The sequence below is a fragment of the Populus trichocarpa genome, chromosome 10 (genome assembly GCF_000002775.5).
Source record: "Populus trichocarpa isolate Nisqually-1 chromosome 10, P.trichocarpa_v4.1, whole genome shotgun sequence".
Lineage (NCBI taxonomy): Eukaryota > Viridiplantae > Streptophyta > Magnoliopsida > Malpighiales > Salicaceae > Populus > Populus trichocarpa.
In genome coordinates, this window is record NC_037294.2 from 18,906,645 (window position 1) to 19,186,788 (window position 280,144).

Here is a 280,144-nt window from a genome sequence, read left to right on the forward strand (position 1 = left end):
TGAATTAAAAAAATATAGAAAAAATATTATAATTATATAAGAATGAATTAAAAATATTTTTTTGGGTTGACCCGGGTCAACCCATCTGACCCGTGACCCGATCACTGGACCGGGTCGATGACCAGGTCGGGTTTCAAAACTTCAAAACTATGATTTCAATGGTGTTAGTATATTAATATTTCCTTTGTTATTATTTATTTTTAACTAACATGTTTTTATTTATTTTTTCTTATTGTATTTATATTTTTGTTATAAAAAATCATTTTCATCTTTGTATAAATTAACTAATTATTTAGATAAATAATCAATACTTAAAATACACGTGGACAACTTTTCATTAACGTATCTCATACTCGATACTAACTACTTGTTTAACCAATTTAATTATGTATTCTTAACAAATTAAATAACAAATGTCATGAATAACAACAATATTTAAAAAGAAAGGATTGCCTTGTTACCGTTGTAGAACCAGCCTTCCTCTTGTTCCCTCGTGAAATGGAGTGCCGTGTAATGTTTTGACACGCCTGGAAAATAAGATGCTCTCATCCTCTAACATCCTCATGGCCTCACGGGTAAATACGGCAGACAGAAATGCCGCCGGTCGGTAAATGCCATTAACTGGTGACTCGTGCTATGCCACATGATGGATTAAAAAACTTTTCACGAAAAAAATAAATATGTACTATGCTTAAAAGGAAGCAAGAAAAATAAAAGAGTCGGGTTATTAATTTTACTGAATTTAATAACTTAATTTAATAATAAATAATAAATAAATAAATAAAATAAAATAAAATTAATCTAAATTAATTTGGGTTAATCCATTAAACTCATGACTTGACATATGAGATTAAAATAATCTCACATATGAGATTAAAATAATCTCATGATAGAATAAAAAAAACCAACTGTAAAAAAGATCTAAAAACAATTTAAGTTAACCTAAACTAATTTTTCAAAATTATAATCCGGGTCCAAATTTTTGACTAACAAAATCTAAATCAATAAAATACTAAGGGCAGCAATTGAAAACAATGTTTTAGTAAAAAATAATACAAAACAAAACAAACAATAATTAAAAAAATAAGTATTTAATTTGATATAAAAATAAAATATTAAGCGATGTAATTGAAAAACAAATATAATTAAAAAATAAAAAATAAAAAATAAAAAAATAATTAAAAACCAAATTCGACAGGTAAGAAAAATCAAAAGATAATGAAATTAAATTTTTTTTTAATTCTATGAATTATTTAAAATAAAACAACTAGCAATAAAACAAACAAATACCAAATTTGAAAGAAAAATAAATGAAGAGTTATTTTGAAAATATGAAGGGACAGACATGAAAATCAAGAAGAAAAGAGAAAAAAGAAGAAGAAAGGTTGTTGGCACAAAGCTGGAGATTCATTAGTCACACGCAACATGGAAGTTGGCATTTGATTGTCGGACAACGTTGTACATGTTATTTGAAGAGAGCGGACGTATTCACGCACGCCTCTTTATACTATATGCGCCATCAATTTTTTAATATTAAATAATATTTTATATTTACTAAAATATCAAATTACTCCTGATCAAACTCGATAATAAAAAAAATCAAAATGAAAAGATCAAAAAACTCCCAAACTCAAGTTAAAAATAATTTGAATTCAAGAGTAATATAGATTTTACTATGATTTTTTTAAAAATAAAATGTCAAAAAGCCCCTGTCCACTGGTGCAATATTTTGAGGCATTTTAGTAAGTTTACTATGCAAAAAACAATAAAATTACCTTTTTACCTGGGCCAATTTTTTTTTATAAGAAATGCAAAATAATAATTTTAATGTTGCAATGCCAAAGCTACATTAAAAATTACAGTAAAAGTCATATCCCTTTTAATTTCTTTTATTTAATTAATAATAATACTGCATGCTTAACCATTGATGCAACCAACATGCTGTAAACTTAAGTGGCATTGGTGTTATTAAAAATCAGTCAGAATTTCTTTCTTATTAAAGAAAGAGAAATAACAAAGAAATTACAATAGTAGGACTACTTCTTCAGTGTACTCTTCCATCAATATCATGTCTGATTGCCACTGGAAATATCGAATACGCTTAATTATCGATCATGTTGCAGTTTGTAACTATGGATATCGCTAAATTTCACAGTTTTTATTAACCGTACAGAAAGGTCGAAGAACCCTTAAATCCAGCCCACTGAAGCTTTGTTTTCTCTGTCCAGGAATTGCCTGTTCTCATCAGTGCCCTTTGCTTGTTCTCGGTCGGTACTGTTCTATAAATCTTGGTTTCTTTCGTAAGAAAAGCATACCACTAATATTTACCATGATCTCATATTTTTCATGTAGAGGAACACTTATTGGGTTAGCACAAACTTAATAAGAGATCTTGATTCTTGGATTTTCAATTTCTTAGATTACATTAGGATTTTCCTTTGTAATTTAATGGAGATTAACATGGTGAACATTTAACTTCATAGACACAACAAACTTATGATGAATAACTTTAAGAAAAATGGAGAACTTCTGAGGCTAATTGATATGTCCTTTTAAGAGAGATCGAGGCTCTTATATTGAGCTTTGCCTTTCTGTCATGCAATTTCAATGCTACAAGCCAAGCAGACTTGGCCAATCCACAGACACTCGTTTCTTACACAGCCACAGTGAGATATGAGATATCCATGCACTAACCCTCATTGCCGGTGCTTGTTCTGATTATGTTCTAATAAAAACCAATTATTAAAATTGCGATTTTGTTTCTAGTTATGAATGGGTGATAGGTGTATGCATCCATTAGAGTGCCTGATGATCTGCATCCACTTGGAGCTCAACAGAAGGTACCATCTATAAATAAGCACTAAAATGCAATAAAAATCAGAAGCAGCGAAAAATAGGAATGAAAACATCATATATTATCGCAACAAAAGGTTGGGGGATTGTACAAGGAAAATTCCTAGAATTCTAGAGTTCATAGAATCTGAATCTATATAAATTTGGAGGCAAAATGACGTCAAGTGAGGTGGGGCTCCTATTTCCCTGACCTTGGACTTGCTCCCACAAAATCATCACTAGTGCTTAATAGCGGTAGATACATAGTGTAGCAATTTAGTCAAATACAGCATGATGGTGTAGAGGATTCTATCAAGATTGTGTTTCAGCTAGCCAGTTTACAGTTACATCGTTGGATTCTTAGCACCAATTAACCAAGGTGCAACCCACCAAAACATTGGGGTTACACATGTTACACGCAGTCTCCAACATCTTTGGCTGGCCCAGCCCTATTTTCAATACAGCATCCAATATAGTATAATTAGCAACTCTGCTTGAGCAAATTGTCATGTTATTTAATAATTCTTGCTCATTGCTGCATTGATATATGGACACAATGTAATTAGCTAGAAACCTCCCAGGGTTAGGACCCAAAGGGATGTGTGCTATTTACTGGTGGATCGATTGATAATATATAGAAAGGCATTTATATAAGTATTAGAACGTGATTTAATGGATTTTTTAAAGGTGTAAACAAAGTGTGGTTGATCTACAAGGGAATATTAATTAATTGATAATTAGAGTGTTTTAAATTGGGTTAATCGTGTATATATATTTAACAAAGCTAGTGTCTTATGATTACCAGCGACAATATCCTTCCATGATCAATCAATCTCGACTAGAAAAAAGAAGAGCACATAAAGAACGGGTAATGGTTTGAGCTCACCGACTTTATATATAACATATCTCAATCAAATCGATATTATCCTGATTCATGGCTACAAATTAAGTTATACACAGTGCGAGTAAAGGAGAGGGTTAGGGAGCGCTAGTTTTGAAGGGAAGTCAAAAGGGTTTGGGTCCCCAGGCAAGGAGCATCCAATTCCTCGAGGGCTTAGAAAAAAAATCACACCTAGGGTTTTTCTTTCGGAAGTTACACATGTCCTTCATAAAATTTATGTAGTCCAAGAGGGTGACATTTGGGTTACATATTTCACGTTCGAAGACATTTTGTACATTCGTGTGTCCGAAAAATTATGACTTCCGAGCCCTAGGACCCCCTCTTCTTGTATTGTTTCCACTTCATATTCATTTGATTGAAGAATTTGACTCTTTCATTGTTAAGTTGAAAATCATCATTTCAAAAATCACGACCCCACTGCCAATCAATTACACAACTCAAAGTGTTAATTAGGCTAAACTTTCTCATAGATTCGGGAAACTTCTGAAATCTTGTTTTTTTTTTTTCTTATTCTAATGAATTAAAAAATTAACATAAAAATAACTTGCTGCTAATGCACCATTTGAATGATTATAACATTAATTGTAACTTATTATATAATTTTTATTAAAAAATAAATATCCTATATATATATAGCCAGTTGGTCTTTAGTTCATTAGTAATAGGTCTAATTCTTAACAAATATTAAAAATTACATTTGTTTGCATCTTTTGTAAGAGGTGTACTCCAAAGCTATCCCTCATCTTTGTTGTGATGGTAAGATTAACCTTTTATTATGATGTATTTTAAATCTAACTCTCCCTTTCTTCCAACACTGACAATTAATTTTTAATGTATACCCCCCCCAAAAAAAAATTAATCACTTGAATTTATGTATATGTTGATTCAATTGCTCTTCCACCAACTATTTTTACTAAATTTCTAATTACTGGAAACCTCTTTTATCACTATATATAGGAGCAATAATCTATAGTGATGCTTTAGCCTGATATGCTTGTCTTTATATAACGATATATTATGATGGAAAGTTGGAAACATATCTTAATTACTATATAGTAAGATTTCCTCAATTATGTTGCTGGCAGTCAAAAATTAACTTTCTATGTGATTTTCTTTTCAGACATCAGTTATTATCAATAGAGTAATCCAAATATTTATTTTGTGCGGTGGAACAGAAGATTTTGGATCATTTGTTATTCTATTGCTTTAACACTTAGCAATTATGAGCAAAATTCTTATAACGATGGGGAGTATTCTAGATAGACTCTAGATTTATTGATTTATCAATGATCGATTTTGAACTCGGATTTGGATTCTTTTTTTTTTGGACATAGCATTGAGTGTTTGACTCATAAAAAATAATTTTATTTTTAACACGATTTTATTTTTAACAATGTATAACTAGATTAGAATTTCAGTCTCTTTCTGATTTTGTATAAATTATCAGTTTGAATAAAGTATAATAAATCTAATTTTAATTGTACGTGTAACGATTTTATTGGTAGTGCAAATGATATTCAGGTGTGGACAAATACATATCATTAATTTAATTATTGTTTTCCTATTATGTTTCTTTCTATTTCATAATTTGTAACATAAACATTTTATTTTCTTGTAAACGGTTATTTAACTTTTCATAGGACATCTTCTAAATGACCATCTTTTAATTAATATACTTGAATATTAAAAAAAAAAAAAGCAGTTTCAAACCACTTCTACAGTTATCAAGTGATTGGCGTTTAGCAAAGCGGTTCAGGGTTTTAAAAAAATTATGTAGTCATGATATAATTTGCTCAGGCTCAGCCGAAGGAAAGAACATTAATATTACAAGCGATAACAATCCCAATCATACCCTGAAACAACAGCTCAACAGTGCGGTTCCTATTCATAAAGGAGAAGAATCAAAATAATTAACCTCAATAAAAAAGGATAAACCTTGAGCACTTATTTACAAACATCTAATCAACAAATATTTGATACCAGTAGGTATCAGAATATGCAACACTAGCTATACTAACGTGAACGTTTATGGAAAAAGGAAAGGATAACCATATCTAGAAAAGCTCAGTTACATGTGTTAGTGGTGGCGGTTCTATTTTAAAGTTATCCTTGTATTGATGCTTGAATGCGCGAGAGACGCATAAATGCTTGGTGTTAGAGAAAAAATGGGAACCTAATGCAGAAAGGTGTTGGGGCCATGTGACAAAAGGGATCAAATGGTAAGACATTACTAGAATGTTGGTGTCATGTGCTAAGAGGGATCACATAAAGACCCTTTATTTCAAAAATTAGGGCAAGTATAAAGGACTTTTTTAAGGTCTCATCACATGTGTATGATTCCTTTGCCTTTGGGACACTCAATTTGAGGCCCAAAGTGGTAAAAAGAAGTCCTTTAATATCATCTTCCACTGCCTTGGATTCTAATTAAAGTCCTCAAACCATGTGATTTGGACCTTGATCCAGGGCCACATGGCATACCACCATACCATAGATCGAGTGGTTTAGGACCTTTAACCCATGTTTCATAGCTTTTTAGAGATGGTTTAGGCAAGTAATTAATGTCAATAGGAGTTAGGTTAAGCCAGAAACTATTACAAACCTGCAGTTAATTGTTAGCGTTAATCGGAAGAAAAGGGTCAAACCTTTGAAAAGGTGAAATCAATTTGTTGGAAGCGTAAGGAAATGGGATAAATTCTTGCCAAAGCATTTATATGGGTAGAAATTAATTATATCATCTTCAATACAAGGGGCACTGTTTTATTTGCAATAGTTGCGAATAGCTAGCTTCCACTTGGTTATCACGTTGATGACGATGTATAATGAAAAGAATCAAAGCTTGTAGTTTGTAAGAGACAGAATGTACATATGCATGTAAATTAGCTGCAAGAGCAATTTTCCCTTCACCAAGAATTTCCGAAGTTGGTTTAAATTCTTTCAGCGAAAAATAAGGAGGAGTCAGCTCGTGATTGTGCAGAAGCTCCGGCAAAAAACCTCATCCCTTCGTTACAAAGGAGAGGTTAGAACCTCATACTTTCTGAGAGGAGGGGAATGTGATTACTAATCGAACTATGAACTCATTTGACACCTAAGACTTCACTTACATTGCTTGAAAACAACAAAAGATCTATTAAAGATCCGGTGCGGACATCTTCCTCAACACCCATATAAATTTATTGTCTCACATGTTTTTGAAAGAAGGAATAAATATCCAATATCCTTGATTTCAGGTTTGCCATATATCTTAAAGGAGTAGATGTGTATTTAATAAAATTAGCAAATCACATTCAGGACAACTGTAAGCAACAATAACAACAAGATATATACGCACCTCTCTTGGAGATTTTCTTGGAGCCAATGTCCATTTATTTCTTAGGAGCAAGTTGTATGTAGCCTTTTTAAGTTCAGATCCAATGACTTCATGCCGAGTTTCGGTTTTGGATTGCAAAGATTCATTTAGAATCTTAAATAATGAGTTTGATATTGAATTGGATTAACCAAACGGGGCTTGAAAATAAAAATTAAAAGAAAGAAGAAGATATAATTAAGAGATCGATCGGATAGAGTAGAGAGTTAGTCACAAAATACAATTTTGAAAAAGTCTCTTCTACAAATAATATGAGAGGAAAATTGATTTGTTAATAGTATAAACCATATATTCAGAGTCATGCAAACTTCCAATATCAATGAAACATGCATGTTCCAGCCAAAGGAAGACTAAGGGAACAAGGAGAAGCTGCTACTCGGTTGTACTTGGTTTTAAAAGAGAAATCAGACACAGACACGCACACAAGCATATAACTATGACTTACTTGATCTGTTGGTATTATAGAATTCTCTTTCTCGAGCCATGTTGAAGTTGCTGGTGTTGATGATGCACGAGAAGGGAGTGTGGAGCATCGCCACTGAAACCCGTTAATGCTATAGAAGCCACCAAAGGAGGAATCCAAAGGGATAGCATGATCCAAAATTATGGCCAGGGACACTCGGGATCAATGCGATCCCTTTGGATGCCTCCTCTAGTTGCAGTAGAAACATGGAAACTCCTCCGTAGAAGTCTCTCTCTCTCTCTCTCTCCTTCTATACTTGTATCATGGAGGAAAGTGGTTTGAGGGAAGCCTTGAGCCTTCAATATAAAAGAGAGCAAGTGCTCTAACAATGACTAATTATATTTTATTTTCTTTCCTTTTTTCTCCAGCTTCAAATGCTATTTTACTTTTGATTTATTTGTTTCTTTAGATTTAGCAAATCATCAGGAGATGTTTTAAAAAGATATTTATTTACTTGTAGACCCCATTTTCTTACAAATTAAACCACACACAGAGGAAAGGTTTTACCAGTAGTGGGTCATGATCCACCTCTTCTGAGAAATACCCCAACAAGTTGGGTGGCAATATTTATTCAGCTGTTTGCTTATTTTATCAAGGTTTGTGGTCCAATCCATGTTCCCTTTCTTACACCAACCTTTTTTATGCTTCTTTCACAAGGAATACATTCCCAATTTCCCATTACTTGTCCAAATATTTATGTCGACCCTTTTTTTTTGCAATATAAATATATTTATTGTCTCCATTAAGTGGTCCAATTGTATAGATGCTTACATATATAGGTCAATGATATGACCATATGATTGACTGAAAATTATTATTAGTGGATCCAAAGCATAACAAGCTAGCTGTAGGATTTAGTTTCATATCGGCGGGGTCAAAGATAGAAGTATAGAACACGTGACACGATCAGTAATTTGGTCTGACCAATTCAATAATTTCTCGCTTCACTAATAAATTAATAAGGTATCACTCAGCTTCCCAGATCGTATATATCCGATTATCCATAGAAAAAGAGTGTATTTTGCTCATTTCTCGGCATCTACATGTAGGTCTGTTCATTCAAGGGTAATCGTAATTAACTGTAAACTCGGAACCAAACTGGTCAGTGATCTTGAGTCTTATGACACACACACACACATCTAGGACACCAGCATCGATCAAATGAAGAATCAAACAAAAATAGCGTATGGGAGGTTGGTGTTGGTTATTTTTGTGATGAAAATTACTTCCACGTAAAAGGTTGAGTGAGTTTTAAGTTGTTTTTTTTTAACTGATAATGTTATACCTTTTTTTAATAATAAAAAAAACTTTTTCCGCTAAACATTGAATCAAGACTCAATTAAATCACACTATTAACTTTAAATATGATTAATTATACAGTTACCGTCTCCTTCACAATTTCAATAATGAAATTGCATTGATTAATTACCTCTGGTTTTTCAGTATACACACAAACACACGAGATCGAATAGACTCAGGGCTACGCAGAATGAGCTAGAGTAACCATCCTCCATCCTTCTTAGAATCTTAACCTGTAACCTTAGAGTGAATTGTTGAAAATCTCGAGTCTTTTATAGTCATTGGGTTGTTCAACTCCATCCCTTTGAAAACAGCACTATATATTTCTCATTAATTACAGTTTTTCTTCAATAAAAAGATTCTAATATTAGTTGAATATTCACACAAACATTATCTATTGGCATTTAGAGCAGTTGGATGCAAATAGTTCCGGATGAATGTAAGCCAATACATTTAAATACTAAAGGTGATTTCAAAAGGCAGACGCTATAATTTCATGACTTGATTGAGCTTGTTAATCCCACAACACATTACATTTCACCATATAATGGCCTTCTTAGGCACAATTAAATTTGTAATAAAACGCTGGAACAATGATGACTTTCGGTGAGAAGTCAAGGGGTGGACAATCACTGAAAAGAGGAGCTTCCAATATCATGACTATAATGCACACCAAAAAAACCCAATAATTAAGTTGGTAAGTGATAGATCGACGGGGAGAGAAATTTCATGTTTCGAAAACGTGTATGATGAATCACAATTGTGGGGGTGCCATAGGCCATTGTCTATCATTATTCACATCTCTATACTCCACGATTTATTTTGGTTTTCATATAGCAAAAATCATTGGCTTTCAACATGTCAAGTTTCTCACGTCATGTCTCTTTTTTTTTTCTTCTAGTGGGAACGATATGTTTATCAGAGAACATTTAAAATATTAGAACAGTTATAAAAAATTATTACGGATATTAAAAGCATCATATGCAATGTTAGTATGGCTATATATGTACACAAATCTTGAGACATCCATGGTTCGATGGAATTATGTAACTTACAAGATTTAAATCCTATTGAGATGGGATGGGAAGATTTGTGGAAATACAGGAAGGAACAATATTGTTTGATTAAACTATTTTCTAACCCTTGTATGTCCCGCAACATTTCATTTTGGCCGCTATATTTTAAAATTTTAAAATTTTCCAATATTTCCAAGTAAATTTCAGTTTTTTTGTTCACGAACATACAAAATCAAATAAATATAAAGCAATTAATCAAGTAATTGTCTTGCTTGGGACAGGAGTTGCAGAAAGATGCTATGCAATTTTGATTCTATGAAAGCTATCAGATTAGTTTCGGAAGCCCAGGTCGATTTTCATAAAAATTAATTAGAAATAGAAAAAAATTAAATTTTAAAAAACGCTTTTCATCAACGGGCCTTGGTCTCTCTTCTTCCTTGTAATAATAAAAAAATGTCTCCCTTCTTCCTTAATTCCTACACGCCATCTTTTTTCCAAGCTGATCATTTCTTGTTTGTTTGTAACTAGAAAGTGAGAGAATATAGTTCAATGCCGATGATTTCTTCCATCCATTTGTGCATGTAAATGCAGAACTGAAATTCCAATAATATTCTCCTTTCCTGCCATATACCAACACTAGAAATTAAAATTTTGAAATTAGGAAAAAGATGGTAGCTAGCTAGCGTTCTGCTACAACATCATGGCATCTCAACAAGCCATATTAGCCATTGGATACAAGGGCCACCGCAAAATTCCTCAGTTGACCCCTTTAGATTTTGATGTATGGTGCTAGATATTGTCCACACTCATGAAGCATAAATGGGCCACAAGCACAGTGCAGGCTTTCTATGGTGCTGTACAGACCCCACCCACCACATATTTTTACTCGCGCATCCATTATAGTGGGGTAAAAGTGGTTTGCTGATACTGTCTGATATGGTGATTTGAGAGTATAGGTTTTGGTTGCATCTTGGTCTGTATCCATCACAAGGGGTTCACCTCTGAGAACAAATGTCTCTTCTTTGCAGGACATACATTTTATATCCACCCAGTCCTTGCTACCCATCTGGTAGAGCATAAGGACCTTGGAAGAACCCTGCCAAAATGCTGCCTATATAGGCACATATCATAATCTTCCTCACATGGGTTTCACTTTGTGCCAACTTCCATACGCCTGATCAGTGTTACGATGGACTTTTCAGGTCAGTGGGTACTCGTGCTAACACTATTGTCCCCCAGTATTTCAGCCATTGACGTACGTCTGACTCCGATTGTGATATGATTTAGAAAAGGTAAGGGTGGTTTTGTTATTCAATAATTTAGAGTAATTACTTTTTTTATTAAAATCAAATCATCTTATTATTTTTTAAAAAAAAAAATTGGTATTGACTATACATGATTATAACCGGGTTAATCGAATTTCAAATTAATATGTCAAATTAACTAGATTTAACCGAGTAAATATCTTGTTTTTTTGTTCATCGGAATAAGCTAGTTGGAAGAAGTCAAGTTTATTATCTATAATTTCACCAGGTTTTATACTATCCCTCTGGTGGAGTAGTCACATGTATACAGTTATAAACTTTGTTGATGCATGGTGAATTGTACTTTTTTATCATTATCTTTCCCGTTTTCAGAATTTTTGGTTTATAGCTTTTGTATCATTTCGAAATTATCATTTCGAATTCGAGGTCCTACATTGGTTAAACTCTAGTTACGACTACAATATTTCTTCATCGGATCGATGCTTCAAGGCGCCGTTGGACCACAGCTGCTGGCATCATTCTTCTCTTTTCTTGAATCAATATTTAGCTGTGGACAAAACTAAATAATCATGGAGGTAGGTAACTAAATATCTGCGTATAAATGATATACTGTCATAGCTAGCTTCTCCGTCGTGTTTCATTTCCATGCTAGTCTACGAGTACTCAAACTTTTTAACCTGCAATGACCACACCCTTATCTTCCTGGTGTTTTGAACCGAAAGCAATGGTTTCAACTTTGAAGTGTAGATGGGTGCGATAACTTTAGGCTTTAGCAGTCTAGCGACTAGTTAGCTAATTTTGGGGACCAGATCTACATTGGTAGATTAAGCTAGCATTAATATTGCAGTAATTCATATTGTAGCTAAGCTAGGTAGGGAAAGAAATTTCTATGCGGCCTCTAATTTTAAAAGGATAAATTCTGAAAAACTTCTGTGGTAATATAGACATAGACATGATATGTTGGGTTGAAGAAGCCTGTGCTGAAGAAGCAAGAGGATAGTTGCCCCACATGAATGGCAAAGGGGGTGATTGTTGGGTTGTTGCCATTGCATGTGCAGCAAATGGACAGCACCAACCATTGACTATTGGCAGCCACCATTGTTGAAGAAGAAGAGGAGTTGGCAGCCACCTTCGTTGAAGAAGAGCTGGAGTTGGCAGCCACCTTTGTTGACAAAAGAACAAGTGGAGCAGCACCATTGTTGCCTATAAAAGGGCACCGTGAGAGAGCAAAATGCAAGAGAGATGAGAGTGGTGAGAATGTGAAGAGTATAGAGAGAAAGTGGAGAGCTGCAATGGCAGCAGCCTTGCTGCCATTGCAGCAGCTGCAAGTGCAGCAAGAGAGCTGGGAGTTGAGTTTGAGTGAAGTGATCCTCCTCCTCCATGTATTGTGTTGTAATCCTTTCTCTATCTCTAAATAATATGGACTCTCTCCCGTGGATGTAGGCGGTTTTGCCGAACCACGTAAAATATTGTGTCAGTGTGCTTTATCCCTCCTATGAGAAAATATCAGTACACCCCCGGTCCGCGCATGGGGGAGCCGGAATCCCCAACATGATATACATGTGACATCATAAAAGTTTAGATATATGTGGCCTTAAAATGTTCGATCCATGATTTCTTCATGAAATTAACATAAAATTTGGTAGCCTTATGAAATTAGATTTTCTTGGTGGTGATGGTGGCATTTCTACCGTAAAATAGTTTTAACTCAAGCTCGTTTGTTTTATTAAAAGTAATTTGTAAAATATAAGTTTTTAAATTTTTCTGTATTTGTTTAACATTAAAGAATTAATCAATAAAAAACATTTTCTAGTGAAAGAAAAAATTGACTTGATTTCTAGAAAAAATTGACTTGATTTCTAGAAAAATATTTTTATTTTATATCGAGTGAAAAACACTTTCTAGAAGTTGAGAAAAATTCAAAAATATCTTGTTATTTGTTGATTATATCAAATTTAATCCTTAATTTTTTATTACAATATTTGTTTTTTGATTTTTTTTTAATTTCATCCCTTAATCAGAATTTGATTTAATTTTATTTTTATATTAACTTTAGTCCTTATTTTTTTATTGTTATTTGGTTTTCTCTTATCTTTTTCTTAATTGAATTTTGTTATCTATCAAATCTTTATTTTTTTTGTTATTTATTTTATTTAAAATAATTTATAAAATTAAATTTTTTTTTCAATTTCATCATCCTTTAACTATTTTATCTATCAGATTTGGTTTCTATTCTTTTAATAAACATAAAAAAATAAATTAAAACATCAATAATTTTTAACTTATTTTTTTTATGATATAGTCAAATACTATGAAGTTTTTTCCAATTTATTTTCTATAGCACTACCAAACATCAAGAAATAATTTACTTTACAAGAATAAATTTTTTATAAAAATCATTTTTTAAAAATAAACTATTTTTCACCAGCAAACAAACTCATACGTAGAGTCATGAAACCCTAAAATATCACCATGTATTATAATGATCAGAATGATCGGCACCTCTCTAGCTAGCACTAGAGAATTTTCAATGTCACATGGATCCGATCCAATTAGGAGCGTCTCACCTAAAAGGAGAAGGACAATTCACCCAGTGCCAAGGACACACTATTACCCTACCGCTCTATGTCCTACTCCTAATTTGTTTGGAGCGGCTTTCATAGCTTCTAGTCAGGTGTGCATTAGAAGTAGGACATGGGCTGTCTCGGCTACCTGAGATTTGTTTGGTTGCCAACAAGACTTTCGATCTTTGAAGGTGACTTGTTATCGAAAAGCTTTTTCATGGATGTATAATATCAGTAATTTGTTTGGGGGCACAAGCTGCCATTGACATTTTTTCAGTTCGTGTTCTCTATAATCCAAATGATTTGTGGGTTTGAGAAATTTGTAGTGGGTTAGCAAGTGCAGCTGACTTCAACTAATAGATGGACACTGCTTGTATTGATTTTTCTAAGAAAACTTGACCGAATTCATATATATGGATAAACATTGCTTGTTTTGAACCCAAAACGTTAAACTATTAGATTATGTAGGCACCTCGCTCTCTCCACTCATATCCTATATGAAATATTCTAGCTCTCGTATCTAACTACCGCACTTGAAAAATTGTTACGCACGTAGATCCAATCAGATGATCGGTATTATGATGAGCGGAACCCGCAAGAATTAGCATAGGTGGGAGGCTTGAGGAGGATAGATTTGTGAATCTCAAACCCTTGTCATTGATTTCAGGTTTTCTCATGCCTTGAGATTAATTAGTACTATTAACAATGTGCAAATCTGAGTCACCTCGGAGATCGAATATCACATAAATGCCAGACCCCATTCTGCCGTCATACAAGCACTGGAGGGGCATTCATTTCCTTCCATAAAAGGCGATAATTGGCGCTTTGATGGACTTCATCTTGGGTGTATATGCGTGGTCCTGTTGGGTTTGCAATTTCCGCAGAGAGAACTCGGTCCATGCACTTTGGTTGGTTGGAGAGCATGCACATCTCTTTTTGTTACTGTTTGCCGTTCCTTCTTCTCTCTATTGCCTGGTTTAGCCAAAGCAAACCCTCTTTGCCTTTTGATCTTGTTGCTTCATCTTTAACAAGATATATTTTCTTCCATGCCGCATGAGGTCTGTACGTGCAAAGATGAACAAAGAATTTTAGAGTGAAAATAAAGCATCCAGTCAAATAAGATTTTTTTATATATATCACCATGGCGTGACAATATTGCCTGGGTTAACTTTTAACTCGTAAATGTAATTAAATAATAGGTAAAAAAAATTAAACCATGCATGGAACTAATAATCCCATGTTGTTACATAAGTCATTTGTAGATCAAAATTTTAAGTGCCTGGGTGATATCCAACCAGCTGCTCCAAAATAATTTACCTCTTTCAAAATGAAGATGATCGATCGATGCAATCAGTCTAGCCACACATTTTTGGTAATTATATATATATATATTCTCGTGAACTTACTAATTATTATACACACACCGTACCAGATGAAGCAAAGTTGTTGTTGTAGTAACATGGCATGTGCCACCCAGCCTGCAGCTGAAGCCATTCGATTGCTATTACACTTCCATCAATCCTTGAAAAGCCATGAGTACTGTCTTCATCCTTTTTTCTTTTATGTTTTTGCCTAAGCTGAAGAAAAAAAACGCCATCCACGATTCTTTTCCTTTACTCTTGTAATTATACTTGGTTTTCATGGCTAGTTGATTTTAATTAGTTTCGTTGTCTATTAATATTATCCAGCTCGAACTGTTTTTAAATGTGATATCGACTTGTTGCTGATCTCCTTAATTTCATTCCAAAGTTCCCTGGCAACTAAATAGAACTGGCCGTTTCTCTAATTTTCATTCCAAAATCTGCTCAAACTACCATGGCATTTACAGTCGGTTATTTCTATATATATTCATTTTCTATTCGTATATATTGAGTAAGAAATTTATATATTTATATTTTATATATTTATCATGTTTCTTTAGAGTATTCATATAAGTTTTCATTATTCAAATATTATTTAGTATTCAACAAATTATAAGTGTATATATATATATGTGTGTGTGTGTGTGTGTGTGTGTGTGTGTGTGTGTGTGTGTGTGTTATGTTAATACAAAGATATTTATATTTTATATTTGATTAAAAAAAATATAATTATTCTTCATATATATCTATATAATACAAATATATATTTACGATTTAAGTTTGAATTGAATTTAAATCAGATTTAATAATATTTATATTTTATTCATTATGTTAAATAACTATTATATATATATAAACCCTACATGTTCGGGTCAGTATTACTTGAGTTCAGATTAAATTTTTCATTTTTTTTTTTTTTTGCAATTCAAAACCTCAGTAATTGATATCTTGCAACGTTCTCTCTCTCTCTCTCTATTATATACTTTTGTAAGAATATATATATATATATATATATATATATATATATATATATATATATATAGGTGAAAATGGATTTTCTATGCCAGTACCATATGTATATTAATTGTTCACGACAAAGTAGATGCGATAGCTAGCTCATGTCGTGACCACAGAAAACTTTCATGAATAGTGTCAGCATTTCTTTTGTTGTTGGCATGTATTCTTACAAAAGTTTCTAATTTAGGCAGTTGGTTAATAATCTGAGCATCTTCCATTAATTAATTAATAATGAAACATGGGAATGCAATCTAACGGAAAGAATAAAACTTGGTAAGTAGTTTTTACACGTCAATTTTTTGTAATTCTTTCCCTTCAAAATGAAAGAGACTTCCACAGCTTGATGTCTGAGAATTTAAGCTAACCATGATAAGATGGTCACTCATGTAAAGATGAAGAATTTTGAATTCAAAAGCATATTACTCAGCATTTCACAATCGATTAAACCTTAGCAAATGGGAATATGAAGAAAAAATACCAATTAAATTGCCCCATGTATTATTTTTATTTTATTTTTACATGAAAGAATAAAATAAAATAAATATAAATGACATGAAAAATAAATTGACTTTTATATATTTCTTGGCCAGTAAAAAATTAATATATGAGATAAAGATATTTAAGATATCTTCTGAGCTTAAATTTCTTTACTAAGGATATTTTCATCATATTATGTGCATTTTAATTGCTTATTATTATTCTTATATGTTTTTTAAAATACCAAATTACCCTAGCTTAAATTACAACAACAAAAAAACTATATGAAAATACAAAAATTTAAATTTTATTATTTCAATGATATTTTAGTCATTTTATTGTGTATTCAATATAAAAAAAAGACTCATTTTTTCCTGTATAATTTGAAAATAATAAATAGGCTATGTAAAAAAAATTTAATACTCTTATAATTCAATATAAAGTTTTTTTTTGGTGAAAAGAAAAAAGAACCATTACAGTTAACAACATAAAATTCTCTGCAGCTATAGTGTTTCCCGTATATCAATTAGCTCTTTTTAATTCCTAGAGACGAGAAAGAAAGGCTACCTCCATTGATCTATTTCAATCCGAAACTTATATATATATATATATATATATATATAAAACTAAACCTTCCATTTTCCTTGCCAGCCAGAAAAAGAGGGAGAAAGAAGAATGTTATAGGCTCAAACTTATAGCTCAAACTCTAAAGCCCAATATAAACAATACAACACGTGGAAACCCTGGGCCATTCCAAAGTCCATTTGAGCACCTACCTTATCAAGCGGAAGATAAGGGCAAAGTCGTCACAGACCTTCTGCTTTCTAATTTTTCAAAAACTCTCCAAATTGTCAAGGCGGTTCCTTAGGCCTACCATATAACAGAATCTGGTCTCACCAAAATCACCATTACCATTCACTTTTTTACACATAAAACCTGGCTTATACTCCAGCGAGTCCATCAAAAGTAGAAGGGCAGACACGTAACTAGACTGATCACTCCCGGGTCCACTTCCATCCCATTACTCCACCCAACTGCTACAAGTCAACGAAAGTCAAAACACTACAGAACAGAAAATTCCAAACGGCGCCACTTTATCTGCTCTAAAAGGTCGACACGTCGACGTTTTAGAGGGACATATCAGTAATTCGAAGGAAACCCTTGTCCATAACCGGAAAAAAGGAATCCGAAACATCAGCCCCAATGTTTACTGTTCACGTTTTGCAGTTAGGCAGGTCGGTATTTCACAACAAAAAGAAGGAACCTTGTTTTTTCTAGAGAGAGAAACGCAGGAAAACAGAAACCGCAAAAATGCAAAATCAAACTGAAAACAACAATGATGCAATGAGACTAACAGAAGGGGAGAGAGAGAATCAGATGGATTCGCCGACAGGTGGAGATGGTGGAGATGGTGGAGCTGAGTCAGGTGAGCTCGGTGGCGGAAGTGGTGGAAGCGGAGGGACAAATGGTAAAGTGAAAGGACCGTGGTCACCAGAGGAAGATGCGGTACTGAGTCAACTAGTGAGTAAGTTTGGAGCGAGGAATTGGAGTTTGATAGCACGAGGAATACCGGGGAGGTCTGGGAAATCTTGTAGGCTTAGATGGTGTAATCAGCTTGATCCTTGCCTCAAGCGCAAACCTTTCACTGGTATAATTCCAAAATCTAGCAACTCCATTCACTGTTTCCTTTATCTCTTTTTGTTTTTTCATGGGTTTCGGGGTTTTTTTTCTTCTTGTTGATTTTTCTGTTTTTTTCTTTTAATGTTGATTGTAGTTTTTTTTTAGTCTTTTGTTAAATGTTGGGAATTTGGACCGTACTCGAACTTGTCAGTTGTTTCGATTGTTTATTTAATTTTTTTTCCATTTAAATTTGTTTTTTTTTTCACGTGGATTGATAAATTCTTTATAGGGGTTTTGACATTATGATTGATTTGTAAATTTTAAGCTTGTTTCAGTAGAGCAGTTGTTGTGTGAAAGAGTGGATTTGAAAATTCCTGATGCCGAGCATGGATATTTTGTTTATTGTTGGGTTGTTAGATTGAGTTTCTAATATCTTTGAACATTGAGATCGGGCTGTATGCATTCAAGTTTAATGTTTGATTTCAAAGGTGGTGGTCTTGGAGGGTAAAGCTTGGTTGGGGGGGGGGGGGGGGGGGGTTATCATAGGTTAAATGATTGTCGACTTGGCAATCAAGTTGAGGACATGTAGGTTGATGCAATGGCGGGTGCAATTGGGTGTTAGAACACTCAAAATCTGTTGTAAACTCTGCTAAGCACGCTTTACATAGGTAGTTGATTATGCCCATCTGTTCTATCTACCATTTTATTTGTCAATACGTCGTCCAAATAGATAAACTAGAAAAGTGTAGTCGTGTACAAGTGAAGTGTGAATTTGTCATGGATCACTAGTTGTGATGGCATGGTTATGGTCTTGCTCTCCTAATCATTATAAAGATGGTCCGTTTTCTTTTTAATTAAAATTGTTTTGCTTTCCTACTAGTTGTGATGTTTTGTTTTCTGTGGCTTCTTCTCAGCTGTTGTTATTCATGGCCTGCAAAAGATGCCTGATTTCAGTGTGTAAATTATTTGAACGCAATGGTCCAGTCATTTAAAGGCTCAATGGTAAAAGCAAAGGGATACTTTTAAGTCGATCGAGGTGTCTGAGATTACAAAACATTTTAAATAATCATGTTCAAGTAAGCTCCAGTTTTGGTATTCCCATTTCTAGGAGATGCCAATTTCTTGATGATGTTGTTTTACACAACTTGCATTTGTTAAGTTTACAGATGAATAACGTAACATAATGTGACAGGATGTTCTGGTGAATACAATTGAATTTCTCTTATACTTTATTTTGTCATTCCAAAGTCTTGCTGCATGTTGACATGGCGCTTAAGTTTTTCCTTATTAAGGATGTCAGGAGATAAACAATTTATGGGATTACCATTTTGGTATTAAATCGGGAATTTAGCTGGAGTAGGATAAGATAGCACCAAACAGGATGTAGCCTGGAATTTGTATCTTGGGGAAACTGTTCATAATCCTGGCAATCAATTGTAGTCTTCTGGAGGAGTTCAGGATTATTCTGAAGAAGAATTTTACCTAAGCACATTTCTTATTAGTATTTGCTGTTTAGCCACGTTAGATACAAATTGACGCCACAGGACACTTCCATGCACAAGCACGTTCACATGCTTCTGGTGGGCAATAGTTGATCCCCAGGTGATGTGTCTATATGATGATGTCACAGGTTCACAGCATGTGTGAGACACTTGAACTTCAAAGGATAGAATGAATATACTAATCTATGGTAACATAACAAAAATAACATTCAGCTAACCTTTAGTATAGAAGAAAGATTTCTTTAGCTAATCTATTCTTGAATTTGTATCTTGGGGAAACTGTTCATAATCCTGGTAATCAATTGTAGTTTTCTGGAGGAGTTCAGGATTATTTTGAAGAAGAATTTTACCTAAGCACATTTCTTATTAGTATTCGTTGTTTAGCCATGTTAGATCTGAATTGACGCCACAGGACACTTCTATGCACAATCATGTTCGCACGCATCTGGTGGGTAATAGTTGATCCCCAGGTGACGTGTCTATACAATGATGTCACAGGTTCACAGCATGTGTGAGACACTTGAACTTCAAAGGATAGAATGAATATACTAATCTATGGTAACATAACACAAATAACATTCAGCTAACCTTTAGGATAGAAGAAAGATTTCTTTAGCTAATCTATTCTTGAATTTGTATCTTGGGGAAACTGTTCATAATCCTGGTAATCAATTGTAGTCTTCTGGAGGAGTTCAGGATTATTTTGAAGAAGAATTTTACCTAAGCACATTTCTTATTAGTATTCGCTGTTTAGCCATGTTAGATCTGAATTGACGCCACAGGACACTTCTATGCACAAGCATGTTCACACGCTTCTGGTGGGCAATAGTTGATCCCCAGGTGACGTGTCTATACAATGATGTCACAGGTTCACAGCATGTGTGAGACACTTGAACTTCAAAGGATAGAATGAATATACTAATCTATGGCAACACAAATAACATTCAGCTAACCTTTAGGGTAGAAGAAAGATTTCTTTACCTAATCTATTCTTGCATTGTGCTTTCATGCATGCAAGGATAATTATGCAAATTCCCAACTCTCATTTGCAATTACACTCTTTCCAAACTGGAAGTGATTAGTTTTTTATTAGTTTTTTAAAATGATGGTAAGTTATTCTTATTCCCCTAAACTTTTGTGTTGGTTGCACAATAATCGTTGTGTTCCTAATCAGTACAGTTGTACCTAAGATTTTCCACACAATGAAACTTTAGTCCCTCTGTACAATTATTCCCCACTAAAGTATGCTTCACAAGAACACTATTGTGTAGGTTGTAGAAACAAGACTTGAGTTTAACCGTATTAAAACCTCAGAGACTTGAAAGAGCACCTTAAAATTGTTGAATTTCTAACATTTAGGTCTGTCCAACTTGTCCTTCTTTCAAAACTCGTCGCAAGGGTGGAAGCTTACAGGCTTGCTCAATTAGAAAGGTGCAGGTGTAAGTGTATGGTAGGAATCTCTGAATGCTCTCCCAAGGAACTTTGTCAGTGGGATGATAACTGCGTGATGACATTTTGGGCACTCTTGATGTTCTTTGTTCATGTTTTTATAATCAAGCTCAATAATAACTCACTGCAGAGCTCCATGTTGCGAAGTAACTTATTCATGTGAAGTTTGGATTTCCTTTTTTCTTTTGTGTGTAATTTGCAAATTTTAACCTTCATATGCTGGCCATTGGTACAGATGAAGAAGATCGCATTATAATTGCAGCTCACGCAAAGCATGGAAACAAATGGGCAGCGATTGCGAGGCTCTTGCCAGGTAGAACTGATAATTCAATCAAGAATCATTGGAACTCTACTCTGAGGCGCCGATGGGCAGATCTGGTAAGGTTGAAACCAGGAACCAGTGATGTGATGGAAGATGGCAGCAATGAAAGAACAAGGGCATCGTCAGAAGAAACTCTTTCAGTTTGTGATGTCAATTCATCCTTGCCCCTGGAAGTAAGAGATGTCACAATGGACGATCAACCCAGCCAGCATGAAGACAAAGCTCAAACAGACAACATTCCTCAAACAAATGAGGTCAATTTTGCATCGGAACCAAATGGAAATCCCACCCTTCCTCGTCCTGTGGCACGTGTTAGTGCATTTAAAGTTTATAATCCCCTCAACGATCCAAAATTGGGTTCTGGGCTTACAAGAACAATTCCAACTCATGGCTGTTTGGTTCAAACACCCAAACCAGACTCGGGATCTTGCAAAATCCTTGAAGATGTTCATTGTGAGCCCATAGTTCCTTCACGATGTGGGTATGGTTGCTGTGCAACGCCAAGTGGGGGTCATCCTCCAAGCACCTTGTTGGGGCCTGAGTTTGTTGAATATGAGGAGCCTCCTCCTTTCTCAAGTCAAGAATTAATCTCAATTGCTACAGATTTGAACAATATTGCATGGATCAAGAGTGGTCTTGAGAATAGCAGCACTGGGATACCTAGCAATGCTGCAAGCTACAGAATGTCTCAAGGGACTTCTGTTGGCTCACAAATGGGAATGTCTGAGCAGAATTTAAGAAATGGTCATATGCATTTTGAGGAGGGAAGAAACAAATTGATGAGCACAATGGCAGGTACAATATCAACCCAGATGCCTGCTTGACCTTTGGCAATGGATGCTGAAATGGAGACCAAACCTGTTACTGATTTCCTCCTGCGACACTGCTTTATTGTAGGATGGTATAGGTCAAATTAATTCAGTTGTCATCAATTATTTGCTTTTTATAGAAGTTAAGAAATGATTTCACGTGGAGGTTCTTCATTCCTGGCGAAGAGATGATGTCATTATTTATACAGCCACAAATATGTTTCTGGAAAATGTATTCAAGACTTGACGTAGTAGAAGAATGAAACTGGATTGTATCCGCCATTACGTGCTTAAGCTTTCTCAGTCATGATGCTTTCTTATGCGTGATCTTTAGGTCCATGGCCATTAGAGTTACAGGCCATAAAGCTTTGCTCTCTTCCTCGTCCTGTGGCACACGTTAGTCCATTAAAACAATTACTTGTGCAAGCAAGACTTTGTTTTTTAGGCAAAGTCGATGGATAATAACTCCTCTTTGGCTGCGTAACTGGTCACAGGAATGAAAAATCCACATGATTCCTTTCAATAAGCTGCGGTGTATGGGTCCTAATTTAGCAATAGATTTCGTGTGCGTTTTGATAATACAATGCGAAAGGTGTTTTCCATTGGTTCTGGTATATCATGGGTGTGTTTTATAATGTGGTAGTTATTGTTTAAAGTATTTTTTACTTGAAAATATATTAAAATAATATTTTTTTTATTTTTTAAAAATTATTTTTGATATTAGCACTTCAAAATGATCCGAAAACACCAAAAAAATATTAATTTCAAGTAAAGAAAAAAAATTAAAATTTTTTTCAAAAGCGTTTTTGAAACGTAAAAACAAACAGGGCCTGAACAGATCAAGACTTTTTATCGACAAAAGTGTGACAGTAAACCCGCAACTTCCTGCATCCGTGTCTTTGATTCTTAGAGGGTCTTTGAAAATATAGTACTGGTTACGATTCAAAGTATTTTTCATTAAAAAATATATTAAAATAATTGGTTGGGATCTCTCAAAAATTGGTTGGGATCTTTTCTTTTATTATTGTGTTATGCGCTCCATCATGGGCAGCCCAATTTTTTTTTTAATGATGAAAAATACACTAAGGTGATGAAAGTATTTCTAAAAAAAATAAGACTCGGGTCATTAACTTGATCAAGTTTAATAAGCTTGGGTTATTTAAATTACACAAACAAAAAAAATACAGTAATAATAAATAAACTAAAAAAAAACGAGACTTAAAAAAAAACTATGAAGTTCATTGAAAGTCAATTGAATATTAACATGAAGCTCAATTATTAAACAACTTGACGTTAAATGATGAAACTGAAAAAAAATGATGGAAAAAAACCTAAGTCAACTCGTTAACCCTATGACCAGATACAAAATTGGGATAACTCCACGGAAAGAAAAGTGAAAGAAAAAAATAGAAAGACCAATTCCCAATAAATCAAATGTAAAGGGAAGAAATTGAAAAGAAAATCAATTTTAAATATAACCTAAAAAATATCAAAGTCAACCCATGCTAACCTTTAAAATTCGTAACCCAGTCATGAGTCTGAGACAACTCCTATGGAAGGAAAACTCTAAAAAATAAATAGCAAAATTCTAAATTAACAAAATGCTAAGGGATGAAAGAAACAAAACAAAACAAAATAAAATAAGATCCAAGACAAAAGAAATGGTGATAAAAGGAATGAGGCTAAATTTGATATAAAAATAATTTGAAATCAAATGTTGAAGGATGAAATTGAAAAAAAAATCAATTAGAAAAACAAAAACAAAAAAAATTAAAAAACAAGGACCAAATTTGATATTAAGAAAATAAAAATCAATTAAAAAAGATAAAAATAAAATAAATAATAATTAAAAAAATAATAATTAAATTAAATAAAAAATAAATAAAAGAACGTCTTTATATGTTGTCAAGGAAAAAAAAGAGAAAATATAAGGATAAAAAAGTACACGAGCCCAACTCTGCTTCTCTCAATACACAAATGACATCTATAGAAAAGGGCAGTGAAGTGCTTCAACCCTGACAAATAGCATTTAGGGCTCGATTGAGAATGCAGCCGCAACTGCGTTTTTAAAAAATTTTAAAATTCTTTTTTTTATTAAAATTTAATATGGTTTAAATGTTTTGGATTGTTTTGATGTGCTGATATCAAAAATAATTTTTAAAAAATAAAAAAAATTATTGGCATGCATTTTGACACGAAAAGTTATTTAAAAAGCACCCACAACCACACTGTCAAACACGTTCTTAAAAGCGGGGTGGCTCCACATACGATGCTCAAAGAGTGCGGGCAACACTCACTAGCAACTTATTTTTGGTAGTAATAATATTAATGAATGTTAAGAGAACAAACAACTCAGTTCAACATATTAACCATTAAAAAAAACCAATTAGAAATTACAATTAAGCCTTTGGAGGCAAGCTTCATAAAAATTTCTTTCAGGAATAATTTGCTATTTACATCGTGCTTCAAAATGTAAAAAGAATAAATAACTTTTTATAACCTTTTTAACCATTTTGCTTGTAAAGATAGTAAAGTCTCTGCAATATACATACTAGACTAGTATTCATGGTATGTTGTAGGTCAATATTATTTTTTCAGTAAAATATTTAGGTGTTATAGGCACATTTTAAAAAAAAAGAAATTCAATAACTCGTGTTATAGCCCTGACTAGTTAAATAAGTTGGTTTTATTTGAATTTCATGGAAAAAAAAGGCAAAACAATCATGATAACATGAGAAAAAACCCTTTATCTAATAGGAAAAAGACAAATCATTTACCCGTTTGAATTTAATGAGTTTGTCTATTAAAATTAATTTGCAATAGAAATTGATACGTATATAAAATTTATTGAATGAAATAAAGGAAAAAAAAATATTATGCGAGGCTGCACATATATAAAAAATATTAAAAAAATCACAAATAAATCTTACTAATCTCTTAAAAAATTAAACACACCCAATACAATAAAAAATAATTGCTATTTAAAAAAAAAGGCTAAAAAAGCCAAAAACAATCACAAAAAAAGATGTATTAATTAAAAAATAAAAAATAAAAAATAAAATTATTTAAAAAAAACATGTAAAAAAAGTATTAATTAAAAAAATATATTTTTTTAAAAAATAAGGTCAGGTGTTGTTGGGCCTGGTAAACCAAGTCAAGTGCCTAGCTAAACAAGCAAAGGCTCGCGTGCGGGCCTTAATAATTTTTATTGAGTTAAAAGTATAGATGACTTGGTGTATGCTCTAATTGTTTGAAAAAAAAAAACGATGTATCATATGGAGCTCCCTAAAATCTGTCAATTAGTAGGCTGGAAAAAAACAAGGTTGTTGTTTTTTTTCACTAAAAAACCTATTTTCAACCCATTTTGACCCAAAAATACAGAAAACATAATAGAAACCTTGTTGAACCAATCCATAACCTTTAAAAACACAAAAAAACAGCCATAAAACCTGAAACTAAAAATCTTTTTGAGCTTGTGTATGTTCTTGTTAGCGTTTTCAAGGCAAAACAACACCTAATCTCAACCTCCTTCATTATATGAAACCATTTGATACAAAAATAGATCGTTTTGGTGGTCGAAATCTTCGTCATCGATAACTTTCTCTTTCAAAGTTGGAATCGAGCGACCCCCTATCTCTCCTCCACCAAAAAAGGACTAAAAAAAGAAAATAAAATTTGGTATCAAAATTGATTTTTTGACAATTAGAGGGACCAATTAACATAATAACTAAAAAGATGGAGGACTAAAATAAACTTTACAAACCAATTTAAAAGGCGCCGTCTATTTTATCATTTTTTTCATTTTAGTTCTCTATATTTTAATTCAATCCTCCCTCGAAAAAATTATATGCAATTGAGTTATAATTCAAGCTAAAAATGCTTAATTATATAAAATAAAAGTCTAAGATTAAATTAAAAAATTTAAAAAATTTCACAAAATTATCCTTCACGAACCTATTAAAACTTCTAAAGGAAAAATAGTTGTTATACTTTGAATTTTTTTATTAAAAAATTGAATCGTTCCTATCAATCATATAACGCCTAATAAATCCTATTAAAATGACCAAATTAACCCCAACACAACTTATTATATTTATTATCACAGGGGTAGAATAATAATTATACTATTCTTGTTTACATTGCAATATGCCTCGGTGTGCAATGAATTCCCAACCCAATTAACTTATTTTTTAGGGAATATTTGGGAATGTAATAATAATTATGATTTAAAATGTTTTTTATTTAGAAATATGTTAAAATAATATTTTTATTTTTAAAAAATTATTTTTAATATTAGCATATCAAAATAATTAAAAAAAATATAAAAAAATAATTTTAAATAATATTTTTCAAATTAAAAAAAAATATAATTTTAACCACGTTACAGTACACTGTCTTCATCTAATCCTCAACAGCTCCACCGGCAGCCTCCTACACGGCTACACTATACCACATTTGACCAAATAGTAAACTTAAGACAGTGGATAATTACGTCAGGTATCTAAAATGGCGAAAACATCATTTACAATCATGGAGCAGCAGCTGATCTGCAGAACTCTCCTTTTCATAAAAGACAAGACACTCATATAAGAGCACATGATAACTGGAAAGTCCACACTACCCTCACCGCATCATAACTTGTATAGAAAAGCATGGGCAATATTGACCTCTTGAGAGCTTAAAGCAGACACACCTCATCAAAATCAGAGTGTGTCCAGGTTCACGAGGCATATTTCAACGCCAATCAGATAAAAGCACTAAGGAGGACAATTGAAATCTTCTTTTGACACCTACATGAGCCCATGCTGTCTTCGGACAAAAAAAAAACTATTATATCGAGAAAATTAAAAATAAATAATTAAAAATATTGAATTGAGAAAAAAATTAATTAAATTGATTATAAGTTTGAAATGAAAAAAATCAAATGAATTGAACTCAAAAAAAAAAAAACTGAAAAAAACTATGCTAAACTAGAAAAACCGATCCAAACCAGTTTGAACCTATTTTTTTTTAAATAAACAAAACCGAACTGAAACCGATCTATTTAAACCGTTTCGGTTCGATTTCAATTTTTTTTAAAAAAAATTAATTTAATTATTTTTTTAATAAAAACCAAATCCAATAATTCATCACCCTTCCTGGCTAAAGAAAAACAACAGTTTTTGATAGGTCACTTCAACATCAAATCATCTTCTAAATCCCTTCTTGCCTTTGTAATTTCTCTCCTCTCAGCCATTTTAGCTCCCCATGTTGTTCTCTGAACCAACTCTGCCAGTCATGCAAATAAACAATGAAAGCACACAACCACAAGATCACAATATTAAGAAGAGAAGCTAGCAAAAACCTTCCAATAGCATTCCCTGTACTCGCTGATTGACACTGCATTCTGTCCATAATACCTTTCACTCTCTTTCTCTTTACAACAGGTTCTGTTCAAAACTGACTGACACGCACCAGAGGGGGGGAGACAGATAGATAGCACCTAACACTGTCCAGTGCCAAGTTGTTGAAAAAGTCTTGGGAATTATTCACACTTTTGTCTTTGCGTACCATAGGTTTTGGAGCTTAAATAGAGAGCTTCTTTACCTTTGGCAGGCATTGATGATCTCTGCCTCACAAAGCCATTACATGAAGATTCGCCAACTGGGTTTTAAAAATGGAAACTTTACAAAAACCCCAGGTTGTTGTTGATGATGTTGATGTTCTAGATGAAAGTAGTCACCACCACCACCAGCAGTCAGACGATGAAGGGCAAAGAAGGTCTTCAAGCCAGTCTGGTTCTTGCAGTGAGATTGTGAAGGAGAGGGGATCTTCTGTGTCAGAGGTGGATCTGGAGTATGGGGCACCAGAGATAAAGTTACATTTGGCTAAAGTTGAGAGGGACTGCAGGATTTGTCATTTGAGCTTGGATGCAGGGAGTCTGGAGGGTGGATTGCCTATTGAACTGGGTTGTTCTTGCAAGAATGATTTGGCTGCTGCTCATAAGCAATGTGCAGAGGCTTGGTTCAAAATTAAGGGAAACAAGTAAGTAGATAAAGAAAGTACAAAACTGATCTTTTTGATGTGTTACTCCATATCTTTTGGTTCTTAGCATTTCTCAGTTTAGATGTTGTGCTCTTAATGCCACACTACAAAAAAATATAGTAAAATGTAGTCCTGCAAATGATTTTTGACATGTGTATGGAGATGCCTATTTGTTGATTCTTGGGATTTTTTAGTTTTTTTTTCCAGGTAAATAATTATGATGAAGTGTTAAGGTCTTGATCTTGGCATTACTAGTTTGTCCGGGGTTTTTACAACTTGTTAGTCAACTAAGCCAACGATGGGATTACTAAATGGGTGTCATATATGGGTTCAAATCTTGTTTCAGATGGTCATTTGCCTAAAGTTGGTGCTTTTGGAATCTATAGGTGGAGATACATGCTGATTGTTTTTGTGAATACACAAGCTTTGAGGGAATTTTTGGTGAAAACACCAGCGAGAATCGCCGAGCTTGATGCTAATGGGGACGTAATTTAGAATGAACATATAATCCTTTAAGAAATATTTAATATTATATATAAATATGTTAAACAAAATAGTGTATTAAATTTCATGAAATTGTCTGTAGGTTGTTTTTAGTGAGATTATTTACAATGATTATTCATATCTGTGTTAATTTAGAAAATTATCTCTACTAATTTCTTGAAAGTTGTTAGCTCATAATATAGTCTTCCCTTGTAAAAATTGTTGTGCTCATCATATATGGACGATAACATTGCCAATAGCTATTTCCTGTCTTTATCTTGTGTTTACCATATGGAATGTATTCCTTCCTAAAATTGTATTGATTTTAGTTTAGATAGATTGTCATAGTATTCACATAAACCATGTGAATTGTGTTGGTTACAATTTAAGATCAATTGTTTTGGTGATATTTCTTTAAAAAATCTGATTGCAGAACCTGTGAGATTTGTGGATCAATTGCACGAAATGTTGCTGGTGCAAATGAAACTGGGTCGGCAGAGCAGTGGAACCAGGCCAGTGATGTTGCCGTGACAGCAGCACCACCCGTGCAACCCGCTGATACACGGAACTTCTGGCAGGGCCACCGGTTCTTGAATTTCCTCCTAGCATGTATGGTCTTTGCCTTTGTTATCTCCTGGCTGTTTCACTTCAATGTACCCTCTTAATCTTGTAAGAGGTATTTCTTGTCTCCTGGATTTGACGATGGAAGAGAAGGAGACGAGCATCAAGGTCTGAGCTCTGCCGCAGGTACCATCCTGTACCAATTGTACGATCTGTTTTCCCATAAAGTAAGCGATTCCCTTATCTGCTTGCTGTCGATAGTAGTATTAGAGCTTGAACACTCTGATTTGTGTTGTATTATTGTCGATTTTATTCACACAATCAAGTGGAGCACCATCCTATGTTGTGAGTTTGATTTTCTTTCAGCATTTATATTACGATGCTAGTGTTCTCAGCACATCCTCTCGACTTTCTCTGCTTTCTGTCTGTCAATCCATCTTGGATTGAAAAACTTGATAGCCGCACCATTCAAGTTATGTCAGCTGTAAACAACACATCAATATCTGCTTTTTAGCATCATTTGGAGGTTTCTTGTGCCATCTCGATTTCTTATATCTATTTATAATTAAGGGGCTGGATGATATTAGGGCCATGGCGAGGGGGGCCCCATGGAATTACTCCATTCTTGAACCTTGAAAGGATTGGAAAGGTCTAATGAGGCCAATACATTTTTCACGCGGTGACTTCGTTAGACTAAATTAATTGTGCGTGACAGCCTTTTTTCTACTCGATCCATCTACACATATCATCAGTCAGGGCCCCTCGGTCGGGCGTCACTCTTGCTAAAAAGACGAGAGAATTCCCCAAAGGGATTGCTGTGCTGTGTAACCTCATTCCTAGACAAGGGAAAAACATAAAATTAAGGGATCTATCTCACAATAGGTGTGCCAAGAGGGCTGGCAATTAGCCAAGAAGCCATATTTGAGATGATCTCCGGATCCTTTAAAGTGTTTTTTTAAATGTTTTTTGTGTTTGTTATTGTACTAGTTGTTATTTTTTAAAATGTTTTATCTTTAAAAATGCATTAAAATAATTTATTTTAAAAAAGAAATATTTTTTATAAAAACACAAAATTTAAAGTAATTTTTTTTTTTTTAAAAGGCGCCCTGTAATTGCATAAATAAATGCATTTTGAATTGATATTTTTTAAGGTACTTTTAAATAATTCTAATATATTAATATTGAAAAAAAATTAATATATTTTTAATTAAAAAAATATTTTACAAAAACATCATCGCATTAATAATTGTACACTAATAGTTTGGGCCGGGTGTGTAACGCTTAGTGTTGGGCCTGAATAGATTGGCTCGCCTGACGTGTTCCATTTCCGTAGCATAGGTTTATGCCGTGCGCGCACACACCTACTGACCTGCTTTCCGTCCTATCTCTTTCGGCTTCATGCAAGTAGACATAGGGCTACTCTTTTTCTTTTTCTTTTTCTTTTTTTGAAAATAACAATATTGTTAAAAAAAAAAAAACTGTGAACATATAGATTTTATTTTAAAAATGTTTTTTTTTTTTAAATTTGAATTTGATTTTTTTTTTCAAATTAAGATTTTTTTGGTGTTTTTATATAATTTTGATGTGCTAATATTAAAATAATTTTTTTAAAATAAAAAAATTATTTTAATATATTTCTAAATAAAAAATATTTTAAAAATTCATCTTTTAATTGACATAGTTTATGCAAGCTGAGGTACAAAGGTTGCTCCTTTCTTTGTCCTTATTAATACATGTAGTTGTGAGTTTGTCCCTTAAAAGAAAACGTTATCAATTTTGCTAGTGATGATATGATATGACAACCGAGACAGGTTAGGATTAAGTTTGGAGGCATGTTGATTTTTTAAAAAAAAGTATAATTTTTTTAAAGTTTAAATTACATCTTTAAAAATTAAAAATACATATTTTTCATATGGACCTCATAAAAAAAAAATCAAAGCCATCTCCAAATCTTTTCAAGAGTTACGAGTCAAATATATTTTTAGATCAAAACTCATTATTTGACAATTTGTTCAAATACACTACAATTTTTCTAAAAGGCCAATCCCTCGATCAAGAGACAATACTGATAGCCTGGAGTCAAGAGTTGAACTCTATAAATTCCATATCTCATCCCTTTTTTTTTGTTTTTTTTTTTAAATCTTTTCAAATCATAACACATGAAAAAAAATACCTATTTGATGAATGTGTTATATGACCTATTTATATCGCCGTTATTAACGCTATATAGATCATGAGAAAAAAATACCCAAACTAAATTTAGCCATTTGGTTTCCATGATCCAATCTAACCTTGTCATGTAACAGAAGAGGGGACGATAAATTATCTAGGTGGTGGTCCAGTGGTAAAAGCTTGGGACCAAGATGTTTGCTTTCTCTGTGGTTTTAGGTTCGAGCCCTGTGGTTGCTCATATGATTGTCACTGGAGGCTTACATGGTCGTTAACTTCAGGGTCTGTGGGATTAGTCGAGGTACGCGCAAGCTGGCCCGGACACTTTCATTAAACTAAAAAAATAAAAAAAAGGGACGATGAGCATTGCAAGTCTAAGCAGCGATCAATGGATGGGGTGGTCAGATCAGGTCAACGTACCAGCCCCTGCTACAAACAAGCCACAATTAGCGGGGACTACACACAGCTAGCTCGCTGTGGGGGAACTGATTGCTTTTTTTTTCTTTTTTTTATTCCTGTTGTTTTAATTTGTGCAATATTTAATTAATTACAGTTATATTGTCATAATTTAGAACTTGCTCTTGCTAGTAAACGGCAGGGATAAATATTTTTGGTTGAGTTAGGTTTTTATTTTTAAAAATAACTAATTTTTTTTAAAAAAAAAATTCAAAATCAATATCAGTACAACCTGATTAATTTTGATTCGATTAAGTTCAGTTTATACGGTTAAAAAACTAGAAAACAAAAAAAAAAATCAAAAGTTTAAACACAATAGCTTATAAATTTGTTGAACTCAAAACAAAAACGACACAATTTCTTCCATCTCCTAGAGATCAAATTCAAATTGATTCAAAATATCCACCGGATCTCACAACAAAAAATATAAATCAGAAAGTGACCGAAGGATAAAATCTCGGACACTAGCGAATGGGATTTCTCTTCTGTTATAGCTTCTGCGCAAATAGTGAGTTTATAGACCCTTTTACTTTAACTGGAACGAAGTCGCTATCTTGATTCATGAGTCGAAAAGCACAATGACTTGCAAAGAAAGAAGGAGAGACAGAGCGGGGGAGGGGGGGGTGTCGTCGTTTGCTTTCATTAGGGTTAGAAGAAGTAAGTTTCAATATTTGTATCCTTTGGTTTTTTTTCTTTTCTAATTGGTTTATTCCATTTATTTTGACAATTCTTTTTTTTAATTAATCTGTTTTTTAATTGGGTAATCACTCGCAATTTCTTCATAGGATGCCTCACTAGCTATGATTGCACTTTTGGTAATTTTTTAATAAAAGCCTATGCCAATGGAGGCGCGTGCTATGCTCGTGAACGCCGTTCCTTTCTTTTGCAGGGGAAATTATGGATTTTTTTTTTTTTATCAAAGAAATATGAATGGATTATAGCATCCCTTATCCTGCTGCTATTTTAAAGAGAGAACTGCGATGCTATTTTCTATACCATACAAAATGATTGCACTCTGTTGTTTTTTTGTCATCTTCTGATCAAATATCTGTCGTGTAAGTGCAGTTTCGATCAATATAATTCGGAATTTGACCAGTTACAAACCGACGAGGTCATATAATGTCGGAATATGTTCAGGCCATTCTTATTGCCCCACGCACCCACTACACATGTTCCCTCCCATTAAAGGTACGAAGGAAATATATTTATAGCTATGAGGACAGGCTTATTCAATTATATGAACTAAAATCTTTTTTGAAATTTACGATTTTGCTGGCAAAGCTTCGGGTGACTATGAATGTTTTTTTGTAGCTAACTTTTGGAACCCCGAATTGCCCTGCCTTAAAATTAAGAGCATTATTGAATAAAAAAAAACTTAAGAATATATATATATATATATATATATATATATATATATATATATATATATATATATATATATATATATTCGTATTCGCCGATCGATCTACCAGATATCAAGGGAAAAAGGCTTGTTCAAAGGAGGGAAAAAATAAAAAAGGTGCTAGAGGCTGTGCTAATTAAGTGAGATTTATTCAAATAAATTTATAACAGTGGTATATAATTTTAATCTTGATTGATATCCGTATTTTGAATATTAAAAGAGAAAGTTATTATAAACTCATGTTTTTTTTTTTTTAAATATATATGGTGTTACTGCTATAGCCTATAGCATTTGGCAAATTAAAGATGAGTATAAAATAGTCTCTCTAAATTTACAGAAAAATCAAATAGTGATTTTAAAAACTAATTAATTAGCTGGTTTTTTTGGTCCATTTTATTATTTAATTAAAAAAATAAAATAAAAATAACTTAAAAAATAAACAGACATTATGAAAAGATTGGTAAAATATTTTTTTAAAATAAATTAATTTTAAATTAAACACGATTAACAATAATCAAACTGCAAAAACTATAAATTATTAAGTTATGAATAAATTGTTGGAAAGACCTGAACTATGATTTCCTATATCAAATACTTCAACCAATTATTCTATCCATGTAGTTAAATCCCTAGTAAATTAATCGCCCGTGATAGAGTTAATTAGGGTTAAGATAAAAACAAAAGGCAGGAAAATTGACAGTATCTGGGAAGACATGTGCTCGATTTGTCCATACACGGGGAACAGCACACTATATTATATTATATTAAAATATTTTTTTAAAATATTTTCTTTCTTGTCAAATCCAGTTTAAAAATAAAATAAAATATTAAGATAGGTTCTTAGGATAATTGAAGTCCAGCAATTAAGAATTAAGAATTTTGTTCATTAAACTGTGCGATCGATAGAATGTTTTGTAACTTTGTTATTACCTGGTAGCCACCTTTGCGGATCAAAGGTAATCCTCCATATATAAATGAAGTAGCATATATATTAAATTTAACAGCAACGTGCACAACATAATTGCAGACATTTTTTAAGCTCTCAATCTTTGGATCCTCCAATGAAAATCTAAATATATTCCTACTGTCTTGGTCCAGTTAGATAAAATATCACGCCATTTATTGCAATTCAGTTCATCCACAACAAAATCCAGAAACCAGCTAAGACGGCATGGCAAACTCGACAAAGTTTAAGATTGATTTGTTTGTGCTCCGAACAAACATGTCTTTCGATTTGAATTAAAATGTCGGCCGCATGCTCCGGCACTGGGCATGACACTTTACTTTTAGTTAATCAACTTCACACCGATTCTTATCCACTTAACTGCTTACCAAGGCAGCAAGGTTTTCATAATCTCGAGATGGAGCCATTAATTTGCTTTATACTTTTCCCATTTATAATTAAAGTGTCTTTTATGAATTATTATATGCTGATCAAGAGTTCTATATACAGTACCTCTCCTTTCCTTTCTATTTAATTAAAGCCAAGACATGGAAGATAAGTAATCTGTTAGTCTACGTGCACTTTAATCTCTCTCTCTCTCTCTCTGTTTTTTTTTTTTTTTTAATAATTGTAAGTCGTTAATTGCCGCTAAATTAGAATAATCAAACAGAACCTCCTTAATTTGGTACCTGTCTAAATCAAAGAGTTATAAAGATTCTAAATAATATATAAAGATAAGTATTGATGTATGTATATTCTATCCATTTTCTTAATATTTGAATTCCATTAATTAATGATACGGTCAAATTGATCAAATATCAAAATCCAACCCTTCATAAAATCGTTATATATAGTAGTTTTGAAAAACTAAAGCTGACCTTTCAATCCTAATAAACAGAATATCACTTACGCAATGAGAACTTAGACGGCGATAATATTAATGAACTTCGAGGAAAAATGCAGATCAGCTCCTTGAAGACTTTCTATCGTGCAGAAACTGTAATGTCTAGAGACAGTCTTTAATTCAATTAAAGCGACAATTATGCAACATCAACACCATATATCTTTTAGAAATTTCAAACTAGATTGCTAAAAATCAAAACAGAAGTCGTTGGGAATTAAGAAATAGCTAGCAAAAAGAAACAAGTGATATCCAATCCACCAAACCCTTGAATTTTTCACATATCCGCCCCGAGGCCTTACGCCTTGGACAAATTTGATCTCCATTAATATAATATAATCACTCCATAGAATACACCAGTAAACAAAGTCTATAAAGAAAGAGAGGGAGAGCGTGCAACCACGACTGAGACAAAGAGCACCACGTTAGTAGCGGCCAATGGTCGGTTGGTAATGTTCACTAGCTGCACATACAGTACTCTCTTGAACACAGAACACCCTCCCTTTCAATCCAAGTCTCTCTTTCTTTAGCACTCAAAAAACTCTAAAGCTAAAGCAAAACCCCATAACCCTCTCATCAATATTTTTGTGCCAAAACTAATCAAAGACTACGAATTACTTTCTCCTTCTCTCTCATATCATGAGGAAGCTTTGTCCAAATTTTGATCGTGAAGATGGGCTCGACACTGTTCTCGAGGTTCCAATCCCTGAAGAAATGTTTGCTTCTAACAAGCATGGTAATAGGTCATGGCAAAACATGAAAGCCTGGATGAGACCACACAACGAAAGGTCCATGACAACTCGTTTTGGAGGCAAAAACACTGAGATTCAATTCTTGCTTGGTGTTGTTGGTGCTCCATTGATCCCACTTCCCATCCTCTGTGATCACCAGTTCATCAACCGTAACATCAAAGACCACCCTATTGTAAGACCGGTTAATCATTTCTAATGATTATTTCTCAGAATCAAACGTCTGGTCTTGTCGAAGAGTTTTTTTTTTTTTTTGTGGTTGATTGTTAAAGTTTATTGAGTTTTTTTTGTTAATCTCTGTATATATTTGTTGTACAGGAGTCATCAATGGCAAAATACATAGTGCAACAATACATAGCAGCAGTGGGAGGAGAGAGAGCTCTGAATTCAGTGGACAGTATGTATGCAATGGGGAAAGTGAAAATGGTAGCATCAGAATTTTGTGCAGGCGAAGGGAGTTTGAACAACAATAAGACGCTGAAAGTGAAGAATCAGAAACATGGAGGTGGAGAAATGGGAGGGTTTGTTCTATGGAAGAAAAGACCTGATTTATGGTGCTTGGAATTAATGGTTTCTGGGTGCAAAATTAGTGCCGGCAGCGATGGTAAGGTGGCTTGGAGACAAACCCCATGGCACCACTCTCATGCATCTAGAGGCCCACCTAGGCCTCTCAGACGTTTTCTCCAGGTAAAAACCCACGAATCTAATGGTTAATATCTGACATTCTTATGAGTACTTAGGATTTCATTCACTGATTTTCATGGCTCTGTACTTCTTAATTGGCTTTTCCTGACTGTTAGTACTGCTGGATGCTACGGTTACAGCTATCCAACTTCTAATCTTTTGGGGTTTCCTTAGACTTTTCAGAAGAAGAAAAGGGCCGGCGCATGAATTTTATGTTCACATCAATTCATCAATTTTCCACTTGAGTTCCATTTCATTTGGTTTTTCTAAAAGAAGAGAAAGGGCCATGGCATGATTTTTATTTTTGACTTTACTGTGGGACCTAGCCTACCAAATTTCTCAATTATCAGGGCTGTTGTTTTCCGCTTTGGCCAAATTTTGAGGGGGGGGAAAGTCTCAAGTATAATAGTTCTTAATAATCAAGAAAAATCATTGAAGTTTTCAGCCAACTTTTAGATAATCGAGGCCCAAATTCTAGAAGGGTAAAACAAACTGTTGTTTTTAAACGGAGCCCAGTAAGAAACATACAGGCCGTAAGCCCATTAATGGAACCCAATCTTTTTTAAACAGTCATCTTGCATTTTTTTCCCCATTGAATCTCGCAATTTTTATATTCAGAACATCTTTCTTTCTTTCTTTCTTTCTTTTTTATTAATGATGAAATGAACATGTTGCCTTTTGTTCCTTCAGTTCTATGAGCATGACCTTCCATGATACATTTTCATCCTGCTTTCACAGATTCTCATATTTTAAATGATAATCAACAGGGTCTTGATCCAAAATCTACGGCCAACTTATTCTCCAATTCTGTTTGCACTGGCGAGAAAACAATCAACAATGAGGATTGTTTCGTGCTAAAACTTGAAGCTGACCCCTCGTCGCTAAGAGCAAGGAGCACTAGCAATGTAGAAATAATTAGGCACACAGTATGGGGCTATTTCAGCCAAAGAACAGGTTTGTTGGTTCAATTAGAAGACTCTCACCTTCTAAGAATTAAAGCCCCAGGCAATGACAGCATTTTTTGGGAGACCACAATGGAGTCATCAATTCAAGACTACCGAACCATAGATGGGATTAACATAGCATACAAGGGTAGAACTTCGGTCTCGTTGTTCAGGTTCGGTGAGACCTCAGAAAGCCATTCAAGGACAAGAATGGAGGAGATTTGGGCTATTGAAGAGGTTGATTTTAACATAAAAGGATTGTCCATGGATTGCTTTTTGCCACCTAGTGATTTGAAGAAAGAAGAAGAAGTGTGTGATAATGTTGCGATTAGCAACAGTGCAAGATTACCTTTCAAGTTTCGATCAGCTTCTTCTAGGATTTGTGTATCTAAGGTTGTAGCTATCGATGATGTTGATGACTCGGATGAAATTTACGATGAAGACGAGGATCGCGAATAGTTGTAGATTTTTGTTCTTTCCGTGTAAATATATCAATCCAGCTATATGCACTTTAATTTTGTATTTTTTTTCTCTTCTCTTTGCTTGATCAACTGGCTACACAGGAACGGGTAACGGTAGAGCTTAACATTTTTCCATTCTCAATTAACTGTATATTGTTGGACTTTTGAGGGGCTTTCTCCAACTGCTAATTTTATAATCAAAACTTTTGTTTTTAAATTAAGATTCAACTTATAAAATCTCATCTTCGGAGAAAATCCAACAATCTTCAATGTTATATCCTAAAAATTTACTTTTACATTTACTTTATCGATTAAAATCTTAAGTTAAGCAATTCAGGATATATGATAAAAATTTGAGATTAAAAGATTTGCTTTCTATATGATCTCAAATTCGAGCCTGTGATTGTTATGATAGCCACTAGAAGTTTACATAGTTGTTAATTTCAGAGCCCATGGGATTAGTCGAGATGCGTGCAAGCTGACCCAGACACCCACATTAAAATAATAAAAAAAACCTAAGATTTCCTTGGGATTTTTTTTTTATTGGTTTTATGTCATCTCATTAGACCCCCTTCACCGTGATGAAAAACAAGAACACTTTCATTTGATCAAAACAGAATAAAATTGAAGGTTTAGTGAGCTAAGAGAACAATTACAGAACTTCATCGTACAACTATCCACATCATCGAGGATGTGTCGAGTTTTTCTGCTTTTGAAGGAAAAATAAAATCTCAAATATCCATTTGATTATACAAACTGCAGGACCTATTTGGTATCCATGCCAAGAAACCCCTAAACTAGTTTTCTAGGAGATGCTTTATATTACCAAGTTTTTATATAGTTGTTGTCACATTTTTCAGTCTATACCCCAAATAATCCATAAATGTGTGGACTTATATATGCATTAATATTTATATATCTTGTAGCCTTATTTTCCACCTTGAGAAGCTAGCTTTTCCCACCAAAATCTTGTAAAAAAAATTAATTTTTGTTTAAAATATATATCATTCTCAAAAGTATTTTTTATTTAAAAATATATTAAAATATTTTTTATATATTTTTAACATTAGCATATGAAAATCATTTAAACACTAAATGGTGATTTAAGTCTTGTCTCTATCAATCATTAGTATTTAAATTTTGAGGTGAAATCAAATCACAATAAAAATCGAAAGTTTTTTGAAATTAATGATAAGTTAATCTTTTCGTTCAAGGCTTCAAGCAATCGTTTAATGTTCCTAATAACATCATTCCACTACGAAGAAGAAAGGAAGAGTATAAAGAGAGGGAGCAGATTAAAATTTACTAAACCTTATATTTTCTCAGTTAGCCCCTCAATGCTCGAGAGATATATCAATTTGATATTTCCGATTAAATGGATTCTGGAAGAAAGTTAAATGAAATGCTTCTTTGTCCATAGTAACTGAAAGGTCTGTTGAACAACAAGAGCTAATTAACTATTAACACTTGCGGGATTACGAAGGATTAATTGAATTACTCTTGATGTTCATGTAATCGGTCATTTTTCTCTCGTCAACAGCTCGGCTAGAAAAGTACTTCACATTGGAATTTTTTGTGTTTGCTTACATGAGTTCAGATTTATACAGTTCTCTTATGGATTTATGCAGAGAGAGTTGATACGATGCCGAGATAGAGAAAGTAATTCTAAAAGTATGATTTGGGAACATATTGGTAAAACAGAGCATGAAAGAACAGAGATGAGATAGAGAGCCTAGTATAAAGTTTATCACATCTTTATAACCCTGCCTGCTGCAATTCAAATACGAGTAGCATTTCATCTAAACTTTGCTTCTCTTAACAACTTGTTTCCTTATATCTACAGCAGGATCTTAGGGTTTACACCTTAGAAATTCAGACACTGATGGCTGAGAGATTCTTTTAGGCTCTCCATGTAACTCGTTAATTCACCTGGATACCTCTGATTTACTCTTTGATTTATTTATAGAATACTAGAAGGTGTCATTAGCTCATAAATGTAGGGGTTTGTTACTCTCGTCAAATAAAATCATTTGGCTTCAAATGAGGACAATCATATCATGAGATTTCCTTCGAATAAATAATCATATAATTCAAGAAAGCCTGCATGATGCTGTCAAGAAATGGGATGGAATGAAAAATGTAATGATAGAATAAGAAAGGGATAATTTAAGACTGAACGATTCACTCACTTGAGAAGGAATCACTCACTTCTTTAATGGTTGTTTAGGGAATCGCTCATCTAAAGATTGCTATTAGCGTTCCACCACAATTCCTCAAATAACATGATTTTATAGTAAACAAGCATACATAGCTAATCTAAACTCAAATAAATATTCAGCAAGCTTTTCATTCTTCAAGATTGACCATCTTGGAACCAACTATGTTGGACTAGTAATTATTATTGTTTGGCTAGGCTGTATCACTGCAAAAATCCTTGACACTCTTCCATGGAAAATTTGCAACATCTCGGTACATAAATGGAAGGAATAAAAATTCATGCATACATAGCTCATCAGTTCACTTTCAGCTTTGTCTTTGATTATTCCAAAAGGCAAAAACTATGCAAGAATCATAGGAAATATGTTTTGGTGATTGTTTCTGCTCTGAAATTTGAAATTCAAATCTTCCACATCATACTGTTAGTGGAAGTATATTTAATAACACGCATACCAAGACATTGAACAAAATCCTCCAGCTAAAGTCAGGTCTTGCAGAATGAGTTATGAGACAGCAATCAAATTCCATTTTACATCAAACGAACAGAAATAACAGGATAAATTAGAAAACTTCAAGTACCATGAATGCAATAAACATAGACTCAAGGCTTTGATTGTGATATGCAACCTCATTGCAAAATTAAACATGAATTAAGAAGTTACCGAACAAAGACAGAAGCCTAGAATGACATGATGTACTTAGTCAAGTTCTCAAGTGAATGGTAAGAAGAGCCTCCATGGCTTACACAAAGGTTCACCTTCTCTTTCAAAGACACAATTCTCTGTCTCATCCCCTGCCCTTTTGTCTCTACCATTAGTCCTTTAATTGCCCTCTCTATCTCCCTTCTCTCGAGTTTATTATACTCCAAGTGTATCCCAATTTTCCAAACATCACTGACATACCTAGCATTTACTCTTTGATCACCAGAAAAAGGCTGACAAATCATGGGAACCCCTTCACATATACTTTCCAATGTGGAATTCCAACCATTGTGTGTCCAAAACCCTCCAGTGGCAGGGTGTGCTAGCACCTGTTGTTGAGGAGCCCATTTCACGATATAGCCCCTTTTACCCACCATCTCAAGGAATCCATCCGGCAAGGATTCGGACGATTCCGATCCCCGAACTAATCCAGGTCGAACCACCCACAAGAAGGGTTGATTGCTATGGAGTAGCCCCCAGGCCATCTCCAGAAATTCAGTCTCATTTACCGCAGCAAGGCTCCCGAAGCTGACATAGAGTACAGAATTAGGAGTCTGGGTATCAAGCCAGGAAATGCAGCTTTGGTCTGGTGTTATTAAGCTACTTGAAGCTGGAAAGTACTTGTGAAATGGACCTATGTGAAATATTGGCACAGTAAAGACCTGGCTTAATTTGCTCAGAGCATCACGCTCAATTTCTTCAAACGAGTTCCAAATTAGGCCTGAACAGGCTTTTGCTTGATTACTTATCTTTTCAAACTGTTGATGAAGAGTCGCTGGAAATCGTGTTTTGATCACAGGAAGATCTTTGACTTTCAACGGTGGAAGCTCTTGCACTGATTCTTCTAATCGAGAATCTGAAGAGAGAGAAGGATGGAGGAAATGAGAAGTGCTTAGTTAATGTTTTCAATTAATATATTAAAAAATTGCATACACAGAGACATAAAGAAGATAAAGCACCTTGAATTGGGAAGTAACCCCTTTCTAGCAGAAGGGGGAAGGAGTCAAAAGCAAGAAAAGAACTGATACTAGTTGTCCGCATGGCAATAGTTGGAATCTTAAAGCCCTCGGCTACAGCGTGAGTGAAGTGCCAAACAGCATCTGTGATCAAGCAAGCAACGGGCTCTTGATCCACGGCATCCAATAACAGCTTAGCCAGGCAATCTCGAAAGGGCTCAACACACTTTGAATTGAGGACTGAGAAACGGATTACACCATCTGCAGTTGAAGCCTCATCTTCCAACAAGCCATCAGGAATTGCATGGAAAGTGAAGTGAGGACACTTTGAAGGATTGGGAGCATTGAATTGAGTGTGGATGATTGTTATGGAAAATCCTTTAGAATAAAGGATATTAGCAAGCTGAATCATAGGATTGATATGCCCTTCCAAAGGCGGTGGGAAGAGTATAATTCGCCGACACTTCCTATGCTGCACATGGGACTCTCTTATATTCTCCATGGAATTGATTTGTTTCCCCTGGTTTCTTCCTGGCTTCTCGATTCTGATATTGGATGCGTAGATGAAAAACGGAGGTTTAAACCACGTTTCGAAATAAGGACAAGTTACCCTTACCCGCAGGCCTTTTGACCAACCGGCAACCGGTTAGAGGGCTCCCCCCCGGCGACTGATTCTCCATTTCCATTTGTTTAATTAGCTAAGCGTACGGATCATGAACGATTATGACAAGGCATACCCATCTAGCTAATATGAGTAACAATGGCATCAAGGTTGTCAAAAACGCTTTTTTGACACGACACGGAACATACACTATAAACTCGAATCGTAAACTCGAATCGTAAAATCGTAAAATCGCAAGTAAAAATTTTTAACTAAAAATCGTAAAATCTCAAGTAAATTTTTTTAACTAAAATCGTAAAATCGCAAGTAAAATATTTTAACTAAATTGCAAGATCAGTCAAGTAGTAAATAATAATATAACACCATTAAAATAAAAATGAAATAAACAATACAAATATCCAAATACCTTAAAATACATAATTCAAATAAAAATTCATACATGTCCATAGACTTTCATTAACTAAAAGTTAACAAACCTAAAACAAATAATCTGTTGATATGTCATGTAAACTAAACACACCCTCATTGACTTTATCTTCCTCATTATTCCAAAAACCTTCATCAAAATCATTACCATCAATTCTTCACGACTGCACATATAAAGTAAACATAGAAATATGAACTTGCCTAGAGGCAGAGTTTAAGCAAGCAAAACATAAAGGTGCACAATATTTGGACTTACCAGAACAGAAGCAAACCAATTAATAGTAAAAGATAAACACAAAATACCCAGATACTTTACTTAAGATGTAGATTAAGTCAAGAATCAATTCTCTAATCTTAAAATAATTTTTGTCTGTTATCCATTGCTAACAATGTAATTATAATATTGTTTCACAGGCTTATGTAATTTTTTTTTATTCTCAATAGCACAACTAAAAATAAACTGGAAATCAAAATTTATATGTTACTATGTAAGAATATAAACATGCATTTTGATGAAAAAAATATGAAGGGATATATATTTGTGAGTGGAGTACAGTTCGAGCAAACTGCAAAGAACTCATTGAGAAGCTCAGCAAGCAAAAGGAGAGTCGAATCATTATGCGTGTTTTCAGAACAAGGGATGAATAAACACAGAGGATGAAGACATAATTAAAAATAGAGGAACCAACCAAACAAAAACAGAGAGAGCAGAGACAAAAAAAAAAAAAAGACCAAGGAGAACGAAGAAACCTAGAAGAACGAAGGGATGATCGAGACAGTCAAAAATCAAATATGCAGGCTACAGAGAGAGTTATGCAATTTTCCCCCGTTTCATTTTCCATAAATCACAACATCTAGATTCTAGATTATTAACATGCTGCAGGAACCCAACACTAAAACTTTCACCAGAATCACCACCATTATTCACATACCAGACGAGACAGAAAAAACAAAGCTTGGGAATAAATTCTTACCTTCGTCTCGCCAAGAACGCTCCGGATCTCGATAGCAAGCAAAACCAGCTGAGAGAGTGGAGACTGGAGACAGCGCTGCTGGTGAGTGGACTCAGTGGAGAGCGGAACCGAATCAACCGATTTCTTAATCTTAATCTGATGGAGAGTGGAGAGTGGAAAGGGGAAAGGGGAAAGTGAAAGGGGAAGGGATGAAGGGTGGACTGTGGAGTGTCGGGTCACGGGTGGGGAGTGGGGAGTGGGGAGTGGGCACTGGGAATTGGGAGAAGGGAGTGATGAGTCAGCATAGGCACAGCAATCAACAATTCAGCATGACAAGTGACAAACTCTTTTAAATTTCAATTTCACGTGAAATCGTGAAATCGATACGCTTTTAACGTTTTTTACGGGTTGACCCGATTTTATGCGAGTTTGACCGGGTTTGACCGATTTTACTGGTTTTCGAGTTTTAAACCCGATTTTACACGTTTTATGTTTTTTAACTCGTAAAATCGTCAATTTTACAAGTGAAAACTCGTTTTTAACAACCATGAATGGCATGCTCATGCTTCATATGACTTTTGGGCTTTTTCCTAAACAGGGAAAAAATCTGTTTGTTCAATAACGAGACGGGCCGGGCTCTCAGGTTCGACGCAAGCTCCTCAAAGGCTTGCCTTGGAGAGAAATCCAGCTAGTTTTGTGCCTTGTGATTAATCCTGGTTAAGCAGCTTCGAAACTGCGAGGAGTTCACCTGAAGAGATGACATTAAACAGGTATTTGTAGGGTTACTTGTTTTGCCCGTGTACTCTTTTTTATAAAACAAAAAAATTGTTCCCTTTTAAAAAATTCGAAATGTATATAAAATTTACTTGCTAATCACAAAAAACTATTTTTCATGTCAACTATAAATAAAAATTTAAAGGTGAACTTATTATTTTTTCATTAAAAAATATAAATCATTATAATGCAATAATTGTATAACTTTTATGAGCATAGAGACTCCTTCACATATATTCTCCAACTTGGAATTCTAACCATTGTGCGTCCAAAAACCTTCGGTGGTAGGGTGTGCTAGCACCTCTTGTTGGGAAGCGCATTTGATAATATGCCTCCTTCCACCAACCATCTCCAAGAAACCATTTGGCAATGTTGCAAGCCAGTTTAAGCCTTGGGTAAATCCGCCGGACCACCCATAAGAAAGGTTGATAGCTACTGGCTAGCCCCCAAACCATCTTCAGAAATTCAGACTCATTTACAGTTGCAATGCTTCCAAAGACATAGAGAACAAAATTAGGGGCTTGGGTATCTAGCCAAGAAATGCATCTTTTTTCCTGTGTGGGTAAGCTACTTGACGAGGCTGGGAAGTACTTATGAAATTTACATATATATCGCGGAGATGGGGATGGAGAAATCTCTGCGTAATATTGTTAATACTCTTCAAACGAATTCCATATTAGTCTCAAAGAGGCCTTTGCTTGATTTACCATCCCGTTCATTAATTGATGAAGGAGTCCCAGATCAAGCATTTTAATTATAGGAAGATCTTTGAATTTCAACGGTGAAAGCTCTTGGACTGGTGCTTCTAGCTGAGAATCTGAGAGAGAGAGAGAGAGAAATGAAGAATATAACATTCTCGCATTAGGTTTTCCAAAACCTCATTGAAGCAAACCATCAAACATGCTACAAGCACGCGTACATAAGCCACACAGAGAGAGAAAGGCACCTTGAACCGGGAAGTAACCCTTTCCAAGCAAATGCGAGAAGAAAGCAAATACAAGAAACTGAATATCAATTATTGAGAGTTTAAAGCCTTCAGCTACAGCTTTAGGGAAAAGCCAAGAGACATATGTGATTAAACAAGCAATAGGCTCCTCCAAGACATTAATATTAACAACAACTTCGATAAGCAATCTCGAAAGGGATCAACACAGTTGATATTCTTGTCACCGATAAATTAATATTAACCCAGCCTTCGGTGTTCCGCCTATGTGATCACTTTCTATCGAGTCCTGAGACAATATGCTTTATCAATTAGGTCTCAAATATTTTAAATGATTCTCAATTCTATCCTTTTTTTCAAAGTTTGTTAATACTTTTCATCTAAAATGCTTACTTTATGCAATATAAAAGGGGGGATTATCTTAACTTATCATTTTATTTCATCTCTTCTTGATCAATTGTCTCTAGAAGTCTAATTACTCCAGGTTTATCTTTATATTCTCTATTATTCTCTTATATGAGCTTGTGAAAGTGCTCTCACTTAGAGAACTGAAACCCCGTTGAATTTATTAAACAGATAATTTAAAAAAATGAATTGGTGTTAAGAAATTCATCATTATTTTATTTAATAAATTAAATTAGGTTTCAATTTTTCATGGGAGGATGTTTTCATCAATTTAGATAAAAATATCTTATATAAGAAAAGATTGAAGAATTAATCGATATTTAGGGACAAATTGAAAAATATACGAAACATTTAGAATCTAACTGCTAAAATTATTTGTTTAGGGATTGAATTGATAATTGCTTGTGACCTTAGAGTCTAGTTTGAGGATGCCAAAACAATAGGCTCTGATGATAAAATATGACTACCCCAGCTATCCAGTGATCGGCATGAAGAGCCAACCTGGCTGTGGATAAGGATTTGCCTTCTCTTTTCAAGCTCCATATTCGTTTTTTTTTTTGTTTTTTTTGTTTTTTAATAATTTTAAACAAGCCCAAACAGCAACTATTAGTTACTTGTTGTTGTTTGGGCCATAAAGCCCATAAAACAACAACATTTTGTCACTGTGTTGGATCGTGCTCAAACAGTAATTCCCACACCGCTTGGGCCCCGATCCAGCCAGCTACATCATTACACAGAAACCAATCCTAAGAGTTGTATTTAAGTTGTTAAAGATATAATGGCACAGTAAGTAACTGGAAAAAATAATATTTTTTAAATGAATGAATTAGTTGATTTATATTGAGATATTCTGTTTATTAATTCAAAATTTAAAATTTTTATATATATTATTGAGTTAAATATAATATTTAATATTAGTGGACATAAAAAAAAAAAAGGAGATTTCAAAAATGGGTCCCAGATATCTAGTGAAAAAGGGTCAAAGACGTTGCCCCTTCGACCACCACCTAACAGACTCGAAGCCTTTTCTAATCCTTGATTAAGAAAGAAAAAGGGTTTCCGAGAGGCTTGCTTTTTCTCGCTGTAGTTTTTGTTCTTCTGCTAGATGCGAGTGATGGGGAAGAGAGAGAGTTTTTCTAAAATGGAGCCTTTTTTACTATCGCGTGGATGCTATTTAGAGAAAGAGTTAACCATTTCTATAAACTATTCGGGTAGATTTTGAAGAAATATCCTAAATCAAAGCCTAACCATTTGTACGTACTAACTCTTAATTTTGTTTTGTTTCTAATATTGACTTTGTGAATGCAGATAATTGCAAACCCTCGTTTCAGCAGTTGACAATTTGGCATTCATATGAATAAATTAATAATTTCTTAAGGTAAAAACTATTTGTGCTCCATGATGACTTTCCTTTCCAAGATATTTAAATTCTCTCAATCTGGACGGATGGATTTTTACTCTTTTTATTCTTTATAATTTCCAATGTTTTTAAACTAAATTGGATTATAACTCTCATCGTGTTTTTTCCTCTAATCCTTCTTATATTTATCCCTTCTGACAAAAGTAGCCTTATTTTCCACCTTGAGAAGCTAGCTTTTCCTACCAACATCTTGTAAAAAAAATTAATTTTTGTTTGAAATATATATCATTTTGAAATATATTTTTTATATATTTTTAACATGTGCACATGAACACTAACACTAACAAAATGATGATTTAAGTCTTTATCTGTCTCTATCAATCATTAGTATTTAAACTTTGAGGTGAAATCAAATCACAATAAAAATCGAAAGTTTTTTGAAATTAATGATAAGTTAATCTTTTCGCTCAAGGCTTCAAGCAATCGTTTAATGTTTCCTAATAACATCATTCCACCACGAAGAAGAAAGGAAGAGTATAAAGAGAGGGAGCAGATTAAAATTTACAAAACCTTATATTTTCTCAGTGAGCCCCTCAATGCTCGAGAGATATATCAATTTGATATTTCCGAGTAAATGGATTCTGGAAGAAAGCTAAATGAAATGCTTCTTTGTCCATAGTAACTGAAAGGTCTGTTGAACTACAAGAGCTAATTAACCATTAACACTTGCGGGATTAGGAAGGATTAATTGAATTACTCTTGATGTTCATGTAATCGGTCATTTTTCTCTCGTCCACAGCTCGGCCAAGAAAAGCACTTCACATTGGAATTTTTTTTTCCCTTTCTGAGAAGGTAATCATTTTTTAAACTTGACAATCAAAATTGATAAATTTGATTGTCAAGTTTAAATTTGAAACTCTAGAGGGACAATCAAAATTGACCCAATCCTTCAAGAGGTTAAATTATTGATTTAATTTTTGGAGGCTGGCAAGTACTTGTGAAATGGACCTTTGTGTAAATAGGGATAGGAAAGTCCTGGCATGATATGGCAAGAGCATCTTGCTCGAGCTCCTCGAAAGAGTTCCCGATGAGTCCTGGTGAAGCCTTGCTTTCGTTTATCAATCCGGCTACCAGACAGTGATATTCTTCTGCGTCCTGTGTTTCAATTTCTGGAAGATCTTTAGCTTTAAGCGGGGAATCTCTGTAATTGGTTCTTCTAGTTGAAGAATCTAAGGTAAAAAAATAAAATAAAATAAAAGGTAAGAAACTAAAAGAGAGGAGACAAGAATGAGCTTTTGTGTTTGCTTACATGAGTTCAGATTTATACAGTTCTCTTATGGATTTATGCAGAGAGAGTTGATACGATGCCAATATATAGAAAGTAGTTCTAAAAGTATGATTTGGGAACATATTGGTAAAACAGAGCATGAAAGAACAGAGATGAGATAGAGAGCCAAGTATAAAATTTATCACATCTACTCGTACCAGCTTATAACCCTGCCTGCTGCAATTCAAATACGAGTAGCATTTCATCTAAACTTTGCTTCTCATAGCAACTTTTTCCCTTGTATCTGCAGCAGGATCTTAGGGTTTACGACTTAGAAATTCAGACACTGATGGCTGATAGCTGGTTGAGGTACCTGTTGCTTTAGGTAACTAATAATAGCATTAGGAAGCAGATCAGAAAAGACTGCTAGCTTCTTGGAATTTAGCTGTGCAAAATATATAAGATGCAACTCAAAAAAACAAAATCAGGGTAGTCTCAGATTTTTTAGCTTCAAGATTGCACCCAAAAACTACACAAGATTACTGGGGCTTATATGAAAAATACTAACATAAGCACAATCGAACCCCATTCTGGCAATGTTTTGCTTCCTTAAATCACTTAATGCAGGCATATAAATATCTATCCACAGAACAGACACAATTTGGAGCATCACCATTGCCGACAATGCTCGAATTAAAACAAAAGAAAAGAGAGTAGACAAGGACGATTGCATTCTAGCCCAAAAACTGCAATTTTGTGTTTCACTGTGATCAAGAAAACCTAGGAAAATGTATATACAAAAAGTTTTATGGCATATGCATGATTGGCACAGGACAAGAATTGCATTTGAATGGATTTCAATCAACTAATATTCTAGTATTGCTTTTTAGCATCTTTCTCAGCTTATCACATATTTGTTTTTAGTTATCATACCATTGGACTTCATTGACTAGGAATAATTTGCACAGACACATAACAAAGCTGTGAATAGTATGCACGCACCTTGATACTAAAAGAACCCCTTTCTCGCAGAAGTGGCAAAGCAGCAAAAACAAGTAAAATGTCACTGGTTCGTAGCACAATCCTTTGAAGTTTAATGCCATCAGCAACAGCTTCAGTGAAGTGCCAGTTGGCATCTGAGATTAAAGCAAGCAATTGGCTCGTTCTCAACGTCGAATAATAACATGGTCAAACTATCACTAAATGGTTTAACACAGTTGATATTGAGGAGTGTCATGAAATGCATGACATCTGCCGATCAAAGCCTCATGTTCCAAGAAGCCATCAGGAATCGAGTAGAAGGTGAAATGAGGGAAGTTCCAAGCATGTGAAGAGTTGAAGTGTGGATTATGATGATGGACAACCCTTTAGAATACAGGAAGTTTGCAAGCTGAGCATGGGTTTTATGTGACGTTGTAGTGGTATGGAAAGCGAATAAGCGAGCAGCCGACGCCCTCCCTTAGTGGCATATAAGATTCTTTTAGGCTCTCCATGTAACTCGTTAATTCACCTGGATACCACTGATTTACTCTCTGATTTATTTATACAATACTAGAAGGTGTCATTAGCTCATAAATGTAGGGGTTTGTTACTCTCGTCAAATAAAGTCATTTGGCTTCAAATGAGGACAATCATATCATGAGATTTCCTTCGAATAAATAATCATATAATTCAAGAAAACCTGCATGAAGCTGTCAAGAAATGGGATGGAATGAAAAATGTAATGATAGAATAAGAAAGGGATAATTTAAGACTCAAAGATTCACTCACTTGAGAAGGAATCACTCACTTCTTTAATGGTTGTTTAGGGAATCGCTCACCTAAAGATTGCTATTAGCGTTCCACCACAATTCCTCAAATAACAAGATTTTATAGTAAACAAGCATACATAGCTAATCTAAACTCAAATAAATATTCAGCAAGCTTTTCATTCTTCAAGATTGACCATCTTGGAACCAACTATGTTGGACTAGTAATAATTATTGTTTGGCTAGGCTGTATCACTGCAAAAATCCTTGACACTCTTCAATGGAAAATTTGCAACATCTCGGTATATAAATGGAAGGAATAAAAATTCATGCATACACAGCTCATCAGTTCACTTTCAGCTTTGTCTTGATTATTCCAAAAGGCAAAAACTATGCAAGAATCATAGGAAATATGTTTTGGTGATTGTTTCTGCTCTGAAATTTGAAATGCAAATCTTCCACATGATACTGTTAGTGGAAGTATATTTAATAACACGCATACCAAGACATTGAACAAAATCCTCCAGCTAAAGTCAGGTCTTGCAGAATGAGTTATGAGACAGCAATCAAATTCCATTTTACATCAAACGAACAGAAATAACAGGATAAATTTGAAAACTTCAAGTACCGTGAATGCAATAAACATAGACTCAAGGCTTTGATTGTGATATGCAACCTCATTGCAAAATTAAACATGAATTAAGAAGTTACCGAACACCGAGAGAAGCCTAGAATGACATGATGTAATTAGTCAAGGTCTCAAGGGAATGGTAAGAAGAGCCTCCATGGCTTACACAAAGGTTCGCCTTCTCTTTCAAAGACACAGTTCTCTGTCTCATCCCCTGCCCTTTTGTCTCTACCATTAGTCCTTTAATTGCCCTCTCTATCTCCCTTCTCTCGAGTTTATTATACTCCAAGTGTATCCCAATTTTCCAAACATCACTCACATACCTAGCATTTACTCTTTGATCACCAGAAAAAGGCTGACAAATCATGGGAACCCCTTCACATATACTTTCCAATGTGGAATTCCAACCATTGTGTGTCCAAAACCCTCCAGTGGCAGGGTGTGCTAGCACCTGTTGTTGAGGAGCCCATTTCACGATATAGCCCCTTTTACCCACCATCTCAAGGAATCCATCCGGCAATGATTCGGACGATTCCGATCCCCGAACTAATCCAGGTCGAACCACCCACAAGAAGGGTTGATTGCTATGGAGTAGCCCCCAGGCCATCTCCAGAAATTCAGTCTCATTTACCGCAGCAAGGCTCCCGAAGCTGACATAGAGTACAGAATTAGGAGTCTGGGTATCAAGCCAGGAAATGCAGCTTTGGTCTGGTGTTATTAAGCTACTTGAAGAGGCTGGAAAGTACTTGTGAAATGGACCTATGTGAAATATTGGCACAGTAAAGACCTGGCTTAATTTGCTCAGAGCATCACGCTCAATTTCTTCAAACGAGTTCCAAATTAGGCCTGAACAGGCTTTTGCTTGATTACTTATCTTTTCATACAGTTGATGAAGAGTCGCTGGACATCGTGTTTTGATCACAGGAAGATCTTTGACTTTCAACGGTGGAAGCTCTTGCACTGATTCTTCTAATCGAGAATCTGTAAGAGAGAGAAGGATGGAGGAAATGAGAAGTGCTTAGTTAATGTTTTTAAGTAATATATTAAAAAAATTGCATACACAGAGATATCAAGAAGATAAAGCACCTTGAATTGGGAAGTAACCCCTTTCTCGCAGAAGGGGGAAGGAGGCAAAAGCAAGAAAAGAACTGATACTAGTTGTCCGCATGGCAATAGTTGGAATCTTAAAGCCCTCGGCTACAGAGTGAGTGAAGTGCCAAACAGCATCTGTGATCAAGCAAGCAACGGGCTCTTGATCCACGGCATCCAATAACAGCTTAGCCAGGCAATCTCGAAAGGGCTCAACACAATTTGAAATGAGGACTGAGAAACGGATTACACCATCTGCAGTTGAAGCCTCATCTTCCAACAAGCCATCAGGAATTGCATGGATAGTGAAGTGAGGACACTTCGCAGGATTGGGAGGATTGAATTGAGTGTGGATGATTGTTATCGAAAATCCTTTAGAATAAAGGATGTTAGCAAGCTGAATCATAGGATTGATATGCCCTTCCAAAGGCAGTGGGAAGAGTATAATTCGCCGACACTTCCTATGCTGCACATGGGACTCTCTTATATTCTCCATGGAATTGATTTGTTTCCCCTTATTTCTTCTTGGCTTCTCGATTCTGATATTGGATGCGTAGATGAAAGACGTAGGTTTACAGTTTCAGGGCAATCTGAGGATGAACCTCACGTCATACCACGTTTCGAAATAAAGACAAGTTACCCTTACCCGCAAGCATTTTGACCAACCGGCAACCGGTTAGAGGGCTCCCCCCCCTCCCCGGGAACATTAGCTAAGCGTACGGATCGTGAACGATTATGACATGGCATAGCCCTCTAGCTAATAAGAGTAACAATGTCATGCTCATGCTTCATATGACTTTTGGGCTTTTTCCTAAACAGGGAAAAAATCTGTTTTTTCAAAAACGAAAAGGGCCGGGCTCTCAGGTTCGACGCAAGCTCCTCAAAGGCTTGACTTGGAGAGAAATTCAGCTAGTTTTGGGCCTTGCGATTAATCCTGGTTTTAAGCAGCTTCGAAACTGCAAGGAGTTCACCTGAAGAGAGGACATTAAACAGGTATTTGTAGGGTTACTTGTTTTGCCCGTGTACTCTTTTATTTAAAACAAAAAAATTGTTCCCTTTTAAAAAATTCGAAATGTATATAAAATTTACTTGCTAATCACAAAAAACTATTTTTCATGTCAACTATAAATAAAAATTTAAAAGTGAAATTATTATTTTTTCAGTAAAAAATATAAATCATTATAATGAACTAATTGTATAAGTTTTATGAGCTAATAGAATTTACAGTGAATACCTTAATTAATAGCTTTAAAAGGGACTGTGAGTTATCAGTAGCATTTATGTAATTCTCGAGGAAAAAAACCATGTAGTATTTATGTAAATTCTACATAACCTTCCAAGAGTTGTAAATTAAATGCAACCCAACTCTCCAAATATCAGTCCTATACCTTGCATTTACCATCTGGTCTCCAAAATTAGGCTGACAAAGCATAGAGACTCCTTCACATATATTCTACAACGTGGAATTCTAACCATTGTGCGTCCAAAAACCTTCGGTGGTAGGGTGTGCTAGCACGTCTTGTTGGGAAGCGCATTCCACAGTATGCCTCCTTCCACCTACCATCTCCAAGAAATCATTTGGCAATGTTGCAAGCCAGTTTAAGCCTTGGTCAAATCCAGGCCGGACCACCCATAAGAAAGGTTGATAGCTACTGGCTAGCCCCCAAACCATCTCCAGAAATTCAGACTCATTTACAGTTGCAATGCTTCCAAAGACATAGAGAACAAAATTAGGGGCTTGGGTATCTAGCCAAGAAATGCATCTTTTTTCCTGTGTGAGTAAGCTACTTGACGAGGCTGGGAAGTACTTATGAAATGGACATATATATCGCGGAGATGGGGATGTAGAAATCTCTGAGTAATATTGTTAATACAGCTTGCTCAAGCTCTTCAAACGAATTCCATATTAGTCTCAAAGAGGCCTTTGCTTGATTTACCATCCCGTTCATTAATTGATGAAGAAGTCCCAGATCATGCATTTTAATTATAGGAAGATCTTTGAATTTCAACGGTGAAAGCTCTTGGACTGGTGCTTCTAGCTGAGAATCTGAGAGAGAGAGAGAGAGAGAAATGAAGAATATAACATTCTCGCATTAGGTTTTCCAAAACCTCATTGAAGCAAACCATCAAACATGCTACAAGCACGCGCACATAAGCCACACAGAGAGAGAAAGGCACCTTGAACCGGGAAGTAACCCTTTCCAAGCAAATGCGAGAAGAAAGCAAATACAAGAAACTGAATATCAATTATTGAGAGTTTAAAGCCTTCAGCTACAGCTTTAGGGAAAAGCCAAGAGACATATGTGATTAAACAAGCAATAGGCTCCTCCAAGACATTAATATTAACAACAACTTCGATAGGCAATCTCGAAAGGGATCAACACAGTTGATATTCTTGTCACCGATAAATTAATATTAACCCAGCCTTCGGTGTTCCGCCTATGTGATCACTTTCTATCGAGTCCTGAGACAATATGCTTTATCAATTAGGTCTCAAATATTTTAAATGATTCTCAATTCTATCCTTTTTTTCAAAGTTTGTTAATACTTTTCATCTAAAATGCTTATTTTATGCAATATAAAAGGGGGGATTATCTTAACTTATCATTTTATTTCATCTCTTCTTGATCAATTGTCTCTAGAAGTCTAATTACTCCAGGTTTATCTTTATATTCTCTATTATTCTCTTATATGAGCTTGTGAAAGTGCTCTCACTTAGAGAACTGAAACCCCATTGAATTTATTAAACAGAAAATTTAAAAAAATGAATTGGTGTTAAGAAATTCATCATTATTTTATTTAATAAATTAAATTAGGTTTCAATTTTTCATGGGAGGATGTTTTCATCAATTTAGATAAAAATATCTTATATAAGAAAAGATTGAAGAATTAATCGATATTTAGGGACAAATTGAAAAATATACGAAACATTTAGAATCTAACTGAATAATTTATTCGTTTAGGGATTGAATTGATAATTGCTTGTGACCTTAGAGGCTAGTTTGAGGATGCCAAAATAATAGGCTCTGATGATAAAATATGACTACCCGAGCTATCCAGTGATTGGCATGAAGAGCCAGCCTGGCTTTGGATAAAGATTTGCCTTCTCTTTTCAAGCTCCATATTCGTTTTTTTTGTTTTTTTTTTAAAATAATTTTAAACAAGCCCAAACAGCAACTATTAGCTACTTGTTGTTGTTTAGGCCATAAAGCCCATAAAACAATAACATTTTGTCACTGTGTTGGATCGTGCTCAAACAGTAATTCCTACACCGCTTGGGCCCCGGTCCAGCCAGCTACATCATTACAAAGAAACTTTCAGTCCAGCCCAAGTGCACCTCATGCTTTTTTTTTTGCCATTGACAAAACATAAACAACTTTATATGCAACTTATGCACCTTAATAACAATTATTTACCAATATATAATTGATATTTACCAATTACTCAATCAATAATGTCTTATATATCACAATAAATAGATAGTAATATTTTCACCAATCAAACATAACACCATTCTTCATGTTTGAGATGAGTTGACATGACTAAGATCTATAAATATTATTAGGGGTTATCAAGTAAACTAATAAAATCTCAAACTCAATATTTTTTCTACAATTATTTATTATATATTTTTTTTTTCTCGTATATTTACCAATTCAAGTAATAAAAAGTCTCTCATGGATCATTCCATAAGAGGCTTGTTTTTTAGGCAAATCTTACTCCACCACTTTTTTAATTCTAACAACCACATTCGTCTATGTTTCAAGTCTGAATCTAGTTTCATAGACCGTGGAAGCCCAGTTTACATGCAAGATTTTTCCTGATTTTATCGTATTCGTTAATGCTCTAAAATCTAGTGTCCAACTTTAGGGAATTGGAGTCCAAATGTATTGAATACTATCCTCGTGAATTAGGAAAATAAACAATAGACTATTAAATATTCCATGCTCCGCATAAATAGAAATACTTTAGTAATTGATGAAGTGACGAAAAAACTTCAATGGATTTTCCAGGTTTTTCCACGGCCAACAATTGAACTGAATAATTTGAAGTGGTTGGTGTCACATGCAAAACAAATTCTTCAATGCTTAAGTTAGTTTAAAACTTAGCAAGGAGTTTTATAGAAAATGATGAGCATGTAGTATATAGTAAGGGGTTATGTTTTTTTGCCTCTGTTTATACTGGTATTTTCATAAATACCCAGACGAGGGAAGTGTTGCTCACCATGGTAGGGGTGGCAATGTTAGCATAACTGCCTTGTTGAAGGTGGCTAGACCGCTAAAAGAATGGTGAAAACCTGTCTAAGATGCTTACCTTACAGAGCAAATAGTTGATCCCGCAAGAAAAATCTTATATTGTAGAGTGTAGGGAAGGCCACTGGATTGGTAGTGATACAGTGCGTTAAAGTTTTAAGAGTATTTTTACTGGGAGTTAGTATTTTTGAAACTTGTGCAGAAATAAAAATGAAGGAGAGAGAAAGTAACAGCCGGGAAGAGAAAATAAAGGAGTTGGTGAGGTCTTTCTCCTCCACCGCCAAACGTACAAAAGCTTTTCCCAGATGGCTATACGTATTTCAAAGAGCCACATTTCTATGGCCATCCATAGCTTTAATTAATATGTGTATGTTTGCGAGGGAGTTTAGAGTATTTTTTATTTTAAATAATATTTTTTTAATTCTTTAAAATTTATTTTTAATATATAATGAAAAAATAATTTAAAAATAAAAAAAATAAAACTTCTTAAAAATAGGTTTGACCACATTTCCGGATGGTTGCCTCTATTAATGAAGGAGCACGTGCTGTGGGCTACTGTCGCAAACCACCACCACCACCGATAAAAATCTATCTTGCCAGAGGCCCAGAGCTGACATTAAACGACGAACAAAGGTTCTGTCTGGAATAATAATTTATTAATCTCCACACATTTCGGTATTTTATTCCTATGAGAGTTAAGCTCCACGCATTAAACGACAACAAAGGAGAGAGCAATTATTTGAACTGACTTAATTATAGAGTATTTAATATTGTAATACATTATAATAAGAAAAGGATAAAATAAAATAAAATCAATTAAAAATTATTTTGTGCTCAATGTATGGTAAAAAAGTTCATTATTGAAATTCATGTCTAAATAGAAAATGATGCATCGCAAGTTCACAGCAATATTACACAAGCTAAAACTACATCGCGTGGCCTAGCAAGCTTATGGAGTGTCCTTAAAAGAAACTTTAATAAATAAATAAATAAATAACTTATTGAGTCTGGAAAATAATGGGCTCTAATGATAAAATATGGCTAACCAAGCTATCCAGTGATTGGCATGAAGAGCCTCCTTGGCTGAGACAAAGTTTTGCCTTCTCCTTCAAACTCAAAATCCCTTTTCTAATAGCTTCACCTTCTTCATCCACTAATAACCGGTTGATGGTGCTTTCGATCTTCGCTCTCTCTAACCCATTCTCTAGTTGCATCCCAACTCTCCACACATCACTTACATATCTCGCGTTAGCCATTTGGTCAGTGAAACAAGGCATACATATCATAGGAACCCCTTCACAAATACTCTCCAATGTCGAATTCCACCCGTTGTGAGTCCAAAATGCACCAACGGCAGGATGAGCTAGCACTTCTGATTGTGGAGCCCATTTTACAATGTGCGCTCTTCCATTCAAATCCTCAAGGAACCCATTAGGCAGTGGCTCGAGCCATTCCGCGCCACGGACTAATCCAGGTCTTACCACCCACAAGAAGGGCTGCTTGCTGTTGGCTAAACCCCAGGCCACCTCCAAGAACTCGGTTTCATTTAATGCAGCAACACTCCCAAAACTCACATAAACTACAGATTTCGGTGCTTGTTTGTCTAGCCAGGAAATCGAGCTTTGATCTTGTGTAAGCAGACTACTTGAAGAGGATGGGAAGCGGTTGTGAAATGGGCCAATTGGAAAGATTGGAATGGAAAATTCATGGCGCAATGCAGCTAAGGCAGACTGTTCAAGCTCTTCGAACGTGTTCCAAATGACTCCCGAAGATGCCTTAGTTCCATTTGTCATGCTAACTATCAAATCGTATACAGATTCTGGGTCACGCGAGTTGATCACTGGAAGGTCTTTGACTTTAAGTGGTGGAAGCTCTACCATTGGATCTTCCAACTGAGATTCTGATGTTTAAAACGACAGGGATTGTAAAGTACAATATATATAGAGCTATGGTTGGAACTTAGAAGCACTGAAGACTTAAAAAGAAGGCCCATAACAGCATATTACAAAAGAAAGACAGCCAAAATATCACCCAGATGAACCTGAATCAATCAACAGATCCAACACAAATGGCTACCGTAAGAAAAGGATATAAGAGTTCCCCCTGCCAAAATATGTGTCTGACTCAATCAACAATTACCACACATTGTATAGAACACCGAAACAAGATACGCATTGGAACCAGCTGGAACCCCATAAGTTGCAGAGACAATGCCCTAAAAGTCGTGGTAGTAACTTAAAAGAAGAAAATAGATATGTCTAACTAACATATCACAGTGAATGAGTTTAATTCGGCTTTTCATAGATTCAAAATCTGTATCTAATGGAGTAACCAACCGGTAGAGAAAGTGAAAAAAATTACCTTGTATTGGAAGATACCCCTTTTCTTTCAGAAATGGTAAGGCAGTAAAAATACGAAAAGAGGAAGCACCACCGGTCCTTAAAACTATCCTTGGAAGTTTAAGACCTTTGGAAACTGCAGTTGTGAAGTGGAAGATGGCATCTGAGATCAAGCAAGCAATAGGGTCCTCTGAAACATCAGATAGCAACCTGGACACGCAATCTCTAAAAGGGGCAACGCATTTGATGTTAAGAGATGAAACTAGAGCTATTATATCTGCGGTTGAGGCTTCAGTTTCAGTTAACTCTTCTTGAATGGAATGGAAGGTGAAGTGAGGATACTTCGAAGGATCTGGAGAGTTGAAGGTTGTGTGGATTATAGTAATAGAGAAGCCTTTGGAGTGGAGAATGTTAGCAAGTTGAATCATGGGGTTAACGTGGCCTTGTAGTGGTAATGGGAAAAGAACCAATCTGCGGCCATTTCTTTGATCAACTTGGATGTCGGTGCCTGAGTTCTTCATGTTGCAGCTGCTTCTTGCAGCCAGGAACTTGGGTCTCCACTTTTTATTGCCTTGAAATTTATAAATTTTGAATAATTAAATGAATAGCTGGACCACCAGTACTGTTCATGTCGCAGGCATGTTAAAAACAATCGTGTGTTTGGTAGTGTCCCAGCCCAACTAATGCAATCGGTAAATAATTTTAACCCTGGTTGGTAAATTAAATTTCGCTCTAAAAGGCTTCTTGTTTTTTTTATATCAATTAATAGTTTTTTTATTATTATAAAAATAATTATTTTTTAAATTATTTTTTATTTAAAAATAAAAAATATTTAAAAAAAAAAACATTTTTCAAATGCAAAAAAACAAACATGCTATTACTCGACACCGATTTCAATTCTAAAAATTTGTTAAATATCTTTACAACATTAATGGGAAAGAAATTAACTCTGACGTCAAGCCAGATTTGTCAGTAGATAAAAAAACAAAAAAGTAGGAATATAAACTTATATATTGGACATTCAATTATCGAAGTAAATAAAATAATAATAAATAATAATAATCAAGCCAATTCTCTGATTCCGGGGAAGAGCTACATTGTGCTACTGTGCAAAGTTTCAAAAAAAAAAAGAATTTTCAAGATTAACTTTCATAAAAGAATTAACATTCCATTTTGCCACCTAATTAACAATTTTCATATAAAAATATAGATTAAAAAGAAACTGCATAGGATGGTGAAATTACTGTTCTTTTTTTCCTAGTGATATGCGTGTTCATGACTATTGAATGGTTTCTCACTGATCACTTTTTCTTTTCTTTTTCTCCTGCTAAAACAAATACAAGTTGGTCCTTTACATTTCTGTTATTTTAATTCTAGTCTTTATTCTTTTAATTTTTAATTTTTATCATTGATCTTTTTGTTAAAGTTTCATTTAGTTTTAAATTAATCCTCAATTCTTGATATTTTTGTTAAGGTTTTAGTGGTTTTCAATACATCATTCTATTTAATTATTTTTTGTTTTCAGTTTAACCCTACGATCAAAGAATTATTATCACCCTCAAATTTATTTTTATTTTGATTTTCACTCTTATTATTTTAATTATTATTTCTTATTTTAAATCCTTTTGTGTAATTGACTTTTTTAATTGATTTTATCATTTTACATTTAATTTATTATGGATTGGACTTCTCACTCTCTCTTTCTATAATGTTTATGGTCTAATAACTCGCATGTTTTAAAAAGTTATTTATCTCATAGTTTTCAAACCCGATATGTGGGTCAACCCGGAGCAAGTCCCTAATTATAGATCAAATGGGTTGATCTGGATTAATCCAATTTTTTTCATGTCAAAACAATATCATTTTGAAAATAAGAATTAATAAAAGATCACTGGGTTTTAAATGAGCTTTCCAATGGCTAATTGGGTTATGGGCCAGTTTGGTTTTTTTATTGAATCATACCGAGTCAATTCTCTCCATGTTCTTATTAAAAACCACATCAACTTAGGCTTTGGATTACCCTGATTACAAGTCAAATTGATGAGTCAGATCGGGTTTTAAAACAATGATCTTTCGGGTTATCTTGATCTTATTACAAAAAATTACAGGTTAACTCGAGTTAATTCGCCTCGTATGATCTAGGTTGCATGTTTATAATTGAACATCAGATTTAATTGTTCCAAGTCTTTTTATTTTTTTTATCCAATCACATATTTATAAAGGTTATTTATAAAAGTCATCTTGATCTTATCACAAGTTGTCATGATTATTTTTTTATAAATAGTTTATTTATTATTACTATTAAAATTTTTTATTATCTTAGTAAAATAAAATGAACTTTAATTTGGTCAATGCTATAACCCAAATTGTTTTAATTTTTTAATTTCTTGGAAACATGCGCCAGCACCTAAACGATGATGTTTTTTTTTTATATAAAAAAAAAAAAACAATACGACCCCCAACGTATCACTTTCTTATAGCAAGTTTTAGCCCTAATCCTCATCTTGTTGGTTTAGTTTTCTCTCGTACCCTTCTTCCAATTAAATCTTAGCCTCTAAAATTGAAATTTCTGATCGAAAGCAAATGAAATTAATCCTTGCCAGCCAAAACTCTGCAGGAGGCGGTAGAAGCTTGGAGACAACTGCACTTTATGCATTCCCATCCTCCACCGCATCTTCACTTTAACCAGTTATTAGCGCACACGTCACCTATAGGATCCTTTATCGTATACGACCACCTAGTGGAGCCCACGGGAACTACATTTACCCTTAACCCATCCGTTGATCGAAGTTCAAAGATGTTTCTAGCACAAGACTACCCTTCATCATACATTCATACCCAAAAAGTCCTCTAATGGGCGATGACCCTTTAGGCCTTTACTAGATGAATGGATATTGCCTGCACATCTACATCTGGCCAATTCGAGAAAAATCGCCAGTCTCCATCCAGAAACCCCGCGAACTCTCCACAAGGCACAGCATGCTAAATCATAGCACATACCCATCTATAAATACCTTCCTCGCATCGCCTCCAATTCGCATCAAGGAAAAGAAATACAAACAAGCAGCTCTAATTCAACAATTAGCTAGCTTTCACTTTGCACACCTTATTTTCTCAAACAAGAAACCAAGAAAATGTCTCTTATCCCAAGCACCCTCTTTGGTGGCCGAAGAAGTAACATCTTTGATCCTTTCTCTCTTGACATCTGGGACCCTTTCCAGGACTTTCCCTTCACTAGCACAGCCATATCAGCCCCACGATCAGAGTTCGCCAACGAAACAACGGCATTTGCCAACACACGCATAGACTGGAAGGAGACCCCCGAGGCTCACGTTTTCAAGGCTGATCTCCCAGGCCTGAAGAAAGAGGAAGTCAAAGTGGAGTTAGAGGAAGGCAGGGTTTTGCAAATAAGTGGAGAGAGAAGCAAAGAGAGAGAAGAGAAAAATGACAAGTGGCATAGAGTGGAGAGGTCAAGTGGGAAGTTCTTAAGGAGATTCAGGTTGCCTGAGAATGCAAAACTTGATCAACTTAAGGCTAATATGGAAAACGGGGTCTTGACTGTGACTGTGCCTAAAGAGGAAGTCAAAAAACCTGATGTTAAGGCCATCGAGATCACCGGCTGAGACTCCACATAATATGAAGGGACCTTCGGCGGCGTGTTGCTGCGAGTCATGATAAGATTCTAATAAACAAGTAGAATTGTGTGTGGAAGACTTATGAAATGGGATAATGTCATGTGTGCATGCATGGGTTTTGTTTTGTTTGATGTTGTGAACTTGTGATACTGAGTTTCTGTGTTAATAAAGTTGTGTGGTGTTGTTAAATCTTCATTCTTCCGTTTTACCTTTTTTTTCTTCCCTTAATTATGATGGTTTTATATTTTCCTCGATATTCAATATTTATTTATAATTTTGATATTATTCCTTTTCTCTCTTCTGAATGCTACAAAATATCGAGGTTTCATTCCTCAGTGATATCATATAAACATGATGGATGATGCATATGACAGCACCACCTTGTTCTTCGTCTGAAAACTCCAAGTGCCCGGAGCTCTTGGGCTAATGTTTTGCTTTAGATTAAGTCTCGCTCGTGGGCCATAAGTCCTATCCATAGAAACGTGGTCCATAAGGCCATGTACTATTTCGAAATTGTAAGGCTGAACTCTCGGGTGATATCAGAATCATAAAGTAAGATTTTAGCCTGCTAATACGACGCCGGATCCAATGCAAACTCGGTTAGTACCTGGCATCAGACTAGTATGCATAATCGCCCCCATTATTGATACAATTAATCTCCGATTGTTTTCGCCATTTTCAGCCGATTATTCTAAAATGATCTCCCGATGCCCCTTTCGGAAAAGATCGCGGATTTATGGGCACCATTATTGGCTATTAGCCTATTAATTCCGATTCTTTCTTAAAGGATCGCCGATTTACTGTAGTCAAATCAAATAATCGCTCTACTTATTCGTCTGATCGCCGATTATTTTCACAATTAATCGCGGAGTATTTTTCCTGGTCGCTGATCTTTATACAGCCCAAAATTAGTTATCCTGGGTCCATCTACTAAATCCTGTTCGCCATCGCCATCGCCATCGCCATCGCCGGCCGGTCTGCCACGGACATTACCAGAAGTGGCGTCAACCCAAAACTATCATAACTCAATCAGCCTAATTTAAGGATAATAAACAAGACAGAGTGGAGTAGATACAATATTCAAGAAATTCAGAAGTCCGTAACAACCATCTTGCAATTGATCTAGACCCACGAGGCAAATTTTATTAATTATGTAACCTTACGAGTTATTTCCAGCAAACCCACCTGTCAAATTTTCTATTAAGACCATCTTAACTAATAGCATGATTTGGGAGTCTGATAAATATTGTTTTTTAAAGTATTTTTGTTTAGAAATATATTAAAATATTATTTTTATTTATTTTTAAAATTAATTTTTGATATTAGTACATCAAAACGATCGAAAAATATTAAAAAAATTAATTTAAAATAAAAATAATTAATAAAAAACCAATCCAACCCCAGTCGAAGACAAATAAATAAAGAGAGCATCAATAGAGAAGGAGCATGGATCTCTTGATCAATCCATTAGTTATAAGGTTCGTATTGAGCTAGCCCAATATATGCGATGACTATGATTCTCCACGACATCATAAACCTAATCCCATATTATAATAAATCATATCTCTGAGATTACTATGATATGACTTGATCACATGCACAAGCAAGTGATACACTTATTTTGTGTGGATTTCAAGCAAGTGATCAATCAAAACCAGCATTTTAATATTCGAACTCTGTTGTGGAAGAACAGTGAAGGAAATTCTATTTACGCTCACAATATACCCGAATCATGGTTTATTGCAATTCTTAAGACGACATGGGCCAAAAATCAAGATAGAAAAGATGTATATATTAAGAATGGTGGCACCTGGCATCTGATTCTAGCTTTGCATTCCATGTATTCATGATTGGTTTCGTTGCTTGCAGGCCATTTCACACACACACACACACACACATATATATATATATAGTAGAGTTCGTTTTCGCAAGTAAAGGAAGGCCCTTTTATCTTGTCCGAACTCAAAACCAATGGGAGCATAGCTCTGACTGTACAAGTTTGAATTAGGAACCGAATTATGGACCTAACCCCCACCCACTCTCCCTCTATTTCGAATTCAACTTTTAAATGAGGTGACTTCCACTTGCATCGCTTTCTCCCACTATTTCGAATTCTACTATTAAGAGTCTAAAAAAAAAAAACCCATGTCATGTGCCTAAATTGATTGCAATTAGAGCTCTTACAGCTAATTTACTCGTGGCTAATTTTTTTTTCTTTTTTTTATTAACGTAGGTGTCCAGGCTAGCTTGCGCGTACCTCGATTAATCTTACGGGCCCTGAAGATAACGATCATGTAAGTCTCCAGTGGCCATTATATTAACAACCACATGGCTCGAACCTGAGACCACCGAGAAAACAAACCCCTTAATTTTAAATTCTTACCATTTAACCACTTACTAAATAGTTCTTAAGGCTAATTTCTGACCCTAGCTCGAAGCATGCATATCGAAAAAACAATTCAAAGTTAATTCTTTGCTTTTATGTTTTTTCGAGGGCACCAAATAACAAACATATCATTGTCTGATATGATTAGTATTGGAAAGAAAAAAGTAATCTTAGAAGCCCAAATAGATAGAATTATTTGATGCTAAAATAAGAATTTAAAAAAATAATAATTTACTTTTCAATTCAAACCCATCTTCCCATGCCATGCCATGAGATAACGGAGACATTACTTCACTGACAAAACCCATTCAAGAAACCAGTACCGCACTTTAGGAAAATGAACACATACATATATAACATAAGTTATACCCGTCTCTATCCACATACATCTGTTTTTTTTTTTTTAAGAACAAGAATTTACTTAATTATAATTTATTCAAATGGGTAATTTTGAGAGGAAAAAAAAACAATTTACTTTATCTGTCCTTATGTTCCTCGTTTTTCAAAGGGATAAAAAGGTGGTGGGAATTAAAAAAAAAATACGAAATAACTTCCTCCGAGCAACTTGATGATATTTTGAAGGTGGCTGTTATTAAGAACAATTCCCTGTGCCTAAATGGATTGCAAATAGACTTCTTGCACAAGTATAAATGTCGTCACCCTAGCTTTAAACGTATCTGTTAGTCTACATATACAATAGTCCAGTTGTAAGAGAAAAAAAAATCGGGTAACCTTTGCTTTCACTCAATTCCTCCATCTCAAAACCACAAAAAACAATAATAATAAATAAATAAATCCTCAATCTTTGATATGGATGAATTCAATTACGTACTAATCCTATTAAAAATGTCAAATAAACATCGAAAAAAAGGTTGATTCACAAAAAAAAAAAAATACAAGCTGCCATTCACACCGGTTGCTTGAGGTCTATTTCGATTTATTATTTTTTATCACTTGTTTTTTGCTCAAGGATGATGGTGTCGGAAATCATTGACAATTAGTACTGTAAGTATAATTTGTTAAGGTTCAATGATAATATTAACTGTTCACCAATAAACATGGAGTCCTGTTCCTTGTTTTGTTCCGCAAGATAGAGACTAACTGAGTTGATCAAGAAATCGAGGATTTAGTCTGAAAAAAAAAAAAAACAATAGGAGTTTCCCATTAACAACCTCCGAAAGTTGATTTTCTCTATGAAGCCTCATCGTTGCCCCAGGATTTATCAGCGATAATCATTCACTAATTAAAAATCACTGTTTTAATCATCCACGTCTCGCAAAAATCCCATCTCCCCCGTGGCAATTTTGCTTTTAGTAACTCAATTACAAGCATGCTTGGATCCAATTGATGAACTTCAATTTTCTTTTCTGGTGTTAATTATTGAGATATGTCCGAGCTAGCTTTCATGGAACAATATTAAATCCTTAATAATATTCTGTATCACAAGCAGGATAGCTATGGTACGCCGTGGTATCCTTGACGGAGATAATCTAATTTATCAAAGAAAAAAAAAGACATATCTTTACCCTAAGAAAGCAACCCATGTCTCCCATTCATGAAATAGTAAATCGAGGAGGGAGGCTACTGAGGTTTGACTAAGTCAACAATGTCCTGTCCACGGAGCACCAAATCACAACTACCGAAGATGTTCCATCACTCTTTTTGAAAAAAAGAAAGAAAGAAAGAACCGCGAAAGCTATTTAATAGACCTCTGAACATGGAAAGTGACCTAAAACACATAACAGCCAGCACTACATGGGCCCCATCAAAATCAGCCAAAAGAACGTACGGCAAATTTCACTCCGTCCCCCCTCCCTCCCTCAATCTTTATCCACCATCTCTGCTGCTTCACGCTGAAGCAAAGATCCTTTCTACATCATCTCTTAACTTTTTCTTTATTTCTTTTCTGTGTTAAAGCGAGTATATATTAGCTTATCGGCAGATTTCCCTCTCCGCAGAGGACCCATTGGAAATTATTATGCTAACTAACATGATATTCTCATAGTTATTATATATTACAAGGTCCCTAGTTGATACGCATGGGTAGATATACAAGGACAAAAGGGACCCATCTTAACCGAGCTTGTAGCGTGGATTCAAAAATACATACTAACTTTGAAATTGTAAGCTCTCATCGCTTTAAACACTCACAAGCGGCTATTCGCTCCACCCTAGTTCAAACTTGGGCCTGCGAGAACCAATGGTTTGAAAACGAGCTTTAGGCGCTTCGCCGTTGTTAACAACTGGCTAGGTATAATGAAAAGGCACGCTCATGCCCAGATGTGAACAAGAACTGACATGCTAACCAAATTTAAGTCTAGCCATGGCTGGATTAGTTTTTACCAATCTAGTCCAAAGGAACAAGGAATGTTTACACAGGGCAAAAGATTGACTGCAAGTCTGCAATGGTGCAGAGAATTCCCATCTCCTTGACAAGACAACAATGGTGTAATGATCAGTAAAACAAGGAGTGTCCTAATAGAAACTAATAAAGGTACTTTATTTCGTTATAATATTAACTTCCAAGAGATATTATATTGGGAGATAGAGAGAGAGTTATAGATTCCTCTCCTACAACCTCCAAATACCCCACCTCCCCATAAACCAACAAATTTCCCTTGCTAAAAAAACCCTTTAAACATAACTTAACCCCGTCGTTATTACAACAAAATAGCAGGCAGCAACCCCTGATCATCTACTACTACTACTACTATTAAATGGCTTCCTTTTGACCTTCGTCTAAAACCTAGTCCACAAAAGCTTCATTCAATCTCCCTAGCAAGAAAAAAAAAAAAAAGATGGAACCCTTATTGCTCTCTTTAAGAACTAAACTCGCTCTCTTTTGCTTGTAAAAACCATAAATCCCTATAAAAACTTCTACCATCTTTACTTTGCTTTCATCATCCAAACCAAAACAAGCATTATCATCATGACACAGCATGAATGCCCACAACACATGATTATTGGGTGGTCTCAATATGTCCACTCCTGAGGCAGGCGTATTTCACGATTGAGTACATTCTCTTGCCGTAAATTTCTCTTCTGCTGTGCCAAAAGTGCATTTCTTCTTGCCATCAAAGCATCTACAGAATTAAAGACACCCAAAGTAAAAAAAACGAGACGTTTTGATAGTAAATCTGAATAATCACAAGTTAGCCCAAAAAACAAAAGGGTTAGGAAAAATAAATCAAGAAACATGCTTACCATACTCGGAATGGAAAGATGCGTTATTATTTAGGCGTGGCTGAGCAAGACCACTGATATCCATGTCATCAAAGTTCAAATTTAGAGCCTGGACAACTTTAGCTGGCAGCAGAACTGTAGAGCAACCTGTTGATCAAGGAAGATAATAAATGATGTCATCGTCAAAATAGGAACAAGAAAAAAGTTAATAATCAAATAGGAGGAAAAACGACAATTACAAGCATTCAACTATTTACCAGATTTCTTCTTGGGGTCAGGGGGGTTGCCATATCTACGAGGCAAAAACACACCAGTGCCAGCACACTCTCTTTTAACACCAGATCCACCAAGAAAAACAGCCCTCATGCCTGCTGAATTAGAGTGCTGGTTTTGCGGGTGTACTTGAAGAGGAGGCCAAGCAGACTGAGGCAGTCCAAGAGGACGCCCACACCTCCCATCTTCATAACGAACATCTCTGCCTCTGCTCTGAACCTGTTGGTGTTGGTGTTGGTGGAATTGGGGCTGAGCTTGCCAGCTTGTCTTCACTTGTTGTCTTTCCCAAATTGAAGAGCACTGTTGCCTTAGTGCCTGTTGCTCTTGCCTCACAAGTTGCTGGTACTGCAAAGCAAGACAAATTAGCTTGATACAATACTTTCAATGTATCTGGACCAAAGGGAGGCTTAAGTTTTGGTTAAACTTCCTTTTTAATTTCATTTCTTTGAAACGAAATAGAGCTTAAGAAAAAATCTTTACCTGATTAACTTGTGGAATATTGTTGCCAAAAGTAGAGCTACTCTGGGAAGGATAAAACCCAGTATTCTGATGCTTGACAGAAGTGAGATCTGGATTTTGAGTCCTGGCTGGACCCAGCAAACCCCTACCTTGAAAATTATTACTACTATTACACCTGTGGCCTTCATTATTGGTCATCTTTAACCTTGCAACTTGACCAGCAGCTGCATATATCAGATCCCATGTGTCATTCTTGGCCCCATACGGCGTCGTTGGTGGCGACATCACCCCGTTTGGACTCCCATTGCTGGATACGGACCAGCTTCCTAGACCACTTAGAGTCGACTCCGGTGACCCGGCCATGACCCACTTCTTCTATCAAGTCAACGAAAAGATAACACCGTTAAGATGAAACGGCATTGAAGAAGAAAAGGAACAACAGCACTAGTAGTTGTAAGTACTTTAAAGGAAGAGTAAAAGGTAGTGAGTTGTACCTCGGGTTTGACGGTGAGTTGCTGAGTCAGTCGCCGAGTTAAGCCAGCCAGAAAGTCGTCCTCGTCACTGCTCTCAGTCTCAGTGGAGGAACCCATGACGGACTCTACCGGAGAACTAAGAGCTGAAGATGTGCCAAACGAGTCAAACTCGTAAGGGAACTCGGTAGGGAAGCACAGACTCGGTTTCAACTCAGTCTTGAAACCGTTGTTGTTAAAGTTCTCTTTGTCCATGAGTACCTCTTCCGCTGTAAGAAACTCAATAGGGAGCCAAGATTCCACGTCTTCACGAGCCCCAGCCATCAATATTAGGTATCTTGTTGGGACACTATAGGGATCTCTGGCGAGACTTGAGAGAGAGATAAGGAAGGGGAGAGGAGGAGGAGGAGTGAAGATGGATATGAGAGTGGCTGGAAGGAGAAGATATAATAATGACCAGGCAGAGTGGGATGGGTTTGCAGACTGTGAGGGACCCAGCGAGAGAAAAAGAAAAGAGAGCGCGAGAGAATAGAGAATGTAGAAGACAAGCTGCTTTTATTAAGGTTTCCGGGTCTGTTCCATACAAGATTCAAAAAAATAAAAAATAAAAATTACTAACTTTAATTAGGATGTGCAAACAACTGGAAGGAAAGGAATGGCCCGCTAGCTGGAGCATTTGTCCTCCTGTGTAATCCATCTCCTATTTGTTCATAATTGAACTACCAAGAACTTTAATTATTTGTTAATGTTTTGATGGCGTGAATTAGTTTAATGTGAGCAGTTAACTTATGATTGGAGTTGGGGTGTCGTTTAATTAACTGGTTCTGGGTTAATTACATTTTCACAGTGGATTAGTGGATTCTGATTATCATTCTTTTTGTTATTTGGTTGATTGTTTAGAAATCTGTATATACCGAATAGAAGTTTTGGTGAAGTTTGTTTTTTAAATTGTTTTTTTTATATATATTAAAATAATATTATTTATTTTTTTATATATAAACATATCAACTCGAAAAAATTAATTTAAAATTAAAAAAAAAAAAACAAAATTCTCTGAAACCTCACAGAAAAGGGCTTCGAGCTCTTTTGTCTGTTTTCTCTATTTTTAGAAAACCTGAGATTTTGTACGGTTTTAATGGATTGCCAATTGTAAGGATGTGCCATAAAAAAATATCAACAAGTATATAAAAACTTCGAACGAATTTTCTTCTGGTAAAGGAAATGTCTTCTTGTGTTTTATGCTATTGCATAATCCGAGAACACCTGGACCTAGTTACAGTCAATTCTCATCTCAATGGGTGGCCCATGACTAAAGGTTTGTTTTTTACCATTTTTTTCTGAATAATTATTTTTTTATTTTTTTTAATGATATTGGTGGTTTTTAAAGTATTTAAAAATATATATATATATATATATATATATATGTGAAAATAATATTTTCTTATTCTTAAAAAATTATTTTTAACATTAATTAAAAAAAAATCATTAAACATGAAACATAAAAACTAACCGCCCAGGAGAAAATTACAGAAAAACCTTCCAATGATTTTTAAAATACAACATTAATTGAGTGCACGTCATTTGCAATTCCATCAATGTTGTTTTCTGATAGTTTGTCTACACTTCTGAAATTCAACTGGAGATTATCCGGTACACGTGGATGGAGTGGCTTGCATGTACTGAGAGGATTATTAAACAGAAAAGGATGATTTAATTATCTACCTTATCAAATTAGGAAAAAAAAAATAAAAGAAGAAGAAATTTACCGATACGTGAGTGAGTTTATTTCATTGATTTAATACCTGCAAGCTTTTTAAATATATATATATATATATATATATATATATATATATATGAATTTAATAAATTTATTTGAGTTAGTTTTTTTACCTGTCATCTTAAAAAAAAATCATAAATGTTTATGATTAGATAGGCTTAAATCAAAACATTATATGAACTTGAATAAAAATAAAATAAAATTTTTAATCTTAAATCTGATTATTATTATTTTTTTAATGGAATTTGTTTGCAGCTAATTCTACTAGACCTATTTTTAAGATTGAACTTTTACATGTAAAAATAATGGAATTTGTTTGCAGCTAATTCTACTAGACCTATTTTTAAGATTGAACTTTTACATGTAAAAATAATATTTGAGCCGTTTGTTTGTTGGAAAGTTTTTTTTTTTGAAAAATGAATTCCGAGAAAGTGAATTATTTTCTGATGTTTGGTAGTGTAATGGAAAATAAGTTGGAAAACATTTTCCAGTGTTTGGTTATGTTATGGAAAATGAGCTTGAAAATAACTTATTAATATTTTATTTTTCTCAAGTTTATTAAAATAATGAGGAATAAATCTTACAAATTAAAAGGTTGAATGAGAATGAAATTGAAAAAAAATATAATTTCATAAATTATCTCAAATAAAATAAATAATAATCAAAATAATAGATATCAAATCTAAAAAAAATGAAAGATAAAGAAATTAAAATAATAATAATTAACATTTCATAAATTATTTCAAAAAAAAAGTAACAATCAAAAGAATGAGGATCAAATTTGATAGATAAAAAATTTTAATAAAAAAATGATAAGGGAAAAACAAATAACAATTATAAAAATGAGGATCAAAATTAATATAAAAATTAAATTTTAAGAGACGAAATTGAAAAATAAATATTCAAAACAAAATATATATAGAAATAAAAAATTTGAGGACCAAATTTGATATAATCAGCAAATAATATGACTTTTCTAAATTTTTTACAATTTCCAAAAAGTGTTTTCCGTCTAAATTTTTCAGGAAAATATTTTTTTGAAAATCAAGTCAAATTTTCATTTGACTAGTAAGTTCGTTAACTAACTTTTTAATATCAAATAAATACATAAAAATTTAAAAAATAATTTTATAAAAAGTAAATTCCAATAAACATACATAGCGTTTACCTGTTTTACTTTTCATGAATCACTGCAAACAAGCTCTGAATTTATCATTGTTCGCTGTCAATGCATTCCATGCCATGGCGTCGTTCTCGGATGCAATGCTTCTAGAAAATCATGCACAATGAACTGGAAGCTCGACAAGGCTACCAATGTCCATTACTGCCAAGCTGGGAAGAGGAAAAAACAAAGCATCATGCCTGGAGAAACCAAACTACATATTTTACACATCAAATTTCACCTGTTCTGTCATGATAACACTTGTCCCATTTTGATGATCATGCATATTCACAAGATCATGCAAAGGGCATCGAGATGATTTATTGGCCACGAGATGTCCAACCATGTCGCCATCGCATTAACCACACTTGATATCAATGTTATTGAACCCTTTCTAGCAAATCCAAATCCCACGGCTCACCTGGATCCATGGCTACAGTGGCTAGTAGTTTCTCTCTGTGAATAGACTTCCAATGCCCATTTTCTTATTCCAGAATTTCGAATTAAAGGACCTGTTTTTGCTATTCGGGGTAAGCTACTCAAGGTCGGTTTGGTCCCAGTCATGCTAGAATTTCGCGTCCCAGTTTCATATCGCCGGGCTACGTGGTTGGTCTAGAAATCTCACGGTGGCGAGACCATATACCACATCTACAGCGCAGGATTGGATTGTTCAGAGAATACAAATAAAAAAAGCTAGGAAAATATGACCGCTGTGAATAAGGTTCACAGGAAAATGTTACCCCGTAAATCACACTGGACACTCATTGGAGTTCAGTAGTTTATTGAAGAACCAAGTTAAAGAAAAATATTTTCTTGAAAAATAATTAATAGAGTGCAGCGACCCGTTATGTTGATTCGCAGTGTTTAAAGTTGTTAATATGCTTGCTATACAACCGATTTTTAGATATACAATCAGGTTTTAAATTTTCAGACCATTTACCATTGACGTTGTCAAGTACTGTTTTTAAATAGCTAGTTGCAGTATGCCTAGATATATTGTAAGAATTGGAATTAATTTAACTTTATAATAGATGGTTGGTATTAAGAGTTTAGAATTAAGAGGTTTACTCATTCTGATCAAGTTCGAGTCCTGTAATTGTTAATATGATAGCCACTAAAGTTTATGTAGTCGTTAACTTCAGGTCCTGTGAGATTAGTCAAGGTACGTAAAAACTGATCCGGACACCCACGTTAATTAAAAAAAAATTAGAATTAATTTGTATTTCGTTTACCATTGGCAAAATTGTTATTTTGTAATTAAAAAACCGAAAACACTATTCTGGCAATTCTCTAAGAGAAAACGAAGAAATTATAACATTGAGATTGTTCTCGTCTTCAAATTAACATAACTTTAACCTCAACTGGCCATGTTTTTTTTTTTTAGGTGGTCACGATCCAGTCTAGACTTTAAAGTCACTCACGGCAACTAGCAACTAGCAGCTAATTGAGAATGGAAAATCGCATTTCATTGTTCACTTAAACAATAATCTATATTTTATTTTTTTATTTCAAACATTTAACACTTTTAACACTTGGTTATTGGAGATTGATTTTTATAATTTTTTTTATGAAATTATATCTGCATTGACTTTGTAGGTTTGTCTGTTTGACTCGAATCATTATTCTTTATCCTTTTATTTATTTATTTTATTTAATCATTCAATATTGGATTAATTGAGATTTGGAGTTAATGATTTAGACCTGTTTAGTATTATGGTCTATGCGCTTTTAAAAAAATTTGAATTTTTTTCAGCTGCAAATATTTTTTTAGTGTTATTTTTATTGTTTTGATGTATTAACGTAAAAAATAACAAAATATTATCTTGATGTATTTCTAAGTGAAAATCACTTTAAAAAATAATATTTACAACACTCTTGAACAAGCCCTTAATTGCATTTATTTTTTTACAGGGTTATCTCAATCTCATGACTGGGGTTGTAGATTTAACAAGTTATCTTATGTTGATTCGTATTAATTCAATACATTGTTGTATTAATATTTTTTAAAATATAACGTTTTTAATTTTTTTAGTTAAACTCTGTATTTATCGGTCATCCATGTTAATTTTTTATTATTAAAGTTAATCACTTTAAATTCGTATGTTATTTTATTTAATTTTTTTATATTATCAACATGTCAACAATACCTAAATAATTTTTTTACATGTTAAAAAAACATGATACGATCCATTCCCTAACGCTAGTTGATAATCTAGTAAACAACTAATCGATGCCCAGCTTCGCCTTCTATTTGTAAAACACGGTTTTTAGGGCAATAGAGCTGCTTTTGACTTCTGTCTGCACATCACAAGGAGCATGGCATGCATTCTCAGTCTTCAATTACTTTAATTACCTTAATTAGTCTCCCTTGTAAAAGCACAAACATAATCATTAGGATGTTTCTGCATTATTTGTTATCATTGTTGCTTAACATGATCAGAACATCCAATCCTGTAGCATTCCCAGAGGTCCCTTGATTTGTTATCCCAGCTCTATTTTTTTTTTCCACCAAAAAGCGGGAAAAGGAGATGTCTTTATCCATTTCTAGAGTCAAATCGGCAGTGAGGTCATGAGTAAACGTAAAATTCCTTGTTTCTTCAAACCACCCTTTCTCCAGCAAATCTTTTACCCAGACAATGTAGTGAAACAAGAATATGAACTCGATGGTCTAAGCCTTGGATTTCGTTGTTTACTGCACTAGCTATCTTGATTAGGTTTTGCAATCTAGTTGGTCCACGCGTGTACCGAACAGTAAAAATGGGGATCAAAAGGCCTCCGAGTATTTGAATTTAAATTGCATAATTGGATGAATGGATTTCATCATGAGAATTGAGAACCTATCACTGGTAAAGATTTTACATAGGAAAAATTTCGCCGAGAACATCCATGTATCTTGGATTTTACTCGAATTATAACCAATTCGCTTAACAATTGTTTGTTTCGTTCGCCGTTAAAGGGTGTTTTCACTTTCTATGCCAGTCTGACAGGTCGGCGTAGTGAACTAGATTGTTTTTATTATTATTTCCATGTGCCAACTACCTCTTCAACCCAGTTACCTATCTGTCTCCATCGTCATAAATATTTCATCTTTTTGGTGGATGATTACTTATGATCCATGCAGAGAAGCAGGTTGACATGAAACAATTTATAGGATTCCTCTTTAGTGATTGTGAGCATTTGATCTCCAAACATAGAAATCCATATACAATTTAGAATAAGCATCCCAACAGTAGTATTTTAAATTTCTTGATGTAAATTTTTCATTTTAATTTGTAGAAAGTACCATGGATTGATGTATATACTAGAAAATTAATGGGGGTAATATTTGTTATTTTGTTTTGTATGTGGGGCTGTATTCTAATAATAAGAGTTTGTTGCACAATGTGAAATGATTTGTCACTAAAAAACTCGATGGGGAGAATATGGATGAGAGGTCCCTGGAGGCGTGACGGATAGCAAAGGGCTTGAGATTTGCATAGTAGGTCTCGAATTCGAGTCAGGACGTGCACCTCTTGTAAGAGCCCGGGACAGCCGGAGTTTTACTCGCTCACCTGAACCCACAAGGTGCACTTTCCGGAAAATGAGATTTCCTCGAATCAAAAAATAAAAAAAAAGTGAGAGATGTTATGATACTGACATTAAAATTTATAGAGATTGATGTAAAAGCATCTCATATATATCTCCAGCAAATCTATATCAATAAAATTTTAAATAAATTTTGAATGAATAATTATTCACTAAATATAACTTTCAAATGAAGACATGTTCTATTTAAACCAATGCCTGAAAAATAATTGTGAAAGAGAATAAGCGAAGAACATTCCATATACATGCTTATATTGTATGAAGCTTGATGTATGCTAATATATGTACAAGGTTTGACATTGCATCTGTTGTGGGTATGGTGGGACAATATCAAACTAATTTAGGTATAGATCATTAAGGAGTTGTAAATAAAGTAACGGTGTTTATTGTATTTGAAAAACAATAAACACATATTTATTTGAGAAACATCATCCCTGCATGACTAGGAATAAACACATGGTGTACTCGACAAGTAAGGTTGCCACGTATAGAACAACACTCGAAAAACTATGTGCGTTACGTAATACATGGAACGTAATACTCCGTATTATATGACTATGTGCATTTGTTGTCCAAGAAAGATAAAGGATTATGTTAAACTAAGATAATGGGTTGGACGTGTGAACCAAGCAGGAGAGTGTTAAAAGTTCATCATACCCTAAACAAACATTAAAATTGCATAAAGATAATTTTTTACATGTAAAATAAATAAATAATTTTTTTTATAAATAAAAAATATATTATTTTAGTTTTTATAAAATAAACATTTAAAATAAAATTATTTTCAAAGTTAAAAAGATAAAAATTATTTAACTACTCGAATAATTTATTCTTAAAAAAAAATAAAAAAGGTACACAAGGCACCAGATGCCATGAGGCATGAGCTGTAAAACTGTGATTAACTTTACAATTCACAGTTTTCGGCTGTCCTTATCCTTGCAATGGCCTGATGTTGACTGTCATGGATATCCCGTGATTTGTCCAGTGAGCAGAGCATTGCCCTTCATGAGATACATTGGAATCTGAATCTCTGGTGACGTGGCCGCTTTACAAGATTCGGCAGCTTATCTGTCATCTATCCCACCATATCCGGCTGTCCCTCCAGTTTTCCCGCCTCTTGTAACGGCTGTCTCTTTCAGCCGGTTTTTCCGTTACAACACGATGTATACTCTTTTATATTTCTGGTATTATATTTTCGTGAAAAATAAATATCTCAGATATTTATGCCAGACCTACCTATGAATGAGCTGCCGAGCTTTTCTCACAGGTCACAGCCTTCCCAACACTTCATATTATTTATTTTACTTAAAAAACCAGTTGAAGGGGTTTATTTATATTTCAATTAGAAGTTATTTAATAAAAAGATAGTTTAAAAATAAAACGATGAAAAAATAAATTCAAGTCATCATTTTCTCTATTTAAATGTATTTAGCAATTCTCGATATACTAAGTGGCCGTTTGGGAGTGTGGCTGCGGGTAAGGTTCACCCGCAGCCACACATGACAGCGTTTGGTTAAGAAAAATAAAATGCATCTTCCTAGTAGGACCCACTAAAATAAGAGATTGAACCGCAGGTTTTGAAAAGCAGCATTTTGCTGCTTCTCGTGGTGGGAAAGGAACTTCAATAGTGGAGCCATGCTCCACTGCGCACTGTTCACTAAGTGAACATTTTTTTTTTAAAAAAAAAAAAAAACCAGCACTCAAAGTTTTTTTTTTCTTCCGAAAAACTAGTATAGTTAATTAATTGCACTCGCATTGTTCACGTGAACGTGAACAATATTTTTTTAAAAAATTAGTTTAAGATGAATTAAATTTACTCGTACTGTAATCTCAATTTTATTCATGATAATATTTTATCTAATTTTATTGCACACACGATAAATCATGGAAACTGTAGTTATTGCTGAATGAATTTTGTACGTAATGAAATTGTTGATTTTTTTAAAAAAAATTATGTTTTACTCGAAAAACTAGTATTTAATATTATTTAATAACACTACATAAATTAGAAGGATATCGCATGATGACGTAACATTTGTGAAATTTGATCGTAATTTCAATTATGTTCTTGCCGGGTCCGGCCCAGTTAAAAAAAACTCAGTTTTTATTTTTATTTTTATTGTGTTCTATTCAAAAAATTAGAAGGAGATCACTTGATCACGTAACAAAAAAATCAGTTTTTGTTGTTTCGCGCTTAAGAAACCATGAAAAATATAGTCATTGTTGAATAGATTTCGTATGTGATGACATTGCACATAGTTTAATGGAATAATAAAAAATATTTGATATTAATATTATTTATTTCATGATATAATAACATTAGTTAAATCTATAATATTTAAATTAAAAATCATTAATATTAATATATATATTTTTAATTATTTTATAACCTCAATTTGAAAAACATTTTTTCAACCAAACACATTAAACTATTTTTTTTTCGATCTCAATTTTAACCACAGTTTTAACCAAACACCTATTTTTTCAAATCAACCTCAACTAAAAGTACTTTTTATAAAACAACTTTTTTCAAACCACAACCACAACAGCTGCCACAATACCAAACACACTCTAAATAAGTTTCAAGCTACTAGTATTTACGATGTTTAAATTTATATAAAAGCAAGTATTTTTCTTCTTCTTATTTATGACGAAATGAAGAGATAACAGCGTTGAAACTGCCGTTTGCTTCCAAATAACCCAGAAGGCCAGTCAGGAATCGGAGGTCACGAGTTCCATGAATCGCAATTTATAATTTTCCCGCCAAAGGTGGGTACAGTTAAGAAAAAAAAGGAAAGAAAAAAAACAAAGATAATAAAATGATTTCAGGAAATTTCAGATTTTATTTTTGAAAAAATAACATGGTTTTGTAAGAGTTACGGGAGAATAACACAAGTTGTAAAAGAATTTAAGAATAATATAGTTTAAACATAACTATATTTTTAAATATTTTTTTATACATAATAACTTTTCAAATAATGGTTGCTTAGTCTTATTTTAAAAAATATATATTTTTTAAATTAATTAGTCTAAACAAAACTTAATATAAAATTTTATAAAAATCTAATAGTTAAAAAATAAAATTTAAGATTTAATAGTAAAAGAATAAAATTTCTTTGAAATTATAATTTTTTTTTAATTGATGTTAATTTCTTTTAAAAATTTTACCAAAATTATTAGAATGACAAAATACCAGGAATTTCAATAGAGAAACAAAAGGAGGGTAAGGCGGTGGTAGTTGGCGCCGAAAAGCACATCACTGTTAAGTCAAAAATACCGGAAAATGATTTTCTCTCCTTTTGAAAAATAATTATAGAAAGTCAAAAAGAAAAAAAAAACTATAAACCTTGATTTGATATTTTGATTTGATGTGGAATGCCATTGGAGATATTTTCTTGCTTTTTGCTTTGGAATTTCTGGTGAATCTCTGTACAGCTTTGTTTTAAAATGTATTTTAAAAGCATGTTTGTTTTCAAAAAATATTAAATTTTTATTTTTATTTTAATGGTATAATGTTAAAAATAAAAAATATTTTTAAAAAATACACTTACTACAATACCAAAAATACATTTTAAAATCTTGAAGTATAGACGTACACCTGATGACGCTGGAAACTTGAATTTTTTGTTCTGTAGGGATAATATTGTATTTTAGGTAACTGGCATGGGCTGCTGCCTTTTACAATCCATGCTTGGGGGGGCTGGTCAGAGTAGATTGAAAGAACAAATTTGTTTTCCACCCGCGACGATGCGCGTGGAAAGAATCGCTATATTAAAATGCAGGAGAAAGATAAAGAGAAACCTCGAATTACTCCCCAGTATATCCACCAATTCCTTGTTGACAGCCAATATTTATAAGATTTCTCAATAAATATCTAAAGTATTATAGATTCCTTTGATATCTTCTCTTGTTTATTGGAATAGAATGATGCTGTATTGAAGATGGTTAAACCTTTCACGTTAAAGGTTTCTTATGATTGTGGATATGAGGACATAAATGAAAAACATTTGATACATTTAGAATGAAATTGCATGAAGTTGAGAATGGTGCAAGCCATTCAATAATTTAAAATGTTATTTCCTTTTAAAAAATAACATACTAGTAGATTTAAGAGCTTATCTAATTTTCAAGTTCCATCCAACAAAATACAAATTACAATTATAGCATGTTAAGTTTCTGACACGCCCATAGAAATGCACTCTCTCTTTTAAAAAGTTGAAGGAAATTACTATTCTTTCATGATATGCCCAAGCGAATAAGGTAATCTTAATTTAACAAACAATGCATAATCAAGATATTTGATCTTGACATTTCGTCAAGTTAAAAGTAATGTGAATCTGATAAAAATACCAGATCCAAAGCACTTAAACTTAACAGTTAATCAAGTTCGAAACAATAAAGGTTTGACTGAGCATTTAAATTTGATAGTCAGCTATATTCATTGCTGTTGGACTTGACAATTAACCAAATTCAATATAACATAGGTCTCACAAACAAGTCAAACCCAAAACACCTGGACAAGTCCAAGGAATCACATATCAAGTAAACATAACAGAACCAAAGCAATTGACTATGCAATTAACCAAGGGCACCATATTTTCATTAAATATTAATATAATTTTAAAAGATATTTATCCCTAATTAAATAATATAAAAACAATACATAATCTTTAAGTATATAAAAATTCTTCAAGAATTCATTATATTCCCATCAAATATTAATATAAATATAAAAAATATTTATATTTCATCGAATACTTTTAAGATAACTTCAATTTTTTTTGTTTTAAAAAGAACATATTAACTATAAATACACCACTACTAGACCCTAATCAATGTTCTACGAGGCTACGTTTGGCAACGTGCTGCATTTGTAACGCAGTATATGCATCTCGATCCTCGCAATCAATTTTTTTTTAATTCTTAATAAATCTCATAATAAAATGGCACCGTCGGATTTATTAATTGGAAAATTGGAGCACTAAATAGCTAGTGCTTGACAAACTCCTTGTAACCAGCGCGTACGAACATAAGAAAGAGAACTGAGTGGGTGGGGCTATGCTTGCCGGCTAAAGACCGCGAAATCGACTTCGCATCACTTTCATTCCAGTTAATATATAACTACAGAAAATCCATAATAATAACAATAATTTGCTTAATTAGCTTTATTAATATGACATGCAAAAGGGAAAAGCAGAGGCTAACCTTTGCTTGATGTTTCAGCAAAAGATTTTTTGAATCTCCCGCCGAAAGACAGAGAGAGACCTAACTCATAATCAAACGTCACCATCAAAACTTGTCCACAGGACAGGACAGATATTATAATTGTAAATAATTCTGTACCTAATAAAATTATATAGTAAAGAGTCACTGCCCTTCTTTATTAATCTTGTCACTTTTACTTTTTTTTTTTTTTTTTTTTTTTTTTTTTTTTACGTGGGGTGTCCGGGCCAGTCTTTATTAATCTTGTCACTTTTGGTTGGATTACTTGTGGAAATATGCCGCCTTCTTGTCGTTCGAATTTTGAACCCAACGGCCAGTCTTGTTCAGCAGCTATTTCTTGCTAGCAGCCGAACCCCGCGATCTCCCTGGCCTGTGAGAAAATTTTGTACGATCCTGGTTTATGAACAACTGGACACCTGCACGTGATATCCTCGTGCGTGAGGTTCACATGCTTGTCCTTTGGGCCGAGAGCATTGTCGACAATCCGTGTGAAAAGGACTTGATTGGAACATATTTTAAACTGGAGAGGCTACAATACACTCGAAGGAGTTGATATTGCACGGAAAAAAAAGAAAAACAAAGATGGACACCAGCATGTGTCAAATGATGGGAACTCAAGTTATATTTGTTTTTTAAGGATTTTTGCCCAACCAATAATCCCATGTATTATCGCCAAGCGCTGGATTGCTCCTTGATTTTAAAAAAGGAAATTAATTGGAATAATGAGCTTGTCTCAAGTAAAAAGAGTGACGGTGCCCTGATTGAATCACAAGGGGGGCGCATTGAACTAAACTTGGTACTATGTTGGTGTGTGTGGTGTGACCGGTGGCCCGTATTAATGCAGGCGACCTTGAGCCAGTACTGTCTAGCTAGTCTCTATTTTCGAGCTGAAAAATATGGGCAGGTCAGCTTCCATCACCCAACTAGAACCAATGTATTGATGGGTGCCTGTTATTTGTTTCCAAGGTGTCCTAATGTATGCTTTATTGAAGAATAAACATCCACAGAGGTAAAAGAGAGCATCCCCGCACCGCCTGTATGGTGTCTTTGTAAGTGAGTTCGTGGTGATAATTTAAAGTGTTTTTATTCAGGAATGTATTTTTATATTAGAATAATTTAAAAATATATAAAAACATTTATTATAAACAAAATAAATATTTAAAATTTTTAAAAATATCATTTTTATCGCGTTACCAAACAGCCCATACCAACTATTTATCAGTTGATTAATGGTAAGGTTTCAAGGCGACCAGCGATTTCTGATCTTGTCTTTTGGGATTTTGCCACATATTTTCAAAATTTTGAAGATTGATGTAGGCCCATATACACAGGCATCGGATACCATTGGATTTTGGATGACAGTGATGCTGGAAAGAAGAAGAAGAAGATAAAACTAATGGTTTGTTTCGTAAGCATAAAGACGGTCACATGGGGAATATCAAATTGGGTAGTCAACGGTCAAATCCTCGAAGGAAGAGCAATCTGTGGGCAGTTTTTATTTTTTTTAGCTTGTTTGGAAGTTTTGTAATTGGAGTTTTTTCAAAAGTTTTTTAAAATGTAATAAAATAATTTTTTAATTTTTATATTAATTTATTAAAATAATAAAAAATATTTATTTAAAGTTATAAAATATTTTTTTAAAAGGATAGTTGAACTACAATATTTTAGGGGTGTTTTGGACAGCAATATTAATTATTTTTTAAAGTATTTTTTACTTGAAAATATATTAAAATAATATTTATTTATTTTTTTAAATTGAAGAGTTAAATTAAAATTTTTTTAACAAAAATAAAAAGAAATAAAAAAATTAGTGCTAGATTAGAAAAAAACTAGAACAAAGTAAACTTTAACAACATAGTCAAGGAAAAAAACAAAAATTAAAAAAATAAGCAGTGAATTGAAAAACATAATGATAACAATTGTAATTTAAAAACTAAATTGAAAATAAAAAAAAACTTTTCTAAAAGAGTCAATGATAAAAATAAGTAATAAAAAATATAATGACTAAAATTGAAAAACAAAAAGAAAAAATGACAAACATGTACTTTTTTTGTAAGAAAAAAAAGAAGGAAAAAAATGAAACGACCACCGGCGACAAGCCACCCATCATTCGCCTTCACGTCCTGCACTAGGAAGAATATAAAGTGGAAGGCTAGGTTTGGTCATTGAAAGGCATTGCATGCGCCACCCAAAAAGCGCAAAAACCACCACGCACTAGTAGTTTCTAGTGTAAAAAAATAAAAATTCAACATAAAAATACCAATATATCCCTCACGGCCTTGAAAATCACAAATAAACCCGCATGAAAGGATAAAAACACATGTAAATGCATGTTTTATTTTATTTTTTTATCTTTTCTAAAGGCAAGATGTATTCCAATTGTAGCTTAATAAGGGGAAAACCAAAAAAACACTTGGTTAGCAATTGTCGTTTTTTTTTCTCACCTTAAGGTTATATTTTTATTGTTTTAAAGTTTGTGAAAAGATGAGTTCTAAATTTGTTGATTTGAGGTTAAAAACATAATTTTATTGTGCAAAAACGTGAAAAAACACAAACACCCTCAGATTATAAAATTATAGCAATCTATAATAAATCGTGTCTAATACTATATTAAAAGGCATTTACGCTATATATTTTGTTAAATGTTTGAAATTATCCCTTCGGGGAGACGGCTCAAAGCCATGATGGACCGTGAAAATCACCCGAATATCTAAGACTCAAATAAAGCTCGCATCCATTCGTTTGCCATCGGGGCTCGAGTTTATTTTGGATCCTAGTAGCTCTAATGACTCGACATGTTCAAAATGGATAAGAGACATGCACAAATCGAACCCCAAATGAGCTTGTACATGATCTGGGGTTGGTTGCTAAATCGAAATATATTACCCTAAGATCGAACTTGATCTACTCATGACTAACCATAAGACTACAAATTACATGCATTAAATGAGTTTACATTCCTTGATTTCATGTGAATGGTCCTGTTATCATCACCAAATGTACACAATCCATGCATGAAACTCAAAACTAGAATAACTTCTGTAAATGGTAAACACATTAAACATTCTGCTCTTTCATGAATACACTCACACGAGATTCAACCGTTCTGCTTCACACCCATGTGAGTTGAAGACTTTGTTGGTAGCTTTAAACCCAAGGAAAGTGAGGATCTTTCAATACAAAAAGAAAACGACCTCGTATTCTTTCTTTTGCCCATATCTAAATATTCTACAACTAAATATACATGCACACATCCTCACGTGTACATGACCTTTTATCTCTTGTCTAAATTTGCTCATACATCGAAAAATTAATCCATAACCCTTTACGTACGAAGATTTGTTTTGAAGTGTTAATTATGGCATTAATCCAAACCTAGTCTATCATGTCTTCTAACCCATAATAGCCTTCGGAAGACCATTAACTATGATTGCGCAGAATTGGGCTCATTTCTAAGCCAGAAAAAGTTGAGTAACATGAGAGAATGTTGCGTGGATGTCTCCACCTTTTGTTGCATGATTTATGTGCTTCCGAACATCATGTTTATATTCATAACATAATGTTCAGAGAGATTTCCTGTAGTCATTAATTGGCGCTAGGACTAGGAATGGATCTGCATGCTTCCTTCTTTACTTCGTGTACCTTCGAATGGCCATAGGTCCGCCGTGAACTAAGTTAAAAGGGAACGAACAATCTGGGGATACGGCGCCATCTGGTGTCTTGTCGACCTGAGGATAAGCCTTGTGTTACGCTCGTATTAATTCCAAAAGGATTAGCATGAACCAACTTAAGCCACGCGAGTGACACTCGACGAGATAAAAAAGATGATTTATTAGAAAAGAAGAGTAACAGTCCAGAGCAGATTTCCAAAGGCGTCCTAGATCAGTAATCTCCACCTTGAGCCGGTAGATTTCTAATTTAATGCACACATGTCGAAGAGTGACGAATTATAAGATTGGGGGTCACAAAACGTGGCCAAGAAAGGTGGCATCTGTCAGGCGCCATTTACATAACAGTAAGAACAAGGAAGACTGATTTAAGAAACAGGATTCATGAAGAGAGAGTCCCACACATAGCAACACTACAATCAGCTCTCAAGGCACTTTAGGTATAGATTGTCAGCAAATCACTTAAACTTGAAGGCTATATTATTGTAGTCTTGTAAGCAAATTGGTCTCATCATGAATATAAATGCCTTTATATTTGTAACGTGAAGTACAATCAATTCGTGTTTATGTTTCATTAACAACACTTCTTTTTCGTCATAAATATAATGCCTTTGTTAGTTATTTTAATTTTTCTAAAGTAACTACAGCATAAAAAAACGAAGTTAAATCGCTCTTATTGTATTTTAAAAAACAAAAAAAATCAACGAAAAGTAAAAAAAAATAATGATTGTTAAACCCAAAAAATTAAATTGTGTATAATTCTCGGTAAAACGCCAATCTGTTTTAGTTTTTTTTTTTTTTGTAATGTATTCAAGAAGATTTAATCCCAATTTACTCAAGACCGGCTAGGGATGTTATCTCTTACCAGCAATTACTGGAGAACATAAGTCGCCTTTAATCATATGATAAGGGAGGCAATTTGTACAAACTTTGGTTCAGTCTGGCAAATTAATTGTGCCAACTGGTTTGTGCTAAACTAGCTTAATTAGAGGGGGGGAAAACCCATCCATAAGCTAGATCAAAAGAATTTAATGGGTCAAGTAGCTTGTGCGCTGAATTCAAACGAAGTGATTGTCATAATTTATCAAGACGGAAGAATGATTCTATGCAAGAGTCTCTCATTAGTTTAGAATTTACCTTCTTAATCTCCTCATCTAAACTCTCTTGTAAGAATCAATCCTATTAAATCACCTCGTGTTGGATTCAAACAAAACACACAAGACATCGCCCTATGTTTCGATCTCCAACATATGATAATTTTCAATTGGATAAAAAAACAGCTCCTTTAAACTAATTGCCACGCAAGGCTTCTCAAATTAAGGACCCAGAGACCGCGAGTGACCTAGAAAGAAATGCCTTTGACATAAAATGAGAACAGCTGTTTGTTCTATGCACGAAATTACTATTAAATTTGCTAGTTAAAAGAACAATTTCATATTGTATTAGACCAAACTACTTCCCTAGGTGTGGTATCGGCTTGACCCACATGGGAGAAAAAAAAATAAAGAACAAATACTACAAGGGAAAGTGCATTTTGTTAGCTTCTAAATCCACATGAAAGCAAAGACGGAGACAAATAATGACACAATTACCAGGTATAATAATATATTTCCAAACAAGTTATGGGGTTTGCATAAGGAGAGACATGTCGCCTTGTTCTACGAAAAAAAGTTCAGTATGTCGGGTGCTTTGTTTTGGGAGGAGGTTCGTGGATCTTGTCGTCCACTAGATTCATCTTCGCATCAGCATTTTGACTCGACTCCACCTTCCATGTGTAGGTGTATATATCATCACCACCTCCCTTCTCCACATCACAGCGACAATAATTTCATTTTGCTTGTCTGGTAGTTACTCTTATACGAATTTCATCATTGCGGATTAAGACAGAAGAAGATTATGTGGCTGAACTCATGACCCACAAACTCGACCCCTCGTCAAAAAAATCGACACACCGATCTCCCAAACATGCCATGCTAGTCTATAAAACCACTCATGCTCAACAACCTTATAATTGCTTATTTACAAAAAGTGGGGAAAACCTGGTCATTTTGTTCACCATAACTTAATCCTAATCATGTTAGGTCATACTATTTACTGGATTGACTATGAACTACTTTGGGTTTTCAAGAAAAACTCATGTTCGTTGGCTGCGAGTCGTGCTGAAACTTTAATTGTTAGGTGATATTCGTGGCATTCTATTGCCATGCATGTGCCCTGGCTAGTCTCGTTTGTTCCCTCGTCTTTAAAAACTTCATGGGTTGGGCTCTGTTTTCTTTTATTTCAACTTTTAGTAAGAATTCTGCTGTAAATAACTTTGGAGCAAGAATCGGCGGTTGCGCAATTGGTTTCTATTGTTAATAGATTGAGTTTATTTAGCAAGAAGCATAAGCTTATTTATTCCTAATGATCCATCTGAATTCACCTTCTTTTATGAATACTAGCCAACTAGAAGTCTAACCTTTGGATGGTTCATAACTGCACCGTGCACCAAACTTGCTTGTCGATTTACATGCGCAACCAATGCATTTAAGCCCGTCACGAGCTCTCAAAGATGAGGGTCACAAATATCGCATTTAAGGCCAGCACGCACTTCCTAGCTGAATTCTCCACAATAGTAATTCCCATGCCGAAAATGTATACATTTAATACTTAGCACAGAAATTCATGAACAAGAAGCTGAGTACCGAAGCATAGGGTGGTGCCCATGTGGGAAATACCTGCTCAAGCTGTTTGGGGAACTAGCAAGCAACGTCAAGAAACGAAAAGGGCGAGCCTGCAAGCTACAAAACCCAGTTTCATCCAGTTGGGACATCTTGAATTTTGGAGAATAGTCACGTCCAAACTGTTTTAAACCAATCACAAGTCATAGTAAATAAGTACACGATTAACGAAATAGAAGGGGGGCATCAGGTAGGAATTTTTCTAAATTACAAAATGGAAACACGGGTTAAGATAATGAGAAGCTTCTGGGATTTAATTTATCCAGTCAAGCATACAAGAATAATATCCATGCTCAAAATATAGCTTGAAAAAATATTTATGAACAAATGCAAGAAATCAAGAGCAAACTATTAGTTTCTTTAAGCTCATGTTATACACACGTATAATAATATACATGGAGCTAGCCAATCCGAAGCAAGGAAAATCATCAAATGCAGCTCTTTCGCTCATTGCATTCTCCAGGGAGATCTGAATGGAAAAATCAACAGCAAAAGGTGATAATTAGCAAAGCTGGTGATGAATTTGTTTTTTGGAACAAGAAGTTTGTTTTGTCTGCTTCAGACTCCTTCAACTTCTATGTCTAAAATGGACTCAAGGTTAAATTAGACCCATAACCACAAACAATTACATGCTCCAAAACACTAGTGGATACCACTTTATGCAAAATATATGATAGCAGATTCACTTTTTAGTTTTTAAAATGATACTAGTAGCTAAATTACAATGCTAGTGTTAAAAGAGCAGAGCTATAAAACTTGATGAATTGGATTTCCATGATCTTATCACAGGACAGTAGAAGCAAGGGCTTGCAAGGTTCTAGATTAGAGACTTGAGACTGATCACTTGAAAAGCGAGAATGCTGAAGGGAGTTTCTGAATTTTCTTCAGAGACCCTCTTTGGCTGGGATGATGAATTAACTCTATACCATACAAATCTTGCATCTTCAAATGCATGCACAATACAAGACATTTGATGATGTTTGTTTATCAGAAGAAGATCTCCTTCGGTGCCAAAGGATTCGCGTGCTTCTTCATGGCATTTTGACGATATCCTCTCATATTTCCTGCATTCAAATTTATTGCTCAATCATAAAGTCATTAGGAAGCACACAATTTCAAATTTACAAAAAAGTAAAAGTAAAATTTCAGTAGCTCTATCAGATCATAAATGACCAAGATTATAGCTCTAATTTCATGATCTAGCTGAACGGGGTCAAAACCCAGAGATACCAGGCACTAATTTACAAAATCACGAACGTTGTTGCAACGAATGTCGCATTTTCCCAGTCTTCTAATAGTGCTCCATGGATGGCTCGATGCTGCACAGGGGAGGTATACAAGGTGGTATTTCAGATGGATCGAATCCCGCACAAATTTTAGTAACATGTTAATCTTTTTCTGTGGTATCATTTGTTGATTATCCACAACTAAACTCGTCTAAACAGAACTGGACGTTAGTTAAAATAATATATTATTTCTTTACTAGATTTTACAAAATCAGATGATATATTCTTCCATATGCTAATTTTGGCATCATATTAGGGCCACATCTTTTCCTGGCACATCCATGGCTGACTATGAAGTATTCTTAGGGGCAAGTAATTCCTAACTCGGTGGTTTCTTGTGCTTTCAGCCACCATATTGCAGGTTTGATTCTCGAAGAATCGTGCAGAAATGCAAAAGAGCGGGACCCCACTTAAACTATCTCCGAATTTTCCCACTTAGGACCCCATTTTGGTGGGCCCTGACTAGGCAATGGCCTCTGCAAAATGCGGAAAAGACTATATTTTGCTCATCTAAAAAGATATTTCCTAAATCGGATATGATAATCAGAACAGAAACTAGAATGTATTTTCAAAGTATTTTTATTAAAAATATATTAAAATAATATTTTTTATTTTTTAAAATTTATTTTTCACATCAAAAAATTAAATTACTTTAAATACAAAAAAAAATTAATATGAAACAAATTAGAAATCAAAGGTAAATCATAGAAGTGGCAGGATTCCAAATCTCAAACTCATCTAGGCCAGCTTCATAGCCACATATCACGATGTAATGACCTAATGCATAAATAAATCACAAAAAATCCTCATGATTTGTTTCAATCTGATCACGAGCCATAATCTTTCTAGAACTCAATCATTACTGAGATTCAAATGAAGTAAATAAGCCATCCTATAGCTTACCCTATATCTAAAATGGGTAACTCGAGCATCTTAACATCTGATTGCAAACACACCCTGTCATAAATAATTTTCATCCCCATAAAAATTATATCAACATGCATAAGATCTAACCTGCCGTGCCTATGCCATGAGCTGTGACTATTTTTCACAGGTTTATCCGTTACAAAGAATGACAATGATTTTCTGTTACAAAGTAAAGAGAAAATTAGGAGTCCATTTTTATGCGATCGAATAGAAAGAGAAGATAGAGGGCAAAAGGGATCTCCCTCACCAGCATAGCCTGAGTTGCCACCAGTTAAGCCTGGTAGAATAAGTTGAATAACATCCTCCAACCAACAGTGACTGTGACATGATGTTTTGCCAGAAACAGTTAACATTAAGTTTTTCCGCGTTTTTTCCCCTCTCCTATAGGGTCATCTGTTAGAATATGTTAATTCAAAACCACATGAAGGAGTGAAAAACATACAAGAAACAAGACAGTTAGAAAATGGCCGCATGACAGTTAAAGGAGAAAGTAATTCCAGAAAGAATAATAAGAAATGTGATGTTAAACGAGATCCACACCTCAATTTGTACTGGTTAACCAATGCTATTGAAAAATAATTCCCCGACAATATGAGGAGAAATTTCCTTTTCATTGATTGACCAGCACTGTAGAAAGGAAAAGGTTCGTAAACATTATCGACATGAAAAAAGACATAAAATTTACAAAGGTAGATATAGTGGCGGGTGTATGAATATAAGGCTTTTAAGTGAAATGAAAAATGATTAGATCATCATAATAGTAAGTTTTGAGTTTGCTGTCAGCACAAACTAATCATATTAACTACACAAAACCAGCATGCAAAACGAAGAAAACACTTGATGATAGATGACTATGAATTACATGCTTATAGATGAATGACGTACACCTGTATATTAATGCCTTCTACTCGTGCTTTTTGAAATAACACATCCAGTTGCACTAGATCCGTGGGCAGTTGTTCATTCATGAATTTAAACCAAACCTTATGAGTGTTACAATGACAATCAGACAACACAGGAAACATCATCGGTCAATCAAAATAAACAGAAGCATAATGCAAGAATTCATCAAAATTCCCTATAGCAATGCATATAGATAATTGAAACAAAATCATGTAATATCACCTTGTAAAATGTCTCAACTGAATAGTTTGGATTTGCTCCGGGTGTTACTGTGTAGTGGGAAGAACTAACAGAATACTTCTGCAGTAAATATGCCAGATCTACCGCCTAAATGTTGCAAACAAGATATCAATTCAACAGTAAGATTCATGACAAGATGTTCATATCGATTCATAGAAATACAGAAGTTGTGTGCTCGATTCATTCATTGTCACCAATGTCTTTGTTACAGAAAATGTGTGCTTGATTCATTGTTACCCATATCTATAAGTGCATTTGTAGGCCATGACACGACTTAACCAGTTACATTGAACACAAAACTATCTGTAACTTTAGACTTTTCAAGTGATAGTGATCCACAATTTCTACAATTTGAAATTATTGAAGGGTCATTTTACCTTTGAACATCAAGATATGGAATTGGAGCCACAATTTCCAACTTGGAAAAATGCTGTCCGAAGCAGTCAGCACCTTCACGAGATGATCAAGTAATTTCCTTGTATGGCAGTTAAAGCTATAACATGTTCAGAGGAAGAACAACACCAAATTTCCCAAGAAGCAAGGAAGAGCCTGGCCTACATTCATCAACTGCTTTCCATGAGATTAAAAAAACTATGTTCCAGGTGTTGAAAATATTCTTGCAATCTACTTTAGAAATCCCAAAAGTATAATATTTCCTACGATTACATACAAGAAATGCTAAAACCACGACCTTTTCAATGCTATCTCCAAAAACCTACTTTATCCAGCAATAGTTAGAAAAGAAGTTGAAAGGATCTAGAAAAAGCCAGGCACCAGATTACTTAGTTAATCACCAATTGTTGCTACTCGAAAAGGTAATATCTAAGCCCTTATCAGCTGCATCTTGAAATCATGTCCAGGATTTCCAGTAGCAGAAAACCATGAGCAATCAATCTACGCTATTGAAATTTCATAAAACTGCTGAGAAATAACAGTACATTCAGTTCAGATTTCCAGGAAGAAGAACAAACCTATTAGTGCAGCCTAAGCCTGCCAAGGCCTGAATGCTGCAATTATTGATGCCAGTAGCATTCAATCTCATCAAAACACAAGCCGGCCACAGTCCCAAGAGTGGAGCTGCTTTCTACGCGGCACCAACACAATTAAATCCCATTTAAAGCAAAAAAAAAAAAAAAAAAGCCTAAACAACAATTGATTGGGAGAAAGACTAGGATTTTCTTGCTTCAACAAAATGTGTGCAGGGCAGGGCTGCGTCCTCACATTTCCTACCGCTGCTCGACGAAGAGGGTTGAATCCAACCATCTGATTTTCCTTCTTTCACAACCACTACCACTGCTTCAATTTAACAATCTTGTTGAATAAAAAAAATACAACGGCCACATCAGTAGAAACCAAAATAACAATACAAAAACTCCACGAAACCGATAACACTCAAGCATTCCCCGAATATAAAAAAATAAGCCATGCCTTGCAGTCATGGAAGATTTTTCCATCAAAGGAAAACAATTTCTTCAACCTGGTGTAAAAAATATAAATACAACAGATGAAACTTCCATAAGTTAAAAGAGAGTCAGGTTATGATCCATTTAAAAAATAAAAAATAAAGTCATAAATTGATCATCATGGAGCCCTATCCCTTCATTAAAACAATCATGACCTCGGAAAGTATAAAAATAAAGGACAAGATGATTCAAACAGATTGATTGATATCTGTAGTTATAACTGATTGATCTTGATCCAGATTAAACTATCTAATCAAGTTTTCAGGCAATAAGAAATTATATTATCAGCTAAAATTATTGAGAGAGAGAGAGCGCGCGCGTTAATTATATGTATATATGTAATGTTAGGATGGATAGAGAGGGAAATAAAATATACCTTTGCTGAAAAAAGATGATTATTTCGAGTTAGTTACTTCTGGCAAAGACGGATTCAGCTGATTTGCTTTTCAGTTTTTTTTCCCCCTCTTTTTAAGTTGATGATGGTGTTGAGGGCCTGTTAGATACAGAGTGGACTGGGTTCGTTGTCAATTGTGTGGTTCTGGGTGGTGATTAATTAGGCCTTGGCCCATTCACCTCTTACAACCTAGCTTCCGCGGGTGGTTTCTGGGTTCCTTTTTATTTCCACAAAAAAGAAAAGTAAAAAAACAAATGTTAACGGACATGGGAAATTTTAAGGTGATCAAGTAATAATTATTAGTGATATTTTATTATTTATTTTTTAAAAAAACTATAATATATAAAAAATAATAAAATATCCACATCTAATTTTTTTTTTATTAACGTGGGTGTTCGAGTCAGTTTGCGCGTACCTCGACTAATCCACAGGTCCTGAAGTTAACGACCATGTAAGCCTCCAGTAATCATTTTATTAACAATTAAAACATGAAATTACAGAAAAAATAATCTTTTTAATTTCAAATTCTTACCAAGTAGCATGTGTTTCCATCTAATATTTTTCATAAACCACGATTCAGTTGAGAAATATCAAAAGGCAGGATGTTTATACCAACTTTGTGTTAAAAGATGCTAGGCTGACAATTTGACAAGTAGCCTCGTGGGAAAACTAAAAACAATAATAAAGGACACGTGCCAGTTAAACAATTACAGCAACATTTAAAAGGAAGACGACATCGTACGGCGCTGTAGAATTTACCAATCCTAAAAGATTGAAATGCCAAAGCCATAAAGTTGAATGCTACATTGCTACGGTCTTGTATTCATCGAGCATGAGAAGGGGTTGCAACCAATACAGGCCTGCCCGTTACTTTGATGGATTGGTTACCCTGTGGTCCATGCCTGTGTATGTGCTGTAGAACCCACTGATTACTTTACCATGGAGTGGAGGTCAAGCCCGTGGCCACCTAAATTGGTAGCATCGGCAAAACCACGTATGAACATTATTATAATATTATAATTATAAAAAAACTCTTATAAACACGGGAATGTACTCCTTTTTCTCATGTTAATTCTCTCACAGTTCACCCAGGAGTTTCACGGTGGATTTCTTTGGTCATTCAAGATTTTTTTTCTCCTAAATTAAGCATTTTTGTGGTCAAATTTATAACCATTTGGCTCTGATCTGTTAAATATGAGCGGGACTGAAAAACGAAGGATGAAAGTGAAAAAAGACAAAAAAAAAAAAAAAGTATATGGGAACTTCAAATTTCATGCAAAAAAATCATTTTGATCCTTATGCTTTCCAATTTCTTTTTTCAGTCCCTTTGTTTTTTAAATTTCAATTTCAATCCAAAACTTTGTTTTTATTTTATTTTATCGTTTTTAATTTAAGAAATGAAAGAAAAAATCATTATATTTCAATGGTAAAGAAAAAAAATCTTAATTGATATTAATTCATACCACGTAAATAATTAATGCTTCTGTTAGTGAATTTTATTTGACGAGAAGAGTCTTGTATATATGTTTTTTATATTTTAATTTTTAGTTTATTTTTTTAATTAATCGATGCTATATACAAGTTTATAAAAGTTTGTATTGTGACTTTATAGTTTTTTTAAGTACAAAAAGAGGTTCTTACATCAAGAAGCCTGCTTGTCTTTTTTTTTTCAAAGAATACTAGGGGGGTTCGCCCCTTGAAGAATATATATATATAAAAAAAATCGTTAGCCAAGACATGTGGGTCTGTGTTTTTTAAGCTCGAATGCACTGGAGAATCTAGGCCAAGCTCGTGTGCCGGGGTCTTTCTTTGTGGTTTTTTTTTTTTTTTGTCATTGTTTTTTTTGTCCTTCCATTCCCTTCCTTAGCGTTGGGCTTGTATTGAATTCTTTTTTAATTTTTTTTTCTAAATTTATCATATTCTTGTGATGTATTTAATGTAATATTATCTAATTTTTACTTTGATTTAAATATTTTTTTTATTAGGAGGCATTTTTATGTGCAACCTTACTTATTTTTTAAAAAAAATTATTAAATACAATAAAATTTATTTCTTGTGTTTCAAGATCACATGTTTACATCCATATCTATATTTCAACTTTTCAATTTTATTTTTGGATAAATATTATTTTACTTAGTTTTCACATAAAATAATAATATTTTTTTATATAATTCATGTAACTTTGTATAATATTTTTATTTTATTTTATTTCGTCACTTTCACATTTATATTTATTTTTATTATTATTTAACTAAATAAAAAATTAATTTTATTAAACAGAGGTATTAGATATAATTGGAAATATGGGATTTGTGATAGTGACCATAAACGACTGCATTTTCCTATCCACAAAAGACGGGCTAAAATTCAAATTTAAAAATAGCCTCGCTATTATCTAGGAAGTTTACTTTTAGTAGCTATCATGCCTCAAACTTTGAATTCGAAGCTTGTCAATGCGTACCGGTAAGAGCATCTCCAAGGGAAGATGCTATTTTAAAGAGGTAAATTAATAAAATAGTATTTTAAATAGTATACATATAGCTATTTTTACCATGCATGTTCCAATGGAAAAAAGCCATTTGAAAAGCCAATTCTATTAGAGTGGAATAAATAAGTGTTTTATTTTTTTTAATGATTTTAATGTTATTTTTTTTCCACATGACTAGATTTAATTGGTTTATTTTTTTGTTGGCCCCACTTTGTTAGTTTTGGCTCTTTTGAGAGATATGTAGGAATAGCTTTTGTGGGAAAGAAAAGGCATTTTAGCTTCTTGTTTGGCTTCTCCCTTGGAGTATGAAAAACAAGCAAAGAAAAATTAAAATATTAGTTTTTTATTTTTGGTTATCCATTTAGCTTCTCCATTGGAGATGCTCTAACTGTCGTCTTAAATATTCTTATTGCCAGACAGCTAAGGTGACGTGACGTGGTATCACGGTTCCTATGATCAGATTGCTGATCGAGATGTTTTGAGATCTTAGTCAGCCATCTTAAAAAATAACCCCTTTCAAAAAGAGACTAAAATAACTTCTCATTCTCGTAATAATGATTAATTTCGTTTGTATTATGGTAAAAGTAAAACTTCTTTCCTGCCAGGTTAATTACAAACTGCTGATAGCACTTTTGTTTCTGTATTTTAAAAATAGTCTTGAAGAAATTTAATTTTTAATTTTTAATTTTTATATTGTGTTGATGTTAAAAATAAATTTTAAAATAAAAAAATATTATTTTAATATATTTTTAAATAAAAAATATTTTGAAAAATAACCTTTTATTTAGTTAATTTATTTCCTGTTAATGGTTTTTAGATGAAGACTTTGAATGAAGAAATCGTAGAATATATTTATTGTTGACTGGTTTTTGCGCAAGTTTATGCCATCCTTTTCACTAATGACACCTTTTACTTGGTTAATTTAGATGAAAAGGTTTCGTTCCAAGACATACGAGACTGCCAATTTCACCAATACTAACACAGGAAAACATGAAGGAGAAGAAGCTGAAATATGATTTTTAATTATTTGATAATAAAAATGGGTGTATCAACATTTCATGCTATTGAAGAGACAGAATCACTCGTTGTCAAGGTTGAACTGAGAAGGCGGGACGATAAAATGAAAGAGGATGAACTTTGGATAACTTGCTGCAATTCCTGTATCGAAAGCTTTTTGCCTTTTGCCATCGCGGACTGCCACAAAAGCAAAGCTTTTTTTTTGGGCCTTTGCTTAGCGGGTTTTCAATCTGTTTTTAACTAGCCGTTGGTGGGCCTTGCCCTCAGCTAAGTGGGCGGAGGTCGAAACTCAAAGGAAGTGAGAACCTCAAAAGGAACATGATGAAGCTTTTGAAAAGGAAACACGGGAAAGAGAGGATCGCCGACTCCCAGCATCCCATTGAAATTTGTTGACGTTTCACATGGAATTAATGTTTTGAACTTTTGAACGGACTTAAATAGTTAAAGGCCTCGTGTCTTCTCCCTGTATCCAAGATAAACGAAACATGACATTAATTGATTCTTAATACAATCGATGATTAAGCAAGTGATTATAGCAGCTCTAATCATCCTACTGTAGTTAGATGCAAATTGCAGGGGAGGGACCTGGATAGCAGCAATCACTGGACTACGATAACTACGCTCAAGTCAAGGTCGTAAGATATTTCTCAACGTCGATTAGTTGAAGTGCAGGTGGTGGGAAATGGGTTCTCAGGGCCTCTCTGCTTAATCGAAATGCTTTCCTGCACTGGAAAATAAAAGAGGTCGAGAGGTTAGATGATTGGATAGGTAGATTTTTGTGGTGCCCTGCCCCCTCACAACTCAGTTTCCGTGACATGATCAATGCAGGGGCACGATGTTAGAGACAACGGTCAAACAAAACATCCTGGAATCCTCAACCTTTTTCATAAAAACACAAGTCAGAAGGGTTAACATGTCTACTTTGAAGCAGTGAAAGATAATTGAAGATGGTTAAATATTGCTGTTGGGTTAGGTAAGGTCCTCTGCTGCAATGCATGGAGAACGGTAAAAGCACTCTCTGCTGTTTATCTCTTTCTATATCTCTCTCAAACGGCTATATCACCAAATCTCTATCTACCATCATGACCCTTAACTTCCCACCATGTTATGTAATATTATCATTTGTTAATCACTAGCCAAACTGGCCTGTCCCCACTCCCCACTCCCATCCATGAGACAAAACACAAGTTTACGGCCGGCCGTCCTTTTTAAAAAAAAATATTATTTTATTTTAATTTTTTTATCGTTATCTTGATGTGAAAAATGAATTTTAATCATAACGAATTAACCACCATTAATAAACACGGGCGCATCTGCTTTTTGTATGAGATTGGGTGCTGAAAGTGTGGGTCACAGCCGACGGTAGCAATTAACTGAGTCTGAAATGGCTATTTATCCAATCCGATCCAATAAACACCCTTAAAGAATATAATGTTCAATGAATATTAAATCATGTATATCACTAAGAAACTACATCCATGTAATTAATTTATTTTTTATGTATATATACTTCATTCATGTCCTGCTGACATCCACTAGTTTTTTTAATAAAAAAACCTTGCCTTGCAAAGACTCGGTTGCAAACAAATTTAATACAGGGAGTTGAGTGTTTTTTTCTCTAAAACACACGAGGGCAAAAAACTCCAATACAAGGACTTATTTGTAAAAAAAATAAAGTCGAGGATCAAAATAACTTTCCAAAAATTGTAGGCGTAAAGTGAAAATTAATGAAGATTAAATCTTGGCTAGCGTGGATGGGTATGGCGTGAATATATTCTGGGTATAGATCTGGAAGGTGATTTACTAATTTCCTTACAATACAAGTTGTATATTTTCTAGTGGATAAGATATAAGATTTTGATACAATGGACCGATATCCGCCTGTTGTATTCCTTAGCAGAGGATGGTGCATGTGTGGAATAAAACCAATTCTAGAATCTTTATCCATAGTTTTAAATCTTGAAATTAAACCACATGAATTTTGATTTGTTTTAGTTAAATGAAATAAATAGCTATATATTTATAACTATTTGTGCACTCTCATGGTTATATTTAATACAAAATTAATGATGAGATTTAAAACTAAAATAAAAACATTTTCCTACTATGTTAATTTCGACAACAACAGTGAAACAGTGATTTTTTTTTCTGTAACGTTTTTAGGCTTATTCAAAACTTTGAAACTATCATTACCTGATCGCTACTGTACTGCCTTTTTAACGGCCTGTATTCCCTTAAAAGGTATTTTTACCACTTTATGAACCCGTAGAAATGCCACACGTAGCAATTTCTTTTTATATTTTAAGAAAATACGTTTTCAGTCTACCTAATGAAAGTATCCATCTTCGTGGATGCATCGGAGATTTACGTCAACAAGGAGAGGGTGAAGATTACAACTTGGAGGTTGTCGCTTGTTGGGCCTGATTGGTTTCGATGAATGCTCAAAAGAAAATGAAAAAAAAATAAAATAAAATAAAACCAAACCCTATCCCCACGCATCAATTTACTGCGCTAGAAAGAGCCGATGCAAACTCAAATTTATTTTTCAACGTCAACCTAACCCACCCGTTCTATCAATTTTCTATTTCCTTGCATGAAAGTTACAGGTGAGCATATAAATGCTAAATAACTGCTCAATAATTTCTACTAAATGAATACTTTGAGCAGTGCAACGCTTTAATAAAATAAAAAAACGAAAACAAAACGTGAGTGTATCTATTTATACCTTGTATTTTCTTTCCCTCTATGTAATGCTTGTGTTGTCTCTCTTTTATTTTAGACCATGTTTGTTTACCTGAATTTACTTTTCAGGAAATCACTTTCCAAACTTTCCTGTGTTTGTTTGCAATTAAAAAAGTTGGTCAACGGAAAACACTTTCCAGTCAACAGAAATACTTTCCGGTCAACGAAAAACACTTTTCAGTCAAAGAAAAATTTGGTTTGGTTTCCAGAAAAATATTTTCCCTTTTGGCTGTGTTTGTTTTCCGGAAAGTGGTTTCTGGGAAACCACTTTCCAAACTTTCATGTGTTTGTTTGCCATTAGAAAAGTTGGTCAACGGAAAACACTTTCCAATCAAAGGAAAATTTGGGCGGAAAACACTTTCCGGAAGTTGTGAAAAATTTAGAAATGTCATTATTTGCTGATTATATCAAATTTGATCCTCAAACTTTTGATTGCTATATATAATTTGTTTTGAAAATTTATTTTTCAATTTCATCTCTTAAAATTTAATTTTTATATTAATTTTGGTCCTTTTTTTTATAATTGCTATTTGCTTTTCTCTTATCCTTTTTTTATTGAAATTTTTTATCTATCAAATTTGGTCTTCATTTTTTTATTGTTACTTATTTTATTTGAAATAATTTATGAAATGTTAATTATTATTATTTTAATTTATTCACCTTTCATTTTTTTTTAATTTTTTAGATTTGATCTATATTATTTTGATTATTATTTATTTTATTTGAGATAATTTATGAAATTATATTTTTTTTCAATTTCATTCTCATTCAACTTTTTAATTTGTAAGATTTGTTCCTCATTATTTTAATAAACTTGAGAAAAATAAAATATTAATAAGTTATTTTCCAGCTCATTTTTCCGTGACATAACCAAACACTGGAAAGTGTTTTCTAACTTATTTTCCATTACACTACCAAATATCGGAAAATATTTTCCCGGAATTCACTTTCCAAAAAAAACTACTTTCCAGTAAATAAACGTAGCCTTATTTTTTAAAAGACCTTGGCCAATATCTAATAATATTTAAACTTGAAATTTGAACAAATCTATATTATTTTATGATTAATTTTTATTAATAGATAGTAAAAAAAAATAAAAGTATCATATCAATCCATGCTTGAGAGTGTAGACGTCCACGGCCTTGCATTTATTTATTCGATAGTACTAGAATAGTACTTTTACTCTCAATCTAATCTATCTCTTGATCTCCCCATTGTATGACGAGGTACGTACGAGGAAAGACGGTATAAAAAAATTCAAAAAGTGGACGTGGCCATGGGTAAAACAAACAGGGCAAGAATGTAATTTGAGAGGGCATTGACACATCCGTCCGCTTACAGCCACCTGACCTGACCATATTGTTTTAATATTATTTTGACCGTCCTCTAAGTCTTTGTTTTTTTTTGTTGGTGCTATGTTATTTTTAAATTATATATATTTTTAATATTTATTTTATTTTATTAGGTTGGTATTGAAAATAAAATTTAAAAAATAAAAAAATATTTTAATAAATTTCAAACGAAAAAATATTTTTAAAAAACGGCATAGTAACAGACACTAGGAGAAACAAAGCAAATAAAAAAACAAAGAGAGACGTTAGCTTATGGCATGTGATCCTTTGACAGCAGTTTGCCTTCTGATCTTCAAAAATCAAATTTTGAAGCTAGACAAACAGAATATAAATATAAAGAACAAACCCCCTCAACGAAAAGAAAGAATAATCTGATTGATTCTCTTTCATTTCTTGTAACCACTTGGTTTTATTGCAACCTCAAATCATGAGCCACATCAAAAACCCATGTACTTTGTAGCGGTAACTAGCTAGTGGAATTATGGTTTTGGTGAATCCTGCAAGGAATTGAGCTTTGGGGTTTCGAAAAGTTAAACTCCCCTTTTTTGTTAAGAATGGAAACAATGGCGAAGAAGAGTTGTGGTGGGGGAGGATTTGAGAAGAAGAGGAAAGATGGGTCTGAGTTACTGACCGATTCAAGGGAGAGTAGCAACTCGAGTTCTGGGAGTAGTTCTAGTGAGGTAGCTAAGACAAATAATGGGTGTGCTTCACCATCTCCTCTGGGCTGGCCTATAAAGAAATCTGGAGAGTGCAAGAGCTTGGTCTCTATTGGAAATGGAAGTGAAGAAAAGAAAGCCCATTTGGAGGATTCAAAATTCAGAAAGCTAGGATCAAAGCTTTCAGGTTGGTTTTGGTGCTTTTTTACTTTTTTCAGTTATAGATAGATGCCTCTCATGTTTCAAAAAATTCAAATTTCAAAATTGCCATTTTTTTATTTTTTGATTGAGGTATATGCCCACTTTATGATTATTAAGGAGCTGACTTTATCTCCATTTTTTTTGGGGGTGATTTTGTGTAGAGATTGATATGATGAAGGAGAGGTTTGCAAAATTGTTGCTTGGTGAGGATATGTCAGGGTCTGGAAAAGGGGTTTGCACAGCTTTGGCTATATCAAATGCCATCACCAATTTGTGTGGTATGATCTCTTTCTCTCTCAATCCGTGTTGTGTGTGTGGAGCCTTGGTTCCCAGTTCTGCAGTTTCATTTTAATTTGATCTTGGTTATGCAAACTTGTAGGTCATGTTTTTGGGCAACTGTGGAGACTAGAGCCATTGCCTGCAGAGAAGAAATCAATGTGGAGAAGAGAGATGGAGTTACTTCTTTGTGTTGGAGATCACATTGTGGAATTAATACCCTCCTGGCAGACATTTCCTGATGGTAGTAAGCTTGAGGTAATTCTAATTATGGTCCCAATTTTAGAAATGTACAATGGAAATTTGCTCGCAAGGTCAAGGAAAAGAATAAGAATCTTAGAACAGAGCTTAATTAAGCAATTTGGCTGTTGGATTTTAGTTTCTCGACTGTTCTGATGATAAACCAACATAACATGACTGTAATATATGCTTCCCCTCCCCAATCCGTGTATTTATTTTCAACAATCTGATAACTGATTCTTGAACTGTGTACTGTTTATAGCCTAAAATTTATTCTAGGATGTATTCAAGTTGTCGTTTCCGTACCCTTGTGTGAAGAAAGCTTGTGCTAGTTGAGATTTTTAGGATAGAGTCCCCGAGAAAAAGAAGATCCAATTAATTCATTTGAAATCAACTCAATTTTTCCTTTTCTTTTGTTTGGTTTTCGATGTAATTAGTTTCTGCACTTTGCAGGTCATGACTTGCAGGCTTAGGTCCGATCTTTTTATAAATCTACCAGCTCTGAGTAAACTAGACAATATGCTTCTTGTAAGATTTAGCCCTACTTGTTACTTTAATCTCTCTCCCTCTCTCTTCATATCTGATCATTTTGGAAGTCATTAGTCTGTTCCCTTCAATGACAGGAAGTTTTAGATAGTTTCACGGACACAGAGTTTTGGTATGTTGATCAAGGGATTGCAGCCCCAGATGCAGATGGGTCAGCCTCTTTCCGTAAAACAATACAGAGGCAAGAAGAAAAATGGTGGCTACCCGTACCCCGTGTCCCAGCTGGTGGTCTCAGTAATGATACAAGAAAGCAGTTGAACCACACACGTGAATGCACCAATCAAATACTGAAAGCTGCAATGGCAATCAACAGTGTTGCTTTAGCTGAAATGGATATTCCTGACTCGTACTTGGAAGCTCTTCCAAAGGTTAAATCTGGCATTGCACCAGATTTTTTTGTTCTGTTCCTGTGTCAAACTTTGCTTGATTTTTTTGTTATGTTATGGAATCAACACTGCATTCACAATTTTCTCAATATTTCCTAATTATATGCTCAACTTTTTTGTATTGACTTGATTCCATTGATCCAAATCTTTATGTTTCTTTCTAATATTGTAGGCAGTTTCTGGTTTATCATATGTGTTTAAATGTAAAGTAGACGCATTTCATGAATCTTCTGATGAGGCACAATAACTTTCAATGATTTGCATAGATTTTTCTGTGTTAAGGGTATGTGACAGTCGGTTGTTAATTTATTTTCAGAATGGGAGAGCTTGTCTAGGGGACCTTGTGTACCGATATATTACTTCAGACCAGTTCTCTGCAGAGTGCCTGCTTGATTGCCTTGATCTGTCATCTGAACATGTTGCTCTAGATATTGCAAATCGTGTGGAATCAGCAATTTATGTATGGCGTCGGAGAGCTCATTCAAGACCCCCACCTAATCCAAACCGCTCCACTACAAAGTCATCATGGGAGATGGTCAAGGACTTAATAGTTGATGGAGATAAGAGGGAATTGCTTGCAGAAAGAGCTGAAAGTCTCCTGCTTTCCTTGAAGCAGTGGTTCCCTAATCTAACCCAGACCACCTTGGACACCAGCAAAATCCAATTCAACAAGGTTAGCTCTCTCTCACTAGCTCCATTATTACTTCAACCCCACCATCCCCACCTCTTCTGTTTCCTAAATTCTTCGTATCAACTTGACTTGTTTTTCAACTTTTAGGATGTTGGGAAATCAATTATCGAGAGCTATTCAAGAGTTCTGGAGAGCTTGGCGTTTAATATTGTGGCCCGTATTGATGACTTGTTATACGTGGATGACTTGACTAAACATTCGGACAAATTGTCTTCGGTTCCAACAGTCAGTGTGATTTCTCACAAGAAGGTTTCAATTCCCTACTCTGTGCCTGTCTCAGGCACTTCATACAAAACAACATTTAGTACACCGAGCTTTTCACCTATGCCGCTTATTAGTCCTGTACGGGGAGAGAGAACTCCATTCCTCCACAATATCACCACTTCCAACAACGATAACAACAAGCCTCACCGTCGTGGTTTTGGTGTGAAGAGAGTTCTGACGAACTATCTTGGTGTTGATTCAAGACCAAAGATATGTGGTAATACAAACGAAGGATCATGTCCAAATCCAAAGACAAATCTAAGAGAGGATTTCGGGCCGGAAAGGGACTCACCGACCCAAAAAAACGTGACTAAATTGCCTCAAAGTGCTCCCAAATATATTGTAACCTGACAAGGAAAATTGAAATATAGCTTGAGAATTAGGATTGTTCATGCTGGAGAACCTTCTGATATTTATTGTTGTTTACGATTTTAATTTCTTCCTTGAGTTCTTGATTGTTACTGTCAATAGCTTTATATTCAAACCAAAAAAAGTTTTATTTTCTTTGAGTTATTGGTTGTTATTGTCAGTAGCTTTTTCCCATTTCATTTTGGGACACGGAGTAAAAAGTTCTTCGACGATGGGGGCATTCCGAGAATTGAACTCGGGACCTCTCGCACCCTAAGCGAGAATCATACCACTAGACCAAATGCCCATTTTGATAAAAGTGTGTCAAATTATGTAAATAAACATAAAAAATATGCTATAACATAGAAATTAATAGTTATGATTTTCTTATGCCATGCCATGTTCAGTCTTAAAAATAATTTATTTCGAAGAAATTCATACGAGAATAGTAATTTATGTAAGAAGGTTGATTAACCATGCTTGAAAAAAAAAGGGAAAATTAAAATTAATATTCCATAAGTTTTAACCTAGTTAATAACTATGTAAGCCTCTGGTAGTTTTAAAAGGACTTAAACTCGTAATCGTTAGGAAACAAATTCAAGGCTTGATCAATTAAATTACTCTCAAAATTATTTTATCTTTTTTTTTATATATAAGTTTTTGATCATTTTATTTTGTACAATGAAATGTTTAAGTTGATATAGATTAGTTAAATACTGGTACGATTAAGTGATGAACACTAATACTAAAAATAATATTTAAATTAATGTAAATTGTTACGTTAGCAAATGAATAAAAAATAAATATGAAACATTTGATTGCAATGAATAAAATATTGAGATGGTAAAATATTAGATAATATTGTTTTTTAAAAAAATATTAAAACACTAGCACATTAGATCGACCAGGACTAACCATATTTAACCCATGAAATTTTTTATTTGAGGTTTGAGCTCGTGACAACACTATAAAATCAAGACCGAAATATGATGCAATCCAAACCATTGTTTTTAAAGAAAAAAGAAAAAATTGAGACTCTATTAACTGACTTGATTGAATCCATTAAGTCTATTTAATTTAATAATATGATTAAAAAATAATAATGAATAATAAATAAAAAGACTGAGATAAACCATGTCATTTTAAAAATTAGTCAAAATCATATAGAAACAAAAAAAAAAAATTCCAATATTGAAATAATTAAATGCTGAAAAATAAAATGGAAAAAATATGATGTAACAAAAACAAAACAAAACAAATAATGTTTTTACCTCAAACTACACAATGGGCTAAATACTCTTTTTATAACCTTAAAAATGTTAAAATAAACGGAGATAATGACATTCTAGGTAATATATTTTTTGAAAATAAATATTGAGCAATTGATTTCATTTAATTTAAAAAATATTATTTAAAAATAAGCTAAACATAATAAAGAAAAAACATATAAAAAACCTAGATATAACTCAAGTATTTTTTAAAAGCAATGAAAAAAATCTATACAAAGAAAGAAACTTAAACTACGAGACTTAATATCCAGTTAAATCAAATGTAAACTGATGAAACTAAAAAACATGATTTAAAAAAAAAAGAAAAATTCAACAAATTAACCTAGAAGAATCTCTTAAATCTAAATTAATTTCTCAAACTTGCAACCCGTTAAATCCTAGACTTGAAGTTAATTAAGAAGCTCAATTTAATGTTGAAGAATAAAATAAAAAAAAATTAATTTTAAAAACTTGCCAATGTTAAAAATAACAATAAAAAAATTAGAATAAAATTTGATATGTAAATATAACGAATAATGATGAAATTATAATTTTTTTTATAAAAAATACCCAAAATAAAATAAATAATAATAAAAAGCAAGAAACAAATCTAAAATTAAAAAAAAATTGATATTGGATAAAAAAAAAATTCAATTATAATAACAATGACCAAATCCACTTGAGATACCTCGAACAAATCTAGAAATAACAACCGAACACTTAAAAAAAGTTATTTTACCCCTGAAAGACCGTCTGAAAAAAAAAAGGTAATTCACTACTATAATTTACTGTGAATTAAGGCACCTGTAGTGGTTTTCCCACACTAAAAACTAACTATATTAATATTATGAAAAAACTCTTCTCAAGAAAGTCGTTGTAGTATAGTGGTGAGTATTCCCGCCTGTCACGCGGGTGACCCGGGTTCGATCCCCGGCAACGGCGCATCTTTTTTCTCTTTCCTCCTTCATTCACATTTTGCCCTTTCAAAGAAAGAAAGCGTAATGCGCACTCTTATTTACGTCGTGACACGTTGCATAAAGTCCAAAAAACCGTCCGCTCTCCTTGTCCAAACAAATCGTCACTCTTACTCTTCCTCTTAACCTTTTCGCAACTTCCTTCCCCATTTCCTACGAGGAGAAGCTCAAAACCAGAAAAACAAACCCTAATCAGTCACTCAAGGAAATCCCACAATTTCCCACATAAACCCTCCCCTGATTTAACACTCCATCCCTCTTCACCATCCGACCTCTCAATTTCAAATCCCAATGACAACCAGCATCCATATCACCGCCTTAGACGGGATCGTAAATGTGAACTCCCTCTTCACACTAGCCGTCTTCATTGGCCTAGCTTGGAACCCAACTGATCCCACCAACACTCTTATTGGCCCCAATGACCCCATCTCCTGCTCTCCAAGCCCCAAAATCGCTGAAGATTTGATCGCCTTCCACGTGTACTCATTCAGCTCCTTTCTCTTCTCTAGCCTGATCGCTCTCGCTCTTAAACAAGCTATCAGGGTCGCTAAAACTTCAAATCACACTCATGGAAATTATTTGGAGGCGGCCGAGCTTATGTTAGCGCACGTGAATAAGAATTTGATTCGGGTTGGGATGTTGGTTTCTGGTATTGGGTCGGTTTGTGGATGCGTGTTCTTGATGCTGGCGCTTGTTAATGTTGTTCAGTTAAAGCTTGGGAGTTTGGGTTGTGGAAACGGACATATTTATGCTGCTGTTGTTCCGCTTGTTATTTTGGTTCCTGTTGCTCTTTTGGTTTATGTTTCAATTGTTTTGTACGCTTTTACTCGCTAGTTGTGTTAATGTAGTATTTAATGTTGTGTGATTTATGTGAGAGGATAATTGTATCCAATGAAGTAAAAAATGGGAAGTGTTTCTTCCATGTTGTAGGCTTTCCGATATGTAATACATGTGCAAGTTGGTTTTATTAATGGACTTGTGAAGTGATTTTAGTATGTTTTTGTGATTTGTGTTACGTAGGCTTAAATTGTTTATAGAATGATGCTATTCGTCTTCAAATATCATAACAAATCAGTTTGCCCGATAACATGCGGAGTACAATGGATAGTTCGAGATAAATAGGATCACTGTTGTTTGTGTTTGTTGCATCATCCGCATGATATCAGGGTCTGTGTTTTCTTTTCCTTTTTTTTAATGTTTGATTTGGCATAATTTAATGTGGGCGGTGTAATTAATCATTAATGATAGGTGCGATAAAAATGGTGGGAAATGTTTTGGAGTTGTTTTGGCAGAAAGAGGAAGTAGAAAAGCGGGAGGCTTAATGATGGTGAGATGGACTAGTAATCTTGGGTTGAGTTATGACTAGAGAGTAGAATTAAGGAGAAGTGGGATCATGCTTCCACTTATATGGATCTGATTTCTTAGCAGGTTAGTGAGAATAGTCCAGTGATATGGGATAAGGACTCTACTGCTATTTCGTAATCGGAGTACAATCAGGCAATGGAAACCCCTTAGATTCCTTTTCATGGGGGAAAAAACGTGACAGCAATAATGCTGAAATATGGTAGATGATGTTTTGTCCTTTGGTGGATCCTCATTAGGATGATCCTAGAACTTTTACCTGACAAAATGAGTTTTGCCTTGGTTCTTATGATCGCTAGTTGTCTACATATTCCTAGTTTTCATTTATTGTCTCTTCTGTTTGTCCTGTGTGTATGTTCTATTTGGTCTTCACCTCCGGTACTCTATGTTACCTCACCAAAGTAAGCTATATTAATTTAACATTTTTGATAGGTGTTGAAGGGCCTATTGTGAGATATGGTTGGGGTGATGGAGAGGGGAAATTGTCTTGGAGATATCTGGAAAGAACAAATTGCTGCTCTAGACTGTGTCGAACTCCAATTAAGTTGAAGTAAAACTTTTATATCAACATTTTGAAATACATGATGCTTTCTGTGTTAGTGTGGTATCCAGATGGAAGAGCAGAAGTGAAGGAACTGTAAGGCTGTGAGTGCAGCTGTTTGATTGATGTTGCGTAGAGAGAAGATGAAAATGATTTGATTAGCCTTTATCGTTTTTTTTCCTCTGTGAAGGATAAATGCATTTTGTTTCTCCTCTGTCAAGAATTCGAAGTTGCCTACATGATGGAATTGGCAGTGGATTCTGATGAAGGTCAGTGATTCTATACTTGCAGGACAGAGATTAACATTTAGCGTTATGTCTTTTTTATTGTTACATACCCAAATAAATATTCCGGGGAAAAAGGTCAGCGGGTGCAACCGATCATTTCTACAAGTGGTGTGTTCTGGTAAGCTACTCTTGGTCATGTGGTGCCTTGCACTACTACCTGTTACTTTAGAGCATTTGGAGAGGAAACTCGGAATCTTTCACAGTAGTGTGAACATTAGAGGGCAATAACGGTGACATCTTCATAGATTTGAGTACACTGCTATGCTGTCAATTGCTCATGAAAAGCTCCCATTTTCCCCTTTGAGAAACACTAAAAAGCAATGGAATGGTTCCGAAGACTTTTAGGGAGCACTTGCCGTCATTGGCTAAAATTTACCAGGTAAGTTTGGAATCCAATGTGGAAGGAGTAGGTATTGCAATAAACAAAATGACCTTTTACTTGTAGTGCTACTTTCACTATTGTTTAAAGGATTCAAGTGCAAGCACCATTCAGGTGCTAGTTTAAGTATAAAATCCTGCGAGGTAGAGCACTACTTGTGCTCTGCATTGAAGAAATGGCAACTCCAATGAAGAACATTTGCTTTGTTATGTTTCTTGCAACTCTCAGCATTGCTTTGTTCAATCAAGTTGACGGGGCTGGTGAATGTGGGAAAACCACTACTCCTGACAAAGAGGCATTCAAGCTGGCTCCTTGTGCATCAGCAGCACAGGATGAGAATGCTTCAGTTTCTAGCCAATGTTGCGCCAAGGTTAAGAAAATTGAACAGAATCCAGCCTGCCTATGCGCTGTTATGCTTTCGAACACAGCTAAGAGCTCTGGAATCGACCCAGAAATTGCAATGACAATTCCCAAACGTTGCAACATTGCTGATCGTCCTGTGGGCTACAAGTGTGGAGGTAGGTTCACAAATTCCCTCTGTTTCAAGTCTTCTATATTTCTTCCTGTTGCCTTTCTCTTGTTTTTCTCAGTATCAGGATGATTTATTGACTACTATTGTAACCGTTTAAATTTGCTTCTTTTCTCTTGCAGCTTACACTTTACCCTGAAGAATGAATAGCATGAACAGCGCTCCCCCTGTAATGTACTTCTACCAACCTGCTGGAGTTCACATCCTTGTTGCTAGTTCTTCTAGCTACCAAATTTAATGTAACATCCAGACATCTGAATAATAAATAAACTGTTGGTGTTTAATCTCCTTTGGACCGATCAATTGCGTTTTGTTTTCGTTTTTTTATTTTTCCCAGCAGATTCCCTTTCTTTCTAATGTAAATTAGTCCACCGCCCACTGCCTTAGTTCTTCGACCCGTCGGACAGGCCGTGTTTTACAGCTACAATTTGATGGCATGAAAATAGAAGAGGGAACTCCTCTGCGCAAATGGGCTTGAATATCATGGAAAGAAGAGCATGGGTCTCCATAGTGCTCTATTAATCAGACTTGCAGACTCTGTGGATCAACAACCTTTAAAACTAGTAACGAGTGGCCATTAGATATTCGTGCTGCTTGAGATACCCGATTCAAGAATAAAAGACGGTTCTTCTCGAATCATGTGTTTAAATAATTAACAAGGCAGGCGCAATCATGATCTAATCATGTCTCTACCATTTCCAGTTGCTGATTTGCAGGGAGCAATTCTAGTTCATACAAGTTAATATTTCTCCATTTATACTTTCTGAATTTAGTCAATATCTGTCACAGCAGAAGCTATAATATGGCACAAGCTTGAATTTGAACAGTACGATTTTTAGAGGGAGAGAATAGAATTAGAGCATAACAGTCCAAAGACAGGTAGAATAATATTTAGTTCATGACTGGACTACTTGACGGATTTGGTTAACATACAAGATTCTGCAAGGAGTGAAAGCATAAAACTCCCACAGCAATATATCAACTCGTGCATACAACTAGTTGGGAAAAAAAGAACCCAACAATATGCCTCCTTGTCCTGCCTTCCATATTAAGCTGTACTAGTCTTTACCAATCTCTATTAGCTTCTTAGTTCCATGGTCTATATTGAGGGATCTCATAGTCATAATTCCTGCATCGAATTAAACAAACACCATTAATCATCTGAATGGCCTGTAAAAGGCAAAGAAGAAGAGTAATATGCATATTTATGCAAAGAAGAGAGAGCCACCATGCATGTGAATTACAATGTTCTGGTTTTTTTTATAATGGCAATTTTCTGATGCCTTCAAACGTTGTCTTACGATTATATTTTCTTTCCTTTTGAGAAATCAAGAGTGACTAATATATGCGAGTAATTGATTACAAAATTCTTAAATGGATGCACAATGGATCACTAATTTTGCGCACCTCAATTTGTTGGTGTTCTGCACTTGATAAAATGGGGCTAGATGCCTAATAATAGAGTGAACCTGCAAAAATGCATCGGATCAAAATTTATCACACTGTCATAAAATAACATCACAATACCACATATTTACAACTATACAGGTATCATACCCTGCCACCAGTTCCCCCTTGAAGCACTGTTCGGATCGTTGCCATTGGGATTTTCCTGTTCATCATCTTTCTTGAACTGTTCAAGGGGAAAAAAGAAAAAGTCAGCTATCACTTCAACAGCTAATAAGAGTAAAATAAATCAAGCTGTCATGTTCCATTATTATTGTAATGCATCTTATGATGCATGATCAAGTATTGGATGACATACTCTTAACTTCCACACGTATTAGTTTATTGACAAATTCACTACTCACAACATGTTGATATTCTGAGTTCTTGGTTCTTGGAGAATAGTTCTCTTGACCACCGTAGTAGATTGACGAGCTGAGGTAGCATGGTTCTGGTGTTTCATTCTGAAAAACTACACTCTTGCCTTTGCCACTGCCCTCTCCCTTGGCTTTCTGAGCGACATTATCTGAAAACAACCAAAAATTATATAGCATCCATATCAAGCCTAGAGAACTGATCAGAGAACAACCTACAAGAGAGTAATTGTGCAATATAAATTATAATGGAGGCATACTTTCTGCTCTAGCAACAAAAAGTTTTGATCACATACCTCGATTCGCATATTTTCCCCTGCCACCATGACTTTCCATAACTCCAGAGTCCCTCCCAGCTGGCACCTGAATCGGAACAGTTAAAAGATAGAAAATCTCAGCACTTTCAACAAGTACAACAAAAACTGTAATGTTCTCTCTGTTTCTTTTATCAGAATTATAATATCGATCCAGGAGACAAACTCACAGCACTCTATTTACAGCACATGTAGTACTTCAATTATTTATGAAATGGAGTAGCTATCGATACTTATTTTTATCTCTTTTTATGTGGATATTGATGTGATTTTTTCTTTTATTTTTCATATTTGCCTCTCTTTTCAAATCAAGTCCATTGAATAAGTATTGTTAATGACTAACTGAGTATTTTGAGATTTCTCACCCCTACCTTCTTAAGATAATAATTATTACAAAAGGGATTCTTTCTTTTCTATTCTCTGTCTTTTGCTTAACATCCCTTTTTTCCCTTTTTATATTAATCTTTTTAGTTACTTTGCTACCCCCGCAACTAAATATGGTAACAAAAACCAGGAGAACCATGGAAACCTTGCATTTTAATTCGTCATTACTGATTGTTGGGCTGATGGCGAGAGGGCAAAACCCCACCCGGCAACGCATGCATAAAAGTGCAACAAATTAAAGAAGGTCGTGAAGTGTACCTTTGATGGATGAGGAAAAATGGACTCGAATATCCCACTTGAGGCGGATGATGAAGAGGAAGAGTCTTTAGGACCAAAAAGATGATCAAAAGAAGAAGCAACGACTTGCCTTTTGTTTTCCATGCTAAGATAGATTTTTTAAGCTTTCTTTGTCAACCAACGAACAAAACTACTCTTTAGCAGTCTACAACAACGACCACACTGAAACGAAAAGACACCAAACAAAAAGAGGGAGCAAACTCTACTGACCCCAAAAGGACACCCAAGAAAACAACACAGATAGGTAGCAGCAGTAGATAAGGTTTGCAGTTGCAGAGTGAAAACGAAAGAAGGAAACAAACAGATAAAGAAGAACTTCGAAATGCAAAGCACGTGAAGATTTGCGGTTGTGGGATATAATGCAAAACGGTCTCTGCTATTTATAAGCCCAAAAAGACGGTGTTTAGGGCTGCTAGCTGCTGCTGCTGCGGCTGCAATCCCACGTTCCTCTATTCAATTCTCTACATTTTTTTCTATCTTTGACATATGGGATGCATCCTTTGTGTACAAGTGGACATGTTGCCAGCTTCCAACTCCTTCGTGCCACGTGTCCTCCATGCCCATATCTTTGACTCTCCTTTTCCTGTTATTTTCTTGCATAAAGATAAACGGATAAGGTCGTTGGCTCAACTTGGCCTCCTAGGATATGCTTCCAAATAGTTGACCCTTCATCCTTTTTTTTTTTTTAATTTAATTTATTTTCTTTCACTGAAACTAAGTGATAAGAAGATTTACCAATATTCCATGCATTGAAAAATAGATATTATAGACATCTCCCTGCAAAATCTTCCCAGCAGGTTCAATGACGAATATATATTTTGTTCCTAAATCAAAAATGTTTTTTTTTTTTTTTTTTTTGGTGTGGGTAACGTTGAAGCGCTCATGGCTGGTAGGTTGCTGAACCTTTTCATGTCACCGATGTAATTTCATCAACAATATATTTAGAATCACGACAACTCAACATTTTTATAAGACGTTGTGCCAAAAGAAAATCAATCTCTTCGAGTTTATCTTGAAACAAATTAACATAGTGCTTTGATAGGTAAAGTACAGTGTTTTTGTGCACTAATATTCTATAATAATTAATGGACGAGAGTATTCCACAAGATCAGGATAATAATATGAATAATGAATGGCAGGGAAAGATAAGGAGGAAAGGCGAGACAGCATAGATTAATGGCTCCCTATAGTCCTATTGACAAATTAGCACGCGTCATGCTTGGGTTTATGGTAGGTGTAAATTTTTATCTTGGATTCGAGATGGGCAATAATGCTGATCTTGGATTTGCTAGGAGCCTAGGAGAGTTTTTTGATTAATATATTTTGGCATTTTCCTTATTGACAATAATATTTGTGGTTGGTGGTATGAGGTCGGCTGCTTAGATAAACACCCAATTCTCGAGATAAGGTTCTCCTGTCTGAAGCCAAGACACTCAAAGAGAACAGAGAAGATGATAAATCCCGTGCCTAGGCTGTGCTATTGCGGCTCCAAGCAGTGAGCCAGAGAATTGTCGCATTATTGTCTTTGAAAATACATATATAGCCATCAATTTGCTCGAAAAGATCCATGTGAGATTAATTAAGAGATCCTTGATTGATTAGCCCCTGAAGGGACGTCGTTAATCTGAGCGCCGAGCGTGGATCCACTAAATAAATTCTCGAGGATAAAGGAAGATATGTTTATTTAAACTAGGTCATGTGTGGTGCTGATACTGTGATTCCAAAGATTTCGAAGGCATAATTCTTTTATTGGATAGAAGAGGATAAGCTCATTTAAAGTACTGTAACTTTTCAATCAAGCGTGACATCACTCACAAGAGTCTTGCCAGGGCTAGTCCCTAATTGGGCCCGGTTTTGTGGCAAACATGTGTTCCACTTATCCGCGTTTTTACCTTTCTTTAATTTTAAATGAGACGACTCCTCATTATACGCTCAGAAGAATTCAGGAGAGAAAGAATCTTAATTTATGAGGTCCATGTTAGCTAGTAAAATCACTACATAGACTTGAATCATATCGATTAAAACAGTATGATATGTATAGTTCACGTAGTAAGTCTAAAAAAAATCACAGTACAAACCTAGAAAAATGGGAGTTTTTTTTTTTTTTAATGTTTGGGGCTAGCCGCTTAAAAAATAATCTTTAAATCATGACTCTAAAAAATTATAATTCAAAAATCATGCTAAAGAAATCTTAAATTAAACAAAAACTACTTTAAAGCAAGTTCATATTTTGCTGAACGGGCAGGTCCTGCTAGCTGAGTTTGGCTCTCAAGGATATCCCTTGTATCAAGAGGATAAGAAAGTAGAAAAAAAAAAGGAAGCAAATTCTTTTTAATTAAATTTCCGCGTCAACCGGGAAATTCCCGGCATTGCAAAACGGCGAGAATATATTCTCTTGCAATAAAAGTAAGAAGCTAGATGAAATTAATGTCAACTGCTGCCTGGACCTCCTAGTTACATTACTGCAACAGAGAATCAAATATATAGCTGGTCAAATTCCACACAATTGCAAAGAAAGGTATATACATTTCTATTTTCTAGAACCTGTGGCGGAGACGAAAGATGATTTTAAATTCGTTGTTGATCGAATCAGGCTGCTGATTTCTGTAAGTTGTTGGATCTGAAGGTTAGTTTTGATTTCAAGCTTCTTTGCAAATATATATATAAAAATCAAGAATATTTGTCAGTGGATGATAGGATTGACTAATGCTCGAGGGTTGAGTCAGTTTAACCAAGGAGCTGGATCCCTGAGAGAGAGCAACTAGTCAAATTGCAAGAAGTTGCTAAGAATCATATATTCCAGCATTTATTGATACTGGAATAATATAAGCCAAACTTTCATACGGCAAGCTTTGACAAACGTGATTTGTAAAATTTCTGTGTTTAATAGATTTAGTTGACATTTGGATTCTCGTAACTGCATGGACCACCATCACAGCTAGACTCCAAATAAATCTGTAATTGTCTTCGATGAAAATGAAAAATGAAAGCATTTAGTTCCCCAGAGGACCACTTGAGCAAAGTTTTAGATCGCTTCGTAAACATAAATCAGAAAGTTTAGAATTCTCAATTTTAGAGATGTCATGTTTAGCTCACCATGGATCAAATGATTCAAACCTGTTCATGGTTGAAGGGGCTGCTCTTTTGAATTTTTTGCTGGTTTTAGAATTATAAATAAAAAATATTTTAAAAAACAATTGTAATTACACCCTCAAACAAGTTTCTTTGAATTTCTTACTGGTTTTAGAATTATAAGTAAAAAGCATTTTAAAAAACAATTGTAATTACACTCTCAAACAAGCTTTAATTATTTATACCGCACGCAGATTAGATATTTTTATAATTTAAAAAATTTAATTTCAAATAAAAATTTAAACTAAGACTTTTTATACTAAGACTTGAATAAAGTTAAAATAGATTAAAAGATAAAAAAATATTCCAATCCTGAAATTAAGGATGTAAAAGATGATGGTACGGTGGCTTGTCATTATGATTGTTTGTCTAAATAGTGTGTGTGTGTGTATATATATATATATATATATATATATATATATATATATATATATATATATATATTTTACTCTCCGGCTTTTTCTTGTTAAGAGACTGCGAATAAGTAATTTCTGGGATATATATAATTAAAAACTTCTTGGATCTAAAACGGTGGGTAGGGACTACAAGCTGTTATGAAGCCTAAGGTTTATTAATTGGATCTCTGGTGACAAAAAAAAAAGAGTGTTAATTATTGCATCAACTGGGAAGAGTAAATTAGGGGGAGAAATATAATATTTATTTTCAAATTCTATTACTTATTGTATTTCATAATATAAACATATAAATGTTCGATCGACTCGAAATCTTGAATTAACCAGCTCTCTTTTATGGTTTGGTTTCTGAGAGCTATCACCTATTCTGTGGGTAATATATATAAAGTATGTCAAAGATATATATAAAAAATGTATTTCATCCTGAATTCCAAATTAAAACTCACCGTAGAAGATCTCTTGCTTCAAAATTTCGATATTAATCTAGATTCTATTATTTTTTCATTGCTACTCATGACTTTAATAAAACACGAGTTTATTAACATATTGTCTTTCTCAGCAAAGAAAAACACGTTGTCTCTGTCATAAATTTCTTCTTGAGAAGTTTATTAAAATTACACTTTATTATATATCTGATATCAATAACACAAATGCCACAGTTGTTTGTTGAGTACACACCAATTAAGCGCTTGGGGACAGCATATTTATTAAGAAAACGGACTGCATATACCCATCCATAAACGAAAATAATATAAGTGTAACAAGAGCTAGCATAAAGACTTGAAAGCGAAAGCATATGGAGTATTAATTAATTAAATCAGTGGGATTTCCATGGATGGCACTTCAGCTTTGGGCATGATGACTCCCATGAGCTTCTGCATTCTCCTTTCGCACCATCACAACACTTGCATTCCAGTCCCAGGGTGGCAAAAAACCTTTTTGAATTTCCTGTTAATTATGAACATCACAATGGTGTTGTTACAATTCCAAATAAACCAGACAACATATAATCAATTTAGTATAGATATATATTTTTTGCTTACCTTGTTGAAGCGTCAATGGCCTGGCTTCCACCGCTCTAGGATATTGAGACATGGTAAAAATCAGCAATAACAGCAAGACAGAAGCTACAAGATGTGATCTAGGCGCATCCATTTCTCTCTGATATTCTAACAACCTTGGTAATATATAGTTGCTTAAGCAAATTGCAGGAGCAGAAAATATACGAGGGAAGTTATAAGCATTTGCACAAGATTGTAAGATATATATATAGATGGATTGGTAGATAATAGACAAGCGTGAGCCATAGGGAATTCACAACGTTGGACGAATGATAGCCAACGCGTTTTCACCACTACATGTGTGAACCAAGGGTTAGAGGTCTTCCTTTCAGTCAAGAACGAATATTAATTGTTGGATTTAGAGTTAGTACTTAAATTAAAAAAAAAAAAAACACTCTTCAATTTCTGTTCAGCATGAAAAAAAAGAAATTTATATTCTGTTTCCACAAGCTTGTCAGTTTCGATTTTTCTTTAACAACGTTAGGTTAAAAACATAATTCTAGGGAAAAACAAGGTTAGAAACAAAAGCTTACACCACGTACATACATTGAGTATAAGTGCTGAACAGTAATTTTCCCCCCCTTAATGCCATCAATTCGCCTGTTATTTTCTGATTGTGATCATTCATATAATACAATTTTATTAAATAAAACCACCAACTTTAATATTTTGAATGGGAGTCTCATCCATAGTCCCACGCTTTACTTAAAAATAAAATAAAATCGAACAACCTCAAAAAGATTGTGAGTCATTTGCGAGGAGGCCAATGGCAAGACCGGAAGAGGCTTCCTATCAACCAAGAGAAGGTGCCATGAAATCCAAGGAATGTGCCCATATTTTTTATAAGGACAATTGTTCTAGGAATTTTTTTTGCAAAGTTAATAATAACTTTCACTATGCCAATTAATTAATGTCAAATGTTTTATAATTAATTTTTAAACTTTATTTATTTATTTTAAAATAAAAAAATATAATATTAATTCAATTACAATATTATTTTAACTAACACCTCATTACCAAGCTATTACATAGTCCATATTTGGAGGATTATATAACATATATATATATATATATATGATGCTCACAAACCTGTGCTTCTTGAATAGCAGATACATGGTTGTTGTTTGAGAGTATAAAAGTTATTGTGGTTTAAAGTATTAATTTTTTGTTTAAAAATATATCAAAATAATATATATTTTTTAATTTTTAAAAATTATTTTTGATATCAGCATATTAAAATAATTTAATAACATAAAAAAATTAATTTTAATTTTTTTAAAAAAACACAGTTTGAACAACTTTTGAACAACTTTCTGAATACTTTTTTATTGGGCACTCCCAAATTGAACTTTTCGAGACTTCAAGGGAGTGCATGGTTTTTCTCTAGTTATTAACACGATTGTTTAACAAAAATCATTCTTATATAACATGATTTATTACAATATATACATGCGGGGATAATATTTCTTTCGTTTCGTGCCATGCGATATGTTTAAATTAGCTTTTGTATATTAAAATTAAATTTATTTTTTAATCCTTAAAAAAATATATAGATTAAATATATGGAGAGAAATTAACTATACATATACACGCATTTTGTCATTATTAATTGCATCGTGTTGAAGGGTTTTGAAATGGTTAAGAACTTAAGATCAAAACGTTGGCCACGGGGTACGTAGATAAGAAAGATAGTGAAATAGTGTTTTTTTAAAAAAATTAAAAAAATATTTTTTTATATTTTTAATTGTTTTAATATAAAAACATAAAAAATATTTTGACTGTTTTTAAATAAAAAATATTTTACAATTCTAACATGCTCATGCAGCGCGTGTTTCAATATATACCAACCGGAAACCGGAAACATAGACTTGACCATCTTGACCATCTTGACTGAAACTCACCCATAAATTTACGCATGCTTAATTATTTATCTCTATCTCAGTCAAGACAAAAATTGGACTTCTTTTACGGGCAACCAAAAAGACGAATTATTTACCCTGACTCAGCAGTTCTGTTCCAGAAGATTCTAAGATTTTATGCGTTGGACTATGATTATATATAATAATTAACTTTTATCAACAATTAATTTAATTTACCTGCCTTCTTCCTCGTTATTTACCCATCATTTCTAAAATATTTTTTTTGTGATCACTTCATTGACGAGGTCCAAGGAGGCAGAAGTCATTCTAAAAATAAAAAATAAAAAAGGCATGTCACACATTCACAGTCAGGGCAGGTTAAAAAAGCAAACATTCTCATAAAAAAAAAAGAATTTAGTAAAAATATCTTTGGGATTGTGCTGACGAAGGTAAAGACGTAATGCACCCGTAAGCTCCATTTCGACGCTTTAACGTCTTGGATTTTTTCTTCTTCTTCCAGAATCATTTCATGCAATAATTAAGTGTATGTACAAGTTAATCCCATGAACATGTGGAAAGAACAACTTATACTTTCAGGGTACTCATCATTAAATACATTCATTGAACTTTATTTAATATTTTGGTTAAAAAATAAAAAAGAATTAATCAATCAAGTAAAAATCAGGATATTTATTAATAATATCAACTAAGTGTTCTATTATAAGGAAATTAAATATTTTTAAATACTTATAATAACTTTTAAATAAAAAAATATTTTAATTAATTAAAAATATTTATTATTAAAATCCTAAATGTATTAATTAAACTAAATGTATTATCAATGTAAAAAAAATTTATTAATTATTAAAATTAAAAAAAAAATGTCTCCAAAAGATTAGCCATCATTTCAAAAACAATCTTTTATTTATTTTTTATCAATGTACCAGCTCCTTGCATACAATATTTCAAAAACATCAATAAAATCCTCCCTTGATACTAAAATAAAAATAATAAATATAAAAGATAATAAAATCCTTTCTGGCACTCATTGTCACCTAATTTGTTGTGAAATCTCATGCTTGAGCTTTGCAAGTTGCAAGAGTATATCAATTTATTTTTGAAATATTTAACTACATAAGAGTAAATTAAAACCCAAACAATTTAATTACTAACCAATAAGTTTAGTGGAGTATCCAGCATTTGTTGTTATTAAGCAGGGCAGTGAATACAGATGATTTCATGAAACGATCATGCACCATCGGTGATCTGATCCACTGACGTTTTGGCTGATGGCATTCTTCTTTTCTATTTTTAAAGCCAGAGAAGTTAGTTTCATAAAGTCTCCATAAAATTCAGCTGGCTACCTGGTTCTTTTTACTCTTTAATCTTGCATTCAGTTCGTGGGATCTCTGAATTTCAATGAGCACAACATCCATGGAAGGACATGCCGTTTCAGAATATCAATGGCCGGTCGGAGTTGAAATAAAAGAATTTGTGATTTTCTTTTATAAATCAAATTATAGAATTTATGAATTGGAGATTAAGGAGACTTCCACTGCAAGTTCATTAATTTCTCTATAAAACATGGAATCTTTCCCATCTTCTTCTCTATTTTTGTTTCACTCCCCCCTTGAATTGATGGTATTCACTTGATATATTCTCGATTATGTTTGAAAATGGCATAAGGAGTTTTCAAATCTTTTTTCTTTTTTTTGACGCATCACGAAACTTGGTGAGGGAGAAAGGCGGCATCTATTAGGAAAAATGATCAGAGTAGCGTTTCAAACTCATTTTTTCTCTCAAAGAAATGCATATTTCGAGTTGATTTTGTTTTTAGTTTTTTTTTCAATATTAACTGGCTAGACTTGATCGTTCTAGAATGGCAAAGCCCGTCCTACAGTTTGTCCGTTAAAGGAAATGGGATCAGACTTCGCAGTTAATTCAAGGAAAAGAGGACTTTCTAAAGGAGAAAAGTCGAAGATTTCATGCGTTTGTCTGATAACATCCAGAGTTCTAGAGGGTTCTATTTGCGCATAACCACATATATAGAAATTGGACTGTGTTCCTTGAACAACTTTTTCACGTGGCCTGCGAGTCCTATATGTTGAAGAAACTGAAGCGGTGCAGCTGTTTTACTTTCCTAATTTCACTAGAAATTCTCTTCCTAATTGTGAGTTCACAATGCAAGGAATTCTTCAAAGAATAAGTCTCTGGACCCCTTAGAACTCAGATTCGAGCCTGTAGTTGTTCACACTGGCTAGTTTCCAACCTTATCCAATTCAAAAGTCATGGTTTCCAAACAAGTACTTCTTCGAAGGAGCAAGACCATTAATGAAAGTCAGTACCAACGTACAGTACCGATCGAAATATAGCCAAGTGTAGACAGAAAATGCATGGGGGATGTATTCTTTGAAGAATCTCCTACCCACAATAGCATTTTCTGTCTACATTTGGTGCCTGGGGATGTATGTATATGTGCAGTGTTTTCTCGTTGCCAATATGAACTAGATGATATCGTGGTGCATGGGGATGTATGTATATGTGTTGTGTTTCTCGTTGCCAATCAGAACTAATTCAAGCAGTCTTGTCCCGGCTCCGCCATGATTGAACACGATTAGGAGTTACTTTCAATCCACGGCGCCAATTGTCTTGGTTTTTATTCAATTTTACATGGATATAAATTAATTGTGAAAAAATATCTTAAAAGGGCCTATTTGATATTATTGTATTTTGTTTGTGCCTATTGTGCTTAGAGTTATTAATTTAACTTGAATCCGATGGATTCCAATTCAATCTGATACAAAATGGATAATTTTTTTATTAGTTATTTTTTTTATGTGTAATAAATATAATTTATATATTATCAACTTCAACCCGAAATCTTGTCCGAACTTAACCTTTATATATTTATAATTTTGTTATTTGATACATACACGCATATCTTAAATATTTATATATATATTATTTTATTTTATTTTATTTTGAATAATAAATAATACTTGATTAGTAAATACTTAAAAATTGATGAATAGAATATTAACATCTAAATTTCTTAAATTTTACGATAAAAACTTGATTCGTGTATAACATACACTTTGGCAACCATATGTGCTAGCAAGAATGGTTCATGGATTTACAGTATTCTCACATCCTCCTGCAGGGCTTTGGCCTCGTCCGTGGGCTGTTTACTATATTCTCCTTGCCGGCTCGGGGCCCACTTCCTGTATACTGGGTTAGAAGCTCACGATGTAATTCTGAGCCCATCTGGGTCTGGGACTACTCGTCGTGTTCAAAAAGAAAGGGGCTCAACTCTAATTAAATGCAGCTAAACACTAGCAGTAAAAACTTGCCTGGAGAGCTTGCCCTTCATTTTAATAATAATAATAAAAAAAAAACTGGAGACGTGAAAGAAAAAAAATCCCTGAATTCTTCAGGTGGAAAAAAAATTATTAATTGGAAGAGAATACAATCAAATATTCATTACATAACCCATCTAGAATCATTACAATGAAACATGGGCAACAACAGGGCTTCTCACTTGATGCTCTCCATCATCCCAAATTAAAGCACCAGAAATGGCAGTTTCGCCGAGCTTGGCTTTCACGGTGACGACAAAGGATTTGATTTGCCCAACGTACTTGAATCTGAGGGCCTTAGGGGTTACTTTTATCTTAAGCCCGTTTGGAGCTTTCACAATTGCCTTGTAACTGGACTCAGGTGACTCAACATTTGTCACAATTCTATGAAAGACACGGGTTATTGAGTGACCAGACCGGACAGATAAACCTAAAGACGGGTAGTTCAGATTCCAGACAGCTTCTTTTGTTACTTCAGAACAGCTGGAGTCATCCCCTTTAACAAGTCTTAGTTGTTTATTGCTATAACCTTGTCCACACAAGAATCTAACATAGTCCTCCTCTCCAGCATCGTATATTAGGCCAGGGTTAATGGCCTTCACAGGATTTATGTGTCCTGATCCATATCCAAACTCTGCTTCAGGGTTAGTCTCAGCACTCATGGAAAAAGCTGCACAGGAAAAGAAAACCCCACACTTTAGCACTTTTTGGGTTTTCTTGCATGTATAAAAACATTTGAAGATTGTAGCCCTTGGTAAAATCATTACCTGTTGTCATTAGAGCAGACTTTATGGCGGCAGGAGACCATGTCGGGTGAAAGGACTTGATGTAAGCTGCTGCTCCAGTTGCATGTGGGCAAGCCATGGATGTGCCAGAGATTATATTGTATCGAACTACTCTTCTATCCCCCTGCAACCCTGTTACAGTGTTACCTTGCGGCCATGCTGCCAAAATGTCTGCTCCAGGGGCTGCTAGGTCAGGCTGCACAAGGTTCACAAGTTAATACAGGGAAACAAGAGGAGGCATGTTAGAGGAAAAATGGATTTCAATTTACCTTGATAATGTCACTTGTTATAGGATTAGGACCTCTTGATGAAAATGAAACTACATATGGAGCCAAATCATCCTCTCGTTGGATGCTCTTGAATATTGTTGCTGTTGGTTTTCTGTTGAAATATCAAAATAAAGCAATTGAATTAGTACCATGTCTGTAGGCTTTATCTGCACTTTCACCACCAGGACTGTGCAATTGAAGGAAAATACCTAGCCTTGTTCACATATTTTGAAATATCAAGTCCATCACCCACTCAACCCCAAGTGAGAACTGGTAAAGAGAAATTGAAGGCCACATCTTCGTAATATCCATCCAGCATTATAGTACCAACAGCTCCTGCTTCTGATGCTGCCAGTCCATCACCAATTGAATCACAAAGAACTATTTTCCCTTTCACCAATTTCTTGTCCAGTGAGCCTTTGTAGCAGTACCTGCATTAAACAATTAATTACAATGTTTAGCCATCTCATGTGTGAAAATATGGCATACTTTTGAATAAAGCCATTATTGGATCAACATGATCAATCTCGTTTCCCATTACACCTGGATATGGACTCATTGTATCCTTCTTTGGTATTTGGGACGTCTCCAGCATAGACTATAGGGTGCGTATCATGCTCAAGTCTAAAAGTATTTATAGAGGTTCCCTGCATGTCGAAAAATGGTTGTTTTTTATTCAATGGTACTTTAGATTTTGATGTAGCTTGTTTGAACGGAACAGTTTCATGCATCTGGCTCACCTCATAAAAGGCTCCGTTTCCTAACATGACCTTAGCCACAAATTTCCTATCTATTGTGCTAGCAGCCACATAGAGAAACCAAGGCGAGACATTGGTGATTGTTGCAAGATCAGGACCTGAATTACCATTCTTCATCGCGTGGAAAGCTGCAATTGCTTTCGAATCATTAAAATACTCTCTAGGAGCAAATCCTCCAACAGAAAGAGAAATTATATCAACTCCATCGGCAATAGCATCATCAAATGCTGCAAGAATGTCAGCGCATCATAACAGCCATCGAACCAACAAATCTTGTACACAGCAATGCGAGCAGAAGGAGCCCCTCCTCGAGCTGTTCCTGAGGCAAGGCCTGCCATGTTTGCCCCAGTAACTAAGTTCCCTGCTGCAGTTGATGCAGTGTGAGTCCCATGCCCTTCTGTATCTCTTGGCGATACAATATCATCTTTACCAAAGATTCCATCGGCACGGTAGTATCGAGCTCCGATTATTTTACTGTACATACATTGCAGATCCTAATGGTTAGCAATGTATCACAATATAGTATTTACGAGTATGTGTTAGATCACTTAGAATTTAAAGGGTTTACTTGTTGCAAGTGAAATTTTGGCAACTGCCCTTCCATTTCTTTGGAGGTGGACCAAATCCTTCATCACTAAAACTTTCAGATTCTGGCCAAATTCCCGTGTCAAGCATTCCAACAACGATGTTACTTTCAGTATTAACTCTTCTAACATGCTGGGAGAAGCCCATGAAGTCCCACGACCTTGTTGTATGGGGTTGTTTCCTTTCATTGGGGAAGACAGACACCACTCCTTCCATGGCTGAATAGGGTCCCAGTGTTACAGCCTTATCATGAAATCTGTTTCCATTTTTAAATATAAATCTTCTAAGAAATTGTAGTCTTCTTACCAGATATCTTAAGCATCTCTTCATTGGTCAACTTTGCAGCAAATCCATTGAAGCTTCTTTGGTAGCTGTAGAGTTTAGACTCTGATGCGCTGATCAATGCAATACAGTAAACAAGTTAAAATCAAAATCAAAATAAAGTACCCTTTCTTGCACATATAGACATGTTTTGTTATAGATCTTGTCTGTCCAAACATGAGATGGCTTCTATTTGGTTATGTTAATTGTAACATTGCCGGTATATCTTCTCTCTGTGTAAATGCTACTTTTGAACTAGATAAACTTTGATTTGAAGTATTGAGAGCAATCAACTGGCAAAAACCTGAAAACAACCTTTCTATGACTTTTGAGGCCTCTTTAATTTCTTCATTTGATTTCCATTTCTAGTGCTAAAATTGATCTGTAATTTGTATTCTGAAAAAAGATAAAAATATTCTTGTCGCGTAGAGCAATATACAAGATATGCCTAAAAACCGTCAATGTCACACCATTTATTTGTTTACTCCTGGAATACAATGAGCTATTAATCAGTGTTAAACAATGTCAATAACCTGACAACAACTTCTTCTAGCATGCTGGTGTGGAGAGCTGATGCAGAGAAATCACCCTTGGACGGTCACCCAAGTATACGATATAAACCTGCTGCCACAAAATGATTAGTATTCAGCAGTAATTTTTTTTTCTTTTTGAACAGTATTTACCAGTAATCTTAGAGCTCTATTAATTTTCTAATAGTATACAAACTTATAAATGAAATGTGGAGGCTCTAATGAACTCTGACGTTCTGCTATTGCCAAAGTCGTCACGAGTACTGGAAGCACTATTTAAGAAGGAATGGACTTCAAGTCGAAAAATCAAACCCGATTTTAATATTAAAAATTTGTTCAGAAAAAGGAAAAAATGACAGGAAAAAACATGAAGATAAAAGCGCAACTTGCAGATGCACAGGAGTAAAGTGTTTGCCTGTCGTCATTCGATGTGCCATGGCAACTGATAAGCAGGCTACGTCATTTTTCAAAGCTGGGAAAGGCGCGCGGAGGGGGGGGGGGGGGGGGGGGGGGATGGGATTATAGACTCAAAAAAAATGTGACCAAAATACAAGGGTCATGAATTCCTAGGGTTCCGGCATGATCGATTCCCTTTCCAAACGTTTAAGAACATATTGACTGAAGTAAAAACAGAAAACCCCCCTTGACATTGTTATTCAAAAATTCTTTTAATCACCTAATTGGTTGTTAGTGCATGCAAACTGAATACCACAAGGGGAAGTGTTGAAGACTTGTAGTGGCAATGAAGATGATAGCAAGTCCTATATCAACTCGAAGAGTCATAATTAGGATGATATTTTTTTGTCAACTCCTGTTAATTTTGTAACATGGCATTTCAGTGTATCTTATCACTAAATTTATCATGTGTTATAGCTGGTTGATGCGCTGCCTTGCATCGTTATTTCACTGACTTTTTTTTTAGCTCAATTAATTTACTGAAGAGCTCTATAGCAGACGGCAGTATATTAAAATATAATTTCTGAAGCCCTAAAAACCGTCAGGATCTGCAAGAGAATAGTCTGAAAGTGTTCCCTTTTTTTGGTACATTCTTGTATTCTCCCATGTCTTAGCTTTATTACAGAGTGTTCATAATTAGATGTCTTGTTAATGTAAGAGCGATGATTGTGAATTTATGAGTATCGCTCGATGCTGTTTTAATGAGTTTGTTTTGGTGACTAAGGCTAGCGATGCGGTTCGTCACACGAGTTCGATTTACAAGCCACCAACCACAGCACATGATACCAGTGTCATCTAGGATTTTGGCCACATGATATCCTGAAAAATTTATTGATTAATTACAAAGGTTCTTAGGCTTCTCTTGGCGATTCTAAATTAAATAGTCATCCACGTATTATTTTTACATAAAATATATTAAAAAATCTAGATGAATCAAGAAACAGATATAATTTCTAATCCAATTATTGCATCGTGTTAAAATTTATAAGAACATTTTATATTCTTTTTATTAACATGGGTGTCCGGGCCAGATTGCGCGCAGCTCGACTAATCTTACGAGCCCTAAATTTAACGACCATATAAACCTCAGTAACCATTATAACATTTTACATTTTTTGGTGGTTAGCTAACTATAACCACATGAGATCAAATTAATTATTCATAACTTTTCAATTCAGAGTTTTCTCTATCATATAAAAGCTAGGGGTTCCAGAAACACAAGTTTCTTTCTTATAGCTACACGCTGCTTCATTACTTGAATTTCAAGAGCTGGTTAAACTGAATTTTGCTGGGACTTCAAAACGGACTTATTAATTTTGGTCACTTAGCTCAACCCTTTCCTGGCTTGGTTACTTGAAACGAAAAAGGGTATTTCTGAAAAGATCAGGTTACCGAAACGATCTGTTAAATTAAACTGGGAACTCTTTGTTGATAAGAGACCAGATTTTGAAGGTGGAAACTAAGTAATAAAAGTAGCAAGTCTTCAGTTATTCTGGCTGGATTTAGTATTTGGAAATGCAATGCAACTCTGTAGCAACATATGGAGAATGGGCACCGGATCACTTGATTTGCAAAATGTAAAATTGCAAGGCTTGCAATCCCTGTATTAATAGATTTGATCCACAAGAACTTAATTACCATGTAAGTAGATTGAACTTTATCTCAAGGTAAGAGAAAAACATTACAAAGTAATCTGTCTGCGGAACAGAATTATTATGCATTTGAAACAACAGTCATCAGGTTTATTTCTTTAGTTAGTTGGAAGAAAGTAAATTTCTAGATTTTAATGAGAAGGATTAGCCACAACTGGGCTTCTTACTTGATGCACCCCATCTTCCCAAACCAAAGATCCAGACAGTACAGTTTTACCCAACGTAGCTTCAACCGTGACACAAAAGGAAAGTTGTTGCCCAAGAGACTGGAAGGAAAGGACATCTGGTTCAATTTGGATATTAAGTCCACTTGGAGCGTTCGTGATTGACTTGTAAGTAGATGTTGCTGATCCAACATTTGTGACAGTTCTATGGAAGACTCGAGTAATAGTTTTCCCGGATTTGGCAGACAGAGCGAAAGATGGGTAGTTTAGATCCCACACAGTTCCATTTGTTTCTGCAGAACATGTGCTATTATCTCCGGTAATTAGTAGAAGTTGTGTAGCATTATATCCTTGTCCACACAAGAATCTAACATAATCAATCTCTCCAGCATCATATACTAGACCAGGATCAATAGCCTTTGCAGGATTTATATGGCCTGATCCATAAGCGAACTCCGCATCATTGTTAATGCTAGAACTCATGGAAGAGGCTGCAAAGAATATTAGAAACTGAGACTCGGTTGCATATTTTTGCTGAAGTTTCTTAAATTAAACGTTAGTTCAATGTCTTATATGGTCTTATCTATAAACCTTGAATATCACTGAGATCATGCGCTCAAATAAATATGTTGCTGTAATCAAACCATTACCAGTTGTCATTAGGGCAGACTTAATGGCAGCAGGAGACCATGATGGGTTAAATGCCTTGACATAAGCAGCTGCGCCGGATGCATGTGGACAAGACATAGATGTTCCGGAAATTATGTTGTATTTAACCACTCTTGTATCCCCTGGGCTTCCTGTTACAGTGGTTGCTTCAGACCATGCTGCCAAAATGTGCACTCCTGGGGCAGTCAGGTCGGGCTGCGCAGGGTAGAGAAGTTACAAGCAGTGGAAGAGGTCCGCCGCTGAAGAAAGAAAATGAGGAAATCCTTCCAATTTACCTTGAGAAGGTCACTTGTTATCGGATTAGGCCCTCGTGAAGAAAACGAAACCACAAATGGGGCAGTTTCATCCTTTATTTCAATGCTCTTCATTATAGTTGCGGTTGGTTCACTGGAAGGATATCACAACGAATCGAGAAAGTAACTGAACAAACGTTTTTTAAACTTCTTCTGCAATTACACAAATATACAATGGCCAAAAAAATTAAAATTACCAGTACCTAGTTGAGTTTAAGTACTTCAAAAGATCAGCTCCATCACTTGAGCTCAAATACGAAACTGGTAAAGGAAAACTGAAGGCCACATCCGAATAATCGTCACCATTCATTATTGATCCAACTGCATGACTGGCTCTTGCCTCCTCCCCTCCACTGATCTGATCACAAAGAACGACTTTCCCTTCCACCACAGTGCTGTTCAACGAGTCCAGGGGGCAATACCTGCATTTTCAGGATAAACTTTGTAGATTTACAATACTGGATCATTCCATGTATTTGATTGTACTTGAATCGTAGATGTTAACATTTCTCAATTGAAGTATGTTGATTCAACTTCATTCTCTTCTTACCTGGATTCTGACCCGTTGTATCCTGCTGTCTTGTTTGGAGCATCTCCACCGTAAATGAAAGGGGGCATAATATTTCCAGGCTCAAAAGTATTTATGGAGATTCCCTGACATGAAGAAGGGAAATGCTACAGTTATGGTCTAATCACCAATTCAAAGTATGCCATATTGATCAATCAGTCCTATTCCTATATAAAAATTTCAAGGGTGGAAGGAGGCACCGTTAAAGTTTAAATATTCCTTTATTTATTTAGAACTGAAACATTCATGCTCACCTCATAAATGGCTCCATTGCCTAACATCACCGGTGTCACAAACTTTCGATCCATGGTGCTAGCAGCCACAGACAGAGACCAAGGTGAACAATTTGAAATTGATTCAGGATCAGGACCTGAGTTACCAGCAGAGTTTGATGTGAGTATTCCATTTTTCATTGAATGGAAAGCTCCAATAGCAATTGAATCCTCAAAATAGTCCATGGGCCACCCTCCAACTGAGAGGGAGATTATATCAACTCCATCTGCAATAGCATCGTCAAAAGCTGCAAGAATGTCGGCATCTGAGCAGCCATCAGACCAACATATCTTGTACACAGCAATACGGGCAGAGGGAACCCCTCCTCGTGCTGTTCCTGTAGCAAGGCCTAGTTGGCTTGCCTCACTAACCAATCTTCCTGCTGCTGTTGAAGCAGTGTGAGTCCCATGGCCTTCTGAATCTCTTGGGGAGGCAAAGTCTCCTGGTTCTACTTTTCCTTCGCTATGGTAGTATCGAGCTCCAATTATCTTACTGCAAGCAATTGCGGATATGTTACAAGGTTAGGAAAATCCAGATTAGCCTGTTTGAATCCTGCTTACTTGTGTTTACTTGTGTGTCATTGTGCAAGTTATATAGAGCTTTAGACTTTTACTTGTTGCAAGTGAAATTGGAGGATGCCTGGCAAGTGCCCTTCCATTTGCTTGGAGGCGGACCATATCCTTCGTCATTAAAACTTTCAGACTCGGGCCAAATCCCTGTGTCAAGCATTGCCACAATGATGTCGCTTTCAGAAGTTGCTCTTGTAACATTCTTGGGGAAGCCCATGAAGTCCCATGATCTTGTCGTGTGAAGTTTTTTCTTCTGACTAGGAAACACAGACACTACACCGTCCAAGCCTGAAATTTGAAGGGGAAAAAAAGGAAAGGAAAGGAAACTTATTATGAAAACTTTACATAAGCTAACATAGGATTGTGTCTCAAATAATATTTTATGATAATAATGCCTTCCCACCAGCCATTTTCTCTTTCTCCTCTTTGGTCAATTTAGCAACAAAACCATTGAAGCTCCTATGGTAGCTATAGAGCAAAGAATCTGATGCACCACTGTATCAAAATACAATCCATTCAAATGGTTAGGGTGTTGCTCAATAATATAATTTTTTTTTCAAATAATAATAAAAAAACGTGCTCAATATTTGTTGAAAACAAAGATGAATTTTTCTAAAAAACAAAATAAGAAATACATTAAGATCATAATTATTTTTTATAAGAAAATCAAATCCATAATTTATAATAATAATATTAATATTTTATATTCATGATAATCTATTTGTATAATATTAGTTTTATTTTACTCAAATTAAGAATTATCATGAAAAAAGTTATATTGTAACTCCAAAAAAATCTTTACATTAGATTTTTGATAAAAATTAAATTTATGACAATAACTAAATATGAAAAAATATATAAAAAAATTAATCTCTTATATTATTAAAAAGTGCTTCTTTATAAAAGAGTATTGTTTATGTTTTTTTTTATTTGAAAAACAATGAAAAAATTATAAAGGAAAATTGCGAAGAACCTTTAATATGTGTTTTTCAAACTAAGTAAAAATAAAAAAAAAAAATGAGTTTTTTTATAGAGAAATGTTATATTTGAACAAAAAAATTCGAAATTTCCTTATTTTACTCTAGTTTTTTAAAAACTGAAATATTACTCTGTTTTCGAATATGATCTTGGTACCTCACAAGACTTCATATCATGCTTGTCAAAAATAAAAAAGTTGCGTAAGTAAATAAATAAATAAATTAATGAACTCCTTGGCTTTCCACATTAGCTGATCAATTACGAAAGAGATATTAATGCAAGTTCAAGTGTGTTTTCTTCCACTATGAAAATGTTACCTGCCCACGACGTTTTGTAGCCTGGTGATGTGAAGAGCTGATACAGAAATATCACTCTTTGGGCGGTCACCCATATACACAATATAAACCTGCTTTCAGTAAAATGGCCTTTAGTAATGAAATTATATGGAAAAAAAAAAAGGTTGTGACAGAAATAAAATAACAGAAAGGATGGTGAGATAAAACACAGTGCCTTCTTGTCTTCATCGGATGAGCAATGGCAGCCAATAAACAGACTGCAGGTGAGGCTGATGAGGAGGAAACATGAAAATGAGAAATTGCTTGCCATCAGAGAAGACCCCCAAAAGCGAGAAGTTCTAGCTTGCTAGCTTGATAATGCCATGCAAATGGGAAGACCGCTTTATAGTAAATAGAAGAAGAAAAAAAAAATAAGACAAGTCGTTGAATCCTGTTCTCCACCGGCTTCTTATCTTAAGCCAAATTCGGAAATCGCTATGACAATCTTGGAGTGTTTTGCCACCAGCTGGATTTAATTATACATCTTAAGATAACAACCTGCAGGTATGGTGTTTAATTTTTAATCTCCCGTTTTAATCTTAAGACAAGTCGTTGAATCCTGTTCTCGAATTATTTCCTTTCATCTTTCTCTTCGTTTGATCTAAATCTTCAAATAGAGATCTTCAGTTTTAACCACTTGGTGATGACGGACGCTGCAATTAATGAATTTTTTTTTGAGCTATGGAAAAAGAAGAATAAGGTTATACAGTTTTATTTTCACAGTTCATATGATAATAATAGAGGTTCATTTGATTTAAAGTTATATATTCAAATATGTGATGATATGGTACGACGACAATATTTTTTTTTATTAATTTTATAATTTTTGAAAAAAAAATATTCAAATATAATTGAAGTATTAGGGGTGTTTACGATTATAATAATAGTTGTTTTTCCATATATTTTTTACTCAAAAATATATTATTATTTTTTTTTTTCATCATCAAACGCTGCAAGAATGTCAGCGTCCCAACAACCGTCTGACCAGCATTCTTTGTACACAGCAATACGAGCTGATGGAACCCCGCCTCGAGCAGTTCCAAGGGCAAGGCCATACAGGCTTGCCATGCTAACTGATCCCCCTGCTGCAATAGAAGCAGTGTGTGTCCCATGGCCTTCTGAATCCCTTGGAGATTTGACATCACTTTGATTGAACATTCCATCGCTACGATAATACTTTGCTCCGATTATTTTACTGCATACGGACAGCACATATATTGCTGCAGCTGTTAATATTTCTTTTACTTGATCTTACTGATTATTTATTATAATTAGAAAGATTTTACATGAAAACAGGCCAAGATATTTAGATTTACTTGTTGCAAGAGAAATTGGATGAGACTTGGCAAGAGCCCTTCCATTTGCTCGGTGGTGGACCAAATCCTGCATCATTAAAGCTTTCGGACTCGGGCCAGATCCCGGTGTCAAGCATCCCAACAATGATATTGTTTTCAACATTGGTCCTTTGAACTTCTTGTGAAAATCCCATGAAGTCCCATGACCTTGTTGTGTGAAGCTTTTTCTTTCTATTAGGAAATACAGATACTACGCTGGACATTGCTGTACAGGTAAGTTGTAGCTGTTATAAAATTGAACACCCGTTACATGTTGTCAAAGGTTTTATATTACCCTATAACACCCTCTGTTATAAAATTGAACACCCGTTACATGTTGTCAAAGGTTTTATATGACCCTATAACAGCCTCTAAATTTTAAATTTATACATATTTACAGTACTTGTATAATTTTCATTTAATACTTGTGTTTAATTTTTATTAATTAAAATGGAGATAGTAAGATTTAAATTCATGATTATTTGATCAACAAAGTTCATGAAAGAACAAAAGGATAATAGATTTATAACGAAGCCAAACAAGTAGTTTTATTTATATCCTGCCAGTGACTTCTTGCAGCATGTTCAAGTGAAGGGAAGAAGCCGAGAATTCACTCTTAGGCCGGTCACCCATATAGACGATATATGACTTCATATGAACAATGTCAAAGGCGAAAATTTAACCTAGTTAGTTAGAATACCTGACAAAATCGAGACAGAAAAAAAGTTTAGCAGAAGAAATTAAAAGGCTGTGGAAGAAATCTAATTTCGAGCTCTTTTCATGGCATAAAATCGAAGCATCAAAAGACCACCCAAATCAAGGATCAAATGATAACTTCGTCATGATAACTTCGTCATATTTCAATGATCCCAATTAATGGTTGACCTCTAGTTTTTTTTTGGAGTTTGACCGCTGGTTATTTGAAAAGGTTTGTGCATTATATTTTTAAAAGGATAAGAACTTCCACTAAATAAGACCCGGAAAAAAATATTTTTTGATAGGAAGACTCGTAAAATATTATTGCAAGCGCATGACAAATTCTATCCGCGGCTCTCAAACTGCCATTGGCATGAAAAATTCAAAGCTGAGCTTCCTAAGAAATTACACATTGTGAAGTTTCGTGTTATTAAAGAACTGGTAATTAAAACTCCATGAGCTACGAAGGGACGAACGGGACAGGTGATGTGCTTCATCACAGGTGATGCCAAACTGTGATGATTATCTTTATAAATTTCCTTTTGTTTTGCATGAATGGCGCCCTGTCTGTTTTTTTTTCTGAGACCGAATAATTATACTTGGTTTTGATATTGAAAGATTCGGGTGGTTTATTTTAAAAAAATATTTTTTATTTAAAAATATATTAAAATAATATTTTTTATTTTTAAAAATTATTTTTAATATCAACACATCAAAATAATTTAAAAACATAAAAAAAATATTAATTTGAAGTAAAGAAAAAAGAAAAAATAATAATAATATTTTAAAAAAAACATTTTTGAAGCAAACAAAAACAAACAGAGACATAAATATAAAACAAGAGTGTCTTACTTTAAAAAGGTTAATGATCTCTGTTAAATGTATGTTCTCCCACTAGCCTGAGTGAAGTCAGAAATTGAAAACTTGAGTCTTGACCACTTCTTAGTTGAATGAGTCCTGGGAAACTCAAGTATTGGTTAAAACCTCGTTACACTCCGGTATGGTTAAATCGCTTTGTTTAGTTTGGTCTGTGATCACTGATCAAGCTTTAGCTTCCACATCCCTGACCCGTTGGCCTTTGACAAGCCAGAAAGGACTTGAGGTGGTTTTTTGCCAGCAGAAATATTTCCTGATGGACGAATTCTCGCATGTCCAAGTGTTTTGTTAACACTTAACACTGGGAAAGGTGGGCTGATTACAATGGGCTAAGTCCAGTGACTTAGAGTTTAGACTGTTGAGTCATACGTAACATACAATGATAACGCCTTTCTTTTTCTTTTCTTTTTTGTTCCTGGGCAGGTTTCGGGCTTCAAAATAGAACTCTAACAGAGCTTACAACTCTTAGGCGCGATTATGTTCATTCCGTGAAATTGTCTTGGTCCTTTTAGGCTACCAAAATAGAGTCATATATATATATAAAACACATTAAGATGCTAAAAAATAAAAGACTCAAAAGAAATACAGAAGAACCCTGACGTCATAAATCCAAGAACAACCAAGCATCCAAGTATTGTGTAAGAAAATTGAGAATCGATGGAGGAAGGGTGAGAATCAAAGAGAAGAGCAATGCCCCATGGTTAATGACAACGAAAAGGGTTTGGAAAGTTAAGGAGATGAAGCAGTTGTAGTAAAATAACTCCTTGATATATAGAGTGGGTAGTTGTTTATCATTAAATATATTGGGCTGTAATAAAGGCCTATAATTGATATGAGCTGGCTGTGTAGTTTCCTGAAGTAAAATTTAATTGGGTTCTAAAACTAATATAATGTCTGGGGTTGTGGGATTGTGGTGGTTTAAAGTATTTTTTATTTGAAATGTATTAAAATAAAAAAATTTTATTTTTTAAAAAATATTTTTAATATTAACATATTAAAACAATTTAAAAATATAAAAAAAATTATTTTAAATAAAAATTTAATAATCAAGATTTGAGAGAACGCGGTGCAAACCGTATTCTCAAATGGGACGTAAGTTGTTTGTGAAATGTAATATTGATTCATTAGTTAGCTATGTTTGTATAATTAATATGGCATTAAAAATTTGTGGCTGTAATTAGAATTTGAATTCAATTGAAACTTAAAAAAATGTAGTCAAGGGCAATGGAGTATAATCGAGATGACTTATTGGTGAATCGGGGTGAGCCACATAGACGAGGGGTATGTTTGAATGATAAAACAAAGTTGAAAAGAGCGATAGCAAGGATTTGTGGGCTCATAGACACGACGCGCATGGGTATTAGGAGGGCAAAGGACGATCCTATATTTCCTGTTTTCTTGATCTTTCTTTTCATGTACTGATGTGATCTGATGTTCAAGTTCATAAGTTGTTGTGTTTAGTAAGGTGTTTTTGTCAATTTACATATCTAATTTGAATGATAAACGTTCATAAAAAGATGTATTTTGTTTGTTTTCTTTTTATGTTGTCATAAAGGCTAAGCTAAGGTTAAAAGTCCTAGGGTTCCGGCATGGTCGATTCTCTTTCCAAACGTTTAAGAACATATATATTGACTGAAGTAAAAACAGAAAACCCCCCTTGACATTGTTATTCACAAATTCTTTTAATCACCTAATTGGTTGTTAGTGCATGCAAACTGAATACCACAAGGGGAAGTGTTGAAGACTTGTAGTGGCAATGAAGATGATAGCAATTAGCAAGTCCTATCAACTCGAAGAGTCATAATTAGGATGATATTTTTTGTCAACTCCTGTTAATTTTGTAACATAGCATTTCATTGTATCTTATCACTAAATTTATCATGTGTTATAGCTGGTTCTTGCGCTGCCTTGCATCGTTATTTCACTTACTGTTTTCTCAATTAATATAGCAGACGGCAGTATATTAAAATATAATTTCTGAAGCCCAAAACACCGTCAAGATCTGCAAGAGAATAGTCTGAAAGTGTTCCCTGTACATTCTTGTAATCTCTCATGTCTTAGCTTTATTACATGAGTGTACATAATTAGGTGTCTTGTTCATATAAAAGCGATGATTGTGAGTATCGCTCGATGCTGTTTTAATGAGTTAGTTTTGGTGACTAGGGCTAGCGATGCAGTTCGTCACATGAGTTCAATTTACAAGCCACCAACCACAACGCATGATACCAGTGTCATCTAGTGCCACATGATATCCTGAAAAAAATATTGATTAATTACAAAGGTTCTCAGGCTTCTCTTGGCGATTCTAAATTAAATAGTCATCCACGTATTATTTTTACATGAAATGTACGTATGAATATAATTTCTAATTCAATCATTAGATCAGGTTAACATTTTATAAGCACATTTTATTGGTCCAGTTTTTTTAGTGGTCAGCTAACTATAACAACATGAGATCATTTTCTTGTTTAAATTAGGTTTAGAAGATGACGTTTCAGATTTTTATTTTTATTTTCCTAGTTATTTTTAGTTTTATTAATTTCTTAGTTATGTTTTACAATTTTATTTAGTTTAGATTCCATTATCTAAGTCGGTTTTAACTACTATTCCAACAATTTAATTGTTATTTTTAAGAAATTAAACAAATTGATTATTCTTTCTTATAGCTACACGCTGCTTCATTACTTGAATTTCAAGAGCAATGAACTTTGCTGGGACTTCACAACGGACTTTTTAATTTTGGTCACTTAGCTCAACCCTTTCCTGGCTTGGTTGCTTGAAACGAAAAAGGGTAATTCTGAAAAGATCAGGTTACCAAAACGATCTGTTAAATTAAACTGGGAACTCTTTGTTGATAAGAGACCAGATTTTGAAGGTGGAAACTAACTAATAAAAGTAGCAAGTCTTCAGTTATTCCGGCTGGATTTAGTATCTGGAAATGCAATGCAAATCTGTAGCAACATATGGAGAATGGGCACCGGATCACTTGATTTGCAAAATGTAAAATTGCAAGGCATGCAATCCCTGTATTAATAGATTAGATCCACAAGAACTTAATTACCATGTGAGTAGATTGAACTTTATCTCAAGGTAAGAGAAAAACATTACAAAGGAATCCGTCTGCGGAACAGAATTATTATGCATTTGAAACAACAGTCATCAGGTTTATTTCTTTAGTTAGTTGGAAGAAAGTAAATTTCTAGATTTTAATGAGAAGGATTAGCCACAACTGGGCTTCTTACTTGATGCACCTCATCATCCCAAACCAAAGATCCAGACAGTACAGTTTGACCCAACGTTGCTTCAACCGTGACACAAAAGGAAAGTTGTTGCCCAAGAGACTGGAAGGAAAGGACATCTGGTTCAATTTGGATATTAAGTCCACTTGGAGCGTTCGTGATTGACTTGTAAGTAGATGTTGCTGATCCAACATTTGTGACAGTTCTATGGAAGATTCGAGTAATAGTTAGCCCGGATTTGGCAGACAGAGCGAAAGATGGGTAGTTTAGATCCCACACAGTTCCATTTGTTTCTGCAGAACATGTGCTATTATCTCCGGTAATTATTAGAAGTTGTGTAGCATTATATCCTTGTCCACACAAGAATCTAACATAATCAATCTCTCCAGCATCATATACTAGACCAGGATCAATAGCCTTTGCAGGATTTATATGGCCTGATCCATAAGCGAACTCCGCATCATTGTTAATGCTAGAACTCATGGAAGAAGCTGCAAAGAATATTAGAAACTGAGACTCGGTTGCATATTTTTGCTGAAGTTTCTTAAATTAAACGTTAGTTCAATATTGTCTTATATGGTCTTATCTATAAACCTTGAATATCAGTACTGAGATCATGCGCTCAAATAAATATGTTGCTGTAATCAAACCATTACCAGTTGTCATTAGGGCAGACTTAATGGCAGCAGGAGACCATGTTGGGTTAAATGCCTTGACATAAGCAGCTGCGCCGGATGCATGTGGACAAGACATAGATGTTCCGGAAATTATGTTGTATTTAACCACTCTTGTATCCCCTGGGCTTCCTGTTACAGTGGTTGCTTCAGACCATGCTGCCAAAATGTCCACTCCTGGGGCAGTCAGGTCGGGCTGTGCAGGGTAAAGAAGTTACAAGCAGTGGAAGAGGTCCGCAGCTGAAGAAAGAAAATGAGGAAATCCTTCCAATTTACCTTGAGAAGGTCACTTGTTATCGGATTAGGCCCTCGTGAAGAAAACGAAACCACAAATGGGGCAGTTTCATCCTTTGTTTCAATGCTCTTCATTATAGTTGCCGTGGGTTCACTGGAAGGATATCACAACGAATCGAGAAAGTAACTGAACAAACGTTTTTTAAACTTCTTCTGCAATTTCACAAATATACAGTGGCAAAAAAAAAAAAAAAATACCAGTACCTAGTTGAGTTTAAGTACTTCAAAAGATCAGCTCCATCACTTGAGCTCAAATATGAAACTGGTAAAGGAAAACTGAAGGCCACATCAGAATAATCATCACCATTCATTATTGATCCAACTGCATGACTGGCTCTTGCCTCCTCCCCTCCACTGATCTGATCACAAAGAACGACTTTCCCTTCCACCACAGTGCTGTTCAACGAGTCCAGGGGGCAATACCTGCATTTTCAGGATAAACTTTGTAGATTTACAATACTGGATCATTCCATGTATTTGATTGTAACTTTGTAGATTTACAATACTGGATCATTCCATGTATTTGATTGTACTTGAATCGTAGATGTTAACATTTCTCAATTGAAGTATGTTGATCCAACTTCATTCTCTTCTTACCTGGATTCTGACCCGTCGTATCCTGCTGTCTTGTTTGGAGCATCTCCACCGTAAATGAAAGGGGGCACAATATTTCCAGGCTCAAAAGTATTTATGGAGATTCCCTGACATGAAGAAGGGAAATGCGACAGTTATGGTCTAATCACCAATTCAAAGTATGCCATATTGATCAATCAGTCCTATTCCTATATAAAAATTTCAAGGGTGGAAGGAGGCACCGTTAAAGTTTAAATATTCCTTTATTTATTTAGAACTGAAACATTCATGCTCACCTCATAAATGGCTCCATTGCCTAACGTCACCGGGGTCACAAACTTTCGATCCATGGTGCTAGCAGCCACAGACAGAGACCAAGGTGAACAATTTGAAATTGATTCAGGATCAGGACCTGAGTTACCAGCAGAGTTTGATGTGAGTATTCCATTTTTCATTGAATGGAAAGCTCCAATTGCAATTGAATCCTCAAAATAGTCCATGGGCCACCCTCCAACTGAGAGGGAGATTATATCAACTCCATCTGCAATAGCATCGTCAAAAGCTGCAAGAATGTCGGCATCTGAGCAGCCATCAGACCAACATATCTTGTACGCAGCAATACGGGCAGAGGGAACCCCTCCTCGTGCTGTTCCTGTAGCAAGGCCTAGTAGGCTTGCCTCACTAACCAATCTTCCTGCTGCTGTTGAAGCAGTGTGAGTCCCATGGCCTTCTGAATCTCTTGGGGAGGCAAAGTCTCCTGGATCTACTTTTCCTTCGCTATGGTAGTATCGAGCTCCAATTATCTTACTGCAAGCAAATGCGGATATTTTACAAGGTTAGGACAGTCCAGATTAGCCTATTTGAATCCTGCTTAAGCCTGTAAAATATGTTTACTTGTGTGTCATTGTGCAAGTTATATAGAGCTTTAGAGTTTTACTTGTTGCAAGTGAAATTGGAGGATGCCTGGCAAGTGCCCTTCCATTTGCTTGGAGGCGGACCATATCCTTCGCCATTAAAACTTTCAGACTCAGGCCAAATCCCTGTGTCAAGCATTGCCACAATGATGTCGCTTTCAGAAGTTGCTCTTGTAACATTCTGGGGGAAGCCCATGAAGTCCCATGATCTTGTCGTGTGAAGTTTTTTCTTCTGACTAGGAAACACAGACACTACACCGTCCAAGCCTGAAATTTGAAGAGGAAAAAAAAGGAAAGGAAAGGAAACTTATTATGAAAACTTTACATAAGCTAACATAGGATTGTGTCTCAAATAATATTTTATGATAATAATGCCTTCCCACCAGCCATTTTCTCTTTCTCCTCTTTGGTCAATTTAGCAACAAAACCATTGAAGCTCCTATGGTAGCTATAGAGCAAAGAATCTGATGCACCACTGTATCAAAATACAATCCATTCAAATGGTTAGGGTGTTGCTCAATAATATAATTTTTTTTTCAAATAATAAAAAAAAAACGTGCTCATTTGTTGAAAACAAAGATGAATTTTTCTAAAAAACAAAATAAGAAATACATTAAGATCATAATTATTTTTTATAAGAAAATCAAATCCATAATTTATAATAATAATAATAATAATAATTTATATTCATGATAATCTATTTGTATAATATTAGTTTTATTTTACTCAAATTAATAATTATCATGAAAAAGTTATATTGTTAACTCCAAAAAAAATCTTTACATTAGATTTTTGATAAAAATTAAATTTATGCAAATAACAAAATATGAAAATATAAAAAATAATTTTAATCTCTTATATTATTAAAAATTGTTTGTTTATAAAAGAGTATTGTTTATGTTTTTTTTTTAATTTGAAAAAATTATAAAGGAAAATTGCAAAGAACCTTTAAGATGTGTTTTTCAAACTAAGTAAAAATCGAAAAAATAAAAAACTAGTTTTTTTTATAGAGAAATGTTATATTTGAACAAAAAAATTCTAAATTTCCTTATTTTACTCTAGTTTTTAAAAAACTGAAATATTACTCTGTTTTCGAATATGATCTTGGTACCTCACAAGAGACTTCATATCATGCTTGTCAAAAATAAAAAAATAGCGTAAGTAATAAAGAAAAAAATTAATGAACTCCTTGGCTTTCCACATTAGCTCAATCACAAAAGAGATATTAATGCAAGTTCAAGTGCGTTTTCTTCCACTATGAAAATGTTACCTGCCCACGACGTTTTGTAGCATGCTGATGTGAAGAGCTGATACAGAAATATCACTCTTTGGGCGGTCACCCATATACACAATATAAACCTGCTTTCAGTAAAATGGCCTTTAGTAATGAAATTATATGGAAAAAAAAAAAGTTGTGGCAAAAATAAAATAACAGAAAGGATGGTGAGATAAAACACAGTGCCTTCTTGTCTTCATCGGATGAGCAATGGCAGCCATTAAACAGACTGCAGGTGAGGCTGATGAGGAGGAAACATGAAAATGAGAAATTGTTCGCCATCAGAGAAGACCCCTAAAAGCGAGAAGTTCTAGCTTGCTAGCTTGATGATGCCATGCAAATGGGAAGAGCGCTTTATAGTAAATAGAAGAAATAAGACAAGTCGTTGAATCCTGTTCTCCTGCACCGGCTTCTTATCTTAAGCTAGCCAATCGTTTTTTTTTCTATTACAAAAATATTAGGAGTCATTGTGAAGCTCGCCAAATTCGGAAATCGCTATGATAATCTTGGAGTGTTTTGCCACCAGCTGGATTTAATTATACATCTTAAGATAACAACCTGCATGTATAGTGTTTAATTTTTAATCTCCCGTTTGGTTGTTCATTTGCCGCCTTTGGATCACTATGTTTATTTATTTTTATTTTTATTTTATTAACATAAATGTCCGAGTTAGTTTACATCCATCTCAACTAATCTCACGAATCCTAAAGTTAACGATCATGTAAGTTTCCAGTGGTTCTAAAATTTGTAAGATTCGAACTAGTAACCTCTAAAAAATAAATTTAAAGTTTAATCAGTTAAGTTATACCTTTTTTGTTATTAATATGTAATTTTTAATCTCCAGTTTCGTTGTTCATTTGTCGCCTTGGATCACTGAATAGTGAAGAGGACACCTCTTCCCTGTTCTTGAATTATTTCCTTCCATCTTTTTCTTCGTTTCATCTAAACCTTCAAATAGAGATCTTCAGTTTTAACCACTTGGTGGTGACGGACGCTACAATTAATGATTTTTTTTTTTTGAGCTATGGAAGAAGAAGAAGAATAAGGTTATACAATTTTATTTTCACAGATTTGGTTCATATGATAATAATAGAGGTTCATTTGATTTACAGTTAAATATTCAAATATGTGATGATATGGTATGACACGTGAGAAATAATTTTTTTTATTAATTTTATGATTTTTGGAAAAAAAATGATTCAAATATAATCGAAGTATTAGGAATGTTTGCGAGTATGATAATTGTAAGAGAATAATATAAATCATATCCTGAAACCTCATATAACAGCTTAAACTATTGGGTTGAGATGGTTCTTTGACATGGTATCAAAGCCTTGATAACAATGTGGTCTTGAGTTCGAATCTCATCATCTCCAATTATTTGATAAAAATTAAGCACAAGGTAATTAGAAAATAATATAAATCATATCATCAAAATATTTTTTTATTTTTAAAATATTATTTTTTACATCAACACATTAAACACATTAAGATGATCTAAAAACGCTACAAAAATAAATTTAAAACAAAAAAAAAATTATTTATTTTAATTTAGTAACCAAACGCAACCAATTACTTGTATGATAGAGGTTTCTGGTGAGTGAAATTGAAACGTTGAATTTACGACAGAAAAGAAACGCTAGAGCCAGTTTACTCCCAAGTAATTGACAAAGAGTACTCGTATTTATATAGCTGTGCTTATAGTTTCAAGGCTTTCGCTTCAGAGCAACATACACGGCAATAGGGCTCCTGACTTGATATACTCCATCGTCCCATGCCAAAGATGCAGAGGCTATCGAACTAGCTACCGTTCCTTCAATTGTGAGTGCAAAAGAGAGATTTTGACCCAGGGAGGAAAATGATAGAATGGTGGGGTTCACTTGGATTTTAAGTCCTGGCGGGGCAGTCACGTTAGATTTGTATATGGATGTTGGTGACCCTACGTTTGTGACGACCCTGTTGAAGACTCGACTAATCACCTCCGAGCTCGAGGTAGAAAGTGCAAACGAGGGGTGGTTCAGATCCCAAACTGTTCCATTGATAGCGTCCGAGCAACTGCTATTATCCCCAGTGATCATTCGTAGAACACTACTATTGTATCCTTGTCCACACAAAAATTTCATGTAGTCAATTGGCCCCGCATCATATACTAAACCGGGATTTATAGCCCTGATAGGATTAATATGGCCGGCGCCATATGCAAATTCAGCATCATTATAGATTTCAGCATTCATTGGAGAAGCTGGAAACATAGCCAAATTAATTAAAGATTGTTAAGGTCTCTCGCTACTTGATAAACGAATTCAGAATTAGAATTTGAAACTTTAATTACCGGTGGTCATAAGAGCAGACTTGATGGCAGCAGGAGACCAAGTGGGATGATACGATTTGATATAGGCAGCAGCCCCGCTTGCATGTGGGCAAGCCATTGATGTCCCTGAAATTATGTTGTATGGCACCAATCTATTGTCCCCTTCAAGTTGAGAAATGGGAAAAAGTGGAGACCAGGCGGCTAGAATGTCAACTCCTGGGGCAGCTATATCTGGCTGTAACATTATCAAATGTCAGTGAACGTAATTAGTTGCATGAGACATTTTTTTAAAGAAAACTATGTGAATTACCTTGAGAGCGTCAGGTGTAAATGCATTCGGACCTCTTGAGGAAAATGAGACCACATAAGGGGCTGATGTATCGTTTGCCTCGTTACTTTTATAAATAGTGGCTGTTGCATTGCTGCAATTTTTTGGTATGAGCAAATTCATGATCAGTTCATTCCGTCCTTTAAGTCCTTCCTGTTATTGATTATCAACTTGAAAAGGTTCAACAAGTAAAATATTTTCACACTATTCTCTTTGATTGATACCTTGTAGAGTTCATGTAGGATAGAATGTTGCTACCCTCCCCTTTTCCAAGGTAGGACAAAGGCAGTGGAAAAGAGAAGGCGACATCTTTGGCACCTCCGTCTTGCATTACGGCACCAACTGCACCAGCAAAGAATGGTTCTCTCCAACCACCCAAGTCATCGCAAAGAACAATTTTGCCCTTCACTAAAGCTGGGTCCAATGAGTTTTGAAAGCAAAACCTGCATTCTTCAGTATTTTTCAGTTGATTTTTACTTGTTTACAAAAACACATATTTCTGAGATCCTCCACCCATGCACGTCTTTCAAGTAGTTTCTCCAGAAATTTCATTTGTTTTTTTTATTGATGGACTGAATCCATGGTCCATGACATAGAACACAAAAAAGGTCCCACAATATTTACAATTCTAAAGCTTCAATAAATTATGAAGTTCTTCTGGGTATTCATGACTCGAGTACAATTACAGTTCTTTGGGCCCGGTATGTCAAGCTAATTCCTTTTAAAAAGAATTTGTTGAGATTTTGTTGGTTTACCTATTAGAAAGACAAAAAAATCAAAAAGAAATAAGAGTTACCTTGAGGAGGAGCTACTAAAATTTCCTGTGATGTTTGGAGCGTCTCCTCCGTAAATCAGAGGATACATGACATTCTGAAGATCAAATGTATTTATCGAAACGCCCTGATTACACAACAAATTAAGATTTGTTAAAAAATAAGTTCGTGTATATATATATATATAAGGTGCTTAATTGTATTGACATGTTGATCGACTTAAATAATATAAAGTGGTTTTATCATATTTATAATGAATTAACATGAACTCTTATGATCTTGATATTTTACTTCTATGTAGTCGGCTGTGATAAATTATTCTATCGATCTCTAAATTAATTTACAGAAAATAATATTTTAGCCAAAGTACATTTATTAACACATTCAATTTTGGTACCTATTTCGATTCTTTAAATACTAATCCTAAAATTCCAAAAGTTTTAATGTGACCCTGTACTTTTAAATAGCAAATGAATTTAAATAAAATTGAACACTTCTCTATTTTTTTCACTTTTTTCACACTTTTCTCTTGTTTCTCTCTCAAATACCTATATAATAATATTCAACAAAAAAGTAATAAAAAATAAAATATAAAGCAGGCGAGCCATCATCAACAACTATTACCACAGCAATAAAACATCAGAGGTCAAGTTGAGATTTTTTATAAATATATGATTGATATTAAGACAATATAATTCACCTGAATTTGAATTGTTCTAAAATAAATAGTTTTCTAACGTAACAAGCTAACAGCAGTTTTCCGCACAAACTAAAAAGAAAACGAGAAAACATGGAACATATATTCTAACATAAAAGATTGGAGTAAACTTACCTCGTAAGCCTCGTTGCTTCCTAGTAGAACCTTCGTAAGGAACTTTCGGTCAATTGTGCTAGCAGCCACAGAAAGAGACCATGGTGATATATTTGAGATTGTTGCGAGCCCAGGACCCTCATTCCCACCGGAATTGGAAGTCAATATACCATATTTCATAGCGTGAAAGGCTCCTATTGCGATTGAATCATTGAAATAGTCATGAGGTGTCAAGTCTCCAACTGAAATGGAGATAATGTCAACGCCATCAGCAATTGCATCATCAAACGCTGCAAGAATGTCAGCGTCCCAACAACCGTCTGACCAGCATACTTTGTACACAGCAATACGAGCTGATGGAACCCCGCCTCGAGCAGTTCCCATGGCAAGGTCATACAGGCTTGCCATGCTAACTGATCCCCCTGCTGCAATAGAAGCAGTGTGTGTCCCATGGCCTTCTGAATCCCTTGGAGATTTGACGTCACTTTGATTGAACATTCCATCGCTACGATAATACTTTGCTCCGATTATTTTACTGCATACGGACAGCACATATATTGCTGCATCTGTTAATATTTCTTTTACTTGATCTTACTGATTAATTATAATTAGAAAGATTTTACATGAAAACAGGCCAAGATATTTAAATTAATTACTTGTTGCAAGAGAAATTGGATGAGACTTGGCAAGAGCCCTTCCATTTGCTTGGTGGTGGACCAAATCCTGCATCATTAAAGCTTTCGGACTCGGGCCAGATCCCAGTGTCAAGCATCCCAACAATGATATTGCTTTCAACGTTGGTCCTTTGAACTTCTTGTGAAAATCCCATGAAGTCCCATGACCTTGTTGTGTGAAGCTTTTTCTTTCTATTAGGAAATACAGATACTACGCTTGACATTGCTGTACAGGAAAGTTGTCGCCGTTTTAAAATTGAACACTCGAATTGCATGTTGTAAAAGCTTTTATATTACTCTCAGTCACTTTTTAAACTTGAAACACTGACATTTAAATTTATGATAATCAACACAATACTAATATCATATTTTTAGAGAATAATATAAAATTATTATTAAGATCTCACCTAACGGTTTAAATTTTTGAGTGAGATGGTTCTTTAATATGGTATCAGAATCTTATTGACTAAGCATTTACAAGTTTAAATTTCACCACTCTTATTCTATTTAATAAAAATTAAATATAAAATAGTATAGACCACGAAAAAAAAAACTTTTACTGCACCAACCAGCAAGTTTTTCCACCTCGTCCTCTGACAACTTCACTACAAATCCATTGAAAGTTCTGTTGAAGCTATGGAGCAGAGATTCCGAAGAAAAATTGCTGAAATCATTCCAGTATAGATTGCTGGTTAGTCAAAAAAAAGATCAAAGTGCTTCTCGATACTTAATATTATATGCTGTGCTGGATATTCAACATTTCTATAGTGGTTACATTCATGAAAGAACAAAAGGATAATAGATTTTCAACCAAAAAAAAGGATAATAGATTTATAACGAAGCCAAACGAGTAGTTTTATTTATAACCTGCCAGTGACTTCTTGCAGCATGTTCAAGTGAAGGGAAGAAGCCGAGAATTCACTCTTAGGCCGGTCACCCATATAGACGATATATGACTGCATATGAACAATGTCAAAGGCGAAAATTTAACCTAGTTAGTTAGACTACCTGACAAAATCGAGACAGAAAAAAAGTTTAGCGAAAGAAATTGAAAGGTTATGGAAGAAATCTAATTTCGAGCTCTTTTCATGGCATAGAACCGAAGCATCAAAAGACCACCCAAATCAAGGATCAATGATAACTTCGTCATGATATGGCAGTGCCCATTTTCGGATTTCATGACCAATCAATTAAAATAAAACATAGAGAAACATGCCTTTCGATCATCTTGAGAATGAGAAGCCGTGCTGCTACTGAGGGGAGGACAAGTGATGATCAGGCTGCTGAGTAGGAGAAGGAAGAAAGGATACTGAGATATTTTGCTTGCCATCATCAATTAAGACGCATTATACAAGTATTTTTGTTAGAACAGGTTTTTATGCTAGAAAAGCATGACAGTAACCTATTCTTATAATATAATTGAAAGTGTAATAGCGGTTGTTTTTTAAAGTATTTTTTTGTTAGGAAATAAATTAAAATAATATTTTTTTATTTTTAAAAATTATTTTTGACATTAGCACAATTTAAAATGTCAAAAAAAAATTAATTTGAAGTAAAGAAAAAAATAAAATAAAAACTCAAATTTTTTTCAAAAATATTTTTAAAACACAAAAATAAATAAACAGGTTCTTAAACTATTAATGCACTAATTTATTTATTTATTACTTTTAATATTTGTCTCGTTTTTTATCTCCTCTGCGTGTTAGCTAGTAAAAGATGATGATTGGAATGTTCATGCATTAACCCCACCAAGTGATTCTTAGACTCTTCCTGCACTAATTTTTCGACTTAATTATTCATATTTCAATCCCAATTAATGGTTGACCTCTAGGATATTTTGTTGGAGTTTGACCGCTGGTATTTTAAAAGGTTTGTGCATTATATTTTTAAAAGGATGAGAACTTCCACCAAATAAGACCCGGAAAAAAATATTTTTTGATAGGAAGACTCGTAAAATATTAGTGCAAGCGCATGACAAATTCTATCCGCGGCACTCAAACTGCCATTGGCATGAAGTATTCAAAGCTGAGCTTCCTAAGAAATTTCACCTCTATTTAATATTGTTTGATGTGACAAACATTGTGAAGTTTCGATTTATTAAAGAACTGGTAATTAAAACTCCATGAGCTACGAAGGGACGCACGGGACAGGTGATGGGCTCATCCCAACTTAACTACAGGGGACAAGGGTTAGCATTGGTACCGTATGCCAAGCTGTGATGATTATCTTTATAAATTTCCTTTTGTTTTGCATGAATGTCAATTTTTTTTTTTTCTGAGACCGAATAATTATACTTGGTTTTGATATTGAAAGCTGTTTGAGATTCTGTTTTCGGGTAGTTGTTTTTAAAATATTTTTTATTTAAAAATATATTAAAATAATATTTTTTATTTTTAAAAATTATTTTTAACATCAACACATTAAAATATCTGAAAACATCAAAAAAATATTAATTAAAAATTAAAAAAAAATTCAAAAATATTTTTATAACACAAAAACAAACCATCATAAATATAAAACAAGAGTGTCTTACTTTAAAAATGTTAATGATGATCGCCGTTAAATGTATGTTCTCCCACTAGCCTGAGTAAATTCAGAAATTGAAAGCTTGAGTCTTGACCACTTCTTAGTTGATTGAGTCTTGGCAAACTCAAGTATTGGTTAAAACCTCGTTACACTCCGGTATGGTTACAACCAAGCATCCAAGTATTGTGTAAGAAAATTGAGAATCGATGGAGGAAGGGTGAGAATCAAGGAGAAGAACAATGCCCCATGGTTACCGACAACGAAAAGGGTTTTGAAAGTCAAGGAGATGAAGCAGTTGTAGTAAAATAATTCCTTAATAGATATGAGTGGGTAGTTGTTTATTATTAAATTTATTGGGTTATAATAAAAGTCTATAATAGATATGAGTTGTTTATAGTTTGTAAGAAGATTAGACTTGTATTTTGTTATTGAATTTATTGGGCCTATAATAGATATGAGCTGGCTATAGTTTGTAAGAAGAAGATTGGTTTGTCATTAATTTTATATATATATATATATATATATATATATATATATATATATATATATATATATTGGTTAACTTGAGATGATCTTTCTAAACTCAATTGACCACCCTCCTGAATTATAATTTAATTGGGTTTTAAAACTATGTTGATAGTAAAATGTAATATTGATTCATTACTTGGCTATATTTATATAATTAATATGGCATTGAAAATTTGGTGGTTGTAATTGGAATTTGAATTTGAATTCAATGGAAACTTACAAAAATGTAGTCGAGGGCAATGGAGTATAATCGAGGTGACTTGTTGGTGAGTCGGGGTGTGAGTCAGATAGGTGGGAGGCATGTTTGAATGATAAAACAAGTTGAAAAAAGCGAGAGCAAGGATTTGTGGCCTCATAGGCAAAACTACGTGGGTATTAGGAGGGCAGAGGTTCCTATATTTCCTGTTTTCTTTATCTTTATTTTCAAGTACCGATTTAATCTGATGTTGAAGTTCAAAAGTTGTTGTGTTTAATAACATCTCTTTGCCAAGTTACATATTTAATCTGAATGATAAACGTTCATAGAGAGAGGTATTTTGTTTTTTTTTTTTTTTTATGTTGTGATAAAGGCTAAGCTCTGGTTAAAAGTGCTAAAAGTTATTTCAAGGGCAGATTCTATCAGCTAATTAATTCGAGAGGAAGCCCGAACCTATCATTCGAGCCTTTGGTATCATTAAGAAATCCACTGCTAAGGTCTTTCTTTTATCTTGATTGATTTCTTTAGTGATTTCTTCGTGTCTTTCTGCCTTTTCAACTGCTAATTAATTAGCTTAAACTTTTTTTTTTTTTTGTGTGAACCAGAGTATCTCAGGCTTCGCCAAGACTAATCCCCGCCCCGGATGGCAAGGGCTTCCCAAGAGACCGGCTGCAGACGAAGAGAGGGGTCGAACCCCAGACCTCGTAAGCGACGAGAGCGCGCCTAACCGCTCCGCCAGGACCTCTTGGATAATTAGCTCATACTTTTAAGAAACCTCAACATTTATCCCTTGTTTGAAATTTTCATTCTGACTTCAATATTTTTAGTTGCTTGCATTATTTAAATTAAATCTTAATGCAATTTCATATTAACATATGTGCATATCTTGCTAATTTTACGACTATTTTATTTTTAGGATTATGATTTGTCAATCTGAGTGTATTAGTTTATTGATGATTTGTTTTAGTGGAGATTATATTGGCCTAGATTAAAAATATCACAGATGATTTATTATTATTTTTTATTATTAACATAGGTTTTGGACCAGTTTGCGCATATCTCGACTAATCCCACAGGTCCTGAAGTTAACGTCCATATAAATCTTTAATGGCCCTGAGATTTGTGGGATTCGAATTAGTGATTTCTAGAAAACAAACCTAGAGTCTGATCAATTGAGTTAATCCCTTAAAGTTATAGATGATTTATTCTATGCAGGTGAATATAAAGTAATGGCTTGGACCATCCATAGTGAAGAGCGATCATTTTCCAGGTGGTTGAAAATAGAAATCACAGGGTTCCCTAATCATCTATGAAAAAAACCCCAAAATGATTTCTGGAAATATCACAGGAGGTAAAACATGACCAGTCATATCTTTTAAGATAATTTGAACCCATCATATAAGGTAATAATTGGTTGCCTTATATAGCAGCATTTTTTTATTAAAAAAAAAATTGTATATAGCATAGAATCTGTCTTTCGTTGCTCATAAATTGTAGATAAATAAAATGAACCAAAGAAAAGTAACAAAATCAACAAGAATCTAATGTGCCAGATAGCGTCACACATAATATACTAATAAATGGATTGCAAGGTAATTAATTAATTAATTATAAATGTGCCCAACAACTGCACATGATAAATTAAGGAGGTTCATCGAAGAAAGAAAGGATATCGAGGAAGTGTAAGTCAAGACTCGAGAAATTTTGAAGCACAAGGGAAATGGAAGAAAATAAAATTTTGTGGCTGGCCTTGACCCTTTACATGATCGCTGCACCCGTTTATTGTCGATATCACTCTCAAAGCGTGCCATATGTATCCCTGCGGAAGAAAGTTAGCAAGCTCCACTTCTTTTTCCATGACAGAATTAGCGGCAAAAATCCTACTTCTGTCCTTATAGCACGTCCTAACATCACCAAGGAGGATAAGTCACCAGCGCTGCCATTCGGCAGCTTATTTGCCGTTTATGATCCGTTAACAGTAGGTCCTGAACCGACATCTGAGGTCATTGGTCATGCAGAGGGGCTCTATGTATCATCCAGCCAAGATGTCTTGACACTAGTAACATATCTTGACTTCGGTTTTACCTCAGGCAGGTTTAATGGGAGCTCTTTAAGCTTGTTTTCGAGAAATGCAGTAACAGAGAAGGAACGTGAAGTTGCTGTTGTTGGAGGGAGAGGAAAGTTCAGGATGGCTACAGGGTTTGCTCGGCTTAAGACCCGCTTCACAAATGAAACTGCTAGCGGTACCGTTGTAGAGTGTCGTGCGACTGTGGTTCATCACTAAACACAGAATGGCCCTCGGGCCCTTGGCAACCAGCTAGAAGTCCATTAATAAATATTAGTAAAATAAATAGTCCTTTTTTTTTCTTAAATGAGAATCCATTTTCATTTCGTAATTAAACCCATCCAATCTAACAAGTTGATTCCAAAAATTCACAATCCAGAATATAATATGGATCAGATTTTAAATTGAAAAAAAAAAGATCTGATAAAGGTCGCTTATGCAGCTGAATCTTTAATGACTCGACAGCTAGGACAACTTTAAAAAAAATTAAAAGCAAATATATTTTTATTAAATCATTTGATTCGAGTTCGACCCATTAACTTTGCTCGTTGATCCAAACATGTTAGCCCAGCCCAAGGGAAGATTTCAGAGGAAATAAAGGGCAGAAAATTGGAGTCCGTGGCTAGCCGTCAGACTTGTCGCCGTCCGATGAGCCCTCCAACCGGCGATCAACCTCAAATAGCATCTACAAAACCGATCCGAGGTCCGATCGTCGCGATACTGCTGGAAATGCCTCCAAAACTGGGTGGAAGTCCGCTAGCCCTCTGACATCCGTGGGGAATGGGCGGGGAAGAGAAGCTCCAGCGACGACCATTGCATCCCGGAAAAGTCGGGACGTGGACTCCATTTCTCCTTCGAAGGAACAGAAGGCAGCAGCTCCCAAATCCATGCACATACAAACGGACTCCTCAAAGATGGAAATCTAAGAGGAATCTGTAAAACTTGAAAACATTTAGGAAAACACATTTAGGAAGTATTTTTTTATTTTACAATACTACAAGTCTTTCTGTGATTTACACTAAAAATTATTCACCTAGTCCTAGAAGTCCAGGACCCGATCCAAAAGCCCAATGTCCAATAGAGTCCGGTCACTCTCGCTTTATTTATTTATTTATTTATTTTTATGGAAAGACAGGTGTGTGAAAGCAAATACATGTGTGTGTGTGTGTGTGTGTGTGTGTGTGTGTGTGTGTGTGTGTGTGTGTGTGTGTGTGATTTTAAACTCTCCCGAGTTTCGCGCCTTCAATGAAAGAATAACCGTTTAACATGCCTTTTCATCCGTTATTCTTGTTTTACTTCTCTCTCTTGTAGCGTTAGTGTACCCCTCTCTCTCTACCCCCAATTTCAAATTTAATACCAACCCAATTTGCCAATTTCAATTTTTTTTATTTGATTTGGGGGTCAGCGTGTGTGAGAGAGAGGATTAGAGAAAACGGAGGATAATAATTAATTGATGGCATACAAGGTGGATCATGAATACGATTACTTGTTCAAGATTGTGTTGATTGGAGATTCAGGTGTTGGAAAATCAAACATTCTTTCCAGATTTACGCGCAATGAATTTTGCCTGGATTCCAAGTCTACTATTGGTGTTGAATTTGCAACAAGGACTCTCCAGGTTTGTATTTATGTTTCCTTTTTTTTTTCGTGGTTAAGTATTGTGTTTCCATTCCATCAATCCCATCTTGTGATGAGATCTCTAGGTTTTCTTTTAATTTATTTGCATTTTGTTTATTTTTATTTTTCATTTTCACTTGTTATAAAACGAGTTTTGATTTTGGAGCTATGCTATCAATGCCATCATCACGTGTTAGTCCCTTCTCGGTCAAATATTTTATGTTTGTGGATTGTGTTTGTAGTTCAAGTGAATCCCACATGATCCTTGCTCATATACTCCACTTACATATCAGAGGAATGCACTCAACTCCAAGAGCATCGAATAATATTGATGCCTCCATACAAAGGGATAAAAAAGCAAATTCCTAATCACCCCCAACCCCAATACTTTTCTGGCATGAGCCCTGGCGTTACAAATGGAAACTTGCAGGTTTTCAGAGTTTTGTTAGCAATTTTTTATCAGATTGTGAAATAATTTTAACAATCAAGTAGAGTATTAAAACAAAGAGCAATTGCGGTTATTAACCAGGAGAACATTTTGGTTAGGGAACATGAGTAAGTAGCCCGCCACTTCCCCTGCAAGGAGAGTCCCGCATAGGAAACACTATAGAGAACAGGTTACCTGATTGCGAAGTTTGAAGTTGTCATCTCCACCCCAGTTGTTTGTTGAATCAACTCCATGATTATTCTTTTCTGGTTCTCTTTGATCGGGTAATGTTTATTTTTAATGATGCCAAAATTAATTATTGTGCAGGTGGAAGGGAAGACAGTTAAGGCACAAATATGGGACACAGCTGGCCAAGAAAGGTACAGGGCCATCACCAGTGCATACTACAGAGGAGCAGTTGGTGCACTTTTGGTTTATGATATAACCAAGAGGCAAACATTTGATAATGTCCGGAGGTGGCTCCGTGAACTAAGGGACCATGCAGACTCTAACATTGTCATCATGTTAGCTGGAAACAAATCTGACCTGAACCATCTTAGATCTGTCTCAGCAGAAGATGCTCAAACGCTAGCCGAGAAGGAAGGTCTTTCATTTCTTGAGACTTCAGCTTTGGAAGCTTCCAATGTTGAGAAGGCATTCCAGACCATTCTGTTGGATATCTACCAAATTATTAGCAAGAAGGCACTGACAGCACAAGAGGCAGCTAACTCAACCGGACTTCCCCAAGGGACTACAATTACTATTGCAAATCTGTCCAGTAATATCAACAAAAGAGCTTGCTGTTCTAACTAACAAGGTGTTTATCTTACAGATTGGTAAAACGAGGCTATCACAATATTGTTCATTCGTGTGACGGGCACGAACAATATTCATTTTTCCTTATGCCATGTATTTGCTAGAGCCATCTCGAGAGAAGGTTTCTAGTTTCATTGGAGAGGCATAGTTCACTATGAACAGAGGATTTAGCATTCTCATCTTGTGTTCTATAGCCTCAGGCATCCACAAAAAAGCTTCGTAACTTTAGGTCATTACTTCTACTTCTCTTTTGATCATGTATACTTGTTTCCCTCAAATCTCTGATAAAAATTTCAGTAACGCTTTCTGATCCGGAGAAAATTTTAATTGATTCTCGATTTTTAGAAACTATGATAATTGAATGCAGCATGCTTTGATTGTATGGCACGTATATGGTTGAGAAAAAGTCATGTAGTTTCGAATGCTATATTGCAATTCTGTATGTTAAATTTGGGCAATTTATTCAAATATTGAATTTAGATAAGTAATTTTTTTTTCTATAATAGATATGATATTTAATGAAACATTTCAATCCAAGATGATGTGACATCTGATAAAATCATTTTAAATAATAATACTAATGACGAGTATTAAAATCCAAGATGATTAATAATAAGATTAATTTGTTTGATAATTTATTGATTTTTTAGTTCAAGTAATCTAATCAATTCTCCATAATTAAGGTATATGATAACTTAATATGAAAAACCTGTAGAGTTGATAATTGGTAGCAGGTGATGTTTGATATGTCAGGTGACCGATAATTTATACTTGCAGAAGGTCTTCTTTGATAGACGCGGGGATTCTTCAATGGTAAAATGCTTCGAAAATATATGTGCAGTAGAGAATGAAAAAATTATGAACCTTTAACTTGAAAGATTCATAATGTATTTATAACTCATGAATCTTATTATTTTGTGGAGAGGAGCTGAAGTGTAATTTCATCTTTGTAATAGCTTGAGTTGTATTCTCAGGATAATATATATTAGATCAATATAAAATACTAAGAGACCCGCATAGAATCCCAGAAAAATCCTTGATGAGTGTTGGGCTTGAACCCATTATAAACTAGAAATGAATCTAAGTATGCTATCTGGACCCAAATATATTGGGTTCGGGGCACGGTCCAATCTCACAAGGGAGCTAAGGTTCACGCTCACACCAAAAGTGTTGGGCGTGGCAGCACACTCAACTTAGACAAACAGCCTGTATTGGCTCGAGCTTCTTGCCCCGGGCCACTCTCCTTATAGCCTGCACCTTTCTTTTAACATAAATATTATTAAAATAAAAGGTTAGTGGTGCGTGGCATTCGCAATCTTCTTACAACGCGTGTAATATTGTTACAAGTCCAAATTATATTTTATTTGTTATTTAAAGAATAAAGAGTTCTTTTATATAAATAGAGTTTTTCAAAGTTATAGATCCTTTCCCCTAAAAGAGTAGAAAATAAAATAAAAACAGCCAGGAATCTCTTAATAAAAAAACATAATTTATTAAATTCTTCTGTAATTTTATTATTTTAGGATTTTAGTTATACGTGGTGTATACAATTTTTTCTACGTGGTGCGTACAATTTTACTTTATGATTATTATTTTTTATTTGAGTACATATATTAATTTTTTTCTATTTGAGTATTTATATTTTAAAAAACTTGATTAATCAAGTACTTTCATAACTTTATTTTATAAATAAGCTAACATGTTAATTACCTTCAATACAAGTGGACCCATGTATATGAAATAATTATAAAATTTCCATTTTCAATGTTTTTTTTTATTTTCCATCAGTAAATTGAAAAACTAAAGTAAAAGTTAAAAAAAAATCAACAAGACTAATCAATTAATTAATTAGGTGATTTTATATTTTTGTCAATCCTTTTATTAAAGATTCGACTAAAGTTTACGTGATTACATTATCATTACAATTTTACAAATCTTTTTTATTTTAAAGACTATGTTTTTAATTTACCGAGGAAAATATTAAAATTACAGACACGAATAGAAAATTATATTCTATCTCGTAACTAAATAGTACCTTTTTTATGTTAATATAATTTATCAGAATGTATAAATTCTTTGTTCTGAAGGAGTCAAATATAACATAAAAAAAACTAAGAACCCATATAAAAAATTAACAAATATCCAATTTGATAATTTTTAAAATTTGGGTATAATTTTGTTATTATTTTTAATTTTAGTTATACGGTATGTGTGGAAATTAAAAGTACAGGCATGATTTTTTATTTTTATTATGATTGTAGTTTTGACAAATCCTCTTATTTCAAAGACTTTGTTTTTAATATATGTGAGGTAAATATTTAAAATATGGACATGAATAAAAGATTTAATTCTTTTTAATAGAGTTCCTCGAAAGCTATAAGTCATTTCCTCTAGAAAAATAAAAAAAGAAAATAACCAAGAATTCCCTATAAAAACAAAAAACAAAGGTATAATTTAATAATTTTTAATATAATTTTATTATTTATTGATTTTAGTTATGTATGGCATGTATAGGAATTAAAAATACTGGCATGAACAAAAAAAATTGAACGTTTTGTTTACCTTACATGGGCAAGTTTTTGGTTTTCAAAATAATATTTTGTTTTTAGATTAATTTTTAAGTTGTTCAGAGGTATAAAAAGATTTATGCATGCTTCTATGTTGTTTTGTATGTTAAAAGTAGGTTGAAGAATGAATTTCAAGGGTTCAAACCCTTGACCTGTATTTGATTTTTTCAAAAGAAAGTTGAAAATTAATGTTTTAGAGATACATATGGAGCGTTGCTTGCCTAAAAAAAATATTTGCATGGATGAGTGCGCGGGCCTGCCATTGCTTTTGGGCCTAGAATCTGGTCCATTAGACATAAATTTTTGAACTCTTTTTAAAGTGCTTTCCTTCGGTTTTTTTTTTTTTTTAAATCAAGTAATCAATAATTCTTTTTAGAGTACGACGGGATAAACTTTTTTTTTTTCACTTAACTTTATTTTAAAAAAAATTATTTTATCACTTAGCTTTCATTTTTAAAAAAATATAATTTTTTTTATAAAATTATCTTAATCTTATATAACCTTAGATCGTGAATTTATCAAATTAATCTAAATTTACTTAAGTTCTTTTCGTTACTTCTTTAATATATTGATTAAATCAAGTTTATCCATATATTATGTTATCTTTTTAATATTTTTTAAATAAAATATTTTAACATGTGTCATATTTTGAATCCATGAATATTTGTTTTTTTAAAATATATTAATAATGTCTAAATATTTTTTATTTTTAAAAAAAGTTTAATCCAACCTAATTTATTATGTATGTTTATTATTATTATCATCTGATTTAATAAAAAATTGATTCAAATAAATAAATTTATTTAATACGACTAGATCCATTGTTTATATTACAAAATCATATATCTTAATATATATCTCTCTCTTAATTTATTATTTTAGTTTTTAGTTATCACCAATGATATTTTATATAATTATTATCACAAATATTCTTAATTTTGTTAATTAAATATATGTATAGAATTTTTGGTTTGTAATTATATTTTTTGATTTATTTGAAAAAATGCAAAGTAAGTGCCTGCATTGTTGCACTAAGAAAAATTAGCTGACATATGTACAAAAGCAACCCACGTAGCTAGCTAAGGGTATGTTTAAGATTGTGATAGCGACGGTGGTTTAAAATGTTTTTCGTTTAGAAATATATTAAAATAAAGTTTTTTTTTAAAAAAAAATTATTTTTAACATCAGCATATCAAAACAATCTAAAACCATAAAAAATATTTATTTTAAATAAAAAAATTCTAAATTTAAAAAAAAATAATTTGCACCGCGTTCTTAAACACACACTAATCAATGTTTGTTTTTACAACGGCAATGTGTTTTAGAAAAAAAATTATTTTTTTTATTTAAGTTATTTTTTTTTAAATTACTTTTTTATATATTTTTAAATTATTTAAGTGTTAAAAATAATTTTTTTAAAAATTAAAAATATATTTTTAAATAAAATATATTTTTTAAAAAACAAACACTACTATAATAACAAACAATACCTTTATTACATCATAACCCGTCCTGCTCTTCATCAATCATCATCATCACCACTTCGTTTTCACTTTCGGTGAGCTCTCTCTCTCAAGCTCAAAAGCATGTCATAGAGTGTATATATTCATGGCACAAAACTTTGAACCCTTTCATGTCCCACAACAGAACAGAAAAAACAAGCTTCGTGTCACCACTCAAACCAACCAAGAACAACAAAACCCACCAACCCCACTATTCTCTAGACAAGCTCCTATGAACCCTTCACAATCTTCTTCGTTCTCTTCACTTCAAACCCTCAAAGACATGAACTACCAGCCCTTAACAAGTCAGGGTTTATCTTTGTGTCTCTCGTTTCAACTCGATAACCAGAGATACAATGCCGTTTCAGTTTCAGGTGATTACACTAAGCAGAATGGTGAAATGAGAAGCTCTGTCGTCCCTCTTGGTCCCTTTACTGGCTACGCTTCAATCTTGACGAGTTCAAGGTTCTTGAAACCTGCACAGCAGATTTTGGACGAAATTTGTGGTGTAATTAATTGTGCGAATGCAAACTTCCCTCTGGATGGTTTGGGTGAAAGTGAAATTACGAGAGAAAGTATTGCTTTTTTAAGTGGCGGGGTGGAGCATCAATGGAAGAATTCAAAGCTAATATTGATGCTGGATGAGGTATATATACTTGATTCATCTTCATTTATTTTCTTTATTTGTATGGCAGGTTTTGCAAGAGATCTTAGGTTAATGAACAGAAATATAAAAAATAAGATTCAAATTCATAAATATAGAGAAAACAATCTATTAGTCAAAACCCTTTCTGCTTTTTTTCACAATTTGTTTCTTCAGGACATATGGAGAACCCCCTTCGTGTGTTATTCCGTTTGAAGGTATCACGTAGACTCCATTAGTAACTAAGCTCATCTTCATTTATTTTCTTTATTTGTTTGGCAGGTTTTGCAAGAGATCTTAGGTTAATGAACAGAAATAATAAAAAAAAAAGATTCAAAGTCATAAATATAGAGAAAACAATCTACTAGTCAAAACCCTTTCTGCTTTTTTTTCACAATTTGTTTCTTCAGGACATATGGAGAACCCCTTCGCGTGTTATTCCGTTTGAAGGTCTCACGTAGACTCCATTAGTAACTTACGTTCTCATTGTGAAGATTAATTATAAATTTTAATATGTTTCGGAACAAAGAATCAATAGATCGGAGATTACAGACTTGCAATTTTTATTTTTTTTTATAATAATAGATGTCAGAGAAAGTATTAATTATACGTGTATGACCCATGTGAGAGACTTGAAACAGTACCTAAAAATAGAAAAGTTACCCAGTATCAGTAAGTAAGTAGATAGGCCAAGCCCCTTTCCATTTATATTTCATGTCCTCTTTATGTTAAGGTCATTTATATAAAGGACATTTTTGAGGTTAAATAAAAATTATCAATTTGGGTAAAGATAGTGGAGGATGCTTGCGTTGGGGTGACTGTCTTCTGTAATTGATTTGATTATTGCTGTGAAGGAATCAGTATCTCGGGAAAAGATATTTGAGTAATTGTTAGTCATGGCAAAAAGATGTCCTGTCTTGTCATATTGAATCAAGTTACTGTTTCTTTTCTTGTTCTGTTTTGCTTGCTTTATTTTCTTTCAGATTTTTTTGGTCTGCTATCTTTGTTTCCTTCGCTGGAATCGTTGCAGATGGACCAAAATGGGGTTGATTTAGGCTGTCGTTGTTTTTTCGGTTTAAGTACACTTTTTTTTTTGTATTTTTTAATTATTTTAATGTTAAAAATAAAATTTTAAAAATAAATAAAATATTTAAAATATTTCCAACCAAAAAACACTTTCAAAAATCAAAAACAATTTATATTATAATCTCAAACATTCACCTTACTTGGTGTTTAATATTATGATACGTTTTACATATGTGGTTTTAAAAATTATATTCGGTTAAAACTGTTGTGAGTTAGAATTTTGCATTCAAAATAAATGAATAACATGTCTCTATGAATGAAAAGTAGTTTATTTTGGCTTTGTTAGGAATTGCGGTCCAACCATGCTATTAAAATTTTTAAAAAATTTTTTAGCTTCAAATAATTTTTTTTTTGTGTTTTTGGATTATTTTTATGTTTTCATTTTAAAAATAAATAAAAAAATATTATTTTGATATATTTTCAAATAAAAAACACTTTAAAAATAATATTTACCACTTTTAAATAGGTGATTTAGCTTATACAAAAATCAAATTTAAAAAAAAACATGAGTTATTTAACTAACCAAATAGTAGAAAATCAAGTTTTGAAACGCAGTTTGCCTTGTTATTTTGTTCATTATATGTGAGGATATGTTGTTTTTTATACATGTTGATCCTTGAATATTTATACACTTACTGATCATATCACATGTATTTTGCACCGTAGACAATCAGGCAAAACATCATAGTTCTGTTTTGCCTGCTTTATTTTCTTTCAGATTTTTTTGGTCTGCTATCTTTGCGCTTCCTTCACTGGAATCGTTGCAGATGGACCAAAATGGGGTTCATTTAAGCTGTCGTTGTTTTTTCGGTTTGACTACGCTCTCCTTTTTTTTATAATTATTTTAATGTTAAAAATAAATTTAAAAAAATAATAAAAAAATATTTTCAAGCGAAAATCACTTTAAAAAATAATCTCTATTATAATCTCAAACATGCTTTTAGTCGGTACAAAATCATAAATTGTCAACCTTACTTAGTGTTTAATATTATGATACCTTCTATATCTGTGGCTTTAAAAAATATATTTGGTTAAAATTGTTGTGAGTTAGATTTTTGCATTCAAAACAAATGAATAACATGTCTCTATGAATGAAAAGTAGTGTATTTTGTTAAAAATAAATAAATAAAATATTATTTTGATGTATTTTTAAGTGAAAAACATTTTGAGAAATAATATTTATCATTTTTAAATAAGCCATTTAGCTTCTATAAAATCAAGTTTTGAAACGCAATTATATGCGGGGTCTAGTGCAAAAAACACAAGTTATTTGACTAACCAAATAGTTTTTTTTCGTGGTTAGACAAAAAGCAGAAGTTATCATAATACCAAACTAAACGGTCTCTTAGTGTGTGTTTGGTATTGTTGTAGCTTTTACTTTTGTGATTTTAAAAAAAATATGATTAAGAAAAACATTTTTAAATGTGGTTTTAAAAAAAAAAGGTTTTAAAAAAAAATATTTGATTAAAAGTGCTATTTTGTGAAATTTTACAAGTAAAATGAATGAAAAGTAAGTTATTTTAGCTTACATAGAATCAATGTTTAAAACACAAATAAATATGGTGCCTGGTGTAAAAAGTGAAAGCTATTTGACTAACTAAATAATTATTTTTTTTATGAGTAGGCTAAAAAACAGAAGTTACTACTGTACATTAATCTGAAACTACATTCACCACCAACTTTGTATTCAATAATTTATATGGCATAGACAATGGGATTAGGGTTTTTAAGCTTTGATATTGATAGGAGGAATCTGGTTGGGCACCATATGCTAGGGCGGCAGAAAAGAATTTTCAATATTCCATTAGTTATAATGGTGCATGGGAAAATAATCCTGACAAGTGGTTTCTCTTGCTCTCAATCCTGTTGGAAGTAGGGATTCAAGAGAGAATTTTATTTTGTTTTAGTCATGCCCAGTACAGGGGAAGAGGCCTGGTGTGCAACTGAATAGCTTTGGACCTACAGATGAAAGTGAAACATCGAACTGGGCCTCTTGTCCTCACTGTCCGAAAGCTATGTTTTATTACAACACATAAGTCTACTAATCATTCTGTTTTTCTAATTCAAATTCCTTATAATGCATTGATATAGAATAATATCACAATTTTTGAATAGGAGAGCAGTAGTTAAAGGGAGATTTAATAGAAGTGATCATTTGCTTACCGATATATATATTTTGAACCGGTTTTTTAAGTGATTATGAGGAATTTCTTTTGAAACTTGAAAAGAGAAGGTAGAAATAACTGCATTTGAATAATCACAGTTGCCACCGGTGAATTTTGATTTGAATCTTTGAGAGTGGATTAAACATGAGATCAAACCAGATTGAATGAATGATGCTGCCATCCCAACCTCCATTGATCAAAACTTTTATGGCAGCAACATCTTCTGGAAGGTGATGGGGATGCTACATTATCAAATATACTTCTATTGTTACTATAAAGATATTCAAGGATATTCAAGGATCAAGCAGAACTATCACGGGCCATGCTTATTGAATTCATGAACACAAGTAACATTAAGAGCAAACATGCTAATTACTCAAAGCTATTTGCTTGCCTTTTGGTGGAATAACTCTCCAAGGGAATTGAGTTTCAACACAATTAGAGTATAAATTATTTGTGTCATAAGGAAATTCTATTTAAATTAATAGCTTTTTAAAAGCAGGAAGAACCATCATTTTCTACCATTAGATGATAACAAATCCCCAAGGAACAAAAAAAAGCTAAAAACCTTACAAATCTAGCAACCAGTAAATTCTAAAAAAAATTATCGTTGAGAGAAGTCTTCAATCAAGAGGAGAGAACAAGAGAGAAAAAGTCAGGGGGAGATAGGGATGTGGTTTTAGTTCAGCTATTGTTTTGCAAGTGCATATGAGGCCTTCAACAACTCAATCTACAAAGCCTACCAAACAGTTGTGGAAAGGCTCATAATCCTCTGAAGTTTCCTCTGTCTTTGTCAGATATGTTCTAAGATGTTCATTAGCCACCGGCTCTGCTTTAAATTTTCTTTGAATGCAAGTACCACCTAAGAATCTTTATGAAATTCAGATTTGAAACTAGTTTTGCTCCTTGTCAATCTGCATTAGGTATACAGGAGATACAAACTATATTGCCAACAAATGCAGTCAGTTGTTGCATCATTTGAAACTGTTGCTGGTCTTGGAAATGCAGCTCCTTATGTTTGTTATGCAATCAAAATTGTTTTGAAGCACTTTACTAGCTTGAAGAATGCCCTTTTGGATAAAATTCAGTTCACAGGAAGAACCTTCGCTGATAGTATTGTTACCAAGGAAAAAAGTCCTAGATATGGGAAAACTGAACGAGGCATTGGAAACCAAAATCCAACTCTGAACCTAAACTTTATTCAACATTCTGTTTGGCGATCTCACAGGGGACTTCCTGATCATGCTGTAGCTGTGCTTAAGACATGGTTGTTTGAACACTTCTTACACCCGTAAGTGTTTGGTGGAACTTCTAAACCTCATCGCTATACCATGTTATCCTGTCTTTTTAACACTGATGATTACATAACTAGTTTTTATACTTACCAGCTACCCTACAGACTCGGAAAAGCAAGCCTTGGCTCAGCAGACAGGTCTATCAAGGACTCAGGTGTGCCTTCTTCACTTCATATCTTCTTGTCGTTCTCTAACATTGTTCTGATGGCTGGATTTTTACACCCTGAGAGGGAATGACTATGGATATGCATGAATGACTATTTAAGCTGGATAGGTGTTCATATTACCACTTAATTGTTGTCGTGGACGCATCTGTCCTAAGAGACAATGATGCTATTTAATAGAGTTTCAAAATCTCTTCCATGGCTCCATGCAGGTTTCTAATTGGTTTATTAACGCAAGAGTTAGACTTTGGAAGCCAATGGTGGAAGAAGTGCACATGCTTGAATCACAGCAAACTCAAGCCCCATCTGAAACGGTCAACCAGGGTGCCAACATGCCATCTGATTTGCCTCTCAAGAAACAGTCCCGAGCAACCTCGCACCAGAATACAAATCAAACGACACGCTCCCGCTTGCTAAATGAACTTCCTGATGTGTCTAAGCAGAGACAGGACCCAGTAAATATTTATGGCAACAATTTTTCAGGTAATTACCACACTGCTGGTGTTAGTGGAAGCAAAGGTGTTTCATTGGCACTGGGTCTTCCCCAGAATAATGGCATTGATCTATCATGGCCTCTCCCTATGAGCATACCTCACCACGTCAACGTGGAAATGATTGGCATGATGGATTCAGCACCAGCAACAGGTTTTGAACTAGAAAAGCAGCATTTTGGGAAAGAGTAAAGGAGCCGGATACTGCATAATTCTATAATCTGCAAGCTCAATTTGCTTCATGTTGCCTGAATAAAAAGGACTATCTGTAATGTAATATCAAGTAGGCAGCCTCTTTGTCAAATGATCATTGGAGTGGTGGAGATGAACAAATGTAAGTAAATGGTCGGAACACAAGATTAACTGTTGCTTTATGAGAATTGGCATTAGATTTCTTTGTACTTTCAGTCATTTTCCCAGTTCCTATGGTGGAGAATTCACGCACAAGTTTTACAAGTAGCTCTGTGCCGCCATCATTAGTGGATGACGATGATTAAGGCGACGTGTGTCCATCACGACCCCAGAACCAGCACATGATTTGCCTTCCTGATATGTTCGAATGAAAGTTAATAAAGAGATAGTTGATTTGGATAGCGGAAGCGAATGATAAAAGAAAACGAACTTGATTCCACGGGTCATTTTCATGACAGGACGCTGATTTCCACTCCCCAAATTGCAACTTCAACTTCATTTAAATATCTGTGATTTGGAACTCATGAGCTATAATGAATCCCGAACTTGATATGGGAGGCGTTTTTGGCTTCCTCTAAAGCACGCTGTAATTGATGAACTAATGAATGATTGGGTTTTTTCTTTTTGATGATAATCTATAGATAAATGTATGAATTATGTATGGGACTTGTAACCTTCTTGGGAAATTAAAAATACTTTTAACTAGTAAATGACTAACACAATTGATCATTAGGAACATCTGCTAAATGTGTTCTCTTAGGGTCAAAATTCGTGAAAGAAACACACGGGGCTTGTAGCTCAGTGGCCTTGGCAGGCTTTGCCCTGCCTCAGTGCCCTGGTTCGAGCTCTCGTGTGTACCCAGCACTTGAGGGTCTAGCTGCTGTGGTCCATCGTGGACTTGTTCCGCTCCCCTCCCGGATTCGACCCTCTATGTGCACGCCTGTCACCCCCACGGTGCCTTACCTGCTCCTGGGCTTGCAGGATGTCCAGTGGGCCGTGGGGAATAGTCGTGGTGCGCGTAAGCTGGCCCGGACACCCCACATGAATCAAAAAAAAAAAAAAAATTCGTGAAAGAAGATACAGAGTCTCATGAACAAGTTGTTAATTGATGTGAACCAAAACAGTTTGATTAATTTATGGATTATTTAATGAATCAAACTACTCCTGTCATTAAATTCAGTCATTTATACGGTAAGATTGTGAGAGAGAATCTATTAATGAACGCAATGATCTAATCTAAGTGTGGATGACATTGACTTGGTTTTGTTGAACGTCTCGAAAATAGTCCAAGGCATAAACTGAATTGATTAGAAAAAAAATTGGTGACTGATTTATTGAATTGTAAAGGTTGGAGGAACAAACTAACATGCACCATAAATAAAATACGAGGAAGTTGGTTAGTTTGGTATGAGAAATTAGTAATATTTTATTAATTATTTTATAATTTTATTTTAAAAAAATAAACAAAAAATGAGAGAAAAATTCTAATTACAGAAGTTTTTATTTTTTTTATAAGTAGCAAAATAAGTTTTAAAAAATAACTAATATGATACAGCAAGTTATTCTATGTACATCAGTGCTTCAAAAACAAGAAAAAACAAATTATAAAAAACATTAAAAAAAAGAGGTGGAAATACCAATGAAGCAACTCAAACTTTTTATTTGTATTTTTTTTATTGAGTCTTCTTACTTTTTATTTACCAATTATAGTTTTTTTTTTAAATTGACAATCAATAAATCATAAAAAAATATTTGACACACAAGACAATGCAAAATAGAAAAATATAAAAAAACAATGAAAATACAACATAGATGAAAGTCACAAATCCATTGTATGTTGCAATAGTTACCGTCAATTTTTTATTTTTATTTTTATTTTTTTGTTACTTGACTTTTTTATTCGCGATTTAATTCTTTCACATTAAGTTTGAGTTTGATGTTTTATTTTGATTGGTTTTCTACTGAGCTCTCGTAGCGTTAAAAATAAGTTTTGACATTAAATTAATATTTGATATGACAAAATAAATTTTAATTTATTTATTTAAATCAAATAAAATTTTAGAAACCTAATTTTAAAATGAAATAAATATTCAGTTTTTTTAATTAATAACATCTTTATCTCAACTTTTTAATTTAATATTTAACTTAAATTAACAAATTTATTATTATATATTAAATTTAATATTATTTATTGATATATATATATATATATATATATAATTCTCAATTTATTTTATTAAGAATGTATGTATATTTTTTAATTTATTGTAAAAATAATTTGTTTTTAGTTAAAAAAAAACCATCAACAATGTCCACATTCTTTTTCTGCATCGAGAATAGAAAAAAAAGAAAGAGTCTATTACATAGTGTAGCGCGAGGAATAAACCAGTAAATAGAAAATAAAGCGACGCGTCAGTCTGTTAATGGATCGAGGATTAACTTCAACTTACAAGAATTTGTCTGCCTGTAAAATGCCTCTCGGAGAGCACGAACTTTGTCTGCCTCAACCCCCACGTTAGGACTTAACATCTGTCAAATGTTACTGTTGCAACCAAAGACATGGAAACTTCAACTTCCAAATAAAGCGACGCGTCAGTCTGACTAAACCCCCACGTTAGGACTTAACATCTGTCAAATGTTACTGTTGCAACCAAAGACATGGAAACTTCAACTTGCAAGAATATTCCATCACCCAATACTTTCAAAACAGTGGAACATTTTCCACTCTACCATATCAAAATAAAATCTATTTAGATTAGCCTATTAAATTGATCATTACATTAAAAGTCCACAGTCGAACGTTGATTATGGTGCTTTAATTAATCAACGGCTGAAACTACTCTGCTACCATTAAAAGACCGCAGACTGGTAAAGCAAGCCAAAACGACTTGGCCTTAGCTTTGGCGTCGCGGTGACTCTTTAATACAAAAACGAGGTAGTTTCGAGTTTTCTTGTTGGAAAAGGGGTCCTTAACTTCCTCAGAAACTGAGATCAAAGCAAAGCTAAAGCTAAAGCTAAAGAAGCCCTTGAAGAACAACAACAGCAGCAACAAGAAGAAGAAGTTTTGTCGGGGTTACGGGGCTGATTTTCTTGTATTCTTCAAGAAATAAGTCGAGGTTTTAATTTCTGTTCTGACTAGTGAGATAAAGTTGGGTTCTTTTTGAGGAAAAAGAAAGGTTGGGGTTTTGACATTTTGATGTTTGAAGTAAAGATCCAATTTTGAAGGGAGAGAGGGAGTTATTAGAGAGATGCAGACAGAGGCAAGAGTAGGAGTGGTGGTAGAGGGAGGGCCAAGGGCTCTTAATTCACAGCCGAAGCAGCACAAGCCATTGCAGCAACAGCATCAGCAATCGCAGATCGGAACAGTTTCGCAACTTGTAGCTGGTGGAGTTGCGGGTGCACTAAGCAAGACTTGCACTGCACCTCTTGCACGCCTCACCATACTCTTTCAGGTTAGTTTCTCCCATTTGAGTATTTTCTTTGTTTTCCTGGCTTTTGTTTGTGTTGGTTTTTTAGCTGTTTGATGTTGTTAATTGGGTTTTTGTATTATTGTTTTGTGTGTTCGATTGTATTTGTGTTTAAAAAATGTTGGGGGGATTTGTTCTTCTGTGGTTGCATATGCTCTAATTGAACAAATAAAGGAAACTATTATGATTTTCTTATTGGACTAATACTAATCAAGGAACTGGGATATTTAGATTAGCATCTATGGAACGATGAAATCGGTGGGGTGACTCTGTACATTGCGGTAGACATCATTTTAATGTGGCTTAATCTTTTCAGGTGCAAGGCATGCACTCAGATGTTGCAACATTGAGGAAAGCTAGTATATGGCACGAGGCTTCTCGAATTATTCGAGAGGAAGGATTTAGAGCTTTTTGGAAAGGGAATCTTGTTACAATTGCTCATCGGCTACCTTACTCGTCTGTCAACTTCTATGCATACGAGCGCTATAAAGAGGTTGGCAAAAACATTGCAGGAATAATTACTGTTCTGTAGTTCAAAACCATTTCCAATTTAGATTTTATGCCTTTATCCTAGTAGCTTGATTTTGATTATGAGTATTTGCTATGTAGTTGCTACACATGATTCCTGGCCTTGAAAGCAATAGAGAAAACATGGGCAGAGACCTGCTTGTACATTTTGTTGGTGGTGGTTTGGCAGGAATAACAGCAGCGTCTGCTACATATCCATTGGATCTTGTAAGGACACGCCTAGCAGCTCAGGTATAGCCTTTCAGAGACGAATTTGCCATTTTAGTCTTCCATTATTGGAGTTTATATTCTCCTCATTCGCTCTCGTCTTTAAGCATCCCAGCTTGTGATTTAATTAGTAGAATGCAAAGGAATTTGATTTTGACTTTCTGTAAAGATCAAACAGTTTCCAATTTTTAAACCACGGTCAATTTTACTTGTCATCAATTTAAGTAACCAAAACAAGTGGTCGTTTGAAGATTGTTGTTTACTCCATTGGTACTGGTTGCACAATAAAGTGTAGTGAACACTACAAAGTGTTGATTTAGTGTGTGCCAGATGATGAGGGGCTGCCTTTGGGGCTATGCCTGGTCAAAATTCCATCAATGTTAGCTCTTATTTGCTGGATAATATAAAAGATCATTCTGTTGGTTTGTTTTATTCAGTTCTATATTACTTAGTCTGTGATTTATGGTAATTCATCTGTTGGCTGGGATTGTAGTTGTTGCCCATGGATTTCTTCCCTTTAGCAGGTGATCTTAGTTATGACCTGTGTTAATGATTTATGATTTTCATGATTAATTTAAATCTGATGTGTGATGTTATTTTCCCCTTGTTATCTGCTTTTAAACTTGTAGTATGTTTAGTAACTGGTTATTACATGTTCAAGCTGCTTCTTTTAACTCAATTAGTTTCCAATTTTGCAGACAAATGTGATCTACTATAGAGGTATTTGGCATGCATTACAAACAATTACCAGAGAAGAAAGTGTTTTTGGCCTCTACAAGGGACTTGGAGCCACACTTTTGGTATGTTTTATTGGTTTTGCTCATATCAGGGTTTATGTTAGATGGTTCCATCATTTTGATTTGTGCTTAATTGTCATTGAACATTAATGTAGGGCGTTGGACCCAGTATAGCTATCAGCTTCTCAGTGTACGAGAGCTTGCGATCATTTTGGCAGTTGCACAGGTAAGCTCACTAGTTGATTAAGCAATATGAAAATTTCTTCAGGCCTTCTTATGTGCCATTTGTATGTGCAATTCTTAGACATTTTTTTTTGTACTTTCTACTTCATACCAGGCCCCATGATGCTACTGTTGCCGTGAGTCTGGCTTGTGGTAGTCTTTCAGGCATTGCATCCTCAAGTGGTGAGTGATCTGAAACCTGTTAAATGAAGGGTCTTTCAAAATTTAGAGTTATTTTTTTTGGTTCCACAAATGAAGCATATTTTTTTGGTTAAACCCCAGCTTTATTGTTAATTCTGATGCATGGTTTTAGTATTCTCTCCTGTGCTGTAATTACAGATATTCCTCGTGTAGTTGTCCTTTTAGTTGTGCATAATCTTTGATTGATTGGCATTGTAGTTAAGTTTGTGCTTCATATGTTACCATAAGACACAGGAACAGGAGTTGTTTAGGTCACCCCATCATTTCACTTCTCCCAGAACTTTCCTGACTAAATCAAATTTTAATTAGCAGATAAGCAGTGTTGAATGAGAGTTTGGTTGAACGTTGAACTGCTCACCATTTTTTGATTAGGTTAGGGCACTATCTAATCAAAGAAGTTAATATGTGCAGCTGTTTACTATGCTCTTGATGCAGAGAAGCAGGGTGTGGTGCAGGCTCTGCATTAAGTATCTAAACAGACTGACCTGTAGAGCCAGAAACCAGACAGGAGTTGTTTTATATCTTGCATTTGAGAATTTTAGTAAGGAAGTCAATAAAATAATCTTCTTTTGTCATTCATCTAACTTTATTTTCTACGTGAGAATCTTTCTTGCATTGACCTAATTCCTCCAGCAATTCTTTGACTACTTGTGTCCCCAAGCATTGCAGTTGATTCCATAATAGGGTGGCACTACTCCCAGGTGAACTAGTGCTGTTCTCTCAGTTACCATTTGTGAGAGCTATCCTCTTTGAGGTATGCTTCTCACCTAGGCTTCCTTTGCCGACTGTACAATGGGTATTTTTATCCTTAAGCCTCGTGATGCAGTTGTCAGGATGCTGTCTATTGGTTTCTGTCAGATTTGGATATGTCACAGATTTTCTTTTCCCCTTTAATTTATCAACAATGACCGGAGAAAGTTTTTTTAAAACATTGGTCATGCTCATGCATGATGAAAGTTTTAACTGCTGCTGTTTGAATTTAGAATTTAGATGTTTCTTTTATCAAATTCCATTCTACACATTATTGGCCTTTCTGATGCTTCTATTTTCTTTTAGGCTTGCTTTTTTTGCATGATTGATTTTTCCTAGTGTGCATTAAATGAAGCCAAAAAAAAATCTATGAACAGATGAGACACAAGAGGTTCTCATGATGTTTGGTAACCTGTGCAAGCAAAGCATGTCTTGTGGTGTAAGAATAATTTTTTTATGTTGTCCTTGGAATATGCAGCAACGTTTCCTCTTGATCTTGTGAGACGCCGGAAGCAATTGGAAGGAGCAGGTGGACGGGCTCCTGTTTATACCACAGGTCTTCTTGGTATATTCAAGCAAATAATCCAGACTGAGGGCTTTCGGGGTCTATACAGAGGCATTATGCCTGAATACTACAAGGTTGTGCCTGGTGTTGGTATCTGTTTTATGACGTATGAGACTCTAAAATTGCTTTTAGCAGATGTTACTCCCAAATTATAGTTTCTGTGAACGCCTAAGGGTGTTTGCCTTGCAGCTGAAGGAATGAGCTGTTGAATTGTCATGTAGCAAAATTGTTCATCTTATTTCATGGATTTCCTCTTGGTGCATAATTTTGTTATGCTATCATTAGGGTACATTTTCCCATGTAGATAGACCAAACCTAAATCTGATTTCAAGTGTACTCACCATAGCTCACACAATTCTCAAAGAAAGTAATACTAATGGTGATCAATATTTTTTCTTCAGTTCAGTTAGTCTAATTTGTCATTGCCTTGTCTTTTTTTTTTCGTGCATTCATTCGCTGCTATTTTTAACGGATTAGGCTGGGGACATTTGTTTTCATGTCACTAGCTTGAGGGATTTTATGGCGTTGCGGTTATCACAGCTCCTGTCGCCTTTTATGCAGCTGCTCTTTCTGCCTGTCTAACTGCAGGTTGTATTTTGCAACGAGAGTATTGGTCAAATCAGACAGTTTTAGCTGATAGTTGCTATATATGTTTACCCAATGTTGTGTTCAGGCATTTTTGTCAGTCATTGTAACCATCATGCCAGTTTTCATGTAATGTTATTGGATTGCACTGCGCCAAACAGCTAATATATTTCTGTCATTTTTCAAGCATTTTCACCTGCCCATTCTCTCATAAGCAATGCCCCCTCAACAGGATTTTACCAGACTTGAGGACGGTTGCTCGACAGCACAAAACTTAGGCGCATCAAAAGCATTATTTTTATGCTTTTATTGTTGCTTTTTTACTTTTAATGATGAGCCCCATCACTAATCTCAAGCACAACAGCTAACCGAAATACACACTTAATAGGTGCTGAGCACAGAAAATGGTGGGGAAAGACAGCATCCTTCAGTCTTTCCATCAGAAATACAGAGTACATGGGGAATGAACCTTCAATACATCCCCTTCCATTGTACCAAGATAACTACAACCTGGTAAACTCCGGGCATTCTACTTTAGACCCATCAAAATTGTTGCAGGGTCTCTGTAGACCCATATATTTTATAAATATTTCATCCGATCCTTCAAGATTTTTAATTTTTATATACATCCTCTTCTGTAAGTGAAGAAACAAATAATAGCTATCGTTTTCGTTGTTAAGTAGGTTTTGAATGAGATAATCTTGCTCCGCATGAAACATATATAATAAATAGATTTTCTGTGTGTTGATGAAATGATATATTCAAAATACTATTTTCGTTAATTTTCTTATAATGCCTCTTTTCTTCAAATACTCACGACACATCTACATGATTTTGAAAACAATTTAAATTAAGCATTCTGACTTCTGCTTAAAGGGTGATTGATGATTTAATCAATGTGGTGAACTTTAATTTCCTTTTCCTGAAAAAAAAAACATTAAATTCCTAAAAGAAAAATAATGATGTTGTAATTTTCTTTGAGATTGAGTAAACTTGCAGTTCTAATGTTAGTTTTCTTTCTTGGTTTTGATTTTTTTTTAATAGCAAATTGAATATAATACTGTCAGGCATTATATCTTTTATTAATATTTACATCGAAAAAACAATTCTACTGATGCAGTGGTCATGAGAATCTAAAAGCTGAACCAGAAGATTCACTCTGGGCCTGTTTCTGTTAAATAAGAATAGGATACAATTATTTATTGAACTCGGAATCTATTTTTTGTGGGACACGCATCATCACTGGACCCCGTGAAAATTAAGGGGGTGCTGTCCAATCTTCTGTTATGAGCTCGATCCTTCTTGAGGAGCAGCAAAACAGTGTGATCATAGGGGACTAAGGAAAAGAAAAGAAGCATACATGAGCTTTAGAATTATAATGGGAAATTGCCAGTAAGGCGTATGTGGTCCAGGGTGCGACGTAAACCATACTTGCTGACAGCAGCATTAGCAGACCTGAATCCTTCCCCGTAAGCTGGAGTGGCATCATGGGCGATTTGATGCATGAAAAAATCACCCAGTTTTTTTTCTACTTGGGACTTCTCGCCCTTCTTTGAAGAGGAAGAGGAAGAGGAAGAGGAAGCTGCTGATGTGGATGTGGATGGCATGCCTTTAGATCCGGGCAATTCTGATTCGAGCCACATGTATGAGAGCACTTGACAGATTCCTTCCTCTACCTCAGGATTAAGATTGCGGTATCCTACATTATGAAAAGAGAAATGAAGAGTGCGACAGCAAAATTTACAAAAGCCTTTTCGAGCAAAATTCAAGCCGACAGCTTTCTACCTTTGAGGCGTAACCACCCATGCATCAACTCGTGAGCAAGAATAGCACCCGTTAGCAGTCTGCATCCAACAAGCTATCAGAAAACAAGAAGTTTACAGGGTATGGTAAAACTTGCAAATTTCCAACAGAGGACAAAGAAATGATAAATCAAAAGGAAAAGTTCAGCATGGAAATGGTTGATTTTGCTATCAAAGAAAAGCTTGATTGAGTTATGCATGTTCTTATCAGATGATGTTAACAAACTGTTAGTAATACAGGAAGTCTTTCACATCCTCCCCAAAGATATATATATATATATATATATATGCTTGTGTTGTGGTTGAAAAATTTCTTAGATATGCAACCTCACCGACCACCAAAGAAATTTTACAGAGAATTTGGAATATACACTCATTTTACATCCACTTAAATGATGGTGCATGATACACGGTCTACATATCCTTTTATTTTAACAACGAGGATTGTTTGATCCATTGTTGAAGGTTTTGTCAAGTCTTAAAACATGACCAAAACCAGTAACGAGAAAATTAACTGCAGAGCGAAGAACTAAAAATTGCCTCTGAGTATTACCTTGGAAGACCATAAAGAACAAGAATAGCTGTAACTTCACATTTCCGAGTCAGCTTTCGGGGTTCAGTTCTCATTCCTACCAGTCGGTGGCCTCCAATTCTTGGTCTCTTTTGTATCTGGTTGAAATCAGAGAGAAAAGTCATGGCAAGCGCCATGTTAAACATTTTGTTCCTCACTAATAAACCCAACACAAATTGTTAAAATAAAACCAAATACTAGAGTTATCCAGTATCATACACTAGCGACAGTCTGCTCTTCTGAGAGACATAGACCCCTTGTCTCGGGCATATGGTGGTAGCCCTGGAAAGAACCATGTCTAAATAAAAGCAATTTCACCAATCAATAGATTTTAAAAGTATGTGAGAGATAATACATTACATTCTTCTCTCCAAAAATGGCTTCATTGAGTGCCTGTCTTTGAACTAGAAGCATGGGAATTTGCTGGTCCAGTTTCATATTCATTCCTTCATAATAGTCCCTGATGGCGTGGTAAAGGGGTTGGCAATCACCAGTATCCATGATAGCCGATTCCATGCATTCTAAACACAAGCTGCGGCCATCTTCCAAAGAATAGTATCTCGCATCCCTAGACTATGGGTGGACAGACAAAAAAAAAACAAGAAGAAGAAGAAGAAAACCAACAACTACCATAAGCAAAAAAAATTGATTTCAGTATTGAGCACATTCCCTTCTCCAAGATTGTAAAGAGAGAAATAAATATATACTGGACAGCCAACAACTGCATCAACAAAATCGAAAATTCTAATGGATAGTTTGTTTTACAAATTTACATACATACCTCCAGACGTTCACAACTGCAGCATCGAGCTGTGTTGTCATGCTCATGTGATGGACAATACTTTTGGGACCAAAATGGATGGCACCTATACTCAATCAAACCAGCTGCGTTTGTAGGGATCTGAAAACATATAAAGAAAACGTTCTAGATTATGCCCATAATAAGTTACAAACTAAAAACTCGAAGAAAGTGATCGACACGAATCAGAAAACTAGCATATTATCTTAATTGAATGAAAGTTAATTTTCTTACAAATTGGTGGCAGACTTCACATTTGGGATGAGTTAACTCTTTGAAACAAGACTTGTGATACGGATCATTCCCTGACAAAGAAAACTTGGATCAACAGAAAAAATAAGTTAAAAACTAGATGAAACATTTCTTATCATTATTTGAATTTTGACATCTGACTCAATTCATCCACAGAAATAGTGGACCATGAAAAATTTCATTAAATTTGTTTCTTTTAAAGAAGATAGCAAGATACTCGTGAGCCTGAGAAGTATTATTACCTCGGTCTCAGTGATTGGGTAACCACAAGAACGACAGCAAAAGCACTCTGGATGAAAAAATTTTCCCATGCATCCCAAATAATTGCCATAGCCAATGTCACGTTGGCAGCCGCTACATAACCTTCAAGTCAAGGCATACCATGCATGACCAATACAGCTCGAGGGTGGAATACTCATAAATTTAAAAATGGGAGTTGACATCTTGTTTCTTCAGTTTCTTGTTAACAGTGATTTCTTTTCTCTTAGATTGAATGAAAGATTTCTGCAGAAAATATTTAAAAGAGCCTGCAAAAAGGAGGCTACAAGCACTGCACATAGACCCATATCATTTATATCATACTTTGAGCAAAAAAGTATGACGATTTACAATAATGCTGCATCACTATAGTTATCAAGAAGTTAAATCGTTAGCTTCTCTGCAAGTGCAGAGAGAAGTCAAATGTTTTGTGACCTTTATAATGAACCATGTGTGTTAATTTCCAAAAAAAGCTGTCACAGTCCTGCCAAATTTCCACATTTGAATTTCTATCGTACAATGTTGTTAGATTATCCTTAATGGACAAAGAAATCCACTTTTCAGGATGACAGACATGTATAAACACAAAGAAATCCACTTTTCAGGATGACAGACATGTATAAACGCATAAGGATCATATGTGTTTGTAAGCCTCAAATGTTCTTTCTTAGTTCATCGAGGATAATTCATGAATGGTGCTAGACTTGGATAACTACCCTCCCATTTCATCAACCATGCTACAAGCCAACTACAAAATACCTAGAGTTTGGCATGCATGCCTATAAAAATGTATTTGTTGAGCTGAGTCACGAATTAGTTATGACAAAAATTAAAAGTTTTACCTCAAATTCCTGTGACAATATTGTGTAGTGCCATATGAAGGAAATGAAGATGAATTAAGGGTATCCTGAAGCGATCTTGCTAGATCTTGATCATTTGTTCCCCGACTACATCCTGGAAAACAGATATTGAATGTTTATAGAACTCCCAGAATAGCATATACACAGAGAAGCATGTGCATATGTTTGTGTGTGTTAAAAAATATATGAATGTGAAGGGAGCAAAACCGCACCACTTGGTTGCTTCCAATCTTCAGCCATAGCAAGTGCAATGGCATCCCCCCGCTCCTTCCCAGTTCTAGAACGATCATCCTGATAACAATATAGAAGCTAATTGAAAAATCTGTCTTCTCCCCTCTGAGCAACCAATATGTAGAATTGTGTGAAGTGCATGAAGGGGAATTCTTCCTTTCCATATTTCATCTGTGCCCATACAGTAGGATTTAAACCCGTATCCAGGTGCTCTACTAGCACCAGAGCAAGACAGTTGAATTAACGAGTGGGATAGAAGTAAACCATGTATGTTCTAGACTATTAATATATGTATGATCAATCTGTTTTCTAGTCAAAGTACACATTACAACCAGCATTATTACCTGAAAGAAACTTGCAGGTTGAAATGTTTCAGAGCAATGTCAGAGAGTATCAGCTAAACTCAATTATACGCTACACTTGTCAAAAATGACAGGATCTAACTTCTATTTACTACCGGATATAAAAATTAAGTGATGAGACAGGTTATTTAAAACCAAATGAGAATACAATTGCCTTTCGTTGGTCTAGAAATGTGATAATTATTTTCCAGGATTTCAGCATATAGACCAGAAAACTCCACTTGTAATATTGCTTCATCCTGATTGTCTTAACCAATATTGTAATGTAAACATTTGCACAAGGCTAGTGGAGTGCACATAAAGCAAGCTTTTGATGACAAGTACTATGTGTGGAAAGGGAATCTGTGGCAACATAGTAAATATAACATCTTCCCAAAAGAATGAGTTTGGTAATCCAACGATAGCATGCCCTTTAAAAAAAGAGGAAAGGAAGAGTAAAAAGTGATAGGCCTAACCCATCAGAAAAGGCCCAGAAAAAAAAGAGGGTGTGGCACATAAAGAAATTATTGAAATTAGTGGGATATATCTATTATCAATTTGAAATCAATGTGCCAAAGAGCTATAGCTTAACTGATATTGTTTTCTCCTCCCCCCCCCCCCCCCCCCCCCCCCAAGAGTTTCGAGTTCGAACCTCTCCTATGTAACAAAATAAAAAATTGAAAGCAGTGTTAGAAGCAGGCTTTTTCCAGTCAATTTACAAGTTGGAAAGGAATTTGAACCACTTGTTCCATCATGGAGCAAGTTGGAAAGGAATTTGAATTAACTGCTATATGCACTGGCAAGCTGACCGGAAAAGGACGTTTAGAAAGTTACCACAGATCTTGCTGGTGCACTCCAAACTACGTTTTCTTCCCCTAAAATCTGTGGATGTGCGCGGCCGCCAACTCCACCACGAGCACCTCCGCGATTAGACCCACTTTTAAAAAGCTTACCCAGCCACTTCATAAACCGAGACTTTCTCTCTGCGTACGAAGAAACAAAGTCTCCTGCTTAACATAAAAATCCCAGAATAAACCCCCCACCCACCCCACACAAACACAAAGCAGCAGTAAACAAAACAAAACAAAAAGGGCCAAATATCAAAAAGAAAAAAAAAGAATGACAATAACAGCAGAATTACTTTAAAAAGGAAGCCAAATACAGAAACAAACATGAAGCCTGTTATCAAACAAGTTGGAGGCGATGAAAACACGAAAAAGATAATGATAAATATGGGATTAAAACAGTAATGAGTATGGATGACAAAACATACCATAAATGCAAGGATTAGAAATATGGTGGACACCTGAATTAGGAGGAGCCATGAGATTGAAAGAGAAGCAAGGCGATGTAGAAACTAGAAAGGGAGAGAATGAAACGCAAGAAGATATGATGAGAAACGAAAAGAAGAGAAGAGAGGGAGAATGAACAAGGCAAGGCAATAGGCATCGCTAATTAAAAAGTGCACGAAAGAGAAAAAGAAAGAATCTGATGAAGAGAAAGGGAGGGGAAGTGATCGAAGAGAGAAAGAGATTCTTCGCTTGACAAAGGAAGGAAGAGAAAAAGGCGATTAAAGAAAAGAAAGATTTAATAGAAGAGAGGGAATCTGCTGAGGCGGAGAATTTCAAAGTAACGGTGCTGGTGAACGGCTTAGAATTGAAAGAAAAGAAGAGACAAGAGAGGTGTTTTTATTTTTGCTAGTGTATGGATGGGTTGGATGTAGCTGGAGAGATTTTTCCTTTTTGCTTTCCAATTTTCGAATGGAATTTTGCCGGGTACAGGGACTTGCATGTTTTAAATGGCCTTAACGTTCTTTTATATTGCCAAAGTGCCACTCAAGCTGAAGACCTTTTGGGTGGGTGGGCCTTTCGCTCTCCCGGTCAAATCTTTCATAGGAATATCTGTTTTGTCAAAAATTTTCCTCATTCTTTTTCCTTAATTTTTTATTTTCGAGGTATTGGCTTGGAACATAAATGGATTTCTTTTTTCATGTTGTCGATTTTAGGTCAGGGTTCAAGAAAAGGTTGCCACTTTAAATCAGAGTATTGTTAAAATAATTAAAATCAAATATAAAAAAAACTAAAATTTTAAATAATATGTATATTATGAGTGTTTAGTCTTAATCTAAATACAAATAAAGTATATATAAGTTAAACTGAAAATATTATTCTATCCTTAATAAATAAGACTACATAAATATTATTTAACAAATATAACTAGGGTTTTAGGACTGAGATATCAAAGCACAATTATTATGATACTCTTAAAAATAAAATAATTAATAATGACTATAGAATAGTTATTTTTTAGGTATAAAATGAAGATATTCTCAAAATAAATCTTAAATTCAAGAGCGGATTTAATTTATTTATTTTTAAGTTTTGCAAAGGTACATCATACAGATTTGTACGCAAAAATTAAACACAAATAATTTTTATTTAAGATATATAGGGGCAGAAACTAATTAAAAGGTGCTATGTTGATCTTAATTTAATTAATTTTTTTAGGCTGTAGAAACTTTAGCTAATGCATCGTTATCATGTAAAAAGCAGTCAAACAGAGATAAAAGCTGGAAATGTAAATTACACAAGTTCTGTTCTTTTTCTGTCTCTCTCGAAGAAGAAGCCAAGTCTTCTACTTGCTTTTGTCATGCATCTGTCAACCAAAGCTACAGTAGTCGATAGATTTTGATCATCTGGTCTCGAAGTGAGTCTACTCTCTAATTCTAGAGAATAACGGTGATCTAGCAACCTTAGCTCAGCAATAATTATGCATGCAGGACTTTCGCCACGGCCCATAGGCAAGCAAGTGTAAAGCTTTGACAGAAAGATTACGCAGATTCTCCACGTACCTAGCTATCTGCCATAACTGCTTTTGCCGCCCAAGAATCACTTTCAAGTTGCCAAGGAAGTGTGAAGCGCAATCTGTCGAATCAAGAACAAAAACTCAGCCTCGTTTTTTTTTTTCCTGTACGGAATTTATATATTCTCTGCCGGGGAAGAATTGGATCAATATATATAAATATATATATAAAAATGGTTGCCGATCGATGCCATGGTCATTTTCCCCCCTGAAAGGATTGGCAGAATACGTTAGAAAGATTTGATTTACCTGTTTAGATTGTCTTCACATATTCGAAGATCATTAACGAGACAATGGAACATAATATATTAGGATGAACATATTCTGTTCTAACTTTCACGTTGCATGATTCTTTTTCTTGGATGGATGGAAAAACTTTAAATTTCAGGGAAAAGCATGCCGCTTTAATTAACATTTCGGGAAATGATGGTCTCTTTTTTTCTTTTCTCCTTCGCCAGACAGGAAAAAATATAAAATAAATCTTATTTTTCCTCCTAAACAATCTTAAAGCGAATCAATCATGACGAGGTTAGCATTTTAAATGGTGCATGATCATGTTATTTGATACGGCTCCCATGTTCTTACAAGACATATAATGAAAGTGGTACGTACAACATTGTTTCTTCCTTTTCTAATTTGTTTTGGAGAGGTTAGGGAAATATATGCAGGTGTTGGCTAAAAATGCTCTTTTGGATCTATCTGTGTCAATTGGATTTGGACTGCGATTGCTTCGTGCTTTTATCATTTGAAAATGTCGGATTCATGGGAGAAAGTACAATTTCAATGATCAGTCTGCAAATTAATCTGGGAAACTCGGACCCGAATACTAGAATTCGACCCTTTTTTTTCTTCAATCAACCCCTTCCTAATCATTTCACTTCATAAATTTTGGATAAATTATAATAAATCTTATTAGATATCATGAAATTAGAGAGAACATTAAAAAATTGGAAAATTTAGCAAAAAAAACCTACTTTTATACCCAAGATCACATCAATGACTATCTTTTCCATGTTTCAATTAATGGAGTTTTGGAGATAATAATAGTAAAAATACTTAAATTAAAAAATAAATAGAGAGAATTTTAAAAAATAAACTCAAAACAAAACTGATCAAAATTAAATAGTATTCTCTGTTTTTGTGAGTTTTTAACTCGACGGTATTTTTCAAACTTCAATTGATGGAATTTTGGACATAAAATGGAGCTTGCATAATTTTTTTTAAAAATATATATATAGAAGAGATTTTTGCCATGCATGTCTTTGATTTTTTTTTTTATTATCATTGTGATTTTATAATACTTCGTAAGCGCCTCCCTGTAAACTTTAAGTCGCGCATTATCTTAGTTGTTGATGGAATTGCTTTACTTGCAATGTCTACTGTTTATGTTCCTCGAATCACATTGACCAGCTTAATTATTCTACTCCCATCGTTTGCCATGTACCCGGTTGAATATCGTGACTTTATTTATTATAATCGAACCATAATAGAAGTAGTAGACTAAATACACATGAAAATCATTAAAAATATTATGAGAGGTTATATGTATTAAAAAAAATACAATTTCATGCTACATCTAAATAAAACTAAATGATATTTAATCACCGACTAAACTATAAAGTAAAAAAATAGACATGAATATAAATATTTAATCTCAAAATACAAGTCATAAACTCGGTAATATTTAATAAAAAACAATATTTTATTTAATAAAGCAATGAAAAAAAAAGACACATATAGAAAAGCGATTGAATAAAATTAAAAAAAAATAAGTTAGGCTACATGGAAAAAATATCTCCTAATTTTATGCTTGTTTTTTACCCAAAACACCTAGAAAAAACACTTGCATTTCTTTACAAACTCATCCAAAACCTCAAATAACCCAAAAAACTATAAATTGACATGAAAAAAAACATTTTTATGCTTGTACCTCTCATATCATCAGGTGATGGAAATGACAAATAACCCTAGACAAAACTCTATCATCGAATGAAAATTAATGGCACAAAAATTAATTTTTTTATTGTCATAATTTGTGTCAACTTAGACTCTTTCTCTCCTTATTCATCCAGGATCGAAAATAAAATAAAAAAAATTTTGTACCATATTTAAAAAATTAAAACCCGAGGGACCAAAGAGTTATTATTTAAAAAAAAAGGACCTAAATCTACTTTGGATCCCATTTTTTAGACCACCATCCATTTCCTTCTCCTTTTACCGGTCCCCTTTGTTTTAATTTTGTCCCTTTCTTAGTAACTTTTGATAAATTAACCATGAATTTGGGCATGTAAAGGCTCGACCGAAAAAAAAAACAGTGCTTAAGGATCAAATTAAAAAAACTACAGACATCGCTACAATATCTCTCTAACGCCTTGGATTATAGGTAATACTTTTGTTGATTTATTTTTTTTTTTTATTATTCTCGTCAATGAATAATCTTTTTTATCCTGAATGCATCCGAGGAGACCATCGGATTGAATATCAATATGAACTAAGAGTCGGCAATATTTTATCTCGGTCTTGTATCACAGAGATTAATCAAAGACACGTGGCGGAGTCCATGATCGGATCTTGAATCCTTGAGAATGCCAGACACGGGTTTGGAGTAGAAATTGTGTTTTCTCGAATACCTGCACGTGATCTCGATGGCTAGACGTCATCTTTGACAATGATTATAAATTATTTATTTATCACCTCATTCGATGGCTTCAGATCATTCACCTGTTCGAGAGTTTCTATATCTGATCTTATACTTTCTTTGACCACATCATCATCGTCATCGTCAAAAACAGTAGCATACAACTAATTACATCGCTATTACCATGGACAGTCATCGCACCGTCAGCAAGCATCTTTAGCCCTTACTCGTCACGACACTCCCTCCTTGTATTTGAAATCTCTCTCCGGCATCCTTTCTCCCGCCACTGTTTTGCTACTACACTAACACCATGTTATCCCTCGTTCATCTGGCTCTTCAAATTATAATTTAAAGTTTAAATCTCAAAGGAAGTAAGTTTAAATCTTGAAGGAAGCTCAGACAGAAAAATCAGCCACAGTAGTATAAATCAATATATATATATATATATATATATATATATATATATATATATATATATATTAACCTTGGTGCCATCTTAATTAATTATCTGAGGTCCTGAAGTTAACGATTAATTAAGCATCAAATGACTCTAGATTTGTAACACTCGAACTAATAATTTATGAGTAGCAAATTTAAAGCCTACCCAGCAAGTTAACTGTCTCAAATTATATAAATCAATATTCTTGTTTGCAGTCAATGTGAGAAAGATAGGAATGGCTATAAATCTCCTATCTTGGTGCATTTGATTATAAATCATGTATTTACAAAAATAAGATGTATTGTAAAAATTACTTTATTATCAAATTTGTTTACGTGTCAATTAAGATTGATTATGCGTTCTATATTAATATAATTTATTTAGAGAAATTCATACTAGTTTTAATATTTAAATTTTAAAAATAAAAAAAGGGCCTCTTTAATCATCGAGATTTATTTGCTGGTTTCATTTTTTGTGAGGCATCAAGAGTCCCTCTAGCTAATGATTAAGAGAGGCTAGTAAAGGCACCGAGGGTCTTGATCTGGCGGTAGGAGGGGCTTGTCTTCTCCTGCTGCTCCTGGGTTCGAGTCCTCATATGCACGTCTGTCACCCCCGCGGTGCCTTACATGCCCACTGGGTTTGCAGGGTGTTTAGTGGGCCGTGGGATTAGTCGTGATGCGCGCAAGCTGGCCCGGACACCCACGTAAATCAAAAAAAAAAAAAAAAAGAGGCTAGTAAAGGGTAAACTGTAAAGAACTAAAGACCGATTGTAATTTGGGCCAGAAATTTTAGGCGTTAACTTTATGCTATGTTTCGGGATAGTAAGCTAAACAATGCTGTCACAGTTATCGGCTTATAGTCTCATCTTTGTTTGCCGAGATTTTCTTTTAAAGTATATTTTTTAAAAATATAATTTATTTAATAATATCATAAAAAATAAAAAGAAAAATTATTTTTTATTTTTTAATCATGTCATGCAAAATAAACTAAAGAATATCTTATTAATATTTTATTTTTTAAAATATTAATAAAATAAATAATGAGAAGAGATATAATATTAAAAAAAGATAAAGAAAAATAAATAATAAAAAAAAGATAAAAAATAATATAAAAATTAAATTTTAAAATATTAAATTAAAAAAATCAGAATAAAATATATAATAAAAAAATTAAAGATAATATAATTAATAAATAAGATAATATTTTTAATTTCTTATAACTTTTAAAAAATATATCCCGCAAAAAATAAAACTGAATCCCAATTCCATCCTGTCTCTCTTTAGGCAAGGAATGAAAAGAAAAAATAAAAATTACAACAAAGAAATTCACCATTGTATTAAACTATTACTCCACTGAAGACCTTTGAAAACGGCGCCGTCTTATACAACTTTCAAAGAAAAATATTATTATAGTATTATTTAGGTACCTCCGCGGCATAGAAGTTGCAGCCGTCTCCCATAATTCTTTTTTGTTTGTTTTTTTAACACTCTCCTCTCCTCCCTCAACATGTATAAATAAATAATACTAATAAGTTTCAATTTCTTTTCTCTCTCTCTGTTTTTCAAAAACCCACACAACGCTAAAGAAACTGCAAGACTGTTAAAAAAGAGAGGATAATCTTTGAAAAATCCTTTTGGATTTCTAGGGTTTGTTATCAAAAGAAAGCCAGAGCCGTTGAGAAGAGGAGGGAAGATCGGATGGCTACACATGGGCAGGCGGCGATGGACCATGCTGTCCTAGATGACATAATCAGACGGTTAACAGAAGTCCGATCAGCCAGACCAGGCAAGCAAGTTCAGCTATCGGAGGCTGAGATCAAGCAACTCTGTGTCGCTTCTCGTGATATTTTTCTTCAACAACCTGTTCTGCTCGAGCTTGAAGCCCCCATCAAGATATGCGGTCCTCTAAATTACCCTAATTTTTCTAATTTTTCTTGTTGTTTTTCTGCTGGGTTTTGTGGTATTTTCTTGATGGGTTACTGTTCTTTTTATATACGATTGGAAGTGGAGGAGGCTGTTTTAAGAAAAGGGTACTTCAGGTTTTGTGTTTTTTTTTTTTAATTTCCTGGCTTCTTTTCGTTATTGCAATCTGTTATATTCCTTTTACGGAGGCTTGAGTAAATTTTGTCTTGGGTTACTGAGTAATGCTGTTATCGAGTTGTGAAAAATGGAATGGCTTATAAAACCTTAAAATCCTCTAGTGCTGAATGAAATTGGGTGTTGTGTTTATAACCTTTTGAGTTTCGACAAACCTGGAGCTGGCGATGTTTGTTATGTAAACAAGTTTAGCTGTAAATTTGGCCCCGTCTGTTTTTTATTTGTCAATGTAATATGATTCATGCTAAAAAATTCAAGTATATTATCAAACTCAAAGGCATTCCATGGATTTGAGAAATAATTGGCATTTGAAATAATCAAAGAACGATATTCAACTTATAGTATGTAGCTAATATATAGCTCGGAGGGTAGACTATTTCCGTGTCTGAATATTTGATTCCTGTGTTGCTCTGCTGCAGCCTGGATTTGTTCCATCTGACATTGTCAAGATTTTCTTTGTGTTTCAGGTGACATTCATGGGCAATATAGTGATTTATTGAGACTTTTCGAGTATGGTGGTTTTCCTCCTGGAGCAAATTATCTATTTTTGGGGGACTATGTTGATCGAGGAAAGCAAAGTTTGGAAACTATATGCCTTTTGCTTGCCTATAAGATTAAATATCCAGAGAACTTCTTTCTCCTACGAGGAAACCATGAATGTGCTTCTATTAATCGGATATATGGATTTTATGATGAATGTAAGCGGCGGTTTAATGTAAGGCTATGGAAATCCTTTACTGACAGTTTCAACTGCCTTCCTGTTGCTGCTTTGATAGATGACAAAATTTTGTGCATGCATGGCGGTCTTTCCCCTGATTTGACAAATTTGGATCAAATTAGAAACTTGCCCCGCCCAACTGCTGTTCCAGATACTGGTTTGCTGTGTGATTTACTCTGGTCAGATCCTGGTAGAGATGTTAAGGGATGGGGGATGAATGATAGAGGAGTTTCTTACACCTTTGGTCCTGATAAGGTGCAAGAATTCTTGACAAAGCATGATTTAGACCTTGTCTGTCGTGCACATCAGGTTGTCAACTTTTCCTCAGCTAGCCTATTCTCTTTTAGTAACTCATACCTCTCTTTCTGGACACTGAAGTGATTTTTATTTTTTCGTCTTGTTTTGGTCTAGGTTGTGGAAGATGGGTATGAATTCTTTGCCGACAGGCAACTTGTTACCATATTTTCAGCTCCCAACTACTGTGGTGAATTTGACAATGCTGGTGCTATGATGAGTGTTGATGAAAATTTGATGTGCTCCTTTCAAATTTTAAAGCCTGCTGAGAAAAAAGCAAAGTTCATGATGTCAAACAAAATGTGATGGCTGCAAATTATTGGTCCCTGGTCTTGCCCAAGGTCAGCTCAATACAATTGCTTTTTTATGATGTGACATGGATATCATTATGATTATGCATGTTTCTGGCTTGTTGCTATCCCAGCTGTTCTGTGGTGGTTGGTAATTTTGTGGATTTCCTTTCCCGAGTTTAATGAATTCCATTCATATGATATGAAAAATGAAATCAATTGAAAGTTGCCAAATGATATAAATTTTATATTTATAGAAACAGGCAAAGCTCTAGAAAGGCTCTTTTCCTTTGCAAAACTAATTGTGATGCATTCATACATAAAAACACACCCTCGAACGTATCCGTATATTCAGTCAGTACACTTTCCGCTCATGTTTTAACCTCCAGGGCAGTATCTAAATTTTTGGTATTTAATCAACCTTTCTGCCCTATCTTCCATCTTTTACACTGATTTTTTCCCTCCCTGTTTTGGCAGGGAAACTGGCTAAAATTAAAGGTTTTCAGGTTTGAGTCTGCTAATTCTAGGAGACGCAGGCACGACCCGTGCATTATTTACTGTTTGGTGGGGGCAAAGCTTTCCAAATCATTTTTGGAGGCACATGCTGTGGGGTGTACCAAAAGTCCGAAGGAACCGTTTTTTTCTTTCCTTTTTTTTCCGCATCTAATGTCTTTACTTTTCTCTGTAGTTCGTACTCCTGCGTATGTGCATATATCTGGCCTGGTAATTATAATTGTGTTTGGGCATCAGAATTGGCCACATTTAGCTCTATACGTAGCTCCTAGTTTCCCACTCTGTTCACAGATTCGAGTTCATTGCATTTACATCAGGCATATTCTCATGTTAAATGTGGGTATATGTAGTTTGGCTGCCCGTCCATTTTGATCGCCGTTTCTTGGGCATATGCTTATATTTACGATCGATCCTTTCACCTTCGACCATTGAATTACGGAGAATTCTTTGTAGGAGAGATGGTTCGGAAGTTAATGGTCCAGTCCAGTGGCTTCTACATTAGTCAGAACTTGACATGATGTTGTGTTTATTTGGGGGTTTGCACACCCTTGGACCGGACTGGAAGTTGATGGTCAGTTAATGATGGGTTCTGATTATTTTTATTCTGAAGTTGATGGTCAGTTAATGATGGGTTCTGATTATTTTTATTCTTGTTGTTTTTGTGTTTTAAAAGTGTTTTTTAAAAAATTTAATTATTATTATTATTATTTTATTTTAAATTAATATTTTTTTGATGTTTTTAAATTATTTTGATGTGCTGATATTAAAAATAAATTTTAAAAAATAAAAAAAATATTATTTTTATACATTTCTGAATAAAAATTATTTTAAAAAATAATCAGACTTCTAACCGTACATTAGCTGGCGGTGGTTTTATATTCTCGCACAGCATAGATGGCAGGTGCTATATTTACAATAGTATCTACCGGCTAAAATGGAACAGCAATTTTGGGCAAAAGATTCCGGAGGAGACGTGACAAATGTCGTCTATCGTTGAGGATTTTGCGTCTCTGATTTTAGTTTATACCAGTCTATTCTATTAGCTCTCTGCACGAATGTGCTGATTCCGAGCCTATCAAGATCATTCCTCGAATTAACGATCGAAACATTTGAACTCAGTTCGGCCAAGTATTTTAGCAAGGCTTTAAAAATAAGAACAGTATTTATGAGGAGGTATTTGATAGCAAGGAAATGACTGTTTTTTAAAATATTTTTTTGTTTGAAAATATATTAAAATAATATATATATTTTTATTTTTTAAAAATTATTTTTAATATTAATATATTAATTTAAAAATATTTTTTTTAATTAATACTTTTAAAACATAAAAATAAAGCATTTAATTTGACCAAACTCCTGGAATGACTAATGGTTTCTTGAGCGGGAATGGATTAATATTAAAATTCCGAAAAACAAAAACGCACAATTACGGTAGAGGGTTTGGCTGGTTTAGCAATTGCAGTACCCTCGAGAGAACGACAAATCTTGTACATGCAGGCTGCAGCCATTAATGATTATCTTCAACAAGCATTTGCTCATGTAAGATAAAATGCTTTACGGTGATTATTTATTTATTTATTTATATTTTTTTTTGTTAGATTTGCTTTTTATTAAAAAAATAATTAAATTAAAATTTTTTTTAAAAAAAAAATCAAACCAAACCGAAACTGGTTTGACTCGGTTTTTTCTGGTTTTGGATCTGTTTTTTCCGGTTTGGGTTTGATTCGGTTCGGTTTTTTTCGATTTTTTTATAAAACCGAACCGAACCGGCCGGTTTTTCAAAATTTTAATCGGTTTTTTTTATTTATTATTTTTTTAATTTTCTCAGTTTAATTAATTTTTTGATTTTTTTCTCACCACTGACATCTGATAAAAATAAAAAAAAAATCGGGTTGCTAATTGCCCGAGCAGTAAAAAGAGTAAAGACATGGGAGCAAATAATCAGATGTAAGCAAGAGTAGGAGCAGTGGCTAGTCCCAACTCCAAGTAGTCGTCGGGATTTAAGCCAGCAAAATCAAAAGGCAAGCGCCACCACCCACTTACAAAAAAAAAAAAAAAGCCCGCCCAAGAGAGGATACATATATATAAAAAATACCTCCCCTCTTTTATTCAAATTCTTAACGGCCCCTCCACTCATCTCCTCTCCTCTCCTCCTTTCGAAACTTAATGCCATAGTGGTGGTTTTTTTTTTTGTTTGTCTTCCTTTTTCCAGACACCAAATTTACAATAATTTTACAAAAAGAGAGGAAGATCCTCCATTTCCCAAATTTCTCTCCCTACCGCCATTTTTCTTTTAATTATTATTATCTAGCTCTCTCAAAATTCTTAAAGATTTGAGAGATGATCAACTTGGCGGATCCATCAATGTCGTTGCTGGCGGCGAGTGGTGGCGACACCGTGAAGCTTTTCGATGTATCAGTGGATCCAGGAGATCCATGCACTTTGAATTACACACCAACTCCGGGTTGCGTTGTTAACTCAGTCAAGTGGAATCATACTAGTGAGTCAATCACTCGCCCCCTCTTTACTCTCTATTTATTTCATTTACCTTTAATTCGCAAGTGCCTTTTTTTTCGGTTAGTTGTAGAGTTTTTTCTTCGCTTGAATCTGCATTTCCCGGTTTTTGGATTGATTAGGGTTTGTTTGGCTGTTTTTTTTTTATAAAAAAAACGCAATTTTGATTTGGTGCTTAATTAAATAAAATTCCTAGTTTGGTACTACAATTTTTAGAAAGCAGAGTTTGATTTAATTTTGGTGTTCTGTTTTTGCAGATTTAGTTGTGGCTAGTGCTGGAGAAGACAAGAAGATTTCGCTGTGGAGGAAAAATGGGCAGAACATGGGGACAATTCCGGTTTCTGGGACGGATAGCAGGGACAGCATTGAGGTAATTCTCGTCGAAGTCTATTGATTCATTAAATTAGAAATTCTTACAAGTTTGGAGCATCAAATTATTGAAAACTGTGTTTGTGGTGGATTGGATGGGTGGTACTTGAAAAAAAAAATTGGGATCTAATAGTTCGTCTTGCAAATAGAAAATTTGGTTGAATTTGAATGTACGAGTTATCAGAGGAGTGGTATCAATATGCATTTGTGCTCAACCTAAACTTTACCTGCAACCTCTTGTTACCCAACTTCAAGCGCGTTTCCCCCCCCTAAATAATGCATGAGAAAATTTGAAGGTGGTAAACTCTTGAACTGGTGGAACAAAGATTTGGTGGAACAAAGATTTGATAACGTAATTTTGTTTCTTTCTTTCCAAAAACTACCATTGAAGATACAAAGAAGCATTTTGTTTCATAAGATTACTGTTGTGTGCTTCAAGCATCAACGTTGTCAACCTGTTTGGGACTTGAATGGAGAAAAGGCATGCTCAGATCAACGAGGGAGACCAGGTTTCCTTATATTCCTTGATCTTTTGCATTCTGCAAAATACAATCTTCCACAGGCACCCTGTATCACATCACTTGCATGCTTGTTTGTAGTAAAACCTTTTTTAAAGAATTGCTCATGTGGAATTTTTTTTGTTACATTTCGAAACACCATGCATCCATTTTATTTGTTTTTCTCGTTGCCATGGTAACTTGATTTACACTGTCACGAGGGGGATTCTTTTTGGTCCACTACAACAAGTCATTGTTGGATATATTTTTATAATTTGTAGGAATCTTTATCAGCTATTAGCTTTAGTAACAAGGGATCTAGATATATATGCTCTGGAGGAAGCGGTCAAGTAGTAAGAATATGGGATCTGCAGAGGAAGCGCTGTATTAAATCGTTGAGGGGTCATACCAGTACAATAACAGGTGCTATGTACAATTGCAAAGATGAGCACCTGGCTTCCATAAGTTTGAGTGGGGATCTTATCCTTCACAACCTTGCATCTGGTGCAAGGGCGACAGAACTCAAGGACCCACACGAACAGGTTGTTTGCTCTTCCGCATTTGATGCTATCCTTCTGGTATTTGTTATGTGTAACCTTCTTTCCTGCTAATTGTTCGTCTAATGGAATTTAAGACCAGGTACTAAGGGTTCTTGATTATTCACGAGTTAGCCGACACCTTTTAGTGACCGCAGGTGATGATGGTTCTGTACATTTGTGGGATATAACCAGTCGCAGCCCAAAGGTTCGTATATATGAGTACTGGTAGTTTAGGTCACAAGTAACAAATGTGGCTGAGTAAGTTTATGCTGCAGTGAGATTTTCATATCTATCGAAGTTAAAACATGTTTATGCTTGCTTTCCCATTTATCAGGTTCTAACTATGTGCTTTGCATATATGATCTTAGCACACCTCGACGCTTTTGTATGACCAATTTTTGTTTCATCACTCCTATTTTTCTCCAGATCCTATTTATTTTTCCCTATAAGCTTGTTTCCTGTAGTATTATGCTCTACTTTTTCAACATTGCAAATAATGTTTTTGGCATGTAACTGATTGCATTTCCTTTTTACAGGTTTCATGGTTGAAACAACATTCTGCTCCAACTGTTGGTATTAGCTTCTCACCGTCAAATGACAAGGTCTCCTGTTTATTTTATTTTGTTGGATTGGTATCCCCTTTGCCTTTTTCCCTCATCATACAAGAAAGAGACTAAACTTTCTATATGCTTTTGAAACAAAATAAGGCCAGAAGTTTCGGTAAAATTTGTTATCTATTCTTCATTATCAAATGCCTTTTCCCATTGCAGATAATAGCTAGTGTTGGACTGGATAAAAAACTATACACTTATGAATCAGGGTCTAGAAGGCACACATCTCTCATTTCTTACGAGGCGCCTTTTTCTTCGCTGGCTTTTAGAGATGATGGTTTGATTCTGGCAGCTGGAACCAGTAGTGGGAGGGTGGTGTTCTATGATGTTCGAGGAAAACCACAGCCTTTCACCGTTCTCCATGCTTATGGCAGTTCAGAGGTGGATTTTTCTTCCTGATACCCATGTTTGAATACTTCCTACGGTCTTTCTGCAGTTTCTTATCAGTCTATAAACTGTTTTATGTGACCACAATAAATATTGTGAAATATGTTATTTTGGATCTCCTGCTTGAACTTGAAAACTTCCATATGTTCCAAAACACAGAACCTTATACCCCATCAGCACAGTTCTGTGCAGAAGTTAATAGAGTAGTAACAAATATTAGGCAGAAAGAGATGTAAACGGGATTCTATAACATTATTAGAGTTACAAATATGAGAAATCCACCAATGGCTGTTCACATTTCTTGATTTTAGTAAATGAGCTTATCAAGATTGTTTCTTTACATTGGCCTGGATGATATGTGAACCTGTTGTTCTGTGTGTTCCTATCCTCTTTCCCATTAGGATGACTTAATTGATGTGCCACTTAATGGATGATGCTGTGGAGAGAAATCAATTAGATTAGTGTTACAACAGTGTGTGCAAGATTCAATTTTCCTGTTAGATAAAACAGTTGGTTAAAAATGTGAAGGGATGATAAAAAAAGAAGAAGATAGTGCCCCATTTACATGGACTGCTAGAGATGTCTACTTTTGGTATGCCGTCTGAGAGCTTTGAGTGAATAGTGGTCCAGGTTTCAGAAATCTCATCACTAATATCATTTAACAAATTAAAAGGTATAATTACCTTAATTCTTGTAGTTTTGCGTGATGCTAACTAAATTATATTTCTCATCAGGCTGTTACAAGTTTATGCTGGCAAAGATCAAAACCAGTTATTGTAAATGAGAGCACCTGCACTCCTGAGATAGCTCTTTTGGGAGGTGCTGTTGATGATTCCATTCTTATGCCAGATCCTCTTCCTTCTGTAACATCATCTAGTGTTGCTCTATCCACCTCAGTATCTGGCTCTGGTAATACTGGTCGTTCAGGTCTTTCAATAGAATCATCATCTCTAACAGCAATCACTAGTGGACCTGCATCAACCATGTCCAATCTGACTTTAGCAGAGGAAACACCACATCAAAGCCATCTTTGGCCCGGAACATTGATGAAATTAAATCCTCGTTCTAGTTACAATTTCAAGGATGAAATGGAGGTGTTTTCCCCGCTTGCGGATGTTCAGCCTATCACACCCTCACTTGATAAGTTTTGGGATGATCAGGAGGGATTGAAAAAGGATAATCTATCTGTTGATAAGAAACCTTCATCGTTGTTGTTTCCTTCATCCATTAGGAGATTTCCTTTTCAAGAGGATGGGATCAATGATCATCCCATATTTGATTGGAAATCCAGTTCAACCTCAAGGCAGGTCTGACAGTTGTTATTCCAGAGGATATTTGCAATATGCATATCTAATTCTTTCATTAATAATGGAGAAGAGAAGATGTATGCAATGCATGAAATATTTATTATTTTTGCCTGTGTTCGTATTTTACCTAATTTTTATGACCTTTCAATTTGATGGGATTAGACTAGTGAGCTTTATACTTCCTTTGTTTCATGTACACTGGAAAATTTTAGCATATGCTCCTTCCATTATGCCGAATATTTGGAGCATTAATGAGTTATTTCACCAAAATCAACTGCTCAACTATATTTTTTCTACTACATGATGCTAAAGTTACTCCACAAGTCCCGGTACTTTCATAGTTTTTAAAATTAAAACTATTGAACTTGGCTTTCTTCAGTGAAGCATGCTTTCCTTGCTCTCTGTCAGTCAATATTGTTATAACATGGTTGTCGGTTGATAATCTTAAATTTTTTGTTAAGTAATTTTTTGTATTTCCTGTATATAGTTGAACTTAATTCTGATTCCCCAGTGAACATGATTTGGGGTATTCAATATCTTCATAGACGTGACATGATGTTTCTTACCCTTTTTTTGGCAGGATGAGGCCCGGTCTTTCACCTTACCAGGGGGATCTACTCCATCTCCATCTTCCAAGAGTGAAGATTCCTCCATCACTCCTCCAGAAGCTTGGGGTGGTGAGAGACTATCTGATAGTATTGCTCACCTACCCCAGCCACTAAATTTACCATCTCGTTTTGCGATGACTTCTGGGAGTTCAACATTAGGATCAATGTTTTCTAGTTTGCAAGATCTGTCCTCTTCAACAAATCAGACAGGTACGAGCTCATTGAATAATTCCAGCTGCAGCTTTTCAAATCTGCACACCAGAGATGTCTCTTTGAATCAGGAGACTTCAATGGGATTTCCAGAACACATTTCCTCCAGTTCCATGTCTCTGTCATTAGGTACAAAACACATCACGGAACTAGCTAGCCTTGAAGCATCTGGACCAGCATCATTAAACCAACCTCGCAGGTTTTCAACTTTTGCTGAGAGAATAAACACTACTGCTTCCTTCAGTGATGGGACATCCCTCTCAGTGGTTTCACCAAAAACAAAGAAAACAGGAGTTGAAACTAGGGAAGAGCTGCTGAATAGCATATTGTCGAGGTCTGATGCATTGGCGGTCACAGAACCAGGAATTCTTCCAGCAATGAACGTAAGATCACTAGATGGCTTCAATTAATTTTTTCCTGCGGCTTCTAAGTGCTTGGGTGTTTCCTTTTGGAATCCCAAGGTAGCTTATCATGACAGATGCCTTCAATATTGTGGTTTGAATTACAAGCATGGGCCCCATTTGTGACTGATGCAAATTGTTGCCATCAACTTAAATACAGAACAGTGAAGGAACTTGTGATGCTAAAACATTATTGACACATATTAGCTTTGTTTTCTCTATCTGATTATCAAGGCTCGTTAATTTGCAAAATATAATGGCAGGGAGGAGCCACACAGCCACACAAAATCCTTCAGCCAGATACACAGCAGGGGAGTTCGTTCACGCTTCAGCTCTTCCAGCGTACTCTTGAAGAAACTCTTGATTCATTTCAGAAATCCATACATGAGGATATGAGGAGCCTTCATATAGAAATTCTTAGACAATTTCATATGCAGGAGGTATGTATGCAGCATTTATAGTTTCTTTTTCCCTTTTGTTGTATTTATAAATGGAATTAATTTTGTGCATCGTCGAACAGATGGAATTGTCCGGTGTGATGAACTCAATCCTGGAAAACCAAGCTGAACTGATGAAAGAAATCAAGTCTCTTGGGAAAGAAAACTAAGAGCTCCATAAATTGCTTTGAGCTCCCATGAAGATGGGATTGTGATTCGTGACTATTTGTTGAAGGGTTTTGGGATCTGAATGTTCATCTCCATCCTTTGCACTTCATTTTGGCTTATTTTATACGGAACTTCCCTCAGCAATTGTGGTGGAGATGTAAAAGAAGGGGAAACTATTGAAGAAGCAGAGAAAAAAGCAAATGTGTCATTGCGGATATGGTTCTTGCCTCAATAACGTACATTAAAATTTTTTGAGCTAATGAAAGAAGCTTTTCAGCGGATTCCTTCTATCTTGACCATGCAGCATTGAGTCTTACTATTACTGCTGAAAGAAAACGAATCACGTATTACTATTTCTGATGCCAAGGGCACCACCGTATGTTTATTAACCTGCTAAAAGAGAAGAGTTGCTCACCATGTCATTATTGCTTCAGCTCCATTGCGGATGCATTGAGATGGAGGGGATATGCCTTGTTAAAATCCAGCACCTCTACTCCTCGAATTCTGTTTACAAATTCTTGTCTCAGCACCGAGTTTTAGTTCTTGGAGAGCTGTGATGAATATCAGCCCCAAGAGCAGTGTTTTTGAACCCAGACCTTGGACTGGGTCAATTCTAATTTTTTTTATAAATCAAAACATCGTTTTGATTAAAAAAATAAATAATTAACGGGTTACAACTAATTTTTTGACCAGGTCTTGCCGGGTTACCAAATCAGCCGAGTTTTTGACTTCCTTTATTTTTTCATAAACCCGACCTGCTTTGAAATAAAATAAGAAATAAAATAAACCAGAAATCCTACAATTAATTCTAGAAATATGAAAATTAAAAAAAGAAAAAAAAAGAGCATAAAGTCTAATTTTTATACTAGAGTAATTTGGGTTGATTCTGCAAGTTAGGATCACAAAAAAACAAAAAAAAATCTTTGAAATGGGTTTTAATCTTGAAAATAATTCATGCCGTCTATCTCCATTATCTTCATATTGCGAGCCTCTGTAAATTTTTTGAATTGATATGATTTACATTAATCGAATATCTAAATAAAAAATTATGACCCGTTTTCTTTTATATATCTTATCCACAAACTCATTCGTTAAACACGTAAAAAAATGCATCAACCAACATTGATGCGGAGTTAAAGCATGCATTAACACTTCGATTTTTAAATTTTACTGCGATATGATTTTAGGTTTTCTTGATGGGAGCTCGTAGCACTTTTACCAAGTCCTCCGATGCCTGCTATAGAAACAAGTTGAAGTCAATCCTCCACTCTCATCGACAAGCTATCAGACCCCTTGTCATTCTCCAAGTTTATAAAAGGTCTTCTTCGTCATGTGAATATGATCTTCTCAACCACAAGTCTGCAAACTAGTCAGGTGCTCGTGGAGGTAAACCTGTACGTTAACAAATCGGAGTTCGAACATATTCGATCTGGTTCCTAATTTTATGGAGGTAAAGAGACTTGATGATCATGGAGGTGAAACTGTTGAAAAATCAACACTCGATGTCTCGAAGCTTGAAGAACGAACATGTGTATAACATCCTCAGCATCATAAGCAACATCCTTTATTTTAGCTATCCAGTTGCAACTCGTTCACCTTGGCCTTGCTTCTGTTCAGCATTTTTTAAGAAACACTTCATATGCTTCAAGCGAGTAAATCTGCAATGCTTTCATGGACAGCAGAGGCAACAGCCTCAGCCATTTCTATTCAGCAGCTACGGGTGAGAAACAGTAGTGAAAATTATCTTTGAAAGGACTTTTTTTGGTTCTCCATTTTTTTTCCCTTTCGTGGACTAATATTTCAAGCATGCATTACGTTACCAACATTTGCTTTCTTAAGGAAATGACAGGTTCTTGCACTGATCAAAGCATACCAAAGAAAGTCACTTGGCTTTGGGGGGGGATGGCTAAATTGAAGGCATAATACATTAGCGTCAAGCAGATTAAACAGAAGGGGTTGCTATGAACGCTATAGGAATATCTTAAAAAAGGTTTTGTTAGCAAGTTTTGAAGGTCCTCGCTGTTATTTGAGGAGGCTATAAAAAAGACAAGAAAGCTTCGGTATACGCAGAAAAGCATACCTGCGGAAACGCACGGAGTAGCAATGACTGGTTCGTCGAACGTATTATTCAAGCAAATAATAAAAGTGGAAGCTTGATTTGATGATTTCCACCATCCAAGAACCAAAAGCTTCTGATAGCATGTAATTATTTTTCAGGAGCTTGCTGTGTCCTATGTTCTTCAACAAATTTTCAACGGATTCCTAGCATGAAAAGAGCAGGAAGCATGATACTGGGTGCGGGGGTAGTTTTTAATCCCTATCTGGCTGGAGGAATTAATTTAAAAACTCGATGATTTAAGAACTAATCTAAATTAAATTGAGTTAATTAAAAAAAATGATTCAATCAGAATTAAATTTTATGAGCTTCAAATATCAATCCCTTTGTTAATATTTAAGAGCTTCCTTCTCTCTTCTTTTTTTCTTTTTTTTCTTTTTGTTTTTTTTTTTTTGGGGGGGGGGGGGGGGGGGCAGGGGTGTATACTTCATAAATAACACACACCATGTTATGAACTTACTAAGATCACAGATGATTTTAATGTGATTTTAATTAAATTTATTCACGAGTTACCTACTAACATATTATTTATTATATATATACTTTAGAACAAATCTTTTTCATCATCAAGTCGCTAGGATTATGAATAGTGTAACTTATTTAAATGAGAAAAACTGAGTTACAGACACTTAAATAGAAATACTTTATTAGATTATCTAAGATAAAAAAACACTAAATTAAAAAATTTAGAAATACACAGAGACTGAATCTTTCACTACCTCGCATTTGGTACCTTGTTAGTCCAGTGTCAATGCCAGCACTTCTTAAGCACAAGTTGTTGCAACTAGAGACCTTCAACTTGGTCTTGTGCCACACATTTTGACTAACCTCAACACATCACCCACGAGATGTAATGAACCGGTTACAAGGACCTGATGCATAATGGAAGAAAGTTTTAAACAATAGTTCAAATGTTATACGAGTAAAGACATGCATCATACATATGAATCTTTTACTATAACCAAAAGGCTACAAATGAAACACTATCACTTTGTCTAGATTTTCAGGAAAGTTTGAGTTGACACATTTCCTGTTGATAAAAGCTATTACTTGTAATATCGGGTTATGGTTTCCCAGCAAGAAATGCTGTGAATCTGTGATTTTCGCAATAAGAAATGACTGCATTTCTTTTATTCTCCTATGCTAGAGGGAAAAACTTCTGCGAAACAAATTTTACAGGAAAAAGAAATAATGGAGTCCTGACTATCCATCACAATTTTGTAGCCACAAAAACACAGCCATGGAACGAGATTCTTACAGTATACATGCATTCTTGTTGCCTCTGAATGATTTTTCAACAGAAAGCTATGCTATTGCAACCCACAGCAGAAATGAAATTTCATGATCTCGTTTTGCAATAGCAAGCATCCGCTTTTACCATATTATTCAGTATAATAAACACAAATGCAGGTTGTAAAATTTAGAACAAGATATATTTTCCAAATCAGCATTACCTGATAGCGAACAGATTGATTCTGTTGGACACTTTCCCTAAGCCATTTAATAGCTAATGGGAGGGAAGGAAAGACTGTGCTATTTTCACAAGTGCTACCACCCATTTTGGTATCATCTTTACCTTCTTCACAAACAGCATCCGCATGCTTGGCCTCCCCTCCTGATAAGTCAAAAGTTCATTTTACATACAATCCAATGTTGGCACGAGAACTGTGTAAGATGCATTAACAGTTTCAAATATGTATAACAAAGACAAAATACTAGGTTTGAACATTTAATTAAGGAGTGATGTGTTTATTGTTCTAAACTGTGAAAGCTAATGCAAATACAACAATCAACCTGAGAATTTTCTGAAATTAGAACGAAACAAACATGCATTTAACTGGTACCTTTATCACTCTGTATGAGATTCTCCCAAACTCTTTGAAGAGCCAACTGCCACGATAAATCAACTTGAGAATCAGTTGGTAATGCATGAGATCCAACCTTGTAATACACGGATGTATTTGGAACAAAGAGCGCCTTCTTGAAGTAGACACCTAAATACCAAAGGAATGTTTATAAGCACGAGTTTCTTAACAAAACCATCAACATCAAATGAACATTATCTTTCCTCACAATTCCTAATTTACAGTCTGACTTCTCCAAAACAAAAAATTGGGTGGTTGAGATTGTTACACAATGAATTTAAAATAGCCATGGAAAATTTAAAACAGTGTTGAGTTTAATGTCATTCAAGTTTCAACTCTCTCATACTACTTCATTAAGTGGTAACTGTGTTCTAAAAAAGGTCACGAGATCATTAAGTATTTACCATGATTACCACATGCTTTCATCAGACGAGGGAGAAGCAGCTGAGGATCCCGCACTGACATACAATTGAACACCAATATCTGTAAGATGCATAGAAAACATTAAGTTAACTATTTCAAATTGTAGCTTACATGTCTCTCAAGTACAAATACCAAATTTTTACCCAAAGGGTCTCATTTAAGCAATGAAAGTTATGATTAAAAACTGCTTCTTCAATGATTTGGGTTATCATAAGACTAATTGTAATGGGATTCTGAACCCTGTTTTCAAAAGTTGGACATAAAAATAAAAATTATAAAAGCAAACTTGCACCACAGCACCAGACATCTGATAAATAGTGGAACGTAGTGAACTTCATCCCATCCAGTATGTTATTAGCCACATCTTTTCCATGTGAGAAGCCCTATGGCTCCTTTAGAAAGCGAAGCACATCACTGCAGACAAAAAACTCACTTATACAGCTCTTATATCAATTATTCCAGTTAGAGGCACTTTGCCTCAGTGTACTACTGGAATTTGTTGAAATAGATGATTGTGATTTGGGCTTCCCATACCACTTCAGCAACTGCTGAAAGTCTCCCACTTTCCAGCTTGTACTAACTGCATATATTTTGCAGTTACCCGCCTAATTTTGCAACACCAATACTAGGCAGTAGACTTTGACCCCTCCTAGAACCCTTTCTAAGTTAGCTTCTTATGAGCCGATCTAATTGTAACTTCCATCTTTGCATCTTCATTTTTTTTTAAATGTCAAAAATAATGATAAGAAGTTTTAAATCTCTATGCTTACCTGCATGGAAATCTTTCCATCTCTCTCTTTGGGGTTCCCCTGTGTCAATTCAATTGTGGATCCAGAATTGTTCTGTGGGGGATGATTAAAGGCCTTTTTCTGGCTGTCTTCTTTAACGGCAAGAGAAAACCATCTTGCACACATCTCCATGCTTTCAGGACTATGGGCTCCATCCAAATAAAACACAAGATCTCCATATCTCTCAGCATTAATATATTGATCAGGGACTTTCTGAGCCCGCCCTTGCAAACTGGCTGTTGTAAGCCCCTTAATAAATTGCTCAGGAAGTGGGCTCTGTTCCATGCAAATAAATTTAGTAAATAGCTGTGAGGGCCTAACAGAGCTTGTAAAGGAAAAACTCATGTATCTAACTTACAGCCTGTTCCGGGCAAGTGAATTCGTGATGCCCAGTCCTTTGAAGCCAAGTAGAAGATAGTGCAATAGCAAGACCAGCATTTAAATACTGGTGCTCACCTTCAAGACTGAGTTTTAAACCATTCAGCAATTTGGCATCTAATGGCTCTGCCACTTTAAGGGTTACCTGCAATCAGCATACTTATATCAGCCATTTATTTCTTCTATTAAGGAACAACAAGATTTGATATGGCACAACGAATTTTCTCAGCAAGCTATTATCCCAAACAAGTGGTTGTAAAGTCAAATGAAAGAGAAATTCAGAGTTACAAGCTTATCCTTGAATTCTCACCACCAAATTGTTAAATTTGCAACTCCTGGCTAACTTAGCCAAAGAATTCATAGTTGTGCAAAAACTAAATATTTGGTTTGAGGTAACATAGGCTGGCCGGTAAAGGTTTAGCACTTCAATAGGATTGTTACTTAAGCACCAATGTTATCTTATATAGCATGCACCCGCTTCATGCAAGACTGGGTTTAAGATGAGTTTCCAAGACACCAGTCAGTCTCCACAGTTTGGATCCAACATATTTTCCAGTAAAGTGAAAAATAGAACTCAGAGGTGCATGAGATATGCAACTTACATTTAACTTAGAAGCCTTATCTACAAGCACATTCATTGCTTCGTCAGGTTGAGGCACCGTGAAGGCTGGAATTCCATCCTGTATTGGAAAAGGAAAAACTTGAATACGAAGAAAATCAATGATCAAAACACATATTGTGTTGAGGTTGAGAAACAAATGCATTGCCAAGAGTCTAATGGAAATAGTCCTGAAGAACACCTTAAAGATACCAGCCTTCTCCCCAGCAATTTGTGCTAGAGTATTTCCTGTTTAAAGCATTCAGAAAAGAAAATAGATGAACTTCGTAAATGAAAATCTGGTGGAAAAACAAGTTGAACATTAAATTTTCCTATGTTATTGTTCAAGCTTGGAGCACTTCCAAGACTTAAAACATCGCATGTTCTCTTGTGCAGGGCATAGCAGATGCTGATATGAGGTTTAGTCTTGAAAAGTGTAGTAACTTGTTATGCAGATATGGACTATAATGTAATATGGAAAAACTCTTGCAACAGGACATGTTCTTTTTGAAAATTACAGTCCACAAGTAGTCTCGAATGCATCAATAATCAAACAAGTAACAGCTATACACCATTTCACTGTGAGCAATTACCTAACTCAATAGAAATATAACACTAACCAAGAATCTCCATGTGGTCATACCCAAGGGAAGATATACCACACACAATAGGTTTCTGAACCTGAAACATGATGCCAAGTTAGCTCTCTGTTAGAAGTGCATCAAGGGAAGATACTCCTTGCATAAGGAGCTTGACGTGCAACACAAAGTCAAATTCATCAAATATAAATTATGCATACCACATTTGTTGCATCAAACTTTCCGCCTAACCCAACTTCCAAAATAGCTACATCTACCTGCGTAGGAGTACTCAACAAATGAGAGTCCAATCCAACATGAAAGATTAGATTGAGTAATTGTGTGTTTACTCAGACAGAAAGGATATCATCAAGGATACGAAGTGTTCACACAAACCTGCTCCGCTGCAAATATCTTGAAGGCAAGTAAAGCAAGAAAGCGAAAATAGGTAGGCATTGGTATATCTTCTGTTGCTTTTTCCTGCACAACAGCAGATAATGTCAAAATTAAACAAATCAAACAAGCTTGTATCCAAAAACTACAAAGAAAAAAATGTTCATTAAATGTATTTTTGGACTTTGAACTTGGCACATCACTTTGAAACCACTCAAAGGTCCTTTCATCAAACTGCCACTAGGGAAGCACAGCAAGAATTCTGACATTCACCGTCATAAGGAAATAGCTACAGAAAGCTTCCGGTTTTCATTTTGAATCAAATGTCAGCTGATAATTACCTCTCAATTTATGAGGCGAAAAACCAACTTATCACTCTCATTATAACTGCTGAATCAATGCTTGAAAAACATGCGCAATGAGGAGAGATATAAATTAAGGGAAAAAAAACAAGGGAGCCAAAACGACCTTTAGTCTGTCAAAGCACCACCAGAAATATGCCAAGAATTTCTCTTCACAAATGTCCATACTGCAATAGAAAAGAAGAATATCTAAACTTAAAACCGAAAGGGTGGGTTTCAAATGCAAAAGATGCACTACACATAGAATAAAGAGATTATACAGATTGCTTCAAAGGAGTGTGGTTACGGGGGGGGCAAGATATTGATTTCATTAACAACAGTGACAATGAAGTGAATTTAGCAAACTTCAACGAGTGGAAATGGCATAAAATTAGAACAGTCAGTCTATGAAAGAATCAGAATACATACGATTGTTGATAAATATGAACCTTGAGTCAAACACTAAAACAGAGAAGCAAAGTAATTTTTATAAAGTCAATTTATTCCAAGGAGGCAAAAAATCTTGATCAGCTAACTTCACATATAATTGGAAATATGATACTACGGATTTGCGTAACTTACCCATCCAAACGAAACCTTTCTCGGACATCAATGAGATGAGGAGATGTGAAAAGTCCAGTGTGAAAGCCACAATTACGTAGGATAGATTCCGTGAAGGTGCACGTGGATCCCTTTGCCACCCAGAAAAACGAAATCATTTAGACTCAAAACACAGACACAAACAATCCTGACTCTATATTGCCTACATGAAGTACTTTCAAAAATATAAAGCGATTTACAGAACTTAAGTCCAGGCACAATTAAGTTTATAAATCAGTGATCGACTTTAAAAATAAACTCTAAACAAGAACATTTAAAATCATATTTGATAAATTGAAGCCAGCATTGGTTGACAGAAATTTAGCACTGCTACCTTTCCTTTAGTGCCTGCCACGTGTATGATCTTCATCTCTGATATTGCCTCCTCTAACTCCAGAATCTTAATTGATGATGATAATAAAAACACACAATTCGATCAGAATATACATCAGCTGAAGTTTAAATATATATGAAAATTAATATAAATTTTCACTGATGACGCATGATTACTTTTAAATAATCGAAAAGCAAATCAAAACGATCTCCTTTGTTGCTCTTATCAGCACGACTGCGTTTCGTTATCAACGAAGATAAAGCATCCAGTGCTTCCTCATATGGAGTCGCCGTTGGTTTTGACGATCCATTGTTGCAACCTGTGAGCAGCAGTTAGCAAGAACTGAATCCATGATAATAACTGCATAAGCAAATTAATACGCACACTCGAGGTTACCTTCCGCCATCTCGCTTTGGCTCTGGAAAAAACTGGATTCAGTAGAGAGTGTTCGAATAGTTTATACAGAGAGATATGTAAAAACAATAAATAAATATATACGCAAGGGCCTGAGGAGAGAGGAGCTTGGAGGCGTTGACAGCAAGCGAGGGGGGGGGGTGAAGTTAGTGAGCGGGTGATTTTTTTCTTTTTCTTTCTTTTTTATATATTTTAGTCTTCGGTGGGGCGATTAGCGAAGAAAGATGATGGGGTGGGGATCGGAAGGTGGAGGTTGAATGCTAAAAACGACAGGGAATTTTAGATCGGGTTCGTACCCAACGACTAGGGGGGTATTTTTGGTAAGGCAACAGTAGAGATGAGTGCAGGATCTTTGTACGCATTCATATTGTATTATTGGCTCCATTTGCTCTTGTCAGTTTTTTTTTCTGACTATGCTCTGAAGTGGTATCTTTTAGGTATCCCTTTCCTTGTCTGTCTTCTATACCTGCAATGGAATTATAACAAATAGCATTGATGATGACAAGTGAACAGTTTGCTTGCTCTTGATGTAAGTAAAGTGGGCGACTCGACACATCGACCCTTCAGTCAATTAACAAAAACCGAAAGAAGACCGGACAATCACTATGACTTTCGAGGAGGAACACTATTTTTCTTTTTTTCATTATTTTAGTTTTTTTCACTTTGATCCCTTGATTTTTCTTTACTCTTGTTTGGTCCTTTACTATAATTTTGATTTGTGATTAATATTGGTAATTTGTATTTCATGGCCGCTCATGGGAATCTCGAGATGTCAGGGAAATGCTCTGACACTTATAATGTTTGATTTGGCAAAAAAAAATTATATAAATTTAAAATAATTAAAGCTTATCAAATTTGAATCTTTAAGAAATGTTCATTCCCCTTTTCACAACATCAAGGGTTGGTTTTAACGGTCAAGTAGAAGTTCATGTAACTTTTTTAATTCAGATCCCTCAATTTTTTAAAAAAATTAATCCTTTATAATTGGTTTTATTTAAGATTTTACTTAAGTTTATTCTTATTGTCTTACTGTGAGCATCTTGCAATATCAGGAAAAAAATACAGTGCTCGGTTGATGTTTAATTTTACAAAGAAAAATGATTAATTTATAACAATTAAGTGTTAAGGGACTAAATTTGAAACCAAAACAAATATAGAGAATTAAAGTTATGGGTAGGTCAAGATTGGCTGGCATGTGAGGGAAGCGGAAGCCACAACGCTCTGATAGTAGCCTATGCATCTTCCACTTATATCCAAACACCACCTTCTATTGGTGCATTATAAGCATCTCGGTGTACTCGTCTATTTAAGGCGATGCGTGTACGGTAACATATGAATGGATTAATGTCCCTTGAGATTATGTAGTATAATGTAATCAAGGGGCTTTCTGGGTTTTTCAATTTTTTTTATACAGTGCAATGTCTTAAACGCCCTTCGAGATTAAACTTTTTATGGCTCTGGATGCAAGCGCACTTTTGTAAATTTCTTCCATTTTTTTTGTTATTGCTATGTAGGGTCGGGGTAATTGTATCCTTTAATATAAATATAAAATAAAATTTAAATAAAAAATTAGTTGGCACGTGCGAGCAGATAGACGACATAAAAGCCTTGGATGCCACTTTTCATGGTGACTTTAAATGCATCTCGCCGCCCTCGCTACGATAGTGGGTCGTGTGCCACCAGAAAGATTGGCATTGAGTTATGACCATGCATTTTTTCTTCGCTTTCTCTTTCATGTCTCCCCTCTATAAAATTGTGTTGCCCATTGTAAGAAAAAAAAAAGGTATGGTTATTTATTTATTAAATCAAATCAGGTCTTTGTTTTTTTAATTGCAATATTTGATCTTAAATCTTTTATTGAACTTGTTTATCTATCAATTTTATCATTTGATATTTGATTTTTATGTTAGATTTGGTCTAAATTCTTTTGATTTTGATTTTTTCTTATTCTTTTCTTAGTTGAAATTGTTTTTATTTCATTTCTTGTAATTTTATTTTGTTTTATTATTATGTCAAGTTTGATCCACATTCTTTTTTAGATCTATATTTTTTTCTTTTTGATTTTTTTAATTTTATTCCTACTTATTTTGGTTGGTTGATAATTTGACATTATTATCTTCTTGGGTCTACATTTCATGATGTAATCCGACCTTATAGTCAACATCACAAGTTCTGAAGATTAAGCCAAGTTGACTTCAATTGTTTTTAAATCTCTATTTAAAAAAAAATGCATCCCTCATCATTGGGTTCATTGGAAATTCATACTTAAAAAAAACTTTAATTTCAATGGAGTCATTATGATATTATATCCCGGGTCATGTATTTAAAAGGTTCACCAGGATTGACTTGAACTTTTTTTTTAATTGTTTTTTATTTTATTTTTTTAATTTCATCATTTAATATTAGACTAGTTGTATAATTGAGTTTCATAACACTATTCAGCCTGCTTTTCAAGGGGTCATCTCGATTCCCTAACTAGGTTATATTTTTGATCGGGCGAGATGATAAATAATTATCATTTATGGTTCCTCTGAAGGATGTGTTTTTAAAAATTCATCTATATGCTGGCTTGGACAGGTTCAAGTCGATTTTATTTTTTAAAACTATTTTTTTTTAATTTTATTATTTTTCTATTTTATTTGTTGGAAGTTGAGATTCATTTTTTTTTCACTATTATTTCTATATAATTATTCCATTCTCATTTAATTTTTATTTTATTAGCAAATAAGATTACTAGGATGTTAAATATTGTAAATATATATTTTTATGATATTAGCAAGTATTATTTTTTATATCTAATCAATATTGAATTTTTTTATTTTATTAAACTAGTTGAATTTATTAAACTTTTTCGAGTTGATGACCTGAATTTTAAATTTTTTTAACAATATTTATATTGTATTTTTTTTTATATTGAAGAAAAAATAGATCAACTTACGAAGGTGAATCACCTATCCAGTAACACATAATCAATAGCATGATGAGGTTATATTTCAAATACAACATGCAATCATCATTATGTAATTTCTAATCCATAAGAAAGTTCCGTAAAAATTACGGGAAATCTCCTACAGTATACTAGTAAGTAGTAACAGAACAGACCATCTCTCTAATTAACAAAGAAATTATTTTGCCTGGCCAACGTTTCAAGGCCTAGACAAATTCTCTCCGGGCGTATCTAATAGCGTGCCGCCTAAGCCAAAGCTGATACATCACCATATGAAACGAATCGTACGGCTGCGGCATGTGATTCCACACAAAATGCTGGCTTGCCACCACACCCAATCTCCTTCTTCCCGCGCACTCATCATCCTTACACGTACGATCCAACACACGCTTCACTTCCTTAACACCACCACGGGATCCCACAAAAATAGCAATCTTCTGCCACCCGATCACATCCATCAACGGTAAGTCCTGCATCGGACGGTCCATAACCATTACAGGCACACACCCAAAACGCAATGCTTCACCAATCCCAGAAACATCAGCTCCATACTCGAACAAACAGAAAACACTACTCCCTAATCTCCCCACTAAAGTCATTCCATTTGACGGCTCGGATTCAATCAGAAAATCGGAATCTTTTCTCAACTCGTTGACCAAATTCGATTCTTTAACCTCATTGTATCTTACAAAACCTAGATATTTCGCTGTCCTGTTCCCCTGCGCGTGTGGAGGAAATGTAATATCTTTGTGAGGCACAAACCTACCTTCAGTCGTCGGGAAGCAGGAGATCTGAACCGAGTTTTTCTTCAATTCCACCAGATTTCGGTCAGACTCGTAACCCAGACCAGCACAGGATACATAAAAATGATCTGCGCCTAGAGTGCGGTTCCAGTACGGGAACTCCATTCTGAGGTCTCTAATAAAACGCGCGACAGAGCGCGTGGAGAGATTGGAGGAGAAAGGAACAAAGTAGAGGTGAGCCTCTTCTGGGTTCTGGGTTACAAAGGGACTGTTTTGGAGACAAGTGAAAAAATTAGATTCAGTGGGAGAAGAGAAAGAAAGGGCGTTTGGAGGGGTATAAATGTAAATTTTGAAAGAGATGAGCATGTTTTGGTAATCGGGGAAGAGTATGGTGGGTGAGAGATAGAGTGAGGTGGAGTCAATCATTGATTTGGAAACTGAAGTCAAGAGAGAAAGGCAGAGAAAGTAAATAAAAGTAGACATTCTAACATCCAGTCAAGAACTTTCGCGCATTTAAACCTTAAATTTTCTGTTTTTTTGGAGTTTTGAGGTTGAAGATGAAGAGAGCATGGTCAATGGAGCAGAAGCAGGAACTGAACGAGGTCACCGAGGCTGCTTAATGAGCAGGAAAACCATAGTGCAAACGCGACGCGACCGTTCTTGTGGGCCCAAACTGGGAATCAGGCAAGCAACGTCAGGAGGGAGCGTCACTGCCGGTGAGATTAATAAAAGCGAGATGGGTTCTATTCGTGACACGTGGGAAATGATGTAGTGATAAATCGACATAAAAGAATCATTTGACTTATTTCATGTCAATTATAATAAAAGGGCGAAAATTTTCGGTTGTCTGGTTGGTGCAGTTGGTTTTCACTCTACACGCACACGCAAGAGGTCCTCAGTTCGAACCAGGGCTCAGCCATACTTATTTCAAAGTTTTTTCCCATATAAAAAAAGTAGCAATTATTTTCTATTTTCTTTTCCGCATAGCATAATAAATAAACCCCCACCACATGGTTTCTCGACACGAAAATTTTTTATAGAAGCGTCGATTTTTTACAAAAACATTTTGCAAAATTCCTTCACAATACTATTTCTTCTCTTCATTTCAAATCGTATGATATAAAACCTGATTTTGATTTTTTTTTTTTGACAATTTAAGAAGCACTAGATATTGCTGCTTTTCTTATTATTGTTGTTATTACCAAAAAAATCCGAGGGAGATGGATTGGGGAAACGTAACAGCAGAAGATCTAATCGGGGCATTAAAGGAAATAGATTGGACATCCCCTCCTCGTCCTCTCAATGAATTCCTCTCCAAATTCACGATTCCTCGCTCTTATTCCAAGTGGAGTAGCCGCCTCAAATGCAATCTCTACTAGTACTCCCCCCCCCCCCCCCTCTCTTTTTAATTTGAATTTAGTTTGTTCATTTTTTGTTTAATTTAAAGCCGATCACACGTTTTTAGTTTGATCTAATCTTTTGTTAATTTTAGTCAACAGTGATGCACAATCTAGGGTTTCTTTTTAATCAACCAGTCTGTGTGGAAATCTTGAATTTTATTGCGATTGATTGCTCTTATTATTTGACATCTGTTTAAGGGTTTTCAATTTCTTATTAAATCTTTTTATGTGTAGCTATCGGACAAATTACTTCATTTTGATACTACTGATTCTTGGTAAGGAAACAGATCCCCAATATTATTTCATTTTACCTTGAAGAGTTTTTGTGTTTAGAACTAATCTTTATATTTTGGTTCAGGTGTTGCTTGTATCTTAAGGCCTCTGGCGATTCTAGCCACCGCGTTGTCAGCTCTAGCCATTGCTTTCTTTAATGATAGGTATGCTGCTTAAACTTCACGCATCCTTTGTTCCTAATTTCTTGTTGTTTCTTTGGTGGTCTGTTGAGGTGCTTAAAATTATGGAAATGCTACAATGATTCAATTGTTTTATTGTCATCTTTCTGGTTTCGAAAGAGTTACCAAAGTAGGCAACAAACTATAAGCTACTGAATTCTTTGAAACTTCATTCTACTTTCTTCTTCTTAAATTGAAGAATGATTCAATTGTTTTATTGTCATCTTTCTGGTTTCGAAAGAGCTACCAAAGTAGGCAACAAACTATAAGCTTCTGAATTCTTTGAAACTTCATTCTAATTTCTTCTTCTTAAATTGAACCCGGTTTATTATGAATGTTGACGGTCTAGAATTTGTTGTATTTGGCATGGAAGGTCATGGAGGTGCAGATTAATTGTCTTCTTATTTGCATGTGGGAGCATGGATTTCAATATAAAGATAGTATGAATTTATGTTGTGTCATGGTTGTTCCTCTTCTCAACAAGAAAAACTGGTTTGTAATTGTGGAAGTAGTTGGTTTTGTATTTTAGATGAGTTAGCTTGATAAATAGATTTCAAAGGATGTTCCATAAAAGATTATCCTTAGCATGAAATTGATATAGATGTTGGGTGCTTGTTATATTTCCTAGGGTTGTGTTCATTAGGTGGGATTGGGGGGGGTGATGGATGTGGGGTTATGGGTGAGAAGTGAAGGATTGGGTATTCACCTTGTTTGGAGACATAGGGAAGGATCTGAAGGAACCTTCCTATGCCACTTCAGCAGCTTGGGGGCAGGGGGCAGTCAAGGATGATTACAATGGAGAAAATAGGTCACCTAACAAGTTATTTAGGAATCACGTGTTTGAAGTAGGCTGTTGTTTTTGCCTTCTGTGTAAGCTACACTATGCTTCTGAGTTGTGGAGGTTGGAGGAGAGGTTGGACATTGATTGTGTAGTGTTATAATTATTCTACATGCCTTTAGTTGTTCTTATGAATTGATATATGCAGCAAACAACAACATTTGAAGTAGGTTGTTAATGATGATTACAATGGAGAAAACAGGTCACCTAACAAGTTATCAAGAATTATGTGTTTGAAGTTGGCTGTTGTTTTCGCCTTTTCTGTGTAAGCTATGCTATGCTTCTGAGTTGTGGAGTTTGGGGGAGAGGTTGGACAATGATTGTGCAGTGTTATAATTATTCTACATACCTTTAGTTGTTCTTATGACATGATATATGCAGCGAACAATAACATTTGGTTGTCCTCTTTTGCAGTTTTGCAGCTAGTTTCAGTGAGAAGGTAACAAGAACTGTAAGGAAGTTTTCTCCACATTTGGCGGCAAAGATGAGACCTCCGCATATGTGAGTTAGTAAAAACTACTAATTTACCTTCTATTGCCCATTTCTGAAATGGATCGCAGTTGTACTTACCACACATGCTTAATTTATGCAGGCCTGTTATCCGTGGCCGTCCATCAGCGAAAAAATCAGTGTACATTTGTGGCCAGCCTCGTTTATTGTTTGTCCTTTTATTCTCAGCTGGTAGTTAAAATCCCTGGGCTCTATTTCTTAAACAATTCTGGGATATTTTGAGTTGTAATTAATGATACCTGATCAAATGTTTCTTTCTTTTCAACATCTCTTTGCAGCCAGTTTTCTACTGTGGTATTCTTCTGGCAGTCTTTTGTATGTTTCGTGGGCGTACGCCATTAGCATCTTTGGTAAATTTCACGGTTCCTATATATTTGGTTTGAGCAATCCCTTGTAGAAAATTTTAGATCTAATTGATTACTCACATTTCCGTCTGCAGTCACTGTTCTCCATGCAAGCTTCAGAACACCTAACCTGAAAGCACGCCTCAACACATTCCGTGAAGAATTTCGTGCAGTCTGGCGCAATTACAGTGAGCTCTAACTGTCTGCGGAGTTAAAAAGGACGTCAGGATTAGTGCAAATCCTGCTCCGTACCTTGCGTTTCATTTAAAGTGAGAGTATTCTTTGTAAAATGTAAATGGATAGTTCTCATCTTAATATTGAGTCAGTTAACAATATGAACTAGTCTGTAGCTTGTAGTATTGCAAAATCCTTCTTTGCTATCTGCTTCTACGGTCGCTTGGCTGTATGTTAGATCTTTCGTCAGAGAGTCATGGGGAATTTTCTAGTAGGAAATGGATTTTAAATTTCCTCATTTATAAATGCCTTGAGGATGAACTTCTGTGCTGGTTACCGTTTGGTGACACTGCTGCCAGTGGTAAATCCATGGAACCATTTTACAAATCGCCGGTGGGGTTGGGTATGGGACTGTAATCTCTAGACTCGTGGTGTGCGTCTCCTGACTTTTGTGAACCAAAAGAAAACTTTTGTTTGATAACGAGGCATCTGGCATTGGAAAGTCAAATATTAAAATTGGCCCGTTGCAAGAATTAAAACTAGCTCCTTGATCACTTTGGAAAGTCACAGGATTGCATATGTATAAGTGAGTGAGTGTGTGTGTGAAAGATTAAAATTGGCCCGTTGCAAGAATTAAAACTTGCTCCTTGATTACTTTGGAAAGTCACAGGATTGCATATATATATATATATATATGTGTGTGTGTGTGTGTGTGTGTGTTTTAAAATGTTATTTACATGAAAATATATTAAAATTATATTTTTATTTTTATCTTTTAATATTAGTATATAAAAATCAATCTAAAAACAATATTTTTTAAAAAAATATTTTTTTGTAAGAACACTTTCCAACAAAAAAAAAACAAAGAAATGGGGCCTAATTCCTTGTAAAAACAAGCACGGGACGCATTGAATCCCAGCTGTTAGTACAAAACAAATACACACGTTAATTCCTTTTCTTTTCCTTAAAAAATGTAAAAAAATAATAATTAATTGATCTTTCATCTTTCAATCATCATTCACCGCGTCAAGTGATCGTGAAAGCCTCTTCAGAGGACAACTTTGTAATTTGCTTGCTTTTTAGAGGTTGTTTGTTTTGTTGTAAAAATTGAGTTTGTTGTTATTCATTTTTGTAAACAAAAAATCAGAAAAAAAGGGAAAAAAAGAAAATACAAAAAAATATATATATTGGTAGAAAATAAAAAAATATATATCAGTAAGAAAAATATATTAGAACACCAAAATTGCCAAAGATTGGATGAAGTGGACCAAATATCTAACATTGAAAATTTTGACAGTGTATTTTCAAATGATGGATGTCATATTGGTAAAGAAAATTCAATTTGAGTTGGGAAATTCAAAATTTGATGTTTAAGGACTCAAATTTAATTTTTCAAGGTTTAATTGATTTTATTAAGGGTTTAATTTCAAGAAAAAATGATTTTTGAAGTTAATTTAGACTTAATTGGAAGAAATTAAAGTCTGGGGTCAAATTGTAATTTTCAAAAGTTAATTTGGTCAAATCAGTGGGTATAATTACATAAATATTGAAGTTTGATGGACAATTAGAGACTTGATGCAATAAATCTAAAATCAAAGACCAAACTGAACAAAACACGTGAACGAGGGGGTTGAAATTTACCAAATCAATGACCAAATTGAAAAAATAAAAGTTTGTTGGTCAATTAAGAGTCAAAATGTATAAATTCATAACCAAAGATCAAAATGAAAGAAAAATCAACTTAGAGGCTGATAATTGAGTTTGACATGAGTGACATTGCTTGAAATTAAATTTTTGGAGGCAATTATGGGTACAATTAAAAGAAATTGAGAGAACATGTACTCAATTGAAATTTGTCAATCCCAAATTAAAAACCATAAATAACACATCATTCAAACTTAATGAAGAGAATGTGAGTGACACATCATTCGATAGAGTGACCTCTGTTTTGACAGTTTTGGCTGATCGAGTTGGCAACTTTAAACAAATAAATACAGAGCTATAGATGTAACGGCCTGACCCAACATACTGTATATTGTCCGCTTTAGACCTCTCAGTCCACCCATTTTCAGGGCTTCTACCCAGGTCCCCCTCACGGTTTTATTCTTGGCAGCCACGCATGGCCCCAAAACGCGTACAACATGTTAGCAACCAGCACCACTAATAAGGCCCTGGCTCTATACGCTCGCTTCCGATGTGGTATATCACAATCCCCCCACCTTAAGACGAGTCGTCCTCGGCTCTGATACCAAATGTAACAGCCTGCCCCAACATGCTGTATATTGTTCGCTTTGGGCCTCCCAGTCCATCCATTTTCAGGGCTTCTACCCAGGTCCCCCTCACGGTTTTGATCTTGGCAGCCACGCATTGCCCCAAAACCTCGTACAACATGTTAGCAACTAGCACCACCAATAAGGCTCTGGCTCTGGACGCTCACTTCCGATGTGGGATATCACAATAGACCTCCAGATTACGCAATACTGGATCCAAATGAAAGATGTGAATCCCCTTTACCAACTTCACATAATCTCAGGTGATGATGACATCAGAATTGCTCTAACGAGGTCTCAAAAGTAGGCAACTTAGTCAACCATGACTGAAACACAGTTGTTCAATAACCAACATTCTTTTTGTGTGTTCATACTCAAAGTCTCCTAAATGGTTTCTTATTAAAGGTTTACAATATTTACCTTAAGAACAAGAGGTCGGAAATGAATTTAATAATTCATAAAATCTTAACAAAACTCTATAAATACCCCCTTAAAAAGAAAGCTAAGAAGGAGAGAATATGAGGATAAAAAAAACTAGAAAAATATTCATAAGAAACCTAAGTGTAAAGGTCCAGAAACCTAACGTATGAGATTTTCTGAACTTTGAAAGGATGGTAGGTTGTGAGAGACAACTTTTCAAAGAAAAGCAATATAAAAAAATAGTTGTTCTAGATATGTTTTATGATCCAAAAATAGGTCTTTTGTGGCATGCTTGAGGTTTTTTTTATTGTTTTCGTTTTATATTTATGTTTACAAATATAGAAAATAAACTTGAAATGCTCAATAAATAATATTGTATTCACCTCTTCAATGCTGCCTTTTTATTGATTTTTTAAAGTTTTCTGTTGTTTTTTATATAATAATACTATTGTTTATTTTTTTTTGATATATAATATTGTTTTTGTTTTTGTTTAATTTAAAAAATACATGTTCAAGCAAGAATGTTCTTCTTGATTGTATTAGGTCTGTTCATGATCAAAATGAGTTTAGAAAATCCAATTTTAAATCCATATTGCATGAACATGTAGCATGTTTTAAGTTGGTAGTTTTTTTATTTATTACCCGATGCATGATTTTGATGTTATTTGTTAGTTTTTTAGATTAAAAAATGTTCATGTAAGGTAGTGTGACATGTTGGGTTAAAGAAAACATGTGTTGGAAGCCAAAAATATCATTTTTAGGTATGACAATGGCTGCCTTTTGCTGGGTTCATGATTGGGTTTTTGGACAATGTTCTTTGTGTTTTTGGAAAGAACATTACCCTGGCCCCATGATTCGGACCAGTTTTGGTCCGTTTCTTTACACTAAACCCTTCGGGTAACTTTACTAGTTGACAATCTAGGGTTTATTTGTATTAATAACAAGTTTTTGATATCGAAACTTATTTTGATAAAATCATGATTTGTTAGTGATAATTGAAGTGAATGAATGCTAGAGTATTAATCCTGATATGATTTCCAACATATACGAGCCTTTGTTTTAACCGTATTTGGTATGATCTGGGTTTCACGTTGTTGAGCTTAGGTTTAGATGTTCTTTGTTTTTTTGTGTTTGATCCGTTTTGTTTAAGAATTTTTGAATTTTTATGTGTTTAATTTGTGTTTTGGCTTTGGTTTTGTTTTTTTGGTTGTTTTCGAGTCATATCAAGATTTTGGTTTGATTTATGGTAAACGATCAAATTCTAAAATATTCATGTGTATTTTATTTGTTTATAAAAAATTATATTTTTATTATGCTCGAAAAAAAAAATAAGAAGCAGTCAAAGCTATCATAAATAGTTTACCTAACACGGATAAAAAAATAAGAAGCAGCAGAAAGCGACACAGGAAATGCCTAGTCTTCGCAGGTTTCGGTGTGAAACTATCAAGTCAAGTCGTAAACCAAATGCAAGGATATTTCCACGAAAATGAATGTCTACTTTCCGTGTAGTTTCGACTAGCACTCCCAAGTATAATAAATTTTTGCCCTCTATATATTTCCTATTGTATATATCAAACACTAACCGCAACTCAAACCTCTCATCAATTTGATTTCCAATATTTGCTTCGATTTTTATCTGACAATTCACAAATGGCTTCTTCAAGTCATCGCCAAAGGCAACTGTCACTCATCACTCCTCGTGATAATCACTCTCATGGCTGCATAACCCAGAAGATGAAAACCTCAACTTCCATAGAGGATTCAAAGAAAAAGGTGACCATAACCACCGAGACGACGCACAAGCACCGGCCTATATCAAAGGGAAATCGTATTGCCCTTGAACAAGTAGTCGTCAACCAAAAAAAGAAGACTACCATCGACAAACAGAGGCTAGTCGTTAGGGAGGAGAAGCATGAGGTCAGAGAAAAGAAGATCGTGAGCTCCTACACTACAGTAGAGAAGGAGAAGAAGCGAATCCCGCACAAGCATAGAAGCGGTGTGTATATATATATATATATTTAATTATGATCAGGATCATATGCATGCGTTACAGATTTTCCCTCTTTCTTTCATCTGATCTTTTTGGCGCAACTTATGCAATTGCAGGTGGCACTTTAGAAGTCACCTTCAAAACAAAATTTTGACATTATCATCTCTCCGTTATCGAAGCCATCGCAAACTTGAAGTTCCAGTGAGTTTCCGTCCTGTCAATAAACATTTCTAAAAGTCTCCTTTAAGCTTTAACCTCAACCAGCTGATCGATACAATCAAATTTAACAATCTTTCATCAATAAAACATCAATTAGAACAGAAATTTTTAAAAGCAAAAGCTATTGTGGGTTTTCAAAAAAAAAATCACTATTTAAAATCACAAAAGAATATTGGAAAAAGAATTAATTGTCCAAAATATATTATTATCTTTCCATCTTCACTTTGTAACTAGTTGTGCTTTAATAATTTCAGGAATTTCTCTGGTGGGGTGCACGTCAGAAGGTAACTTGCATGTATAACTGACAAAATTATGCCGATGTAGAACGTTTTTTTTTCTTTTTTGTTAAATATGTATTTCCCTATGGTACGTTTCCCTTGTTATCAATATCCCCCCTGACCTTAAAATAAAAGGGTTCTTCTTACATTGTGTGTGTTTAATTGAGGATTAATCCTCTTCAGGCAATATATGTACCAGGTTTGATGTGTGGATTGTATACCTATGATTTGCGTGTCTGTTAATTAATCAGCAGAGAATTGAAAAGAAAAAGAAAAATAAAAAGAAAAGCATCTAACCAATTCCCCGAGAAGGTTACTGAGGTATTGGCTCATCTGATAATATATAGATCCGCTTTTTAAATTATTATCTCGTATTAACGTTTGAATTGTTCTACAAGAAAATAAAATTCTCTTCAGTTTAGATGTGAATAATTTTAGAGAAAAATCTGACAAGGGAATAGTTTGCTCTTAAAAATAAAAACACTAGCTCAAGTTCATACCCAGTTAAAAGGCCCAAAAAAATGAGTCCTTGAGAAACTTTCAAGGAAGAATGGAGGATTACTGGAGGAACGAGGCATCTGCCATGGGAAAACCAAACATTCAAGATATCGGCCATTGGTAAGAATTGAAAGCAAACGTAAACCTGGTAAATGAAAATATAAATGCAATCCCACTGATTTCTTGGAAACTTACATGATTACAGCAAACCAGGTGTACTTGAGTTGGAAAAAAAGGCACAGTAGACCTCAAATCATAACCGTCATTACAAACTCAATACATGTGTTATTGGGATTTCACCCTTTTCTTTTGGGATGAGAAAACCATCAAGTTGTTACACCATCATAATCATTGATGAAGAGGCTCGTAAAATACTCTTGGTTTATTCCATTCGTCCGTTGTGGGGAGAATGAAGAACAGCGTGGCAGATGCTCTTTTTGTGAGCGCGCTCCCCGTGCCAAATCTATAGAAAGAGATTACAAGAGCATGAAATGTAGGATCTGAGGACTAAGATCCCCAAAAGTCTTCTGGAGAAAATGGCATCACACCAATCACAGAACCAAACAGCACATTAGCAGCTAACTTGGCCACAGCGGAGATAATTTTCCTCCTCTTACTCCTCCTCCGACCTTGATTGCCATTGTGGGCCTGGTAGGCTGCAAGATGGCCCATTTGTCCTTGGTTAGGAACCATCATAGGAAAACCATGGAAACCACCCATAAGCTGTCGTGGGCCCATGTTCGCTCGGGTGGAGCGAGAGGAAGATGGGTTCTCGAGACATGCCTCGAATTGCGGTGAACCCATATATGCCTCCATGGACCGAGATCGAGGTGGGCTCTCGAGCTCATAAAATGGCTCATAAACGCAGTCCAAGTGCACATCCACTTGGCAAATATCACAGCTGTAACGCCATGATGTGCAAGCATCCCAACAAACCACGCACCAACTGGACATCCTTGGCTGCCGAAGTGTCAAGGAATGGTTAGGGAGGTGGCCGTGCTGCAACTTCGTCGGAATTTGTGTGCAAACTGGATGCACGTTGAAGTCACAAAAGCTACATGTATAGAAGAGCCCGTCAACACGCTCTTCACATATGTCACACACTTTGCGGGTGCCAACAAGGTTGACAAGTGTTAACTCATGCACGTGCAAGCCAGATCGGAGCTTTATGGGACAAGTGGCACAATATTCATGAAGATCAAAATTGCAATAGTTGCACCTGTAGCTCTTCTCGTAACCACAGGTCCTGCAACCATCGCAGATGAATTCACCCCCTACGGGTAGGTGGAACTCGAAAAGAGGATGAATGTGACTGGGGTGTCGTAACATTTGAGGCCTTGGAGATGATGGCATGCTCATTCTCGCCATCTCCCTGTCCTGAACTGAAACAAAATGAAAGGAGGAAAGCAGCGATTAAAGCTGTTGAATTAATGTGTTATTGAGCAATGGAGGAGAGCGGGGAACGGCTAGCTATTTAAAGGCCTTCCATTTCATAAGAGGATACTCAAGAGAGAAGACGAGAGTGAAATCCAATTATTTTATAGCGCAATTAAACCCTGTTTTTAGATACAGAATCTTGCTTCATGGAATTAATTAGTACTGTACAAGTTGAGGTTATTATATTTCCATCTTCAATCAGTGAGTTGAACTCCTCCACCCTGATATCGTACTTGATAATCCTCTAATCCACCAAGTATATAACAGTAATGAAAGCGATGGGAGGTTGTTCAGAATTTTCTTTTCATTTTTTCTGAGATAAATTAATGAGCTGAAGAATTATATTATATGGGGGTGATAAAATATTCTTATACATCATTTTAATTGTTAGTTGAGATTAAACAATGAAGAACCAAACAAGTAGCTAGACGAAAGGGGGGGGTTTTCAAGTCTTAATAGCAACACTAATTATTTTGTGGGCATACAATAATATAGGTTAGTTGGTGTGGTAACATACTAACATGAGTGTGTACCGCGCAGGTGAACACTCATGTTACCACAAAATAATTAAATACATCTAAAAATATTATATTTAATAAAATTAGTGTTTATGTATTTGGTATTGTAAATTTACAGTCTGCATCTTTATTTTTTAATTATTTACTGTAAAAAGATTTCTCTCAAGAATCAAGAAATTAAATAAACCTAGTAGATTAGATGAACTAAGCCAGACTCTTTGTTTTTTAGTAGTCGAGAGGACTTATAAAACGACTTTAAGCTGTTTTTGGCTTTTGAGGAAATTGAATAAATAATCAGTGACAAATTTGTTATTTTTTTTAATAATTGGTAGAAATGATACACGATTTTAATAAATGATTATACCTTGGTGTTGTGTGTATATATATTTTTTTTGTGATAAACTCTTATGTAAGCTAGCTGCTCCAAAGAATGAGTCAATAGACCTTTGATTTCCTGGAAGGGGAGACAGAGGCGACACACTGGTTGATTAAAACAAGAGCCGGAAGATTAAAAAGCTACTAAATTAAACACTTGCCCTTTCCAGATGATTTATAATTTATCATATCCATATATAAGACTTGAAAGTATGCGTTCTGATGTCATTGAAATATTGGCCGTTGGGTGGAATTAGACTTTTAGCTCAAATTAGCTGGAAACGAATAGTTTGGCTTCATTTTTTTATATAAAAAATAAAAAAATAATAATATATATATATATATATAAAAAAAAAAAATAGGAAACCCCTTGTTTCCAGGATACATAGATGTAGAAGATAATGTTGCATGCAGGGTAGAATAGTCGCAGTGGAAGAGTTCAAGCTCAGTCAATCACTGTCACGATCATAGTTTTAAAATCCGATCCGGTCATTGACCCGGTCGACCCTCCGGATCACGGGTTAGATAGGTTGACTCGGGTCAACCCGGGTCAACCCAAAAAAACCTATAAAAAACAATATGGGGGTAACTCTGTCATGTTTTAACATTTTCTTCACATTTCTTCTTGTCTCTACTTTCCATCTGGGGTTTTCTTTTTCTGCATTGCAAGAAAACCATAGTAATGACACTTATTCTGGCCAAATCAACTCAAACTCCGTTCTTGTAGCCCTTCTCGACTCCCATTATACAGAACTAGCTGAACTCGTTGAAAAAGCACTTCTTTTACAAACCCTTGAAGATGCTGTTGGTAAACACAATATCACCATCTTTGCTCCTAAGAACGAAGCTCTTGAACGCGATCTTGATCCTGAATTCAAGAGGTTCTTGCTTGAACCTGGCAATCTCAAGTCTCTCCAGACTCTTTTACTTTACCACATTGTACCCAACATAATCAATCCTAGCCATAACTCTTCTCTTCAACATCACAGCACTTTGTGCCGCGATAGAGTCAAACTCAGCAGTCAGGAATCCAGCGAGAAGTTAATAGATTCGGCGAAAATCATTCAGGTGAATGCAGTGGAGAGGCCAGATGGAGTGATTCATGGGATAGAAAGGTTGCTAATCCCACGATCTGTTCAGCAGGATTTCAACAATCGCAGGAGTTTGCAATCAATCTCAGCTGTGAAACCAGAAGGAGCACCAGAGGTTGATCCAAGAACACACAGGTTGAAGAAACCAGCACCACCAGCAAAACCCGGTTCAGCCCCGGTGCTACCAATCTATGATGCAATGGCGCCCGGCCCATCTCTTGCCCCAGCTCCAGCTCCTGGTCCAGGTGGACCTCATCACCATTTCAATGGAGAAAAACAAGTTAAAGATTTCATTGAAACCCTTCTTTTATATGGAGGATACAATGAAATGGCTGATATTCTTGTGAATCTAACATCATTAGCAACTGAAATGGGAAGATTGGTCTCTGAAGGGTATGTGCTAACAGTTTTAGCCCCAAATGATGAAGCAATGGCTAAGCTTACAACGGACCAGTTGAGTGAACCGGGAGCACCAGAGCAGATAATCTACGGGCTGAACATTGAGGCATCAAAAAAACCTAAAAAAAAATAACCCGGGTCTCAGCCGGGTGTGGCCGGGCCGGCCGGGTCCCGGGTCGACCCTCCGGTTCGACCGGGTCTGGCCGGGCCAATTCCCAGCCTATTTTTTGCTTAGACCCGGCCCGGCCACAGGCCCGGGTCGACCCGCCGGGCCGGTCCGGGTCTTGAAACACTGGTCATGATACAAGATTGAGAACAACACCTTGGAGTCAACTACATTAGTCGTGAACTTAAATTCTCCTCCTTGATTTTTTACTCTCATCCTTGTCAAGTAGCGGGAGCTTATCCTGCCTTTAAAGCTGCACAGACAATCTAATCGAGCCATCAAAGTACAGATTCTATATAAATGCCATTTTTGTTGTTTGGTTTAGTGTGACTTTTATAAAATAATTTAATTTATTTTTTATCTTTTGATAGAAAAATCATAAATATGTTTATATTGTTATAAATAAATATAAAATTAAGTCAGATACTAAAAATTGATTAAAGAATTTAAACTGCGAGTCGCATGCTATAGATATCTGTTAGTTTACTCGTTAGCGCTGCACTGCAAGTTGATAAAAAAAATAAATTAAACGTGGAAAAAAAGTTCAGGATACAAGCAGTTATTTGCTATTATTATTAACCTTCATTTGATTTAGTAGGTTAATTTTAAAATTTCTTGATTTGAATTTTTATCTAGTTTGTGTTACAGATTAACACGCGTGAGTTGTATTTTGATATGACTCGAGTTTATATATATATATATATGAACTGCAAGTTTAAACGCGGAGCTTTTCAAAAATCTAAATGCATTATTTTTAATACACGTGTAAACCTAGTGTGCTGATATGTAATTTGATGTGGTCGTAATTATACTGACTACTTATTGATGGTGTTTCCAAAATAAGATATGTTTATAGAATGAGGTTTTTTTTAGCGGTTAATTAAGTGAACTCTCAAATAGCTCCCTTATCCACCGTAAAGAAAATTATTTTGATGAATATTTCTGAATACATGTAAAAAATCATGTTTTAGAAAATTTAAGGAATATTTGATGATAAAATAAATATCTTATAGAGATAAAAAAAAATATATGCTATAGAGTATTGAATTTAAGAACAAGATTGTTCTCGTGTTGAATTTACATTTTTTAATACAAAAAACTTAAACCCCTTATCTTGGTGGGTAATTCAGGGAATAGTTATAACCCTTGAATTTTATGTTTTACTTGAGTATAGGAAGAATAGTGATTTTACCATGATTACATTTATGAATGATAAATATCTCTAACACGTGTATTAGTGAACATTAACGAGAAAATATATCTCTTACACGTGGATTGATGGTTATTAATGAAGGAAAATATCTCTTTCACATGTATTAATAAGTATTAATGAGAAAAGATATATCTACACGTGCATTAATGTGACAGTAATAATCTCATCAATTCTCTACAACCAAGGTAATTAATAACTTATACTTGATGTCCGGTAAGTCAAGGTGGCCTGCGACTATTATCTGCAAAAGATCCCTTTTAATGGACACATGGTCTCTCAAGTGGTAAAGTTAGTAATCTTACAAGGATAAAAAATATAATAATATTTTAGAAAGATAAAAAATATATGTGCTAAAAATATTAAAAATGAAGAGATTCTAAACATTTGTCCTGAATGTCTTCTGGTGTATTTATAGCCTATAAGTCTTGTCTTTTTATGAGAAGAAGGGTCTGAAGTGTAATTTTATTATAACAATATTTATAAAAAGACAAAATATCTTTTACACAAATATTAATGAATATTAACAAGAAAAAACATTTATCACATAAATATTAAGGAGTATTAATAAAGAAATATATCTTCTACACAAGGATTAATGAGCGATAACAAGGAAGAGAATAAAAAAAACCTAAGCACATATTTTTAAATTTTAAAAGTAGACTAAAACATATCATTTAGAGACTGGGCTCGAGTGATGTGCCCGAACTCACAGATGCTAAGCATGCGTAACGCTCAGGCTCGAGGTGGCACGCTAGCCCACCAGAGGTGCTGCCCAATGGAATGTGGTGGGGAAGCTGTTCTTATATGTATACAAAATAATTTCTTATACGTTGAAAGCAATTAAGAGGAATTTCATGCAAAATTCATAAGCATTGATTAATTATACTGGCTATTTTGAAATTATCCAAATTAGCTAATTATAAACATTGAATGGTACTAATTTAATAGAAAAGTTATTTCCAAATAATTGAATACAAAAAATTTATATAGGATTCGCTCATGACTTTTTTTTCCATCAATACGATTAATCTTCCAGTTCATGATATCTCTTGAAACACACCAAGTTAATGCGAGTATTATGTTTTTTAAAATCGTTTGAAAAAAAAAACTACGTATTAACACATAAACTAACTAAAAAACATTTCATTAAATAAAAAACACAAAAATCAAAGCATGCATTTTGTAGATCTGCCGCTTCAAAGATAAATTCTTTCTCTGACATGCAAGTGCAGGGTAGTGATTCCTTCGGTTTAATAAAAAACATGTTTGTTTTTGTATTTTTAAAATATTTTTTTTAAAATTATTTATTTATTTATTATTTTAAATTAATATTTTTTAGTGTTTTTTTGTTCATTTTAATATGCTGATGTTAAAAATATTTTTTAAAAAATAAAAATACATTATTTTGATGCATTTCAAAGTAAAAATATTTTGAAAAACAATCGCTACTGCACTCCCAAACACTTAGAAGTCATCCCCGTACTAATATATTTTTATCTTAAGTTTAGTTTTATTATTATTATTATTAATATGGGTGTCCGAGTCAGTTTGCGTGTATCTTAATTAGTTTCACGGGTTCTAAAATTAATGATTATATAAGTCTATAATGACCTTAAAATTTACAAGATTTAAATTAATAATTTATAAAATACAAACTTAAGATACGACTAATTTAACTATAACGTTGTTATGGTCTCTTTTTGACGTCACACCACGTTGTCATTCTCAAGAAAATTACGCACACGCTCTCTCTATATATATTTTATCGAGTTTTGAAACATTATTAAATGAGTTAGATCCATGGGTGACGGCCCATGTACATACTACTCAGGTTTGGGTTTTAGTCGAGGCCCTCTGTTATCATAACGGAACAAGAAGCCCAAACGTCAGGCCATAATTGTGAAATATCGAGATAATCCTTCGCACGTGGTTTCCGTGAAAAGTAAAGCTCTGATCTGGTGGGAGTACCAACAGCGACAGAAAGTTCTCACACGCTGCAATGGAGCGTGGAAATCACCTTCCAATCTTGTAAAACAGAGAGAGAGAGAGAGAATACTGGTAATTAGGTACAAGTCAGTCAGTCTCCTCTTCCTTCTTCCTTCCAGACTACGATAAGCAACAGAATTTTAGGGTTATTTTCTCTCCAACCCAAAAATATCTAAAAACTTAATTAGTTTGTACTTTCATATCGGTGTCTGATCTCAATTTGTTAATGGACGAGTCTTACGATAATCTCCCTTCTAGCCATTTACTCGGTTCAGTACCTGTAAGTATCAACTTGATTTCTCTCTAGAGAAATCAATGCTATTGGTTCTGCAATTCTTTCGTTTTTTTAGTTATTTTTTAATTGGAATGGGTATTGAGATTACTTTGGAAAGTATTAATTTCTTGCTGCTGACGAATCTCGTGGCTTAATAGTATTATTTTTTCTTGATTTTTCATATCTTTATAGGCTGTGGTCACTGAAGAAAAAGCAAAAAATGTCGTGAATTATGAAGGTATACGAGTTTTTTGGTTTCTTTTTTTTTTGGAATTTTAGGGTTTTTCTGTTTATGGTTGAAGTTGAATTTCTTACTATCAATTATGAACTTAATGTTCAGTTCCTGAAGCAAATATGCAAACCTTCCCTACAAATATTAATGGAGGCGGTGGTCGCGGTTATCAAACTCTTGGAAGTCTACCTGGTATGGTTTTTAAATAATTCGCTATGTTGGTGGATATGTTATTCAATATAATTTAGTTAATCTCCTGTCTTACTACTGTTGCTGACATTTCATTGAAGTCTTGAATATGGTTTCTCCACTTTGACAAATTTAATATTAACAGCTGTCTAGGTAATGAGGATTGTTCCCTGAACATGTTTTTTCAAAGTTTTATATCTTTCATGGAGGAATTGTATAATTGAGTTCCAAGAAGAGAACCTGATTGTTAAGTCTAAACTATAGGAAGTAATTTAAGGTGCATGCATTTATTAGAGGTTTAACATCATGGCCTCATGTAGTGAATTTTTTGTACCTATGAAATGCGGACTGTGTCAGTTGTTCTTATGGAAGCACGAAAACTAATAGCTTAATGACATCATGGTGCTGGGGACATCTGCATCTGTCATGTTGTTATATATCATTCAAAGCAAACTTTCTACTATCAGAGGTTTATTCCTTTGCGATCATTTTTGTTTAGTTGCAACAGCTAACGTGCTTAAGAATAATTGCGCCCATAATTCAAGAATGCCTTCCATATTTAGTCCTGACTGTAAAATGTTAGTACGTACTTCAACCCTGTAACTTATCTTTGTTTAATGACACAGATTAGGTATTTTAAGTGATCACCAAGTATTTTTTTCATTTTGTTTGTTCAAATGGAATTTATAAATTGGTGGTGTTTCAAATGTCCTAGTGGTGATGATTGTTGAGACATGGAGGCATAGACTCTACAGTTAAATGATAAAGCTGGATGTTGGTAGTTTGAAGTAGATTCCTATTTTAACTACAGAATAGAGAATACTTACATTCATACTTGGTACTAAAGTTCTAGAACACTCATACAAAGTAAAATTTCTTCATGATCAAATACTAGTTTCCAATATAGTTCTTCATTCTCCGTTCAATTTTGAGGCCAGGAAAGCATCTTAAACAATGTTGTAAAACACATTTACATGGTAAAAATAAATGCTTTGGTCAGTCATGATGCTGCTCTCTAAGAAATCTGATCGGTGTTTTCATGTGCCTAGAAGAAAATTGGAAATGCATATCTTTCATCACATTTTTTTATTAGTAGCAAGGGAATTATGCTGAAGTTTATGATGATACATTCATTTCCAAGGATGTTGCTAGTTTTTGTTCATATATAAGAGCTACCTTTTTTTGTACACGCAGAAGAATTTGAGCAACAACCACCCAACAATTGGAAGGGTATATTTAGTGTCTCATCGTACACGCAATATTTCAATGTGGATACAGATACTGTTATCAACAGACTGATGAGCTCTTTTTATCCTTTTGGTGGTGATTTTTTCAGCAGGATTGATGCAAACCCTGATCTGTGAGTTTGGTTTTCTGTCTCTCCCCCTCTTCCCCTCCCTCTCTTTTGTTTTTTCTCCCCTCATTGTTTTACAGCTATTTTTTTGAGATAGAAAGATGCAATCACAAGAACTGCATGATTCACCTGACCCTCTAATTGTTAATTTTGTAATATGCTAGATACGGACCTGTCTGGGTCTCAACTACATTGATATTTGTGCTTGCTTCTCTTGGAAACCTTGCCACCTACCTCATACAGAAACATACTGATCACAAAGCTTCTTGGAGCTTTGAAGTTGGATATGTGAATGTGGCGGTGTTTTCGGTCTACGGCTATGCAATTGTGGTGCCATTGGCATTTTATTTCTTACTTCGATATCTGGAATCAAATCCTAAGCTGCTACAGTTTTGGTGCATGTGGGGATATTCTCTTTTCATCTTTGTTCCAAGCTCGGTAAGCATTGCTGTCTCTACTGTGGGTTCATAAATTTTATTTGTATCTTTATCTTATCCAGAGACTTAAAAGACACATGCATGCCCTGTGGAATATTTTCAGTTTTTGCTGGTTATCCCAGTTGAGGTTCTTCGCTGGATCATTATACTTGCTGCTGGCATTGACTCGGGTATGTTTGTTGCCACAAACCTAAAGACCTTAGTTGAGCCGAATGATCTTACAATCATGGTGGTTGCAGCATTCTTCTTGCAACTGGCTCTAGCAATCTTCTTTAAGGTCTGGTTCTTCCACTAAGCCTCATACTGCATGAATCTGGAAGTCCAAAATGATAACTAGAGAGAGTTTGCGTGGAAGGTAACTACTTGGTTCTATCAGGGTGCACTGTAGTAAAGAATGCCAGGGTGTGTGTGTCTTTGACTGGTGGTGTTGTGATTATAGTTATATTGCTATGGAGTAGTGGTTGGGATGGCATGGATGTGATTTAGTCCGCAGCTTTGCCCCCTCATTTTGCTGCAATTGTTTTCCTTATTTTTCAAAAACTTTAGTTTCAGCTCGGGTTTTTTCTCATATAAACTGGCCATGTATATATACAGAGATCTGGAGTACTGTTTAAGTATCTCACGCTAATCTTACCAGTTGTTTTGGCTAGCATAGCCTCTCAAATAAACAAGGCAGACTATCTGGTCTTCTTGGAATCTGAGCTTCAGGCTGAAGGTTAGGAAGATCAAATTGAGTCATTCGGTGCATGATATGTTGATAATGTTGACATATTTGATCTTAATCTTTAATTTTGTTCATTGTCGCTAATCACTCATCGTTTAATCTTGTAGAATAATAGATTTATATTGAAATTGATGTGTAATTTTATCTGATCATTCAGTGATGTCCAGTGCCATCTGCTTTCTATTGTATCTTGACCCAGCATCTAAGATCACGTACATGTTTCTTTTCACCTCTGCCTGCATGTGTTTTTTTTCAAGTGTAGATTTTTTACAGAATTTACTTTCAACATTGAGATCATTTGCTTAGAAATTAGAATAATTTTTTTCCTTTACAGAATTTGCTTTCAACATGCGCTTTCTATTGTATCTTTATTCTTGGCCCATCATCTAAGATCATGTACATGTTTCTTTTCACCGCTGCCTGCATGTTTTTTTGGCCTGTGTGAATCTTTTACAGAATTTACTTTCAACATTGAGATCCTTTGCTCAGAAATTAGAATAAATTTATTCTTTTCTGAATAGTAATTACTAGCTGTGGAACTGTGCTATGATGCGAAGTCTTTTTTTATATATATAATGTTCAGATACTGCAAATATATTTTAAAAAAGTAAATAAATTTGTGATCCAAGTTATAAAGATCTAACCGGGTCAAATAAGGTAATTTTATTTTAATGAGACAATAAAAAAAAGAAGCAATGATGGTAAATGGATAAAAAAAGTGATTACAAAAATTCGAGAAAAAAAACAGGTTTTTCAGAAAGGGACAAACAATATAGCATGAGATTGTGATGGTTTAGTCGTGGCTTTTCTTTAGAACAAACACATAAAAAAGTCAATAGGTGAAATCAGAATTAAAATAAAATCAATTGAAAGAAAAGAAAAGAAAAACATGAGATTAATCTGTAAATGTTGTGATTTTAAGTCTCGAAATCCGTGGAATTTAACAATTTTTTATTTTAAAAAATATTTTTCAAACTCATAGGTTGATGTTTTTAAAATAAAAATAAAAATAGGGATGATGTGTGGGCTTGAGAAAAAAAGGTTTAGTTTTTTTTAAAAAAAGCTTGCTAATAAAAAGAGAATTTTATATACAAGACCAAAAAAAACATTTAAAATACAAATAAATGATGAAATAATTAATTTTTATTAAATTTTTTAAAGGATTGATAATACATCAAATTAAAATAAAAAATTTAAAAAGCAAATAGGTTGTACACTAAGTTGAATAATATTCGAATTAGAAAACAACATAAAAAATGCAAAATACATGTTTAAATTTTATTGAAAAAGCTAACAAGAAAAATCAACGAGAAACTAAAATCTAAGGATGAGATAGAATGAAAAAAATAAAAATGACCAAACAAAATTAATAAACCCCAAAAAAAAAAACACGTGGGGGCTTAGGCACATTTGTGTGAGCTAACTTGTTGTTTTGTTTTTCAAAAAATAAAATAAAAAAATTTAAATTTAAAAGGGTCCAAGTTTTTTTTGTCAACATGAAAATTAAATTACATAAAAATAAAATAAAATAACATGATGTTAAAGCCTGAAATCAATCGAATCCGAGTTCGCATGATAAATTCATGACTTAGATTAATTAAGAAAATGATATAAAAAATATATATAAAAAAATCAAAATTAATATAAAATTTTAATTATATGATGAAATTGAAAAGAAAAATTATTAAAATAAAAAAGAATTTTTTTTAAAGAAAAAACAATTAAAAAGACAACCACTATAATTGAAATAAATAGAGAATGGAGGATACCTTTTGATCCAATAAATGGAAGAAATTGAATAAAAAATAAATAAATAAAATAAAACAGATAAACATCAATTAAGATAACGAGGACTGTTAAAGCAAATAGAAGAATACCTTTTAAATTTGGTTGAACCATCAAGAATCCCAAGGCAATGAGAGAAAAGATTGGAGAAAGAACAAATTTCACCACCACGACCACCATGTCGGCAGTCGTTTCCCTTGGCAGTTCTAGAGACACAACAGTCGACTGTTTTTAACTGACTGGGGAGGTTGCACGCGTTGCTTGAACACGACAACCCTCCATCGCATGCTGGCGCATAATTTTCAAGCGCTAGTCCTTTTTATTAATTATTCTCAATACTCTGAAGAGAACAAAAAAGCTAAACTAACCCTCATTCATGCTGGTTATTACGAAAACCCCAGGGTAAAATGTTCTAAAAGCTTATAGATAGGTGGTGGTCCAGTAGTAAGAGCTTGGAATCAAGAGGTTTGCTCCTTATATGGTCTCAGGTTTGAGTCCTGTGGTTGCTCATATGATGGCCACTGGAGGCTTACATGGTCGTTAACTTCAAGGCCCGTGGGATTAGTCGAGGTACGCATAAGCTAGCCTGGACATCCACATTAAACTAAAAAACAAATTCTTGGTTCAAAGCGTAGTGAAATAATTTTATTGTAACTGGAAACGATGAAAAAATCATTCCATGTAAGTTATTTTTTACGTGCCTTTAAAAAGTCATTTAATTATTCACTTTTAAATTGAAAAAACTAACTTGCTATTATATAAATGAATAATGACAAATAGGTTCCTGTAACAATATCATCTTACCTCCTGTAGCAAGCTTAACATTTTTTAATAGGAAGAGAAAAATGGTGAAAATATTGTTTGGTAAACAGTGTTTTCACTTACTGCCACAGTGTTTTTTAACCTTGTTTTGGCTTTGGTAAATTATGGGGACGAAATGGTGGTTTAAATGTTTGTTTTTTTAAAAAAAAAAGTTTCGAAAAGGTTTTATGGGAATTGACGTTTGCCGTTAATACATGTGCCTGCATAGATTCGTTGTTGAAATCCGACCCATTCCCTGGGGCTTAGGCTAGTCTCTTGAAGGCCCTATTGTATACTATTCTACAGCTAGCCCAGATTAATCAAATGACCCATTTCCTAGGGCCTATAATAGGGCTTGATGGCCCTATTCTATGCTATTCAATCTACAGTTGAGTTAGCCTGTATTAATCAAATCATGTATTTTTTCTTAATCTTTTCAGTTGCATCGGTGATGTTTAAAAACTTGTTTTGAGTACGTTTATTTTTTATTTAAAAATATACTTTTTTAAATAAAAAAAATATTTCTCATATCAATAAATCAAAACAATAAAAAATACATAAAAATTATTTTGAAGATAACAAAATTCAAAAAATTTCAAACATTATTAAATTACCACAACTGCGTAAACTTATTTAGGTGGTGTTTGAGAGTGGTAGTGGTTGTACGAAACACCACACGCTACGGTGCCTATGATGGATAACTGGGTTCCGCCCGAGTCCCTGATAGGCTGTGAAAGCTTAACTACGATGGAAGTTCTAATCCCTCGATCACGAACCCCATTCCATGAATGTTGAAACTCCTATCAATTTTTTTCACAGTTCCAGTCTCGTGGCAAAGCAAGAGCTAGTATTGAAAAAGAGATTCACCAGCCATTGAACTTAACTTACGTTCATTATCCTGCTGTTTTGGTCTTATAGTTAATTACAGTTTTGGTGTCTGTATCTAAATTTTGGTCGCAGTTTTTAGCATTCTTTCCGAGTTCTGATATTTCAATCCTTTTATATTCAAGTGTGTTATGGATAATTTAGAGCTAAATTGTTACTCCAGTAGCTATTGTTTTTTGTTTAGAAATACATGAAAATAATATATTTTACATTAATATATCTAAACAATTTAAAAACATAATTTTTTTAAAATAAATAAATTTTTTTTAATACTTTTAAAACTCAATAACAAATAAACTCTCAACTGATACTAAAACGATGCACCCACACATTCACACACTAGTTAAGCCTGAGACCAAGCCCGTTTCTCTTTGGGAAAAAATGAAGAAGAAGAATGTCACCGCTTGATATGGAGTTTTAAGCGTCTATTTTTTTAATTTTTTTTTATTTTAAAAGTGCTTTTAAAAATAATTATTTTTTAAAAAAATTATTTATTTATTTCAAAATAATATTTTTTTGGTATTTTCATATAATTTTAATGTGTTGATATCAAATATAATTTTAAAAAATAAAAATATATTATTTTGATGTATTTCTAAGTAAAAAAATATTTCAAAAAATAATCGCTGTCAAACTCTCAAATATCTAAAAACAAATAAAAAATAAGAGAATAAAATCCATCAAACCATTTTCAATACCATTTTTTTGGTAACTAAAACAGGTATTTATAAAAAAAATCAATGATTTCAATTCCAGAGAAAAAATGTAATTTTCCTATCAGAATTTCTATTTTTTATTTATATATTTCTTTTACAAAATATTGATTTTTTATTAGCAGTTGGTTATTTCAAAACACGCTTAAAGAAATTAAAATAAATATCCTTATAAACTAAAGATCTAAATCAACTGGGAAAAATGTATTTACTTGGAAAAAAATAAATATTTTAATTATTAATCTATTTCTTTTGATTTTGGAAGGAGCATTTTTGTATGAAAATTGTTTTTCAAGTAAAAATTTATCATACTTGCATAACAATTTCAGACCAAGAAACAAGAAATAATATTTCAATTATTTTCACTAGACAGCATCAAAGAAATAAAGGAATAATTAAATCAAATAAACAATATAAAAATCGACAATAAATAAAAAATAAAATATATTTTTATTCTTGTTGAATATCATGTGCAGTTTTTTTTATAAATAATGTATATTAGTTTCATACATAGCTGTAAAAAAAAATATAACCATAAAAATCTTAGATATTATTTAAAAAGCATGATATGATAAAATAGTTTTTCAAGTATTTACTTGTTTATTTAAATGGAATTTTATTTTAATATTTTTTTAAAATAAAAAAAATGAAGGGGGGCTTTTGAGATATAACCTAAGCACATATGGGTTTTCATTTGGGCTTTTGAGCCCATGTCAAAGATTTTTTTAAGAAATATATCGAGGATGCATTTTTTCAATTAGATTTTGACAATAATAAGTAGTTTTAATGGTAAAAAAAATTAGAATCTATTTTTTTTTACCTTCAAATTTTTAACCCAAAACATAAAAAATAATCATATAAACCTCTAAAATCCTATCTATAACCATAAAATTCATTATAACAAGTCTAGAAACTAAAAATATGTTAAATAAAAAACCTTTTTTGAGTCACAATCTACAATCTTTGGTATTATTGAATATAAAAATCACTTTCGTTTAGTTTTTCTCTTGAAGACTCGTAAACATTAAAATTGAAGTTATTGACATATAATTTTTTATCTTTTTTTTTAGCAACTTCCTCTCTTTTTTTTAAGCTTTCAAGGATTTAAATGCAATAAAGATAGAGTTATTGACTGAAACACAAAAGCGTAAAACAATACAAATAAAATAAATATGTAAGTATAAACTTTAGGGATCCATATGAAGTTTTCCACGTAAAAAAAAATTTGTTTTTTTTTGTTAATTTTAATTCATGTCTTTTTTTAAAAAAAATTTCCATAAATTTAAATTCTATTTCATAAAATTAATTGTTAATTCAACTTTTAAAAAAATTCTCACAGTATCCTGTATAAAAGTATCTCCAACCGGAGAGCTAAATAAATAGCTAAATTCTAAAAAACATCATTTTAACTTTTGTTTCTTCTTCTATCAATTCCAACGGCGCAGGTAAATGAATAGTTAAAATAACTATTCAACCTGTGCAAAGCTATTTCTACATGTTTATGTAGAAATGACAAAATAAAATTACTGTTGCCAACGATTATTTTTATAGCAGTTGGTCAATAATTTTTTTTTTCCTTTAAAAGCAAATGGAAAGAAACTTTTAAATTTTAAAATCTTGTATTGTGCCTCACCCTTCTTTCAAATTTTGAAAAACAATAATTAATTATTCTCCGGATAATTAATAATATCGGTTGTATTAATTAGATGAAATTAAAAATATTCATATAAATAAATTTTAAATTGAATTTTAAATTATATCTTTTAAATTTCATATTACTTCATTAATTTTATATTACTTTTATAAATTATTCATATTAATTATATAATTAATAACATCATAATTATATTATATATAAAATATCTAAATTAATTATATAATTATATTAAAATTAATTTAACATGAAATATGTTAAAATATAATTAAATTTTCTAAATAGTTTTTTATTATTAAAATACACATAATAAAAACTATATTTATACTATCTAAAAAGTTATTTTATCAATTTTGCTTTTTAATTTAGTATTTTGAAACGCTCCAAGTGAGGGCCGTGAGACGATGCCGAAAGAAGCAAATCCCAAGATATAAAACAACGTCAGCATAGCTTACGAATATGAAAAAAAAAAAAAAACGGCACCGTTTCTGTTTTATAAACAAAGCCGTTCACAATAAACTGTGCATAAGAACATAGTTATTGACAGCAAGACAGTATATTTTTTTAGAATTTTATTATTACAGTGTAATTGTAATTGCAATGTATAATGATTTTGAGAGTAGAAAAAGGAAAAAAGAAAGACGGTTTAAAAAAAGACGAGGCTGCACGAGGAGGGAAGAAACGAAAGGATAGAGGAGGGAAGAAACGAAAGGATAGATTTACCCTGCACCAGAAAAGGGCGAACAAGCCGCAGATCTCTCTTTCAGTGTGCAAAAAAGCAGCCAAGCCGTTCGTATTAAACAAGGGAAAAATCTCGTGGCACAAGGCACAGGGCAAAGGTACCATCAAATACTACGCACCAACCCGGTAATACTTGAACGTGGCGGCCTTTCCCTGACCTCCTTTATATAAGAGCCGAAACAATCAACCCCAGCACGGCACCAACGTTTTTTTCTATCATTTTAGGCGACTCTGTTGTATTCTATGTGCTCGAATCCCTCCATCTACCCATCTCCATCTCCATCTCCCTTTCGACTCTCGATAAATCGCCACCAGTGAAGCACCTACCATTCTCCACTCTACTCCCTCTCTCTTCGCCTCATAAATATCTCCATCTGAGTTGACGCGCTCCGTGTTCCAGTTCCCTTTCAAAATGAACGGCACGGATCCTTCTCGTGGTTTTTTCAAAGACGTTAAGCGTCTCATTATCAAGGTTTTTTCCCTTCCCTTTTCTTATAGCTCTAATCTCCGTATGAACTTTGCTATTGTGTTAATAAAGCCTAATTGTTATTGTCATTAAGTAGATTTGTTTTTGGTTAAGATATGCTGCTCACTTTGATTTTATTTCTTTGATTAGATGTCATGCAGCATTTTGTTTTTATTTGTAAAGACTGAAAATTCGAATCTCAGTTGATGTTTCTTTTATTACTTTTAACTGAACAGAATTAAATGAAAAATCCAAATGAGGGTTGTTTGATATGATTAGTGATCGTGTTTCACATCATTTTCTGATTTTGGGATTTGGTTAATGAAGGTTGGGACTGCTGTCGTTACTCGAACTGATGGAAGATTAGCCCTTGGGAGATTAGGGGCACTTTGTGAGCAGGTAATGATTGTTTGATTTTTGCTTAATCATAGTATTTCTTGCTTATTTTTTGGAAGATTAAAACGATGAGTTTTGCATACAGATCAAAGATCTGAACTCTCTCGGATACGAAGTTATTGTGGTGACATCTGGTGCTGTTGGACTCGGTCGCCAAAGGCTTAAATATCGAAGATTAGTTAACAGCAGGTTAAGTATTTTGTGGGTTTTTTTTTTTGAGCACGGAGAATAATTGGTTTTGGTCATGGCTGGAATTGCTGCAAGTGATCACGTGAGAAACTATTTGTGCATTTAGTTATTTGATAATTGCGGATGATGTTCTTTTGGACTCTGTGATGTGATGGCTGCCAATATTTTGGGTGGAAAATGAGAAGTTATGCCATGTACTTAACTGTAATGCAAAAGCTGATTTTACATTAAAAGTTATTTTCTGTCTTCGATCGTCTTCTTTTAGTGTTTTGCTACTATCACTACTAATATTATTATCATTGATTAAATCCAGTTGAAGTGGCATATATATATATATATATATATATATATATTAATGTTTCATGTGTACTGCAGCTTCGCCGATCTCCAAAAACCGCAAGTTGATTTTGATGGCAAGGCTTGTGCGGCTGTTGGACAAAACAACCTCATGGCTTTATATGATACATTGTTTAGTCAGGTGCTTAAGATAATATCTGTGTTTATTATTTTTGCACCTGGATTAAATCTCAATCTGTTTCTCGATTTCCTGAGCATCTATGGTTTGCCTATATCTTTTTCAGGGATACATATGAATAAATCATAACCTTTTTAAACATGCATGTGTTTTTCCCCATTTCACTTTTGGGCTTATTTTGAAATAAAATGTTGGTACTTTTTTGTTTGGTTCAGCTGGATGTCACATCAGCACAGCTTCTTGTGACTGATAGTGATTTCAGGGATAAAGGTTTTAGAAAGCAACTAGACCAGACAGTGAAATCACTATTAGCTCTGAGGGTTATTCCTATATTTAATGAGAATGATGCAGTCAGTACTCGGAGAGCTCCGTATGAGGTATGTGAGATTGAGTTTATCTCCACTCATTTTACAGTTCTGATAGTGGGCAATCACTGCAGGATTCTTCTGGAATATTTTGGGATAATGACAGTTTAGCAGCTTTGCTGGCTCTGGAGCTAAAGGCTGACCTCCTTGTTCTGTTGAGTGACGTAGAGGGTCTTTATAGTGGTCCTCCAAGTGACCCACAGTCGAAGCTGATCCATACATACATCAAGGAAATACATCAGAGTGAAATTACTTTCGGAGACAAGTCTAGGGTGGGTCGAGGGGGCATGACAGCCAAAGTAAAAGCTGCTGTCAATGCAGCTTATGCTGGCATCCCTGTCGTTATAACCAGGTAAACTTTCAATTCATTGCTACATTCTCATAGCTCATAACTATTATTACATAAAAATTGGTTCACCTGGACAATAATAACTGATTAAAAGCACGTGGCATCATTTCACAGTTAATAATATGTCCTGCTGTAAGCATAAAACAAAGTTTTAGCATAAAAAAAAATTCCACTTGTACAAGAATTTCCTGCCTGACATTTTCTTAAGCTGTTTTAAGCTGTTATGGACTTGCTGCTTATTTTTGTTTTTATCATCTAGGGCGTGTGGGGCAATAGACAATTAACCCTCTTTTATTTGCTTCCTTCTTTTAAGAATGAAAGACAAAGAATGTTTTACTTGGAGAGTTGCTAGAATTCTGAATCCAAAATTTGAGCTTTCTACACGTGTGGTACTGGTTCAAACTAGTTTTCTTTTTCCCTTGTGAAATGATCTCTTATTCTCTTTTGAAGTGGATATGCTCCTGAAAACATAATGAAAGTCCTTCAAGGAGAGCGTGTTGGCACTCTCTTTCATCAAGATGCACATTTGTGGGTCCCGGTTAAAGAAGTGAGTGGCCGTGAGATGGCAGTTGCCGCAAGGGAAAGTTCCAGAAGGCTACAGGTAAGATGACATTTGATATTCAGCTGCTACTGTTTAAAATGCTTATGCTATTATACATGTTTTTTATTCACAAATTGAAGTACTCTTCGCTTATGCTCTTAATAGCACACAGGTATGCCTTCTGTTTTAGCAGCATAATAACTTGGTAGAAACTTGTTCCACAGGCTTTGTCTTCGCAAGATAGGAAAAAGATTTTGTTGGGCGTAGCTGATGCCCTAGAAGCCAATGAAAAGCTGATCAAGATTGAAAATGAAGCTGATGTTGCTGCTGCACAACAGGCTGGATTGGAGAAGTCTTTGATATCTCGGTTGGCTCTAAAGCCTGGGAAGGTAAGACAGTTATGGATTGTTTATTTATTTATGTTTTTCTTGCTACCACTTCCTAACATCTGGTTTCTTTCCAGTTTTATTTTCCATTTAGCAAAATGATGTGGGTTGGTATGTCCTTTGTTTTATTTAATGGTCCCCTTTCTATTTCTTGTTTCTGAATAAAGTATATAAACCTTGACAGATTGAGAGTCTTGCGAACTCTATTCGGGTGCTTGCAAACATGGAAGACCCAATTGGTCGTGTTTTGAAGAGAACTGAGGTAAGGAAAGAGTGTTTCACACATGTTTTATCATTTCTGCTACCTGATTTTAATTTTAACGACTTCCATTCATTTGGTATGCCAGTGGCATAGACAGAATAATTTAATGTTTTTGCTATAGATATTAATACACAATGCATGCAACTAAATGAGACCAGCTCAACCATTGAATAAGAACTTATGAGATGTGAAACTCACAATCATGAATTAAAGTATTTTAATTAAAAATGTATTTATTGTTCGATATATAAAGATTATCTTGAATTTCATGGTTTGTGATGTTTCTATTTCTTTCATGTATTCAGCTAGCCGATGGACTCCTCTTAGAGAAAACCTCATCTCCTTTAGGCGTTCTCCTGATTGTTTTCGAGTCTCGACCAGATGCACTAGTGCAGGTATTCATTTCAGTATATTCTTGTTTTATTGCTTGTTGTAATCCTTTTTACATTTCTTGAGTAGATAGCTTCGTTGGCAATCAGAAGTGGGAATGGACTCCTCTTAAAAGGAGGAAAGGAGGCCAAGAGGTCGAATGCAATTTTGCACAAGGTTTGGTTCTTTAAATACAGATATTTATGGAGAATACTGGATTGTAATAGTATTTTACATGTTAGATTATCAATGGGATTATGTCTGAAGTTTTCTTGTCCCTCGTTAATCATATAGGTAATCACTACAGCCATTCCAGACACTGTTGGTGGAAGACTTATTGGGCTAGTGACTTCAAGAGATGAAATTCCTGATCTGCTTAAGGTGGATAGATCTTCTTAAAAGATGTCTGACTAGAAAAACTGTAGAGTTTAAGAATGTTCTAAAAAAAACAGAAGTTATAACTCAGCATTTTTTTTGCACCAGCTTGATGATGTTATCGATCTTGTGATCCCAAGAGGCAGCAATAAACTAGTTTCTCAAATCAAGTCATCCACTAAAATTCCTGTTCTTGGACATGCTGGTGAGACAGATACTTGGATCACATTTAGTAAAGCGCTTACTCTATTCTCATAATATTTCTTGTTTTGTTATCAAAGCTGTTCCTTTTGCTACTCAGATGGAATTTGTCATGTGTACATGGATAAGTCTGCTAACATGGAAATGGCAAAGCGTGTTGTCTTAGATGCCAAAATAGATTATCCAGCAGCTTGCAATGCGATGGTACTTGTGCATTCATCTGTATTTTTTTATTCTTTATTAGTTTCCATTGCAACTTTATTTATGACGTTCTCCATGGATATTATATTGAGCCTCATTTGCACATCTTTTTTGGTGGTTCATAACATAGCAAGTTTGGTGCCTTTCTTTTCTATATCCAGGAAACACTTCTTGTGCACCAGGATTTGGTGCAGACCGCTGGGCTTAATGAGCTTATTGTTGATCTTCGCACTGAAGGTAGGAATTCCATGATAGATGTTGATGTTAGAATTGTATCATGGTTCTGTTAGAATTTTCTCATGAGTTATATGATAGCATACTGTTTTACAATAGCTAATTGATGACTTGTAGCGAAAGTTCATGGTCGTTAAATTGATATCGAAGTTGGCTAATTTGAAATTCTGCCTGGTCAGATAAAACAGTTGAACAAATGTTGGTAACTGTTTTAATTTATATTCAAAGTTTTTAGAAATTTACAATGTAGCAAAAATATTAGACCAGTTTTTATTGTGTGGATTTGAAGCTTAACTTTTGTTTCAGTTTTCTGAGATGATAGCATAACCAAGACTTTGAAATGTTTCCCTAAAATGGACTACATCGGCTTGTTTTAAGCTATATTCCCTGTTTCTATTATTCACTCCTTTGATTCCATCCATTTTACTCAAACATTGTTCTTCAAGAATGCATCTGGTCTTGAAAACTTGAATGCAACTGAAGACATACTCAGAACCCATTTCCCTTTGAGAATGAATAGTTGGCACAGCATACTAATTGAAGGATCCGAGGATTGGTGCTTCTTTTTCAGGTGTTACTTTATTTGGTGGACAGAGGGCATGCAAGGAGCTGAACCTTCCAGAGGCACATTCTTTACATCACGAGTACAATTCTATGGCTTGCACTGTTGAAATTGTTGATGATGTGCATGCTGCCATCAATCATATACATCAACATGGAAGGTATGTCAATGATCTTTTTTCCAACCATAATGATTTTGGCATTTCCTATCATGCATAAACACGCAGACATGTATAGTTTGTGTATTTGCTATATATTTTCCTTCTTCTTGTTGACAGCGCGCATACTGATTGTATCATAGCAGAAGATCAGGATGTTGCTGAAGTCTTTCTATGTCAAGTTGACAGGCAAGGATTATTTACAGATTATATTTTTTTCTCCTACTCCTTCGCCTCGCTGAGCTCCAAAAACATTTAACTTGAGACTCTCTTCCTAGTTTTTTCTAGATGATTCAATTTTCTCGCATGTATGCAAATGCATTAAAGATAGCATCCAGCTAAGTGATGTTTCTTGTTCCTTACATTTGCAGTGCTGCTGTTTTTCACAATGCAAGCACAAGATTTTGTGATGGGGCTCGATTTGGATTAGGTGCAGAGGTAAATGTCATCTCTCAATTATTATGAGCATCATTTGAGATATTCATGCTTCTCATAGTTGATTCTTATTGGCTGAATAGGTCGGAATAAGCACAAGCAGGATTCATGCTCGAGGCCCTGTAGGTGTTGAAGGATTGTTAACAACTAAATGGTAAGGATCTGCTTATGATCATCGTCTGTCGTTTGACCTGAAAAAGTTTAGGCCCCTTCCTCATCTCTTGGGTTTTTGCTGATAATACATACATACATATATATATGCCTAAACTTGGCCCTTGATAAATTATTTTCCATTTAGATGAGCATCACAAGGTTGTTCTATTTTGTTTAGAATAGGTGCCTGTATTTGGTAGCCATTATCTGCCTGGCATGCTCCCTGATCCTTCTCTAGCCAGAGGGAATTACTAGAAAAATAGATATAGATAGGACTGGCTCTCTAAGGAACTGGTTGCTCGTAACTATTTTATCAGGTTCTGGTTTATTTTTATGAATAAAATGGTGGCAAGTTTCAAAATTTTCTGTTTGAAGCGTTGGCATTCCTACTGTGCTTATGCAGGATTCTTAGAGGCAGTGGACAAGTGGTGAATGGTGATAAAGGGGTGATTTACACTCATAAGGATATGACCTTGCAATCAGTCGATTAGCAAGGTAGCTTTCTCACTTGAAGATGATGGTGATAGTGGACAGCACGCCTTTTGCTTTTGAGTTGCTTTTCATATTTATGCAGCCGAGTCTGTATGTTAGGCAGTTATCAGATCCACCTCAATTTTTTTCTTGGCCTGATGACCATTAGCAATTCCAGCTGGGTGTCAACATTGCTGATGCCTTTTGTACCGTAGATATTTTTTATAATCTAGCAGCCGTTTATTTATGAATGCTAAGCGAGTTCGGAATCCGTATCATTTTTACCCGCGCTATAGCATTCACCAATCGCATCCATGGATCAGTTTCTTGCTTGGAGCTATGAAATAATTCTACTTTTTGGTGCTGTGCTGACACTGATTGAAATTTTGATGCCTTGCTTTTTGAGACATGGGCCGAAAAGATGAATATTATAACTCATCTCACGAAAGGGTGATTGTGAACCTTAACAAGCCCTGGTAGAGTTGCTGAAGTGAGAGCATCTTTCCCGTCGCCCTCTCTCTCCTGGAAAGGTCAATCAAGGTGTAAGGGCGTTCAATGCTTCTCGAAGACAACAAAGATCGCAATCTTTTCCAGCAAAAGTCTCTTGTTTCTCGGTATAATTTATATCATCTCTATTCCCTCAATTTTTCTAATCCATTCTAGTTTTACGAGTTTGCCTATCAATTCTATTATCCATGAGGTTCCAACATTTTACTAGTACATTGATGAGGCAGCCCTTTTAATTTCTGAATGATCTGAAGAGGAAGCTTGAGCAACCCCGGAACATTTGACATTACACGGCAATTTACCTCAAAACTCAGCACTGACTCATTTAGAAGTTAATCTAAATGGAAAACCATCTGTTTATCATTTTCAGTATGCAATAAACTACATCAAATCAATCCAGACCATACTTGCAAATAGCGGCATGCTAGTAAGCACTTATAATAGCATTTCAATCAACTCTTTGACGGAGTCGTGCACCTAAAAGATATAATATATGCGAGCCTAAAAGATACCTGGCATGATCTCTCTACTGAGATGGTAGGATAAGGTTTTTTCAATAAGCTTCTTAAGGATTTCCACTGGCATAACAACTATCAATTGTCTTTGTTCCATCAGCATTTAGTTTTAATTTGTTACCCTCGCTACATCGTGGACCGTGCATTTTTTTTCTAAGTAAAACAAAAACTAGGATAAGAAAATTTGAGACCTCAGCCATTTGTTCAATTAGTAATTTAAATAATATGGATAAAAAATACAATAATAAAAATAATAATGAAAAAAAGTTCAAAAAAAAAAAGCCCCGAGTCTATTTGGATTAGCTCACAAATCCTATGTTGAATGGTGAAATTGTAAAAAAATACTTTTAAAAAAACAAAAAAAACCCTATTAAATCGAGTGAACTCGCAAATCCCGCGATCATAGATATAAGATTAAGATAATCTTATAAAAAGAAAATCAGAAAAAAAAAGTTTGAATAATGAAATTAAAAAAACGACAAAAAAAAACACAAAAGTGAACATATGTTAACTTTTAAAACCGAGGGATGACCTCATAGAAGGCGAACTATAAAAAAATAACAAAGCAAAACAAAAAAATAATAAGAAGATAAGAAAACATCAGCTTAAAAAAATAAAAGAATAAAACAGAAGCAAACCCTCTAAACCTGAAATAATTTCTAAAACTCGCAACCCCATAAATCATGAAAACTGGTTCAATCAAAAAGCTTACTTTCTAACTAATTTAATTTTGAATGATGAAATAAAAAAATATATTAATAAAAAAACTTGCAAAAGCAAAAAAAATGGCAACAAAAAGAACGTAGATAAAATGTGATAGAAAAAAACGAAAGGAGGATTTAATTGTAAGAAAAAATAATCCCAGATAAAAATATAGCAATTAAAAGAATAAGAATTAATTTTGATAGACTAAAAAATCATAATTGGTGAAATTAAAAAATATTTATAATTTTATAGATAATTCTAAATTTAAAAAAATAGTAATTAAAAGGAAATGGATTAAATGTGTAGGAAAAATAAATTGCAACGGCTAGTCTGAATTTTTTAAGGAAATGACAAGAAATTCAAGGTGGAGAAACAAAGTTAAAAAATAAAAAAGTTATTAGTGCCAAGCCTGAGGAGTATTTGAGGCTCACACCACCCCTATCATGTCAGGGATGCTGAGAACTTTTAAACATTGTCGTGTAAGACAATGTTTAGTGGTCGAACAACCTCACACATGCCACTTGAACGCTGTAGGGGTTGTCCACACTGTGACACATGTATTTTTTTAATAATATTTAACAAATATAAATTATAACAATGTCCCTGAATAACCTTAAATTTTTTTTTAAAAAAAACTAATATAAAATAACAACAAAATCCTTGAGGCATAGTTATGTTAGTTTTGTCTTTAAGAACATTGAAGTAATTAAACTATTCTAAAAAATGCATAAAAATACAGGGCATTATATTATTTTATTTTAAGATTAAATTAATAATTTTACTGTTAAAAAAAACAAAATAATTAATCTAACCTTATATAATTTGTAAAAAATAATCGTGTCATGAAAAAAAATCATCTCGTCTCTATGCCTAGTTCAAAAATTTTATATTTCATGGATAATTTCGTTATTACAGTATTATGCTATTAGAATGAATGAGTCTCCGTGTTCAGTAACTTTCGTAGGATAACTAGTTCTTTTTCAATTCATGCCTCTATGAACTGCTTAAGGTTGCTCAACCATCCCATGTATTCTCGACTGTCCTTGTTGATCATGTACTCGTGTAAGAAATTGGTAGTGCTGGCCTTTATTCCTCTGATCTCCAAATACTTGTGAAAACCTTTCTTCAGTTTCTCATCAAAATCACTGCAGAAACGAGACACTATTGTTACATAAAAGAATAATGTAAACCATCAATCCATTGGCCGTGAATAAGTGGTAGTAAGCTTACTGGAAGTTAGGTCCATCATAAGCCATTTGATCCTCAGAAGTCTCAGGACCTATAATTGACATGCTGTCGATTTTTATCTCATCAGCATAAGCAACACAGTTAAACTCTAGACAAGTTCCACACTTTTTAGAGACTGTAACAACCAATGGGATACTAGATTGCACAGGCCGCTGATTATCATCACTGCCATCATCAACATCATTATCCTCCCCAGTAACAACATCAGGCATGTGAACTTCAACTCTCACGAGTTCACCTTCATATTCTCTTGTCAGTATCACAGTTTGCTGCCCAGCATTGTCATCAATCTTGAAAGGATAGTCCTTTGGAAACTCTTCGACCTACAAAAAAGACAGAGTAAAGGGAAAAGAATATAACACAAACCTGCTACATTATTAATAGCTGCAATTACTCCATAGTAAAACGTTTTTTAGAAAGGCTTCCTGACAAAATAGAACTAAAGTATCCATCACTGATGAAGAAAAATAAACTTGATGCATGACAAAAAGAATTCTGAATTCAACACTCCAATTTACCCTGGCATAACTGATTCTTGCTCTCAATTTCTTGAAAAGGAAATATACAGGGCCTAGGATCGATGTAGTGGTGAGTTAGGAGCTTCAAGCTCTACAGACAGCAAATTGTTATGATTTAAAGTTTCAAACTCTTAAATGAGAAATTATGCACGAAAATATTACTGGCCATGTTCTCTTTTTGGTTAACAACCTGACCAGATAGTATATCTCGCCTAAAAACCAAGTAAAAGAACTTGAAAACCTAGATAGATATTTACTCGAAGACATTACAAGACCACTCAAATTCGATATACAGTATCTCCATAACAATTTCTCATAATCCTGCACAAGGCTCGAATTTCTAGTAAACAATCAAGTTTATATTTGATGAAAAATTAAAGCTCAAACTTAAGTTTCTTCTCTTCCATGACATTTCTTTGTAACCAAAAAGATTGGAAGGACAGCTTAGAGCCCTGTACAAGTCGTTGGCAATAAAGAATAAGGAAATAAGAACTATCAATCTCTAGTACAATGCACTATAATCTCTGCAACTCTGCACTGAATCCAGTTTTTTGTTCAATACTACGATTCTTGCAGGCCAGGATCAATAGTAACATTCAAAAGCTGTTATTCTCAATAAAATAATGATTACACAATTGGATAATGAAAAGGAATGTATATAAAATTTTTTTTTGCGCCTCAGCTCTAAATATTACTTCTCTAATAATAAAATGGAAACAAAAATTACATATATTTAATGAAAGAAAAACAAACGTGAACAAAACCCATAGAAAAAAGAAAAAAGAATGCCTTACACCATCATGGCCAACGGTTTCCTGGGCAACCTTGATCTCCGATTCAAGAGCTCGAAGAATCGACTCTTTCGAACTGGGGCTCTGAATTTCAGTAACCGTAGAGCAAAAGCGTTGCAGAAATGGAACGACAAGAGAGGGATTTTTGCAAGGGAGATTGACTTGGTGCTTCAGGGCGGAGAAGAGGGCAGGGTGGTAATCTCTCTGGCCGACTCGAATGATTCGACTCGCTAGTGGAGCTACAGACAAAGCCGATTTGCGGAGAATTGCAGTGAAAGACATTTTCTTGTTGTGTTGGTAGCAGGGAGATAGCGGGGTGAGCGTTGAGGGTTTAGAAAATAAAAATGCGGGTTTTAGGGTTTTAGAGGTTTAAGTTTTATTTTTATTTATTTATTTTTGCATTTTGTAACAAGTGGTTGGAGACTTGGAGTGGATTATCTGTCGTAAGTGACCGTTGGAGAATGTTACAACTTACAAGGGATACATTTTAATTTTTTTTAAAAGAAATATATTAAAATAATATTTTCAATATTTAATTTTTTATCCATACATCAAAATAATAAAAAATTATCAAAACAAAATTTTTACAGCAATACCAAACACGCAATAAGTCACATTCAAGCAGTAATTGGTCCTTATATTACCAGGTGAAGTTGATTGTGTCACCTCTAAAAAAACAAATGCTCCTGCTTTCACAGCTGCTAAATTCGGACGCAGAGTAGCATCATGCTGAGCAAGTTATCTGCTTGCATACACACAGATGATAAATGTTAACAACCCTTAATATCATTCCGGTTCGTCAGTAGCCATTTTCAAAGGAGTAGAGTAACTATTCAATCTAATGCCTAGCCTAGCAGGTTTGATGTAAGCCTACCAAGTAGTTGAGTGCCTTCTTCATCTTCACCTAAGCCTACCAAGTAGTTGAGTGCCTTCTTCATCTTCACCCATCCCCATTTCAAGAACATTCTTTTTTTATCATTCATTTTCTTCCTTTTTCTCCCACTCTGTCTCTCTGCTAGTTAAACATTCAGAACTTGCATGTTTTAGTTTAGTCATGGCTCAAATAAAGGTTAATTTGCTAACAGAAGGTTACTGAAAACTGTTTGATGGTTCAGTAGTAAGAGCAGATAGCAGGCGTATTCGCTACTCAAAAAGAGATCAGACTAGACCTGTAATTCTGCCCTTCTCATTTTTTTCTAGCTTTGTTTCCATCTTTAATTTAATACATATATAATGCCTGTTCAATTTTCCTCTGGCGTCATCTTTGTAGAGATCGGTTCCCTTAGTGATTTTTAATCCGAGACTATCGTGCATCATTTCGCAATTAAAAACATGTCCTGCTGTAAGCATAAAAGAAAGTTTCAGCATCAAACGAAATTCCACCTGTACAAGAGTTTCCTGCCCGACATTTTCTGAAGCAGTTTTATGCTGTTATGGACTTGCTGCTTATTTTTGTTTTCATCATCAAGAACCCTCTTTTATTTGCTTCCTTCTTTTAAGGATGAATGACAAAGAATGTTTTGCTTGGAGAGTTGCTAGAATTCTGAATCCAAATTTTGAGCTGTCTACGCGTTTGGAACTGGTTCAGTTCGAACTAGTTTTCTTTTTCCCTTGTGAAATTATCTCTCAATTCTCTTTTGAAATGGATATGCTCCTGAAAACATAATGAAAGTCCTTCAAGGAGAGCGTGTTGGTAACGGTTGTAATTGATATTCAAAGTTTTTAGAAATCTACAATGTAGCAAAAATATTTTACGATCCGCAGCAGCGCAGTATGGAATCCGTATCATTTTTACCCACGTCATAGCATTCACCAATCGCATCTATGGATCAGTTTGTTGCTTGGCGCGATGAAACAATTTTACCTTGTCGTGTTGTCGTGACACTGATTCAATTTTTTATGCTTTGCTTTTTTGGTTCATGAGCCGAAAGATGAATATTATAACCTATCCCACGAAAGAGTGAGAAGTGAACCTTAACAGGCCCAGTCAAATCCTGTATCTTTTTGGTTTTAAATTTTTTTTACTTCACCATTAAATTTATATATTTGCTCGTGATAATTGTGGCCTCGTGAAAAAATTAATAACTGTATTTTTGATGCAATTACTAGTATTAGTATATCTGAAAATTCTTAATTGGCTACTTGTAAAACATTATTTATTATTTATTTATTGTAAATTAATTTTTTAAAATTTTGAGATTATTTTAATATGTTTATATTAAAAATAATAAAACAATTATCACACTTAAAAACACCCCTTTAAAAACTCTCTACAGCAACTTTGGTTTGGTCCTTTTCAAGCAAGGGCTTCCTACTTATTACAACAGCTGAATTGAAAGCATCTTTGCCCTCGCCTCCTCTCTCCAGGAAAGGTCAATCAAGGTTCAAGGGTCGTTCTATGCTTCTGCTAGCCAATAAAGATCGCAATTTTTTAGAAGATCACTGCGAAGTTTACCTGGAACATTTAACATGACACAGCAATTTACCTCAAAATCCAGCACTGACTCATTTAGAAGGTAACAACAAAAATGGAAAACCATTTGTTTATCATTTTCATATTGCTGGTGTCCGATCAGCCCTGTTGATAACAATATGCAATAAACTACATCAAATCAAATCCAAACCATAATTGCAAATAGCGACATGCTAATAAGCACTAATTATAGCATTTCAATCAGCTTTTTGGCGGAGTCGTACACCAGAAAGATACATGGCATGATCTCTCTACTGAAATTGTTGGATGATGAGGTTTTTACAATAAGCTTCTTAAGGATTTCCACTAGCATAACAATTCTCAATGTCTTTGTTCGTTGAGCATTTAGTTTAAAATTTATGCTTCAATGAACTGCTTAAGATTGCTCAACCATCCCATGTATTCTCGACTGTCCTTGCTGATCATGTACTCGTGTAAGAAATTGGTGGTGCTGGCCTTTATTCCTCTGATCTCTAGATACTTGTGAAAACCTTTCTTCAGGTTCTCATCCAAATCACTGCAGAAACGAGACACCATTGTTACTTAACAGAATAATGTAAACCATCAAACCATTGACCATGAATAAGTGGTAGTAAGCTTACTGAAAGTTAGGTCCATCAAAGGCCATTTCATCTTCAGAAGTTTCAGGAACTCCAATTGAGATGCTGTCGATTGTTATCTCATCAGCATAAGCAACACAGTTAAACTGTAGACAAGTTCCGCTCTTCTTGGAGACTGTAACAACTAATGGTATACTAGATTGCACAGGCTGCTCCTTATCATCATCAACATCATTTTCCTCCCCGGTAACAAAATCAGGCATGTGAACTTCAACTTTCACAAGTTCACCTTCATATTCTCTTGTCAGTATCACAGTTTGCTGCCCAGCATTGTCATCAATCTTGAAAGGGAAGTCCTTTGGAATCTCTTCGACCTACAAAAAAGACACAGTAAAGGGAAAGGATAACACAAACCTGCTACAGTATTCCTTAATAGTTGTAATTACTCCACAGTAAAACTTGTTTTAGAAAGGCTTCCTGAAAAAATTGGACTGAGTATCCATCACTGCCGAAGAAAATTACAGTTTATGCATGGCAAAAAGAATTCTGAATTCCAAACTCCAGTTTACCCTGGCGTAACTGATTCATATTCTCAATTTCTTGAAAAGGAAATATACAGGGCCTAGGATCGATGTAGTGGTAAGTTAGGAGCTTCAAGCTCTACAGACAGCAAATTGTTATGATTTAAAGTTTTAAACTCTTAAATGAGAAATTATGCACGAAAATACTAATGGCCATGTTCTCTCTTCGGCTAACAACCTTACCAGATAGTATATCTCGCCTAAAAAACAAGTAAAGGAACTTGAAAACCTAGATAGATATTTACTTGAAGACAATACAAGACCACTCAAATTCGATATACAGTATCTCGAAGCCTGTGGGGGGCTCCAATTTCTAGTAAAACAATCAAGTTTTCATTTGATGAAAAATTAAAGCACAAACTTAAGTTATCTTCTCTTCCATGAGATTTCTTTGTAACCAAACAGATTAGAAGGACCCCTTGGAGCACAGTGCAAGTCGTTGGCAATAGAGAACAAGGACATCAAAACTATTAATCTCTAGTACAACACACTATAATCTCTGCAACTCTGCACTGAATCCACATTTTTGTTCAATACTACGGTTTTTGCAAGCCAGGATCAACAGTAACATTCAAAATCTGCTTTTCTCAACAAAATAACGATTGCACAATTGGAAAATTAAAAGGAATGTATATAAACTTTTTTGTGCACCGCACCTCTAAATTTAGAGTTAAAATCTTTCTCTAGTTATAAGATGGAAACAAAAAATACATATATTTAATGAAAGAAAAGCAAACGTGAAAAAAACCGTAAAGAGAAAAGTAAATAGAAAAAAGAAAGCCTTACACGATCATTGTCATCGTTTTCCTGGGCATCCTTGATTTCCGATTCAATAACTCGAAGAAGCGACTCGGTTGAACTGGGCCTCAGAGTTTCAGTAGCCGCAGAACAATAACGTTGCAGAAATGGAACGAAGGAGGGACTTTTCCGAGGGAGATTGACTTGGCGTTTCAGAGCAGAGAAGAGTGCAGAGTGGTAATCTCTCTGGCCGACTCGAACGAGTCGAGACGCTAGTGGTGTTGCAGCGGAAGCCGATTTGCGGAGAATTGCAGTGAAAGACATTTTCGTGTTGTGTTGGTAGCGGGGAGGTAGCGAAGGGAGTGTTGAGGGTTTAGACTTCAGAGAATAAAAGGGGGAATTTTAGGGTTTTGGGGGGTTTACGTTTAAGTTTATTTTTATTTATTTATCCTTCGTCGTCGTGGATCCCCTGCCGTAAGTCACATTCAAGGAACAATGTTTGCTGATGCACGTTTTGGTCCCTGTGGTCTTGATTTTCTATGTATTTGTCCCTGGCACAAAACAAACATGAAGTCTACTGTTATTTTTCTCTTGTTTTCTTGTTGGAGTGTATTTTTAAGACAATGTATGTATTAGAGAATATATTTCTTTATTCTTCAAGGCTTGATTTGCTTAGTGAATAATTTTGCATCGTCAAGAAATTGAGATTCAAAATAGGTTGTATAAAATGAATTTACTGTTAATTTATTGCTTCAAGGTTCCGTAGACGACTCTCTCTAAATTTGTAATTCTACTTATTGCGTGATTGATATTGTGGTGAGATGTGGTTAAAATTATATTTTATTTTAATTATAATTTTAAATATTATTAAGTTAATTAATACATATTATGGTTTGCATGGATTTCATTAAAAATTATCTTTTTATATCTTTATTGTGAAAAAACTGTAATTTATAATTTTTTTTAAAAATATATATGTATTTAAACAACCATAATAATATCTATCACTGTAAGAATTCGCACTTGATACTTTAATAGAGAGGGATTTGTTTAGAGATATGTTTCATAATGTAAATACGGTTCACGATACTTTGTTATATCTTGAAAGAGAAAAGGAAAGGTTGCTTGTAGTTCATGCGTGTAGATTTAGAGCTTTTTTTAGATTATGGTAGCAATTCAAAATATTTTTTATTTTTTTATTTAGAAATATATCAAGATGAAGTTTCTTTATTTTTAAAAAATTATTTTTGACATTAGCACATCAAACAATTTGAAAAGATAAAAAAATTTCATTTAAAGCAAAAATCAAATTTTAAAATTTTTGAGAATGCAGTTTGCACCGCGTTCCCAAATACTTTCTTAGTAGTTTTATCCGAGTAATGGAATTTTTTTAACTTTTTTTTATTTATCAATTTTATTAATATAAAAAATACAAATATTTAGAATCTGTTTCGCAATGTGAGTGGCCGCACATTTGCTAATGTTTTTGCTTTAAATTATTATTTTTTGTAATTTTATATGTGAAGATATTAAAAATAAAATTTTAAAAATTAATAAAAAATATTATATTTTTAAAATAAAAAAAACATTGAAAAAAAACATCCGATGCTAAAATATTAAAAACTACCTTACAAGGATGCTCGAGAATACCAATGGTGTAAGATGGATTTTAAAACAGTAAATAACATTTTGAATGATAAAGAAAACTCTATGTTATTTTTAAATTTAGAACGATTACATCTCACGCATATACAGAGGAATTTGAGTCGTCCAGATAAACGAGAATGGGCCGCCAACTACCAGCCTTGTTGATTGAAGTTACAAAACTATTAAACAGTAAACACCACCAACCTCATCCATCTACATAGAAATACCAAGTATCATTCAAAAGGAGAAAAATCTAGATGAACAAGGAGAATAAACAGTAGCTCGTGACAAAGATTTAAATTTAGAATTTAGATCTACAACACAAAACAAAAGGAACAAATAATCCAAAACGAAGAAGAGGCTGAAGCTGCCACCGATAGCAGCAACTAAATGTCTGCTTTAAAAAATTCAATCCAGTTATCATTTTGGATTAAGCCCAGCAAACCACCACCTCACTACACCAGGGACCCACAAACCACATCAGGGTACGGGCCTAAAACCAAGATCAATCTGAATACACCATTTTCATAAGCTTGGTCCAGAACAGATGCCATCTCTAAATTATTTATTTATTTTGATAATGACCAGTGTTTGTTTACTTTACTTTCATCTAAAAAGGGGAAAAAAACAAAAGTAACAAGAACTGAGGGAACCCCGTAAGCCACTAGTTAAGAAGTAACTATCAATGTTAGTATGTTTTTCTTAAAAGTATTGCAAAACATTCCACTACGAGTAGAGATCCTTAACCGCAAGCCAAAATCAAAATCCGTGAAAAAGCAAATCCTGGTCCCTTGCCACTAACTCCTTTTCTATAGCTTCACGGTAAAGAGCAGTAGCTCACCAGCTGTTGTTGGCTGCTGCATTCACAAGGAAGATTCTTCAATTCGATCAAAAAGACCATCTAATAATCTTAATACTCACAACTATCAACAGGGCCAGAAAAATTCTCTGTTTTTTTTTTTTTAGAAAAGGGTCTCTACTCATCGAGTGAAAGGGCAAGAAAGTTTCTTTCTTTAAGGGAGATATGAAGGAGATGTTTGGGGGTCCAGGGAAAGTGAGTGGCTTGGGATTGAGAGTAGGACAGTTTGTATTTGCAGCTGCTTCAATCGTGGTCATGGTCTCTGCTCGTGGCTTCTTTAACGCTACTGCTTTCTGGTAATTTTTCATCGGGCGTTTATCTTCTCTTTTTATTATTATTATTATTTTCTTGCTGTTGGTCTTTCTTTATGGATCGTTATCTGCTGAACATGTATTAGTTGGGAGATTGATGATGGTCTAGCTTTCATTGGTCCACTGGAAGTGGCCCATTGCATTTGTCAAAATCAGTTATTTCTTGTGTTATTATAGTTAATGGTATTTTTAGAATGTTCAGCTCTATGTTTTCCTAAATATCTCTTGAGTACTATTTTTAGAACGGTTCCCTTCTTTTAGAGATTGGGGTAAAATTTTGGCCGTGGCGCCTTTTGCTTCAACCAGAGGAGAAATTTGGTCAAGGGACCAAAAGGAGGGAGAAACATCCCCTCCACCAATTATATTAAAGTGGGTGGTTTACAGTAATTATAGTTATTGGTGTTTTTAGCTTCATTTTTTACTAAGCATTTGCTGAGACATTCACATAGTGAGTTTACATCATCTGGGTTTTCTGGTGATTGGAATAAAACTTTGGGGCTTGTTTCTAATTGTAACAGTCTCATAGTTAGGAAACAGTGGTGTCGTGTCTTTGCTTCAATCAACAGAGAAACTTAGAGTAGAAAGAGGGAGAACCCATGATGTTTGGGTGGAAATTCTTTTAAATGAGTAAAAAGGAATTGGCTGCCTGTAATTTGTTTCTATTGTTCAAGTCTACCAACTGGACACATAATGTTTGAACTGTGAGCATTGATCACGATTGTGGCATATAATACTGGAATCGAACCCTTGCGTCGAGGATCATGTACCCAAATTAAGCTCTCACAACAATGGAAGAGGAGGTTGTTTTGTGTTTTTACCATTCTAGAAATTCCCAAAGTATGAATAATGACTGGTCCATAAGGTGCTCAATTCCTACCGTAGTCTTCAGTTACCCTCAGGTTATGGAAAGATGAAGCACAAAGTACTTTTCAACTCCATGTACTTGCGTGTATGAACTTTTAAACAGCCTTTGAAAGAGGCCCCTTCCAATAGACACCTTTTAATTACAGGAGAAAGATGGCCCTACCCTTGTGGATCTGTTGCTACACCAGGAGGGAACCCCGTGCAGTACTTGAAATGTTTTCATTTTTCATTTTGTATCACCCCTGTTAAAAGACATTTTATTTCAACCACTACATTTATTGCCACAGATGTAGAGTGATTGTGCCAGCCTAAAAGGTATTGCTTAAATCTTATAGAAGTCTGCTTCTAGCATTGCATCTGATCAATCCAAATGGACTCAAAATGAAGTAATGCAGCCTGGCAAGCTTAATAACTTGTGGCAACCCATTTGTAGGCCAGACAATTACATCAAGGCCATACTATTTGACTACTTTGCATGTCATTGGGAGATATTCGTAACAATGTCCTAAGGCATCACAAAAAAGTAGGGTGAAGGTACAATGGATGAGCAAGGGAGGATAAAGATCTCTTCAGCCTGCAAGCTAGCAAACCCAACCAAGCACAATTTGTAGAAACATTTTTGGCATTTTGCTGTAGCTGATGACTGCACTTCCAAACTGAATCTCTTACGAGAACATCATCTTGTGTTGGTTTGTTCCACTTACTTTGGACTCCAAGAACATAAGAAACGCCTTCCCCCTTATAATAGCGATGATAACTGCACCTAGAATTGGCAGCATTTCAATCAAGTCAACTGGATTTTGTTTCAACCAGTGGAGCAGTTAAAGTGGTGGTCGTTTGATGGACAGGAAATCAATATGAGTGATGTTATTGTCTGCCCTATGTCATTCTGCATTCTAGAGTTAGGAGGTGAAGGGGAACATCCTTTTCTTTGGGTTTGTGTGCCAGTTTAGCTGGTTATTTTACTCTTCTCTCTTTAACTAACCTTGCCACAGTTTTTATGTTTTTCAAGTTACCCAACCTTGTTGTATGTTTCCAGGAAACACCAACATTTCATATTCATGAGCACTGTAATAATATGACTTCAAGATTCTTTTTAAAGAGTTTGATGTGTGTGTGACTGCATTTGAATATGTGCATGTTGGTGCAGGCATGTGTTTGAAATTTCATTGAAAGTGGTCTCAGCTGCTTATATTATGCTTCATCTTACTATTTGATGGATCTTCTGTTGTATGGTTTTAGTAATCCATCCTTTTACATTCTTGTACTTCCACAATTTTGACTTTGTGTTTTGAATTCAGCTATTTGATTGCATCAATGGGGCTTCAGCTCCTTTGGAGTTTTGGACTTGCGTGCCTTGATCTGCACGCTTTGAGATCTAAGAAAAACTTGCAGAATCCTGTCTTAGTGAGCTTATTTGTTGTTGGTGATTGGGTAACTATCTTCTCTCCCCTACTTGTGTTAAATTGTAATTTTTACAGATGTGTTTGTGGCATGGTAAGAGAGATTAAATATGACATTTGGCACAGCGCAGCCAGATTTTCACACACCAGTAGTATGGTTTCTTAGGTCCCTTTGCACTTGCTTTTTTTGTTCATTGCTTAGCCAATAAAAATATGAACAGCATTGGTCAATTCTTTGAAGATATGATGATGGGAAGATTCTGAAAATATTTGCAAAATCCCCTAGTTGTTTCACTTAATATCGGAATGGCAGCAATATCCTTTTCTCTTCATCCTTCCCTTGTTTCATCGTTCTTCTCTCATTTACTTCACCCTCTTTCTCACTGTGCTGTCTTACAGACATGCAAGTTCTAGATACCCATCTATAACAGTGTATGCTCACTTAGTTGACAGTATATGCTGTCGCGGAGCTAGATTTTTTATTCAAGTTACCATTCTCCCTGTTTTGTTTCTTATGAGATCTAGGTCTGGTGACTTCATCCTGCAGAATCGAGTAAACAATGATGTAACTTTTAGTTAAAAATTTGCAGGTGACATCTATTCTATCACTTGCTGCTGCATGTGCAGCAGCTGGAGTCACCGTGCTGTTTGCAAGAGACTTGCATTACTGCAGAGCACCATACAATTTCCCATGCAGCAGGTTCCAAATCTCCATTGCTTTGGCATTTATCTCGTGGTTTCTCCTTGCCATATCTTCTCATGTTATGTTTTGGCTGTTGGCCGCAGTATAAATTAAGCAATAACAACCCCGCAGAGTCCTTTATCTTTACCTGCCCTGTAAATATTGTTACCAGTGAAGGGAGCATTTCCATTTTTCTTGGAAATGTCAGAGGTATCACATTTCAGCAGCATGCCTCTTTGTCCAGCTCATAGGATCATTGCTATCTTATGTTGTAACATCTTGGTTTTTGAAGTTAGAAGTTTGAGAAAGACAAAACTCTAAAGGGAAATATCATGTCATTTCACACCATTCTCTTACCTTGTATGGATGAAAGTAAAACAGCTGGATGTTGTTGCTTCTAGTCAACGAGAAAAAAAGATTCTCGTCCCTGTTACTAAAATAGATGGATGCATGATTAGATAGGTATCCTTGGAGTAAAGAATTCTGGGCGGGTCATTCCCTTGATCGGTAAAACATATGGCATCTTACCAATTAGGCTAATCACACTAATGGAACAACTTTCCAAGAAATATATAAAACCCGCTTCTATTTTCCTAGTTTAAGCTTTGCAGACTTGGGAGTTGTTATGCATGATGAGGTAACATGTCCAATATTCTCTGGGACAAGTACTTGTCTGTTTATGAACGCAGTGATTAAGAACTGGCAGGATTACACGTTATAGGAGTGTTCGGAGCTGTGGATGGCAGCGCAGTCAAAACATTGCTGGTCTAAAATTTATTTATTTTATTTAAAATTAATTATTTTAGTTTTTTTAAGTTGTTTTAATGTTTTAATATTAAAAAACAATTTAAAATGCATATAATCTCACTCTCACCCACTCAATTGGCATATTTTTCAAACTGAGTAGTTTTGTAGCTATTAGACGAGCACGTCTGCTCTATAGTCTATACAATTGGCTTTAAAATATTATATGTAATTTATATGCCCCGTCACAGTCGGGATTCCGTTCATATCTCTGAAAGCAACAATTCAACCAGACACATTTCATAAAGATTTTCGGTTTGCCTATGTCACCTCTAAACTGAAAGCAAAATTGAACGAGAGAAATCCTCTTCTTGCCAGCTGCTTAAATACTGGGAAAATGGAGGATCTACGAGGAAAATTGTTGAATTGTTTGAAGAAAATGTTAAAACTCAAAGCAAAAGCAATCTATTTACCATTTCTTGACCTCAAGATTTTATCTGTCAAACATCATTTCCCAGCTACCTTGCACAGTTGGACATTAATCTAGTTTGGATTTTAGAATCCGGACATGGGACAGAATGATGTCAGACGCTGCACATGTTTCATTTTTTAAGCACGTCTAAAGCATTTGTTGAGATTGCAATATTTCACCTTCCATTTGTATTTTTCCCTTTGAGAATTCATGTTTGCAGACATGGTTAGGTACGGCTTCACATGGTAGGCCAGGCCTCTCTCTCTCTCTCTCTCTCTCTCTCTCTATACTCAGCAGTATCATCTAGAGAATCCATACTCCCTCCAAATTATGACTATTGGATTAGACTTGAGGTGTTTAATTGGAACAGTTTCGCCAAGTGCTTCCATAGAAAATGCCCTTCTTTTCTTGTTTGCTCGACATAAAAGTTACAATTCTCGAATCACATTTGCCACCAAACGTGGCATGATTATAGCTGGGATCCACATAATTATCTTTAATTGAGGCCGATGGGATATTCCCAATACACAGCACTCAGCGACACCCAACTCCCTTTCACTTGTGCAAGGACCCTTGACAGCCATTATTTTGAGCCCACTGCCTTTTTCGGAGTTCTTTTTTCCATAAGGACCACCATTGTAATCAGTTTGGGACCTTGATGGTAACTCTCAGTATCTTCGTAATCATCTTGCTTTGCTGTCCTATGCTGATGGCCATATCTTCAACTTTTATGTCGTCTCTGATTACAAGAAGATTACCACTTAAAAAATACAGAAATCTGCGTTGGGTACTGTTGAAAGCTCCCATCCTTAAATATGATGGTTCACCGTCTATAACAGGATAAGGCAGCTTATGAAGGATATTTCCTACAAAAATAGATTTAAAATTTCCTCGCGAAGGCATCAGGCATGCCAAGCCCAATAATGCAAGCATTTCAGCACATCTAGTAGCATTGTCGATTTGTTTCTTTCCCAGGGTGTACCTGCAGTATCTTTTGCGTAAAGAGATTGATTAGACAATGTGTAGGAATCCACTCAGGGGTGAAAACGTTTATTATGAAAGTTTCGGGACCACCCATAAACAGATAATTAAAAATTAAAAAAATCATAAGCTGTCTACCACCGACACTTGATTAACAAAGCAAGGAAATTTACTGTTGATAAATTACACTACTCTGCGAAACTGAGATTTCAATTTTACAATGTTGTGGTTACATGAGACCTTATTTTTATCTACAGTACAAAGTTACAATTCTCACTCCATTTTCACATTTATGACACGCCTACTCTTCAGCATTCTTACTCGAATTCAAACTCATAGAAACTCATAGAAGATAAAGGAAAAGAACGATAACATTTCCAAACGCAATAGCTCATAACCCCCGGAAGGGTCTAAACATAGTCTACAAATCTCAAACACAAACCTTCACATAACTATCTCTGGCTTCAAAATGCTTGATTTGATCTCTTTGTGGGGTAAAACCACACCTCCGTTGCTGTAAATTTCATCACAAACATGGACATCTTCTCCGAGGATTGTTAAGTTCTCTACACGGGCCCATTGCCCAACGGTGGAGTGCCATCCGATGATACTGCTAGATATGCAAGCATGCTTCTTGATGCGAACTCCACGCATCACAGAGCAACGAGAGAGTCTAACTCCAGACTCAACAATGCATCCTGGTCCTATTGCAACATCAGGTCCAATCAAACAACCCTCTCCAATCTTGGCAGTCTCATCCACCAAAACATTTCCCACAATATGGGGACCATTGGCCAACTTAGATGAGGAATTTTTTCGAAGGGAATCTAGATAGAGTCTTAGGCCAGTAATATAGTCTCTTGGTTGTCCAATGTCCATCCAAAACCCTGGAAGCACCATTGCGTAGAGCTTGTCCTCCGCTGCAATTTTCGGGAAGACCTCTTTCTCAATTGAGGTGGGCCTCAGTTCAATTCTATCAAGAACAGATGGGTTCAACAGATAAATTCCGGCATTGATTTTGTTACCAACAAATATTTTTGGTTTTTCCACAAATCTCTCAACTTTTCCCGTGGATTCTTCCGTAACCACAACACCATACTTTGACGGTTCATCCACCTACAGTATAAGGCAAAATGATTTTCAACACTGTCAAGATTATTAGTTTGGAAATATCTCCAAGGAAAACTAAGAAGGATAAACTAAAAACTAGTAGAGTGGAAGGGTTACCTTGGTCACCATTATGGAAGCCTCCCCGCCATGGACTTTGTGGAATTCTATCATTTGTTTGAGTGGGTATTCGCTGATAACATCACTATTGAGAACAAAAAATGGTTCACCAGAACCATCGATTAACTTGTCTCTTGCCAGTGCCAAAGGACCAGCAGTGCCAAGTGGCTCAGTCTCTTGTGAGCACGTGATCTTAATCTCAAGCTTTGTCTCAAAATCCTTCAGGAAGTTCAACATCACCTGCAGGAAAGGCACAAGCATAAGCAGCTATCAAGCCTCAATTGGAACAATCTGTAAATTATTAATAAAAGTTGATGGTGGTAAAAAAGGGGTGAGAGGTGAAGCTGCTTGTCCTTGCCTCAGGTTGGTAGTTGATAGCCAAAACAACTTCAGTCACTCCAATAGCCTTGAGAGCCTCTATCTGCAAACAATTCAAAGTTCAATAAGTGGGATATAACACAGGCAATACCAATTGGAAAGTCAGATTTGTAAATTTAGAAAATGATCTTGACAGTAACAGGGCGTGGAATTATTTCTGCCCATTATACATGGGAAAGTGTTTGATTTTTATAACACCTAGGATTTAAAACAAGCTGTCCCTTGATCATGAAAGTCAGCAGATTATATCAAGTTATTGCAAAGAGGAAACAGTTAACCAGAAAGACAGCATCCATCACGAGTCCAATTACGCATGTGTCAACAAAGGCAATGCTCAAAAACTTATACCTGATGCAGGATCATAGGTTTGTTGGCAAATTCAACAAGTGGTTTAGGGACACTGAGAGTCAACGGCCTCAACCGTGTTCCAAACCCTCCAACAAGGATCAGTGCCTTCATTCTGAAATGCCCCCTGCTTTTCCTGCAAATTACACTGTCAGAAACTAAGCTGCAATATAACCAAGAGTAGCAGAATACAATCTAAGCCTGTTCTTTAACTAGTGCTATGGCAAAACTGTGAAACCTTACAAATAGGAACTAAATTAAGCTTGATGCAAATTCATCCAAGCAGAAAGAGTTAGAAACACCTGTTCATCACAACAGTCAGAGAGGACAAACCCTGAAATTTAAAGCAGAGCACATGGGACGCAACCAAAACTTTAAACACAAGTCATAAGATAAATCAGAACGCTTGAAAGAGTAATGCAAATCTGTCCAAATGAATTAGCTGGTATTAGCAAACAACAACTTCCAGCTATGCCACAGGTTGGAAATTTTAATGAGAACGACAAAATTGGTTTTATTTGGTCATCAGTTACTCCATATAAGACATGGAAACTAAGCCAAAATCCAATAGACAAATATAACCATCTCTGCATGAACAAGCAAATGAAGAAATTTTAAGCTCTTTATCCATCTCCCCAGAGAAAAGATGCCTCAAGGCACTCAACTAAATAAAAAATTTCCTTTTGTAACTTCCACATTTGCAAAAACAATTGCTTTGTCATGAACAGCATGCTCAAAAGAACTAGAAGCAACATCTTCCTAGCCAAATACATTAAAAAGATCACATTACACAGAGCACAGCTTGAAGTCAAATGCATTCCAACAAACAGAGCTGCCCAGGTATATTATTGTTTTTCCATTTCACCTGCTTTTGTGTGAAAAGAAGAAAGAGCCACCACATTCTGTAATTGAATGCATTGCCATCATAAGGAGAAAAAAGGATGCATTTAAAATGAATACATAAGGAGAGAAGCCTGGTGGATTCTTTCATTTACTCAAACACCAAATGAAGAAAAAAAAAATTTGGTCCCTTATCGGACATGAAAGGCCACAATAATGGATTTGTTTCCTCCACAATTAAGGACAATTTGCAAACGTAGGGCATAAAACTCCAGAAAATCATACCCGACAAAGGCAATCTCTACCGACTGCAAAATTGAATTGCAACTGAATTCAACTAAAACAAGATCTTAACATTCTAATAATGAGAAGCCCTCAAAAAGATAAAAAAACTTCTTTCAACATTCAAAGTGGTTTGTTTTTGTGGTCAAAGTTACGTTTAATTGCGTTTAAAAGTGTATTAGACGTCAAAAAAACATCAAATTAATGTTTTCTGATAATTTTGATATACTGATATTAAAAATATATATATTAATGTATTTTCAAATAAAAAAAATACATTTAAAAAGCACCACACCACAGTACCAAATCATCGAGCAGTCGGGTAAAAAGTAAACTACAACGTTCAATCATTTGGCCGGAAAAGGAAAAACAGAAATGTCAGCAGGGGTCATGATGTCAAAAAGACAAAATCTTTCAACATGATTGTCTCTGATCGAAGTGAATTTGACATATAAAACTGATCATTCGCATTGAATAGTTAAAAAAATGAAGGCAGTTACACTGAAACAACAAATCTTAATTTAATATAAACTCAAGTAATATATATACAAAAGATCTAATAAAAGGACTCTAATCTAATACCCTAATCACTCATGAAAATGGCCTTAAAATCTCGTTCAAAAATCCAATAAAGCCGCAAAAATCAGAATTGCAAGTACACCAAAACAATAAATAAGGATAGAGATTATAAAATAAAAGAAAGTCAAATTCTAGTCAAAACATTGTCCACATTGCTTCATTTCATCAGAGATCCACGGAGAACCACACCAGACTTAGACGAAACCATAAAGTCTCAAAACGCAGAGACAAAACAGTACAGCGATTACCTTTAGTCTGACAAGATCCAGAATCCGATTCAAGAGAGCACGAACAGTTTTCCAAGCGAGTCAGAATGGCGGGGGCTGAGTCGCCTCGGAGAGGTTCTGGCTCCCTCGCGCACTCCTTTTAACGGTAGGTGATAAGGATCTCTCGAAGGCTTAGCTGTACAAAATGTTGCTCGTTTGATGGGTTATTTATACACGCAAAAAAAAAAAAAAAAAAAAAAAAAGACGAAGAGAGAGAGAGAGGAGATTGGGAATTGGCGGATTTGAAATTAATTATTAATTTCATTTTAACCAAGGAACTTTCCTCTCAAGAAAAAATATTGGGAGCTGAGTTTTTAATTTGGTGGAAGTTTCGGGGTTGTTTCAAATTTTGGCATTTTTATGTTGTGGATAAAAATGTACTATACGTCTATTTCTGGTATTTACACTGGTAATGTAGATAATAAGTGGGGTAGAGTTTCTTTTGATACACCACGCAAAAAGAGGAAGAAGAGATAGGATGGTGTGATAAATGGGTGTGGTTATGGTAATGTCACCGTCGTGTTTTTAGTGCTGATTTGCAATTCTTGACCATGATAATGGATGACAAATAATAAATTATATGAATTTAATATTAAAATTAACTTTTATAAAATATTTATCTAGCTCTTTTAAAAAAAATTGAAAAAATAAAATGAAAGTACTAGGGATAATATATGAAATAAAATTATATAAATTTTATATATTCTAAACACATGAATTCAATTTTTTTTCAATTGAGTTCATAGAAAACACTATAATTAAATCTAATTATAGTAAAAAATTGATTTCAAATAACAAGCGAAGAAAACAAGAATGAAAGAAAAGCTAAAGTGCAACCGTGCCAGCATGAGACGGTTGAAAACTTTACATATGCGCGCGTGTGTGTAAAGTGAGATTAAACTAGCATTTTAGATTTTATTAAACCTAAATAATCTAAATAATTCATATTTATAATTCATATTTATATTCTAAAATCCATAAGTTAGAAATCCACAGAGAATAACACTTCGCATATAAAATAAGTATCATTCTAGCTAAGGGTGTGTTGTTTTTGCGACTCAACATGTTTATCAAAGTGTTTTCTAATTAAAAAATATTAAATTAATATTTTTTATATTTTTATATAATTTTCATATAATGATGTTAAAAATAAAAAAAATATTATTATTTTAATATATTTTTAATTAAAAAATAATTTTATAAAAATATATTTCATCCCATTATCAAACACTAATTAAATATACAGGGAACTTTTTTATTTCACCAGACAATTCCTTATTTTATTACTAAAGTAATGACCCACTTTCACTAGACAAATCCTTATTTTATTACCAATGACCCACTTTTTGGAAATAAAAAAACGTGAGAAAACACGTTAAATTATAGAAATCAAGATTCGATCCTAAACCCACAAAACAAAGCACAAATGCAATCGCACCTAACACCATACTCATCATTAATATGCAGATAAAAATATTTAATCAAGGGAAAACAGTACCTCTTCGAAATTCATACCTTGTAAAAAATTTCTGAGCGTGGGCAGGTGCCCCGCCACTGCCCACGTGCTGCCCTCGCCCCCGGTCAGATGTAACATGACCACGCCATGGAATCCGTGGGTTTGGACTAGACCACTGGATTGCTAATTTATCAACAGACCCGTTCCTAATTTCTTACACAAAGTCTCGAGGACTCCAGCGACCTCTAATTTGCGCGCGTTGACCCTTTGCACGGTGTCACCTTTGACAACGTAGCAATCTAGAGTTCGTTATGTTGTTAATTTCCAGAAATTGGGAGGCTTAAAGTTATACACACATGGCGGCGTCGTCGTCTTCTTCTTCTTCCTGGATCTTAAAGTCAGGATTATGTTTTCTTTTTGTGAAATGACCTAAAGTTAGAAAATATTTTTTTTTTGTTTTATTTCTGTTATTATAGCAAGTTGAAACTTGAAACCATAAATGCCATGTTGGCTTTTTTCTCTGGCCGAAGTAGCACCAAATCCTTCGGTCATCCACCACTAGCTATTAGCATTCTTGAGATTGACGCCCGACTCGTTAAGAATCAGAAATCCTGCTGGCTTCTAGTTCATCAGCAAAACTTGAGGAGCAAGATGGAAGCCCAGTCCCTCTCTCGCTTTTGAGTCTTGCCCTCTCTTTACATGGATTAGAAATTTACTAGATGGCATGCAGTGTGAGTTTATTTAATGGTGTTATAATTATAAATCAATATTAGATAAGTAATAAAAATTAAAAATATGATAAAATTAATATTTTACAGGAAAAAAAATTGTATTGATGATAAAAAAAAATAGAAACTAGATAGAATGAGTTGTAGCAATTCACAATATTTTGTAAAGAAAGCTATCATGCTTTTCTCGCATGATTTAACTTTATTGTAATTGTAATTCTCAACCGGCTCAATATTAAAAAAATAAAATCAACAAAGATAATTTTAGAAAAAATCATAACAAAAAAATAAAAAAAAAACATGTGGGAAAACACTGTAGTAATCCACGGTGCTATAAATAAAAAAAATTATAAAACTAAATTCTTAATCAACTCAATATTAAAATAATAAAATCAATAAATATAATTTTGGAAAATAATTATAACAACAAAACAAAAAAAAACAAAAACTATGTGGGAAAACACTATAGCAATCCATAATTTTTAATGATAGCAATAACAATAACAATAATAATAATTTTTAATTTTACCCTTTAAATCAAATCCATGGTTGTTTTTCAATATTCATAATATTTTTTTTCAAATTTATTAGTTATTTTATTAATAATATTAATTATAATATAAATAATAATATTTATAATATTAAAACTATCAATTACAATAAAAGTAAGAATATTTGTAACACAATAAATAATATTGATACTTTTAATTATAATGAAAATAATAATATTTATAACACAAATATTAACACTTAGAAACCTAAGACTCTAGAACATTGGGTCATGATGCTGAACCCGAGAGAATTGGGTCCGGACACGAGACTCATTAGCCTTGGGTCCATTACCAATGGGTCCTGACGCATAACCCAAGAGAATTGGGTCCGGATACGAGACCCATTAGCCTTGGGTCCATTACCAATGGGTCCCGACCCTAGGCGCGCAGTTCTGAAAACCCGCTCACTTGGGTCTGCAGCCAGGCACGCGAGCCTAGCCCTAGCACCCGGGACATGTAGCCCTAGCGCCAGGTGTTCACAGCATGGGGCACAACCCCATCTTCCGCAACTTTTGGAACTTTTTGTGTCAGGGCATGACGACCCCAACACCAACACCAGGTGCCCGCAACATAGAGCCTGTTGCCCCATCAAAATTTGCATTGGTTGTTTTTTCTTAAACTATTCCTTTAATATCAAATGCATCCCAATAAAAAGACAATCTCACTCTCCTCATGCAATCTTTGTAACTTTTTATGATAAGAATAGCTTTGTCATTACACTGCTTTAATCTGCAATGTTATATATCTTTATGAACAAGATTTTTGCTAATAATATTTTAATTCACAGTGTAATATTTGATGAACATGATTTTTCATACATGATTTAGCTTTATTGATCACAATAGCATTTAATTAATTAGAAGCCAGATTTGACCTGTCATGAATTATTTGCGACTATGTGACAAATACATATGCGTGCATTCCCATATCCATAAATCATTTAAATTTACAGTAATGGTACATACGCACAGTGCACTCGATGATTAGTGACTCGACAAGTTAACACAATTATTCGTACAGCCAAAATTAAATCATAAACAAGTATTTTATACTCTTTTATGTTATTCGTATCAATACCCCCTACCGTTATACTTACCTCAAGGAATGGAATTAGAAAATTTCAAATGGGGACGTCATCGTAAAAAAATATAAGATTGAAGAGCAAATATTTTATTTTTAGAAAGACTATTTTAAAATTTTTAAAAAAATTTAAAACCAAAATTAAAATATTTTAAAACTTAATTTGGAGATGCAATACTCCAAAGCAAGCTGTAGTTGCTCCCTGATTACCTCCTTAAAATACAAGCACGAGGAGATGATTGCATGTATGCCAGCCATCACCATTATTTAAATCACAACTCTTATTAAGCCTAGATTATCACATAAGCAAAGGATGTTGACCATCGCTAATTAAATTGCTTAAGGAAACTAATGGGAGAACAGCCGATATTTCATTGTCGGTGATGTTCTGCACACCTTATTAATTATTTTGCATATATAATTGCTTCCCAAAGTGCGCAAGTGTATTGGAATTATAATGGAATCTTTCTATTTAATTAGGACGATCCATGTGGAGCAAAAATTAAATAAATCTGAACATCATATGGGATCTCGTATATTTCCCTTAAAACCAAAGTCTAGGTTATACTCCCGGATTTGAAAGTTTGGTGCAGGGGTTGCACCATCTTGTCGTAGATTTTTAATTCTTTTATTTAAATTTGAATTTTTTTGAGTGTTTTAATGTGTTAATATTTAAAATATTTTTTTTAAAAAAAATAAAAAATAATTTAATTAATTTTTAAATAAAAACAACTTTAAAAATCAATCCCTACTATAATCCCGAATGTTCCATGGCACAGCTTGATTTTGAATTAAAAAAAAGAAGATAATTGTGTGGTGAGAAAAAAAATGATTGTGTTTTAATTTTAATTTATTTTTAAATAAAAATAATTTAAAAAATTAATCTCTATTACTACCATCTCAAACACCTAGCACGCTTGATTTTGAATTTTTTTAAAAAAAAAGGAAAAAAAGAAAGATGATTGTGTGGTTAGAACTGGATTGTCATCTTCTAAAGCCATGCCCGACTACAAGAACTATACTATTTGAGTCAGCTTAGAAAGGTAGACCGTCATCATCTCCAGCACATGCCAGAGTAGGTGATGATTCCCTGAACGAAGAAACAGCGGCAGGATGGTTCAGCCCCAATGCTATGATACCTTGCAAGTTGCAACTACTGTCCTGCAGTATCTTACCAGCTGACGGGCTACCGCAAATAGATCCAGATTACGATTGATTTAAAATCTAGACTACATTTCTTGTAATTTCTCAATTACACCCAGACGAAAGAAAAAATTTCCGCGGAGCAATGAATAGGAAAGCGTCCTGGAAAATCCAATGGACAAGACATGATCACCTCGTGGGTTAGATAATTTATTGTTCTTGAGCCCGGGATACTGAATAAAACCTCTTACAGTGTCTGATGATGCGTTTCGGCCCATGTCCAAAAGTCAAGGCCCGAGTCAGAACTGGGAAGAAAAAAAAAAGGAACATGACTAGGAAAGCAATTTGATTAGATTAATGAGATTCTTCCATGTTGCTCTTCTTTTTTTTTTTAATTTTTTTTAGATTAACTTGGGTGTCCGGAGCAGCTTGCGCGCACCTCAACTATTACAAGGCATGCGTGTCTAAATTACTATTCGCACCAAAAGTATTATTTATATAATTTTGACCATGTGCTTCGATTGCTTTACTCTAAAGCAAAATGTATAAAGAAATTGATAAATTCGAATTGAACAAACTCAAAAAAAACCCCTCAATCAAGCAAATGACCCATTTTATTCGGGCTCTGCCAAGACAATGGGCTTAGTTTCATTGATGCAGCTATATTTTCAGGTGTATGAAAGTTTTCAAAAAACCCATCATATTTTTATCGGTGTTAATATATATATGTCGGAGATATTTTCTCTTGTTAATACACATGTTGAAAATATTTTCTATCAACATGGATGCGTACATAAAGTATATTTTTACTCGTCAAGACTATTAGAGTCATATTACAATTTAGCTCATTATTTTTATAAAAAAACTCATGAGCTGTAAATAAACCATGAATCTATCAACTCGAAAAGATTCTGAATCTTCATTCTCCGTTGCATGTTTATTCACAGAGTATTTCTTTATAATATAAATGCATTTCTTTAAAAAAATCACTAACTTATTTATCAGAGAATTTCTAATATCATCAAAGATGACCTTTTGCATATATTAGACACCCACCTTCAACCACCTTGATTGTGAATAATAGATTAAATTACTATAACAAAAAAATTAATTGATTATCGTGGACATAAACCTTACCTCCAAACTACTTAGATTTCATAGGATCTCATTAAAAACTAAAATCATACTCTTCATTTTGACATTATATAAATTTAATCACGTGTTCTCAATTTGTTCATTTATTTTATGAAAAGTAGTTTTGTGGAAGTTACTTTTTAAACTTTTATGTGTCTGTTTGTCTTAAAAAAAATTGATCAATCAAAAATACTTCTCAGTCAAAGTAAAATCTGACTTGATTTATAAAAAAATGTTTTTTTTTATTTAAGTGAAAACACTTTTTAGAGAATTGATAAAAAATAAAAAATATCTTGTTATTTTTTAAATATATTAAATTTGATCTTTAATATTTTGATTTTTATATATTTTATCTTGATTTTTTTTCAATCCCTTAAAATTTGATTTAATTTGATTTTTATACCAACTTTGGTCCTCATTCTTTTGATTGCTATTTTTTTTTCTCTTATCATTTTATTAATTTAAATTTTTTATCTATCAGATTCAATATCTATCATTTTGATTATTATTTATTTTATTTAAAATAATCTATGAAATTATTTTTTTCAAGTTCACCCTCTTTTGATTTTCATTTATTAGTTCTAGTATCTGTTTTTTTATTGTTATTTATTTTATTTTAAATAATTTATGATTTTTTTTATTTCATATTTCTTTTAATTTTTATTTTTTAGATCTAGTTTTTATTATTTTAATATTTTTTAAATAAAAAATTAATAAATTATTTTTCAGTTTATTTTTCATGACACAATAAAATAATAAAAAAATATTTTCTAACTTATTTTTTTATAGTATCACCAAACAAAAACCAATTCACTTTTTAGAAAATAAACTATTTCACAAAAGAAAACAAACAAACAAACGGTACTATATAATTATTTAATTTGATTTTACTAGGAAAGCAATGTAAAACACCGAATCTTATCAATCGAATAGGATTTTTGAAAATAATCGGCTATCCAATGAATGAATCGGGTGGCGGATTCTGCATAGAATCCATCCATGATTTTCGGGGGTGGTAAGAGAATTTTCAATGGCCCAAATCCTATCTATCTTCTTCTGCTCCAAGCCCAAGCATTACAACCTGGCAATCAATGTGCCGAGAGATTTTGATGATCTATAGGCCCATATCCAAAACAAATTGTTACAAGTTATTACAAGCCCTAACTTCCTCCTTGTCTGCAGAAAGCCCACTACATATCGCCAATCAACACAAAACGACACCCTTTCACTCTGCATTCTGCATACCTGTACCCGACGTCGCATAACGCCCAAAGAAAACATTATCAAAAACCAAAACCAAACCCTACGTTCTTCATTTTTTTTCTCTTCTACAGACAGAAACAGAAGGCATCATCTCCAATAAAAACCAGAGGGCCAACACCACAAAAATCCTCAACCATGTCTGTAGTAGACAAATCAGCGAAGCCAGCCAAGATGCGTTGGGGAGAACTAGACGAGGAAGACGGGGAAGATCTAGACTTTTTATTACCTCCCAAACAAGTGATTGGGCCTGATGAGAACGGGATAAAAAAAGTGATCGAGTATAAATTCAACGACGATGGTAACAAGGTTAAAATTACTACCACCACGCGAGTTCGCAAGCTCGCCAAGGCTCGGTTGAGCAAGCGGGCCCTGGAGAGGCGAAACTGGTCCAAGTTCGGAGATGCCATTCATGAGGATGTTGGTAGCAGGCTTACTATGGTTTCTACTGAAGAGATCTTGCTTGAAAGGCCTAGAGCTCATGGTATTTCTATTATTTTCTTAAAAAAAACATTATATTTGATCTGATTTTCTTGTGGTATTAGTATGCGTTTTAATTACTCAATCTATTGGTTTCCTTTATACAGTAATTCCAGTGCCATGTTTTTATATATATGTTTGGCATCCTTTCTGCAACGCATCTTTATTCAGTGTTGTCTTGCCTGATATGCTTCATTTCTAGCGCATGCATTAGGAAACTTCAATCACAAAGAAAAAGGGTTGGATTTGACCTCAATGAAAGTTTATAGAGTGATGGTTGTGTTGTTTGGAAAATTCTCACATCTGGATTTTAGCTCCTTCTAGATCATATCTAACCGTATATTTGTGGATTACTACTTTCTTTCAAGAATCTAAGGGTTGGTTGTTTTTTTCATTTGATAATGCATTGACATGCCAACAGGTGCCAAAGCAGATGAAACCAAGATAGCTGGAGATAACTTGGCTCAGCTAGGTAAAGGAGGGGCTGTTCTCATGGTTTGCAGAACTTGTGGTAAGAAAGGAGATCACTGGACATCACGATGCCCATACAAGGATCTTGCTCAACCACCTGAAACCTTTATCGACAAACCCCCTGCAACGGAGACAGCTATGGCTGCCACCGGAGCAACCAAGGGTGCTTATGTCCCGCCAAGCATGAGGGCAGGTGCAGAGAGAACTGTTGGATCAGATATGAGGCGCAGGAATGAAGAAAATTCAGTTCGGGTTACTAATTTATCAGAGGACACCAGGGAGCCTGATTTGCTTGAACTATTCCGCACATTTGGTCAAGTGAGTCGTGTCTATGTTGCTATTGATCAGAAGACCGGTGTCAGCAGGGGCTTTGGTTTTGTCAACTTTGTAAGCAAGGAAGATGCTGAGAGGGCAATAAACAAGCTCAACGGATATGGTTATGACAATCTAATTCTTCGAGTCGAATGGGCAACACCCAGAACAAACTAGATTGTTCAGAATCGCAATGCATTTCTTCTGGTACGCATGGTTCTATGCTTCCTAATGTGTCTTCCTGAAGAATGCTTGTTGTTCTTCAACCTTGGGATTTTATTATCAGATAGAGTTGTTTAATGTTCATGACTGGATTTCGATGTTTTCTTTGCTGTTATTGTTGCTCCTCGGACTACTTTATAAAAGCGCAGAAGAGTAGATTCTTGAAAAAAGAGCTGAAGAGCAAATGAGTTTGAACATTATATTTTTAGTCTGATATTTAATGAGAAATAGGAAACAATATTGTTTTTCCTAGACACAAGTGCAGTTTTTTGAGAAAATATTCGATTATTGTTTATACTCTTGTCACTTTAATCTCAACTATTAAAGCATCCTAGACACCAAATGATATGTTGTCTATTAGCATTTGTTTAGCTAATTGCTGCACATTGCACGGTTCTGTTTCTATCCATGACCTTGAGAAAAAGGTTTGCCTGGCGAGGAACACTAGTCAAAAGTAACTGAGCCGGGCTACCATTCCTGATTGGATTGACTCGAATCTTTCAGCTAAAGTTGGCTGGTCCTTTTTTTGTCTGCACCTTTGCTTTTCCGAATTTCGGTATTTGGCCTCAAATATTGTTATGCAATCTCGAAAACACCTATAATTACTTTAATTAAGAAACTCAAATCCTATGATACACACACACAGTATCTAATTTTTTAGTTTAATGTGGGTGTCCGGGTCAGCTTGCGCGCACCTCGACTAATCCCACAGGCCCTGAAGTTAACGACCATGTAAGCCTTCAGTGGCCATCATATGAGCAACGACAAGGCTTGAATCTGAGACCACAGAAGGAGCAAACCTCTTGGTCCCAAGCTCTTATCACTGGGCCACCATCTAGATAGTTATCTAATTTTTAAGGATACGAGTTAGAGTAACAGTCTCTAAGTTCGAAGAAAGTGATGGAACAGTAATGTTGTTATATATATATATATATAACAATACAACCGACAAACAATTTGAATTAAGGACAAACCAGCCGAAACAAAGAACTGTAGCAAGTCCAAATGCTTCGACAATTTTCTAACATGTTCAGAAGAAACTGGAGAGGGGTACTTTGATCAATTTCGGTTGCTTGCATTGTGAAAAGTAGAAACAAATATTGTCATAAACTATTTTTCCATATGAAATTTGTCAATCAATGAACTACATAGGACTGTAGAGGAAATCCATAATTTCTAGAGATACTAATATCATGTGCTGGTTGCGCATAACTTCCAAATTGAAGAAAGAAAAGGACCGTAATTATTGGAAACAACTAACACATGTATCCAATTGAAAAGAAAAAAGAAAAAAAAAAAACTACATAGACAGTAATCTCTAGCACTTGAAACTCTTCAGAGATTTAAGTTCTCGCCAGTGCTCATGCAATAGACAATTCATCGAAGAAGGAATTGATGTTTTTCAGGCACTCGAGTTTTTTTCGCTTTCCTTGAGTGCGGTATGAAACATAACATGCGTCAGAAGCACAATAGCAAGCTTGCATAAGTGAACAAACTCCACAACACTTCACACACAACAATACTCGACTTTTCATGGCACTGAGTACAGTATAATGTTCAAATTCTGCTAAATAAAATATACACAAGGGACCTGGCTAGATCATTTTTTACACCTTAAAAGCAGTATGTCATTCTAGTAGTTTTAAGAGATGGAACTAGCTGCGGTGAACCTGATCCACGAAAGAATAAGAACGAGCATACGAGTACGCATACATGGATCTTAATGATTTATCAGCTTTCTGAAAGGACTTCTAACCTAACAAAACTGTGCAAGGGCTTGTCAGAGTCAGATACTCAAGTAGGTGACTCGGCTAGAATAAGGGTATGCCACCAGCCACATGCTACAGTTTTAGGGACACAGCCATCGATGGTAACTTGAGAAGGAATGTTGCGGTCAATCACATCACCCAAGCCAAGCTGTTTCACAAACCCAGACGTCGAAAAAGTCAATTATGTTCTTAAATTTGCAGACATTTTGCAGCTATATGTACACCACAACACTGGAACATAATGACGTGAACCTGAGTTCCCTATCAATTAGAGTGCATGGTAAACTTTATAAACAACAACAGAGGCTTATTTAGCTTGATACGAATCACAGTAATGAAATTAAAATCCAATGCCATTCCAGATGCTCGGCAAATAAGATGATTGATTGGGATTAAGCATGAGTACCTGGCCATACTTGTTCCATCCCCAGCAGAATACTTTTCCATCCTCTTCAAGAAACAAAAGTAAAAAGTCACTCTTCATAGTTACGTGAAATACATGTCCAAACATAATTCTAAGAGCATGCATATGGGTCGCAAGTTTAAAACATGTTATAGGAATAATCACCAGAATGGTGAAGAAGTAATTATTAATTTGTTTTGAAAATATGCTACGTTTGACATTAGAAATTATCCTTTCCACCAATTTAACTAAGCTTGCAACTTGATTAACACAAAATTGCACTATTTTTTACCTACGCCAACAGTTACGCCTTCTCATTCACCACTGACAATCTTTCAACTGGTCTGGTTCTTGATCAGTTATTTTGTTAGGTTTTACAAGACAAGTAATATCATCTTTGCATATATTTGAGGCTAAAAACCCTCATTCGAATTGGCTGTATTTTTATACCTTTCAGAGTTGTCCTTTTATTCATCCATGTAGAACTCACATTGGTGGTTTTATAATTTTGATAATCCTTCAGACTTCGTTTCACCAAATCAAAACACCAACACTCAATTTGTTGCCAACAAGATCAAAGGAGATGATATGAGATTGAAAATTAACTCAAATAATATGCACACACGCACACACAAAATTCAGTAGTTTGTCTGATATTCAGTGGAAATTAATGGAATGACATAATTGTTACCGAACAAAGAGATACGGAGGACTAAAAATAGTCCACAAACCTGAGATTATAGCACTGTGGCGAGCCCCACAAGAAACTGTTTTCGCATGTATATTTTCCAAGCTTGGAGCTTCCAAGAGTCTGGGGAGAGTCTGATGTACAAATTCAATAGATTGTGAAGTTAACCACAGAGAATTCTTCAAGAACAAAACATCTGTTAACATAGCAGCTATGATTGAGGTATAAGTAGTCCAGTGAACAGTGATAATGATTCAGATATAGCGCAGTGGTAGCAGTCGCAGTGCTTGGATCTCTGTGCCCAAACTGAAATCTCGAAACTCTAAGAGTCTAGTCACCTTTCCCAGTGTTCTACTGGCAAAGAAGAGTAACTCTTCAAGAACAAAACATTTGTTAACATAGCAGCTATGATCGAGGTATAAGTAGTCAGTGAACAGTGATAATGATTCAGATATAGCGCAGTGGTAGCTGTAGCAGTGCTTAGATCTTTCTGTGCCCAAACTGAAACTTTGAAACTCTAAGAGTCTAGCCACCTTTCCCAGTGTTCTATTGGCAATGAAGAGTAATTAATGATTTTTTATTTTGAAACTACATTTTTTTCCGTGTTCTGTTGATGATAAATGCATTTGGATTTTTGAGATCTTATAATGCACATTTTATCATACCAAATTACCAGTCCTTCCATTTACTATCCTGCACTCAAGGGAAAGAGAACTTGAGCGATACAGTTATATTTGTAATGTACCTCTGCCTGGTCACCACCAGTTCCCAACTGTCCAAACTGATTCCCACCAAATGAGTAGACATCGCCATCAGCAGAAACACAAACGGTATGCCATAACCCTGCGGCAACTGCCTCTATCCTAATGCCCAGCAAAGAAGATACACAAGTTGGGCTTAACTCATCATCTGTGCTTCCTTGACCACACTTGAAAAAACAATAACAATAGACTTTAGTCCTTTTACCATGACAAGCCAAAACACGCAGCAGTAAAATTAATCACAAGAAAAACACAAATATGTAAGCGCTAAAAAAGAAATAGAGTATGTGGATGGGAATCCCACATCAGTTAAGAATAAGAAGTTTGAGTTGCTTATATATAAGATGAACCCCAAACCAATCAGTTTAGGCTTTCGGGTTAAAGTGTTGTTAAACCTTGTGTGTAAGCCCTCACGAATGCACGCCCAGGTAACTCCCCAGCAAAGATAATCCCTTGTGGAGTTGGATGTCAATTTCAACATCTACATTGATTTTTAAGGTGCAGAAACGCTATAGGATTTAATACTTCAAGATTGGAGAGAAAAAAACTAGTAATTTAGATCCAGTGCAGCTTTGCCATCAACTACACTATTTTTAATTAATTGAGAAAGATTGGACGTGCATCCTCTCTTTCCTTTGGTGGCACTTTTTGCATAATCATGGCAACTTTACACACTTTTTCTGCAGTTTCTATTAAGGGACATGTCCAACGCAATAAAAAAAATAGGGGCGATAACAAATATAGGCCAATTCTCACCATCAAAAGCACTTTTTAGTGGCTAAAATGTTAGAAAGTAAGTCATTCAAATGAGGTTTGACAGTCAAATAACAGACCCAACATTTAATAGTCGAGGGGTTAAAACAGATCCAGAGGAGTTCAACCAATCGAGACATACACGAATGAAAGACGAGCAACTAAGAATTCAAAGTTTTACAAATATCTTTTACTGGTGATGATTCTATGCAAGAACCAAATTCAAATAAACAGTCAGATTAGGAACCATCATATTGATTGAGACGCATTGCCAAGCAACATATGATGAAAGAAAACGTGCATTTCTCTAATGAAAATGCAAGGACAAGCTCACACACAACACAAGAAATTTACTTTAGGAAAATAGAAAACCCCAGGAGAGACTCATTGACTGCCAAAAATTTACTAGACCACAGTACCTGTCCATAAAGTCCCCAGCCAAAAGTAAGCAGTGCTCCAGCATCTGTAATAGATTTGAAGCCAAAAGTATGAAATGGTCATGTGGAGGTCTTTGAATACAGAATAAAATGGGGGAAAATAAAGGGAAAACAGGCATGCATTAACCATGACAGTCAAACTCATGCCATAGACAGTTTGCAGTCTAGGTCGTAAATCTTGTTGCTGTACTTACTGATACAAGTATATCAAGTACACGGCTCTAATGCTCCTAAACTATGTTACTTGAGCTTATATATATTGAATAACAAATTCAACAAAGCATTATAATAATAAAAAAAGAACATCACCATACAATAGTACCTGTAATTACCGCACTGTGTCGACCTCCACAAGCAATCCCCTTAACATGACTTCCAGGAACTCTAAAACTCTGTCCCTCTGAAGTCATGCCCCCTCGAGAAAGCACTACAGCTCTATCTTTTCCGTAAGCAGAGTCAATGCAAGGTATGGGATGAGGAGAGGACACCATACGTATCCGGGAGCCCAAACCAAGCTGCCCTTCGCCACCATAGCCCCAACCCCACACCTGTCCTATATCTGAAACTTCGGGAAAATTAGGATACATCAAGTGTCTTGCTTAGTTGCTTTACATAAAAGTCTTCCATAGCTTCAAGCTTCATACTGCCTATCAATTTGTTACCATGATCTCGTTGCAGAGAGAACTACACATCAAAATACAGAGTCAGCACAGTACTATTCCAGGACAGGACTTACCTGACAATGCTAAAGTGTGGCGCCCGCCAGCTGCAACAGTGGCAACCCTCACTCCCGGGTTAAGAGTTACTAGGCATGGCAATGCTGAGAGTGTTTCATCTCCGGCAGATGAGCTTTCGGCTGCTTGTTTTGCTGATGCTATTCTCCGCCTCTTTGTACTTTCATCTCCACTTCCTCTACCATCAACCCCAGAAAAGGTTCCACTTCCACTGCTAGACCTCGAACCTTGCGAGCGAGGGCTGACTGCAAAAGATAACCATTCACAAGTTAGCCTGCAGAAAGATAAATTACTTAGTGCACAGTGTTTGAAAAGGTAGCTTGTTGGAAATTGCCTTGTTCTGTAAAAAACAGATTCTGTCTTTCAAACGCATCCTTTGCTGATCCTCCCGCCCCTGATGGATCTCCAAAGACTTTCCCTGAGGGAATACATTCTTTCCATCCCCATGTATAGACTTCTCCAGTGTCTGTGCTTGAGAAAAAGAAAAAGAAAAAAGAAGCTTAATTAGTTTTTAGGCAGAGTAATATGATACATGATCAATTATCAATCAAAGAAAGAGTTTAACAGTGCCCTTGCATATACAGCTATTTACCTGTAGCTGCTACACAATGCGCCCAACCAGCAGCAGCTTCTACAATGGAAGCCTCAGTTGGGAGAGGGAAAGCCTCGGGAGTTTCCTTAACAAGAAAAATAGAAGGAAAAAAATTGTTTGTTAGTTCTACAACATGTAAAATTAATCAACACATATGGAATGAAGTTGAAGTGTTTTATGGTGCAGCACTACCCCATGCTTCCCGGATGTGACATAGCTTTGACCTAGATCATCTGTTGAACCCCATGTAATGAGCTTTCCAGACTCTGATTAAACAACAACCATGAGTAAAACACCACTATTTTCTAAATTAGAAAAATCAGTTGACCGTAGCAATTGAATCAAGCTTTTATTAGCTTTGAAGGGAAGCGAGAAATAGTAGCCTTTATGCATGTCCATAATCTAATTATGAGCACTATCTCAAACTTCAATTAAGAGGAAAGCAAGAAGGGGTCAAACAGAAATGAAAAGTGCTTCAAATGGCAATTGAATGCAAATTGCAGCAAGCTGACAGTGTAAAGTCTAATCAGTATAAAAATGTTTAAATAAAAAAGGGGGAAAAAGGACTTGTCTTGCATCCAAGAAAAGCTAAATTTCCTTTCCTTAAATGTGAAAAGTAAACACTGTTGCATTGAAAACTGAAATTATAACACGAAATTAAATTTCAGAAGCAAATTAATTTCAACTTGAAATTGTACAAAAATAATTTTAGTTCGGCTCATTTTAACAAACTGAAAGAAATTAAACAGAAAAATACAAACAAAATAAACTATTAAAAAACGAAAAAAAGAAAAGGAAAGAAGCAGGAATCAGGATTTGTACCAAGCAAAGTAAAAAACCTCACTTGACAAAGTTCATTATCCCCATTTTAGCCAAATTAAACTCAGCTTTCTTTTCCCAGGAACCAAAACAGCATTAAAACAAACAATAAAACAACCTTACTTTCTTCCCTTTTCCCACATTTTCTCAGCAACCAAACAGAACGAAAATCAAATGTAATAAAAAAATCCACAACTCTCTATTTTTACCAACAAGATAATAACCAAGATAAGTCAATCACATTCCCATTCCCAGGTCTAACCTCTCAACTCCACACAAAAATAAAATAAAACTGAAGAGACAAAGAAAAGTCACCAGAAATGGCCATGGCGAAACCGCAACCGCCACCACAAACATCCTTCCACGCATACACCGTCGACCTGACAGCAAGCGGAGACGAAATCGGCGACCTTTGCGGCAAAGCACCCGGTAAATAACCCCACATAAAAACCAATCTCTCATTGTTCACCTCCATTTTCACTGCTTCTTCCTTTCCCTCCCCATTCATTCTTTATATAAGAAAAGAGAAGGCAACACAGATGAAAACACCAAAAAAAAAAATCAATACTTGCTACTGTTTTTTATATATTTTTTTATTATTATTTTTTGGGAGAAAATTTTTTGAGCTTTTGTGTCTGTGTATTTGAGAGTTTGTTCCGGTAAGTAATGGAGACTGGTAATAATAGTAGCCATAAAATGGGGCGTATCATTTACAAGAAAATAGAAGATACCACGTAGGATGCTCACGTGGTTACTATGCCACGTGGCTTCATGTTATCCGCTAGATTGCTCAGTGAATTCTGGCCAGGAGTTCTCGGAAGTTTCTGGAAGGTCAGGACTCTAAGAGGAAAAAAAAAAAAAACTCAAAGATGGCGTGCACACAGTGGTTGATGCCGAGTGACACGTGCTTCCTTTCTATACGAAGTCCAATCATTACTGTCTGACGTGTCGGGTTATTAGCGTGGGATGTTTGTGAAAGGGTCGTGCCACGTCATTTTTGGGTCGGTTGATGCAATCATTGGTTTTTTTTTTTTGCTGGTATATACATGTGGAAGGCACTATTTTTTTTGGTAATAGGTGAATTATTTAATTAGTGCTTCGTTAGTTTTTATGTTTGCGTTGGGGTAAATTCAAAGATTATGGGTACCAAATAAAAGTATAGAAAGGATATTTTATATAATATTTGGTTGATGTTTCGAAATAAAAAACAAAAATAAAGACTTGTACTTCTAGTTTTGAAAATACAAATAATACATTTATTTTTATTTTTTCATAGTATCTATTATGTTATTAAAATATTACAGTTTACAATACCATTCTCACTCGCTGTACATGTGATGCAGAAATAAATATATATCCTTATCATTCTATAGTTTAATTAAATTATATCTGCCTATATATTAAACTATTACAGTTTACAATACCATCAATAATTGTAAAATAAACTAAATTATAAAATAGTTTATATTATAAATTGATACGTACGTACACAGTAAAAAAAAATGAAATTGGAACGGGTTGACAAGAAATAAGGAACATGAATATAGTTTATTTGAGGAACATTCACGTAGTTTCTATAAAATGATAGACAGAACATTGTTCCGCATTTAGCGCAGTAGGGATCCAGTATGATTATATACAAGTAAGTGAACAGACACCCTTGTGAGAGAAGTGTGTTTTTTCCTCTTCAATTCTACCTTTTGCATGACACCAACACCAAATCATACACTCCATGTCGTTGGCACGATACGGGTCTGATTATTTTTTCTTTTAATATATAAAAAAAATATTTAGATGTTGCTGATTACTTTTCAACTTTTTTTTACACCTTTTGGAGGCTAGCTTAATTACTTACTGGTTTAAAAACAATATAGATAGGTAAGTAGTAAAAATATATTTTGACTTATAAAATTTTAAAATAATATTTTTAAAAAACAAATATTAAAAGTATAATATATTTTATTGATCAGAGCCAAGTTGAGTTAACATATAAATTTTGCTGATGAAATTAAAAAAAAATAATTAAAAAAACAACATGAATTGACCTATCAAACCCATGATCCGGATCATGAGATCATAGTAAACTTATATAAAGTAAATTAAAATAAATCATAGAGCTCAATTCTTAATCAACTTAGTGTTAAATAATAAAATTGAAGAACAAAATAATTAAAAAACAACAACTTTAGTTAACCTGTTAAACCCAAGACCCGGATCATAAGACCAGAAAAACCTCATAAAAAGTAAACATAAAAAATGACTTGAGTTGACCCAGGTCAACTTGTCAAATCCGTGACTAGGGTCATGAAACTATAACAACTCACTATAAAGCAAATCAAAACAAATTATGAAGCACATTGCCGAAAGATGAAATTGAAAAATAATCAATCTAAAAACAGGACACAATAAAATAACTTGAGTTTACGCATGTTAACTTGCAAAAAACATGACTCAGAGATCGGTATAACTTTATGGAAATAAATTAAAATAAATTATGAAGCATCATTTCTAATCAACCCAATATTAAATGATAAAATTGAAAAAATATCAATTAAAAAAAAAAGAATCTCTAGTCAATTGGGTTAACCTGTCAAACCCGGGACTCGAGTTATAAGACTAGGATAACCTCATAAAAACCAAACCAAAATAAATCATGTCTAATTTCTAATCAATCCAATATTAAAAGATGAAGTTGAAAAAAAATTAAAAAAAAAAATCAAGCCAACCGAATTAACTTGCTAAACCCGTTACACTAGTAATGCGACCAAATTACCCATCTATAAAACAAACCATAATAAATTATAAAGTTTGATTTTTAATAAATTAAATATTTAACTATGGAACTAGAAAAAAAAATTCAGATACAGAAAAAAAAAAGGAAAAAAAACACTATCAAGATTAATAAAGTCTCGTGGGTGGTGTACAGTAAAAGCACACCGCCGTTAGTTTATTGTTAATTAATGTCAATAATAAGAATAATTAATTAAAAAAGTTTCCCTGTAGCCTCTTGTTGTGCGATCATGTAGATGTCGTAACAAGATTGAAACTAACGGCCGGGATAGAATCTCTGAAACTACAAGCCGTGATCCGTTAGATGTGCGTATCCCACAAGGCTGCCCGTCTTTAGAAATTCTAATACTCATGCTGACTAAGTTCATAAAATTTAGATTTATTCTAAATTTGTGTAAAGAGTAAAACCCAGATAGCTAAAGGGATAAAATAAACTAAACTACCCCATTATAATTATATTGAAACAAAAAATTAATGGATACACACAGCCAAGCCTTTTTACAAGCTTATTTCCAGGTACATTACTCTAAAAATTTATTAAGAAAGTCAAAAAAATCATCTCAACCCACAAAAAATTAAGCTGTTAAATGAGGTTTCAGGATATAATTTATATTATTTTCTAACACACCTCCTCAAGTAAAAGCCATTCGGACTTGAAATTTGCATAGACTTACATTACTTTGTGCTTGATTTTTATCAAATAAATAAGGGTGGTGAGGCTCTGATACCATATCAAAAAACCATCTCAACTCAAAAATTTAAGCTGTTAGGTGAGGTCCCAAGATATAATTTATATTATTTTTATTATGTGAGGTCTCAGAATATGATTTATATTATTCTTTAATAAATAACATGTGGTTAATAATGCGTTAATTATCATGTTTTTTTTTTTTTTCCGGGAGAAGGCTGGCACCATGAAAATTTCCTTAGAAAATTTCCTTAGATAGAGCAAGGAACAGTTTATTTGTGCGATCCAGCCATGTTTTTTAAATTTTTTATCTTTCAGTCAAGATGTATTTTGCTGGGAGTACTGGCACTGCTGTTTCTGACTGGATTAGTCTGTCCGAGGGGCTAAAATATATGTGTTTGTTAATACATATAGTGTTAGTCGGCAGGAGTTCGGAGACGCTTTGGAACCACAAGCTCTATTTCATTTTGTTTGATAGGAAAAAGAAAGCACTTCATTTTCACGAGCTAATAGCTTTTCAAGACGCACACGTCATCCAATCTCTTGGATATTTTCCTTCCTGAATCCTGGCAGCTATTGGTCGGGAGAGTATCGTGTTGGTGAAGAGAATCTTTCAGTCCCGTCCTCTATTTGCTATTTCGAGATTTATTTGGTGAGGGATGGAGAGCGGTACTCGTCTCATTGATTGATCTGTAGA

General features: G+C 34.5%; 32 protein-coding genes, 4 long non-coding RNA genes, 2 other non-coding genes and 1 pseudogene across 94 annotated transcripts; 21 read left to right on the top strand and 18 right to left on the bottom strand.

Annotated features, from left to right (window-relative positions):
- Positions 1-2,896: 2,896 nt before the first annotated feature.
- On the bottom strand, positions 2,897-8,045 carry LOC7458099 (uncharacterized). Its single transcript, XR_002984136.2, has 2 exons — positions 7,543-8,045; positions 2,897-5,614 (listed from the first exon to the last, which is right to left on the bottom strand). It is a non-coding gene; the product is annotated as an uncharacterized LOC7458099 (long non-coding RNA).
- Positions 8,046-17,759: 9,714 nt separating this feature from the next.
- LOC7458100 (transcription factor MYB1) lies at positions 17,760-22,581 on the top strand. Its single transcript, XM_002315147.4, has 2 exons — positions 17,760-18,207; positions 21,366-22,581. The coding sequence occupies exons 1-2, from the start codon at positions 17,871-17,873 to the stop codon at positions 22,274-22,276; spliced, it is 1,248 nt and encodes a 415-aa protein (XP_002315183.3). The 5' UTR covers positions 17,760-17,870; the 3' UTR covers positions 22,277-22,581.
- A 4,832-nt stretch (positions 22,582-27,413) lies between these two features.
- On the top strand, positions 27,414-29,726 carry LOC7490354 (uncharacterized). Its single transcript, XM_002315149.4, has 2 exons — positions 27,414-28,285; positions 29,202-29,726. Exons 1-2 carry the CDS (start codon positions 27,918-27,920, stop codon positions 29,431-29,433), a joined length of 600 nt encoding a protein of 199 aa, XP_002315185.2. The 5' UTR covers positions 27,414-27,917; the 3' UTR covers positions 29,434-29,726.
- A 5,692-nt stretch (positions 29,727-35,418) lies between these two features.
- On the top strand, positions 35,419-38,180 carry LOC7490355 (uncharacterized). The gene is made up of 3 exons (XM_002315150.4): positions 35,419-36,124; positions 36,268-36,636; positions 37,401-38,180. The coding sequence occupies exons 1-3, from the start codon at positions 35,840-35,842 to the stop codon at positions 38,034-38,036; spliced, it is 1,290 nt and encodes a 429-aa protein (XP_002315186.3). The 5' UTR covers positions 35,419-35,839; the 3' UTR covers positions 38,037-38,180.
- Positions 38,181-40,796: 2,616 nt separating this feature from the next.
- On the bottom strand, positions 40,797-52,849 carry LOC18102704 (UDP-glycosyltransferase 76B1). Of its 7 annotated transcripts, XR_002984377.2 has the most exons (5): positions 52,125-52,845; positions 51,122-52,019; positions 49,665-49,798; positions 48,881-49,051; positions 47,947-48,624 (listed from the first exon to the last, which is right to left on the bottom strand). XR_002984377.2 is itself a non-coding variant. In XM_052456417.1 (3 exons), the coding sequence occupies exons 1-3, from the start codon at positions 52,621-52,623 to the stop codon at positions 40,935-40,937; spliced, it is 1,377 nt and encodes a 458-aa protein (XP_052312377.1). In that variant the 5' UTR covers positions 52,624-52,849; the 3' UTR covers positions 40,797-40,934. The 7 variants fall into 7 exon arrangements, 5 of the variants coding, with proteins under 5 accessions (XP_052312377.1, XP_052312374.1, XP_052312376.1 ...); XR_008060332.1 differs by lacking the exons at positions 47,947-48,624; positions 48,881-49,051; positions 49,665-49,798 and adding an exon at positions 40,797-40,882 and having other exon boundaries at positions 51,087-52,019; XM_052456417.1 differs by lacking the exons at positions 47,947-48,624; positions 48,881-49,051; positions 49,665-49,798 and adding an exon at positions 40,797-41,590 and having other exon boundaries at positions 51,798-52,019; positions 52,125-52,849.
- On the bottom strand, positions 42,877-44,290 carry LOC127905849 (uncharacterized). Its single transcript, XR_008060333.1, has 2 exons — positions 43,935-44,290; positions 42,877-43,124 (listed from the first exon to the last, which is right to left on the bottom strand). It is a non-coding gene; the product is annotated as an uncharacterized LOC127905849 (long non-coding RNA).
- Positions 52,850-57,222: 4,373 nt separating the features above from the next.
- On the bottom strand, positions 57,223-59,307 carry LOC7458102 (UDP-glycosyltransferase 76F1). The gene is made up of 2 exons (XM_002316211.4): positions 58,742-59,307; positions 57,223-58,280 (listed from the first exon to the last, which is right to left on the bottom strand). The coding sequence occupies exons 1-2, from the start codon at positions 59,238-59,240 to the stop codon at positions 57,379-57,381; spliced, it is 1,401 nt and encodes a 466-aa protein (XP_002316247.1). The 5' UTR covers positions 59,241-59,307; the 3' UTR covers positions 57,223-57,378.
- A 2,258-nt stretch (positions 59,308-61,565) lies between these two features.
- LOC7458103 (18.1 kDa class I heat shock protein) lies at positions 61,566-62,543 on the top strand. The gene has a single exon (XM_002315151.4). It carries the CDS (start codon positions 61,854-61,856, stop codon positions 62,340-62,342), a length of 489 nt encoding a protein of 162 aa, XP_002315187.1. The 5' UTR covers positions 61,566-61,853; the 3' UTR covers positions 62,343-62,543.
- A 4,673-nt stretch (positions 62,544-67,216) lies between these two features.
- LOC7490357 (uncharacterized) lies at positions 67,217-69,655 on the bottom strand. 2 transcript variants are annotated; one of them, XM_024609297.2, is made up of 5 exons: positions 69,150-69,655; positions 68,677-69,027; positions 68,181-68,541; positions 67,945-68,070; positions 67,217-67,823 (listed from the first exon to the last, which is right to left on the bottom strand). In XM_024609297.2, the coding sequence occupies exons 1-5, from the start codon at positions 69,447-69,449 to the stop codon at positions 67,714-67,716; spliced, it is 1,248 nt and encodes a 415-aa protein (XP_024465065.1). In that variant the 5' UTR covers positions 69,450-69,655; the 3' UTR covers positions 67,217-67,713. The 2 variants fall into 2 exon arrangements, with proteins under 2 accessions (XP_024465065.1, XP_002316248.2); XM_002316212.4 differs by having other exon boundaries at positions 68,677-69,030; positions 69,150-69,654.
- Positions 69,656-86,873: 17,218 nt separating this feature from the next.
- On the bottom strand, positions 86,874-92,539 carry LOC7458104 (uncharacterized). 17 transcript variants are annotated; one of them, XR_008060251.1, is made up of 6 exons: positions 91,838-92,393; positions 91,588-91,700; positions 90,994-91,170; positions 89,721-90,703; positions 87,258-89,632; positions 86,874-87,137 (listed from the first exon to the last, which is right to left on the bottom strand). It is a non-coding gene; the product is annotated as an uncharacterized LOC7458104 (long non-coding RNA). The 17 variants fall into 17 exon arrangements; XR_008060241.1 differs by lacking the exon at positions 90,994-91,170 and having other exon boundaries at positions 89,721-90,100; positions 90,361-90,456; positions 90,599-90,703; positions 91,588-92,393; XR_008060250.1 differs by lacking the exon at positions 90,994-91,170 and having other exon boundaries at positions 89,721-89,866; positions 90,014-90,100; positions 90,361-90,703; positions 91,588-92,393.
- Positions 92,540-100,305: 7,766 nt separating this feature from the next.
- LOC7490358 (rop guanine nucleotide exchange factor 5) lies at positions 100,306-103,841 on the top strand. The gene is made up of 7 exons (XM_002315153.4): positions 100,306-100,915; positions 101,091-101,207; positions 101,309-101,463; positions 101,899-101,973; positions 102,069-102,359; positions 102,694-103,050; positions 103,156-103,841. The coding sequence occupies exons 1-7, from the start codon at positions 100,627-100,629 to the stop codon at positions 103,681-103,683; spliced, it is 1,812 nt and encodes a 603-aa protein (XP_002315189.4). The 5' UTR covers positions 100,306-100,626; the 3' UTR covers positions 103,684-103,841.
- A 74-nt stretch (positions 103,842-103,915) lies between these two features.
- Positions 103,916-103,987, bottom strand: TRNAP-AGG (transfer RNA proline (anticodon AGG)). Its single transcript has one exon. It is a non-coding gene; the product is annotated as a tRNA-Pro (tRNA).
- A 1,831-nt stretch (positions 103,988-105,818) lies between these two features.
- On the top strand, positions 105,819-105,890 carry TRNAD-GUC (transfer RNA aspartic acid (anticodon GUC)). Its single transcript has one exon. It is a non-coding gene; the product is annotated as a tRNA-Asp (tRNA).
- A 104-nt stretch (positions 105,891-105,994) lies between these two features.
- LOC7490359 (uncharacterized) lies at positions 105,995-106,917 on the top strand. The gene has a single exon (XM_002315154.4). It carries the CDS (start codon positions 106,214-106,216, stop codon positions 106,754-106,756), a length of 543 nt encoding a protein of 180 aa, XP_002315190.1. The 5' UTR covers positions 105,995-106,213; the 3' UTR covers positions 106,757-106,917.
- A 798-nt stretch (positions 106,918-107,715) lies between these two features.
- On the top strand, positions 107,716-109,304 carry LOC7490360 (putative lipid-transfer protein DIR1). The gene is made up of 2 exons (XM_002315155.4): positions 107,716-109,009; positions 109,143-109,304. Exons 1-2 carry the CDS (start codon positions 108,667-108,669, stop codon positions 109,157-109,159), a joined length of 360 nt encoding a protein of 119 aa, XP_002315191.2. The 5' UTR covers positions 107,716-108,666; the 3' UTR covers positions 109,160-109,304.
- A 570-nt stretch (positions 109,305-109,874) lies between these two features.
- On the bottom strand, positions 109,875-112,302 carry LOC7490361 (uncharacterized). Of its 2 annotated transcripts, none has more exons than XM_024610513.2 (6): positions 111,797-112,302; positions 111,137-111,203; positions 110,832-110,992; positions 110,578-110,653; positions 110,428-110,489; positions 109,875-110,149 (listed from the first exon to the last, which is right to left on the bottom strand). In XM_024610513.2, the coding sequence occupies exons 1-5, from the start codon at positions 111,917-111,919 to the stop codon at positions 110,473-110,475; spliced, it is 444 nt and encodes a 147-aa protein (XP_024466281.2). In that variant the 5' UTR covers positions 111,920-112,302; the 3' UTR covers positions 109,875-110,149; positions 110,428-110,472. The 2 variants fall into 2 exon arrangements, with proteins under 2 accessions (XP_024466281.2, XP_024466280.2); XM_024610512.2 differs by having other exon boundaries at positions 110,832-111,055; positions 111,797-112,252.
- Positions 112,303-121,802: 9,500 nt separating this feature from the next.
- LOC7458106 (cucumisin-like) lies at positions 121,803-125,687 on the bottom strand (annotated as a pseudogene).
- Positions 125,688-126,923: 1,236 nt separating this feature from the next.
- LOC7458107 (cucumisin) lies at positions 126,924-139,953 on the bottom strand. Of its 2 annotated transcripts, XM_024610139.2 has the most exons (9): positions 130,844-131,495; positions 129,952-130,043; positions 129,593-129,836; positions 128,961-129,471; positions 128,689-128,792; positions 128,342-128,560; positions 128,121-128,232; positions 127,827-128,040; positions 126,924-127,667 (listed from the first exon to the last, which is right to left on the bottom strand). In XM_024610139.2, the coding sequence occupies exons 1-9, from the start codon at positions 130,915-130,917 to the stop codon at positions 127,144-127,146; spliced, it is 2,094 nt and encodes a 697-aa protein (XP_024465907.1). In that variant the 5' UTR covers positions 130,918-131,495; the 3' UTR covers positions 126,924-127,143. The 2 variants fall into 2 exon arrangements, with proteins under 2 accessions (XP_024465907.1, XP_052312135.1); XM_052456175.1 differs by lacking the exons at positions 129,952-130,043; positions 130,844-131,495 and adding an exon at positions 139,845-139,953.
- A 2,313-nt stretch (positions 139,954-142,266) lies between these two features.
- LOC7458111 (cucumisin-like) lies at positions 142,267-147,021 on the bottom strand. Its single transcript, XM_052456174.1, has 10 exons — positions 146,851-147,021; positions 146,502-146,590; positions 146,204-146,298; positions 145,617-145,860; positions 144,982-145,495; positions 144,173-144,276; positions 143,601-143,819; positions 143,359-143,470; positions 143,070-143,283; positions 142,267-142,979 (listed from the first exon to the last, which is right to left on the bottom strand). Exons 1-10 carry the CDS (start codon positions 146,965-146,967, stop codon positions 142,444-142,446), a joined length of 2,244 nt encoding a protein of 747 aa, XP_052312134.1. The 5' UTR covers positions 146,968-147,021; the 3' UTR covers positions 142,267-142,443.
- Positions 147,022-150,509: 3,488 nt separating this feature from the next.
- Positions 150,510-151,378, top strand: LOC7458112 (dirigent protein 4). The gene has a single exon (XM_024609237.2). It carries the CDS (start codon positions 150,605-150,607, stop codon positions 151,166-151,168), a length of 564 nt encoding a protein of 187 aa, XP_024465005.1. The 5' UTR covers positions 150,510-150,604; the 3' UTR covers positions 151,169-151,378.
- Positions 151,379-152,139: 761 nt separating this feature from the next.
- On the top strand, positions 152,140-154,160 carry LOC7490362 (ras-related protein Rab2BV). Its single transcript, XM_024610292.2, has 2 exons — positions 152,140-152,567; positions 153,321-154,160. The coding sequence occupies exons 1-2, from the start codon at positions 152,403-152,405 to the stop codon at positions 153,804-153,806; spliced, it is 651 nt and encodes a 216-aa protein (XP_024466060.1). The 5' UTR covers positions 152,140-152,402; the 3' UTR covers positions 153,807-154,160.
- A 3,732-nt stretch (positions 154,161-157,892) lies between these two features.
- LOC7490364 (BEL1-like homeodomain protein 9) lies at positions 157,893-164,123 on the top strand. 3 transcript variants are annotated; one of them, XM_002315159.4, is made up of 4 exons: positions 157,893-158,524; positions 162,696-163,063; positions 163,161-163,221; positions 163,444-164,123. In XM_002315159.4, the coding sequence occupies exons 1-4, from the start codon at positions 157,985-157,987 to the stop codon at positions 163,912-163,914; spliced, it is 1,440 nt and encodes a 479-aa protein (XP_002315195.3). In that variant the 5' UTR covers positions 157,893-157,984; the 3' UTR covers positions 163,915-164,123. The 3 variants fall into 3 exon arrangements, with proteins under 3 accessions (XP_002315195.3, XP_024465625.2, XP_024465626.2); XM_024609857.2 differs by having other exon boundaries at positions 162,819-163,063; XM_024609858.2 differs by having other exon boundaries at positions 162,861-163,063.
- Positions 164,124-166,737: 2,614 nt separating this feature from the next.
- On the top strand, positions 166,738-170,991 carry LOC7490365 (uncharacterized). 8 transcript variants are annotated; one of them, XR_002984334.2, is made up of 9 exons: positions 166,738-167,366; positions 167,698-167,874; positions 167,991-168,140; positions 168,815-168,916; positions 169,009-169,079; positions 169,191-169,258; positions 169,688-169,817; positions 169,938-170,030; positions 170,505-170,570. XR_002984334.2 is itself a non-coding variant. In XM_024610594.2 (8 exons), exons 1-7 carry the CDS (start codon positions 167,163-167,165, stop codon positions 169,984-169,986), a joined length of 813 nt encoding a protein of 270 aa, XP_024466362.1. In that variant the 5' UTR covers positions 166,739-167,162; the 3' UTR covers positions 169,987-170,030; positions 170,505-170,653. The 8 variants fall into 8 exon arrangements, 4 of the variants coding, with proteins under 4 accessions (XP_024466362.1, XP_024466361.1, XP_024466363.1 ...); XR_002984336.2 differs by having other exon boundaries at positions 166,739-167,366; positions 169,712-169,817; XR_008060338.1 differs by lacking the exon at positions 170,505-170,570 and having other exon boundaries at positions 169,946-170,012.
- A 1,233-nt stretch (positions 170,992-172,224) lies between these two features.
- Positions 172,225-178,026, bottom strand: LOC7490366 (protein DA1-related 2). Of its 8 annotated transcripts, XM_024610589.2 has the most exons (13): positions 177,564-178,025; positions 177,125-177,297; positions 175,931-176,009; positions 175,701-175,812; positions 174,843-174,963; positions 174,583-174,666; positions 174,331-174,450; positions 173,910-174,122; positions 173,769-173,831; positions 173,532-173,647; positions 172,962-173,020; positions 172,608-172,875; positions 172,225-172,512 (listed from the first exon to the last, which is right to left on the bottom strand). In XM_024610589.2, the coding sequence occupies exons 1-13, from the start codon at positions 177,613-177,615 to the stop codon at positions 172,503-172,505; spliced, it is 1,470 nt and encodes a 489-aa protein (XP_024466357.1). In that variant the 5' UTR covers positions 177,616-178,025; the 3' UTR covers positions 172,225-172,502. The 8 variants fall into 8 exon arrangements, with proteins under 8 accessions (XP_024466357.1, XP_024466356.1, XP_024466354.1 ...); XM_024610588.2 differs by having other exon boundaries at positions 172,225-172,875; positions 177,597-178,023; XM_024610586.2 differs by having other exon boundaries at positions 172,225-172,875; positions 177,564-178,023.
- Positions 178,027-183,673: 5,647 nt separating this feature from the next.
- On the top strand, positions 183,674-186,398 carry LOC7458113 (serine/threonine-protein phosphatase PP1 isozyme 4). 2 transcript variants are annotated; one of them, XM_024610945.2, is made up of 4 exons: positions 183,674-184,128; positions 184,793-185,352; positions 185,455-185,678; positions 186,105-186,398. In XM_024610945.2, the coding sequence occupies exons 1-3, from the start codon at positions 183,927-183,929 to the stop codon at positions 185,641-185,643; spliced, it is 951 nt and encodes a 316-aa protein (XP_024466713.2). In that variant the 5' UTR covers positions 183,674-183,926; the 3' UTR covers positions 185,644-185,678; positions 186,105-186,398. The 2 variants fall into 2 exon arrangements, with proteins under 2 accessions (XP_024466713.2, XP_002315197.2); XM_002315161.4 differs by having other exon boundaries at positions 186,126-186,398.
- A 1,684-nt stretch (positions 186,399-188,082) lies between these two features.
- Positions 188,083-194,478, top strand: LOC7490367 (protein NEDD1). Of its 3 annotated transcripts, XM_024610600.2 has the most exons (11): positions 188,092-188,640; positions 188,912-189,024; positions 189,802-190,062; positions 190,160-190,264; positions 190,596-190,661; positions 190,830-191,051; positions 191,792-192,364; positions 192,945-193,182; positions 193,312-193,565; positions 193,847-194,023; positions 194,104-194,478. In XM_024610600.2, the coding sequence occupies exons 1-11, from the start codon at positions 188,481-188,483 to the stop codon at positions 194,188-194,190; spliced, it is 2,256 nt and encodes a 751-aa protein (XP_024466368.2). In that variant the 5' UTR covers positions 188,092-188,480; the 3' UTR covers positions 194,191-194,478. The 3 variants fall into 3 exon arrangements, with proteins under 3 accessions (XP_002315198.4, XP_024466368.2, XP_024466369.2); XM_002315162.4 differs by having other exon boundaries at positions 188,083-188,640; positions 192,945-193,565; XM_024610601.2 differs by lacking the exon at positions 188,092-188,640 and adding an exon at positions 189,415-189,532 and having other exon boundaries at positions 192,945-193,565.
- LOC7490368 (folylpolyglutamate synthase) lies at positions 191,274-203,288 on the bottom strand. Of its 8 annotated transcripts, none has more exons than XR_008060325.1 (19): positions 202,987-203,288; positions 202,779-202,921; positions 202,603-202,668; positions 202,251-202,360; positions 201,796-201,856; positions 201,331-201,414; positions 201,156-201,212; positions 200,977-201,037; positions 200,559-200,605; positions 200,361-200,438; positions 199,739-199,903; positions 199,363-199,656; positions 198,574-198,652; positions 198,149-198,298; positions 197,759-197,919; positions 197,024-197,176; positions 192,931-196,450; positions 191,848-192,029; positions 191,274-191,493 (listed from the first exon to the last, which is right to left on the bottom strand). XR_008060325.1 is itself a non-coding variant. In XM_024610603.2 (16 exons), exons 1-16 carry the CDS (start codon positions 203,006-203,008, stop codon positions 197,099-197,101), a joined length of 1,644 nt encoding a protein of 547 aa, XP_024466371.2. In that variant the 5' UTR covers positions 203,009-203,284; the 3' UTR covers positions 196,861-197,098. The 8 variants fall into 8 exon arrangements, 3 of the variants coding, with proteins under 3 accessions (XP_024466371.2, XP_024466370.2, XP_024466372.2); XR_008060327.1 differs by lacking the exon at positions 191,274-191,493 and having other exon boundaries at positions 191,689-192,029; positions 192,931-195,846; positions 196,269-196,450; XR_008060326.1 differs by lacking the exon at positions 191,274-191,493 and having other exon boundaries at positions 191,689-192,029; positions 192,931-194,513; positions 194,604-196,450.
- A 2,881-nt stretch (positions 203,289-206,169) lies between these two features.
- On the bottom strand, positions 206,170-206,871 carry LOC7458114 (probable glycosyltransferase At5g11130). The gene has a single exon (XM_024610715.2). The coding sequence runs from the start codon at positions 206,869-206,871 to the stop codon at positions 206,170-206,172; it is 702 nt and encodes a 233-aa protein (XP_024466483.2).
- An 805-nt stretch (positions 206,872-207,676) lies between these two features.
- On the top strand, positions 207,677-210,722 carry LOC7458115 (PRA1 family protein A3). Its single transcript, XM_002315163.4, has 7 exons — positions 207,677-208,084; positions 208,341-208,381; positions 208,465-208,543; positions 209,811-209,897; positions 209,989-210,077; positions 210,185-210,256; positions 210,346-210,722. Exons 1-7 carry the CDS (start codon positions 207,927-207,929, stop codon positions 210,447-210,449), a joined length of 630 nt encoding a protein of 209 aa, XP_002315199.1. The 5' UTR covers positions 207,677-207,926; the 3' UTR covers positions 210,450-210,722.
- A 3,943-nt stretch (positions 210,723-214,665) lies between these two features.
- On the top strand, positions 214,666-217,755 carry LOC7490369 (uncharacterized). 2 transcript variants are annotated; one of them, XR_002984029.2, is made up of 4 exons: positions 214,666-215,110; positions 215,221-215,305; positions 215,578-216,219; positions 216,305-217,755. It is a non-coding gene; the product is annotated as an uncharacterized LOC7490369 (long non-coding RNA). The 2 variants fall into 2 exon arrangements; XR_002984031.2 differs by having other exon boundaries at positions 214,668-215,110; positions 215,578-215,922; positions 216,089-217,755.
- Positions 217,756-218,993: 1,238 nt separating this feature from the next.
- Positions 218,994-220,067, top strand: LOC127905847 (fasciclin-like arabinogalactan protein 17). Its single transcript, XM_052456383.1, has one exon. The coding sequence runs from the start codon at positions 219,009-219,011 to the stop codon at positions 220,050-220,052; it is 1,044 nt and encodes a 347-aa protein (XP_052312343.1). The 5' UTR covers positions 218,994-219,008; the 3' UTR covers positions 220,053-220,067.
- Positions 220,068-223,340: 3,273 nt separating this feature from the next.
- LOC7458116 (uncharacterized) lies at positions 223,341-226,646 on the top strand. Of its 2 annotated transcripts, none has more exons than XM_024609259.2 (6): positions 223,341-223,564; positions 223,751-223,796; positions 223,899-223,982; positions 225,177-225,339; positions 225,498-225,771; positions 225,874-226,646. In XM_024609259.2, the coding sequence occupies exons 1-6, from the start codon at positions 223,511-223,513 to the stop codon at positions 226,063-226,065; spliced, it is 813 nt and encodes a 270-aa protein (XP_024465027.1). In that variant the 5' UTR covers positions 223,341-223,510; the 3' UTR covers positions 226,066-226,646. The 2 variants fall into 2 exon arrangements, with proteins under 2 accessions (XP_024465027.1, XP_002315201.1); XM_002315165.4 differs by having other exon boundaries at positions 223,344-223,564; positions 225,174-225,339.
- A 6,371-nt stretch (positions 226,647-233,017) lies between these two features.
- On the top strand, positions 233,018-239,911 carry LOC7490371 (delta-1-pyrroline-5-carboxylate synthase). Its single transcript, XM_002315166.4, has 20 exons — positions 233,018-233,545; positions 233,867-233,938; positions 234,021-234,124; positions 234,500-234,602; positions 234,815-234,976; positions 235,039-235,316; positions 235,764-235,914; positions 236,079-236,243; positions 236,425-236,502; positions 236,808-236,897; positions 236,962-237,048; positions 237,166-237,252; positions 237,355-237,451; positions 237,548-237,651; positions 237,810-237,885; positions 238,454-238,604; positions 238,722-238,790; positions 238,973-239,039; positions 239,120-239,190; positions 239,593-239,911. Exons 1-20 carry the CDS (start codon positions 233,486-233,488, stop codon positions 239,678-239,680), a joined length of 2,160 nt encoding a protein of 719 aa, XP_002315202.1. The 5' UTR covers positions 233,018-233,485; the 3' UTR covers positions 239,681-239,911.
- A 2,319-nt stretch (positions 239,912-242,230) lies between these two features.
- On the bottom strand, positions 242,231-244,338 carry LOC7458117 (uncharacterized protein At2g39795, mitochondrial). Its single transcript, XM_024610191.2, has 3 exons — positions 243,948-244,338; positions 242,618-242,958; positions 242,231-242,532 (listed from the first exon to the last, which is right to left on the bottom strand). The coding sequence occupies exons 1-3, from the start codon at positions 244,224-244,226 to the stop codon at positions 242,373-242,375; spliced, it is 780 nt and encodes a 259-aa protein (XP_024465959.1). The 5' UTR covers positions 244,227-244,338; the 3' UTR covers positions 242,231-242,372.
- Positions 244,339-246,461: 2,123 nt separating this feature from the next.
- Positions 246,462-248,723, bottom strand: LOC18108868 (uncharacterized protein At2g39795, mitochondrial). The gene is made up of 3 exons (XM_024609544.2): positions 248,345-248,723; positions 247,020-247,351; positions 246,462-246,934 (listed from the first exon to the last, which is right to left on the bottom strand). The coding sequence occupies exons 1-3, from the start codon at positions 248,618-248,620 to the stop codon at positions 246,775-246,777; spliced, it is 768 nt and encodes a 255-aa protein (XP_024465312.2). The 5' UTR covers positions 248,621-248,723; the 3' UTR covers positions 246,462-246,774.
- A 1,806-nt stretch (positions 248,724-250,529) lies between these two features.
- On the top strand, positions 250,530-254,462 carry LOC7458118 (CASP-like protein 5B2). The gene is made up of 3 exons (XM_002315167.4): positions 250,530-251,098; positions 253,279-253,411; positions 253,971-254,462. Exons 1-3 carry the CDS (start codon positions 250,968-250,970, stop codon positions 254,169-254,171), a joined length of 465 nt encoding a protein of 154 aa, XP_002315203.1. The 5' UTR covers positions 250,530-250,967; the 3' UTR covers positions 254,172-254,462.
- A 1,948-nt stretch (positions 254,463-256,410) lies between these two features.
- LOC7490373 (mannose-1-phosphate guanylyltransferase 1) lies at positions 256,411-260,444 on the bottom strand. Of its 2 annotated transcripts, none has more exons than XM_002316226.4 (5): positions 260,159-260,444; positions 258,213-258,345; positions 257,845-257,907; positions 257,487-257,726; positions 256,411-257,375 (listed from the first exon to the last, which is right to left on the bottom strand). In XM_002316226.4, exons 2-5 carry the CDS (start codon positions 258,321-258,323, stop codon positions 256,704-256,706), a joined length of 1,086 nt encoding a protein of 361 aa, XP_002316262.1. In that variant the 5' UTR covers positions 258,324-258,345; positions 260,159-260,444; the 3' UTR covers positions 256,411-256,703. The 2 variants fall into 2 exon arrangements, with proteins under 2 accessions (XP_002316262.1, XP_024466188.1); XM_024610420.2 differs by having other exon boundaries at positions 258,213-258,357; positions 260,159-260,323.
- Positions 260,445-267,521: 7,077 nt separating this feature from the next.
- Positions 267,522-269,308, top strand: LOC7458120 (uncharacterized). Its single transcript, XM_002315168.4, has 2 exons — positions 267,522-268,012; positions 268,430-269,308. The coding sequence occupies exons 1-2, from the start codon at positions 267,667-267,669 to the stop codon at positions 268,966-268,968; spliced, it is 885 nt and encodes a 294-aa protein (XP_002315204.1). The 5' UTR covers positions 267,522-267,666; the 3' UTR covers positions 268,969-269,308.
- Positions 269,309-270,519: 1,211 nt separating this feature from the next.
- Positions 270,520-276,654, bottom strand: LOC7458121 (ultraviolet-B receptor UVR8). Of its 3 annotated transcripts, none has more exons than XM_024609356.2 (11): positions 276,285-276,653; positions 275,343-275,416; positions 275,151-275,235; positions 274,893-275,024; positions 274,561-274,803; positions 274,147-274,389; positions 273,807-273,850; positions 272,619-272,861; positions 271,917-272,007; positions 271,189-271,232; positions 270,520-270,930 (listed from the first exon to the last, which is right to left on the bottom strand). In XM_024609356.2, exons 1-11 carry the CDS (start codon positions 276,475-276,477, stop codon positions 270,808-270,810), a joined length of 1,515 nt encoding a protein of 504 aa, XP_024465124.2. In that variant the 5' UTR covers positions 276,478-276,653; the 3' UTR covers positions 270,520-270,807. The 3 variants fall into 3 exon arrangements, with proteins under 3 accessions (XP_024465124.2, XP_024465125.2, XP_024465126.2); XM_024609357.2 differs by having other exon boundaries at positions 272,619-272,801; positions 274,147-274,383; positions 276,285-276,651; XM_024609358.2 differs by lacking the exon at positions 275,343-275,416 and having other exon boundaries at positions 276,285-276,654.
- Between the last annotated feature and the right edge of the window lie 3,490 nt (positions 276,655-280,144).

Coding starts and splice junctions, on each gene's coding strand:
- LOC7458107 (XM_024610139.2), bottom strand. CDS start 130,917: ATGGGTGACCGCCCAAAGAGTGATATTTCTGTATCAGCTCTTCACATC. Junction 128,793..128,960: donor GCAATGGAGCCATTTATGAG/GTGAGCATGAAT, acceptor TCTTCATGTCAG/GGAATCTCCATAAATACTTT. Junction 128,561..128,688: donor TACAACGGGTCAGAATCCAG/GTAAGAAGAGAA, acceptor CTGAAAATGCAG/GTATTGCCCCCTGGACTCGT.
- LOC7458120 (XM_002315168.4), top strand. CDS start 267,667: ATGTCTGTAGTAGACAAATCAGCGAAGCCAGCCAAGATGCGTTGGGGA. Junction 268,013..268,429: donor TGAAAGGCCTAGAGCTCATG/GTATTTCTATTA, acceptor ACATGCCAACAG/GTGCCAAAGCAGATGAAACC.
- LOC7490354 (XM_002315149.4), top strand. CDS start 27,918: ATGGAAACTTTACAAAAACCCCAGGTTGTTGTTGATGATGTTGATGTT. Junction 28,286..29,201: donor TTCAAAATTAAGGGAAACAA/GTAAGTAGATAA, acceptor ATCTGATTGCAG/AACCTGTGAGATTTGTGGAT.
- LOC7490365 (XM_002315160.4), top strand. CDS start 167,163: ATGCAGACAGAGGCAAGAGTAGGAGTGGTGGTAGAGGGAGGGCCAAGG. Junction 167,875..167,990: donor CATACGAGCGCTATAAAGAG/GTTGGCAAAAAC, acceptor TTTGCTATGTAG/TTGCTACACATGATTCCTGG. Junction 168,917..169,008: donor GACTTGGAGCCACACTTTTG/GTATGTTTTATT, acceptor ACATTAATGTAG/GGCGTTGGACCCAGTATAGC.
- LOC7490359 (XM_002315154.4), top strand. CDS start 106,214: ATGACAACCAGCATCCATATCACCGCCTTAGACGGGATCGTAAATGTG.
- LOC7490361 (XM_024610512.2), bottom strand. CDS start 111,919: ATGGAAAACAAAAGGCAAGTCGTTGCTTCTTCTTTTGATCATCTTTTT. Junction 111,204..111,796: donor TTTTTCCTCATCCATCAAAG/GTACACTTCACG, acceptor GTTCCGATTCAG/GTGCCAGCTGGGAGGGACTC. Junction 110,654..110,831: donor ACTCAGAATATCAACATGTT/GTGAGTAGTGAA, acceptor CCCCTTGAACAG/TTCAAGAAAGATGATGAACA.
- LOC7458112 (XM_024609237.2), top strand. CDS start 150,605: ATGGAAGAAAATAAAATTTTGTGGCTGGCCTTGACCCTTTACATGATC.
- LOC7490368 (XM_024610602.2), bottom strand. CDS start 203,008: ATGGCGGAAGGTAACCTCGAGT. Junction 198,653..199,362: donor ATGGAAAGATTTCCATGCAG/GTAAGCATAGAG, acceptor TGCATCTTACAG/ATATTGGTGTTCAATTGTAT. Junction 197,920..198,148: donor TCTCATACAGAGTGATAAAG/GTACCAGTTAAA, acceptor TTGACTTATCAG/GAGGGGAGGCCAAGCATGCG.
- LOC7458102 (XM_002316211.4), bottom strand. CDS start 59,240: ATGAAGAACTCAGGCACCGACATCCAAGTTGATCAAAGAAATGGCCGC. Junction 58,281..58,741: donor GGGGTATCTTCCAATACAAG/GTAATTTTTTTC, acceptor TTTAAACATCAG/AATCTCAGTTGGAAGATCCA.
- LOC7490367 (XM_002315162.4), top strand. CDS start 188,481: ATGATCAACTTGGCGGATCCATCAATGTCGTTGCTGGCGGCGAGTGGT. Junction 188,641..188,911: donor AGTCAAGTGGAATCATACTA/GTGAGTCAATCA, acceptor CTGTTTTTGCAG/ATTTAGTTGTGGCTAGTGCT. Junction 193,566..193,846: donor GAATTCTTCCAGCAATGAAC/GTAAGATCACTA, acceptor ATATAATGGCAG/GGAGGAGCCACACAGCCACA.
- LOC7490360 (XM_002315155.4), top strand. CDS start 108,667: ATGGCAACTCCAATGAAGAACATTTGCTTTGTTATGTTTCTTGCAACT.
- LOC18102704 (XM_052456414.1), bottom strand. CDS start 52,623: ATGGAGAATATAAGAGAGTCCCATGTGCAGCATAGGAAGTGTCGGCGA. Junction 52,020..52,124: donor GGGTTACTTCCCAATTCAAG/GTGCTTTATCTT, acceptor TCTCTCTTACAG/ATTCTCGATTAGAAGAATCA. Junction 41,007..51,210: donor CTTTGAAAGAGAAGGCGAAC/CTTTGTGTAAGC, acceptor GAGAAGGTGAAC/CTTTGTGTAAGCCATGGAGG.
- LOC7490366 (XM_024610586.2), bottom strand. CDS start 177,615: ATGGCTCCTCCTAATTCAGGTGTCCACCATATTTCTAATCCTTGCATT. Junction 174,451..174,582: donor GTGAAGTCTGCCACCAATTT/GTAAGAAAATTA, acceptor ATATGTTTTCAG/ATCCCTACAAACGCAGCTGG. Junction 173,021..173,531: donor GTTCTTTATGGTCTTCCAAG/GTAATACTCAGA, acceptor TGTTGGATGCAG/ACTGCTAACGGGTGCTATTC.
- LOC7490362 (XM_024610292.2), top strand. CDS start 152,403: ATGGCATACAAGGTGGATCATGAATACGATTACTTGTTCAAGATTGTG. Junction 152,568..153,320: donor TTGCAACAAGGACTCTCCAG/GTTTGTATTTAT, acceptor ATTATTGTGCAG/GTGGAAGGGAAGACAGTTAA.
- LOC7458121 (XM_024609356.2), bottom strand. CDS start 276,477: ATGAATGGGGAGGGAAAGGAAGAAGCAGTGAAAATGGAGGTGAACAAT. Junction 275,236..275,342: donor TCACATCCGGGAAGCATGGG/GTAGTGCTGCAC, acceptor TTTCTTGTTAAG/GAAACTCCCGAGGCTTTCCC. Junction 273,851..274,146: donor ACACAGTGCGGTAATTACAG/GTACTATTGTAT, acceptor AATCTATTACAG/ATGCTGGAGCACTGCTTACT.
- LOC7458117 (XM_024610191.2), bottom strand. CDS start 244,226: ATGTCTTTCACTGCAATTCTCCGCAAATCGGCTTTGTCTGTAGCTCCA. Junction 242,959..243,947: donor AAACCGTTGGCCATGATGGT/GTAAGGCATTCT, acceptor TCTTTTTTGTAG/GTCGAAGAGTTTCCAAAGGA. Junction 242,533..242,617: donor TATGATGGACCTAACTTCCA/GTAAGCTTACTA, acceptor TCGTTTCTGCAG/TGATTTTGATGAGAAACTGA.
- LOC7458114 (XM_024610715.2), bottom strand. CDS start 206,871: ATGGAGTTCCCGTACTGGAACCGCACTCTAGGCGCAGATCATTTTTAT.
- LOC7458103 (XM_002315151.4), top strand. CDS start 61,854: ATGTCTCTTATCCCAAGCACCCTCTTTGGTGGCCGAAGAAGTAACATC.
- LOC7490373 (XM_002316226.4), bottom strand. CDS start 258,323: ATGAAGGCACTGATCCTTGTTGGAGGGTTTGGAACACGGTTGAGGCCG. Junction 257,908..258,212: donor AACCTATGATCCTGCATCAG/GTATAAGTTTTT, acceptor AATTGTTTGCAG/ATAGAGGCTCTCAAGGCTAT. Junction 257,376..257,486: donor CTTCCATAATGGTGACCAAG/GTAACCCTTCCA, acceptor CTTATACTGTAG/GTGGATGAACCGTCAAAGTA.
- LOC7490364 (XM_002315159.4), top strand. CDS start 157,985: ATGGCACAAAACTTTGAACCCTTTCATGTCCCACAACAGAACAGAAAA. Junction 163,064..163,160: donor TTTGAACACTTCTTACACCC/GTAAGTGTTTGG, acceptor TATACTTACCAG/CTACCCTACAGACTCGGAAA. Junction 163,222..163,443: donor CAGGTCTATCAAGGACTCAG/GTGTGCCTTCTT, acceptor GGCTCCATGCAG/GTTTCTAATTGGTTTATTAA.
- LOC127905847 (XM_052456383.1), top strand. CDS start 219,009: ATGGGGGTAACTCTGTCATGTTTTAACATTTTCTTCACATTTCTTCTT.
- LOC7490357 (XM_002316212.4), bottom strand. CDS start 69,449: ATGGCTGGGGCTCGTGAAGACGTGGAATCTTGGCTCCCTATTGAGTTT. Junction 69,031..69,149: donor AACTCACCGTCAAACCCGAG/GTACAACTCACT, acceptor TTGACTTGATAG/AAGAAGTGGGTCATGGCCGG. Junction 68,542..68,676: donor ATATTCCACAAGTTAATCAG/GTAAAGATTTTT, acceptor CTTGCTTTGCAG/TACCAGCAACTTGTGAGGCA.
- LOC7490371 (XM_002315166.4), top strand. CDS start 233,486: ATGAACGGCACGGATCCTTCTCGTGGTTTTTTCAAAGACGTTAAGCGT. Junction 234,603..234,814: donor ATGATACATTGTTTAGTCAG/GTGCTTAAGATA, acceptor TGTTTGGTTCAG/CTGGATGTCACATCAGCACA. Junction 237,452..237,547: donor TCCTGTTCTTGGACATGCTG/GTGAGACAGATA, acceptor TTTGCTACTCAG/ATGGAATTTGTCATGTGTAC.
- LOC7490358 (XM_002315153.4), top strand. CDS start 100,627: ATGGAAACAATGGCGAAGAAGAGTTGTGGTGGGGGAGGATTTGAGAAG. Junction 101,974..102,068: donor AACTAGACAATATGCTTCTT/GTAAGATTTAGC, acceptor CTTCAATGACAG/GAAGTTTTAGATAGTTTCAC. Junction 102,360..102,693: donor ACTTGGAAGCTCTTCCAAAG/GTTAAATCTGGC, acceptor ATTTATTTTCAG/AATGGGAGAGCTTGTCTAGG.
- LOC7458111 (XM_052456174.1), bottom strand. CDS start 146,967: ATGATGGCAAGCAAAATATCTCAGTATCCTTTCTTCCTTCTCCTACTC. Junction 144,277..144,981: donor GAAGCAACGAGGCTTACGAG/GTAAGTTTACTC, acceptor TTGTGTAATCAG/GGCGTTTCGATAAATACATT. Junction 143,471..143,600: donor TCCTACATGAACTCTACAAG/GTATCAATCAAA, acceptor AAAAAATTGCAG/CAATGCAACAGCCACTATTT.
- LOC7490355 (XM_002315150.4), top strand. CDS start 35,840: ATGAGGAAGCTTTGTCCAAATTTTGATCGTGAAGATGGGCTCGACACT. Junction 36,125..36,267: donor ACATCAAAGACCACCCTATT/GTAAGACCGGTT, acceptor TTTGTTGTACAG/GAGTCATCAATGGCAAAATA. Junction 36,637..37,400: donor CTCTCAGACGTTTTCTCCAG/GTAAAAACCCAC, acceptor GATAATCAACAG/GGTCTTGATCCAAAATCTAC.
- LOC7458115 (XM_002315163.4), top strand. CDS start 207,927: ATGGATTGGGGAAACGTAACAGCAGAAGATCTAATCGGGGCATTAAAG. Junction 208,085..208,340: donor CTCAAATGCAATCTCTACTA/GTACTCCCCCCC, acceptor TTTTATGTGTAG/CTATCGGACAAATTACTTCA. Junction 210,257..210,345: donor GTACGCCATTAGCATCTTTG/GTAAATTTCACG, acceptor TTCCGTCTGCAG/TCACTGTTCTCCATGCAAGC.
- LOC7458100 (XM_002315147.4), top strand. CDS start 17,871: ATGCAAAATCAAACTGAAAACAACAATGATGCAATGAGACTAACAGAA. Junction 18,208..21,365: donor CAAGCGCAAACCTTTCACTG/GTATAATTCCAA, acceptor CCATTGGTACAG/ATGAAGAAGATCGCATTATA.
- LOC7458113 (XM_024610945.2), top strand. CDS start 183,927: ATGGCTACACATGGGCAGGCGGCGATGGACCATGCTGTCCTAGATGAC. Junction 184,129..184,792: donor AGCCCCCATCAAGATATGCG/GTCCTCTAAATT, acceptor TTTGTGTTTCAG/GTGACATTCATGGGCAATAT. Junction 185,353..185,454: donor TTGTCTGTCGTGCACATCAG/GTTGTCAACTTT, acceptor GTTTTGGTCTAG/GTTGTGGAAGATGGGTATGA.
- LOC7458118 (XM_002315167.4), top strand. CDS start 250,968: ATGAAGGAGATGTTTGGGGGTCCAGGGAAAGTGAGTGGCTTGGGATTG. Junction 251,099..253,278: donor TTTAACGCTACTGCTTTCTG/GTAATTTTTCAT, acceptor TTTTGAATTCAG/CTATTTGATTGCATCAATGG. Junction 253,412..253,970: donor TATTTGTTGTTGGTGATTGG/GTAACTATCTTC, acceptor AAAAATTTGCAG/GTGACATCTATTCTATCACT.
- LOC7458116 (XM_002315165.4), top strand. CDS start 223,511: ATGGACGAGTCTTACGATAATCTCCCTTCTAGCCATTTACTCGGTTCA. Junction 223,565..223,750: donor ATTTACTCGGTTCAGTACCT/GTAAGTATCAAC, acceptor ATATCTTTATAG/GCTGTGGTCACTGAAGAAAA. Junction 225,772..225,873: donor TCATCTTTGTTCCAAGCTCG/GTAAGCATTGCT, acceptor GAATATTTTCAG/TTTTTGCTGGTTATCCCAGT.
- LOC18108868 (XM_024609544.2), bottom strand. CDS start 248,620: ATGTCTTTCACTGCAATTCTCCGCAAATCGGCTTCCGCTGCAACACCA. Junction 247,352..248,344: donor AAAACGATGACAATGATCGT/GTAAGGCTTTCT, acceptor TCTTTTTTGTAG/GTCGAAGAGATTCCAAAGGA. Junction 246,935..247,019: donor TTTGATGGACCTAACTTTCA/GTAAGCTTACTA, acceptor TCGTTTCTGCAG/TGATTTGGATGAGAACCTGA.